The sequence below is a fragment of the Diabrotica virgifera genome, chromosome 1 (assembly GCF_917563875.1).
Source record: "Diabrotica virgifera virgifera chromosome 1, PGI_DIABVI_V3a".
Classification (NCBI taxonomy): Eukaryota; Metazoa; Arthropoda; class Insecta; order Coleoptera; family Chrysomelidae; genus Diabrotica; species Diabrotica virgifera.
The window spans coordinates 75,237,969-75,526,326 of NC_065443.1; the positions used below are offsets into that span (position 1 = coordinate 75,237,969).

General features: G+C 33.2%; 5 protein-coding genes and 3 non-coding genes across 9 annotated transcripts in view; 6 read left to right on the top strand and 2 right to left on the bottom strand.

The window, feature by feature from the left end:
* LOC114339103 (cytochrome c) overlaps positions 1–8,651 on the bottom strand; it is a 20,205-nt gene extending 11,554 nt beyond the window's left edge. Inside the window, exon 1 of the mRNA XM_028289737.2 lies at positions 8,477–8,651. The gene's annotated coding sequence lies outside the window, so the exon portion shown is untranslated. The remainder of the gene's footprint in view (positions 1–8,476) is intronic.
* Positions 8,652–24,580: 15,929 nt separating this feature from the next.
* LOC114339107 (U6 spliceosomal RNA) lies at positions 24,581–24,687 on the top strand. The gene has a single exon (XR_003653854.1). It is a non-coding gene; the product is annotated as a U6 spliceosomal RNA (small nuclear RNA).
* A 7,220-nt stretch (positions 24,688–31,907) lies between these two features.
* Positions 31,908–32,014, top strand: LOC114339108 (U6 spliceosomal RNA). The gene has a single exon (XR_003653855.1). It is a non-coding gene; the product is annotated as a U6 spliceosomal RNA (small nuclear RNA).
* A 3,788-nt stretch (positions 32,015–35,802) lies between these two features.
* Positions 35,803–35,914, top strand: LOC114339109 (U6 spliceosomal RNA). Its single transcript, XR_007696046.1, has one exon. It is a non-coding gene; the product is annotated as a U6 spliceosomal RNA (small nuclear RNA).
* A 495-nt stretch (positions 35,915–36,409) lies between these two features.
* LOC114330230 (DNA-directed RNA polymerase I subunit RPA2) lies at positions 36,410–214,565 on the bottom strand. 2 transcript variants are annotated; one of them, XM_050641658.1, is made up of 15 exons: positions 214,494–214,565; positions 213,429–213,758; positions 156,000–156,239; positions 144,344–144,516; positions 137,197–137,489; positions 134,825–135,049; positions 110,226–110,460; positions 103,676–104,049; positions 76,653–76,939; positions 74,702–74,856; positions 63,801–64,008; positions 59,401–59,500; positions 55,470–55,780; positions 49,161–49,325; positions 36,410–36,678 (listed from the first exon to the last, which is right to left on the bottom strand). In XM_050641658.1, exons 1-15 carry the CDS (start codon positions 214,524–214,526, stop codon positions 36,460–36,462), a joined length of 3,348 nt encoding a protein of 1,115 aa, XP_050497615.1. In that variant the 5' UTR covers positions 214,527–214,565; the 3' UTR covers positions 36,410–36,459. The 2 variants fall into 2 exon arrangements, with proteins under 2 accessions (XP_050497615.1, XP_050497606.1); XM_050641649.1 differs by lacking the exon at positions 214,494–214,565 and adding an exon at positions 213,864–214,027.
* LOC114330232 (UMP-CMP kinase) lies at positions 83,279–98,819 on the top strand. Its single transcript, XM_028279556.2, has 2 exons — positions 83,279–83,771; positions 96,942–98,819. The coding sequence occupies exons 1-2, from the start codon at positions 83,525–83,527 to the stop codon at positions 97,346–97,348; spliced, it is 654 nt and encodes a 217-aa protein (XP_028135357.1). The 5' UTR covers positions 83,279–83,524; the 3' UTR covers positions 97,349–98,819.
* On the top strand, positions 164,973–209,841 carry LOC114330231 (sodium-dependent neutral amino acid transporter SLC6A17-like). The gene is made up of 7 exons (XM_028279555.2): positions 164,973–165,267; positions 168,464–168,711; positions 174,351–174,644; positions 188,428–188,715; positions 196,643–196,869; positions 202,557–202,785; positions 209,616–209,841. The coding sequence occupies exons 1-7, from the start codon at positions 164,987–164,989 to the stop codon at positions 209,789–209,791; spliced, it is 1,743 nt and encodes a 580-aa protein (XP_028135356.1). The 5' UTR covers positions 164,973–164,986; the 3' UTR covers positions 209,792–209,841.
* Positions 214,566–235,748: 21,183 nt separating the features above from the next.
* LOC114330234 (ADP,ATP carrier protein) lies at positions 235,749–258,047 on the top strand. The gene is made up of 4 exons (XM_028279557.2): positions 235,749–236,056; positions 249,104–249,365; positions 252,835–253,069; positions 257,323–258,047. The coding sequence occupies exons 1-4, from the start codon at positions 235,897–235,899 to the stop codon at positions 257,566–257,568; spliced, it is 903 nt and encodes a 300-aa protein (XP_028135358.1). The 5' UTR covers positions 235,749–235,896; the 3' UTR covers positions 257,569–258,047.
* The last annotated feature ends 30,311 nt before the right edge of the window (positions 258,048–288,358 follow it).

Below are 288,358 nucleotides of genomic sequence, written 5' to 3' on the forward strand. Positions count from 1 at the left end.
AAGATTTGACAACAATGTAATTACCACTATAATATCGACCGCTTTAGAAAACCCTTACCCATTACCCACCAAAATCTATAAAAATCGTGAAAGGAGTTTCCGAGATAATTGAGGGTTTCCATACATAAAACTCACTCTGTATGTGGTTATATTTGTCTTTTTAGATTCATTTTAGACCGATATTTTATCAAAATACTTCGGGTGATTTCCTTATATGTATTCCCTTCAATTAAATTTTAGTAACGTCTCTAATAATTTATAGAACTGACCAACTGACTTGATGTTATAACCAATAGAATATCAATAAACTTTTGAAATATGTACATATATCAAAAAAATTTGAAAATATAATGTTCACTAAATGGTAGGCAAAAAGACATTTGATCTCAACAATAATAGATAAATTTTGACCCTTTCGTTCTATCCAACTATAAAAAAGTGAAATATAGAATTCGATGAATAAAGCAATCAGGTATTACAAATGAGGCTGAAAAATTCTTATTTATTTTCATTAATTAACAAAATTTAATACAAACAATGTACGGTACCAACGACCTGAATATTAAAATGCCACAATGCAAATAAAGCTGGACGAAAACACAAAAACGAATATGTACCATAAAACTACAACAGGGAGGGAGGCAAGGAGACACCAGTTCTCCCAAACTAATCACCTTTGCGCTAGAAGACATTTTTAAGAAATTAGAATGGAACAAGAGTATAAAAATTGACAGATACCAGATAATATCTAAGAACTAAATGAAATCTTACAACAATTAAATGATGTTTCCAGGGCGGTAGGCTTAAAAATGAACTACAGTAAAACAAAAATAATGAGCCAGGACCAGACAAACATATCAATACGCAGCATAGAAAATGTTAAAAATTATGTATACCTGGGCCATGTCATCAACTAGGACAACCAAATCAAGACGTTGAAATTAAAAGAAGAACATAACTGGCATGGGCTGCTTTCGGTAAACTAGCATGTATCTTGAAAAACACCTCCATTCCTCTAAACCAGAGGTTCTCAATCTGTGCTACATGTACCACTGGTGGCACAATCATTATTGGCGGTGGTACACAAAACACAGAAAAAATTAAAATAGTAGTACTTAGTAAGTATTGATTTAAAGATATAGGTGGTACCAAAAATAATAAAAATAACTGTAGGTGGTACATCACTCAAAAAGGTTGAGAACCGCTGCTCTAAACTTAACCCTCAACCTCTGACATGCGGTATGACATACCCCGCCGAAAATATATTTTGTTGTAAAGCTTGTTTTATAAAATATTCCTAGAAAACCATCTGTGTACCTTCAAGTGGTATGTAATTGTACCTGCACCCAACTTCTGCAGTTTTAGTATGGTTTAGTCTTTGACCTACGTTGGTGTAAAGTGGTCTTGCGGTACCACGTACAACATGTCAGTGCTTGCGTTTCTATAGTTAAAAGCAGTCCATTCAGTATTCTTTCACTATTAGTATGGCAGCAAATTCATCCAGTTGTTCTACTTTCAAGTGCTTTCAACATTATTTTACTATTTTTTAGTTACCAATGCTAGTTTTTTTTTTAATTCAGTTTTAAAGGATTTTGTAAGAACCTCCACTATTTTTTTAATATCATACATGCGTTCATAATTTTCTTGAAAAAATAAAGTTTATTTTATTTGAAGCAATATTTTATTATACTTATATATATTTGCTGCCATTATATATTTGAAGCAGTATGAAGAATCATTCCGTACTTGATGTAAAAACCAAATACAGTGATATACGACAAATTCATATTGATAAAAAATCTAGAATAGGGAACGGTATGACATACCGCATGTCAGTGTCTACGTTCTTGAAACATCCACGTCCGTAGTTAAGGGCTAAGAAAAAGATGTATAACACATGCGTACTACCAGTTTGTACCTACGCCTTGCATACTTTTGTAGCCCTTACCAGAAACTCCCCTAAAAAACTAGAAACAACGCAAAGGGCAATGGAACGAATGGTGCTTGGAATATCACTGAGAGACAAGATCAGAAATACCGAGATAAGACGTAGAACGAAGATCAGGGATATTGTGGGAAAAATTTTAAAATGAACGTTACTTAGTCAGATATGATGATAACCGGTGGACATGGAGAATCTTACAATGGAGACCAAGGAGGACAACAAGGAAGAAACATGGGAAAACCTCAAAAGAGATGGGTAGATAGCGTTACCAGGTGTCCCGATTTGCGCGGGACGTCCCGATTTTAAGGGGTCTAGGGACGCGTACCGATTTGTACCTGATCGGGACACTAAATGTCCCGATTTTCACCCACGAAAACAAGCCACTCTTAAAAGCGGCAAAATCGAATGAAAAATATAATTTTAATAAAAAAGAAATAATTTACTTAATCTACAATTTTTTTTGTTATTTCGTATGATTATTATTATTATTATGTAGGATTAAATTTGGAACGGTTTTTTATGTAGGATTAAATACAGATTATAAAAGCACCTTGTAGTCCAGTAAATGAACGGGAAATACGGCGATACCGTGTAATTTTCAGGATCAACTCCGAATTGCATGAAAATTTGGACGGCTTGTGCCGTTGGTTGCTTTTACTCGGGGGGTGAGTCACCCCTAGTTGGAGGTGAAAAACCGCGCGTTTAAAATAAGTCCGGATATGGATAAATTGACCAATTCTAAGCAATTTTAGTTCTATAGAATTTTAACTTATAGGTCTGGATCCCGCGTATGAAAAAAAAGTTGATTAATAGCAAGCTGAAAATTTGTTAATAGCTTAAGGGTGTCTAGTCGAATAAACTTTGATATATGGGAGCACTGTAACAGGGGTAGTTTTAATTGTGGAACAGGTTAAAAATTTGGAACGGTCAGACCACGAAAACGGCACATTTATTTTGTCCGACAGAACAGACTTAAACTCTCCGAACAGAAATTAAACTCTCATGAAAAAATCAGACTGCTATTTATGACCTGTCATAATTCCTGTCATTTGACATATTCTACATGTTCCACTCATTAAAACGCCCATTTGGTGATAAATAGCAGTCTGATTTTTGCATGAGAGTTTAATCTCTGTTCGGAGAGTTTAAGTCTTTTCTGTCGGACAAAATACATGTGCCGTTATCGTGGTCTGACCGTTCCAAATTTTTAACCTGTTCCACAATTAAAACTTCCCCTGTTCCAGTGTTCCCATATATCAAAGTTTGTCCGACTAGACACCCTTAAGCTATTAACAAATTTTCAGCTTGCTATTAATCAACTTTTTTTTCATACGCGGGATCCAGACCTATTAGTTAATACTTTTCGAGTTATTTGCGATTGAAAATATTTATTTTTCGACAAAAAAATCACGTTTTCAGGCGATTTTTCACTCAAAAAGTAAGTATTTGATCGAAAAAAATATTCTTAGCAAAAATGTAGCATAATACCGGGTGTCCACTTATATTTTCCCCCATTTTAACTGCCTATAACTTCTAAACGGCTCAAGATAGAAATATGCGGTTTTCGCTGAAATGTTTTATTTTAGTAAAAGTTTTGTCTGAATGGATTGAACTTTTTATATAGTTTTCAAATACGAAAACAAAAATGGCGGATTTTTGAAAAAAACTTTGTTGATTTTTTTTTTAATGGAACACCCAGTATATTTTTTTGTAAATTGAAAGAAAGGTCCTTCACCTATCCAGCGATATAAAGTTTTTCAAAATCGGTTGTCAAATCATTGAGTAATTAATTTTTAAAATGAGAGGTGCAGCATGGATATCACATAACATAATATCAATTTATGTGATTTCCACATTGCATCTCTCATTTTAAAAATTAATTGCTCAGTCATTTGACAACCGATTTTAAAAATTTTTATATCGCTGGATAGGTAAATGAACGTTTTTTTCAAGTTTTTAGGTAAATGACCATTTTTTATAACGCTTTTAAATAAAAAATGGCAAATTTTTGAAAAAAAAACGTTGTTGACTTTTTTTATTAAAACACCCAGTATACTTGTTTGTAACTTGAAAAAATGGTCATTTACCTATCCAGCGATATAAAAATTTTTAAAATCGGTTATCAAATGACTGAGCAATTAATTTTTAAAATGAGAGATGCAATGTGGAAATCACATAACATAATATCAATTTGTTTAGTCATGTTATTTAGGTATGTGACATCCACGTTGCACCTCTCATTTTAAAAATTAATTACTCAGTGATTTGACAACCTATTTTGAAAAACTTTATATCACTGGATAGGTGAATGATCTTTCTTTCAATTTACAAAAAAATATACTGGGTGTTCCATTAAAAAAAGGCAACCACGTTTTTTTTCAAAAATCCGCAATTTTTTTTCGTATTTGAAAGCGATATAAAAAATTTAATCCATTCAGACCAAACTTTTGCTAAAATAAAACATTTCAGCGAAAACCGCATATTTCTATCTTGAGCCGTTTAGAAGTTATAGGCAGTTAAAATGGGGGAAAATATAAGTGGACAGCCGGTATAAAAAAATGAAAAAATTGTGAACGCGTAAAGTCTATAGACCCAGCAAAAGCAAAGTTGTAGCTCATGAATAATACGTTCTTATTCGTCAAATTCCAAATCAAATGTTTCAACGTGAAATAACCAAGAAATAAAGCACTTTTCGGGAAAAACCAATACAAACTTTTTAATAAAGCTTTATGTTTTAAAACAGTTTCTAGCTTAAAAATAAGCGAGTTATGCTCAAAATCAAGTTGACTCCTTTTTTTTTGGTAAAAAAGCGTGAAAATCTCCCCCTGCTTAGCACCCCAAATGAAATTAATCGTTACCGCTTTACAAACAATTTACTTTACTTATGTATTTTTTATATGATTGAAAGGGCCCGAACGAGACAATTAGGAGTGTATGCAAAATATGGACAGCCATATTTTAACCAATTTTTGTCTTACAGAAAAACAAAATGAATCTATCATATTTATAAAAGCAAAACCTACCTACTTTTTACTCCTTGAGATTTTTAGTATCCCTAATACTTTGATTTTCCAATATTTTAGGAATTTTTTTTAATATAAAACCAATTTTTTTCAAAACTAAGCACTCCCAACCGGTAAACCTTACAGATCGTATAAACAATACACGTATAAAGTAAATGGTAAAGCGGTAACGATTAACTTTATTTGCGGTGCTAAATAGGGGGAGATTTTCACGATTTTTTTTACCAAAAAAAGGGGCCAACTTTATTTTGAGCGTAAGTCTCTTAGTTTTAATGCTAGAGGCTTTTATATAAAACAAAATTAAAGATTTTTTAAACACTTTAAAAAAATTTAATAGGTTTTGCTCGAAAATTGCTTAAGTTTTTGTTTATTTTAAGTTGAAAAATTCGATTTGGAATTTGTCGAATAATAACGTATTTTTGATGAGCTACAACTTTGCTTTTACTGGTTTTATAGACTTTCTAAACATACATTTTTTTTTTGCTTTTTTAAAAGCTACATTTTTGCTAAGATATTTTTTTCGATAAAATTACTCGAAAAGTATTGACTTAGATTAAAAATTATATAGAAAAAAGTTTTTTAGAGTTAGTCAGTTGATCCATTTTGGGACTTACTTTAAACGCGCGTTTTTTACCCCCGAAAAGGAGTAACTGTAACTGCCACCCCCAAGTAAAAGCAACCAACGGTACAAGTTCAACTTTGAAGTAGACAGTAAGTAGAACCTAAAACCAGATTTTCATGCAATTAGGAGTTGACTGAAAATTACACTCCAAAACGGTCATTTACTGGGCTATTGTTGTTTATTGGTCCCGATCTACAACCCTAAATCCCGATTTGTTTTTGCTTATGTACCGATTAAAAACAAATCGGACCTGGCAACACTATGGGTAGATGACGTAAGAGCAGTCGCAGCGCAGGCAAACAGTGGATTAGGTTGGCACAAGATAGAGAAAGATCAGTGCCGGATTAACCATTAGGCAAAGTAGGCAGTTGCCTAGGGGACTCGGTCCCAAAGGGGGCCTCGTAGGGCCCAAAACGAAAAAATAATAATTAGAATTAAATAAAAACTATAAATCATATTATGTTTGAAAATTCAAATATCGCACATTACAATAAAAGTGATGGACGTATAAAACTACATTACAATGCATACTTTTGTTCACATAGAAAGTCTATGTTGTGAGCATAAATCGCTAATAAATGCCATTTGGTAGAAGGAACGACAACTAAGATGGAAATAAGAAAAAAAGATTCGAGAGTGTAGTAGAAAACACAGGAAAAAGCAGAAGAAAAAAAAAAGATCCTTAAGCAAGATCTAAAATAGATGCAAAACTTATTTAAACTCAGTTGCACACAGAAATCCATAGCGAGTGAAGCCGAAACCGATGAAAATGCACATGAAATAGAAATAAATGAGGGAAACATAGCTTCCGTAACTGAAGAAGATGAAAAAACATGTATATAACTACAGTTCTATTCCAGTTCAAGAAGTTAAAGAACCAGAAACCGAAACTTAGTTAGAAATTGAAGTTAAAGATAAATTGGGTCCTAAATTTGGAAAACAACATAGGATTACGGAATACAATAACTGAAGAAATAAGGAAATTTTGGATTGGGAAAGGTCTTCAGAATGTAACAGAATAAAAGTGTTTCAGTATTAAAAATAAATTTTGAATGCATTTCAAGATTTTTACACAATCTACGGTTTTTCGAAAACAAATCAGTGGAACAAAAATTAAAAGAGATTGGCTGACGTATTCTCCCTCAAAAAGAATATCGTATTTTGAGTTTGTTCTGTCCGTGTACAACTTTTTTTCAGCCCCTACTCACCGTTGGGAAGTTATGATCAAATGCTGATATGAAACTCCACTAAGCGATCTCATTCGCCACGATCTAGTCCTTAAAAGAACAAGCAGCACAAGATGGACTGCAAGGGCACATACAACAAGACCTTTGTCTTAAAGATTACAACGCTTTCAAATCTGCTCTTCATACTCTTGCTGAAGACACTAATCAGAAAGCTGAAACAGTTCATGAGACTAAGTGTTTGTTGAAAGAAATGTCAAAATAAGAAACACTCATAATGAATGCGTTTTGGATGGGCAACAATTTTAGAACGCATCTACGCTGTCAGTAAATCAATACAGAGAAAAGAGATTGAAATTCAAACTGCAGTTCAGCTTCTAAATTCATTTTTGGAGTTTTTGAAAATCCAAAGAGATAATTTTACTTACTACGGGCAGAAGACCTGCGAGTAAACGAAAGCGAGCAAGAAAACTACATTTCGATTATGCTAATTTCCAATGAAGTTTTTCTACAGGGTGGACAAAAGTTAAAGGTTGAAACGTTTCTACCAATGTTCGATAAGCTAATTACTGAGCTAAGTCGTCGGTTGAAACTGTATGAGTCAGTGAACTCAGTAGTTGGTCTTTTGTGTGTTTTTACAAAATTGAGTGATACTCAAATAAAGGAGTGTGCTTCAAAACTACATGAAAACTATCCTGATGATATTGAATCTGAACTTGAAGATGAACTAGAGGAGTTCAAATATCTTATAGCCCAGCTTTAAGACGTGCAGGGAAAAAATGTATTCCTGCTTCACAGTCGTTTTGGGTTATTTCGCAACAGGCGAACGGACATTTTCAAAAATTCTTAATCCGGGACTGAGAAAGATTGAAGCAATTGTGAGACCTACATTCAGGAGTGGACGGAAAACAGTTGATGAAGAAAAAGACCAAGTACAATATCAAGTGTAATATCAAGATAATATTCGCTAGTTACTTATAAATATGTATAAACTTCAGGAATTAATATCTTTGCAACTGGTATGCATCCACATCCACGTTGCACTTTGCAACGTGGTATTTAAAATGAAATTTTCAGATACCTATAAAAATCATAATATGTGCGATAATCCCAGTAATTTAATGGACATAATTATATTTTTTATTGGCCACACTGCAATTCAATTCGCAAAACAAATACATTAACCGATATTATTATTTACTTCTGAAGGTGCGGCAACTATGTCAGAAGGTGGAAAATCCTCGGTGACGTATTTAGACGTTGGAATTTGAACTTGGGAGATTACCAGATCAGGGGAATATGTAAAGATAAAATTATGGAATTAAATTGATGTATTAAATAAATGCAATTATGTTTTTAGGATAAGATAGCATTAACTACGATGCGTATCTGTTAATCGTTCCAGCACACCTGATACAAGTTATGTCATATTTTTATGGTTATTTTAACGTTATTATTGTAACAGTTTTTACATATGTAAAAACGTTATTATTATAACGTTTATTAAAAAGAATTTAGACAATAATCAATAAGATTTAGTCTCTTTATTACCATAGTACATCGCAATGCATTACTTAATCAAACAAAGTTGGTTGGGAATGGGAATATAATCAAATGCCCGTTACGTAACACTGCAAATTTTCAAAAAATTTGCAAATGACATACACTTCTTTGTATTTAAAAATAATAAATCAATACTTACATATCACAGGTAATGAATAAAATTTGGTTTAATTTTGTGCACTTGCTGGAATGATTTTTCGCGGGTAATCTATTCTGTCCACCCTCCTCACTACTATACGATTCGTCTATCAATGACAATTCAATGACTCATGTGCTCATGTGAAGGTGGTCGAAAATCAGCATTGATCTGTCTATTTCAACTTGCATCTCCGGACAACCCATTTTATTTTTGGGGTCCTGACTACATAAGTGTTTATAGCCGGTGCCAGCTCCTCATTGTACGCGGTAGGAATAGATTATTTTATGCACACATAATATATACTTAAAACATATACAGATATAATTTTATCTAAAATACATCAAAATTTTAATATCCTCATGATAAAAAAAATGGTAATACTGTTTCTTTTATAAAAAAATTGTATATGGTTATAAAAGATATGGATTTTTTAATATCTACAAAACGAAACATGCTGCTAAGTACATACAACCTTATAGGTACCAAAATAAAGGTTGTAATTTTTCTACAAAATGAAATAACAATATATAGCCCTGTAATATGAAATAATAATAATATTTATATGTATACTCAAATATACTCAAAACTCCTGTGGGAGTTTTTTGTCAGTTCTTCTATCAGGCGCGGCCCCCTGCGAATGGGGGATGCTTTCTGGGTGTTCGTAGCGCCAATACCCGGAGGGCAGCAGGGATACCTGCCGTGGAGCAAAAACTGACACCTGGCAGTAGGTATAAAATGCAAACCCATTAATATGGTGAATAATGATTTATGTTTAGGATCGCTGCCTGGGGATCGCCAGGGCACGTCTGGAGCCGGCGCTGGACGTGACAGCATGCGGGACGTCGGTGGCAGGGTGTTGAGGAGGCGGGCCCCTGTCACACAAACAGCTACAGCCCAACAACAACAACCACCAGAAATGAGCCAAACAACAACAAGAGCTCCACTCGCTGAAGGTGCTGCGCTGGAACATCAGCCGGCGCTCACTCAAGCGGGACGACCGAGACAGCGTATGAAATGGACTGTGTCCATGAACGAAAACATCTTGCGCTTTTACTATAAGGTGACAAACCTCGGTCAAGAAGCAATCGGCTACTGACAACAACTGTATGCCGAATTTTGCACGGAGTACCCAAATATTCAAGTATCTGAACAACGAGTAGCAGATCAATACCGGGTAATCATCAGAAATAATCTTATCCCTGAGACTAGACGCGATGCCATCCAAAGCGAAGTCGAAAGGGAAATTAATAACCAAGAGCTAGTTGTGGATCAAGTCCCTAACGAAACACATGAGCAGATTCCCGAGCCTGCCATACAAGAAACTCGACCTGAGAATACACATGAGAACAACAACGAGTTGCACGATAGTCTGATAAACGAAATGGCACGAGCCGTACAAGAGTTTAGTGGAACAAACCCACTTAGCAGACCACCGCTACCAAGAATAAACTCTTATAAGAAACTAGGTGCGCTGTTACAAATTATGAACACTGAAGTCCTACCCAATTATGTCGTAGAAGCTCAAACATTGGAGTATTTGCATATGATGATCTACTGTGCAGCAACATCTATTGCTAATGTAATGGGCGTTAAGATCAGAACACGACGGAGTACTAACAGCGGAAGGACAGGTGACAGAATTGCACCTTGGGAAAAACGGCTGCAAAGAAAAGTTGAATCGTTGCGAAGGGATATTGGTCGAATAACGGAATATATTCGAGGAACAACGAGTAGAAAATTAATTAGAAGAGCTGAAGAAATAATGCGAAATACTCCGAGACACTCACAGTATGATCCAGAAAACAACACAGCTGAACATTGCCTGGACACTTTAAAACAAAAACTCTCCGTTTATTCAGGCCGTCTAAGGAAATACAAAGTCAGTAACAATCGAAAATGCGACAACATACTCTTTGAGCATTCAGAGAAAGCGTTTTATAGGAAACTTAACTCCACTGTAGAAAATGAAAATAAAGTATACCCAAGTCAAGAAGAAATTCACGAGTTTTGGGGAAATCAACTTTCAACGCCAGCTACTCATAACAACAATGCTGGATGGATTGAAGACACGACGAACAACTGTCAACATTACAATAATATCCCTTACGAACCTTTCACCACTGAAGAAGTCTCGAATACTATCAAAGAGCTTCACAACTGGAAATCTCCTGGCCCGGACGGAGTCCAGAACTTCTGGCTAAAGAAGTTTTGGGGTGTCATGAGCGATTGTCAATTTTAATTAATTATGTTATTTCTAATCCGCAGGAAATACCATCATTCCTTACTAAGGGGACCACTTATTTAATGCCGAAGGATCAAAATAACACCCAAGATCCAGCCCAGTACCGCCCGATTACTTGTCTACCTACATTGTACAAATTGGTCACATCCTGTGTAGCTCGGCGTATCTACCAACACTGTGCTCTAAATAATATCATAGAGCCTCAACAGAAAGGATGCGCTAAGGGTTCCATGGGCTGTAAAGAACAGCTTATTATCGACTCAGTCATTTGTAACCAGGCATATATCAAAAAACGAAATCTCTTTACTGCTTTCATTGACTACAAGAAAGCGTTTGATTCAGTGCCGCATGCATGGCTTATCGATGTATTGAAACTATATAAAGTCGATGATAATATAGTGACCTTTTTAAAGCATATAATGACTGAATGGAAGACAAAAATTCACCTTCAAATACCCGGTGAAAACAATATCGAAACTGAAGATATCCCAATTAACCGGGGGCTTTTCCAGGGGGACTCCTTGAGTCCACTTTGGTTCTGCCTAGCAATGAACCCACTATCTCAGCCACTGAATTCCACTGACTCAGGCTTTAGCATCAAAAATAACAATACTGTTGTAGCGAAGCTTAATCATTTGTTGTATATGGATGATCTAAAATTAATGGCTTCAACTCGAAAACACCTAGATCAGATGCTAAAAACTGTAGAAACCTTCTCTAATGATATTAGTATGCACTTCGGTCTAGACAAATGCCGTATCTTAAATATAGTCAGAGGACATGTTCAGCCCGGTGGTTTCGATATGCAAAATGGCCAGAACATCGAGGCCATGGGTGAAAATGATATGTATAAATATCTCGGTGTAAAGCAAGCGCGGAAAATTGACCATAAACAAATGAAAACTGAACTAACTTCTGAATTTGTACGAAGGGTAAGACAGCTTAATCGGTCATATCTCAATAGTTAAAATTTGTTTAAGGCATTAAATACGTACGCCTTTTCCGCGCTTAGCTACTCATTTGGTATTATCAAGTGGTCAAAAACCGATATAGAAAGTCTTCAGCGGAAAGCAAGAACACTTCTCACAAAGGCACACAACCATCATCCTCGCAGTACAGTAGATAGAACAACATTACCGCGGTATCTAGGAGGAAGAGGACTCATGGACATAGGTGAGCAATTGGATAAACCAGTGGCTAACTTAAGAACTTATTTTCAGGCACAGGCTGAATCATCTACTTTACATCGTGCAATCTGCGCAGTAGATGACTCAACGCCGCTTAAACTGAGGGAACAAGAAATTCGCATAAACCACCTATCTAAGTACGAAAAAATGCGCACCTGGATGGGTAAACCACTGCATGGACGGCATCTCAATGAGGTCAACCAAGAATATGTCGACAGTAGAGCGTCGAACTATTGGTTGGAATCAGGAAAGATGTTTCCCGAGACATAAGGTTTCCTACTTGCCATTCAGGATCAGGTTATTCCAACTAGAAATTACCTGAAGTACATTGTAAAAGATCCTCAGGTCCAAAACGACAAATGCCGATATGGATGTCAAGCCCAAGAATCCATCCAACATCTTACCGGGGGCTGCCAGGCGTTTGTCGGAACTGATTATAAAGAACGCCATGACTCAGTAGGAAAGATTCTCCACCAAGAACTAGCTAACAAACTTGGACTTCTCCAAACCGATCATCTTCCTTATTATCAAAATGTCCCTGATAGAATGCTTGAAAACGACAACTACAAGCTATACTGGGATCGCACTGTGCTCACAGACCAAACAGTGGCGCATAATAGACCGGATCTCATACTAGTTAATAAACTTACTAGGCAAACAACATTAATAGAGGTGGCGATACCTAACAACAATAATCTGCGTGTTAAGCACAACGAAAAAATCGCCAAGTGTAGAGATCTCGAAATACAAATAAGGAGACAATGGAGAATGGAAAGTACCCAGACAATACCTATTATTCTTTCTACTACTGGAGTCATTCCAAAGAACCTCATAGAAAACATCAAAAAGCTGGGTCTAAATGAACATCTTTACAAGACTATGCAGAAAGCTGTGCTACTCTCGACATCCAGATGCGTGCGAAAATTTTTGGGAGATACTCCGGCGTACCAAGTCACCTAGGGCTCGATAACACGGAAAGAGTCCCACCAGAGCTCAATCCTTTTGATACCCTAGGTATCTGGGATGAGTGAATTTTCCCCTTAGAGGGAGTGCGGGCCGTATGGCTAAATCTGGATGTATACTCAAAATGTATACGTATACTCAAAAATAGTTTTACATGGTAGACGCGTTTGATAAAGGTACAGGGTTATTTACTAGGGTGGGCCGAAAAAAAATAATGTTTCATTTTTTAATCGCTATACCGCGGAAAACTTGCCTTTGGGGTATATAAGTAAAATGCAAAGTAAAATAAAGTTATATATTGAACCCCCAGCTAGCGCATCATACTTAAAGTTTACTTTAGCTTACTTGAGCATACTTAGTTTTTTTCAGAAATCAACACATTTTTCAATTATTTTTACAATCTTTAGCCAATAATATTTGAACGTGCTGTAGTGAAAACTGTTTAGTTAATAGTTTAAAAAATAGGAAATAAATTTGAAACAGACAATATCTTTTAATTTCCGGTAGCGCAAAATACTCAAAAATTGGCAAAATTCACATATTAGCACCTTAAAAGAAGATGTGATCTAGTATGTTGTGTTGGGTGTTAATAGCATAATGCATAATCCATTTTTTGTTCTTTTATTTTACACCCCATTTAATTGGAATAGAATTATTATAGTGTGTTTAAAGTTATAAAGGATACAAATAAAACAACTTATAATTTTAATAACATGTTTAATTGAAACAAAAAAGAAACCAAATTGTAGCCTAACAATGTCAAAAAATTAAATGAAATTTTGACTTTAGAAAGAGTCTTTTACTCACTATTTCTGAGTGGGTACGTTGAAGCTGCGCTTGCTGTCAAACTTTGGCATCGAAGCTCTGGATGCTACGGCAGATCTTATGAAACCATCATGTTCCTAACCACTAGGAGGTTCCTAACCATCTTCTAGATATAAGTTGTGCGATAAAGTCAGGCAACTGCCCTGTGGACTTATCTGTTCGAGAACCGGGTCCACTTTCCCACTCTCGATGGTTGACTACAGTTAACAGAGCTTTGAGATTGTATGTAAGTGTGGAAACATCTTCAGTCAAACATAAATTGTTAGTATCCTTCATTCTTAAATCATACATGCCTGTATGATTCAAAATAAAGTACAGCAAATACATAACAGATGAACCTGAAGACGTTTTTGAGGCTATCAAATCAACCAGATTTCTACCAGAGAATTTGATTAAAGAAGTTGATCCTGTAATCGAAAGAAATGCATTTTTTCCCAACCAGAAAATTTGCTACTGAGGATGATAGTGGATGAAAGGAAGCACATAAGAGAATTAGGATTCCGAAGAATTATCAAAGAAATGATGTTAGCTACAGAAACAGAAACGATTAGGGTTTTTCGACCTCCAAAAATCAACTTTCATGCGACTGACTCTACTGAATTAATTGATTGGAACACCACTGAAATTGCACCACCATCACTGTTACGGAGAGTCTCTGATGATGAAGTTTGGGCTAAAATCACTGCTGGTGAAACACCCGAGGATTGTAACTTTGGAAAATTTCCATGTCATACTCAAGCCGTGGAACGCTGCGTCAAGTTAGTGACTGAAGCATCTAAAAAAGTCGTCGGTGCTAAGTAATGAGATGGTTTCATAAGATCTGCCGTAGCATTCAGAGCTTCGATGCCAAAGTTTGACAGCAAGCGCATCTTCAATGTACCCACTCAGAAATAGTGAGTATAAGACTCTTTCTAAAGTCAAAATTTCATTTAATTTGTTGACATTGTTTGGCTACAATTTGGTTTCTTTTTTGTTTCAATTAAACATGTTATTAAAATTATAAGTTGTTTTATTTTTATCCTTTATAACTTTAAACACACTATAATAATTCTATTCGAATTAAATGGAGTGTAAAGTAAAAGAACAAAAAATGGATTGTGCTATTAACACCCAACACAACATACTAGACCACACCTTCTTTTAAGGTGCTAATATGTGAATTTTACCAATTTTTGAGTATTTTGCGCTACCGGAAATTAAAAGATATTGTCTGTTTCAAATTTATTTCCTATTTTTTTAAACTATTAACTAAACAGTTTTCACTATAGCACGTTAAAATATTATTGGCTAAAGATTGTAAAAATAATTGAAAAATGTCTTGATTTCTGGAAAAAAACTAAATTTTTAAACCCCCAGCGCTAGCTGGGGGTTCAATATATATATAACTTTATTTTATTTTGCATTTTACTTATGTACCCCAAATTCAAGTTTTCCGCGGGATAGCGATTAAAAAATGAAACATTATTTTTTTTCGACCGACCCTATTATTCACTATATTTTGACCCCGCTGTAAACTGCTTTATTTACAGAATTAGAAAAAAACGTAAAATACAAAAGTTATTCGATTTTTAAATTATGATTTTTTGACATATATATCGTACAAGTGACGTCATCCATTTGTTCGTGATGACGTAATTGACTATTTTTTTAAATGGGAATAGGGGTCGAGTGCTAGCTCATTTGAAAGGTTATTTAATTCCCTATTCAGTAATATAAACATTAACATGATTAATTATACAGGGTGTCCAAAATTTTTTTTTAAATTAAATTAATTGACAGAGATAATTAAAGAGGCAGATATGGGTGGCAGCTTGAACATTGAATTTAAGTGAAAAGTAATGTTTATTTGTTCAATAAACATTTATTTCTGTTTTCTGACAGCAGTAGAATGTATTTTGAATTAAATAAATTACATACATTCTTCTTTTTGTGTCAATTAATTTAATTTAAAAATTTTTTTGGACACCCTGTATAATTAATCATGTTAATGTTTATATTACTGAATAGGGAATTAAATAACCTTTCAAATGAGCTAGCAGTCGACCCCTATTCTCATTTAAAAAATAGTCGATTACGTCATCACGTCCAAATGGATGACGTCATTAGTACGATATATATTATGTCAAAAAATCATAATTTAAAAATCAAATAACTTTTGTATTTTACAGTTTTTTCTAATTCTGTAGATAAAACAGTTTACAGGGGGGTCAAAATATAGTGAATAACCCTGTACATTAGTTTTGTTATAAACATTTTTTGTATATCCCATAGTTTAGCCGTAATAAAAGAAAACCAAAGGTATGGCGCACAAATTTTCAAAATATGTATTTACACTTTTATTGAGAAAAATGGTAATGTTTAAAGGGGTGTGGATTAGGTTTCCAAGGTAACAAAAATTTAAATGACATGCCAAAATTTTTCTAGTATAGTGTCATTTTTAAAGAATTTATAGTCCGTTCACTGACGGTAAAATATTGCAAAACCTATAAACTTTAAAGAACCGCTTAGACTGACATGAAATTTTACATACACATAGCTAACATATCAGAGAAAAAAAGTGATATTGTGCCGATGTGTGCTTTTATCATGGGGGTGACTTTCACCCCTTCTCGGAGGTGAAAAAATATACATTCAAAAAAGTCCGGAAATGGATAAACTGACTAATTCTAAGCAACTTTTATTTTATAGCTATTTTTCACTAAGTTAACACTTTTCGAGTTATTTAAGAGTAAATATATTTATTTTTCAAAAAGAAAACTCGGTTTTAGACGGATTTTTGCAAATAACTCAAAAAGTAAGTATTTTATCGAAAAAAATATAGGCCATAAAAAAGTAAAAAAAATGGTGTAGGTATGTATGAGGTCCCCCGGCCTAGTAAAAGAAGAGCTGGAACTAATGAAAAATAGGTTCGTACTCGTCAAATTCCAAATAGAATATTTTAACGTGAAATAACCAAAAACTTAAACACTTTTTGGGGAAAACTCATTACAACTTTTTTAAAGTGTTTAAAAAAATTTTTATTTTGTTTTTTAAAAAAGTTTCTAGCATTAAAAGTAAGGAAGTTGCGCTCAAAATAAAGTTTGTCCCTTTTTTGTAAAAAAATCGTGAAAATCACCCCCTAATTAGGATCCCAAATTAAATTAATCGCTACCATTTCACAAGTGGCTTTACTAGTATATTATGTATGAGCTGTAAGTTTCATATGCATCGGTTCAAAGTGTTTATTTTTGAAGGGGCTGTAGTTGAACGGGCTTGAACTAGTCAATAATCAAGAGTGTATGCAAATTTTGAACAGCCATACCAATTTTTGCCTTACAGAAAATCAAAAAATCCAAAATATTCAGAAAAGCAAAACCTACATTTTTTTTATTCTTTGTGCTTTTTGGTATCACTAACAAATTTTAGGTTACTTTGAAAAACAATTTAAAAAATTTATTTTAAAACCAAATTTTTTAAAAAATAACCCCGTTAAACCGATGAAACTTACAGATCATATAAATAATACATAACTAAAGTAACTTGTGAAGCAGTAAAGATTAATTTGATTTAAGATGCTATAGGGGGTGATTTTCCCGAGTTGTTTCGAGCAAAATAAAATGGACCCAGGTTCGAGCGTAACTTGTTTACTTTTGATGCTATTTAGAAAGTTTTTTAAAAAACGAAAATAAATGTTTTTTTCAACACTTTCATCATTTTTTGGTTATTTCACGTTGGAATATTTGCTTTGAAAATTGACGGATATGAACCTATTTTTCATTAGCTGCAACTTTGCTTCTACTGGGTCTAGAGAGTTCATACATACACCATTTTTTTAACTTTTAGAAACTATATTTTTGCTAAAAATATTTTTTTCGATAAAATACTTACTTTTTGAGTTTTGGGTTTGCAAAAAACCGCCTAAAGACGTGATTTTTTTTTTCGTTAAAAAATTAACATATTTTCTCACAAATAACTCGAAGACTATTGACCTAGTGAAAAAATGCTATAGAATGCAGGGGCGTGCGGTCCATGGAAGCAAGGGAAACATTGCTTCCCTTGGTTTCCGTACCAACTGAGTAACTGAGATTATTAAAAAAAAAATTGAACAAACACATAAGCAAAAGCAGTATTTTAAGTTGCATACGAGAATATTTAATTATGTATTACAACAGTAAGTAATAAGAAAAGACAAACGTATTTACTCTATTTTTGTCATACAGTAAATAACAAAGCAATGAAATACTCTTAATCAGCGCTGCATGCTGCATTTCTAGCTTTCGTTCTGTACGCGGACCCATAGGCCATGATCGTATTTCTAAGTTGGTATTCGGAGTCATGTCGGCAGATAATCTGATTTCAAATTTGCTTCTCCTCAGCCTATGTAAAAATCACCGGGGTTACATGCAGAGTGCCGAGTTCAAATTTTTTTGCAAATCTATCGTTTATAAGCAATTTTGTGAACTGCATACAAGGAGCCAGCAGCTGTTTTCGTGAATTTAAATGGGATTTACCAGCATTTGACACTGACGGGCTTCATCGACTGATTTTGTGGAATTATGAAGATTGATTTTATTTAATTATTTATATAAATAAATATAATAGAATTAGTTATATTATAAATACTAAATATTAATATAAAATATAATGCATTAGGATTAGGGTTTTGGAGAATGGCGAAAATGTGAAAAATGGGATACAGAAACCATAAATAGCTCAAGAGGATTTTTGGAGTTTTTTATCTTTGCTTTTTTCAGAAATATTTACGTTCTCAGATAATTTCAACGCATGAAAGGCAATCCTTCCTAACCGACATCTATACAAATGTGCAGGAGAGCTGATCAAAAAATTTTTTTATTGAAAAATTCTTATAAAATCTTTACTTTTCATCATAGATAAATACTTGTTACAGTTTAGGCATTATAATATTGTGGGCTTTTATCTAAGAAAAAATATTTAAACTTCAAACTTCTAGTTTACCATTTAGAGTTGGTTAGTAAAAGATTACCCCAAAAAAATAACAGGTACAACTATCTATGCGCCTGAGCCTACAAAAAAACTTTTAAGTATATTCAGTTACATACTTAAGCTATTGTATATGCAAATAGGTAAAAATGTATTAATAACGAAAAAATATTTTTGAAAAATAGGAAAAAAAAACTAAATAATTAAATTTTAGTCAGGTCCTTCAAGAAAAATAATCTAATTACTTATTATAAAGTAATATTTGCAACTCTATCCGACATTTTTGAAGGGAGTGAGTTTAACAAATAAAACGATTTTTGTTTTTAATCAATATTTTTATTGTATTGCAGTATTTTTTTGAATTAAAAATTAAGAACTTAAACAAAATTTGGTTTTTATAATAAACACTGGGTACGAATAAAAGAAATCTTCTAAATAATTGTTAAATAACATACTTAAATAACATCAAGAATTTGCTTAAACAAGAAAGAGATCTCAACATATTATTAATTATTATTACTCCAAATAAGGCACAGTGCACAGTTTAACATCACAAGACTCATCAGAGTTAAAAAAGTTTCTTTAAAAATTCATACATAATATTATGTTCGTGTGTACTGTTTCATTAACACTTAACTATGGTACTAAGATCCAAAACTCTAACTATTGGAAAAATAATTGGTAAAGAACACATTAAATGCAAAATTAACCAAGTGTACTTAGAGTAATATCCTATGTAAGACAATTTGTAAGGAACTCTATAATTCAATCTCAAACATATAACAAATGATAGCAAACAAACAAAACAAATAATAGTTAAAAAATTAACTTTAAATCGTATTTGGTCAAGACTGTAATACTGGAACCTCAAATAATTAAACTTATAAAAAATATGCTACTTAGGGGGGCTTGCGTAACGCTTCCTAAATCAATTTATGCCTAAACGCATTTAATAATGTCGTTGCGTTGCATCTTTTTCTAATCCAAACAGATGACGGAGAAACAATAATTGCATTTTAATGCAAATGTTACACAAGCCGACCGTATACTTGTTATTAATCAGCCTTAACACTTTGACTTCTTATACTTTATAACATCAAAATGAAAGCAACCACAAATTATAATATACTCGTAATACTAATATTAATAACATAATATCAAAACAAAACTGTAGCAAAAATAAATTAAAAATCGCAATCAGGATCTTCTACGTCTGATTCTGGTAACACATCTTTCATATTCGCATCCCGTGGAATGTTCAAATATTCATGATGAAAACAAGCTGGAATGACTTGGTCAGTACAAAGTTTCTGAAGATCGTGATATTTCTTTTGGAAATGGGCAGTAGTGATTTATAGCAGGACATAAGTGGGACCCTAGTCTTAGGCTGGACTTCAACATCGAATAATTTGGCAACAGAATTCATAGATGTTTTTATAGAAACAATGTGTTTGTCTTTTTTAAAAGTTGCAATCCGAACTTTACTTATTTTGCCAGTAAGATTTCCTTTAAAATATTTGTCTCCAATGTTATCCCATTTTTTAAATTGATCATAAGATATTCGCTCAACATTAAATGGCGATGGATTATTTCTAGCAGTTGAGAAAATGGTGAACCATTGGGAAGGTGCATAAACAGTTGTATGTTTAAGGTTATTTTCAATGATGGCGTGAGACGTATCTACTGGCATATAAGTGTGCCCAGTTAGTAGGAAATTCAACTGAATTGTTTCAAGATTATTACATTCCTGCAAAGTTTGATGAATCATTCCCATAACATTGCGGTTCCGGTTTTGCCCTGGACAACAATCGCAGTATAACAGCAATCGTTTAACATTTCCTCTGGCATCAACAGATTTAATGTATTTATGCAAAATTGTTGCTACTCCATTTGCACCTCGTTTACCATTAGATTCGTCCCAATAATAATAGAATACTTTACGAGTGCCATTCTCGTAGAAACATAGGTTATAAACAGCCAGTTTTCTACTATAGTATAATAGCATTGAAGGTGAATATGGCGTATTCAAGACCTTTTGAAGATCAAAGCTGACGCATAATGTAAAAGAATAATCTTTATGGATCTTTTTGTGACTTTTGAAACGGGCGTAACTTTCTTCTTTTTCTTTCTCATGCTGTTCTATTTCTTTCAGTTTGTCAGGATCAGTGTTTTTTTCAAACATAAGGCATTTCTTGCACTTATCTTTCTTTGGTACATGAAAGCCGACGTTAAACTGCTCATGAAATATTTTGCGAAAAATTCTCTCACTCACAATATCCATACCTTGATTAATGACATTATTTTTATAACTTCCGTAAAGAGTTGGTATGTTCTTGAATTCTTCTGGTAAATAAACTTTACTGGAATCTTGGCGGCCATAGTGCGATGGTAAAACAGGCAAACTTTTTATAAAGTTTATAACGGCATCCAGAGTAGTTTGTTTGGTTTTATTTGACGGCTCCATCTTTCCTCTCATGTCTTCCTTGGCACATCTCCACTCTGCATTTTTAACAATACTATAAATAGTTTTATCTGAAACATTCATAGTGGCTGCTAAGGACTGTAAGCATACATTTCTCTTACCTTCTCCTTCATTTATAAAATATTTTATAGTAGTTTCGTTTTTCAGACTCACTGCGCTTGCGCTTCACACCTACTCTTTGCGCCAATGATACCAACCAATCTCGTCGTCGAGTTGTATCCAGTTTCCAGAAATGGTTAAATATGCTTTCTCTTCTTTCTTCTGGGATAGATCCACAGTTATTCCCACATTTTTTTCCTTGACATGGATTCGGGAGAACTTTCTTGGCTGGTACTATCACTCCCTTCTTAGTTGTATATTCTTCCCCAGCTCTCTTCTTCTTAGATCTTTCTTTTCTTTCATTATTTTTTCTTTCCCTCAATCCAGCGTCACCTACAGTTTCTTCTTCTATGCCCGATCCATTCGTTGTTGGTTTTCTTCTTCTGAAATTCTTTTTGTTTTTTCTTTTTTTACCCGTTGATTCTGCATCATCTGTTTCCTCGTCGCTTGCACTTGCGCTCGACTGACTCGTTCCGAATACGAATGCAGTATGCAGTACGTTATGCATAAACGACATTCAAAACATGGTTGCGCCTCCTAAGCGCCTATTATTCGTTTTGAAATTCAAATAAAATTATCTAAGCGACACGTTTGGCACAACATTAAGGCAAATAAAACTATCTAAGCGACATTCGGTTCCAAACTAATTAATCAGGTAAAATTATCTAAGCGACATCAAGTTGGTATCGTTTTTTTATGTAAAATTATCTAAGTTCTTTTTTATACCTATTTCGCAACAAGCAAAAATGTCTAAGCACAAATGATGTCAAATACATTTTTAGGAACAAATGTATAAGGACACGTTTGGATCATATTTCTGTTTGTAAAAAAATCGGTAAGCGACTATGATAGCAAAATTTAGAACAGGAAAAAATACCGTACTGCTTGGTGAATATGATTTTACTTTCAGTAAATTTATCTAAGTTAACGGTTAATATAATTTTAAGACAGGAACAAATTACTATTCGTTTTTTTTTATAACTCAAACTGTCCAACCAACCGATATATAGAAAATTAGGACATTTTTGTTGCTTAGTCAGTTGAAAATGTGAGAATACTTAAGATTCACGTACTTCCTAAGCGACAACAAATCTCAACGCAGCGCTACGAGACCCAGACCAATCGACGCGGATTTTTATGGCGAGTCGAATGATATATTATGTCGTTTTACCAAATCTTGTCGGTTAGGGAGCTTTGCCTTTCATGCGTTGATTTATTTAATGTATTGCAATACAAGATAAACGAGATTGGTTTCTGTGTAAAAAAAATTATGGAATTTAAAGATGTTATTAACAAAAAGAGAGAAATGACTTTGAAAAATGTTGGAATAATATGATGGCAAGAAGTTTTGAGCCTAAAAGGAAACGCATACGGTCTTGGACTGTGAATAAAATCGATCTACTTACCTAAATCGCCTTGAGGCTTTCGAAATGTGGTTCTATAGAAGAATTTTAAAAGTATCTTGCTTGGGTGAAGAAGGTTCGAAACTCCACAATACTAGAACGTCTCAGCAAGACTACTGAGATTATAGAAGGCATCAAGAAGAGAGAAGTGGAGTATTTTGGACATGTAATGAGAAGTTTCAAATATAGGTTGGTACAAAATATTATGCAAGTGAAAATATAAGGCAAACGCAGTTCAGGACGAAAAAGCAGTTCTTGGTTGATTTAGGGTGGCAGTGAATAAAATTAAGATAGCTATGATAGTAACCAACGTTCTGAAAGGACATGGTACATGAAGAAAAATAAAGTAACAGCCCATACCGAAAAAGAATCCTGCATACGCGATTGACGAGAAAATTTTTATTTCATTGCCCCCTCCTTGCAAGGTTGCTGGATCCGCCGTTGCAATCCAAGCGGTCCTTTAAAATTTGAAAAAAAAAACCGTGATTCAATGTACATACATACTATTAATATCTTTATAGATACTGTGATCACAATTTGCAAATACAAAATTTTCCCTTTTTTTTTAGTAGAACTAAGTTATTAATATATGAATATTTCATTTTGTAGTAAATATGACATTTCTTTTGGTATAAGGTTGTATGTATCTATTCTGCGTTCCCCAGTCACTTTGCAGTGTGGGCAGCATAGAGCATATCCCAATATAAAGCTTATGGAACCTTGCAGCTCAGTGTTGCCGGTTTTAAACCATTTGTTGCCAAAACATCTTGATTTGAAAATCTGTGGGTTTTATTATTTTTAAATAATTCATAGATAGGTACTATGAAACATATGTATACGATATTAAAGATATATCATTTGAATATTAAGTATAATTAGCCTGTGATTAATATTATATTTAATAGTTATTTATGATATAAGTGTTAAAAGTACAATTTTAAGGCACGCATGTGAAAGTTTGCAGAATGAGCGAAGCGAATTTTGCAATTCACATGAGTGCCTTAAAAATGTACTTTTTAACACGTGTACTTTGTACGCACGTAAGAAGTTATACTTCTATTATATGATTTCAACGAAATAAATATAGTTTCAACAGGTTATTTGTATTAAAGATTAAACTAATTTTTACTTACTACTTTCCAAAAATTTTTATTAAAACAATACTAAAAATAAAAAAAAAGTTAAATAACACACGGATTCGAACCCTTCGATCTCCGGTCGAACGCGCTACCACCGAGCTAAACTCCCTTTGCTTTGACAGCTTACAAGATTTCTCATACATACCTACTGACAAATTTAATAGACGAAGTGAGCTATAAAAATACTTTAAAATTTATTTAATCCATTCCTACCGCGTACAGGTAGGAGCTGGTATCGGCTATAAACGTTAGTAGTTAAGACCCCAAAAATATAATAAGGTGTCCGGAGATGCAAGTACTATTTCCCCCTCTACGGCCATTACTATCACAAGATAAAAGATGATAAATTAATACTTATTAGGAATATTCCGTTTTGTGTATTTTATTAAAAATAAATAGATTTATAGTAGGAAATTATGATTTTAGTTTGAATTTCTGGAATATTTTGGTTTCATACAAAAAATGTATTATTTGAAATTAAAATGGTAGGTGTCATACAGATGTCGCTGAAACTGGTACTAATTTAAATATTTACGTACATCTTTGATATAAAAGAAATTAAAAATCAAGATAATAAAGTATTTAAACACATTAATTTTGCATTTTATTTATTAATTATAAAGTATTATATCTACTATTAATAAAAGTAATAATGTTAGCATAAGAGTACAGTCAGGTATATTGATCTATAATTTTTACGAAATAACACATCTTTTAACTACCAGATGGCGCCACCCGTCTATGCGAAGCGTCGTCTCTTGTAAGTTGCCACTACGTATTTTGAAATTTTGAGTACTTATACCGAATAAAGAGTTGCGTAATTGTACTCGCTTCGGCGGTACATATACTAAAATTGGAACGATACAGAGAAGATTAGCATGGCCCCTGCGCAAGGATGACACGCAAAATCGTGAAGCGTTCCACATTTTTTTGATCATTTTTGCTCGGAAATTGTAGTTAAGTTTGTATTTACTTTGAATTTTGATAATATAATTCACATTTTTTTGATCATTTTTGCTCTGAAATTGTAGTTAAGTTTGTATTTACTTTGAATTTTGATAATTCTCCACATTTTTTTGATGTTTTTCGCTCTGAAATTATAATTAAGATGGGATTTGATTTGAATTTTGAAATATTGTTGGTTGACCTACACCAATATTGCCTGGCTAATTGGTCTTTACCAAAGCCATCAAATTAAATAAAAAAAAGACCTACACCAACAGTCTGGAAAAAGTGATGAAAGCTGCTGTAATGTGTTTTTTTCTAATGATATCAATGATAAAGCCAAAAAGAAAATACTGTGGTGCAAAAAATTGTTATTACAAAGACATTTATTCATATTCGAATTTATTTAACTAACTAAAAACCAGAGAATTCATGTTTTGAATTATCTAAGAATCGACGCAGTTGCGGATCAACAAAGACATTGCCTTGGGAGGGGAAATTCACCTTAGGGGGTAACTTCCAGTAAAACACCCACCAAAAGACATAAAAATAAACCTAAACTACACATAAAAGACATATAATAACGTATATGTATTAAGTTTCCTTAGTTTTCCTAACTATCGTGTTTATTGGGTTGAATTTGTCTGTCTGTGGTCTAAGTTTCATGTCAGCTAATATATTTTTATTTTTCAACAATTTTTTTCTTTAACTCTTCTCTATTCTCATGCATAATTTCAAGGAATATTTTTTAGAAAAATTATTTTGCGAAATATTAACAATTAACATTAGAAAATAGTATGTGTAAAAACATGAATTGTTTTTCTTAAACCCTAAAAGATAGTCCACTCTAGTGGTCACTATGCACTTGCGGAATCGCGGAAGCGTCAGTTACTGGTATGAAAATATTCAAAGCACGATGGACACAGCGGCTCGTTGCACCTTTTGCAGATGTATAACTCATATTTTCGTTGCTTCACAATAACAAGGTTCTATCTGCAATTTTTGTCTAAACTGAGATTTTTATGTAACTTGGTTCTATTTTATATTCCTCACCTTAATATGATACTAGCATCGATATCTATTAACAGGTGGCTAAAATACGTAAGTTACAAGGTTCCATCTGAGAGAATTTTAAATGTTAATAAGTTAACAAGGTCCTAACTGAAATAAAAAACAGTCAACTAAGTACACAAGGTCCTATCTGCAAGGACTAAAAGTTACTTGTTGTTCTGTACTTGTAAGTACTAATTGTTAAACGAGGGTATATATCTGTGGAAGATAGAACTTGATTAAATAAGTTTAATTCATTTCTCAAATCAGAACTCCTTTGTATTAACTATTGAAGTAACCTTTTACTGTTAATAAAAATATATTAATTTTAAAAAAAATTACATTGTTAACACATACAAGTGGTGATAATAGTAAAATAAATACATAACATAAAAACTTGAAATAGTCATAACTAAAAATGGCACCTGAGGCAGTTAGAACTTTTTTATTCCAATGCAACGTTTTGTAAAACCAAAATTTAAATTATTGTTTTGGCCAGCATATAAATTGGTCTGAAAGAAGATATCATCCATTATGTCTGCGGTTAACAGTGATAAAAAATAATCGATGGGATTGCTTCCTTGAACATACATATGATTATTTTCTGTTCCTCTAAACTGTAGCAAAGTTGCTGGCCCATAAATGCTGTCATTACTGCTCCATTCCCAGTCTTTTTCTCAGTCTTTTTTTGGTTTTTTCTCTTGATTTTTATGCTTTGATGAAAATGCCAAAATACGCTGAGCTAATGGAATATCATCTTCACACATATCATCCTCACTGTTTTCTGGCTGTATTTCTTCACTTTCAACAATTTGGTCTTCAGCCGTTACATATTCGAGCGAATACGTCTCTTCGTCGTTGTAATCAGATTCCAAATCTGAACCTTCTAGTAAATCATAAATAATGTCATCATTATCAATACCTATAAATTATTCATTTTCTGGTAAACATAAAGTAGTCCAGGGTAATAAGGATTTTTTCGGGACACTCAAAGATCCAGGTAGCTGACTACTTTTTTAGTTATTGCAGGAAGAAAATCTACCTGTTTCCTGCCTAGAGTTCGCGTCCATTTTTTAATTAACAATTTAGTGCAAAAATCGCGATTTTTTCGATTTTTTGCACTCCATTCAAAAACTAAATAGTTGACATAAAATTACAAAATTCAGTTTTTTAGAACATTGAAAAACCTTCAAAATGCCGATTTTTGAAAGTTAAAAAGTTAATTTGTTGCTACGCAAACTGCAAAATAAGTGAAAATCGTTATTTGTTAATAACTTTTACTAAAACTACCTTAAGACTTTAGTGTTTCACACAAAGTTGGATATTAGGGTACTTAACAAACCTTCCAAATTTGAGACTGATCCATTAATTAGTTTAAGAGTTATTCTATTTGTTTATCCCAGAGACCTTTATTTTGCAATAAGATAAGACAGAAAATAATGAAGATAGAGCAATTCTGAGTATGCCCTGAGCATGCCAAATGAAAGTAGAAGAGTGATAGTATGAAAATGTATTAAAAATAGATAAAAAATGATTAACATAGTCAAAAATCCTAATGCCAAATTTTTAAAATTTTGTAGTTTATCTATAAACATTTAGAATAACTTTAAAAATGTTGTCCGTAGAAACAATATTTTTATACATTCGAAAAGATAGTATTTTAACACGAATTTTCAAATAAAAAAATTTAGCCTGGGCTCATTTGGGACAAAGTTAGCCATATGTTTTTTTTAATTTACAGCTAATTTGTTTATAATAATTAAGGAATCTCATTAATGCCATTTTAAAGAAGGGGATTTGTATTTTTTCTTAAAAAAATTGCACAAACATTATACCTTCACAGCACCCTCTACGATTTTTCAAAAATGTAGTGCAAACGATTACTAGGGGGAACCTACAAATCCAGCGAGTTAAAATAACGAAAAAGCAGTTTCAAACGAATATAATTTGCTGTATCTCCTGATCAACTCAATGGATTTTGATCTTCCTTTTTTTAATTGGTATGCAATTTTTACGTACATTACAAATATGCAATTTGTTTATAAATTTATTAATTAATAAACAGTCTAATTTGTTTAAACAATTCTTGAAAAAATATTTTTTTTACAAAAATTAATTTTTTTCATCATAATATCATTAATGATCACAGAAAAAGTTAAAGTACACTTTAATAAATAAATTATTTTTATTAGATAATTATTTATTGAAGATAATTTATATATTAAAGTATACCTTAACTTTTTCTATGATTAATAGGGATAGTATGATTAAAATCATGGATTTTTGGGAAAAAATTATTTTTTCAAAAATTGTTTAAACAAATTATACTGTTTATTAATTAATAAATGTTTAGACAAATTACATATTTGTAATGTACAGAAAAATTACATACGAATTAAAAAAAGAACGATCAAAATATATTCAGTAGATCCCGAGATATAGAAAATGATAGTAGTTTAAAGTTGCTTTTTTTAGTTTTTGAACTCGTGCATTTGTCGGCTCCCAGCTTCCCCTTCACTTATCACGACTGGTCACCAGTTAAACTACATTTTTAAAAATTTGTGTAAAATACCAGCTTTTGGAATACGTAAAATGACTTTTTTACAGATAATATTTTTAAAGTTATTCTAAAGGTTTTTAAACTACAAAATTTCACAAATTTGGCATTAGGATTTTTGACTATATTAGATAATCTTTTTATCGTTTTTTAGTACATTTTGATAATATCAGCTTTCTACTTTCATTTGGCATACTCAGAATTGCCCTATATTCATTATTTTCTGTCTTATGTTATTGCAAAATAAAGGTCTCTGGGATAAACAATTAGAATAACTCTTAAACTAATTAATGGATCGGTCTTAAATTTTGAGAGTTTGTTAAGTACCCCAATACCCAACTTTGGGTGAAACATTAAAGTACTAAGCTAGTTTTAATAAAAGTTATTAACAAAAAACGATTTTCACTTTTTTTGCAGCTTGCGTAGCAACAAATTAACTTTTTAACTTTCAAAAATCGGCATTTTGAAGGTTTTTTAATGTTCTAAAAAATTAAATTTTGAAATTTTATGTCAACTATTTAGCTTTTGAAAGGGATGCAAAAAATCGAAAAAATCGCGATTTTTGCACTAAATTGTTAATAATTAAAAAACGGACGCGAACCCTAGGCAGGAAACAGGTAGGTTTTCTTTCTCTAGGTCTATAATAACTAAAAAAGTAGTCAGCTACCTGGATCTTTGAGTGTCCCGAACATGGTCTATTTCTAGCTTATTACCCTGGTCTAAAGGTGTTTCATCCCTATATTGTCGTCTTCATCGGCAAAAAGTACTTTCTGATTTAGAATAAAATTTCTCATTGAAGAAGTAATATTATGTCTATAAATAAAATCTATTTATTTCCACTATTATAATATAGCAAATACATAAAAAAGTCCTCAAAAATCCCTAAATAAATAATAAATCTTTGACAAGAAAATAACAAAAAATATGTGAACAAGAAACCTACTAGGTACCCCTCTGAAAATTATACTCATAAAACATACCACAAGAGTGGAATTGTAAGTTGCATATTGAATGATGTCCACTCTAATGGACATGACTTCAAGATGATATTTTCAGTGAGTTTTCAATTATTTTAAAATTATAACAAAGGTCAATTGTGTAAAATACATAATTCTATAAGAAAAATATTTTCTTACCTTTTTTTTGCTTTTCCATAGAAACTACGGGCAATTATTTCAGACAATTCACAGGTCGCCATCGCGGTCAGGTGATTTATAGATACTAACGTTAACAAACTTTGACTTCCAAAATAAATATTAATATTGTAGATGGTGGTAGTAGTTACTTGATTAGAGTCCACTGAAAGGGATTTCATGCATTTTGCACAAGTTTCATAGAATTAAAATACATTTTTTGGATTTAAAAAAATCTGTCCACTATAGTGGACTCAATGCATGAGAGGGTTAATTTGGACCTTGTTAGGGGGGAAAATTTCCTCAAAATTTATTAGGGTTAGTCGATTTTTCATCAAGCATTTTCCACCAATCCTGAATTGCCGATTGTCAATTGCTTCCATCTTTCTCTATCTTGCGCCAATCTAATTCACTGTTTTGCCTGCCACCGCACTGCTCTTATCTCATCTACCCATCTATTTTTCATTCTAGGATTCTTTTTTTCTACCTATTATCATCATATCTGGCTAATATGTGAGCTGCCCAGAGCGATATATAATTTTTGTGATTTTTTTTTGTGATTAGTGTTAGTATGGTCAGCCATTTAGCAATACAAAATAAAATACAAGAGATACAATTATTGGGGAGGAAAATTTAACTGTTACGTTAAGATCTTTGGGTACTTGGTTATTAGTAAGTATAACTACAATGTACTAACTAAATAGAATATAACATTTTATTTCTATCCATTGTTATAGAATTGTTTCACACAGTATTCAGTAAATGAATGAACAGTTTAATATTTATGGCTTCCAGACGTTGTTCTATATAGAAGCGTTTGTTTAAAGACATAGAACAATGTTTTATTGTTTGTTATTCTGTACAAAGCGGCTAGTAATATTATTAAGGCTGTGAGTGATAAAAACGAAATGAAAAGTATGCGACAAAAGTAATTTACTAATTCTTTTTAATTCTAAAATAGGGTATATTTTTTATATGCGTAAACATCAAACGACGTCGGATGTGCACTCATGGCCCCCTCCCCTTGTCGTATAAAGTCGTAATAAGCAAAGTCCCCCCTACCCCTTTTCAACGACGTAGTTTATGGATGTTCCCTTAGGCGGCCGTCCATGATGAGTGCGAAAGAGATGCCATTCAGGCAGTCCAATAGTCTAATGGCGCATCTCACTCGCACTCACATTTACAGCCGCGTCAATACGATCTTATCGCTCATTATTAATAATTAAAAATAACAGCTTAGTAATAAATTAATGACACAAATTTCTTCAGGATCATGTAGGGGGGGCTTTAAATTTGATTTAGTCTCTTTCTGACTTTCTAAATAATAATTTTTAATAAGTTATTAAGTCTTAAAAATGGCCATTTTCGCGTTTTCCAAATTTTAAATTGCTTATAACTCGAACCCGATCAACTTTAGAGAAAAATTACAAGAGACGTTTTTTATCCGGAATGGTCCGAAAAATCTAAAAAAAAATTGTAAGGGCCAAAAATATTGATTTTTGCAATTTGATTAAAAAAATTTGGACCACTTTTCGCGTGGGCGACTTCTTGAACCTTATTCTGGGGTGTCTCACGAATTTGATTATGCAAAAAAATATCATGGGAATATTTTTTCCAACGAACCCGCCGTTTTCGCCTTGTCTAATAGATTTTCGACTTATTTCGTATGCTTTAAATGATGACGCACGGGTAAAGAATCCTGGACTCAAGTGTATATTAAAAACTTATTTCTGAATTTAGTCCAGAAAGCCACTGCACATCCGCTAGGAAAAATATTCTGATTCTGACTTTTTGCACAATCTTACGCAACAAATTTTCATGTTGCCAAGTCCAAAAGTGGGTCAAAATTTTTTTAAACGTTTTTATTTTGTTTTTTTCCTATATTTTTTTTTGCATTGAACAAAGTTTTTTTTTGGTTTTTTGGATCATTCCAAACAGAAAAGGTATTTAGTGACTTTTCTCATGTTGATAGTTTTTGACATTTTGATTTCGCAATTTTTAAATTTTTAATCGCTTAATTATAAATGTCAAAAACTATCAACTTTAGAGAAAAGCCAATAAAGACCTTTTCTGTTTGGAATGATCCAAAAAACCTAAAAAACTTTGTTCGATCCAAAAAAATAATTTTAGGAAAAAAACAAAAAAACGAAAATTTTTGACCCACTTTTGGACCTGGAAACATGCAAAGTTGTTAAAAGGGGTCCTTATTGAGTAAGATTGCGCAAAAAATCCTAATCAGAATATTTTTCCTAGCGGATGCCGGATGCGCAGTGGCTTTCTGGACTAATTTCAGTTGTTATTAAATATTACTGTTGATAAGAGTAAATTTAAAGGATGTATGCATTAGTTGTTACACCTAACACCTAGATGGCGCCACCATTCTATGTGAAGCGTCGTCCCTTGTAAGTTGCCACTACGTATTTTGAAGCGTTGAGTACATATACAGAATAAAGAGCTACGTAATTGTACTCGCTTCGGCGGTACATATACTAAAATTGGAACGATACAGAGAAGATTAGCATGGCCCCTGCGCAAGGATGACACGCAAAATCGTGAAGCGTTCCACATTTTTTTGATGATTTTTGCTCTGAAATTATAGCAAGATTATATTTAGCTCTGAGTTTTGATATATTTCACCATGGGACCAACACTTTGGATACAACTGATAAAAGTTGCTGTAAGATGTTGTTTTCTAATGAAATGATATAATAATGATAAAAAGACTAAACGAAAAAAAAAAATGTGGTGCAAAAATTGTTATTGCAAAGACATTTATTTATTTATATATGAATTTATGTAACGAACTAGGCACCAGAAAACTTATGTATTTTAAGAACTATCTATGAATCGACGACGATTCATTAATAAATTTATTAGAGTTAGTCTTTTTTTCGTCAACCATTTTCCATCTACTCCTGAATGTAGGCCTCTCCTAATAAGGCATTCCAAATCACGTGATATAATATGGCTGCTGGATGGCGAAACTGTCATCCATAGGCGTATCCAATTATTAAACCACTTCATATTTAATTTCCTATCACCATTTCACAAATTTCGCTAAGCAATTAACAAAAAAACAAAACCAAACAGGATATTCTTTACAAATTTGTCAATATTCAATGTAAACATTAGATACGTCATGATCACCCCCCTTAACTATGTCTATGGCCATGTCAGTTTAGCCATCCACCGGCCACCACTGACAGTTCATTGGAATCCCTAATTGCTTCCATCTTTCTCTTTCTTATATCTTGAGCCAATCTAATCTACTATTTGCCTGCCACTGCACTGCTCTTATGTCATCTACCCATCTATGTATTTTGATGGTTTCCTCTTGCTACCTGTTATCATTATACCTGGCTATATGAACTGCCTATCTATTTCATTTTCATGATTAGAATTGTACGGTCAGAAATACGAAATAAAATACAGTCATAAGAGATGCAATTATTGAAGAGGAAAATTTAACTGTTAGTGTTATGTTAAGATCTTTGGGTCATCATTAGTCTCTTCTCAATCCACTGCTGGACATAGACCTCCCCTGTTTGTCTCCAAAGTGTTCTATCTTGTGCTTTCTGCATCCAGTTTTTTGTTGTCTTTCGTAAGTCGTCTTGCCATCGTGTTGGTGGTCTTCCTCTGCTACGCTTATCGACTCTTGGTCTCCATTCAACTAGTTTGTCAGTCCATCTTCCGTCCTTCATTCTGGCAACGTGTCCAGCCCATTTCCATTTTAAGTTACAGCTTCTTTCAATGACGTCTATGACTTTAGTCTTAGCTCGTAGATCTTCGTTTCTAATCCTGTCTCGCAGAGTGCAGAGCGACCCCTATCATTATTCGCTCCATTCTTCTCTGCGCTACTCTTAGTTTTTGTGCGTTTTTCTTTGTGAGCGATAATGTTTCTGCACCATAGGTCATCACCGGTAGCACGCATTGGTCGAAACTTTTTTCTTCATATTAGTTGGAATGTTACTCTTAAGAACGTTCCTAAGAGCTCCGTATGCTGCCCATCCTTGTATTATTCTTCTGAATACTTCGGTTGTTTGATTATCCTTACCTATCTTAATTTCGTGACCCAGATATATTATATTTGTCTACCAGTTCTATTTGTTCATTTTGTATTTCAAGGTGTTTACTTGGTAAAGTTCGTCATATATTTTGTTTTTTTTTATATTCATTTTTAAGCCTATTTTATGACAGGTTGTACTAAGTTCTTCCAACATTTTCTTTATTTGTCCCAAATCGTCTGCAATCAGGACTATATCGTCTGCGTAGCTTAGGTGGTGTAGCATCTCTCCGTCCACATTTATTCCTTTGTCCCCCCATTCGAGGGCTTTGATCGCTTTTTCTAGAGCCGATATAAAAAGTTTAGGTGACAACGTATCACCTTGTGGATACCTCTTTGGATTTTTATTTGGTTGCTGTTTATATATTACATATTAGCCTCGAATATCGGCTATCAATGCGGCTCTCGTTTAGTGCTTCTATAACACTGTCGAGTTCTACTAGATCTTTGGGTAGTGGTAGATAATTAATTCATTATTTTTTTAAATTCAGGGCAGCTATATCGCCTCAGTCCATATGATAAAGTGTACGTACTACTCCAGGGAAATAGCAAAAAATAGACCATGTTCGGGACACCGAACTATCAAGGTATCTGATAACTTTTTTAGTTATTATTATAGACCTATAGGAAGAAAACCTACATGTTTCCTGCCTAAAGTTCGGAGCCGTTTTTCAATTATTAACAATTTAGTGCAAAACATGCGTTTTTTTTTTCAATTTTTTGAACCCCATTAAAAAGCTAAATAGTTGACATAAAATTACAAAGTTTGATTTTTTAGAACATTGAAAAAGCTTCAAAATGCCGACTTTTGAAAGTTAAAAAGTCAATTTGTTGACTCTCAAACTGCAAAACAAGTAAAAATCGTTATTTGTTAATAACTCTTATCAAAACTAACGTACAGCTTTGTTGTTTCATACAAAGTTATGTATTGGGGTATTTAACAAACCCTCGAAATAATTTGAGACCGATCCGTTAATTATTTTAAAAGTACTATATTTGTTTTTCCCAGAGACCTATTTTTTGCAATATCATAAGACAGAAAATAATGAAGATAGGGCAATTCTCCGGGTGCAGGTGAAAGTAGAAGAATTATACTATCAATTATCAATATGTATTAAAAAGGATAAAAAATTCCTTATTATAGTCAATAATCCTAATCCAAAATTTTTAGAATTTTGTAATTTATTAACATTTCAAGTAACTTTAAAAATTTTGTCCATAGATAAAATCTTTTTACATTCTCGCAAAACTGTCATTTTAACACGAATTTTCGATCAAAAAAATTTGGCCTAGTTCAATTTGGGCCAAAGTTAACCATGTTTTTTTTTTTTAATCCACAGCTAATTTGTTATTAATAATTAAGGAACTAGTAATTAGCTTCTACTTAGGAACTACTTAGCTATTCACAACTAAGGAATAATTAAGGCTAATTAATGCCATTTTAAAGAATGGAATTTGTATTTTTTGTCAAAAAATTTGCACAAACATTTTACCTTCACAGGACCCTCTACGAATTTTCAAAAATGTAATTTAAATGGTGACTAGGGAGAACCTACAAATGCACCGAGTTCAAATACCGAAGAAGTAATTTCAAACTATTAAAATTTTCGATATCTCTCAGGATCTACTCAATGGATTTTGATCTTTCTTTTTTTAATTTGTATGTAATTTCTACGTACATTACAAATATGCAATTTGTTTATAAATTTATTAATTAATAAACAGTCTAATTTGTCTAAACAATTTTTGAAAAAATTATTTTCTTCCAAATATCTATTTTCTAATCATCGTATCATTAATATTCATACAAAAAGTCAAAGTACACTTTAATAAGTAAATTATTTTTAATAATTAATTAGTTATTGAAGATAATTTATTTATTAAAGTGTACTTAACTTTTTTTATGATTAATAATGATAGTATGATTAAAAATAGATTTTAGATTTATTAGATAAATTTTAGAAAATAGGTGTATGCATTGATTGTTACACCTAACACCTAGATGGCGCCACCACTCTATGTGAAGAGTCGTCACTTGTAAGCTGCCACTACGTATTTTGAAGCGTTGAGTAGATATATAGAATAAAGAGGAGTGTAGTTATATAGTTCTGCAATCGAACTAAGAGAGTCATTAATATTTAGCTCAGCGGGCTACTATTGCTGGAGATGTGTTCATAAATAAACAAGGGATCATTTCATAAAACAGGTAGATCCTTTGTTGATAGAATTTCACACATCGAAGAATAGCCCCCCGCTGAGCTGAATATTAATGACTCTCTTAGTTCGATTGCAGAACTATACTCGTTTCGGCGGTACATATACTAGAATTGGAACGATACAGAGAAGGTTAGCATATTATGGTCCTTGCGCAGGGATGACACGCAAAACCGTGATTAAAAAAACCATAAAATATATAAAAAAAACGGCTTCGGACAGCCAAAAAATAAACAATACACTAATAAAAACAGACGCAAGTCACCAAAAAACAAAAAAAAACACGGTCACGTAGGGCCCAATCACTTGAGCACCAAGCCACTGAACTGGTCCCTGGGCCTAACCCAGAGCAGTGGCTTGAGTAAAATAATAAACCTACTGATATATACAGCGCGCCCACGCCGTCGCGCCTTCAAAATTTTTAGAGACGAGCCAGTCCCGACCGATAGAGAGAATCATCACGCGTATCCACAAACAAAAGTGGTAAACAACGTATAATAACGTGAAATCGATTCACATAAACTCGCCAATATTATATTAACACATATTTCTATTGGTAAAAAATATAAATGTAATTATTTCATAGTAGTCATAAAATATTTATTTGCAAGATTTTTAACTGTCACCAATGGTAACAATGGTTACATGGACGTTTCGCCAGTGGTATATTGGGATAAATAAAACAACATATCCAAAATTATCTAAAACTGTATTGAATAATAACAGTAAATAAAAAAAAATTAAATTTCTTGGCAGCCTACTCTAACATTAATATTACAAGACGCTAATTGTGTAACAAAAAATTTGAATATGTAAGGAATTTTTATTTTATTTATATGTTCATCACTTTCGCACAGTCTACATGTTTCCTTCGTCTCGGTATGTTGAGGTTTATCAGCTAACCTCATAACGGCTGTAATCGGGCCCAACAATGTTCCACAAGACGTGCAAATGAAGGCCTGAAAAACGCAAAACAGTTATATCAAATCAAAGTTTGAGAGCTCAAACAATATTAACTTTTACAAAAATTCATATAACTCATCGCTCATGGTAGAGCTACTTAATATAGTCGAGGAAATGAAGCATTTTAGCTCGCAATTTTTTCATCCAGCATGGATTTACTTGAAATTTTCACAGAAGGTAGGGAATAGTCCAAGGATCATTTTCTATATCATGCTGCTGTACGCTAAAACCTTGGGTAGTTGCAACCCCAGCTCGGGGGTGGGAATTTTTTATTACATTTTAACCATGTAAATCGATGTAAAAAGTAATTTTAAGAAAAAAATGTTTTTTAAATCTTCTTCGTAAAACTAATATTTTTCGAGTTATTCGTGGCTGAAAGTAACAGTTTTTCGACTGAACAATCGACTTTTTTAGAGGGTTTTTTGAGAAAAACTCGAAAAATATGCATTTAATCAAAAAACTGTAAATATCAAAATTGTATCTTTTAGTAACACAAACGAAACTGTTTTTCTATAATATTTTTACGACTAATAAAAATCGAGATACGGCATGTTTAGTATGGTATAGTTAGACCCAAACCCAGACATCCAAAGTGAAAGTTATCCTCCAACATCAAATTGTTCTATATGGTCCACATAATGTTCAGAAAAAAGTCACACCATTTTGAGCGTCGGGTTTGGGGGGTTTCGGGGGGAAAAAATCTGGAAATTCTTAGTTTTTTACGTTGTTCGTCAATATTTCTAAAACTAAGCGGTTTAGCATGAACAACCCTCTACACAAAATTGTTCTACATTAAATTTGAAATAAAAAAGGCCCTATGCATAACCCTTCTAAAATGAACGGTTCCAAAGTTACGGAGGTAGTATAGTATAATTGGTCCAAAAAAAGTCCTAACCCAGACATCCAAAGTAAAAGTTTTACTTCAACACCAAATTGTTCTATATGGTCCACATATTGTTCAGTAAAAAGTAACACCATTTTGAGCGTCCGGTTTGGGGGGGAGATGGGGGAGAAGTCGGTAAATTAGTAGTTTTTTTACGTTTTTCGTCAATATTTCTAAAACTATGCTTTAGCGTAAGGAATGTTCTATAGAAAAATGTTCTACAAAAAATTTAAAACAAAAAAGGTTCTATACATAATTGTTATAAAATCAACGGTTCCAGAGTTACGGAGGATGAAAAGTAGAGGTTTTCGATACTTTTTATATTTACCGATTTCTCCTCCCTCTCCCCCCAAACCCGACGCTCAAAATGGTGTGACTTTTTTCTGAACATTATGTAGACCATATAGAACAATTTGGTGTTGGAGGATAACTTTCACTTTGGATGTCTGGGTTTTTGGTATAGTTATATCATAAATATTGCCCAAAAAATATAAAAAGTATCGAAAACCTCGACTTTTCACCCTCCGTAACTCTGGAACCGTTGATTTTATAACAATTATGTATAGAACATTTTTTGTTTTAAATTTCATGTAGAACATTTTTGTATATAACATTGTTTACGCTAAAGCATAGTTTTAGAAATATTGACGAAAAACGTAAAAAAACTACTAATTTACCGGCTTCTCTCCCATCTCCCTCCCAAACTGGACGCTCAAAATGGTGTAACTTTTTACTGAACAATATGTGGACCATATAGAACATTTTGGTGTTGGGGGAAAACTTTTACTTTGGATGTTTGGGTTAGGCCTTTTTTTGGACCAGTTATACTATACTACCTCCGTAACTTTGGAACCATTCATTTTAGAAAGATTATGCATAGGACCTTTTTTATTTCAAATTTAATGTAGAACAATTTTGTATAGAGGGTTGTTCATGCTAAACCGCATAGTTTTAGAAATATTGGCGAAAAACTTAAAAAACTACGAATTTACCGATTTCTCCCTCCTCTCCCCCCAAACTCGACGCTCAAAATGGTGTGACTTTTTTCTGGACATTGTGTGGATCATATAGAACAATTTGGTGTTGAAGGATAACTTTCACTTTAGATGTCTGGGTTATGCCATCTTTTGGATCTACTATACTAGTTAAAGGTTAGCTTTTTTCGTCAAATGCATAATTTGAAATAATCAAAGCCAAATAACGGAAAAACTTTGCATTTTTCCAGGAAAACTTACATGATGTTTTTTCAAGCATACAATAAGATCTTTCAAAAGAAATAATAAAAAGTGTATAGCATAAAAATTGAGCAACTTATGATAAAAAAAAGTCGGTACCCTATGTTTATATTATCAATACACCCAAGAAGTTTGACCTATTTAAAAGGACTAATTTTAGAAAAATTGGAGTTTAAAGAAAAACTGTTTTTTGGAATTTTGTATTTTTTATCATTTTCTTCAAAATATCTCCGAAAATACTGGAGATACGAAAAAAATAATAGACTACTAAATTGTAGCTTTTTTAATAGCTAAAATTTCATTATGCATAGATTTTCATTAAAGTGAGCAGTTAGCGAGATATAGCTGTTTAAAACATCTATTTACAAGCGAACATCCCCTTATTCGAACCCTTTAAACCCACCTCAATTAAAAATTAAGGGATCTTACGGAATTTAATTTACACAGTCTTATTACTCTTCAAAAATCCTGCGAAACTATTATTATTGAAAAAACTTTTTATAGCCAAAAATGAAGGAGCTGTGTTTAAAAAACTAATTTCTTTTTCGAAAAATTCGAATAGTCCCCTTATAGAGCATTTTCAATGTACCTATATAATAACCACAGAGCCGGTTCGTATACTGGATGACTAAAAAACTATTTGTATGTGTTTTTGTATATATTTGCAAATTTGTATTTTTGTCTAAATAAATGTTTTTGTAATTCTTTAATTCTACTTTTTTTTCTGTATAGATCTATTAAATTGTCTACTTATAAAAATTGCAATGTTATTAAGGGTGGTTTTTAAGGGTTGAAATATTATGATATTATATCCTAAAGCATAAAACAATCATTATTTAACCAGTCAAAACCAAATTTTACCTATATTAAAGTATTTATGTTTTTATATAGATTTTGAAAATAAGGGTAGTTTACCCCCCTATAAATAATCAACGCCCTTGAGCATGATATAGAATATGAAGTACAGGGTAAGATGATCCTAACCCCAAATTTTTATGTAAATTGATGCAAGCTGAAATTATTATTTTAGGATAAGTAAAATTTTCATATATAGCTCCAACAAGGGTGGTTTTAAGGGTTGAAATATTGTGATATTATATCTTACAGCACAAAATAATCATTATGTAACTAATAAGAAGCAAATGTTGACAATATTACAGTTTAAAATGTTATTTTATAATTTTTTACAATTAGGGGTGGTTTTCACCCTTAAAAAATCAAAAGCGTACAACGGCTCAATATAGAAAATGAACTAGAGGGTGAAATGAGCCTAATCCCAAATTTTTGTACAAATCGATGCTGGACGAAAAAATTACGAGGTTTTGCCATTTTTCCAGCTTCATTTCCTCGACTAATAAGGAGTCTTAACAATTTTTATCACAATTGGCTATTTTGTATTAAGAATAAGCAAATTTTATTTTAAAATAAATTTATTTTGAGTTTCGATTACCACTTTAAAATCATTCTTTCGAAGTGGTAACCGACACACTGATTACTATGAGTGATTACTATATGGGATCACTAACAGGAGAACTAACAATCACCATTACATGTGGTTGTTTCTTAAACGCTAATCACATGCTATGATTTTTCTGACGGATATTCCTAAGGTAAAGTTGATTGCATGTATTCAAATGCACTATCTTCCAATAAAGTCGTTCTAGGAAGTTAACTAGCTAAAGTTGGACAGAAGACAACGCAAAACATCACCAGAAAGTTTAGCTTGAGACAGATATTCTGCCAAGAAAATGACTTTGTCATTACAAATACCTGGTTTCAACTTACACAAAGGCTTCTTTACACGTGGAAATCCCCTCAAGACGGACAACAAGGTAGAATAGTACTGAATCAAATAGACTACATCCCAATAAACCCCCGATTTCGAAACAATATTAAAGATGTAAAAACTTACCCCGGCGCTAATATAAACTCAAATCTTAATTTGCTCTGCTCCAAAATACAAATTAAATTAAAGAAATTAACAAAGCCAACTAAGGCTAGTAAGATATATCTCGACCCTCTTCTTCTTCTTCTTCTTCAGGTGCCATCTCCGCTACGGAGGTTGGCAATCATCATAGCTATTTTAATTTTTGAGGCAGTAGCTCGAAATAGTTGTTTTGAGCTGCATCCAAACCATTCTCGCATGTTCTTCAGCCATGAAATTCGTCTTCTTCCGATGCTTCTTCTGCCATCTATCTTCCCTTGCATTATGAATCGCAGGATGCCATACTTCTGACCCCGCATCACATGTCCGAAATACTGTAGTTTTCTTTCTTTAATTGTAAGTCCAACTTCCTTCTCTTTACCTATTCTTCTTAGTACTTCGTTGTTCGTAACTCTATCTACCCAGGAAACTCTCATAGTTCTTCTATTGGTCCATATTTCAAAGGCGTTAAGTCGTCTCATTATCTCTACATTTAACGTCCATGATTCCACTCCATAGTATAGTACACTGTATACGTAACATTTTGTTAGGCGTACTTTAAGAGCTAATGTTAAATCTTTGCTACATAGGACCTTTTTCATTTTCATAAAATTAGAACGTGCTTTTTCGATTCTGACTTTTATTTCTGTAGTGTAGTCATTATTTTCTGTTATAAGTGTTCCTAGGTAAGTGTACTTTTTTACTCTTTCGATCTGCTGGCCCTCTACTATCAAAATTTCGTTAGTATTATGGTTGTTTTTACTAATTTTCATAAACTTCGTCTTTTTGATATTGAGAGTCCGTACTTCCTATTACACCTTACTATTTTACTCATGAGTCTTTGCAGGTCTTGTAAACTATCGGCTATTATTACTGTATCATCTGCATATCTGATGTTGTTAACTAAGACTCCATTTACTCTTATGCCGACTGTTTCATCTTCCAGAGTTTCTCGCATTACCTCTTCAGAATTAGCGTTAAATAATAGAGGTGATAGTATGCAGCCTTGCCTGACTCCTCTCTTTATTTCCATTTCTTCAGATGTTTCCTTTTCAATTCTTACTATTGCTCGCTGATTGTAATAGAGGTGTGTTATTAGTCTTAAATCTCTTTCATCTAGGTTTTTATTTTTTAGGATTTCCATGAGTCGATCATGTTTTACTTTATCAAACGCTTTATTGTAGTCTATAAAACAGACGTAAAGAGGATGGTTAACATCCAAACATCTCTGTGTCAGCACGTTGAAGGAGAATAATATCTCTCTGGTACCCATACCATTGCGGAACCCATATTGAATGTCACTAATATCCAGCTGCAGTTTAGAGTGTATTCTGGCGTGGATAATTTTCAATAGAATTTTCAAGGCATGTGACATTAAGCTTATGGTTCGGTAGTCACTGCATTCTTTGGCATTCACTTTCTTTGGCAAACACACAAATGCTGATTTCAACATTTCTCTAGGGATGATTCCTGTAGTATAGATACCGTTGAACAGTTCTACTATTATGTCCAGGTTTTTCTCGTTGACCAACTTTATAAGCTCGCTAGGTAATTCATCTGGACCAGCAGATTTATTGGTTTTCATAGAGTTTATTGCCTGACTAACCTCTGATTTGGTTATCTCTGGGCCTACATTTCCCGTTTGGCTATCTATGGATGTACTAGCTTCTCTCTGGTCATGAAATAGTTCCTCGACATACTATTTCCATCGTCGTAGTTTTCGTTCTGTCTCCATTATAATATTTCCATTTTTGTCGAGCAATATATTTGAGGTTCTTTGATTTCCTATTCCGGCTAGTTCTTTGACTTTTTTATGTAGGTTGAAGTTGTCATAATATGTGTTTTGCAGTTCTTCTATCTCTTTACATTTTTCAGAGAAGTAGATTTCTTTATCCTCCCTAATTTTTCTTCTTATTTGGTTTTGAAGCTGTTTATAGCGGGTCTTATTAATGGTTTTGTTTTTTCTTCTTTCATTCATCAACTCTAGAATTTCCTCCGTCATTCATTCTTCTTTCTTACATTTGGTTGTAGTAAGTACTTTCTTACTTGGCTCTAATATAGAGGTTTTGAAGAATTGCCACTGCTGTTCTACGTTGCAATTATTTCCTGGGTGTCTGTCTAGATTTGTGTTGATTTCGTGTTTCAGATTTTCTTTTGTTTCTTCAGATTTTAGTTTCTGTATATTAAGTTTATTGTTGTTGTAGCTTTTTTGCGTCTTTTTTAGTTGAAGTTTAAACCTAGCAATAAGAAGACTGTGATCAGAAGATACGTCTGCTCCTGGATATGCCTACTGCCTGAATTGAGTTTCGATATCTGTGCTTTATTAGGATGTAGTCAATTTGATTTCTGACGATTTTGTGGTCTTTGTCAGCTGGCGATTTCCATGTATAAAGGCATCGCTTAGGTAATTTAAAGAATCAAATAGACTACATCCCAATAAACCACCGATTTCGAAACAATATTAAAGATGTAAAAACTTACCCCGGCGCTGATATAAACTCAAATCTTAATTTGCTCTGCTCCAAAATACAAATTAAATTAAAGAAATTAACAAAGCCAACTAAGGCTAGTAAGATATACCTATTCCACGAATATACGACTGTGTTGGATTATCTCGACAACAAATATTTTATTGTGGAAAATATGAAGAGCGAACATAAATTACAAATTACATTGCTGTTTATTGGAATAATTATTAGAGCCATTTACTTTCGTACTTCTTATGTTGCACACTGAAATATTGTTGTCGCGATAATCCAAAACAGTCGTATATTCGTTTAATAAACCATATATCTCGACCCTCTTAGAAACCCTCAAACGCGTGAACACATATCACAGCAGATAAATAGTAAAACGCACAGAAAAGAGAATATAGCAAATGAAAACAGAACCATCAACGAATGTTGGTACGATATACAAAACTCGATTTTAGAGGAAGTAGAGAGTCTTTAAAAACACGTACAATATTGGCAAAAACGAGTGGATAACACAAGGAATTCTAGAGCAGATGGAAGATCGACGAAAAAACAGAAAGAGAAATGTTATCAAATACCGTGAAATGAAAAACTCATAAGAAGAAAAATTAAACAAGCCAAAGAATCCTGGCTCGACAATTCATGTAAAGAAATAGAAGATTTCCAAAAAACATGACAGTTTAAACCTACACAAGAAACTTAATTACGCATACTTGAATAAATAAAAACGCAGACGGAAAAATGTGTGATCACGAACAACAGTGCAAAGAATGGGAAAGATACATCAGTGACCTTTATGTTCCACATACTATCTGTGGCAATCAGTTAGACAGAAGTACCAGTATACTGAAGTCAGAAAAGCAATACAACAAGCCAAAAACAATAAAGCACCTGGACTAGATCAAATCCCTGCTGAGCTACTTAAACTTTTGAATGAGGAAAATATTATCTACTTAACCACTTTCTTTAACAAAATTTACAACGAAGAAAAAATAACAAATGATTGGTTGTTTCATCAACTTCGAGAAGGCATTCGACCGAGACAACACGATACACTTTTCAATTTCCTGCGGGTAGCAGGACTTGATCACTACGATATAAGACGGCTAAAATACTTATATTACAATCAAGTAGCCTCTATCCAAGTTGGAGATAGTTGTACTGAAAAACTACGGATCAAACATGGAGTACGACAGGGTTGTATTTTGTCACCTAGTCTTTTTAATCTGTACTCTGAAGAAATCTTTAGGAAGGCTTTGGACGACAGACAAGAGGGAGTAAGACTGGTCGAAGATGCAATCAACAATATCAGATACGCTGACAACACAGCTATTCTTGCAGAAAATTTACAAGATCTCCAGACATTAGTAAATCTAGTCAGTGAAGCAAGTTATCGGAGAGGCATAAAAATCAATATTTCAAAGACAAAGTGGATGGCAGTTGGAAAGATTAATGTAGATCAAGGTGTGCTTTCTCTTGATGGAGAGGAGATAGAACGGGTAAACCATTTTAAATACCTGGCCAGTTGGTTAAATGTAAATTGCGACTGTGATGAAGCGATAATGACCAGGATCTAAATATCACGTAAGGCTTTTATGACCTGGAAACCAATTTTATGTAACCGAAGCCTGTCGATGAATATTCGCAAGAAGGTCCTGAAATATGTGTGGTCTATATTAATGTATGGTTGTGAGACATGGACGTTAAAAACCGCAATGCTAAATAAATTAGAAGCATTCGAATTGTGGGGCTATCGACGAATTCTAAAGATATCGTGGGTTTCGCACACTTCCAATGAAGATGTTCTCCAAATGATGAATTCAGAACGTTTGCTCATAAACATCATAAAGAGGAGAAAAACAGAATACTTCGACCATATAATTAGAGAACCTAAATACACACACCCAAACTTATATGGAATCACCATGTACATATTTCAAAGTAATATTTATTTCTTTCGAAAAAACTTGTTATTGTTGCGAAGATTAAAGGTTTTTATTGAAAATAAACAAATATAGAAGACAATCGAATAGTACAGCCCGGTACGGTATAGATTATTTGCTTGAGTTGCAAGTTGAACGAAAATAAATAAACTAACTTTTGCGTCCAAAAACGAAAATATGCCTCATGTGGGGTTATACAACTTACAACGAGGAAATATTATTGGTCTTGTGGAGAAAGTAATGTTCTCAGATGGACATAGCTGCAGAGCTAGGCGTTATACAGGGCGTTCTGTCCAAAACATATGATAGGTAACAGGAATTAGGAAAGCTCAAAAATAAAGCAAGGGAAAGTCGCCAAAAGTAATAACGGCTCTCCACGATCGTTTAATTGTCCAATCAGCTGGAATACACCCAACCATTTCTCACCTGCAGCTCCAAAGGCAGCTTTTGGAAGCTACAGGTGTAACTGTTTCAGTTGAAACGATAAGAAGAAGAGTTCGTACCAAGAAGTATACAGCAGGGGAGAGTTATGGGTTCTCGAGTTATCCAGGCAGCATAAGATTTATCGCCCAAATTGGTGTCTTCACCACCAAAACTGGAACATTGGGAATTGACAAAACGTGCTATTTTAAAAAACAGTCAGGATTTAATGTAATCAGATGGAAAATCAGACGACCCACGAAATCGTGTACTTAGAGGTCAAGAAAGAAAAGCCAGAATGAAAACTGTCAGATCTGTTCACAAATATACAAGGGAAAGTGTAATGTTCTGGAGAGGAATTGTGATCCTTAAAAAAACTTCTTTAATTTTCATCCAATCAACTTTAACTGCTCACAGGTATGTTGATAACCTGTAGTCAGGCTCTGGAGAGGTGCAACAGGAGAAAATTTAATTTTATTGCATGATAATGGACCTCTACATACCATTAGAGTGACTATAGACATCATTGAAGCAGAAGGTATCCCTTGTTTGGAGTGGCCTGCTTGCTCACCCGAGCTTAATCCTATAGAGTATTTGTGGGATATGCTTAAAAGAAAAATTAGAGCTCGCCGGGATAATCCACAAAACACCGCACGGCTAGTACAAGCTGATTTTAAAGGATGGAGCTACCTACCACAACAAAATGTTGATAATTTAATTAGGAGCGTGCCCACGCAAACTAAAGCTTGCATAAGGACTAGAGGTGATAACACTGACTACTACAAAATACAAAACAATTTTGTATGCTATTGACTTTAAAACAACTACTTCCAATTTGTTTGTTAAATAGTTTATTGTTTTATTTAATTGTTATGTATTTGTTATTAAATTGCTTCAAAATAAATATTGTTTGACTTCGTGGGTTCGTTTTTTTAAATTCGCACAGAATAGTAAGAAATATCAGATGATTCCATATAAGTTTGGGTGTGTGTACCATCTACTTATCAGCCTTATAATACAAGGAGAAGTGGAGGGAAAGGGATGGATTAGTCGAAAGAAACTTTCATGGTTTCGAGAATATTAGACGATCGTGTATTAGTTCCACAGTATACGCTATGATCTCGTAGGTAGAAGGGATAATTAAAAATTCGCGAGCGCCAGTAGTGACAAGTCTGTAAGCTTTTACTGGAAATTTGACATACATGTCAAAGTGATTAATTTAAAACATTGAACTTAAAAACATTAATAGGAAATAATATTAGTTGGTCAAAGCTGTGGTGTATATTTTTACCTTAAATATATTTACGTTTTAAATACTGAATTTAAGTTTTTTTAATATTTCGTAACATGTTGTAATTATAAAGTAATCTAAGCGCCATCTACACGATAATTGTGAAAGTATCCGAAGTAAGAAATTAATATTTAATTAATAGAATTTCATAAATAGAGTTAAAATGATTAGCAAAATCTTTAAAAAATCGATTACAATTTAATTACTTTTTTGAGTTGTAAATATTAAGCGAGAACAATTAAATAATAAATTTAAAAATTACCGGTGAAAGTTGCATTAGTAACCCGCTAGGAGAGACACCAGCGAAGCTCAGAGCGTATACGAATTATTTCGCGCAGCTGCCGATAGAGGAAGGTTTCAGGAACTTGTTAACATGATGACGGTAAACGTCTGAATACGGATACGGCACTAATAAAAGAAGAAACTCATCTATTTAAACTACTTTAAAATGTATATGTCTGAATTGTCAATATGAATACGTCAGATAAAATTCAAATATTATAAGAATTTTTTATTGGAATTTTTAGTAACAAAAACAAAATTTGTTTAATTTATTAATGTTTTGTATTTTGAGAACAATGCCTTTTTATGTATGTTAAACGAGTCGTGTAAAGTTTGTAGATTTTTCATTTCACAGCATTTCTCATTCCAAAAATTTTCTTTACTTCCCTTATTTTCATTTGTATTTCTCTCTGTATCTTGGCATAGCTTGTTTTGTCTACAGTTGTAATTGTAATAATCCTTTTGTTCTTCTTTAACTTAAGTATTTCGTCCGTCATCAATATAGTGTCTTTTAAGTTCTTTCATTAGGTGTTTGCATACTGACCTTTTCTGTTATCCATTGTAGCTGGCAGTAGTTTTTGATTTGTGACAATAATATAATTTTATCGTCTAGAGTATGCCAATGATTTAAGCAAAACGTGTTTTTATACCGTCTCGGACGATATAAAAGACGGAACGAAAAGCCTAGTTGGATGATTATTCTTGGAGCGTTGATCGAAGAATAATAAACAACAAGGTATAAGAGGTGAGTTATATCGACCATTTTCCTCCGTCGTTTTGGTACGTTGAACGAATCCTACGGTTTTTCTTTTTACCTATCCTAAACGAGCGGTGATCGTATTTCCTTACATGTCTTTCCCCCTGGCGAGTTCAACGAGATGTCCTCTCCTTATAAGCCCATTTCAAATTAATAAAGGTAATTCCTAATTCACGCGATCGTCAATATTATTCATGTATTACACCGTTCTTAGGCGTCAACGCCCTTCGGTAGGGATCTATGGGGGAGTATCACCGAGCCGCAAGCCCTTGCCGTACTGCTCCCTCATAGGTCGATCAGATGCCCGCATATTCCAGTCTAAGCGCCAGATTCATATTTAGAATTTTATACTGGCGCGTTAGCCTTTTTGTTTTTCCGATGGCCTGGGCTGGGCTTGAACTCACATACCTCATCGATATATAGATTATAAATATATTTTATTAACTAAATTAACGAGTAATTAAGGCTAATTATCTTATCTTTTGTATGTTTTGATTCTAAATAAAAATGTCTTAAAAAGCGAACCTTTGTCTTCGACTGTATTTTGTTACCCGGAGCATCAAATAGAACGACAACGTTATAGATTTATCCTTTTTTCAACGTTAAAATTTTGTATCCCTGTTTCTTAGTGTGGAGATATCGATGCTGTGTCTATTTTGACTCTGTTTAGATTGTTTTAGATTTAACCTGAATTCAACAACAACTGGATTGTGATAAGAAGCTACGTCAGTATCTGGATACGTTTTTTCGGATTTGATAGAATTTGTGTATCTTCTTCCTATCATAATATAGTCTACCTGGTTTCTTACGATTTTATCCTCTGTCTCTTGAGGCAACTTTCAGGTACATATATAATCTTCTTGGTAGAAGCTTGTATAACATATTTGTTATACAATCACTTCAGAACAACGTCAAAAACAGTTTCCAGTATAAAGATTACCTTACCAGAAAATTTGAATGATATAGAAGTTTATCAAGCATCACGTTACAAAGAAGTTCCAGCAGCTGTAGGCATTGTCTTTGTGTGCAAACAGTGCTAAGGATCACTTACAAAAAGTTTACTTCTTCCATCAGTCTGCCAGCTCCCCGTTTAGTCACAGAACGACACCTGAGGCTGTACGGGTTCCTTCGTAACTAACCCCAAATGACGTACCATAACCATTTTTCAAGGTCAAAGTATACTCTTCAATATCAAGATAAATAATACATTTATACTTCTTCGACTTTTATTGGTGTATGTCCAAATATCGAGAAAATAAAAATACTTACTGTACTTTCATCTGAACAGTGAAACAAACGGTCTTGCAGTAAAAATGAAGCCCCATGGCTGATAAGTGCGTCACGTTCCATTTCACCAAAACGAACACCTCCTCCTCTTTTCCTTCCTTTTAACGGTTGTCTAGTTAATATATTAGTTGGTCCAGTAGACCGCACCTAAAACAGCACGAAAAGAACTTGTTATTTTAAATATAACACATTGTAACAGAAAAAGCATGAAATTTTTTTTAGGAAATATAATATCCTAATCTATTAATCTCCAATAAAAACCAAGTTTCATAAAGGTAATTTATGTACTTAATTTAGGTATTGTCCTTTTCATGAGCATTTTTCACTGCGTAACAAATGATAGGAAAAAGGGTAAGTCCGTGATAATACACATTTATGACATTTATTCTAACATGACATTTTAGTTAAATCTGACAGTTGTCACATTTTATTTTCAATTTGGAATAAAAACAAATCAAATGTGTTTCTTGCATTTATAAAATGGTATTATCTTTGATTTGTATAGTCTTATAAATTATACAGATTATATTTGTAATATTATTATCTAATTAAAAAAAAAATATTTTTTTTATTATGGCGCCATCTATCGACAACTAGAATAACTAGAATAAATGTTATAAATGTCACCGACGAAATGTAATCACCGACGTGCCTTTTTTTCTATCACATACAATTTAATGCGTTAGAAAGAAATCGAAAAACTGTGACGCACTGAAAGATGATCATGAAAAAAAGACAACGGATCTATAATTATTTTAAGGTATCGATATGCATGATACTATATTTCTGAAGCTTCCAAAAAAGGGCAACCTCACACTGTGCGGAAATTTGAGAGGAATAACTTTTCTTACCGCCATAAATAATATTTTCACGACCATCTTACTTAAAAGATTAACAAAAAAGGTTGAATTTCGAACTAATCGAGCAGGTTTTAGACCAGAATCCTCCTGCATAGACCACATTAATACTGTGAGGTAATAATGGAACAATCTTCTTCTTTTCGGTAGCACTACAACCCGGGGTGGCCTTGCCGACTGCACAACTCGCTTCCATCTCGAACGGTCGCCCATGATAGTTGGGTCACTGGGTAGCCCCATTGTTCTTAAATCTGACCATATATTGTCTCTCCATCGCATTCGTGGGCGTCCTAAGGGCCTTCTTCCTGCGGGGGCTTCCTCCCAGATCAGTTTGGCAGCGGTTATTAGGGAGTCTATGGACATGACCAGCCCATCTTAGACGCCGAGATTTAATTTCTTGGACTACGTCGCTCGCCCTATACATCTGCTGGACCTCAGTATTTGTTCTCATTTGGTACTGGTTGCTATTAGGGTCGTGATAAGGTCCAAAGATTCTTCTGAGGATTTTTCTCTCAAAACATCTGTTTTCCTTCAATTGCTTTGGTCAGAGTCCACGTCTCACACCCATACCCGAGCATCGGTCTAAACACTGTTTTATATATTCTGATCTTTTATGCTCGTGTTAGGCTCTTAGATTTAATAGTATTGTGGAGGGTATTATACATACATCTGTTTGCTGCCTGAATTCTCCCTGTACTCTCTTCCGTGATATCGTTATCTGCAGTGATTGTTGCTCCGAGGTATTTAAAACTTTTAAAGTTATCTTTGCACTCTTTTAAAGTTATATGGATCTATCATAACATTTTGCCCTATTCTATCTCGTCCCTTTTGTCTGTTGATGCACATGTAATTTTCTCTTCATTTACCCTTAAACCAGTTTTCTTTGCCTCTAACTCCAATTTATGGCACAATGGAACAATCGGTTGAATGGAATACAACCCTTTACAAGGTTTTTGTTGATTTCGAATTTACCTTTGACGGCTTATCTCATGCTGATATATGAAAAATTTTAGAGCTAAGAAACATCCCGTATAAAATAGTTTGCATTATAAAGTTAATGTACACTGGGGTGAAATGAAGCATGACACACAATGGGATCAACAGTGACGCATTTGACGTACTTACTGGAGTCAGACAGGGATGCGCGCCTTTCTCCGTTTCTTTTTAACATAGCTATAGACCAGCGGTTCTCAATCTTTTTCAGTCATGTACCACCAAATACTTTTTATTATTTTTTGTACCACCTAACTGAAATACCTATCTAGCTAGGTGATCTAATTAATTAGAATAGTGGTGTTGATTTTGGCTGTTTTGCGTTTTGTGTACCACCTCAAATAATGAAATGTACCACCAGTGGTACATGTACCACAGATTGAGAACCGCTGCTATAGACTATGTACTCTCCAAACTAGACTCCGACAAAATAAGGATACAATGGACGTTAACTACACGCCTAAGCGATTTAGAATATGCCAACGATATCTACCTATTAGGACAAAGGTTCCAAAATGTGGATTCCCAATTGGAAATACTTTCCACTGAAGTTAACAAAATAACAAAGCCTGCGCTCTCTCCGATGAGATTCCAATAAGAATCGAAAATCGCGATTCAGAGAGCTGGATTGCACTCCGTATTCTAATTGAAAAGTAAGATTGTTTTGCCTTCGCATTGCAACTGAATAAAAATGGTATACATTTTTATTTTATTTTATAGTCGTAATACTCCGTAGAGTAACTAGGTGCATTTTCCGTTGGAACTTTACCAAGCTGCAGACGGGGGATGTGAATTGCATAGTGTAGAATTCCTTCCCTTTGTCTTCACTACAGCATCCATTTGACTTGCAAATTATAGAAGCCTTGGAGGTGTCACCAGGAAAGTGTACCAATAAGTTTTTCAATTTAAAAATCTTTTAGTAATATTTTCAATATTTTCAATATTATTAATGTTGCTATTAGGATTGAAAAACTTCATCTTTCATTTGCCAGATGACGCTAGTCACCTACCCTATTTGTTTCAGTTGCAATGTGTGGGAAAAGCTCTCGGTGCTGGTCAGTTAGGATATGGAGAACAAGCCTGCGCTCTCTCCGATGAAATTCCAATAAGAATCGAAAATCGCGATTCAGAGACCTGGATTGCACTCCGTATTCTAATTGAAAAGTAAGATTGTTTTGCCTTCGCATTGCAACTGAATAAAAATGGCATACATTTTTATTTTATTTTAACAAAATAAGTTTGAAAACCAATCTTTAGTCAAACCAAGTCCATGCGAATAAATGGAAGAAACAACATGCTATTTACTATCGACCACTGGCAGATTGAAAATGTGGAAAACTTTATGTATCTTGGAAGAGTCATAACAGAAAACGGAGGTGCAGAAGACGATATTTGTATGAGGATACGAAAAGCTCAACAAGCATTTAGCATGCTCCACCCTCTTTGGAGGTCTGGCGAGTATACTACGAGGACAAAGATCCGAATATTCCAGTCAAATGTCATGTCATGTGAAAACTGAACAGTGATAAAAATCCTTACAGTACAGATAAACTGCCGGTCTTTGTTAACAAATGTCTACAAAGAATTGTTCGTATTTTCTGGCCTAACATCATCAGAAACGAAGATTTATTACCCCTGACCGAACAAAAGAGGGTAGAAAATGAAATAATATCCAGAAACTGGGGCTGGGCTGGTTTAATACATCGACAACCGGACTATTGAGAATAGCAGCAAGCAAAGTTAGGATAGCCATGCTGATCGCCAACATCCGGAACGGATAGGCACCTTAAGAAGATGAAGAAGGGGCTGGATCGGTCACACACTTATGTGAAAAAATAGTTCCAGTATTGCAAAGACTGCCCTAGAGCGGAATTCAGAAGGAAAAAGAAAAAGAGGTCGCCCAGCACAAACTTGGAGAAAGAAGATCCATCATGGACGAGATAAGAGGTCTAGGAAAGTCTTGGAATGAGGTGTAGGCCTTAGCGCAAAATAGAACCCGATGTCGCGTTTTCACTGAAGCTTTATGCTCCACTTGGGCGTTCAAGAACCTTGGTAGGCCCTTGAACTCATGGTCAAGAATGAGGATAACCTGCAAGGGCCAATCTATAAGCGTAACACAACAGAATAAAAGTAAATAACAGCCGGCGAAACATAAGAGAAAAGATAAATTGAGTTATTGATGACCGAGCTTCTTGACCGCTAAGTAATTAATTTATGTCTCTAGAAATCAAGTGTGCTGGTATATGATAATATTTGTCGAGAATATTTAAAATGAGTGCAGTTGAACTGTTCCCTCTGTGTTAGTGTTTGTACCAACCAATAGTCAAACTAGTCAGAGTTCGTCAGCAAACAGTTGGCCTCTGCCAGTGAACATATATAGTCGTCAGTGCTATCCCCTCTACTCGCGCTGGTCGACTATTCACTGATAGTTCCTGACTGGTTTGACCGCTAGTTGGAACAAACCTTAAGCGCCGGACTCCACTTGCGATTTTCTAGTCGCGCGATTTTGTCAGAATGGCAGCTAATCTGGAAAGCTCAACGTAGGTGGCGCTCGTGTAGTTGGAGGCATAGATAAGGTATATATAAGTAGAAGGTTGGAAGTCAGAATGGTTGGAGGTCATGTCAACTTACCTCAATACTTCAAATCAATCTATTTCCAAGTAAATATTGCATATTTGTTTCGCTGTGTGAATTTAACTTGAGAAAATAAAATCCCTCAATGTTGTGCTGTGCATTTGTGCTCATCGAGAACATCAGGACACAGGTTTCCCAAAGATATTCTGATGAGAAAAAAGTGGATTGTAGCAATAAGAAGGGATAAATATGTGCCGAGAATAAATGCACGTATCTGCAATAAACATTTTGTTGAAACAGATTAAGTATTGCCCCCAGATTCGACTGTAAAAAATAGAATACTTCACTATAAAATTCAGATCAAAATTTATTATAAACGCACGGATTAAGATATGCAATTTTATATACATTCACACTGTTGCCACATCTACAATCGCTTTTTATGAAGTGAACATGTAAAAAAATTTATATTTTAAGTAATAATTAGAAAAATGTGAAATACTAATTTTAAATATTTCTCAAGTTCTCAATATTTTTTAGTGACTAAAACATAACCTGACCAAACCTAACCTAGCGTCATCGAAAATAATATAAAAAAGTTAATAACTGAACATTTTAGTGATATATTATCTTTAAAATATGCTTTAAAATGACTAAAACATAACCTGAGCAAACCTAACTTAATCGAAAATAATATAAATAAGTTAATAACTGAAAATTAAAGTGACCTAGTACCATTCAAATATTCTTTAGTGACTAAAACATAACCTGATCAAACCTAACCCTAATTTTTTCTAATTTCACCTTAAATTTAAGGTCGCCTTTCACGTAGACAAACACCCAAATTATTATACTTAATTAAATTAACACATTCTATATTTCCATAAGGAATTATATATTTTTTTTAATAAGACAACATTGCAGAATCAACTGCGCTCACCCCATGCTTAAACCAAATTTACACCAAATGCGCAACTGTCATGGCAGCCATATTTTGAAAAAATCACATTTTTAAATAAGATAAACACAAAAATTAATGCTGAGCGCACTTAATTGTGAATTTTAAATTGATAAAAAAAGTAAGGCAGATCGCACATACCTGTCATATTATACACAGTTGTCAGACTCGTGTGGGGAGTTAATCAATACCAAATAAATACCCTCTGAGCTATAGAAATAAAACATTGAGACGATGATTAATATAGTTTATCATTATATCATTCGATAAGTGTTTCCTTTTTCCAGTAACTCTCGCATCCCTTCTCAATTCGTTTTTCAACGCACAAACAGTCTCCAAGATCCGTATATTTCGGCCATAATTTATTATTTATTAAATCGTAATCAAAAACACCATATACAAACTTCACGAATAGTCAAAACTTTGACCTCCAACTACACTAGCGCCGCCAGGCGGGAGCAACGGCGTACATAGGTGCCATTAGATTGAATACATTGTTTCAAATACAAGTCAATCCACGATTGTTTAGTCGCAAATGGATTGACTTGTATTTGAAACAATGTGTTCAATCTTTGCGACAAAACAATCGCGCGACTACAAATCTCAAGTGGAGTCCGGCGCTAAAGGTTAAGGAACATACTATAAAATGTGTATGAAATGTAGTTCGTCGTTTTTCAATAAAATTACTTTAAAGCCTTTGGTGAATTCCGCATAGTTGAACGCAAGTGTTTGAACTCTACGAGATAGTCGTATATAGCCAATAGTGCGTGAGAAGCCGACACTATTTGAACCAATGAAACCTAACATTACACAAGCTTTTATGTTTTTTGTATTGTACTATAATCCTTAATTTTACTTTTACGGTAATTATTAATACATATAAATTAAGACAATAATCGTTTTACTAACCTGCCACTTATCAGATACCATATGTCTTAATCTCTGGTAATGTACTATTCCAAAAAATATCTGAGCAGTCATTTGCCTTCCATCAATACCGGAATACATTGTTTCTGTACCGTAATAATTGTAACCCCCTTTCTCCAATAGTCTGCCAAAATAATCGATAGCAGTATCTTCTTCCGTGAATCTAAAGGGGGTGGCGTCATGAACTAGACCATGTAAGGCTGCAGATTTTCCCGCCATGATTTCGATCATCATAGCAATTGTCATTCTGGAAGGGAAACCGTGAGGATTGAAGACGATATCGGGTACAAGTCCTGTATAAAAATAAAATATATCTGTTTAAAACCATTTAAATACCGATAAAAGAATGGTTTTACCGGTATTTTGTTGTTATTTAAATACACAGAAATACAGTTTCTTTATTGTTAATAAAGGACGAATAGCTTTCACAACAGAAAGGGCACAAAGAAAGAAAAGAGGCAAAATATATCCAAATAAAAAAGAGTAAATAGCGCAAGCAAACTACAGAAACATCTGTCTCCTTCAAAATAAGACACTATATGAAAAGGTTATCAAAAAAACTTAGACTGACATGAATAGCACAAATATGATTCGAAAAGTAACGTTTATGCTATCGCTGAAAATATTCACGCCTTTTGAAAGCTGTTCTATCACAATGATGATGATAATGAAAATGATAATGATTAAATGTATGGTTAATTTAGTTAATGCATTTATTTTGTATATGTCATCATCATCATCATCACTGGCTCGACAACCCTTTCTGGGTCTTGGCCTGTTCCAGGATTCTTCTCCATTCTGATCTGTTTCGTGCTTTTTTTCTCCAGTTTTTTATTTTTAAGGTTATTATTCATTTTCTATTTGTTCTAAATATCTCAGCTTCGGTCTTCCTCTTGTTCTTTTTCCTACTGGCATCTGTTTGAATATTTGTTTGGTATTTCGCCTTCTTCCATTGTTTCTACATGTCTCATCCAACGCAGCCGTCCTATTTTAATGAATGTTATGATATCCGGATTCTGGTATATTTTGTATAGTTCAAAGTTGTACCTTCTTTGCCAAATTCCGTTTTCTTTTGTGCCCTTATATATGTGTCGCAAGATTTTTCTTTCAAAGGTGGCTAGCAATGTTTCCTATCTTTTAGTGAGTGTTTAGGTTTCTGAGCGGTATGTGAGTACCGGTCTTATTAAGGTTTTGTATATTTGGCATTTTGTTTTTCTTGCGACGCGACGTTATCTGATCTTAGTTGCCGAATTAAGCCATGGTAACTTTTATTGGCAATAAATATTCGCCTCTTCACTTCCTCCGCTACGTTATTATCAGACGTGACTAGGGATCCCAAGTATGTAAAGTTTTTTACCCCCTCAATGTTGTATTCTCCTATTGTTATATTTTGTGGCTGCCTTATTTCTGCGTTTTTACTAACCTGCATATATTTTGTTTTGTTCTGGTTGATTTTAAGGCCACTATTTTGTGCAGCTCGTTCTATTTGATTGAATGCCTCTATCATTTCTCTTCTTGATCTTGCGATTATGTCAACATCATCTGCAAATGCTAGTAGTGATTGTTCCTCGAGTATTGACTGTTGTGTCCCTCATTATTTTCTCGAGTACGATGTTGAACAAGATGCATGATAGAGCGTCTCCCTGGCGTAATCCCTTTTTCACATCTATTGTTTCCGTTAGTTCGTTTTGTATCCGGATTTTACTTTCTACTTTTAGAGATTCTTTTATCAGTTCTATTCGTTGTGTTGGTATATTAAATTCTTTCATTGCTTTTATTAAGAATTCTCGGTTTATACTGTCATATGCGCTTTCGAAGTCTATGAAGAGATGATGTGTGTCGATGATATGTTCACTTGCTTTTTCGAGGATCTGTCGCAGAACAAATATCTGGTCTGTTGTTGACTTCTGTCTACAGAAGCCACTTTGGTATTTGCCAACTATTTTTTCAGTGTGTGGTCTAAGTCTTTCATAAATGACGTTGGACATTATTTTGTATGCTGCATTCAGCAGCGTGTATATATATGTTGTATATATACATGTATATATTAATAATTGTCTAATTCCTCAATCCGAGGATGCCAATTATCTCGGCATGCACCTGGACCGCCGCGCCGCCTAACTTGGAAAAACATATTTTCAACAAACGCAAACAGCTTGAACTTAAATTGAGAAATATGTATTGGCTGGCTCATTGGACGCAATTCAAAATTATCTTTGGATAACAAAATTTTACTGTACGCTACTGTACTGTAGGTACAAGTCCAGACTCAATCCCATATGGACATGGGATTCAGCTATGGGGCACTGCCCGTGTCTCCAATATAAACATCTGAGATTCTGCGTGCTGCGTGCCATAGTCCAGTGATTCTCAACCTGTGGTCCGCGAACGGTTTTCATGTAGTCCGCGAAGTGAGCAGTCATAAAATAATCAATTTAAATCTTGGCTCTTGAGACGTAAATTAATGCGTTGGCCTATTTTTTTTTAACTCAAAACGTTTCTAGAAGACCAAACGCGCCTGAACACAGGTTCATAAACCTCAATCTTCCGCGTATTTTCCCTCACGCGCCGAATAGTTAGTTCCGTTATCTTCGTTTAGTTTCGGCCGCTGTCGTGTACGTACAGGACACTGCGTCTTTGATCGCGCCACTACTCAGTGGCTCAGTCATGCTCCGGAATCTCATATGGAAAAATTGGGGAATTTCCCCCACCACTTCCACACCGCTCAGCTAAATAAAGAGAAACGACAGCCTTTCTCTCTCACGAAGACTTTAACCAATCATTTATGTTAAAACACCATACCTGAATGTCAGAAATAAAATAATCAAACGAGGCTTAACTCGACGATTACGACGATGTCAATTAAGTAATGACAGTTAGAGTTAGTGCAAATACAAATAATTTTCTATTAGTTTACAGTTTTTATTGTATTATCTGTAACGATTTATTCTTAGTAATTTCAATTTCAGTTGGTTCCTTATCCTTCGTTTATAAAGTGTAGTGTGTAGTTTTGTTTTAGTTGCGAAAGAACTTTGGTGTTGTGTTAATAGAAAAAATAAACATGGTTTATTATTGTTGTGTACAAATCATAGAAAAGTTAGAAAATGCATGGGTAAATAGTAATTAGTTTATAACTGTTTTATCTCAAACAACGAATAAATACACGTACCTATATTTAGAAAAAAATTGTCTAACTTTTTTATATCCCTTTTCCTTACTAAATTTGACAGCAAAAATAACATATTTTGCAACTAGAGAATTCCGAATAATTTATGAGTATTACTTAGATATTATTTAAATAAAATACTTTAACAAGCTTAGTAAGTTTTGGTATTTTATTTTAATAATATAGGTGAGATTATTTCTTGTAAAATAACAAGATATTTTAATTAGTAACGAAATTGCCCGCAAGAGGCGCTAAACGGATAAAATTAATGCTTGTCCATTTGAATTTCCCGCCAAATGGTGATTAGTTAACACATCGCTCGCAAATGGCGTAAGGAACCAAATTTTTACAGTGAGTTGCCTATCTATCTGGTAATACTATATATTATTTATCTATGGGCTCAGTGCTGACTCAACTGTCAAGTGACGAGCGTGCGTGTTTTTTGCTTGGTGATTGTAGTTTACTAAAATGAGCAAACAGATGAAACTTTCGGGTTTTTTTAAGAAGACGGATAGTGAGAACGTTAAAGCAGGATGTTCTAGCAGTGATAGCACAATATTAACTCAAACTGGTCCCAGAACCAGTTTGAGTTAATACTGGTCCTAGAACCAGTTTGAGTTACTCACTGGAGTAACTCTCTACTTGTCTGTATTTCTTAACAGAACAAATGCTTAATGCAAGATGGGTAGATTGCTGTACTCAATGGAGTTAATAAAAAAAATTTTGACTCTGAACAAATTTTCCTACCTGTTTCCGTAAAGGGTAAATCTTCAGCGGGCCATTTTTGAGAGCAAATTCCCTTTTGTCCAGCTCTACTAGCAAATTTATCCCCCACGCTTGGATTTCTCTAAAATAAAAAAAATTATATTGTAAACAATACGTTTATAACTATGTACAAGACTTATTAGTTGGTTTTATGAAAATATACGATATATTGTCACATTATTCCTCAGTAACAAAGTACTGTATTTAACAATAGCTTCCTCTCTTATTAGAAACAAAAAGAAATAGTATTCCTCCAACTATAATTAAGAATATAATATAGTAAAATCAATAATTATAATTGATTAATCCTGTTTGGAATCCACAGGAAAGTTTGGAAAATGCTAAAAAACAGAAAAAAAAACAGTAACTGAATTTGTACAGACCAAGAGGATACCAACTGAGACACGGGGAAAATATTTCAGAGAACTCTACAAAGGTGAAGACGCCAATGACGAACACGATTTCAATACAGAAGACAAGTATATCACTAAAGAAACTGAAGTAGAAGCGAGAATGAAGATCTTAAAGAATAGACGATCGCCAGGTACTGATGGAATACCGATGAAATACGGCGGTCAGAAACTCACTAATTGTCTCACAACATTGTTTAACAAAATCTTAGGTAGAGCAGAGATACCACAAGATTGGCACACCAGTATCACAATACCGATTTTTAAGAAAGGACAAAGATCATGCCCGGACAACTACAGAGGAATAACTCTCTTAAATACGACAATGAAGTTATTCACAGGCATACTCAAGGATAAATTGGAATCACAGATAAAGAACAGAGAAGAACAGCAAGGATTCAGAAAAGACAGGTCGACGACGGACGCAATATTTGTCATGAAACAAGTGAAAGAGAAGTCGATAGAATATAACAAACCTGCATATATTTGCTTCGTAGACCTACCGAAAGCATTTGACAGAGTCAGACTTAGCGATATAATAAAGAAAATTAAGCAAAAAAGGATACCGGCAAACATTGTTGAAGTCACAAAACAAATGAACAATAACACGACAAAAATTAAAACAAACGACACCACTACGGCCAACATACCAACACCAGGAGGAATCAGTCAGGGAGACAGCCTCAGTCCATCTCTATTCAATATGCTAATGGATGAAATAATAGAAGATGTGGAATTGCTACAACTAGGATACAGACTCGGCCACAGTAGAATCAGTATAGTGTGCTATACGGATGATGCAGCCCTGATTGCAGAGGACGAGGATGACCTACAAAGACAACTTTATCGATTCTATCAAGCATGTCGATGACTCAACATGAACATATCCATGCAGAAAACAAAATGCATTACCATTGCGAAAGACCCAATTAGATGCAAGCTCGTGGTAGAGGGGAAACCCATAGAACAGCTAAACCAGTTCAAATATCTAGGTGTAGAGTTATCAAGTTATCATGACCCAGCCAGAGACCTAAGAGGACAAATTAACAAGGCCGCTGTCTTGTCCGGATGTTTGAGAGATGTGGTCTGGAATAACCCATATATGAGAATGGACAGCAAAGTTAGAATTTATAAAACTTGCATCAGACCTGTTATGACCTATGGCACTGAATCAAGAGAAGACACCAATAAAACCAAAAGCATGCTACGAACAGCCGAAATGAAGACACTAAGAGCAATAGCAGGGAAGACAAGAAGAGATAGAATACGAAACAACATCATCAGGGAACAATGTGGCGTGCAAGATGTAGTCAGATGGGACAGGCAAAGACGAAGAGAATGGTCAAAATGGTCAGAATCAAAATTTTCAAACAAAAATCTATTAAAATCGTTCCAGCGGTTTCCGAGAAATGACCGTGTTTCCATACTTTCTCGCTACCCTGTATAAAACAGTGATTAGACCGGTGTTCATGTATGGGTGGGAGACGTCGACTCTGACCAAAGCAATGAAAAGGAAACTTAGATGCTTTGCTATCACGACCCTAATAGCAACCAATACCGAATGAGAACAAATGTTGAGGTCAAGCAGATGTATAGTACGAGCGACGTAGTCCAAGCAATTAAATCCCAACGTCTAAGCCATGTCCATAGACTCCCTAATAACCGCCTTGCTAGGCTAATCTGGGAGGAAGGCCTTAAGACGCCCACGCATGCGATGGAAAGACAATATATGGTCAGATTTAAGAACAATGGGAGTACCCACTGACCCAACTAACGTGGATGGCCGAGATGGAAGCGAGTTGTGCAGTCAGCCAAGATCCACCCCGAGTTGTAATGCTACGAGAAGAAGAAGAAGAAGAAGAAGAAGTTAGAGGATGGTTTAACATTATAAATAAAATGGAACAAGTCATCTAATTCCAAAATACTTAAAATGATACACAGCCAGTGGGATTCTCTAAAACAAGTCTACCAACAAGTTATAGACGATCCTTCATCAGGTCAAGCATCAGTAAGCCAAAGCGATAGTCTTTTGAGTAAATTAGAAAATTTTGAGATTGACCTCTTGGTGCTCATTTTTAATAATGTCATTGGCCATACGGACATATTGTCATACGGAGTTATAGTTCTTCCACTCTAACTTTTCCCATGCGTCTCGATTAATTTTCAAACAAATTAAGTCAAAACATAAAGTGAAACGAACGTCGATGTGTATTGTTGTATAATTATTTTTGGGAAAAATTTAGAAAATAAATTTATATCAGAGACCACGAGATAATAGACTTTCATCGCCCTGTATATGACCAAAAATTGTAAATATTATAATTTAGTTAGTAAACAATGTTTTCGCGGAAAGTGAAATCGTTAACGTGATTTGTTAATGGCTCTCGGAACGGACTCAAACAATGGTGCGGTAAAAATTAGAAAGTACATTTATTTTGCTGTGGAATGAACAATGGCGTTTTATAAATGTTTCTTAGAAGGATAGGCAGTAAGCAAATTTATTAAGTTTAGAATATGAGGCTTTTTGTTTAGCATTTTGAAACAACGAAAGTAATTTGGTGTCTCCTAGAATTTAACAAAATGGAAAAGTTGTATACAAAATAAATTGGTTCTTAAGAAATGAAAATATGGATGTAGTGGGTAGAGAGAATGTTTGTGATTGGCGGAGAAAGATAGATAGTGGGGATGAGAGTGTTGAGTCTGATTTTGAGGAGAGAAAAAATGGTCACTGTGTAATAAATATCTGGAGAGTACAGTTCAGTTTTTTTTAAAGTGAGAAGTCGGTGTAAAGTGGTGAAATTGGTCTTTGCGAGCAATCGTGGTCAAACGAAATCGTTGACCGAGTTGAGAAGTTAATTTTCCTTATGTACGAGGAGATTTCTGTTTTCTGTCTAGAACGAGTAGCCGGTGGGTATCAATTTGCACAAGATATCGAACAAAGAGAAAACTGAATAGAGATTTCGAGCGAGTCCCGTTGTTTGTTTGTTGGTGAAGCAGTTTGGACGAGAAGGACCTTTCGCTACATCCTAGGAGCACGTGTGGAGAATCGAGGACTACGCAATCCATGAAGAAGTGAAGAAGAAACAAAAGGTTAGTCAGAATTTTTGTGAAACGGAGAGAGTTTGTTTTATATCCACACCATATTTGTTTATTTTTGTATTGAGCAGTTCTATAGCATAATTTAGTCATTCCAAAATTTAAAGAAGAATTAAGTAATCAATTCCAAAGGAGAAAAGTAAATTTTAGTAATTTTTTAAAGAATAGTCTAACAAATTATTTAAATAAAATTTTTGTTAAAACAAAGAAGATATCAGAATTAAAGCTTAATTTATTAGATGAGAAATAGTTGCAACAGAAGTAAATTTTAGTATAATTTTTAAATCTTATATTTACGGTATATTGGATAAATACAAAATATTTATAACATTTATCGAGTGTGTTTAATTTCCCTGTTTTGTCCCTGGATGAAGTAAGCAACTAGAGATACCTAGAAGCCACAAACCGAAGGTAAGGCATTAAAATTAAAATAGCCCCGAGAATAAAATTTATTAGAAAATTTAATTTAATTTTGGTTTTGTTTTACATAAGTAATAATTAAAATAATTAAGTAATTAATCAAAATAAGAATTTGCTGAACAATCTCATAACAAGAGAGAAATACAGAGCATAACAGTATATACATTTTGTATACTCTATACGTCTATACTATATATACTACACAAATCGGCGAACGTTTCACTTTATGTTTTGATTTAATTTGTTTTAAAATGAATCGTGACGCATGGGCAAAGATAAAATGGAACAACTATATTATAGCAAATACCTAATCCCTGTAATAAAGAGGAAGACGTATCTAGTAATAAAAAGGAAATTGGTAGGTAATAAACTTGAGATGATTTAGAGGAAAGAGAAAAAGGAAGGGTAATAAAAGGATAATAAAATGATTTAAGAACTCTATACGAATTTACTTACTGGTACTCGATATGTAAAACAAGCTAGCTTCTTGGCCTTTTTTTGTCCAAAGTTTGCGCATAACTTGACACTATGTACATAACATTCTTCTTTGCCTTTAAATTGTTTAACTACGTACATTGACCGATCAGCATCAAAAAAACAATACAGAGGTTCGTTTTCTGCCATTTTTCTACCGATGAATGGTAAACCATCAGAATCCAATAAGCTAAAAGAATGTTTTAATAAGTACATCGTACAATATTTTCACAAACAAGATAGAAAAAGTACCTAAATAGGATTATAGGTTAAGAGCGTAGGCGCAAATATTTTACGGCTATCCCTACTTTTTTTTCTTTATTATCACTGGTATGGAGATGTAAACATTGGTTAATAATAACTAATAACATTGTCATCATTAACATAGAGATGGCAATTTCGTTCAGTTTTTGAATGTTCTTGGATAACCATTACTTGTATAATCGCTTAAATTATGATTTCAGCGATTATGATAACTATGTATTCACTGATTACAATAATGTATATACTATACAATAAAACTAATAATCGAGAAAAGAGAAAAAGTGATAAAGTGACTTTAATAATATATTGTTACTATGGAACGATTAGATAAATTATGAACATCTTTAACAACAAAATACTTGGATAACAGAATATACCCTGATGTATTCTGTCCTTGGATCTTCTATAAATAGTAAACAATAAATAACATTTTAAATATAGTAATGAAACACAGACCTACTCACAATCATTTAATTATACTTTGAGGACCGGTTTCGATCTCTACAATATACAGATCATCTTCAGGTCGGCGTTACAAGTAGTTAAATGCTACAATAAGAGAAAACTTGTGTTAGAACAGTGTCTGATTGAAGAGATGTTAATAGAAAGCCAAATTTAAAAATTTTAAAAAAATTTTATAAAATTTTTTTAGAAATAAAGGTTTGCAACTATTGACATTTCAGAATATTGGTATATACAAAGGCACACCTATGAGTAAAAATGCTCATAGGCATGTATGTGCAAATGGGTGCATACAGTTTGTGAATTTGTTGAGATTAAAATTTTTTAACCATTAAAAAACAAAATAAACATAAGCTGACTTAAATATGCTTCCAAATTCAAAGTAGTAATAATAAAAGAGATAGTAATATTGTTCTAATCTACTTACATGCCGTTACAAGGATTGCGTTGCAACTTAGTTGTTGTCATATTAGTACGTCCAAATTATGCTAATTGGTTTGTTGGGATAGTGATAGGGTAAACAGACATGTTACGTAGGTTAAAACACAGTAAGATTTCGAATTTGGAATGAATCTTTTAATTTCTATACACTTCATAGTTTCACAGTGTATGGCACTTACTACTTCATAATATTATAATGTTATTATTATACTTATGACATCCCTCAGTTAAGTTACTGAGAACAACTCATCTTAAATTAGATTAATTTATTACAACAATTTCCTATTTGTCATTTCCTATGCTTTGACCTCTGCCCGCATCGTATAACATCTACGAGCTAAGACCATCACATTTGTACAAGAGTCTAGAATAACATTTCATACTTTGCTACAATTAATACGCAACCCCTGGAGCATTGTCTTTCTCCATTCGAACAAAACATCACCCGTTTCACATACGCATCTTCCTTCAGGATCCATTCCAAATTCGAAATCTTACTGTGTTTTAACCTACGTAACATGTCTGCTTACCCTATCACTATCCCAACAAACCAATTAGCATAATTTGGACGTACTAATATGACAACAACTAAGTTGCAACGCAATCCTTGTAACGGCATGTAAGTAGATTAGAACAATATTACTATCTCTTTTATTATTACTACTTTGAATTTGGAAGCATATTTAAGTCAGCTTATGTTTATTTTGTTTTTTAATGGTTAAAAAATTTTAATCTCAACAAATTCACAAACTGTATGCACCCATTTGCACATACATGCCTATGAGCATTTTTACTCATAGGTGTGCCTTTGTATATACCAATATTCTGAAATGTCAATAGTTGCAAACCTTTATTTCTAAAAAATTTTTATAAAATTTTTTAAAATTTTTTTAAAATTTTTAAATTTGGCTTTCTATTAACATCTTTTCAATCAGACACTGTTCTAACACAAGTTTTCTCTTATTGTAGCATTTAACTACTTGTAACGCCGACCTGAAGATGATCTGTATATTGTAGAGATCGAAACCGGTCGTCAAAGTATAATTAAATGATTGTGAGTAGGTCTGTGTTTCATTACTATATTTAATATGGACTCACATATGCAACCCATTCAATATTTGAATAAATAACATTTTATTAATTACACGTCTTATATCAATTATTATTCAAATACACTATCAATATTATTTAATAAACAACTCAAAATATTCCTGAAGACATATGTCAAATATTTGGTAGCCTTGTTTATCACTGTCTTGTCACCACTTGTCTACTAGTTCCTCTGCTCTTTAGCCTGTACATCGCAGACATACCGAGAACCATATCGAGAAAGTTTAGCTACGCCGATAACCGGGTCCTTACAACAAGTTAAAAATTAGAAGAAATTGACCAAATCGTACGAAAGATTTAGACACGGTGAGAAAGTACTTTCCTAAATGGAGACTGCAACTTCATGAAACATACGAAAATAGAGGTTTCCAGGTTCTACTAATAAAAAGCTTGTAGGAAGAATAATTAATACAATTCGAAAACACCACACTCCCCTAGAATAAAATACCAGAGTACCTAGGACTGACCGTCGATAGAACCTTATCTTTCAAATACGTATCTGACAAAATAGCGGAAAATTTAAATCCAGAAACAACTTCATCCAGAAACTATGCGACACAAAATGAGGAACATCAGCAATAATCAGCATCTACCCTACGATCATCTACCGTGGGCCTAGTCTTCTCGTCAGCGGAATACTTTTCCTCAGTCTGACTTAGCATACACAAAAAATTAGACGTCCAACTAAATAATTCAATGAGAGTAATTGCTGGCGTTGTCAAATTAACAACTGTCAAAAGGTCCACTGCAACCTTATGGTTGTGGAAGATAGTTTTTAAAGCCAAATTGGATCTGCAACCGAAAAATCTAGGTTGGATTTATTTGGCCACGGTGAGGCCAATCATTCTTATGTATAGTACCATAGATATATAATACTCTAGATTGCGCCTTACGATCTTAAAATGGGTGACCGTTGCGACAGAGATAAATGAGCCTATTTGGTCGGTAGTCTCTTTCTAATTCAAGGGGAGTATCGACGACGTCACTATCCTACTCTGTTATCGAGTATTTTAGATGGTTTGACAGTTCGAGCGGATGGCGACGAGAACTGGTCGTTTGTCTTCGGACGTGGATAATCCTGGTTCGAATCCCATACCAATCTTTACTTTTTTTATTTTTTATTTAATCAATATTGCGTTTATTAGATATTATTACATCTCTAAAGTAAATCTATGCAAAGAAATATATAACAAATAAGAAAAACTGTGTAGGTACCTATAGATTTTTAAAAATATAAAAGCCAATGTTATTTTTTTAATAAGTTAATTGTAGAATAGTATAAAGTAATTGTTAAAAATATTCGTAAAAAATTACCAATAATTAATATCAACATAATGTACCATCGATTTATTAATTGAATCGGTCATTTCAAAAACAACATGAGTCACATATTCGTAATTTTACAGAAGAGCAAAGAAAACTAACTATTATATAGTCGAAAGATGGATGAAATGGATGACATCAAAATTCAGAGTTATATTGTAGTTTTGTTCCTAATGTTTTTACTGGACTGGTGTCGTTTTTGCACACAACGTTTATCTTAAATGAGTCTATTCCTCTCAAAAAGTTAGTTTCTGAAAATTGTGGACTTTGCTGTTTTTGAAATGACCGATTCAATTATAAGTAATTAGACATTATTTTTATTTATGAAACTATTGTTACAATTTTTTAAAAAAGTAGAAGCAAAACAAACATTCACATCATTCGAATAAGGACGAATTTATATTAATAACGAATGCCTTTTATTTTACTATGCAGTTCACAAATTATGTATTCCAACATTAACTTACTATACATACATTTATTTTCTGCTAGATTTACTAAGGTCCATTTTTCAGATGTAAAAATATCTAATAAACGCAATATTGATTAAATAAAAATAAAAAAAGTAAAGTTGGTATGGGATTCGAACCACGATTATCCACGTCCGAAGACCAAAGACCATTTCCCGTCACCACCCGCTCCAACTGTCAACACATATTACTCGATAAAGTGGGATATTCACGTCGTCGATATTCCCCTTAAATTAAAAAGAGACTACCGACCAAATAGGCTCATTTATCTCTGTCGCAACCGTCACCCATTTTAAGATCGCAGGGCGCAACCTAGAGTATTATATATCTATGTATAGTACCATTCAGGATATTTTACGAAACCTTAATCTTAAGGAAATTCTTCCTTGTGGATACTTAATCTTAAGCTTATTACAAAATCATAAGTATTTTAATGGAGTAATAAGTTTTAGGTCCAGGTAGAAATTAATTAATTTTAATCTATTATACTTTTATTATACCTACTATTCAGTATGTTCACCTCTTTAAATTTAACGATGGCCGGAGTAACTCAGGCCGTAGTATGCCTGACTGCCATGCAGGTAGACCGGGGTTCAAATCCCAGCGCCGGCAAGAACATCTAGACATTTTTAAAAATAGGAAATGGTTGAATTCTCGAATATATGAATTTTACAAAGTCAAAGGCAGATATCGAGCACTGAATTTATTTAATCTTGCCCAAGTATACTTTCGCTATCTAGAGCATCTTCAGGGGCATTTCGTCAATAAAATGAAGGTATCCTCGAATGTCATTTATTATGAAAATATTTTGGTGGCAACTTAAATTAACATATCGACGAATTTTTGACAAAACATCGTAAGCATCAATTTTCCGAAAATGGGATTTTTATCTTAAATGGTTCCTTACAATAGTTTACAGCTAATTCAAAATTATTTTTCCCATAATAACATCCTACGTGTCTAAAATTGAATTTAATTTTTATCGTAACCACCGCATTTCAAGCTCATTTTGTGCCTTTGGTATCGTAAACGGCAAGGTAGTACCGACAGATTATAGTAAGCGCCATAAATCTTGTCGGTTACGTTTGCATGTTTTGCCGCTTACGATAAGATTCAATGACCAAAATGACCGTTAGGTAGGAGGATTACTCTTACTCAGTGTTATCTTAAATGTGTTAGAACTCAGTCAGTGCAAATATTTTATTTCGCTAGAACAATTTAAAACGAAAATAGTGGTAGTTTTGATGTATCCTCTTATTCAATAGATGCGGTAAGTTTTTAATACTTGTTTTTATGGTTTATTGTTTTTTTAACCCTCGTAAGGCGGTGCGGGGTGCAGCTGCATCCCAGACCTCGTTTTTCTCACCTATCTTTTTTAATATATATTTTTTATTTTTGTCCATCTTTTATTCGTATTAAATTCAATTCTAAACGTATTCCACCCATTACAGCATTTAAAACTCTTTGCGTTTACGTGCTTTTTTGAAAATATGACTTTTGGGTGCAAATGATGAAAATTTCATATCCCGAATTGGACGTTTCTGATGTTCCACCTGGAGCTAACGGAGCTACAGGACAAGGTGGGTGTTAATAATTATGTCAGAGAAAAAAGACCGAAAGCCCCGGCATAACTGTATTGTGTGTAAAAACTTTGTGTTGCTCATTCTGTGAAAAATTTCATGTGTATGTCTTTCGACGATAATAATTTTTTTTAAGAAGAAATGAGTACTTTTTTAGTAAAATTTTGTTTCGTACTATAATACATAAGTCCTAATTATCTTTCAAATTAATTTTCCCGACATTCACATATAAAAAAATGGATATACAGATGGGGTGCAAATTCACCCCGGACCGTTGTTTACGTAAGAATCTAAGTACCGCCTCACGAGGGTTAATAGAATTTTAAGTCTAATTTACTAATTTGGTGATTACTAATTGGTGGACTAATTAATGATATAACCTATGTTTGTTAGTAGTTCTTGTGCAAATATCATAAATATTATATTTGCAACAAAAATATATCAACTTGTAGTAAGTTCACTGAAACCTGAAACAACTGTAAGGGAGTCAATATAGAACGAATATTGAAACATAGTTTTTAATTGCAAACAACTTTTTTTATTAACAATTTTCGATATGGATAAAGCTACTTTACTCTTGAACAATATTCATATTTTTTGACATACCTCGTATGAAATTAATAAAATTTAATATCTGATAGTTTTTTTTAAACTGATAATAAAAAGTTATCAATAGGTTCCAAGTTACGCAGACATACTGTATAAGAGCTCAAAAAAAAGCTTGTTATTAAATGTATTTTAGGTAAGTTGTACAGAAAAAGGTTTTGATGACTTTCTACAAACAGTTTTTTAACTGATATTTTTGGATTATTGTATTACATTTTTTTTTATATTTCTTAATTTTCTCAAAAAAAAGTTGTTTATTTCATGTCTAAAGCAAAATAGTTTAGTGCATTTTAAAGATTACATCTTAAGCTTTAAAAAACACCTATCAAATTGTAATATCTGTTCAAACTTGAGTAATACCCTCTTAAGGTGGTAGTAGTTCTGTAAAACTACGAATTTCTCAAAAATTACATTTTTTGGGACGTCGTATCATTTGAATTAAATTTATGAAATTTTTTTGAATAGTACATCATTTAGTATAGTGTCACAGATTAACATACGTATTAAATTTTATTTTTCTTTGTCGATTTTTATTATTAATATTTTTTCTGTTAAGATACTTACGTTATTTATGAATATTCATTTATAGATTGATACCTTGAAACTATCGTATGATTATCTTAAGCGACAAGCTTCAACTAAAATTTACACAGAAAAGGTCTGACAAAGTATCGTATGTTACATAATTTAATAAAAGAATGTTATATTACAGTTCTTTTTCTTAAATTAATATTTTTTTTATGTACTAATTGATCACAGTTTCAAAATTTTAATTATATTAACCAAAAAGTCGGTAGAAGAAAAAGTCGTCTCCTGTAAAATGTGCGCTTTGTCGGTTACGATGTTTTGTCAAAAACCCATCGATATAACTACGAATACACTTAACAAAGGACAAACAGATAAATTTGAGTGCCGGGTACCACTAGTGGTACCCGTTCTGTCCAAAGCCTATGCTAGGTAACAGAAACTAGGAAAGCTCAAAAAAAGCAAGGGAAAGTCGCCAAAAAGTAATAACGGCTCGCCACGATCGTTTAATTGTCCAATCAGCTGGAAGACACCCAACCATTTCTCACATGCAGCTCAAAAGGCAGCTCTTGGAAGCTACAGGTGTAACTGTTTCATTTGAAACAATAAGAAGAAGAGTTCGTACCAAGAAATATACAGCAGGAGACAGTTATGGATTCCCGAGTTATACCGGCAGCACAAGATTGATCGCCTAAATTGATGTCTTCACCACCAAAACTGGAACATTTAGAATTGAAAAAATGTGTTAATTTCAGAAAAAGTCAGGATTTGTGTAAAATCAGATGACACACGAAATCGTGTACTTAGAGGTCGAGGAAGACAAGCAAGAACGAAAACTGTCAGATCTGTTCACAAATATAAAAGGGGAAGTGTAATGTTCTGGAGGGGAATTGTGATCCGTAAAAAAACTCCTTTAATTTTCGTCCAATCAACTTTAACTGCTCACAGGTATGTTGATAACCTGTTGTTAGGCTCTGGAGAGGTGCAACAGGAAAAAAATTAAATTTCATGCATGATAATGCATGCTTCACATACCATTAGAGTGACTAGAGACATCATTGAAGCAGAAGGTATCCTTGTTTGGAGTGGTCTGCTTGCTCATCCGAGCTTAAACCTATAGAGTATTTGTGGAATATGCTTAAAAGAAAAATTATAGCTCGCCGGGATAATCCACAAAACAACGCAAGGCTAGTACAAGCTGCTCTTGAAGAATGGAGCAACCTACCACAACAAAATGTTGATAATTTGATTAGGGGCGTGCCCACACAAACTGAAGCTTGCATGTGGACTAGAGGTGACAACAATGACTACCAAAAAAACAAAAAAAAATTAAATAAAAACAATTTAAACATTATTCGTTTTACAATAAAAATGTTTATGCTATTGAATTTAAAACAACTAGTTTCAATTTGTTTTTTAAATACTTTATTGTTTTATTTAATTGTTATGTATTTGTTATTAACTTGCTTTAAAATCAACATTGTTTGACATCGTGTGTTCGTTTTTTTTAAATTCGCACGAAATAATAAGAAATATCAGACGAGGATTCGAGTTTGAACCTTTGTACCGTTAACATCGTATCGAAGACGAGCTAAGTACCTAGTTATCAAAAAGCAATTAGCAGAAAATTTGTCGTTTCAACAAGTAAATATAAATAAAAGTTTATTTATATATAGCTAAGTTAAGTTTTTGTGAAAGTGGTACATACAAAAAAGCAGTAAGTGATACACGGTATATTATATACACGTAAATTTTTGAAATAGTAAATGTTTTATTGTATTATAATGTACAATGACCGTATATGTATACCAGTAACATTTTAAGCACATTTTCAATTTTATTGCGATTTATACTGACAAAACTGGATTCCGTTCCCAATAGGGGACAGGGCCGCACTCACTCTTGCGGGTGATACCAGTTCTTCTAAAATGATCTCCACCGAAGCAAGCATGGATCAACAATCTCAACAAAACCAAATTTCACCGAAAAGCTACTCAGCAGTGACAAATCAATTTAAATTCTCTTCAAGACAGCTAGCACTAGTCTTCAGTGCCATCGACAATACTCCACTTCATGACTACCTAATCCCTCTCGGTAACATTGTTCAACCTAAAAATATCATTTTTGCCTCCCGCCTTTCCAACCACCGAGTTTGCATGTACCTTGCGAACAAAAATATTCTAGATGAGTTTTTAGATAACCATGGCCAAATCATTATCCGAGGAGAACTTTTAAAGGCTAGACGACTTATAACACCTGCCGAAAGAATTGTTATGTCACAGGTATGCCCGTCCATTCCACACCATGTTCTTGAAAAAGAACTGCAAAAAATCGGTCTACATCTTGTATCTCCCATAACATTTCTAAAAATCGGCGCAAATCTTCCCGAGTACAGCCATATCCTAAGCTTTCGACGGCAAGTATATGTTAGCCCTCACAATTTAACCATCCCAAGCGCCATAACAATAGCATTCGAAAACACAAACTACACAATATTCTTTTCTCAAGATGGAAACGTTTGCTTCAAATGCAAAAAACCAGGACACGTGGCAGCAGCCTGCACCGAACCTACAAATATATCTGCGACACAACAAACTTCACTAAGCTCTATAACTTCAAATACTACAACTGTAGCCGATTCGGCTGCAGAAACAGCAACAGCATCAATTCCTACGCAAACCCTTACCAGTACGACTAACCAACCTGAAACGTCCCACTCTAATCAAACTCCAACCACATTATCACACCAAAGCACCTTTTCAAAACATACTGAGTCAAAATTACCAAATCTAAATACAGAAGTGACCGAAAACAAAGAAACTCATTTAAAACGCTCTATAAGTGAAGTCGCCTCTCCAGAAACCGACATTACACTTCAAGAAAACCCATTTGTAGTACCAAAACCTGCAGCAACTCGAAAGAAGCCAAAGACATCTAAACTTGAAGAAACAACGCATTCCAATGTATCCATTTTTGGCATGATATATCCTGCCAAAACCTTCATCAATAATCACGAACCACCATTTCCGTTGAACTGCGATCAATCAGTCCTCCTCCTAGAGAGCATAGCTGGCTTATCGAACCCCATAATCTCAATCAATGACTACACTTCTGATTTGAGAGGTCTCAGTGACATGTTAAAGAAGATCCGTCCATACTTAAAAGAAAGATCAATAAAAACAAGGCTGACCAACTTGAATAAAAAAAATACTTGCTCATCTTGGAGAGGTGAGCTCCGGATTAGAAAGTGATACATCACAGTCATCATAGATTAGCAGCTTATATTCTCCTTTTTTACTTGCAACGAACTATTTGCTCTGTATCGCGCCCTGAAACATGCAAACCTGTCAAATATTTCTGTTTCTCACCGACTCACCCAACTCTCTCCTTGCAATGCAGCACCTGTATCCTAAAAGTCCTTTAGAGAAACTAATAAAAACTGAACTACAAATTGCACAAGAAAACAACACGACTCCGAAATTTATATGGATCCCGTCACATATTATAGGAATTATCGGCAAGGAAGAGGCAGACAGAAGTTTCTCGTAATGCAGCATTAAGTGCGGAATTCTGAATTAGTGTTCGAGTGTGTATGTAATGATCTCAAAACGTTTTTCTTTTAACAAAAAGTGATTGGTCAGTGGCAACGCGAATGGTTTCTGTCGAAATCTAATCTAAGATCAGTAAAACCAGACACACGACAGTGGAAAACAAGTGCTAGTTCACGGTTTATTCAAACGGTTCTAACGCGCCTACGTATAGAACACTCTACCAGCTTTATCAGGAGAAAACTGTCCAGTAAAAGACTTACTATCTAATCTAAATCAATATTTTTGTACCAAATCTAGCTATTTGTTATTTGTTAAAAATCATTGTTAACCTTTGTTTATCAAGTAATGCCGCTAATAACCTGTTGGTAGATGCGGTAAATTTTCTTTAATAAAAAAAAAATATCAGACGATTCCATATAAGTTTGGTTGTGTGTATATGAATTTTAGAAATAAAAGGCAGATATCGAGCACTGATATTAAATCTTGCCCAAGTAAAGACTTAAGTAACTTGATATTATGACAAAGTTATTACTAAATTGCTGATACATTACGCTGATAAGTTGGTGTTTTTTGTATCTGGATCTCTAGCAAAAAACGAATCTACATGGTCCAATTCGACAAATTCTGATTTGTAAATCATTCCATGGGCCAGTCCCCTTTCTTCTGATGCTTTGTTAATAATCATGGCGTCTTCCATATCGTAACCCTAAAAAATGCACTTGAAGTTAGTACCAAATTGTAATAAAATTGAAATTAGAATAGGTATGTGTGTACACGATTCTCTGCAAATAGACATAAAAGAAGAACAGTATATAGTGTAAATCACGATATAGTGTTTCTTTGGCTTTAATTTTTAAATTGAAGCAGAAACATATCTCACAGAAAGATTATGTCTAATATCTTAGCCTCAGCCAAGAAAATTCTTGATTAAAGAAATATACATAAAAATAAATCGTTCCCAAGGCGAAGAACTCCATGGTATTGTAGAGAACTGAAGGAAAAATGTAAAGAGATTCTGTCAACCAAGACACAAAAGGCATACAATAATTATAAAATAATAAGAAACGAAACACAGGCACTTGTAAGAAGAATAAAAAATGATCACTGTGAACGTTTTTCGAAAGAAATTGAACATGATTTTATGGTCTGCAAAAGGAAATATGGTCTGCGAAATTGACACTAACTAGAAAAAAAAAGCATTAGACAAGGCGAAAACGGCGGGTTCGTTGGGAAAAATATTCCCATGAGATTTGGGAATACAAATACAAATAATTCTGGGAGACATCCCAGAATAAGGTTCAAGAAGTCGCCCACGTGAAAAGTGGTCCAAATTTTTTTTTAACAATTTTTTTAATCAAATTGCAAAAATCAATATTTTTGTCCCACACAAATTGTTTTTAGATTTTTTAGATCATGTAGGGGGGGGGGCATTATTAGATTTATTATTATATATACACAATTAGATTCTGGACAAAAAAGGTCTCTTATAATTTTTCTGTAAAGTTGATCGTTTTCGAGTTATAAGCAATTTAAAATTTGAAAAACGCGAAAATGGACATTTTTAAGACTTAATAACTCAGTTAAAAAAAGTCAGAAAGTGACTAAATCAAAGAATAAAGTCCCCCCTACATGATCCTGAAGAAATTTGTGTCATTAATTTATTACTAAGCTGTTATTTTTAATTAATAACAATGAGCGGTTAGATCGTATTGACGCGGCTGTAAATTTGAGTGCAAGTAAGATGCACAATTGGACTGCCAGAATGGCATCTCTCTCGCACTCAGCATTTAGACCGCCTAACACTTGCATGGCGCCCATTATTATTACTTAAAAATAACAGCTCAGTAATAAAATAATAACAAAAATTTCTTCAGGATCTTGTAGCGGAGACTTTAAACTTTGATCTAGTCACTTTCTGACTTTCATAATAATAACTTTTAACCGAGTTATTAAGCTTTGAAAATCGCCATTTTTCGTATTTTTCAATTTTAAATTGCTTATATCTCGAAAACGATCAACTTTACAGAAAAATTATAAGAGACCTTTTTTGTCCAGAATAGTCCAAAAAACCTAAAAAAAATGTCCGAGCCAAAAATATTGATTTTTGCAATTTGATTAAAAAAATTGTTAAAAAAAATTGGACCACTTTTCACGTGGGCGACTTCTTGAACCTTATTCTGGGATGTCTCACGAATATGATTATGCAAAAAAATATCATGGGAATATTTTTCCCAACGAACCCGCCGTTTTCGCCTTGTCTAAATGGAATAGCCACCCAACAAGCCTATATACCAATCCGCCAATGAACATGCAGAATTTCTTACAAAGTGGAAGAAAAAGAACGTGAAGATTTATAAATGCTTTTGACTTTGCGTCATTATTCTGCACGTACCGAGACAATTGGCAGCTAGCATTAAAGAGGGATTATAGTTGTAAAAACAGTTAAAAGCTGTCAAAACACTGAATCTGGACTTATACCGTAACCATTTATTAAATACTTACAGTATAACTGATAACAGCCACGATAGCATTCGTGCCCATTGCATAGTCGTCTAACAAAATATTATCGTGATGAACGGGCCTAAATAGCGGAGTTCCAGGTGTTTGTAGTCGGTAGAGTTTGGTTTCTGATTGTAAATCCCATGTATGGCAAGGTGTACCCATCGTCTGTTTACCCATCTGACACTGGTACATATTACGAGGTGACTGATTGCAATCGGGCATTGGTATAAGTTGAGCTAGATTTGAAAGAAACGCTGTTTTGGCGAGCTCCATGTGAGTGGTAACTTCTAAAAGTAATTAATTGCATGATCTCATTAATCTATTATATAAAAATGGATATCTACATATTTCACTATGTCGCGCCATAACACGAGAACGACTATACCGATTTCATTCTTTTTTTTTATAGTTTTCTAATGCAATGTATAATGTTATAATGAAAAGAAAATTAGAGAAAATTGCACAGAAAATTAATAAATTCAGAAAACTGTAACGGAACGGTAGAATATTTTGCGAAATGAACATATACCCCATTCCACGAATATACGACCCTCTTGGATTATCCCGACAACGAATATTTTACTGTGCAAAATATGAAGAACGAAAGTAAATTGCAAATTATATTGTTGTTTATTGGAGTAATTATTAGAGCAAAATACTTTCGTACTTATTATGTTGCACACTAAAATATTCGTTGTCGCGATAATCCAAAACAGTCGTATATTCGTGGAATACACCATAGCACCGAAAAACTAAAAAGTACGTGTTCAATATTTTTGAAAAATCTATCGAATGGCAGCAATCACGACCCCCCTTCATCCCCTGGAGGTGAAGTGGGGGTAACTTTAAAATGTTAAATGGAAACCCCCAGTTTTTATTGCAGATTTGGATTTCTTACGTAAAAGTAAGCAACTTTTTTAGTACAGAATGTTTTTGAGTATTATTTTGTAATTTTTTATTGCATTTTATTATATGTAATCTAATTTTTGTAATTATTTATACGCTCTGAGCTTCGCTTGTGTCGCTCTTAGCGGTTACTAATTCAACTTTCACCGGTAATTTTTAAATTGATTATTTAATTGTTATCGCTTAATATTTACAACGCAAAAAATTAATTAAATTGTAATCGATTTTTTTAAGATTTTGGCAATCATTTTGACGTTCTATTGATAAAATATGAATTTCTTACTTCGGACACTTTCACAATTATCGTGTAGATGTCGCTAAGATTGATAGATTGATTCATAAAATCATATTACGGAACATTAAAAAAACTTAAATTCAGTATTTAAAACGTAAGTATATTTAAGTTAAAAATATATACCACAGCTTTGACCAACTAATATTTTTTATAATTAATGTTTTTAATTTTAATTTTAAATTAATCATTTTGACATTTATGTCAAATTTCCGGTAAAGGTTTACAGACTTGTCACTACTGGCGCTCGCCAATTTGTAAATATCCCCTCTACGTACGAGCTCACAGCGTATACAGTCGGAGAAATGAAAGAATAGGGCTTTTCATCGATTGTCATTTGTTTCGAGCTTCTGTCATATGTTGTATAATCTGTGTGTAATATTAATATACACGGATTATATGACATTTGACAGAAGCTCGAAACAAATGACTGTGAATGAAAAGCCCTATAACCATGAACGATCACATCAATCACTTATTTTGTATTTGCTGTCTTTTTCTGTAACAAACGTTTGTTATTTATAGAAAAAGACAGCAAATACAAAATAAGTGATTGATGTGATCGTTCATGGGTATAGGGCTTCTCATTCACAGTCATTTGTTTCGAGCTTCTGTCATGTCACATAATATTAATATATCTACGTCATACGTTATTGGTAATACCAATGATACAAATCGAAGACGTATGTCGTAGATATATTAATATTATGTGACACATGACAGAAGCTCGAAACAAATGACAATCGATGAAAAGCCCTATTCTTTCATTTTTCCGACTGTATATGTGCTAAAAAAATATTTAAATAAAACTGAAATCTGCTGAGCAAAGTAGGCCATGTATACGGTATTATTTGTTTTTTGGTTAGCTGTTAATTTTTAAACGCTTTTCTTTAGTTCAATCGTTTGGGTAAAATCTTTAGACGTTAATTTGACTGCCTTTTCTTCAATGCAAATGAATAAAAATTTGCAAACATATGCATTCGTGGGAACAATACACGAATAGTCAATAATTTTTTTTTATGTTTATTAATTGTTTAAATAAAACGATTTTAATGGAAAATGCTTAAATTCTCTTATTTTTTACAATGAAGAAACTTGAAGCTTTTATAGATTGTAGCTAATTATATGAACTATGTATACATAATTTCACTTTTTACGTTAATTGTTTACGTTATGCTTCATAAATAAACAATAAAGTTTCAAATTTTTTGCCGATTCCGACTACTTTTCATGTTTGTACATCATATGTTTGATCCATATACACTAAGCATCAAAACTAACGCACCACCTTAAAAATGGGACATTTTTGATGACTCATATTTCCTAAACCTGTTGTCCGATTTGAGTGATTTTTTTAGTATAATATAGCTTTGTTCTTCAAGAATACCGACGTAATAATATTATTGCTAAAGAGGTAAGTGTCATTGTATACCGGGTGTAATAATGATAGTGTGTTTTTTCCTCGAAGTTTGGAACACCCTGTGGAATATTCTAGCGTATATAAAATATTGAACTTAAAACTTAACTGTTGCCTTAGGCTTTCTTAAAATTTTGCTTTTTGATTCATTCGCTTATGTGGGACAATAAAAAAGTTAGGTTTACTTTAACAACTAGCAATGTTACTTATCAATACAGGGTGTTTCTAAATAAGTGCGACAAACTTTATGGGGTAATTCTGCATGAAAAAATAATGACCGTTTGCTTTATAAAAATATGTCCGCAAATGCTTTGTTTCCGAGATACGGGATGTTGAATTTTTTCTTACAAACTGACGATTTATTTATTGCTCTACAACCGGTTGAGATATGCAAATCAAATTTGGTAGTTCTTAAGAGGTAGTTATTGCTAATTTTTGACAAACAATTAAGAATTTTATATTCACCATTGGCGTGCATACGGGATGTATCTAAAATGTTTATACCCGTATACCCGTATACACGCCAATGGTGAATATCAAATTCTTAATTGTATGTCAAAAAATGCGCAATAACTACCTCTTAGAACCTACCAAATTTCATATGCATATCTCAACCAGTTTTAGAGCAATAAATAAATAGTCAGTTTGTAAGAAAAAATTCAACATCCCGTATCTCGGAAACAAAGCATTTGCGGACATATGTTTATAAAGCAAACGGTCATTATTTTTTCATGCAGAATTACCCCTTAAAGTTTGTCGCACTTATTTAGAAACACCCTGTATTGATGAATAACATTGCTAGTTGTTAAAGTACCTAACTTTTTTATTATCCAATATAAGCGAATGAGTCAAAAAGCAAAATGTTAAGAAAACCTAAGGCTACAGTTGAGTTTTAATTTCAATATTTTATATACGCTAGAATTTTCCTCAGGGTGTTCCAAACTATGAGGAAAAAACACACTATCATTGTTACACCCGGTATAAAATGACACTTACGTCTTTAGCAATAATATTATTACATCGATATTCTTGAAAAACAAAGCTATAATATACTAAAAAAATCACTCAAATTGGACAACAGGTTTAGGAAATACGAGACATCAAATATGTCCCATTTTTAAGATGGTGGTTAATTTTGGTGCTTAGTGTATTTTAATAAACATGATGATATATTTTAATGTTTGAAAAGTGTAAGACTAAAAAGTAAAAAATAAAAAAATATGAAAAACAAATTTTTAAGAAACGCTTTTCTTTAGTTACGTGTGACTAAAATTAAAAATATAAAAAAATCAACTAAAAAGCAAAAAATAAAAAAAAAATTCAAACTTGAAGGATTATTCGAAAAAAACTGTTAGACAGATTAAATATACAAAAATCTCACACATTCGTTAAAAAATTGAAAAAAATCTAACGCATTCGTTAAGAGGAAACAGTAGCGATCAACAGGTAGCAAAAACGCGTTCCAAGATTGCGGTTGTAATTTTGAATATTTTTTCGAGATATTTGGCACACGTATTCGTAATATAATAAAGAATAGCGGTACAGGGCCAAATTTAAAAAATATATTAATATGTGGAAATTACTTTGTAATTAAATACAATATTAAAAAAACGAGCCTGTACCGCCATTAAGAAGAACAAAAAAATACACTTGCTTCAAATAAACTTTTTTATCCGATGCCTAGATTTTGTGTCATTTTGGAACTACTAAAATTTTTTATTTCATTAGTAGTTCCAACATGACATAAAATCTAGGCATCGGATAAAAAAGTTTATTTGAAGAAAGTGTATTTTTTTGTTCTTCTTAATGGCGGTACAGGCTCGTTTTTTTAATATTGTATTTAATTACAGAGTAATTTCCACATATTAATATATTTTTCAAATTGGGCTCTGTACCGCCATTCTTTATTATATTACGAATACGTGTGCCAAATATCTCGAAAAGATATTCAAAATTACAGCCGCAATCTTGGAACGGGTTTTCGCTACCTGTTGATCGCTACTGTTTCACCTTAAAGAAAAGCTTGGGGCGACAACCGTTTATTCGATGAAGGCGCGCCCCACGCTTTTCTTTAATGAATGTGTTAGATTTTTTCAATTTTTTAACGAATGTGTGAGATTTTTGTATATTCAATCTGTCTAACAGTTTTTTCAAATAATCCTTCGAGTTTGAATTTTTTTTATTTTTTGTTTTTTAGTTGATTTTTTTTATATTATTTTTAATTTTAGTCACTCGTAACTAAAGAAAAGCGTTTCTTAAATTTTTTTTTTCATATTTTTTTATTAGTGATTGAACTTTGACACATTATTTAATTCTAAGGCGGTAAGAAGTTCGCCGGGTTAGTTTATTAAAAAGAATAATTTAAATGTTATTGATATTGGGAGCTTGGGTATGTTCCAAATAAAGGAGACTATTACACATTATCATCATCAGGCAACCTCTTCTGTCCACTGCTGGACATAGGTCTCTCCCATTCTTCGCCACTATTCACGGTTCTGTGCTTCTTGTTGCCATTTCTTGGATATTCGGTTAATGTCGTCCATCCAGCGTGTTGGTGGTCGTCCTCTGCTGCGTTTGTCTTCTCAATTACACAAGGATCAAACGTTTATAAATATCCATACTTAATTCAAAAATGCAATTTATGATACAATTTAAATTATTTCGAAAATTGTAATCTCATTTTGGAAAAAAGTGACAATAATGAGATTTATACAGCTATTTATAATGATATTTATATAGTTATACAGTATTTATAGGTACATTTATTTATACAGACATAATAATCTACCATTGTGAGTCTTCTTTCAATAAGTATTCTTCTCTTCTTCTTTAGCCCATTTCTATCCAACTTTGGACATAGGCCTTCCCCAAATCTTTCCATTTCCGTCTGTCCTTGGCTGCGCTTTTCCAGTGAGTTCCTGCAGCCTTTACAATATCGTCCTTCCATCGCATCTGAGGTCTTCCTCTTCTTCCTGTCCACCGTCTCCAGTTTTGTATTTTAGCATTCCATCTATTATCTTCCTGTCTCGCATTGTGGCCCGCAAATCTCCATTTTAACCCTGTTATATGTTCAGTTACATTTTTTACTTTTGTTTTCTCTCTTATCGATTTGTTTGATTTTCTGTCTAATATGATTCAATAAGTAAATCATATGAATATTCCGTAGTCTTGGGATGCTACTTAAAGACTATCTGCAAGAAACTCCTGATCACGGTCTATTTATTTCTTTATATAGTATAGTTATTTTGGTAGCGGGTAGATACTCCTTTGCGACCCCACAGGGGACAGATCTATTTCAAGAAAAGCAAATCTGCCCACTCGAGCTCATGGTTTTCCTCCCAAATACCTTTCTCCGCGGAGAAACCATGTCACGACCTTCTTCTCCTTGCAGTACGTCTCCTGTCGGAGGTTGGCTACCATCACAGCAATCTTAACTTTGTTGGCTAAGTGGGCCAACGAGGTCTGCCAAGATGGTTGTCAGGGTTCTCGTTTAGAGTCACACCATGTTCCCGGAGGTATTCTTATAACATCGGCGTTTAGCCTATCCAATTTCACAATACTGTAATGTAGATTGAATTTTAAGTACAACCATTGTTTGGTTCTGGGGCTAGTTAGCAAGTATTCACGAATTCACTGATGATGGACTGATAGGTCCGAAAACGTTCTGAATGAACCTATTTTATTTAATCCATTGGGATTTTTAAAATTTTATTAAATATACCTTTTACATACAAGTGGTTTTACTTCATGTTACGAGTTTTTTAACTATATGGTATACAGCCAACCCAGGGAACTACCCCTTTTAGTTAAATCTTAAATTTCTTGAAATTACATTATACATAATATCCATTTCTTTACTTTTATTTTTGTTATGTAAAATATTCCAAAGCCGGTCCTGTACCGTTCGATTTTTTGTTGGTTGGTTTGATATGTGACTGGGTAGTTGCGGTGACCTTCACTTATGACATTTGAGTACTTGACTTCTCATTCTTTCTTGTAGAAATACCAACTAGCTATCTCTGTCAACGGATATAAAATTGAAATCCGAACACACGTCAAACGTAAAATAATCATATGATTTTAAAAATAAATCGGAAAACGTGTTTTTAAAAAGGTGTATGGAAAATATAAATTTTCATTGGAAGACATAAAAGTACATGACTCTCAATATCGGAAATCGTTATCACTGAGACAATTTCATTTAATTACGTAACCGCCAAATCATCAATCTTAAAAAGTCGATTACAATGTGAGGTTATGTTTATGTCATTATTTGGCATTGGTACTCGAGCAGTGAGAACATTTGCTTCAGTTGGATTTCATACCATGAAACCTAAAGTTGTGTTCGTATTAGGGGGCCCAGGGGCCGGAAAAGGCACCCAAAGCCAGAAAATAGTCGAGACTTTCGGCTATACCCATTTATCTGCCGGCGATCTGTTAAGGGAAGAAAGAAACAACCCTGGATCACAGTATGGGGAACTCATAGAGAATTACATTAAAGAAGGTAAAATTGGTGATGTGTTTAAATATCCTTTAAACTAAATAACTTTATTGTCAACTATACAATACAAAGGTTAAATTCTCTGATTAAGACCTTGGAAAAATATATTTTTAATATAATTTATAATAATTCTATCAAGGATATTATCATTTTTAGTACAGATTATCTTATAGCTATATTTAAAAATATGCAACGTTAACTGCAATTGCAAAAAATAAAACATATTAAAAAAAGATTGAAAGGGGATTTTTCCTTTTCAGCTTAACACCTCAAAATATTTACTTAAAAATATACAATAAGTCCCATAAGTAGATAAACAATCTCATCAATCAAATAGGTTGACAAATATTTTTGAATATTGTTGTAATACATTGTTAAAATAAAAACAATTGAACTATAGTAATTTCTGTTTCTATATTTGTTTTTCAATATACAGTAAATATTAAACGAACTAAGACTGTTTGTGAGAAACTTAATTATATATTAGGTATGTTCTTAGCTGTTCTAGGTATCATGAGTTTATTTTTGCAGTTTTCACTCCTTGCTTTTTAAAAACGCAGTACTACCTTCATAGCTCTCACTCCTATTGCTCTACAGCCTAAGTTGGGCCCTGGACTCCCTCAGCATTAGTCTCCTAGTATTTCTGTCCCTGATGTAAGTAAAAAAAGCGTTTTGTACTTCTTTTTCTTACAAGATTCCTTTTTTTATTGTGGCATTAGTTCGGATGATGACAATTTTGTCGAAAGCACTCAGCTAAAGAAATTAAATTACTTCTTACACACTTTGATGTACTATTTTTTCAATTCCTTTATTCTTTAGCATGTATATCGACCTTTATACCAAATCTTTTCTGGCATTATCTATAATAGATTGTCGGAATACTCCGAAAATATAATTGGTGATTATCAAAATGGATTCAGACCAAATAGAGCCACTACAGACAATATATTCATACTAAGAATAATACAAGAGAAAGCTTATGCATACGAGATAGAACTATGTTATAATATGTATATTGGTATACTATGTATAGCGTGTCTACTTAAGTTGGAAACATATGGGAAACTTTTTTATTGTTAATTTTACGAAAAAAAGTTATTCTTTATAAAAAGTTCTGCATGCCCCAAAACCTAAGATTCAATCATCAGATATCAAATTTTCTTAATATTATACGAGGTATGTCAAAAAATATGAATTTCGGTCGAGGGTAAAGTACCTTTATTTCTCTCAGTATCGAAAATTCTTATGATAAAAAGTTGTTTGGAATTAAAAACTAAGACCACATATGCAATTACATGCTTCTAATTGAAAAAAAAAATTATTTTCTCAAATTTATGGATACCAAACATCGTTTTTAATTACTACAAATATGATAACTCGTTTATTATTAATTTTACGAAAAAAAAGTTATTCTTCATAAAAAGCTTTGCATGGTCTAAAATCTAAGACACAACCATGATAAATCAACTTTTATTAATTTTATACGAGGTGTGTCAAAAAATATGAAATTGGCTTAAGATTATAGTACCTTTATATTTCACAATATTTCAATTAGAATGATGTAATTGCATATTGAAACATAATTTTTAATTCTAAACAACTTTTTTTAATAAACATTTTCAATATTGTGAAAAATAAAGGTACTTTACTCTTGAGTGAAATTCATATTTTTTGACATACCTCGTATAATATTAATAAAATATGATATCTGATGGTTGCATCTTCGGTCTTGGGACATACAGAGCTTTTTATAAATTATAAAGAATACCTTTTTTTCATAAAAGTAATAATAAAAGAGTTATCGTATGTGTAATAAATAAAGATGAAGTAAAGTATCACATAAATTTGAGAAAAATTTGGAATTTTTTTTCCAATTAGAAGCATGTAATTGCATATTTGATCTCAGTTTTTATTTCCAAACAACTTTTTATAATAAGAATTTTCGATATTGAGAGAAATAAAGGTACTTTACTCTTGAACGAAGTTCATATTTTTTGACATACCTCGTATAATATTGACAAAATTTGATAGCTGATGATTTAATCTTAGGTTTTAGAGCATGCAGAACTTTTTATACAGAATAACTTTTTTTCGTAAAATGAATAACAAAAAAGTTTCCCATATATTTCCAACTTAAGTAGACACACTGTATAGAATTTAACAAGATTTTGATAGTGTGAAAAGAGACAAAATGCTGGAAGACCTCCGTAATCTAGGTATACTAAAAAAATATATCAGTCTCATAAAAATGATGTTGCAGGGTTCAAAAGCTGCAGTTAGAGTAGATGGAGAACTGTCTCCCCTGTTTGACATCAACACGGAGGTGAGACAGGGAGACATACTTTCTAACATGCTGTTCAACCTAGTTCTTTAGGCAGTAATCAGAAAAACCAATGTAACCGGCCATATAAACACCAAAACAGTTTAAATTACTGCGTATGCAGATGATGTCACCATTATTAGTAGAAGCAAGACACAACTAATGGAAACGTTGAAGGAAATTGATCCTGAAGCACAAGAGGGCTTAAAATAAATTAAACAAAACTAAGTACATGACCATCAAAAGAACACCTGAGAATGAAAAATAATATAGCAATAGACAACTATACTATTCAATGTGTGGTTGCCTTCACATATATGTGCACAGAAATCAACCAGAAGAATTCCATAAGTAGCAAAATTAATGCACGTATTTCCAGTGGAAATCATACATACTATGTTAATAAAAGATTGATGACATCGAAATTATTAGACAAAAGAACCAAAATGACTATCTACAGAACCTTGATTAGACCTGTAGTAACATATTGTTGTGAAACCTGGGTAATATTGAAAAAAAAAATGAAGCGGAACTCAGAATATTCGGGAGAAAGATACCGAGAAAAGTATATGGCCCACTGCAAGAGGAAGACACATCAGGAGAAACGACGAGGTTAATGAACTGAATGAAGGGTATGATATTGTAAGATTTGTGAAAAGTCAGACTGTCATGGCTGGGACATGTTCAATGACAAGAAGATACGAAAACGACAAAGAAGATATTACAGTGGACGCCGGTAGGAAGGAGAAAGAAGGGAAGGCCCAGGACGAGATGGTTGGATGACGTGGAAGACGACCTGAAAACCATGAATATAAGACAATGGAGGAGAAGGGCACAAGAGAGATCTGAATGGAAGAACATAGCCAGACAGGCAAAGACCCATCCAGGGTTATGATGCCAAAAGAAGAAGAAGAAAATGTATATCGACTTCTTCCTTGGTCGTCCTACCATAGTTCTGCTAAGCGTTCTATTAGGTGTTCTGTCGTTATCTATTCTTATTGGGACCGTGCAAGTTTGAAAGAGCAATACCTGGTTTCATAGCTCAGCAACATTTTTAGCACTTTAGCTGCCCTAATGTTGCTTCCTAACATTCATATCATTAACAAGATTTTTCAGTCCCTCTTTTCTTGTATTGTTAATTTTAATAGTTCATAATATTAGGTAAGTATATCATTTTATAAGTTATAGTGAAAATACCTACTAAGTTTCTTTTTTTACTGTAAATAAAGCACTTAGTTTTATTTCTATTCTTGTTTTTTAAGATTGTCACAATTTTGAATTTTATGACTGGAGCACTAAGTTGCTTAGCAATAAATATCTTAAAAATGTTTTCTGAAATTAAAATTTAGTATTTAGTAAAAATGTACTGAATTTAGGAAACTGTTATTTAAAATATATGATAAGGTCTTTGTAATGATATATTGTTCTCAAGCCTTTCACAATACACCCACCTACACTCTTAGATAAAATCATTTTAAAATAAACTAAAAAAACTAATGTCACTGGACAGTCCCGGCGCTAGGGTATAAGCCTGCAAAACTAGCATAGGTGCCCTTCGTTTTTTTTAATAGTACTTCATCATCATTATCACCATCTAGCCTTCCTCTGATAAGTTTCAACTTTGTTAATTTCTTACTCTTGTAATCTACAATTTGTTTTGATTTATTAATCTACATTTTGTTTTGATTTATTTTAAGATTCTTTGTTGTATATGTAGGTGGAATGGATATTGGAACACTGTATTTGTCATCTCTAGGTAATCATACCCTTATTCATATCATGGGTATAACTAATTTAAAGTTTAAGTTTAATTTACAACTAATTTCAGAGTTTAAGATCTAGTTGGCTTTTTTTATGTATCACAAGTGCTAATTTACTACATTTTCTAGAATTACAGGATGGCTTAAGCAACTGCGATTGCTCTTGTATAGATAAAGTTTTTCGTCATGAATTTTTATGTGAAATGAAAAATTTATTTTTAATGAAACTTTATTAATTTTTAATAAACTATAAAGTGATTATTTCTTAATGGGTATAATATCACATATAAACAATATAAAGTGACACTTCTGTGAATGATTTGCTAAATTGTCTTAGTTATTGATAAGTTATTTGGAACTATTTTTATCAGCTTTATAATAGTACCACTTCATAATTTTGAAAAAATAAGTTTTTCATGTTATTTGCAAGATAATGCAACCTCTTACATAAATGAATCTATAGATTCAATAATGGTTGCAATGTAGTTTTAAACTTAAATTTTTACTCGGTATTTTGTGTATACTTTATGTAATTTATATCTTTCTTAATTCTTTGAATTGCAAATTTATCTGTTAGATTTATCTAATTATTTTATATCATTCTTTTTTTTTGAGTTAAATGAATTTCCATTTATCAGATGAAGTTGCTAATCACAATAAAAAATTTAAAATCACTGGTTACACTGTAGATAATGTTGGAAAATTCTCGAGAATGAAAAATCGGAGAATATTCTCCATATGGAGAATTTTCTGAGAATGAACCTCATGACGCACTTAAGAGGAAACAGTAGCGATCAACAGGTAGCGAAAACGCGTTCCAAGATTGCGGCTGTAATTTTGAATATTTTTTCGAGATATTTGGCACACGTATTCGTAATATAATAAAGAATGGCGGTACAGAGCCCAGTTTGAAAAATATATTAATATGTGGAAATTACTCTGTAATTAAATACAATATTAAAAAAACGAGCCTGTACCGCCAGTAAGAAGAACAAAAAAATACACTTTCTTCAAATAAACTTTTTTATCCGATGCCTAGATTTTGTGTCATTTTGGAACTACTAATGAAATAAAAAATTTTAGTAGTTCCAAAATGACACAAAATCTTAATGCCTTGCCGACTTAATGACTTAATAGCCTTGCTGACTTCTCTCCTAGCTTTCACTCAGGCAATCCGGGTTCAAATCCTGGCGTTGAAATTTTTTTTGTTTTTAAAATTGACATTTTATTTTGAAAAATAATTATTTTTATAATAAGGGCGTTATTCAGCGGAATACTGGATTTATTGTGTTTTGATTGATTTGCACACTTTCGATAGCTATTTTCTATTGGATATATTGCGTTTGGAAGAAATTTTTTGTAACCACTGGATATATTTCACGACACATGACAAAGCTATTTAGTATTAATTTAACTCACTCCTCATACAGACAAACATCCATTTTTTATACCTATTATAGAGAACAGAGAAATATTTAGATTCCTATTAAAAAATGGGGGTTGGCGATAGAAAAGTGAAAAATTAGGGTTGTATGTATCTTTTGGTTCTACATCATATTACATTAAGAAAAAACAGTTTGTCCAAAAAATAAAAAAAAAATGTCGGGAGGGAGGGGGGAGGGCAACCCCCTTTTTCACTTAGATTGGTCGTACTAACTCAGGAAGCTTCAGGGGTTCATTTACAACAACTTTGCTTATTAAGGTCAATCATAATATTTATGATCAAATGCATAGTTCTATTTCATAAGTTCTATGCATAATTCTATAAAAGACATACAGATTTTTTTATATTGTCTCGTATAAATAATACAAACGTGGTATTATGAAAATAATTATTTTTCAAATTAAAATGTCAATTTTAAAAACAAAAAAAAATTTCAACGCCAGGATTTGAACCCGGATTGCCTGAGTGAAAGCTAGGGGAGAAGTCAGCAAGGCTATTAAGAGTTGTAAGTCACGTAGATAAATATTTGACATAAGTTGTAGCGTTTTTCCATCAAATTTCATATTTTACCTTTTTTGTGTAAAATCCCCGGTTTTGGGCCAGCTGACACATCATTTGTTAATAAGCTTTGGAATACCTAACTAAATAAAAAGAAAGCAGCCATGCTAAAATGCTCCGGTCAAATTTGACACTACCTCCTTGGCTACAACACACTCAGTCGAATAGAATATTGTCAGTATATTGTCAGTCAGACAGTGACAATTAGTGAAAATTTTAAATATTTGAGATGGCATCGGGAATATTTTGAGTTGTTGATTAAATAAAATTGATAGTGTATTTGATAAATAATTGATTTAAGACGTGAACTTAATAAAAAGTTATTTATTGTTTATTATTTATGGAAGACCCAAAGCAGAGAAGGATATATTCAGTGATCCAAGTATTTTGTTGTTAAATATGTTCAAAATTGTAAGCGTTTCATTGTAACAATATATTATTAAAAAAATCACTTTTCCTCTTTTTTGATTGATTATTAATTGATAGTACAGTAGATAAATTATTACAATCACTGAATACACGGTTAGTGAAAAAATTATCATATTAATTAACTGAATTAATAATTAAGGCAATTAATTATACCAGTAACAGTTATCCAAGAACATTCAAATCTTTAAAGTTAATGATGACATTGTCAAGTAAAGTTTACATATCCATACCAGTGAGAATTTTACTACACGTAATTTGCCGTTTAAAGACAGAAAAAGTAGGTATAGCCGTAAAATATTTGCAAATTATGTGCCGATGGCCTTAAATGGTATATAATTTTAACAGTATGTAATGATATGCAAAGAATATACTAACAGGAATTATTTACATCTGGTTCAATTTTCTGCTGTGTTTTATATTTATTATGACCTTTTGGTCTTGGTAGATACGACTTGCAGAAAAGATAAGATGAGAAATATTGCCGTTTGTATATCGGTGGTTAAAATACAACTTTTCAGCTAGTACGCTAGTAATCCATTCTGGACGAATCAAAGAAACAAATCTATAATATTCAGGTTTTGAAGGTCCCCAGATAGCATCTCACATTTTCATTAAAATAAAAAACACCTGTCTAAAAATTATTTGTTGCTCATTACTTTAATTAAAGCACAAAATGATGTCCAAAGAGAACTCTTTTTCAGGTTCCAAGTCATTTTTTCTATAACTTTTGCACTGAATCTTGTGGTTCTTTCTCATCTTTTAACATCCACTATTTGATTGTTTGCAGTCCTCTCCGATATTTTGGTTTCATTTGCTTTTTTATTTTAATGTCCAGCACAAGCAACTGATTTTGTTGTCTCATAATCTCACTAACTATTAGAAGTGGATCTTAGAGTACCAAAAAGCAAGGTCTGGACCAGATGGGAGCCTGTATTTTAACACAACATAACTACCACTGGAAAACTATACCTGGAAAGCACATGGCAAAATGTATATTGGATGTACGAGTACTAATATGGACTAAATTTTAGTTTCAAATAATGCATAAAACAAGCAGGAATTAGCTCAGAATCCCAACAACCTTTACTAAATAGAACTTTATTTACACATTTATGTAACTGGTGACGATCCATTAGACCTGCATAAGATTATAAAGGGTTCCAGAATTCTAGAATGCATATCATGAATATGCCGATTGTCTACAGTTAGTGATGTTAGAAGAGAATATTCTCGGCCAGAAAATTCTCTCGAGAATATTCTCGGCAAAAATTTTCTATATTTTCAAAAACCGAAACAAAAATAAAAACTAGATACGGGTCAAATTATTATAATTTAAGAAATATGTAGGTATATTGTTTTGGTGCAATATTAACGTGCAAATATTTAGAATGGTGTTCATTTAAGCAGAGAAGAACAAGTTGAGGAAACTGAGTTTGTAGATAATTTAGCAACTTTAAAATATGGTGATGAGTCGGCTGAAATAATGGCAGATTTGGCACTTTATCGGTCTAAGGAGGGCTTTTTTGAAAAACCATACATTGTAAAATCAATTGCAAAACTAGACTTAATCATATGGTGAAAAGGTACATGTTTCGGAACAAAATTAACTAAAATAGTAGTTGATATATTATTAAGCATGCCTTCATCCAGTGCAGCGACTGAAAGAAGTTTCAGTACTTATGGTTTTTTTATCCACTCCTCTAAAAGAAACCGGCTCACTGCTGAACGGGCTCGTAAGGTAACTTTTATTGCTCACAATTTAAAATTGTTAGATGTAGACCAATCCATGACTGAGCTGGCCACTCGTGAAAAACAAAATCCCACAACTCATCAGTACATTGAAATGCATATTGTAGATGACTAGGATGAGCTAATGATAGAAATAGATTCTGAATCAGAGGTCTCATCTTTTATCATACCACATCGATTATTTGCTGTTAAGAAAAAAATTTCATTTTTTATCAAAGAAATTTTGTGTTTTCTGTTGTTTTTGTATTTTTTATATACAAAGAACACTGTTGTTTCGTCTCATAATTTTGTACATATATAAGATCATGATTTTTAAAACCCTATTTTTCATCTTCAACAATATTCTTAAGGTGATACAGTAGCGATCAACAGGTAGCCAAAACGCGTTCCAAGATTGCGGCTGTAATTTTGAATATTTTTTCGAGATATTTGGCACACGTATTCGTAGTATAATAAAGAATGGCGGTACAGAGCCCAATTTGAAAAATATAGTAATATGTGGAAATTACTCTGTAATTAAATACAATATTAAAAAAACGAGCCTGTACCGCCATTAAGAAGAACAAAAAAATACACTTTCTTCAAATAAACTTTTTTATCCGATGCCTAGATTTTGTGTCATTTTGGAACTACTAAAATTTTTTATTTCATTAGTAGTTCCAAAATGACACAAAATCTAGGCATCGGATAAAAAAGTTTATTTGAAGAAAGTGTATTTTTTTGTTCTTCTTACTGGCGGTACAGGCTCGTTTTTTTAATATTGTATTTAATTACAGAGTAATTTCCACATATTAATATATTTTTCAAACTGGGCTCTGTACCGCCATTCTTTATTATATTACGAATACGTGTGCCAAATATCTCGAAAAAATATTCAAAATTACAGCCGCAATCTTGGAACGCGTTTTCGCTACCTGTTGATCGCTACTGTATCACCTTAAGAATATTGTTGAAGATGAAAAATAGGGTTTTAAAAATCATGATCTTATATATGTACAAAATTATGAGACGAAACAACAGTGTTCTTTGTATATAAAAAATACAAAAACAACAGAAAACACAAAATTTCTTTGATAAAAAATGAAATTTTTTTCTTAACAGCAAATAATCGATGTGGTATGATAAAAGATGAGACCTCTGATTCAGAATCTATTTCTATCATTAGCTCATCCTAGTCATCTACAATATGCATTTCAATGTACTGATGAGTTGTGGGATTTTGTTTTTCACGAGTGGCCAGCTCAGTCATGGATTGGTCTACATCTAACAATTTTAAATTGTGAGCAATAAAAGTTACCTTACGAGCCCGTTCAGCAGTGAGCCGGTTTCTTTTAGAGGAGTGGATAAAAAAACCATAAGTACTGAAACTTCTTTCAGTCGCTGCACTGGATGAAGGCATGCTTAATAATATATCAACTACTATTTTAGTTAATTTTGTTCCGAAACATGTACCTTTTCACCATATGATTAAGTCTAGTTTTGCAATTGATTTTACAATGTATGGTTTTTCAAAAAAGCCCTCCTTAGACCGATAAAGTGCCAAATCTGCCATTATTTCAGCCGACTCATCACCATATTTTAAAGTTGCTAAATTATCTACAAACTCAGTTTCCTCAACTTGTTCTTCTCTGCTTAAATGAACACCATTCTAAATATTTGCACGTTAATATTGCACCAAAACAATATACCTACATATTTCTTAAATTATAATAATTTGACCCGTATCTAGTTTTTATTTTTGTTTCGGTTTTTGAAAATATAGAAAATTTTTGCCGAGAATATTCTCGAGAGAATTTTCTGGCCGAGAATATTCTCTTCTAACATCACTAACTGTAGACAATCGGCATATTCATGATATGCATTCTAGAATTCTGGAACCCTTTATAATCTTATGCAGGTCTAATGGATCGTCACCAGTTACATAAATGTGTAAATAAAGTTCTATTTAGTAAAGGTTGTTGGGATTCTGAGCTAATTCCTGCTTGTTTTATGCATTATTTGAAACTAAAATTTAGTCCATATTAGTACTCGTACATCCAATATACATTTTGCCATGTGCTTTCCAGGTATAGTTTTCCAGTGGTAGTTATGTTGTGTTAAAATACAGGCTCCCATCTGGTCCAGACCTTGCTTTTTGGTACTCTAAGATCCACTTCTAATAGTTAGTGAGATTATGAGACAACAAAATCAGTTGCTTGTGCTGGACATTAAAATAAAAAAGCAAATGAAACCAAAATATCGGAGAGGACTGCAAACAATCAAATAGTGGATGTTAAAAGATGAGAAAGAACCACAAGATTCAGTGCAAAAGTTATAGAAAAAATGACTTGGAACCTGAAAAAGAGTTCTCTTTGGACATCATTTTGTGCTTTAATTAAAGTAATGAGCAACAAATAATTTTTAGACAGGTGTTTTTTATTTTAATGAAAATGTGAGATGCTATCTGGGGACCTTCAAAACCTGAATATTATAGATTTGTTTCTTTGATTCGTCCAGAATGGATTACTAGCGTACTAGCTGAAAAGTTGTATTTTAACCACCGATATACAAACGGCAATATTTCTCATCTTATCTTTTCTGCAAGTCGTATCTACCAAGACCAAAAGGTCATAATAAATATAAAACACAGCAGAAAATTGAACCAGATGTAAATAATTCCTGTTAGTATATTCTTTGCATATCATTACATACTGTTAAAATTATATACCATTTAAGGCCATCGGCACATAATTTGCAAATATTTTACGGCTATACCTACTTTTTCTGTCTTTAAACGGCAAATTACGTGTAGTAAAATTCTCACTGGTATGGATATGTAAACTTTACTTGACAATGTCATCATTAACTTTAAAGATTTGAATGTTCTTGGATAACTGTTACTGGTATAATTAATTGCCTTAATTATTAATTCAGTTAATTAATATGATAATTTTTTCACTAACCGTGTATTCAGTGATTGTAATAATTTATCTACTGTACTATCAATTAATAATCAATCAAAAAAGAGGAAAAGTGATTTTTTTAATAATATATTGTTACAATGAAACGCTTACAATTTTGAACATCTTTAACAACAAAATACTTGGATCACTGAATATATCCTTCTCTGCTTTGGGTCTTCCATAAATAATAAACAATAAATAACTTTTTATTAAGTTCACGTCTTAAATCAATTATTTATCAAATACACTATCAATTTTATTTAATCAACAACTCAAAATATTCCCGATGCCATCTCAAATATTTAAAATTTTCACTAATTGTCACTGTCTGACTGACAATATACTGACAATATTCTATTCGACTGAGTGTGTTGTAGCCAAGGAGGTAGTGTCAAATTTGACCGGAGCATTTTAGCATGGCTGCTTTCTTTTTATTTAGTTAGGTATTCCAAAGCTTATTAACAAATGATGTGTCAGCTGGCCCAAAACCGGGGATTTTACACAAAAAAGGTAAAATATGAAATTTGATGGAAAAACGCTACAACTTATGTCAAATATTTATCTACGTGACTTACAACTCTTAATAGCCTTGCTGACTTCTCCCCTAGCTTTCACTCAGGCAATCCGGGTTAAAATCCTGGCGTTGAAATTTTTTTTTGTTTTTAAAATTGACATTTTAATTTGAAAAATAATTATTTTCATAATACCACGTTTGTATTATTTATACGAGACAATATAAAAAAATCTGTATGTCTTTTATAGAATTATGCATAGAACTTATGAAATAGAACTATGCATTTGATCATAAATATTATGATTGACCTTAATAAGCAAAGTTGTTGTAAATGAACCCCTGAAGCTTCCTGAGTTAGTACGACCAATCTAAGTGAAAAAGGGGGTTGCCCTCCCCCCTCCCTCCCGACATTTTTTTTTATTTTTTGGACAAACTGTTTTTTCTTAATGTAATATGATGTAGAACCAAAAGATACATACAACCCTAATTTTTCACTTTTCTATCGCCAACCCCCATTTTTTAATAGGAATCTAAATATTTCTCTGTTCTCTATAATAGGTATAAAAAATGGATGTTTGTCTGTATGAGGAGTGAGTTAAATTAATACTAAATAGCTTTGTCATGTGTCGTGAAATATATCCAGTGGTTACAAAAAATTTCTTCCAAACGCAATATATCCAATAGAAAATAGCTATCGAAAGTGTGCAAATCAATCAAAACACAATAAATCCAGTATTCCGCTGAATAACGCCCTTATTATAAAAATAATTATTTTTCAAAATAAAATGTCAATTTTAAAAACAAAAAAAATTTCAACGCCAGGATTTGAACCCGGATTGCCTGAGTGAAAGCTAGGAGAGAAGTCAGCAAGGCTATTAAGAATCGTAAGTCACGTAGATAAATATTTGACATAAGTTGTAGCGTCTTTCCATCAAGTTTCATATTTTACCTTTTCTTGTCTAAAATCCCCGGTTTTGGGCCAGCTGACACATCATTTGTTAATAAGCTTTGGAATACCTAACTAAATAAAAAGAAAGCAGCCATGCTAAAATGCTCCGGTCAAATTTGACACTACCTCCCTGGCTATTGTATAACAAAGATAGATTAGAAAAATATTACCACGGATATTGTGTTCATTTTTTTCGAATGGGCCGAAAGTCTCTTAGAATAAATAAAAAGTTTAAAATAAAAAAAATATGAGATATTTGAAATTAAAAATCACACTAAATGTTCTCTTAGTTTTTCACCCCTGTAACTTATTAAAATAAACATTAGAGAAGTTCTCAGGGACTTCCGGCCCGCGCTAATAACGTAATCTTTCATTCTGCGTTTAAATTTTTCAAAAATACTTTAGTTTTCTCAGGATTCGAAAAAAATGAATCCCATTTGAATAGCATTGTAGCAGAAACTACGTACCCATTACCCATCCCCTTAAGCTAACAAATATTATTTTTCAGGTAAAATTGTTCCTGTTGAGATAACTTGCAGCCTCTTAGAAAAAGCCATGGAAAAATCAGGCAAGGAAAAATTTCTTATCGACGGTTTCCCTAGGAACAAAGACAACCTAGATGGTTGGAATAGGCAGGTGGCCGATAAAGTAAACTTAGAATTTGTTTTGTTCTTCGACTGTCCTTTGGAAATATGCCTCAACAGATGTCTTGAAAGAGGAGCATCAGGTAGTGGTCGATCGGATGATAACGAAGAAAGTTTGAAGAAGAGGGTTAATGTGTACCTTAATGAAAGTAAACCAATTATCGACCATTACGATGAATTCAACTTAGTGAAGAAAATAGATGCTACTCAAAATGAAGATAAAGTATTTGACGAAGTTAAAAAGCTTTTTCGAGACAGTGGAGACCACTAGGTGTAATTGCAATAAGTAAAACGTTGGTCAGACTAGTCAAAACATATTTGGTTTAATGCAATTCTTTGCTGTCATATAAGTTGTCTCAAGTTGTACTTAATTGGGGGCATTTTTGTTATTTAATTCGTACGCAAAAACCTTTTTACAATTTACTTAAACTTAAGTGGAATACATTATTTTTATTAATAAATATCATGATTATTTGTACTTATTTTTTTATACATCAATGATTTTTATAAAATTTTTATAACGTATTTTATATGTCAAATATTGTAGGCTTCATAGAGCTTGTTTAGTGACTAATAATAAAAAGTGTGCCCTTATAAAGCGAAGTAGTCATAATTTTTTAGTTTAGACTATTTACAAAATACTATCTCTCTTGAGTTATATTTTCCATATTTTTTACTTTTCTTATGTGGTATTTCTTATAATATATATTGCAATGACATGTGACGAGTGCAAATGAGATAATGAGATAATACCAAGCATTCGATACAGTTCAGTATGCGAAAAAAAGTAATTTCACATAGCTCACCATAATTTTGGCGTTTGCTGTACTATACTATGGTTCATTTTTTAAATAGGAGGAGTAATCTTAAACGACAGATTCACACCCAATAATGTCACTACAAAATAACCAGATCATCTTCTTTTTTGGTTGATCATGTCGGTCTTCGATGGTAATCCATAAATATTATATTATACTAATACATCGGTAAAAAGTTCTAAAATCAACTGTTTTTTAAATAAACGCAGACTAAAAATCTAAAAATTAAAGAAAAACGGCAGAAAACACAAAAAAATCGCCGATATTACTTAATTAACCTATGAATTTTAAATGTAATTAATGTCAAAATTTCATAAATATCAATAGTGACAAATTTTTATAATTTAGTGGAGTAAACTTGCCTGTGGTTGGACCAATTACAAACATGCTTTACGGCGCGGTAAATTTGAATTACTGCTCCTATTTAAAAAACGAGGTATAATAACTAAGTACTGAACGTATGTAACTGAGGTTACCAACTACTCAAAACTGGCATCTACGCATTCGTTTATCAATTTCACATTATACAATCATAGGAGCATTACGTCATTACTTTATTTATGACTTTTATGTGGTAAATGTTTTGTCTAGTCTGTATAGGTAATTTTGTTATACGGAAAAAGCATTCCCTGTCGAATTAAAATGTTCAATCACAGTGCAAATGAAACTATGAATACATTTAGCATTTAATGTTAAGATTCCAAAACTGTTCATGTGTTCTATCTAGTGGTATGTTCGTAGATTTTAGTTTTGATCTGCTATGTTCACTTTTATAAATTTTTAGTTTATTTTATACTTTGCAATGGTATACCATTTCAGCAATACTTACTGGTAAGGATCATTTTAAAAGTGTTATAAGATAGAACTAGCAGATTAAAATATTGAAAATATAAAAACAGTTAATAAAGAAATTTTCTCGAGAAATATTTTTTGTATTATTGGATCAATAGTGACAATCATAGAAAAGTAAAATATCGACACGGTTTAAACATGAGGTCCAAACAAAAGATGAGGTAAAACAGTCCTGATTAAGTACCAGTAGAAATAATAAAGCTAATAGAAGAAGAACAAATTGGAATATTGGTCGACTTATATAATACAATTAGCAGCCCAAATCATTCCCAGAGATTGGCTGATGTCTACATTCATAACACTGGCAAAAGAAAAACAAAAAGTTAAATATAAGTCATGAATTAAAAACAATTTTAAAAATTATAGCGAAAAATACACAAGACACTTAAACTAGAGATTAGCGATAATTTGGATTTAGACATGAGAAATATCAGGATTATTAACACTCTCTATTATAATTTATCACTTAGCAGTGGTAAAGAAGAACAATGTTTTTTAGAAGAATAATTACAGATTGAGTGAGGTGTCAGGCAGGACTGTGTCCTGTTTCCTATGTTCAATATATTTCAGAGGAAATAATTCAGGAAGCACTAGAAGAACTAATTACGGGAATAAAAGTATACAAGATGCATGATAGTGTCCCATTAGCCAAGCTATGAAGAATATATCGAGTGGGGTTTACCAATTAATCCATCAAAAATAGAGTATATAGTGTAAAGTAAAAGAAGGCACTTAGAGCAGGAAGAGGACACGAGTAAAAAATACTGATATGGTCCTTTTCGTAGGCATTTTTCAGTGCGTCACAAATGATAGAAAAAAAGGTAAGTCCGTGATAATACACATTTATAACATTTATTCTAACATGACATTTTAGTTAAATCCGACAGTTGTCACATTTTATTTGCAATTTGGCATAAAAACAAATCAATTGTGTTTATTGCATTTATAAAATGGTATTTTCTTTGATTTGTATAGTCTTATAAATTGTTATTATATTTGTACATATATTATATAATTCGTAAATAATTTTGTTTCGATTATAGCTCCATCTATCGACAACTAGAATAAATGTTATAAATATCTGTAATCACGGACGTGCCTTTTTTCTGTCACATACAATTTAATGCGTTAGAAAGAAATCGAAAAACTGTGACGCACTGAAAGATGCCTATGAGAAAAAGATTAGCTACAAATGTCTCGATGTAAACATTACAAACAATGGTCGAAAAAAAAAGAAATAACTACAATTGAACAAGGTAATTTAGTAATATGTACTTCAATTGAATAATTTACTCTGGAATAACCACATCCTTCGTAACACAAAAATTAGGATATACAAAAGTTTTGCTACACATGATACAATAGCTTTGTGAAGCGAGCCTTCGGAAGTGATAACGGTGGACATACAAGAAACCTATATAGAGCTTAATAAGTGTCATGCTTTGGGATTTCTTAAATTATAAAACTTTGAGAGCAGATTTCATCTTTGTCACAAAATCTGCATGAATCATCCTCGACTCCATTTAGTGTTTTTAGGTAATTCTCAAAAGGCAATGACCTGTGAGAATCTATATTACATACATTTTGTATTTTATGAAGACAATTAATCCTTTCTGGTTGTGGTCTCACAGGAGGATTTGTAATTTTTGACATACATATATAATTTATTTAGCGTATGGCTACATCACACTTTTTGGAGTTTTTGTGTATAAGTTAAGAGGACAATACATTAAAAATAGCAAATAACAATAATTACATCATAGCCAGAGATTTTTCCTCTTAAGCTCAATTGAACTTCGTTTTCTGTATGTGTTTCTTGTATTGCGACCAGATCAATGTCGTTTTCTTTTAAAAATCTGAGCAATATTTGGCATTTTGCTCTGCGTATGCCTTCCATATTAAGTTGACAAACTCGTATACTGGGCCCAAGTTTTTTTTTGTCATTAGTTAGCAGTGTCACATTTAATAACTTTAAAAACTGTGATTTCTTTCTTCCAGGAGATCTTATGAAAAATTGTCTGGCGCCTCTTGTGCTCGTTCATTTAGATTATCCATGGTGCATGTGCAGTATTCTGTTGCGGACGCGAACTAGCTTTACATTTCCTTTTAAAAATAAAAAAATATGTATATGAATAAAAAAATATAATTTAAACGGTTTTTTTTAACACTGATGTACACACTTTGACATTTTTTTTCGACACAGTTGTTAATTCTTTCAATAGCCATCTTAAGATGGTCTTACAGGTATACACAATGCTGATCCCCTTTCTTTTTTGATAGCGCATCCGAAGCTTTGTTGTTTAGTCAATCAAGCCTATTCTGTAACTCATTTCGATGATAGAAGTCAGTAAAATCGAATAGAAGTGGCTAAGTCGAATAGAAATAGTCCAAATCCGCATTCCATAACTACTTCGGAATCTCTACAATGTAATAGTGAATAGATATCACTTCGACAGCATTTACCCTGTCGAGATGAGATTTCGATTATCGGAATTGTGGTTGACGCAAGCGCATTTTGTTTTGTTTTGACGTTTATATTTTATATATAAAATAATTGATTACTACTTATTTATAGTATTATTTATAGTATTTCTATCTTTTTTTTAGCTGCTTTATTTTTAGTCTGTGGTTTTATTTGTTTAGATAATTATATATTTAATTTAGACATGTTGTAGGACCTAACCTTATTTATTTGCTATGTGACATCTGAATGTTTGCCGCTCGCAGTGTTGCCATACTGTTTTCGCTTTTATTTCTTGTACAATTTCAATCAATGGTATAATGTACGAGAATAGCATACAATAGACTTCTTATGCGTTGATTGATAAATATATAATATATATTTGTATATTATACCAGTATACCTACTTGTATATTTATCAGTCAACGCTCATAGTCTGAACAAATTATAGAAAAGATGCCATTTTTGGGAAAAGTTGTTTAGCAGTTATTTCAGCTGGAGTCGTATCTTAAAGATTGCATATTATTAGTAATATCAATTTTAAATAATTTATTAATAATTATGAATTAATAACATCAACTTAAATATCTTTGGATTTAAAACGCCCGGTTTCATAATCAACTTAAAGTGAACATTAACTAAAGTTCACTTTAAAGTTGACATTTACCCGTATGAATTGCATTGATAAAGGTACCAACTTAAAATTTAAAGTTCACTTTAACTGATTATAAAACCAAGCGTTAAAAGCATTTATACTTCTTATATTCACTTTCACTTACTTATCTTTTTATTTATCAGTTTATCTTTTTTTTTATATCAATTTTAATTAACTCTAACTTAAAACCATTTATCCTCTTTTGAGCTTTTTGCATCCAGTATTTACACTAATATTTTATTTACTTTTCAAAACTTGAGGATAGTATGAAGGAAGTATGAAAACATTGAGGAGATGGCAACGGTGTCATATTTCGAGTAACAACCAGGTCACAGAACACTGGTTAATGCGCGGTTGCCGCCTCCTCAGAACCGCGTGAAATAGAAGTCAGAGATTTCGATTACGATATGAGTTACAGAATACCAATCCAAACACAAAAATGACGCGATAGATATCAAACATTCCGATTTTGGGTAATTACGATTCGACTTGGTCATTTCTATTCGATTTGTTAAAAGTTACAGAATAGGGCTGAATATATTATTCCGGATATATAAAGCTCTAAAAATTTCTGAAATATGGATTATCCGATAAAATATTTAATATATAAAGTCAGAATTTGGTGTTAGTTCTGAGAGTAAACTAATTGTAAGACCAAATACTTACAATGCCGGGATAGTATCACTAGTTTTTCCTGCTTTTCCTCGTGATTTACTATGGAATCTCTAACGCGAAAATTTTACTGTCACCGTTGCATGTGGTTGCCTTTTTAAAGACAGATCACATACTATAATTTTTTTGTGACGGATATTCTTGAGTTTCAATAAAGTCGTCCTAGGAACGCAACTCATAAATATTGGCAATATCATTTTAAAGTCTTCTACTTTAAAATGTATAATATATGTCTGAATTGTCGATATAAATGAGTCAGATTAAATTAAATTAGAAGAATTTTTTACTAAGCAACCACATTTTTGTTTCTTTATTAATATTTTGTATTTTGACAACGACGTCCGATGTGGAAGTCGAAACGTTAATAAAATAATTTTTTCAAATTAAATTGTGGCTAATTTCCCAAAAAGAATAGTTAATTACAGGATTTCAGTGTCACAAATCATTGAGAACACGTCTACTGCTGAGAATAACGGCGATACATATCAGATCTTAACAATAACTCTGATTAGGATCTCATAGAGTAAAGATCTACATGCTATTAGGCAGCCCGAATACATAAATGACACTGTCATTTCTTTTGGTTTAGAACTGTAAACACTATTTCAAGTACCTTGCGAAAAACAATTGAAATTGTTATAGTTCTTCTATTATGTCTTTGCACATGCATGATATTATTCACGAATTACTTTTTATACTAGGTATCTTTTTACTCACAGAAACTAGTATCCCAAAATTAAACAAGTATAAACAATACGGCATGTCTTTGATACCTTGTTTACTATGAATTTTGACGTTTTATCATTTTTAGTGACAGTGACATTAGCGGATTTGTTGAGTTTATTGAAATGTATATAACTTACATTGTGTTTATTTTATAAAGTTATATTGTGTGAAATATATTATAACATAATTAAATATAACTTACATCCATTTGCTAATTTGTAATAACCCGATAATAGCCATTTCCTAATATTTGACAGTACACCTCAATGATATTGCAAGACATATCGACGTACGTTTTACTTAATGTTTTGATTTAACTTGTTTTCAAATGAATCATGACGTTTGTGCAAAGATATAATAGAACAACTACATATATAGTCAAAAAGAGAATATTATGTAGAATAAAATACTTACTGTCATACGCTTCCTCTGGAGTAACACATATATCCAAATAAACTTGTTCAAAAGTCCCAACTAGCTCAATTTGATTGGTATATAAATTCTTCAAAGGTCTCATCATTCTAGCCGGTCCTGTGAACATAAATATTCCTGGATATTGAGCCACTGTTCTTTTCAACGGCACTAAGGCTATCTCCAGTGTTTGAGGAATGACTTTGCCCTTTATCTTGAACAGTCTTAGTTTCTGAACGATTCTGGCTGCATCGTTTACGTGGACAAATCCAATGATTCTGCCGTCGAGTTGAACTACATAGCTGCTTTTCAAATCGATCATGTCGGCGTTTTTAAGAGGCTTCATACCCAATTCCGTTAGAACCAAAGGAATGTTACTAAAAAAGAATATTCAAGATAAATATACCATATACGAAATCAATCTTGTAAGAAATAGATCGCAGATACGGTAACCAAATATTATCCATGCAATAAAAATTGATAAAGTGATAAATAAATATCAGAAGAAAGTAACAGCTGGGCTGATTAACTTTTCCAAAACCAAAATCATGGTATTCCACAAGAACCCCCATGAACAAAATCACCCTTCGGAGTTCCCAAAGCTTCATATACCTGGGAAGAGGGCTAAATAGTCAGCTAGACCACTCAGAAGAAATTAGAAGACGCATTGAAATAGCAAGGTCTGGTTTCACGAACATGCGTAAAATGCTCTGTAACTTCAAGCTATCAGTCATAATAAGATTGAGAACACTAAAGTGTTATGTGTGGTCTCTATTACTATATGGCTGTGAGACCTGTACATTAAAACAGTATGACGTCAACAAACTGAATTCATTCGAAATGTGGACCGCCTAATGCTAAGCTGGATAACCAGAACTACGAATGAAGAAGTACTGGAAATAATGAACAAACGCCGTCATCTGGTCAATACAATCAAAATTAGAAAGACGTCATATCAAGGACACATAATGCGCCATAGGGAATTTGAGCAGCTCCAGGTAATATTAGAAGGCAAAATCGAAGATAAAAGGGGTAGGTATAGGGAAAAAAATCCTGGCTCCGAAACATCAGAGATTGGACCCACACAACAGGGAATGACTTAATTCATCAAACCCAGAACACTGAAAAATATGCCCTATTGATCGCCAACTTCAATAGAGAAGGCACTTAAACTACAAATTCAATTACGACTTTATCATTTTTCAACACTTCGAAATGCATTTCGGAAAATGCATTTTCTTTGTTCAATAATGCAATTTTCATTTCGTCATCATCACTTTAGTTCACAAAGTTTCCTAAGGCTTTTACGAATCGAATGCAACAAGTTTCATTGAGATAAATGCTGCTAACAAAGTAAAATTTTTGTAAAGTTTCCAGAATTTTGGCCACTAGTGTAGTACGACAAAAAATTTTAAGTATGAATGAAACAAATGTAAAATAATCAATAAATTAAAACTATTTACGACGAAATCTATTATACGAGTAAACCGGCCATACGGCAGCCAATTGGCTTATTGAACATGGGAATAAGAATTATTGTCCGGTTATAGATAAATGAGAAATTTAAAGAGATAGACCAATTGGTGTATTACCACTTTAACTACACCAATTGGTCTATCTCTTTAAATTTTTCATTTATCTGTATTGGCCGGTTATGGATAAATGATAAATTTAAAAGAGATAGTCCAATTGGTGTATTTAAAGTGGTAATGCACCAATTGGTCTATCTCTTTAAATTTCTCATTTATCTATAACCAGACAATACATAACTCGAATTTTTTGTTGTCTGATGAAGTAGATCAGTATAGTCGATTCAATGGACTTAAGAAAATTGTGAAAGAATCACTGTTAGAAACATACAACATAAAATTCCTGGCATTCATTAACAATAGTTCAAATAAACCTACTATTTCATACTTTAAGTTTAAAAGGAAAATAGTAATGAATAAAGGAGATACTACCAAGCCCATGAAATCTAGCCGTGTAGTCGAGGAAATGAAGCATTTTGGCTCGCAATTTTTTCGTCCAGCATGGATTTATGTACTTGAAATTTTCACAGAAGGTAGGGAATAGTTTAGGATCATTTTCTATATCATGCCGTTGTTCGCTAAAACCTTGGAGGTGGTTGCCACCCCACCTCGGAGGCGGGAATTTTTTATTACATTTTAACCATGTAAATCGATGTAAAAAGTAATTCTAAGAAAAAAATGTTTTTTATATTTTCTTCGTAAAACTAATATTTTTCAAGTTATTCGTGCTTGAAAGTAACAGTTTTTCGACGAAAAAATCGACTTTTTTAGAGGGTTTTTTGAGAATACTTCGAAAAATATGCATTTAATCAAAAAAACTGTAGATATTAAAATTATATCTTTTAATAACACAAACCAAATTCATTTTCTCTAATATCTTTAAGACCAATACACACCGAGATACGGCATGTTAAAAGTTCGCTTTTTTCATCAAATGCATAATTTGAAATATTCAAAGCCAAATAAAGAAAAAACTTTACATTTTTCGAGGAAAACTTAAATAATCTTTTTTCAAGTACATATAGAGTTAGACCTTTCAAAAAATAATAATAAAAAGTTTCTAGCCTGAAAACTAAGCGACTTATGATCAAAAAAAGGTCGGTACCTGCTTTTCTCTATGAAAAAATCAGTGAAAACAACCCCCTAACTACCCACCTAATTAAAAATTGGTCTTCACCTTTCTGTAATTCCTTTTATATTTGTATTATCAATACAACCAAGGGGTTTGACCTATTTAAAAGGCCTAATTTTAGAAAAATTAGAGTTTAAAGAAAAATTAATTTTTTGCAATTTCCCATTTTTCACCTTTTACTTCAAAATATCTCCGAAAATACTGGAGATACGAAAAAAATGATGGATTACTAAATTGTAGCTTTTTTAATAACTAAAATTCCCTTGTGCATAGATTTTCATTAGAGTGAACAGTTAACGAGATATAGCTGTTTAAAACCTCTATTTACGAGCAAACACCCCCTTATTCGAGCCCTTTAAACCCACCCCAATTAAAAACTAAGGGATCTTACGGAATTTAGTTTACACAGTCTTATAACTCTTCAAAAATCCTACACAATAATTTTTGAAAAAGCTTTTTATCGCCAAAAATGAAAGAGCTATGTTTATAAAACGTATTTTTTTTTTCGAAAAATTCGAATAGTCCGCCTTTGGATAATTTTCAATGTATGTATAATACCACAGAACCTTTCATTCCTTTCTCACTTAAGCGAACAAAGATAATTGCAATTCCGAAACCGGGCAAATCAAACGATAAGCCAGAAAACTACCGCCCCATAGCTCTACTCAGCATGGTATATAAACTATTAGAAAAGATTCTCCTCAACAGAATTAGTCACAGGATACTAGAAAATGTCCCCATTGAACAAGCTGGCTTCCGCCCTCATCGAAGCTGTACGGACCAAGTGCTGTCATTAACAACTTTTATAGAAGCTAGTTTTCAAAAGAAACAAAAGACAGCAACAGTATTTATAGATCTAACAGCAGCATATGATACTGTTTGGAGACAGGGATTAATATATAAACTGGCCCGCAATATCCCCTGCAGAAAGATAATTAACCTCATTGACAACATGCTGACCAACAGAGCCTTCCAGGTTATAATGGGAAAGGAGACGAGTAGACAGATGAAACTTAACAATGGTCTTCCACAGGGTTCTGTCCTTGCCCCTTTACTTTTCAGCCTCTATATTGCTGACATGCCTGAAACCGAATCTCGGAAGTTTGGATATGCTGACGACTGGACCCTTGCAACAAGCCACCAATCTTTAGAAACTACAGAAATCACTCTCACGAATGACTTATCCATTCTCAGCGAATACCTTAAGAAATGGAGACTACAGCCAAGTACTACAAAAACTGAAGTATCAGCTTTTCATCTAAACAACAAGTTGGCAAACAGAGAATTGCGAGTGTATTTTAATAACAAGCTGTTAAAACACAATAAATACCCGAAATACCTTGGGGTTACTCTAGACAGAACGCTCACATTCAGAGAACACCTGACGAAAACAGCAGCAAAATTGAAAACACGCAACAATATAATACAGAAACTCTGCGGCACTACATGGGGGTCCACAGCATCAACATTAAGATCCTCTGCTCTTGGCCTGATATATCCGGTGGCAGAATACTGTGCTCCAGTGTGGCTAAATAGCAGGCATACCCACCTGGTCGACACCCAACTAAACCGTACTATGCGTATGATAACAGGCACAATTAAGCCCAACCCTACAATGTGGCTACCTACCCTTAGTAATATAGCACCACCCAACCTACGCCGCGAACATGCATTGGTTAAAGAATATAACAAAATAATGGACAGTCGCCAGCTTCTAGTCCACAACGACATCCCCGATATTCTTGGAAACCGTCTCCGATCCAGGTTACCCCCTCTACAATCTGCTCAAGCGCTGCAGCAATCCAACTTTGACTTAAATACCCGATGGAGAGAAGATTGGGAAAGTAGGACAGATCCGCATTACCATAGTCTACCGGACATCATAGGGAAACCTGGCGAATTTGAACGTCCCCGTAAGATTTGGGCAGCCCTTAATCGAATTCGAACAAACTGTGGAAGATGCGCCGACTCCCTCCACAGATGGGGTAAACTCCCCTCGCCTTCTTGTGACTGCGGCGCTGCAAGACAGACGATCAGTCACATTGTTCAGGACTGCCCACGCAGAGCATACACAGGCGACCCTATAGACTTTGTAATGGCAACCGAAGGGTCAATCGAATATATAAAAAAAAAATTGGACATCTGTTTGTGATGCATTGTATAAGGCATAAATCTAAATATATTCTGTGATATACTTAAGCCATACGCTAAATAAATAAATAAAACCACAGAACCGGTTCGTATACTGGAAGATGGCTAAAAAACTATTTGTAGTTGTACATATTTGTAAATTCGTATTTTTGTGTAAATAAATGTATTTGTAATTCTTAAATTCTACTTCTTTTTTCTGTATAGATATATTAAATTATCTACTTATAAAAATTAGAACCATAAAATCTAAACATCATTTCAGACTCAGTTCAGTGAATAGATATAGTTCAAAGCTCTAATGGTGCTGGTTGCAGACTCTGCCTATAGGTACGTACTGAACAGATACCCCATGCTATACAGGGTGTCCAGAAACTCTACCGACAAACGAAGACAGGAGATTCCTCAGATAATTTTAAGACAATTTAACCCAATTCATATAGTCCGAAAATGCTTCCTAAAGGAGCTAGAGCTATTTGAAGATGGCGTCTGGTAATTAGTTTTTCTTAAATATCTCCAGAACGATTCTATTTAGAAGAAAGAAAGTTGGTTCACATATTTATCCTCCAGGGATAAATCGATTCCATTAATTGCAAATTTCTAGTACCGGTCATAGGCGTCCGTTTTGAGTAGGGCAACAGTTATATTATCGCATAACTTTTTTGTTTTCAATTTTTAAGCATTTTTGAGTCTGGATTATTAGAATGTAAGGTATTATAGTACTAATAGGTACTCTTACTTTAAGTCGATAGAATACACCGTTTTCTAGAAAAATCGATTTGAAAATTTTTCGTTGTTTGAATATCAAAAAAAATTCAATTAAAAAACTATTTCGAAAAACGAAAATTGGTACATTTATTTATATTCCAGAGATGAATTGATTTTATTAATTGTGAATTTCTAGTACCGGTCATATGGGTCCGTTTTGGGTAGGTCAACGGTTATTTTATCGCATACCTGTTTTGCCTTTATTTTTAAGAATTTTTGACACTAGATTATTAAATTATGAGGTATTCTAGTACTAAAAGTTACTCTTGCTTAAAGTTGGTAAAATACACCGTTTTTTTTTTAAGTTTTTCAATTTTTTTTTCAAATTCAGGAAACGAAAAATTTTCAAATCGATTTTTCTAGAAAACGGCGTGTCCTACCGACTTAAAGCAAGAGTACCTTTTATTACTAGAATACCTCACAATTTAATAATCTAGTAACAAAAGTGTTTAAAAGTTAAAGACAAAAAAGTTATGCGATATAATAACCGTTGCCCCACCCAAAACGGACGCCTATGACTGGTACTAGAAATTCACCATGGATGGAATCGATTTATCTCTGAAAGATAAATATGTGTACCAATTTTCGTTTTTCTAACTAAAAGCGTTCTGGAGGTATTTAAGAAAAATTAATTACAAGACGTCATCTTCAAAGAGCTCTAGCTCCCTTAGGAAGCATTTTCGGACTAGGTGAATTGGGTTAAAATATCTTAAAATTATCTGAGGAATCTCCTGTCTTCGGTTGTCGGTAGAGTTTCTGGACACCCTGTATAATGAAGGATTCCAACTTAAAACTTTGCATTTCTTTATTTCAAATACGCCTCTCTTAGACGCCGGCTATTGTAATTTGAACATGTCATTCCAGAACCATAACCTTAGACACTCTGATCTTTACATTATTATATATAAAAAAATTATCAAACTGTGGATTACGTTTTAAATTATATGGTTCGAAAACCTTATTTATGTCAACTTACTTTACTTTATCCTGATCTGGTACATCAGTAATAACACAATTCAAGGTAAGATGGTTCAAAAGACCACAAGGTGCGCCATCTGGTGTATGTACAGGACAAATGAATCCCCAAGCATCGGGTAACAACTGTCTGGCTTCGGTGGTTCTCATCTCTTGAAAGAAGGCTCCTCTGTGGACGGCTCTGAAGTGAGACATGTAACGCATCCTGTTGATATTTTCAGCCATAATGACCAAACCTTGAAAATAAACAAATATATTAGTCAAGGAGTACAGGATTAGACCTGAATAAAAATAAAATAAGGGAAGAACCGGAACCTCTGGAGAAGGCTTTGAGACATAACGGATATACTCAAAGTGTCATCGTCAGTATTACTTCATGCAATACTTCATTACTGTTCATTCAACATAGCACTCCTTCATTTGTGAATCTCTCGGCCCTTGTTATTCTGAATATTTATAACTAAATACGTATTATTTCTTTAACTTCATGAAATTGAACCTGGCAATTTCAATACATATGTCTTCATTTATCATAGCTCATAGCTCCAAGCTATTTGTAATTATTCACTTTTTCGATGGGGATTTTGTATGATAAATCAGATTGTTGTCGAAGAATATGTATGTACTTTGTTTTAACATTAATTTGTATACCATAATTATTGCATATTATAATTGAGGAGGTGGCGTTCAAAAAAGGATTTGTCACAACCAGAAAAATGTTCATAATATAAAAAAACTATTTTTTGAAGTTATACTTCTTTACGCGCGATATGAGGGTGAATTTTAATAGGATTAAAACCTTTGATCCCGGCGCAGTAGCATTACAACTTTGTTCTGATTGGATGTTCAAATGACATGACAAAAATTATCCAATATGGCAGCTGTGGCACAGCTGTGGGACTGTGGTTTGGTTATGTATGGTTGTTGCGTTTTAAAATTTGTAGGAAGAGAAACAACAAACAAAAAGTTAGTTAATGGTTATACTGCCTTTTTAAATAGTTTTCATATTATATTTTTGGACTTATTAACATAGAAGAGATGATTGTCGCATGCCAATGTGAAAGCCCATCAAACTGTGACTAGTATGAGTGCCGCAAAATTACTGATAAAAAACCTATTAGCTCGAAGGCGTAGAGAACTGTGGATAACAACAATCAACCGGGACGAACTACGATCTCGCTTATTCAAAGCTAAAGAATCTTACACTGGTAAGTGTTTTAAAAATAGTTGATCAAATTTTGTTATGATATTTGAACATAGCCACTTTGCACGATGCAAGTGATTGCGAAATTTATTAGTCGTTATACGGGCTCTGATTGGGTGTTAAAATGATCTGTCAATAATAAATAATTGTTCAATATGAAGGTAAACAAATGTATAATATATTAGTTTTATTGTTGTGAGGACAGAAACAAAAAGTTTATAATTGTAGTGATTTTTAAATAGTTTTTAAAGCAACAGGTACGTAATAATTGTAAATGTATCGTAGGTACCTACCTATTTGAACCTACCAAAATACATAGTATGTAATACTTTTATTTACATAATTTGATTACCATCAAAATTTCTATCAATATTCACCTAATATATTGTTTTCTTACTCTATGTTTTGTTGTATTTTTTCAATTCTAAATCATTTCAATTCAAAATCAAAATAATTTGATTTACATAATTCAAAAATGTCAAAAGTTTAATCCGTTTAGTTAGTCGATCTTCGCACATAATGACACACTGTCTCCGTGGCGAAGCGTTTAATGCGAGTGAACCCCAATACAACGCCAATACCAGCCGCGCTGGTAAGTTGGTTCGAATCCCAATAGAAACTTTTATTTTTTTTTATACATTTTATGATTGTAAATATATTTATTATATAATTTTATTTTCAGAAAATACGTATTTAGTTAAAAAAATTTCCGACAATTAATGTTCAGAAATCATTTGTGGCATTTTTAATGTGTTTGTGTGTGTTTTATTCTTTTATTATTTTAATTTTTGGCACTGTTTTAATAAAAATGTTTGAGAAGTAGTAAGTATAAATTAGTTTAATATTTAAATAAAATATAAATAAAAAGTATATTAATTTCGTTTATAATCATATAATAGAAGTATAACTTCTTACGTGCGTACAAAGTACACACACACATTCTTTTTTTATTAAAAAAATGAAAATAAACGGTTTTGTTTTGATTCAAATCGGGTCCCTTGCCATCCCCCGACACGTGTTTCTAGGTCTACCCGTTATCAGGAGGGCTTTTGCAAGAAGACCGATCGGAATCAAAACGTCTGTTCTACTCGGTATAAATAATGAAATATTTATACCGGAGTATGGTTAGAACGACCTCTAACGGGGAACGATGAAATGAGTGAAATGAATGTCGACAACGAATCAAGTAATCTGTTAACCCAGGTACTAAAATACCAACGGGCGATGCTAGGAAAATATTACAATGCATCTCAGATTACCCATCTGAAACGTTATCATTTTTGTACTCTAATACAGAGTATGGTATAAAAGAAACTGAAAATAAACGGTGTCGTTTTGATTCAAATCGGGTCCCTTGCCATCCCCCGACACGTGTTTCTACGTCTACCCGTTATCATGAGGACTTTTGCAAGAAGACCGATCGGAATCAAAACGTCCGTTCTGCTCGGTATAAATAAAATATTTATACCGGAGTATGGTTAGAACGACCTCTAACGGGGAACGGTGAAATGAGTGAAATGAATTTCGACAACGAATCAAGTAATGTGTTAACCCAGGTACTAAAATACCAACGGGCGACGCTAGGAAAATATTCCACCCATGCATCTCAGATTACCCATTTGAAACGTAATCATAAATGGGTACCTAATCTTAGATGCATTGTTGGAATATTTTCCTAGCGTCGCCCGTTGGTATTTCAGTACCTGGGTTAACACATTACTTGATTCATTGTCGACATTTTTTTTAATTTTTATTGAACACCATCAACCACTTTGGGTTATTAGCGGTACTGCAATTAATACATGGTTCCTTAAACCTAATACATAGTATTTTTGATTATTACATATATTATGTTCACAGTTAAGCAACAATATCATAATTTACAAGTTAGAAATGGAATCTACAAAATGTTAACAATGGTTACAGTTTGTTTAAATCATTAATGTTTGTCGAATAATTTGTAAGCTTACATTGTGGTCTTAAGACTGCTTTTATACTGTTAGGTATTGAGAGTTTTCCTATTTGTTTATCACTTTTCTTTTGAACGATTTATTGTCGGAAACAGACACTAAGTTCACTAACACTGAAAATGCACTGTGTATTGCTTCTCTGGTATGAAAGACTACTTTTTCGTTTCCTTGAAGTCCAATGTGTGATGGAACACATATAAAGCCTATTTACTGCCTCGTGTTCTTTAGGAAATGTAATTGTTCTTTTATTAATGCCTACAGGAATACTTGGATATAACTGTTCTATCGTATGTAATGCCCTGAGAGAATCGGTAATTATGACAGATTTTGGAAATTTTTGAGTACGAATATGAATGAGGGCTTGCATAATTGAATATAGTTCTCCAGAGTAAATACTGCAAGTGGAAGACAATTTAAATTGTCATATAGTGTTCGAATCTATAACTGCTGATCTCACATCATCAATAGTTTTGGATGAATCTGTATAAATATGACAATGATCTGGGAAAGAAGCAAGTATGTTGAGAAACGATTGAATAATTGTTGCATGGGTGGTATCAAGCTTATTGTATTCAGAAAGAGTTAGATCACATATTGTAGGACGAAAGGTGCAGGGAGAAGTAACTGTGTTTGTCTTATCAAAAAATTTTGGGAATTAAATATTAAGGAGAGAGAGAGATATCTTCCTAAAGGGAGTTAGAAACCGTTAACATTCCATTGAAGAATCGGATCGAAGATTTTAGTTTATTTCTTGAGTTGAATTTGTTGTACCATCACTTTCTTGATTATCGGCATCGTCTAGCATTTTGTGGATTTTGTTTAATAATTTAGTGCATTTGGTTTTCGTGCTTTTTTCTGTAATTCATGCCCTTTTTTGTTTTCTTAATTATTGTTATCATGCCAGTAAAGTTGACTATATCCGTTATGTAAGTTTGTAGTAAACTCAAGGGATCAGTCGAGTTAGTACAATTTTCAAAAAAGTCAACAAGTTTGTTCATAAGTTGTTAAAATTATTTGACATATCGTGAAATATTGTTTTTGTTGGCATCATCATTTCTTGAATTGATGTGGTAGCTTCAGTTTGCTTTTTTGTTTCTTTTTGGTTTGTGTTGGTATTTTAAATTCTTTATTTAATTCTTCAGTGGGAGATCGAGTAGTATCAATTTCCGAAATTGTTCTCTTATTGGTCGTTGACTGATCCTTAGATATACAATTAGTTTCCATAAATAATACGGGAGGTATTAAATTAGTATCTGTTTGTTGGTTAAGTGAAGGTTCAGTACTAGAATTACTGACTGGATGATCTGGTTCCACTTCTAAGGGTGATGGATTAGACTGGGGGGATTCTTGCGGTCGTTGTTGTATTGGTTGTTGTGGTTGGTGTTCGATATGAGAGGAATCATTTTGTTGATTATGATTTGGACAATTTGCTGCAATGTGATCTGTTTTCTTACAGATAAAACACGAAGGTTTATCTAAACTTAAAAATATGCGATACGAAGTTTGTTCATATGTATTTAAAAAAGAAGAAGGAAGGTCTATATCTACAAGTGGTTGAATATAAGTCTGTCTTCTAAAACTGAGGCCGTGTTGAAATTCTGGAAGTTGACTGCCGATTCTAAGGAAGGTTAAAGGTGACATTAATTTAAGACCTAATTTGGTTAACTCATTATCTATTAGAATATGTGGAATAGAAGGGCAAACACCCGATAGTAACAGTCTTTCGTTCGGAGTAACAATTTTCGTGCTTTTAGATTTTCGCCTTTAATTGTTATTTCTGCTGGACCGGATATAAATTTTTCCACCAAGGATTCGCTGGAGAGATAAATACATATTCTGCTATTTGATAGTCTTGATGAAAATAAAATATTCCGTGGATGAACAACTTCGCCAAGTGCTATTAAGTACTCTTATATTTTAGTATCAGGCAGTGCATTAAATAAAATTGATTGGTGCTTTGAAGGGAACTGAATTGAAGTATTGTTAAGCACAGCGGAATATGTTGTTTTGTTTTGAGGTTGTTGATCGTCAGTCATGATTGTTGACAAATTTGTTAGGTTGGATCTGGTATCATTTGTTAAACTCATTAGTAATTATGAACCAGTTGTAGAACCAAAACTGGTTCTGATAACTGGCCTTTCGGCCGTCACTTAACCTTACAAATAACCTTACAAACGGTATGCTTTGTAATGTTTTGAATAAATAGAATAATATTAACTCGTTGTTTTATTCCATAAGGTAACTGTACTATATACTATTACTTTTTGCTTATTTGACTGAAATGTAAACACAGTTTGTGTTACCATGTTCAGGACCGGACTCCATTGTTGACATTCATTTCACTTATTTCATCGTTCCCCGTTAGAGGTCGTTCTAACCATACTCCGGTATAAATATTTCATTAATTTTACCGAGCAGAACGGACCTTTTGATGCAGATCGGTCTTCTTGCAAAGCCCTCTTGAAAACGGGTAGACCTAGAAACACGTGTCGGGGGATGGCAAGGGACCCGATTTGAATCAAAACGAAACCGTTTCTTTCATTTTGTTTTATACGATAATCTGTATTAGAGTACAAAAATGATAACGTTTCAGATGGGTAATCTGCGATGCATTGTTGGAATATTTTCCTAGCGTCGCCCGTTGGTATTTTAGAACCTGGGTTAACTGATTACTTGATTCATTGTCGACATTCATTTCACGCATTTTATTTCTGTATTTCCCAGGTATGTGGTTATGACAATTTTTTTTAATGGTAGATTGGTAGTTCTGAACCTAAAAATAAACATAAAAGTAAAGTATTATGTGACTAAACGCGTTTTGATCGACCGCTATGGACAAAACCTTGAAAAACTCTACGAGGACCAATCCTTCTTTGATTTATCATATAAGTCAAATATAGGTAGGTATGTAGATCAATGAACTTATAAAACAATAAATTTGATATAAATAACGATACTTATGAGTATAAAATCGAAAATTAAGTATTAGCTCGGCGACTCAGTAACAATGAAGCTGAACAGAACACTGCCCATAGATAAATAATATAGTAATAGAAATAAGTAATAGAGTAATAGAGTAAGAAATGCATAACGTGAAAACAGCGTTAAGAAAAAACGGCTTCTCAACATACAACATCGAAAAAGCTCAAAATGCTCGAAGAAGAGATAAGGACCCTACAGAAGACAATAAACCGATCGGCAAAACCATTCTGCCATATGTGAAGGGTACAACAGAAAAAATAGGGAGAGTGATGAGAAAACACAACATAGAAACGATATTTAATACGGACAGAAAGATCTCAACTATTTTACCAACACCAAAAACCAAAATATCGTTAGAAAGTCAAGGTGTATACGAGATTCCGTGTGGGGATTGTGGAAAGTCGTACATTGGACAGACCAACCGAAGAATCCAGGTAAGACGAGAAGAACACCGAAATGCTATCGAAAGGGGAGAAACCACGTCATCCCTGGCTCAACATGTCGCAAATACAGGACACACAATAAACCTGAACCAAACAACGATGTTAGCTAACATCGAAGTAAAAAGAAAACGGGAAATCAGAGAATCGATAGAAATTTAAAGAAATCCCAACGGCTTAAACCAAAGAGATGATGCGCAACGGCTTCCTACAACATGGAAAACGGTACTGAAGAAAAAGACCAAAATAAATCAGGCCGCAACATCTACGCGTAACATCCCTCCGGCGACTGCAACCTACACTGGACCGATAACAAGAGCCAGAGTTCGCGCAGGGCAAGCAGCAGCAGGATCAACTACATAAGTGACGGTATCGTGAGTAAGAATTCAGTTTACTTCAAGCAGCAGCGAGAAGCGGAACTACCTGACTTGACAATGGCAAGTGAGATCTTGCCGAAACGTCGTCAAAATAATGGTTTTTCTCAAAACCAAAATTATTCAACGCGGAGTCAAACCCGGAAAACAACAGAAAGCAAATATAGTAATAGTATATACAGTTAGACAGGCAACTCACTGTAAAAATTTGGTTCCTTGCGCCACTTGCGACCGTAGTGATTACTAATCACCGTTTGGCGGGAAATTCAAATGGACAAGCATTAATTTCATCCGTTTATCGTCTCTTGCGAGCCCTTTCGTTACTAATTAAAATATCTTCTTATTTTACAAGAAATAATCTCACCTATATTATTAAAATAAAATACCAGAACTTACTAAGCTTGTTAAAGTATTTTATTTAAATAATATCTCAGTAATACTCATAAATTATTCGGAATTCCCAAGTTACAAAATATGTTATTTTTTATTACAAAATATGTTATTAAACTAATTACTATTTACCTATGCGTTTTTCTAACTTTTTTATGATTTGTACACAACAATAATAAACCATGTTTAGTTTTTTTATTAACACAACACAAAAGTTCTTTCGTAACTAAAACAAAACTACACTTTATAAACGAAGGATCCAACTTAAATTGAAATTACTAAGAATAAATCGTTAAAGATAATAGAGAGATTTTGCACCTCTTAAAATAACCGCTGATTTTGGCTCTGCTATGGTTAACTTTATTAAGCATAACGATTACGGCAACGTTAAAAAGCAGAGTTTTTGCAGCCTGTCAAGTAGGTTGTTCGTGTCATCGTTATCGTTATTTAAACATAACCTCACTTCACAACGTTATTGTAATTTTAAGCATATACTTGAACAGTTTTTGATATTTTAATTTATAGGTCATCAAAATTAGAATCTATGTAAATGTAATTTTACTGATTTTTTTACATTCTGGCAACAAAGAAATTTAACCATTACTATAACGATAACGATAAGCACTACTTTAAACCTCCGTAAATTACGGAATCCCTTATGTTTAATAACGATAACGGATCATATATTCGCTACTGCGCAGACGTAGTATAACGATAACCATAACGGAATTGCAAAATCTCTCTAATACAATAAAAACTGTAAACTAATGGAAAATTATTTCCACTAACTGTCATTACTTTTGACAGCATTGACATTGCCTCGAGTTATGCCTCGTTTGATTATTTTATTTGTAACATTCAGATATGGTGTTAACATAAATGATTGGTTAAAGTCTTCGTGAGCGAGATAGTCTGTCATTTCTCTTTATTAGCTGACCGTAGTGAAAGTGATGGGGGAAATTCCCCAGTTTGTTAATATTGGTTGTGAGTTTCGACGGTAGCGCTCTCTCGCGGTTTGAAACTTGTACTTTTCTGATAAAATTGGTTTATGTGAAATATACAAAACGAGAAAAATAGATATTTATCTAGAAAAACACAAATTATGAACTGAAATATTATTGTAACCTGGTTACTGAACGAATACACAGAATTAATAGTAAAAGTAATTTATGTTTTGTTATTTTATTCATTATAATTTTAATATGTAATATATAAATTCGTGCGACTGGATGACTACTTACGCAAGAGGCCATTGAAAAAAGAAGAAGTTTATGTGAAATTTAGAGGTTACCTCTGTTTTTATTGGCTGTGAGTTTCGTCGGTAGCGCTCCCTCGCGGTTTGAAACTTATACTTTTCTGATAAAATTGTTCAAATTCAATGCACAAAACTGCCACTAACAGCGCTGGCGAAAACTGTCAAATCCCCTCTACTCATCGGCTCACGGCGAATAAGATTCCGGGGCATGACACTGCCTCCTAACCTCGAACAACAGAGCATTATGGTAGGGTGAGTGCTGTCCTGCGATTCGCTGGTTGTGACTAAACCTTTTCTGATCAACCACTTAAGGTGGACAAACTTGTTTTGTTCCGCTACCTATATTTCGCATGTGGGGTAACATAGAAAAATAAGTTTTAAAATGACATAAAAATCTTTTAAAAATAACCTGTGTGACACACAGATTATTTATTGTGACAAATTCTTTTTTAAACGCCACATCCTCAATGATGTTTTCTAGTAAAAATCTGGATATACTACATTCACCGAACTCAGTTCATCTGTCTTAGAATTTATTCGTTTCTGTCGTGGTCTGCCCAATTAATCTTCATGCGGCGAAATATCGACCAAAGGTTTTCAGTTTTCGCATTTTACTGACTATCAATGACCAAGCCTTCATGCCATATAGTAGGATGATATATCCACGGGTGCCCATATAAAAATTTTCAGGGGGGGGGGGCAGACGTGAAGATGTTGCACCATCATATTTTGTATACTTTGGATAACCATATATAGTATACAGCACCTGAAAAGCAAGGGGGGGGGGCACGGCCCCCCCTGCGCATGGGCATGGGCGCCCATGGATATATCCATAATATTTCATCATGCGCTATTGTAGGGTAAGGTTGGCAAGTTAATTTGGTAATTTCTATCCTTTTATTATTTTATCTCTTGATCTGGATGAGGGTATCGTTGATTGACATGATCATGAGGTATCATGAGTTTGACAGATCCGTCAAACTAAATTTTAAATAATTAATGAAATATAAATATCATTAATGTCCGACTGGTATATTATTTGACAAATAATGACATTATTTCGAAGTCTGTTAAGTACGATATACGCCCTAGGGCGTTATTTTGAAAAATAACGTCCTTGGGCATTAAATTTAAATAACGACTTACGATACTGTCAAGTTGACAAATATCAACCTAAGTAAAACTATGGTTACCACAATTACGTTACTACTGTTACTGGTAAATGTACTTATTTCAAAACTAATTAATTCAAAATTCATTCAAATTTTTCGCATATAAAGAATAATTTAGTCGGACGTTTAACGTTGAAGGCACCACGGGTATTATAATAATAACGCTTTTGGTCAACGTATATCCCTCGGGCCGAAGGCCCTCGGTAAATACACCATTGACCTCAAGCGTTATTATCCTTATAATACCCTGGGTACCTTAATAACTATTGATGGCGAATTTAATTATTTTTATTAAATAAATAAGATGTTTAAAAATATAATTTGAGTATATAGGGGAGTGCAATTAGAATGAAAACATGCATCGTTTCGGAAAAAATCAAACAAGCTTATATTTTTCTAAAACTTTTGGAAGTTAGACTTCTTTAGGCGCGATTTCATTGAGGGTGAAATTTTATTAATCTGCGCGCATGCGCACACCGACCGTATGGTATTAGTCGTTATACGGGCTCTGATTGGGTGTTGAAATGATCTGTCAATAATTGTTCAATAAATATGGAGATTATCGGTAAACAAAAATATTGTATATATTAGTTTTTATTGTTGTGAGGACAGAAATAAAATCAAATTTATAATTATAGCGACTTTTTAAATAATTTTGAAAAGCCGCAGGTACGTAATTCTAAATGTTTCAGTTGTATTCCAATAAAAAATTATCTTCATACCTATCTATTTGGAAAATGTAAAAAAAATAATGTAAGTAGTTACCTATTAGTAGGCAATGCTTTAATTTACATAATCTGATTACGAACAAACTTTCTACAAATCTTCATCTAATATATCGTTTTCTTACTCTATATTTTGTTGTATTTTAATTCGACAAAAATCAAACTAATAATTTGATTAAATTCATATAAATAAACAAAATGTCAAAAAGTTTATGGTGTAAACATTTAGTTTGTGTATATTCCCACATGACGTATACGCGAAGGTGGTGCAGTGGGAAATCGCTTCGACATTCGTACGGTGCGATAGACGTGAAGTGGGTTCAAGCCCCAAGCAAGTTGTTATTTTTTTATTTTTTTTTATAGATTTTATGAGTGTAAGTATATTATTATAGAATTTTTTTCAGAAAATACGTATTTAATTAAAATTTTTGGCAACAATTATTATTGTTCAGAAATCATTTGTGGCATTTTTCAATGTGTTTGTGTGTGTTTTATTCTTTTATTTTTTAATTTTTGGTATTGTTTTAATAAAAATTTTTGGAAAGTAGTAGAGAAACTGTTTAAAGTATATTGATTTCGTTGAAATCATATAATAGAAGTATAACTTCTTACGTGCGTACAAAGTACACACATTCTTTTTTTTGTTAGTTTATATACATGTTAAAGTAAAAAGTTCTACTCGCAGATTTGGGCGCTAATTGTTTATTAATTGTTTAAACAATAACAATTGTTTTGTATAAATAATTTTAAAAATATCGTTAAATTCATCATTTTACTTTGATCAAATATGTTTGTTTCTATTTTGTTTTTGATTATGCTGAGAATCCGAATATGGCATTGCAATTTGAAAATTCTTATACAGAAGCTCTTATACACTATTATACAGTATGTCTCAGTAGCTAGGAACCACATGAAAAACTTTTTTATTATCAATTTTACGAAAAAAAGTTATTCTTCATAAAATGCTCTGGATAGTCAAAAATCTAAAACTCAATCATCACATATCAAATTTTATGAATTTTATACGAGTTATGTCAAAAATATGAATTTCGTTAAAGAGTAAAGTACCTTTATATTCCAGAATATCAAAAAAGGCTATTATGAAAAGTTGTTTGAAATTAAAAACTATGTTTAAATATACAATTAGATCATTCTAATCGAAAAAAAAATTCAATTTTTCTCAAATTACGGATACTCATCATCATTTTATTACAATTATTTTTTTTCCGTGGAATTTATGGCTTTGGTGAGAACCAATTAGCCAGACTATGTTAGATTGAATAATTAAGTTGTGTAAATTGTTTCATAGTATCAAGCTTGAGCATGATGTATTCATTTGTTTTGTTAGTAATATGTAGCATTAGTAAGGTGTTTAATTTTTTTTTCACAGCGCTAGGGCGTCAACCCGGTTTTATTTTTTTTATTTATTTTTTTTTCATTTTTTTTATTTATTTTTTTTAATTGGTTTTTTAATTTTTTTTTGTTATCACCATTTTTTTTCCTGTAATAATGCTTTACATTTAGTTTCTTTCGCAGAATTGCTTACAAAATTGGTTAGTAATTTTACAATTTTAGTTTACAATTTATGATGTGTTGATGAAGTACATAAAGTATATCATTATTTCCTGAAAAAATAATACAATTTAGGTCTATTGGAAGGTTTATATTGTAGTGAATTAAGTTTTTATATAGTTTGTTAATGTTTACATTATTTATTGGACATTCAAGTAAAACATGTACCAATGTACCCATTTTACCACAACTACAAAGTGGATCGTCTGTAATTTTCATTTTGTGCTTATAATAAGGTGTTAGTGCATGATTAGCACGTATTCGATTTATTGTGGCGACAAAGTTTCTGTTTGGTATTTTGTGAAACCATGGTTTTCTGGGGATTCTTTGCTGGTGTGTACAAAAGTTTGTTCCGGTTGTTGATGCACTGTATAGGTTATGCCACATCTCATTTATTTTGTTTCTTTGATTTAAGAATAAATCGGACGGGGGTAGTTTAAGATTTAGTTCTTCTCCTGATGTTGAGGCTGTTTTTGTTAAGGCATCCACCATTTCGTTACCTGTTATACCTGCGTGTCCCTTTACCCATAAATATATGACGACTTTATTCTTGATGTGTATCTCATTATGTAAATACAGGATTTTTGCTTCAATATGATTAACTGATCTATTTATTTTAACATTTTTAAGTTTATCTACTGCACTTTTGCTGTCCGTACATATTATAAATTTGTCGTGGTTAGAGCCGAGTATGTATTTCATAGCTTGCACTATTGCTGTTAATTCTGCAGTGTATATGGAAGCTTCCTTTGGTAAAATAAATTTTTTGTCAGTATTTTCCTCAAAATGGTAAAAGGCACAACTGGTATATTCTTTTGACTTTGATCCATCAGTGAATATAGAATCATAGTTTGGCCAGTATTTGTTTTTTGTTTCGTTGAACTTTGTTTGACTGATACATGCTACTTCTTGACTTTCAAAATAGTAGGTTCTAATTTCACGTGAAAAAATTTGTTCAGGTGAGTAAATTAAAACCGGGGGGAGTTGGTTGGAATAGACTATATCTGTAATGTCAGCTATTTCTGAGAAAGTTTCTACTATGAGGGGGGTTTTCTTGAAGTGCCAGTATCTATGGGTCAAAACTTGAACTGTTAGTGACTGTATACTATTGAGGTAAGAAGTTTTTTTGGAAATGGTTTTTATCATGAATTTTCTGCTCAATAGTTGTCTTCTTAGTTTAAGAGGAGGTTCCACGGCTTCAGCTTGTATAATGTTTATGGGCGTTGACTTTAGATATCCCAGGCAAACTCTTAAGCATTTATTTTGTTGTATCTCGATTTTATTTAGATGTGTATCTGCTGCTGTTCCATAGAGTTGACTTCCATAATCCATTATTGATCGTACCAGTGTTTTGTAGAATAGTAAAGCCGTATTTGGGTCTGCTCCCCACTTTGCTTTACAAAAGGCTCTTAAAATATTTATAGAATTACTTGTCTTTTTGATAATTTGGTGGATACAGTCCTTTCATAATAGTTTTCTATCTAGATGCAGACCAAGATATTTTACAGAGTTACTAATACAGAGTTTATATTTTCCTATTGTTAATTGTCTTTGATAGTTGTTTCTGTTTCTAGAGAAAATACATATATTGGTTTTGGACTCGGATATGGAAAGTCCCATGTTGTCTAGGCATTTTTGGATTTCTGTAAATTCAGTGTTGATATTTTCTATACATTTGCCTCTGATTTGCTACTGGTGTAAATAACAACATCATCGGCGTATTGAATAATTTTGGACTTTTGTGATATAACATTTTCTATGTCCATTGTGTACAGGCTGTAGAGGATTGGGCTCAGGATACTACCTTGTGGTAATCCAGATCTACACATTCTTGATTCCGAAATTTCTTGATTTATCTTTAAGGAAACTGATCGATTAGAGTAAGCTGATTTTATGAAGTTGGCAAAGGAGGTTGGTAGACCAATATTGATGAGCTTCTCTTCTAGTATATTTATTTGAACATTATCATATGCTGAAGTTATATCCAAAAATGTGGCCAAAGTGCTGTATTTGTGTGTGAATCCTAGATAGATGTCATTTACCAGTATCGTTAGGGGCTCTAAGGAAGATCTTCCCTTTCTAAAAGCATATTGTGAGTCAGGTAATATTTTTTCATTTTCTAGCCAATATTCAAGCCTGCTCTTTATCATTCTTTCCATGGTTTTAAGTCAAAAAGAGAAGGAAGAAGGTCACTGTGCTCACACTCTCTCAAGAGTAGGCTAGTAGAAGAAAAAGCTATAGAAGACAGTCAAAAATAACATAAACTACAAAAATAGCCATACCAAAGCCAATTTAGCCAGAAGAGGCTAACTACTTCTGAAATAAACCAATAATAACAACACCTACAAAATTACCACTAGAGGTGGCCGTTACCTGGAACTGTTACTTTGTAACTGTTGATAGTAACGGTCATTAACAAGTAAATAGGAGGCATAGCAATACAAATTGGTGAGTTACAGGGTGTACGTCTGGACGGCTTCTTGGGTAGTGGTCTAGAGGCAGCTTGCTGCTTCTGGACGTCCCTTGGAGGCGTCCATAGATAGGTCGCGTGGGTCGTTGGCGCCTAGCGAGCGCTAAATTTCTTCCTGCGAAGGACAAGACTTCTTCGAGCCTGACGAGGTTCTCTCGTCGCCGGTATTAGGTGAGTGTGCCACCGGCTAGCAGGAAAAGACAAAAAATATCCGCTCTTCATAATTATCCTCCCCACATATAGGCGTAGCCTCACGAGATAATCCAGGCCCCTGAGATGGAGAATCCATCGTCTCAGGGGGCTACCCCGTCTCAAGAGACCGTAGAACCAGTAAGCGAACCAGTCGACGAGGAGGAAAAATTCCTCCAAGACCTCTCCCAAACACTGTGTTCCGCATATGATAAATATCCAAATGCCTTACCTCGCATTTTTAAAATGCTTCACCAGAGAATTCCAACACCATCGGAGGTTGGAAATACTTCTCGCGAATCCTCTCCAGCTAATGACTTTGTCGAGTTCAGATACGAGGAGATGTTTCCGATTCTCTCTCCCATACCAGAGGAATCTCCATTAAGAGATGCCGCAACCTCTCAAAGAAAATCCAAGGAAACAAAATCTCCTGCCAAGAAGTCACCAGCTAGGCCCAGAACTCGTTCTGGGTCTAGAGCATCCACTAGTTTGCCCAAGCAAACTAAAACCAAAACTCGAAAAACCACAAAGAAAGCCAAGAAAAGCACTCGGGCACACTCTGGCGATTCTCAATCTCCATCTACCTCTTCTTCAACTAAACAACCTGCCACAACTGTCAATGAGGTCCCTCAGACCTCGACAGCCGCTGAGGAAGCCAGTCTGCCTCAAGAAAAACGCTTCTTTTACAAAATTATTAATATACCAGAAACCTATGACACCCAGAGGAAGCTCTTCCTGCTGGTTAACACCCACGAGCTTTTGAGGGGTGTCATGGTTAATATCAGATTGGTCTTTAAAGACAAGATAGCATACCTTGAGACCAACCAATCAGTTGACCTCAAGGAAGTAACCAGAAGGTTACAGGCACGCACTGGCGACCCGAGCATTACCATTGAGTTGAAAAACTCACCTCCCACTCGGTCCCATAATATTAAACCAAATTCGTCTACCAAATTGTCGGATTTCCAACTGGTCATTACCGACATTGACCTAAGTATCACTGAAGAGGAATTACGGCCAAAGCCTCAAGGAAATTAATTTTCCATTTAATAAACTCGAATTGTCTCTAGACAGTTCGACAAACCTACAAGGCTAGTCCGGCTTTTCCTCGATTCCGAGGTGCACTTCAAGAGTGCTCTGCCCAGTGGAATCGTCATTGACGGGCTGGTCAGACCTTGCGAGGCACCTAGGAATCCAAACTTCGTCCGGCCCATCACGAAATATTGCAGCCGATGCTGCAAAAGTGGCCAAGAAATCTCAGAGTGTACCAAGAGACAAGTGACTTGCCCTTATTGCGGCAGTGGCGAGCACAAGTCCACCGAGTGTAAAACCCAGTCCAACCCGACCTGCCCGAATTGCAAGGGCAAACACCCTGCCTGGCATCCGAGTTGCCCCAAAAGGCAGGAACCTGCTTCTTCATACAAGGAGCTAAAACCAATTGTTGCTGAGAGAAAGGTTCCCTCAGCCAACCTCACAGAGGATGCAAAAATGGTGATGGAAATCATCACCATGCTATTGCTAAATGTCCTTCCTGACAGGAGAGAGACTCCATTGGCAAGTTTGCATCTGAACTCTGTACAACCTACTTTGGTCACCGCATGGTACCACATCCTAAGAACAATAGGTTAGAAATAACCTTTGTTCCCATCCACTAATTATAAAAAGTCACATTCAACTGTGTATTGGGTACAGTCAACTGTCAGGGTATTGGTAGAAAGAGAGCTTTAATCAAACAAATGCTCTTCGACAACAATATACAAATCCTATCCCTCACCGATACCCTGTCAAAAACCACGCCTAATTTTACAGGCTACACTTCATACCACCTTCCCAAAAGCCAGGTCAGCCGTGGAAACGGCTTGCTTATACATAACAGCATACCTACCTCTCCACACATCCTTCCTCCCCATATCCAATTCCCAGACCTGGATTTCCTGGCAGTTGACATTTATGTACAAAATAACATCAAAATTACGATAATCTCCTATTATAAACATCCAAATCAACCCCTATCCAACCTGCTGTTGGAGTATTTTTCCACACTCAACTCAGCAGTGTTAATGGGCGATCTTAATAGCAGGCATACCCAATTCGGTGGTAATACAATAAATCCAGCAGGCAGAATGCTCACAAATTTACTTCTTGATCTGCCAATATCCAGAATCACCAACTCTGAAGTCACGTTTTTTGGACCGACCGGAATGTCCATTATTGATCATATCCTTTGCACAGATAATGTGCTGGGTATGTTCGATGATGAATGCTTCATTGCTGATTCAATAACCTCTGACCACCTTCCTTTGTTAGTGAAAACTAACTTCACAGATCCTCCACAAATAAGACCTGTCATATATAGAGAAGATTATCGTAAAGCTAATTGGAAACTATTCCAAGACTACATCAATCATAACATTCCTCAGTTAGGTAATATGTCAACCATCAATGAAGTTGACACGGGAATCTCTAAAATTGAAAGCCTTCTTCAGGAAGCCTCATCCTTAGCAATTCCAGTAACTCGATACAATCTACATACTCCAACTCTACCTCCCAGAATAATCGCTAACATCAAAACAAAGCGACGACTTATCAGAGAGTATAAAAGATTTCGAGACCCCCTCATCAAAACTGAGTACAACCGACTCTCAGCGTCCATTAGGTTGGAGGTTAACAGGCTGAAACAAGCTCAGTGGAGGCATGTTACTTCCCAACTGGACTATAGAGAAGGGAAGAATTCTGGAACAAGTTTAAAATCCTAACTAAACAAAAGTCTAAACCTCATTCACATCTTGTAGTCAATAACGTCATCCTTAATAATCCACTAGATAAGGCTGAAGCTTTCAAAAGCTCTCTCCAAGCAGACTTCATCTCACCCAATAATCCAAAACCCCCAACACATGGCAGCCTACCCTCATCCGATGGTGGCTCCTGTGGAGGAGGAAACCGTCAGGAAGATGTGTAACATAGGTAAAAACACATCTCCTGGCCCAGATGGTATCCACAGAAGATGCCTCAAAAAACTTCCAGAGAGTATCATCCCGTCGCTTACAAACACAATCAATGCATGTCTTAGGTTGAGCTATTTTCCAACTTCATGGAAAGTAGCCAACACAGTCATGATTCCTAAACCTAGGAAACCACCCACCAGCACAGAATCCTATAGACCTATTTCTCTACTTAACACTCTATGTAAAGTCTACGAGAGGATCCTCAAGGAGAGACTCGTAGAATTCCTAGAGACAAACCACATTCTCCCCAGTTTTCAATTTGGATTCAGAGCTGAACATTCCACACGCAACGCATTGATTGAAGCGGCCACTTTCATCTCCCAAACCATTAATGAGCATAGAAAATATGCAGTAGGCATCTTCCTAGACGTCCAAAAGGCCTTCGATCAGGTCTGGCACCCAGGTCTGATCGAAAAACTCCGCCGATTTGGACTGCCTATATCATTTATCAAACTTATTCATTCCTATCTCTCAAATCGAACAATTCGCGTCAAAGTCGCCAACCAATTATCCACCCCATTTACTCCTCAAGCAGGAGTACCACAAGGATCCATATTAGCTCCTATACTATACACAGCATACAACAGTGACATCCCCCATCCCATTAATCGAACCGAGTCAATCTTACTTTACGCCGACGATACTGCACTGCTCACTGCAGGTACTGCACGAGGCACGCTGAGGCACCCCTCCGTCTTCGATAGGGCCCAAACACTACTAAACAAGGTCGTTAAATGGTGCAATAAATGGAGAGTCACCCTCAACCCAGCCAAAACTCAAATGATAGCCTTCAGACACCCTCATAGTTCTAGAAACGAAAGGGCCAGAATAACCCTCCAAGGAGAGGCTCTTGAATATCGCCCGTCGGTGGTCTACTTGGGAGTCCATTTTAGCAGGACGCTCAACTGGAACACTGACATTCAACACACCTTAAACAAGGTAAGAAACAGAGCTAAACTCCTTGGAGCATTATCTGGAACGTTTGGAGGCACATCTAGCAAGACTCTCCTACACACCTATAAAACCTACATAAGGCCCATTATCGACTACAGGGCGCTCCCCTATGCCTCGCTAAATCAAATATATACCAATAAAATCCTCGGATGCGAACGTAGAATTCTTAGAAAGTGCCTCAGGAGGCACTGGAGATATCCGTCGGTATTGGTACACCCACTCGCAAAAATGCCCCCTATCAACGAGAGATTACGTTCTCTCAGCAACAAATACGTCATTCGTACGATTAATGGTAACAACCACAGAGCAAAATATGTCCTAACTACCCCTTGCAATCGGCAAGGTCACATACTCACCGGGATCCCCAAAAACAAAGTTCCATTCCCTCCGGCCAATCTTCTACAATTGGCCAGAAACGAACTACCCGATGAGTACTACGAAATTCTAGAACAAACTCCCTTAATGTATCGCAGATAACTAAGCTGCATCCCCACACGCTGATCTAAGAGCCGTTCCTCTATGGTGACAGATTTGGAACCTCCTTGACTGACTGGTCGCTTTACTGGGCTACGGCAACTTCTATCTTTCGCTTCTACAGCTTCTGTGCTAAAACCACCTTCTAACCCCATCCACTGGCAACTTTGCCTCTCCACACATCACCTAACATTCAAAAGCTTACTCAATCTCCCCACACTCCTGAAAAGGAGGATCCTTCACCCTGAAGAGGCTTAAGCCTAAACGGGGTATAAACGACGAGTTTTCATTCATTCCATGGTTTTAATATACACGATGATAAGGCTATGGGTCTATATGAATCTGCATTTCCGTTCTGTTTTCCAGGTTTTTTGATAGGTACTACTATGATGTATTCTTTCCACATCGGTGGAAAAGGAATCCTATTTATCCAAATCGAATTGAACAATTCCAACAGGGCTTTCTTATGGTCTAAGGGCATTTTATGCAACATATTGTATGAAATGTTATCCGCCCCGGGAGATTTATTATTTGTTGACTTAATGCAATGATCGAGTTCCCATAATTGAAATAGCGATTGTAGAACAGAAGTGTTCCTATTTACGGTAGCTATTTGTTGAGTAATTTTGTTTTCAACCCATGGAGGTGAGATTTTTGTGTGGAATTTGCTTTTCCAGTCTTCTTTGGGGTTTATTGGGGGTTTATTTGCTTGTTTTCGGTTTTTATATCGGTTTACCTTGTTCCACACTTCTTTAATTGGTGTATTTTGATTTAGATTTTGGCAATAATTTATCCAGCTTTTTTTCTTGGTTTCTTTAAAAGTTTTTTTAGCTACTGCATCAAGTCTTTTATATTCTGTTAGATTATTAAGATTTGCAGCCTGTGTGTAGGTTAAGAAAGCTTGTTTTCTTGCTTTAGCAGCTATGTTACAGGTTTCGTTCCACCAGTCCTTCGAGCAATGATTTCTATTTTGTGTTTGATTTTCGTAAGGGAATTGCTTTGTTGGCAGCTTTGTTAATATTGTCGATAATGCCCATTAGTGATGATTTTGGTTCTGTTGCTTCAAGTGTAGCGGTGTATACATCCCAATTTCCAGCCTTGAGTCTCCATATATTATGTTTTGTCTGTTTAATTTGCGCAAGCGGAATATTCCTTCCAAATTGTATGTGTATTGGTAAGTGGTTAGAGTCATAAGGTTCTTCTAAAGTAGACCACGTAATTAGTTGTGTCAGATCCTGTGTACAGAGGGTCAAGTCTACAGCTGACTTCTTATTGTTTGCTAATGTAGGTGATCCGTCGTTCATAATTACTAGGTTGCATTGTTCGATAGCTTCTAAAAGAATCTTGCCATAAATGTCGTCATATCCATCGTTCCATGCCAAACTATGTGCGTTAAAGTCGCCCCCAATTATGAATGGTTTTGGAATTTGTTCCAAAAAGTTAGTCCACTGTTGTAATGATATTCTAGTTCTCGGTTTAAAGCATACTGAAACGAAGTAAATTTTTTTATGTATATATGGAAAATTAACCGAGATACAAGTATGCTCAAAGTTGATTGTAGTTGGAATTGAGACTTCTTGGTATATTAAGTCTGATTTTAATAAAATGGCAGAGCCACCGTACCCGTCGTCCCGGTCACAGCGAATATTGTTGAAGCCTTTAAAATTATAATATTTTTCTGCTTTAAACCATGTTTCCGATAGAAGTGCAACGGAGTAGTTGCCCCTATCTAGTAGATATTCCAAGTTATTTTTATTAGAAACTGCCGAACGGCAGTTCCATTGAAGAATATTTATTGTCTGATAGTTGAGGTCTGAGAATGTGATGACGTGTTTCCATTTATAGTTAATTTGACTAAGTTTTCAAGTTCTTCCTTATTTACATTTATACTTTTTGTTACTAAAACTTTTGAGACAATTTCTATAACTAATTCTAATATTGAATTTATCATGCTCAAGTCTGAATGAGATGCAACTGGATTATTATTAATATTTCCCTTATAGTTAATACTTTCTATTATTCCTCCCGTAGGTAATTGAGATCTAGGGGAAGATATAATTTCATTATGCAAAATTAATGTTGGATCTGGACTATTTGGTCTTTGTCTTTTAAATGTTCGAGAATTCGTACTATTTGAATTATTATTGTAGAATATATTATTAGTTGACATTTTGTTAATTGAATTTAATGGGAGTTGGGTGGGTGTATAATTATTGGGATTTAATGGAGGGAAAGTTTTGAGGCAGGAGAGGTTTGTAGTTTGTTCAGTATTAATGGATGTTACTTTTGCATAGGAGTTTCTGGGGAACTGTTTGTTGGCGTCTTGATAACTAATATTATTGGAAGACATAGCGTCTTTAATAAGTTTTTGACGCTGAAATTCTTGACACGCGCTTAAGTTTGTAGTAAAATGATCTCCCGAACAATTAAAACATTTTGGAGTGAGATCGTCTTTTTACATTCTTTTGAGTTGTGGGATTCTTGGCATTTATCGCACCTAGCCCTGCTCTTACACTGCCCCCTGTATGTCCGAATCGAAGACAATTAAAGCATAATAACACCTTTTGTTTATACGGTTCGACTTCCTTTAGTACCTTGTTGATTGTTATATATTTTGGTAGCACTTGTGACTTAAAACTAACTATACATGTTTTTGTTGGAATGTATTGAGTACCGTTTTCATCTACTTGCCTCCGATTTAATCTTGTGACTTGAAGGACTTCAAATTTACAGTGTAAATCGTAAATTTTGATTCTGTTCTTAACATACTCTACTGAAAATTCTGTGGAAATATCTTTTATTACTGTCTTACTAAAAGAAACTTAGGAATGTATATGTCTAAATTATTTTTTGTGAATATTGCTTCATTTTTTTTTTAGATATGATATAGTTAGCCGATTTATAATCTTTAAATTTAATACGTATTTTATTTCTCCCTACTGCGTCAATGTTTACAATTTTTTCATCAATTTCTTTAAAATTTGTGATAATAATGTCACCTATCCTCAACGCGTTTAATCTGCCTTGAAAATCGGGTGAATTATTTTCTAAATATGCGTAAAAAGGGTCCTACATCGTTTTGTCGGTAAAGAAATTCCTCCCTTTTTGTTCCTACTTCTTTATTTATGGTATTTGTTATTGAAGTTTGTACATTAGCAAAGTCATTATCGATAATGGGTTTATTATTAACAAGTTTTGTGGTACTTATCTGTGTAACCGGAACAAGATTTTGAAATCCTAACAGCTCCTCTCTTGAAGATGTTGCATGTTCTGTATCCATTTGCGCCTCTAAAACATTTTTATCGGGGGCGTTGCCCCGCTTACTTCACTCATAAGTTTTTAATGTCTTTATTTCGATTTCGCTTTTTTATTTGGTGTAATTAATTTACTTTTAAAGTTCACAAAATATTTATTTATATACCTAATTTATAAACACCGGTTTTAAAAACAAGCTTCTTTCCTACGCACGTCCGACTACCACGACGAATGAAAGCTGAATGTGATTTATTACAATTATGATAACTATTTTATTATCATTTTTACGAAAAAAAGTTATTCTTCATAAAATGCTCTCCCTGGTCTAAAATCTAAGATACAACCATCAGATATCAAACTTTTTTAATTTTATGCGAGGTATGTAAAAAATATGAATTTTTCTTAAGAGTTAAGTGCCACAATATTTTAATTAGAAGGATGTAATTGAACACTAAAACAAATTTTTTAATTCCAAACAACTTTTCTTAATAACAATTTTCGATATTGTGAAATGTAACGGTACTTTACTCTAATTCATATTTTTTGATATACCTCATATAAATTAATTAAAATTGATATTTGATGATTGCATCTTAGATTATATACGATGCAGAGTATTTTATAAAGAATAACTTTTTTTCGTAAAACTGATAATAAAAAAGTTATGAATAGGTTCCAAGTTACACAGACATACTGTATAAGAGCTAAAAAAATTTTACATTTATTATTGTTGAAGCTTATTATTAAATGTATTTTAGGTAAGTTTTACAGAAAAAAGTTTTGATCACTTTGCATAAACATTTTTTTAGTTGGTAATTTTCGGTTTTTGTATTACATTTTTGTTATCTTTCTTAATTTTCTCAAAAAGAAATAGTCTATTTCATTTCTAAAGTAAAATAATTTGGTGCATTTTAAAGATTACATCCTAAGCTTTAAGAAACACTTATAAAACTGTAATGGATCTGTTCAAACTTAAGTAATACCGTCTAAAATTGGTGATAATTCTATAAAACTACGAAGATTTCAAAAATTACATTTTTTGAGACGTCGTCATATCATTTGAATTAAATTTTTGAGATTTTTTTTTTAATAAAACATCATTTAGTAAGATACTTGAAAGGTAAGTTGTGCAAAATTGAGGGTTTTATAAGAAAAATTGTATTAGTTACACATTTTTAAAAAAATTTTAAACAAAATTCATGTAAGGCTCACTTTCCGCCCCCACCGTACTTATGCCCATATATTTTATTTCTTTTTATTATAATCATAAGATAGCTTAATTATTCTTCTTTCAAGTTCAATTTGTAAAATTTCATTTGATCCATTAGTTAAAGAATTACATTAAAATAACTCAACCGTGCACTTCGCCGTACGCTAGTTTACAGTGCGCCAATGTTTGTGAGAAGGGTGAATTTAGCGTTATAAATAAAAAATTATAGAAGATACAGATTTAATTTTAGAAAATTCTTTATGTAAGGTTTTTTTTTTTGTAAAATTTTCTGAATTTTTCAATGGTCAAGTCAGTTTTTTTATAAAATTTATGATTTCAGAGTTATTTAAAAAAAAACATCTAATTTCGTAGTTCATTTGTTTAATAAAAAATGAAGCACCCACTTTTGGAGTAGAACTTTTTGATATGTTGTTTATTAAACATTTCTTAATTAAATTACAAAAAGTTCTATCTTGTTTGATTTTTTCCGAAGTGAAAATCTATATGCACTCCCCTAATAGTTTGAAAGGAATTTATTAACAAATAACGTTAAAAATATTATGTTATAAAGGCCTCCCCTTTAAAGGGAATAAATAGTAAATGGACACTTCCATCTATTTTACGTGTCGTTTTCATAGACATAATAAGTCGTTTTACGTTAACGATTCAAATATACTTACTCGAAATATCTAGGTACATACTATACTTACTCAGTAATTAATATTTCCGCAAAATTGAAAAAATATTGGTTACTTTATTAAGAAAAATAATTTAAAGCTTTATGTAACTTGGTTTACATACAAGACGTTAACTATTTTAAAAATTTAATTTTTAATTCTTTTGAAAGTTTAATCCTGAAATTTTAAAAAAATTGAGTAGAGTGACTGTGGATGGCATGTTATTAGATTCACGTCGCATAGCGACGGATAAAATCACTAGTTTATTTATAACTATCGTACCTTTATCTTGCATAAGTCCTAATCCTGATATGCTACTTAAATTGCCAGTGGCTAAGAAATTACCCATGGCACTTTCAATCCCTCCACTATTTTTTGCTGCTCTCAAGATTTCTGTTTGAGAAAGTGAGAAAGTGGCAGCTTTAGCCAACTTCAAAATACTCAGTTTCAGCCCGTTCAACCAAGAATACATTTTTTCCTTAAGGATTTGTAAATATAAGTGACCACCTAAAAGAAAAAAATGTTTTAAAAAAATGCAGTAAACATGTTCTTTCCTGTCAAACAGTAGGTTTTATATCGATGGCTAAGAGGACAAATATTGTATGTCCATTTTTGTTTAAAATGAGATAGCCCTGGTCTATACCAGTCGAGATGAAATCTTTATTGTGCTCAAATATTGTATATCCTCTTAGAACGGTTTGCTAGTTACTAAAGTAACATTAAAGATATGTCCATCAACAGTACCATAAACTTAGAACACAAATGTTGTATGTCCAATAATACAATATTTGTCACACAAAATGCTGTTCACAAAATTAAAACCAAACGACTCTTTTATTGTATGCCCAAAAATACAATATTTTGTCCATATTATTGGAGGTCGTCAACCTATGGTATGTGTTGCACAAGTCTGCGTATGTACTACTAGTACTACTAATACTATTTTAAACCTGATTTTATGATAGTTTCACAATTGCAGTATGGAAATAATATTGTATGTCCATGTTTTACTTCACATTTATTGTATGTCCATGCAGGGGGTTACTTTTAGCTTGTTAAATGTGATTAACATTTAACTCTAACAGAAATAGAATTGAATAGGATATAAAAGAAAGGTGTAACACGAACTTAACTGTAATTTTGTTCTTTTAAAGTATGTACGGTTTGTCACGGATAACTCAAACTTTTAAATTGATTTCACCGAAAACATCAATTTTGGACATACAATATTTGTCCTTTTACCCATCGACATTTTTTTCTTTTACTACTATATTTTCTCTGAAAATAAACAAAAATGTTGTTGTGTTTTATGTTTTTTGACGGTAATTAAATTTTAGAAGAATCTTCCCAGAAAAAAATAAAAATTTCCCTATAAATAAAAAATATGGATACGGCATCTCAAGTGCGCTGTAATCACTAGTTTATTTTACAGGGTCATAGAAAACAATCGTAAATAGAGCAAGCCTTAGAATAAACCTTCCTTCTTTTGGATGGTTAGGCACTACAAAAAACTGCGTTATTTAAAATAAAAAATTAAAGAAAATAAAATGTAAAAGTCGTTCAAGCCCTATTTTTACTTTTGTGAAGTATTTCAAAGTGATTTATCAGTAGTGTTATAAAATTCATAAACAAAGTCATTCAATATATTTTAATTATTGTCAAAATCGTGCAAAATGAACCAAAACAAGAAAATAACTTTATAATGGGGAATTTATTGTACTTAAACTACTTCAATACGAAACACATAGTAACAAACAGAGAATAACAGTCGCAATAAAACAAGAATAAAATCGGAACATGGACTGTCCGAAGAAATGAACGTGTCGTCAGGATTCGCGCAATGGAATAGCCTCAGTCCCAATCTATTTAACATGATCATGGACAAGATAATAGAAAGGGTGAATGAAATCAAAATGGGAAACTGGGCTTGGAGTATAATCTGCTATGCGGATGATGCAATAATCATGGAAGACAATGAAGATGACTTCCAGCGGCTACTTTACAGATTCACTATAACAGAACACAAGTTCAACTTACTAATACCCCATGAAAAGACCCAGTCAATGGTTATAGCCAAGAGCTCACATCAGATGTAAGCCAATGATTAACGAACTAATAATAGAAAAAGTCACTACATTTTTGTATTTTGAGGTTTTTTTTGTTATTAAGACAAGATAAGACAACAAACTTGGTTTGCAAAATAATTTGAAATACATTTTAAAATCTTAACAACACGTCCCAACACCACAATAGGTAAATTCCTAACGCAGTGCCTATTAAAAGTTCAGAACAGATTTCTGCAGAATATTGAAGCAGATTGGGATTAGCAGGTACAGCTTGTCAAATATACGGTGATACTTTGCGATTGTGCTTCTGTTTGCGATTGTGAATTGTGTTTCTGTTGACTGCGCATCGTAAGTGGAGCCTAATATCAATACGGCCAAGCATCGCCGTATATTTGACAAACTGTAAGACAATAGAAAGGCTTTGTGTAAAATAGTTGCTGTCGTGTAGTGACGAAAGTACAAAACCCATCGATAGTGAGGAAAAGAGATATATTATATTACGCATAAAGAACAAATCTAACACGCTGGCATGAAGACAGAATTCTAAATTGAATTCTCTATAACCATACAAAAAAAGTTAAAACTGACCTAATAACAGCTCCTGCATCATTACAGCATCAGCACCTTCTACCTTGCATTTGTCCTGTGCGAAAGAAAACAGTTTCTGTGCCATGAAAACTAGCATGTTAAACTTATCCTCGTTGTTGTCTAGATGAATTAATATACACTTTTTCAAAATGAACTCAGCTACTTCTTTATCTGTCGACCATTCTGGACATTCATAGAATTTCACTCGGAACATTTTGCCTAGATACAGACGACAGTCTTCCGTTGTGTGAAGGTTTTCTCTGTGAACTATACGCAGCATGTTCTGTACACAGCTAAAATGTAAGTTTGAGTCAATATTCATTATTTATGTTCATTCATTATAAATTAACATAAGTACATATAATTGTCTAACACTTTAGAAGCCATTGTCTAACAAGAAAAACAAAGATAATAATGTAGGTACGTAATCTTAATATTCCCAGTCTTCATGAATTGATGGAGTAGTTGAGTATAGACTAGTATAGAGAGATAAATATATTACGAATAGTTTTTACAAAATATGAGTTTAGAAATCCTTTAAAATACGAAATAATTAGCCAACTACGATATTTATAGATTGATAAATAACAAAACATATGATCAATTGTTTACTTGCGAAAGTAGAGTACACAAAGGTGTGCATTTGATGACATAGTGGTTTTCTGCTAGGTAAGCAATAACATGTGTTATATAATTAAACTTGACATACTGAGAGTGTGTATGTTTCATAACAGTAGGGGAGGGAAGTATACTAAATTTGCAGTTACTCGAGCGTTATGGAGACCTATTGGGTTGTGAAGATTAGGTCCTAAAACCAAAAAAAGTTAAGTAAAGTTTTCCATTTTAGTGGGCGCTTGAGTGTGTAAACAATTATCAAAAATGTAAAAAAAAACAGTCACATGAAAATACTCGAGCGCGTCAGATTTTCATAGTGTATACCCACTATGTCTTTCTGATAACCAAAAGACATTAATCTGACGAGTAGTGAGGGGAACGTTGACGTAAAAAGAGGAAGAAAAAAACAAAAAAAAAAGAAGTTATTCGAGCGTGTCAGATATTCAGAGTGGGTGTTAAGTGAACTCAAAAAAGTATGTTATTCAAATATCTGACGATTTTGACGGGGCCAAAATCATGGCCGATTTTTAAAGATGTAAAAAAAATGCGACCTTGAAATACTCGAGCGTGTCAGATTTTCATACAGTTACGATTTTGACGGGGCCAAAATCATGGCCGATTTTTAAAGATGTAAAAAAAAATGCGACCTTGAAATACTCGAGCGTGTCAGATTTTCATACAGTTGGTTCAACTTGATGTCCTAATCGTCCTTAATAATAATCTGACAATTATATGGAGGACAATTGTTAATCTGACAATTTGAAAAATTTTATTTTTTTTTATTACTGGATGTTGAAAATAATATACATATATATGTACAATTATATAATTTATTGATATAAAACTAGGTAAAGAAATATTAAAATTAAGTATTTTATTATTCATCCTCACTGGATTCGTATTCGAAGTTGGTTTCCATTCGGTCACTTTCTTCGTCATCTCGTGTTTCTGTAATCAGGAATGTTTATGAACTTATGAATAATTTTTTATTTATTTTATTGTTGTAGGTCGCCAAACTCTGGGAAACATACCAAAGAAACAAATTAAAGATTAAGGCCATGGAAATGAATTATTGTAGACGATGTTCCGGCTCACTAGACTTGATAGGGTGAGAAGCGAAGATATTACAAAAAAAAATGGAAATTTATCTAGATTATTTCATTCATAGGAGATTCTGACCAATAGAAAGCTACAGAAATCTAAATTAAATCGAAAATTTTTTGCTCAATTAGAAATTCAATGAAATCAATTAATTTGTGGTCATCTGATTGAATACAACCAATAAAACCAACATTATACTGAAAACAGATCCCATGGGCTGTTTTCACTCAATCATGTAGCTATGCCCATATAGCACACAACGTCCGATGTACGTCCATATAACGTACATTTAAAGTCCAAACGTCCATGGACCAAAACTGGACGTACTATGTCGTACATTACGGGACGTCCATTGGACGTTTGATTTCAACGTACATTGGACATCCATTTGTGGTCCATGGATATTTTAGACAAAACGCGACTATTAGATTAAGTCCCAATACAAACTAAATGAGAATCTTCTTGACAATGTTGTCGCTCTTCGCGCTATCGGTCGTGAAAGGTAGTATTAGGCAGGTACTTTTAGGGGATTATCGCTGTTAATTGTTGTGGAATACTGAAGGATGGTTTATTTATGATAATTCACAAAATGGCAAACGCGCTTGTAATATACAACAACGGTACTGACTCTAAAAATAGTTTGGAACAGAAACAGAACAGAGATTAAACCTCTTTTAATGTGCATGCTTCCTAAGGCGTCAATATCTGAATCTCGTCTTTATGAAAATACATCCTGTGATATATTTGTGTTTTCTATTTATCGTGCAAGTGCAGTCGTGCATTAATGAAGTTCCTAGTTCCTATAATAAAGTATATATTATAGGTTTGTTCCAACACGACCGAGAACCGTCACGAAACGGTAACGCTCCTGCGCAGTAAACAAAATCCGTTCCAACAAAAATATGATCGTCATCGGATCGTCCTTCCCACTGTTCCAACAAGAATTGTGATCTTTCGGTGACGGTTTCGTGATGATCATTTCAGTAATCGGGCAAATGCATAATGTGCTGGTTGGACTGACTTGAGCACTAGGATTTAATTCTTTAAATTTTTTGAGCCTTTGATCGACTAAAAGCACACAAGCTGTCACCAACAAAAATGACAAATATATGATTACCGTCATGGGACGATAACTGGGCGATACAATTACGAACATGCGCACAACAAACGGTACAAGTAGTTTCGTGACGGTTTCTGGGCCGTCCAAAAGTTCATGTTGGAACAAACCTTATAATGAAGTTATAGTAAAGAGAAATAAAAAAGGTCTTTTGTGTAATATTTTTAAGCATAAGTTTAGTATTATAAGGAACTATTTCCTATAAAGGCTTTTTGCTATGTATTCACAAAATTATGGATACTAGATTGCTTTCTGAAAAGTGTCCTACACATGTCCATAAGACGTACATTGAATGTACATAAGGTGTACACTGAAAGCTCCAATACAACGTACAATGTACGTTTGTAGCGGACGTTCTATGGACGTCCAATTTTGTGAACTCTGGACATTCGTTGGATGTCCATCGGATGTCCATTGTACCTTAGCGGGACGTCCATTGGACGTTCCAATGTACACAGATGTACGTCCATTGGATGTCCATAAAACGTACTTGTGCTATCTGGGTGGATACCTACATTTCGTTTCATTTCGATTTTGACATTTCAAATATTCAATATTTCAAAATGTCACGATTTGGTTGTAATACTGATGAGAATATTAATGAAATTATTAATTATCTTCATTAAATTTTTCTAATTGTTCCTTTGTTAATTGCACATTTAAATAAATTGTTTCTGCTCTGTATTTTTTTTTTCATAACCAGCAAAAAATTTTCTATTCGAATAACCCTCGAACATTGATAAATGCTCAAAAATTTTTTAACAACTTTCTCAAGCTTGTTGCTTACAGGCAACAGACCTCCGCCTACGGCGTCGGTCTGTTTCCAAGCAACAAGCTTTCGAAATCTGTTATAAAATTTTTTCGAACAATTATCAATGTCCTTGGGTTATTACTACTGATAACTTTTTTGATAATTGCCCGTCGTCAAGCATATTACGTCAGATGCTCTTCGTTGCTACGAAAAAATACATTCAGTGACATTAATGACAAATGTTTTAAAAATTATAAAAGTGATGACTTTCAACCGTCAAATACATATTTATAACAACTGTGTGTTTAATTGTACTAATTTGTACTTACATAAATAAATTACAATAAAATTTTGGTTTTGAACAGTTTTATTCATGAAATAATCGCAACAAATTGCACTCGATCTCTAAAATGAATATAGAATTTTAGAGCTCTTGTGCAATTACTACTGATAATATAATAGACACGATCGAAGAGAAAATACTTAATTGGTATGGACCCCTTCAGATAATGTCTGAAAATAGTATACAAAAAAATGGACTCCGCCCACTAGAAGTCTTCACATTTTTTGTTAATAACTCCGTTAATATACAGGGTGTCCCGAAAAGATTGGTCATAAATTATACCACAGATTCTGGGGTAAAAAATAGGTTGATTGAACCTCACTTACCTATATACAATAGCGCACACAAAAAAAGTTACAGCCCTTTGAAGTTACAAAATGAAAATCGATTTTTTTTCATATATCGAAAACTCTCAGAGATTTTTTATTGAAAATTGACATGTGGCATTTTCACGACAGCAATACCTTAAAAAAAATTAAGTAAAATTTGTGCACCCCATACAAATTTTATGGCGGTTTTGTTCCCTTAAACCCCCCCAAACTTTTGTGTACGTTCCAATTAAATTATTATTGTGGCACTATTAGTTAAACACATTATTTTTAAAACTTTTTTGCCTCTTAGTACTTTTTCGATAAGCCAGTGTTTATCGAGATATTTTGAATATTTGCCGAATCCACCACATATTTGTATATGGTTAAGTACGGTTATAGAGACCTGTTAATAATCTGAAAATTTATTTATAATTTACATTTTTAGGTATATTTTGAAAAAGAAGCTACATCTCGATAAAAGGTGACTTATGAACAAAAGACTAAGAGACAAAAGTTTTAAAAACACTGTGTTTAACTAATGGTACAATAAATAATGTACCACAATAATAGTTTAATTTAATTTAAATAATGTATAATTTAATACACAATTTAAATAATGTACCACAATAATAGTTTAATTGGAACGGACACAAACATTAGGGGGGTTTAAAGGAACAAAACCCCCATAAAATTTTTACGTAAATATATTGAAAAAGAAGCCGCATCTCAATAAAAACTGGCTTATCGAAAAAATACTAAGAGGCAAAAAAGTTTTAAAAACGTTGTGTTTAACTAATGGTACCACAATAATGAAATAATTGGAACGTACACAAAAGTTTGGGGGGGTTTAAGGGAACAAAATCCCCATAAATTTTTTATGGGGTGGACAAATTTCACTATAATTTTGTTTTAAGATGTTCCTGACATAAGAATTATACATGTCCATTTTCAATAAAAAATCTCTAATAGTTTTCGATATATTGAAAAAAATCGATTTTCATTTTGTAACTTCAAAGGGCTGTAACTTTTTTTGTGAGCACATTTGTACTAAGGTAAGTTAGGTTCAATCGAACTATTTTTGACCCCAGAATGTGTGGTATAATTTATGACCATTCTTTTCGGGACACCCTGTATATTTTACGGTAAAATGTTACAGGAGTAAAGCTATAGAGAATTCCATTAGCACCAAAAAACAGTGTTTTGTAAAACCAACAGTTTGTAAGATATAAAAAACATTTGCACCCCTTTTTTCATGATGGCGGCAGAGACTGGTGGCTACCCAGTGGCGGTTGAGTTTAGAAAATAAAACTGTGTTTTCTAAAAAATGCAAACCTAAATCCGATTTTTCAATGGACTATTTGTTAATCTATTACACTAACACTTACTCTTCTACTGTTGGTCTAACAGTCTGCACTGTGGAGGTGCTAGAAATAGATGATTCGGGACTTTCTTGAGCAAGTTCTGGTGTATCATCACATTTCTATGCACTTTCCGGTGTAATTCCATTTTGCCTTTGAAAATCGGGCGGTATTTTTACAGCCGTAAAAAGTTTGTAACAGTGGGAATGATAATAGCTATCGTTTAAAGACGTTTCGTTCGAAATTTCGGCCGTAACATAAGCGTTGCTACAACTTTTTTGAACCGGTTTCACTTTACGATACTCCAAAATAGTTATACATTTTTTTAAAGTTTTCGGTGTAAACTTCTGAAATGTTCCACACGTTTCTTCTCCACAAAATACACATTTCACACCTACATCACTCATTATTGTAATGCATACAAAACTTACGGCATTAAATTCACAAAGTTGTGTTGATAGACAACAATAAAATTTATTGAATTCTCCCTGACGACGCCGACGCATTACGTTTACAGAAAAAAAAAGCTGTCCGTGATTATTATAAGTACATAGAAATTTTATGTAGGTATTCGATGACGGGTAGTTTTATTAAAACTACTTCAACTTATGGATGTATAATGGGTTAACGTTTATAATACGCTGATTAAACAGCCAATAAATGATACTAATAAAGAAAATTTAATGCAACGGTACTTTCCAGGAGACGCAGAATGGAAAATACAGTTCTGGGCAGCTGTACGCTCCCCTTTATTTATTGTTTTAGCTACATCGCCCCATGAAAATCGTCAGATTATATTTTTTTCCTAATCCTCAAAAGGGTTTCCTTCAAAATAAAAAAAAATTCATCGCGCTCGAGTATTTCAAGTTGACGTTTTTTTTACAACTTTGTGACTCACTCATTTCGTTAGGTCCCGCTCAAATCGTCAGATTATTGAAATATACACTGTTCTACATATACTTAACTTACCTTATCTTAATCTGACGTGCTCGAATATTTCGAAGGATAAATTTTTTTTACTAATCTGACGGACTGCCCTCAACGTAGTCCCCTGTATTAAGAGTCCATATATGGTAGGGGTACATTTAGAGGGTATAATGTTTCTTCCATATGATAATCTGACGCGCTCGAGTAACTGCAAAAATCCCCGTTTGGGCTCCCCTACCATAATATTTTGGTATTAAAATAAATGAGGACGCGAATATATTGGAGAGAAGTTAGTTACATTTGGGGCTTGCCTGAGAGTGACACCTTGGGTAGAATACAATGGTTACTGTCATCAACCAAGTTCTATCCGTATTAATAAGTATATTTTGAGAAACAATAAAACAGTGATGAGTAAATAGTGTATTCGTAATTAACTAACGCCTTGCTCCAAAGGTAAAGCAACCCTTCTAATTGCCATAAAAGGAAGACCAAAATATACATTGGTGAGAGACCTTTAGGATAAATGCAGAAATAATGATTATGTCTTTCTAGAAAACCAATGACTGTTAACTTATTAAAAAAAGTTTTATGTACAATAAATTTAAAGTTAATAAAAATACTTACTCTACATAGTATGTATCATCCTCGCAACCTTGAATTAATCTTTGATAAATATACTGGTCGCTGTAACTACACAGTGCTTTCAGAATCAAGCATAAAGGAGTATAATATAGCACTTTTTGATAACTAAACATCAGTTTCGCTGAACCATCGTTTACAAAATGTAAGACGTTAGTCTAAAACAGAAATTAATGCATACATAATTACCAGGCGAAAACAGTATGTTTAAGAATACAAAGAAACAAAGACGATGACAAACACAGAACAAGATACTGCTATTTCAATTCGAGGAATTGAAATAGAACAAGTACGAGAATATATATTGTTGTAGAAATGTTTTTTTTTGGAAAAATTCAGAAAATAAATTTATATTACAGACCACGAGATCATAGATTTTCTTCACCCTGTATATGACCAAAAATTGTATAGAGTCCAATTTAGTTAATAAACAGTGCTTTTTCGGGGAAGGTGAAATCGTTAATGTGGTTTTCGTTAATGGGTTTTTTGAAAGGATTTACAGACAATGCTTCGAAAATATTGGTATATCGTTTTGTAATCATCAATAGGATTTTTGTAAATAATTCGTAGAAGTTTTAAACGGTAAACAAATTTTAATGAGTTTAGAATGTAAGGCCTTTTGTTTAGTTCTTTGAAAAAACGATAGTAATTTGATGTCTCTTAGAATTTTAACAAAATGGAAAGTTGGATACAAATTAAGTTGGATTCTTAGGAAAGGAAAGTATGAATGTTTTGGGTAGAGAAAGATCGATGGAAGGGATGAGAATGTGGAGTCTGAATTGGAGAGAGAAAAGATAGACTGTGTGATTAGTATCGGGAGAGAGCAGTCCAGTTTTTGAAAAGTGAGAAGTCAGTGTAAAGTGGTGAAATCGGCCTTTGCGAGCAGAATCAAGTTGAAACGAAATTGTTGACCGGTTGAGAAGTAAAATTTTCCTGTGTCCGAGGAAGATTCCTTTGTTCTGTCTAGAACGAGTAGCTGATTGGTATCTATTTGCACAAGATATCGAGCAAGGAGAAACTGAGGAGAATTGGAGCGAGTCCTGGTTTTGTTTGTTTTTGAAGCAGCTTCGACAAGAGGGACTTTGTCGCAACATCCAAAGAGTACGTGAGGAAGAATCAAGGACGACGCAATCTGGGAGAAGAAGGAGTGAAGAAACAAAAAGGTTAGTCAAATCATTTGTTGAAACGGAGAGAGTTTGTTTTATCCACACCATATATGCTAATTTTTCTTTTGTATTGAACAGTTCTAGAACTCAGTTAGTCATTCCAACTTTAAGTAATCAATTCAAAAGGAAAAAAGAAAATTTTATTAAATTTAGTATGAATAAATGATAATTTTTTTTAAATAATTATTTTGTGTTAAAACAAGGAGACATCAGAATTAAAACTTGATTTATTAAGTAAGAAATTGTTGCAACAAATTTAGATTTTAGTATTTTTGTTTAAATCTTATTTATACGGCATATTGGATAAATAAATAATAGATTACATTTATATGATATTGAATGTGTTTAATTTCCCTGTCTTATCCTGGAAGGAGTAAGCAACTAGAGATACTAGAAGCCACGAATTTAAGGTATTGCATCGAATACAAAATTAGCCCTGAGAATAAAGTTTACTAGAAAATTTAATTTGAATTTGGTTTTGTTTACATAGGCAGCAATTAAATTAATTGAGTGATTAATTAAATTAAGAATTTGCTAATCAATCTAATAAAACAGATAAAGTAGAGCATAACAATATTTATATATTTGGGGCAAGTAATAACAGAGAGCAGAGAAAATCAAACAGAAGAAATTAAAAGAAGTATAAGATTGGCATGGGCGGCATTTGGCAAATTAAGCTTCATCCTGAAGAATAAGAAATATGCGCAACATCTTAAATCTAAAGTCTTCAACCAGTAGGTATGTATTACCAGTAATAACGTATGGAGCGCAAACTTGGACACTAACCAAGAATATTATAGATAAACTTATAAAAACACAGAGAGCAATGGAAAGACAGATGTTACAAATACACTTGAAGGACAGAAAACGAAACGAGTGGATTCGAAATATTACAAAGTTGAAGGATGTAAGAGAAAAAGTAGCCGAATCTAAATTTAAATTTGCGGGGCACAATATCAAACACAGAGACGATATGTGGAACAAGAAAATACTACACCGGGGACTATACGAATACAAAAGGAGTAGAGCAAGACCACAGATGAGATGGCTTGATGACATGAAGAGGCAAGTAGGTCCCACATGGGTGAACAATAAGGGGAGGCCTACGTCCTAAAATGGATAACATGGGCTACATAGATAGATAGTGATTTTGAATTTTGTAATTGCTCACTTAATTTTAAAATTGATCAACAGTATAAAGTGGAACGAAAAATTTTGAATGCTCAAGCCGTGAAATACACTCAGTGTTAAAATTCGCTCGACGAAAAGTAGCTGTTAATAAACCTATTTATTTACCTTTGCAGGTAAATTGATAAATTGTCTAATCAGAATAATAAAAATAATAAATAATCTGAGATTCAAACTAAGTTCTCAAATTAAAAATGTTTATTATACATTTTTAATGTTTAATCTGAAATTGTTTGAGTTGTCTGTTCAGGAGTTTCTGTAATGAATTTCCTCCAGGGGTGTCAGATAAAGAAGGATGTATATATACTATTTCCACAATTATTCAATATATATGGGGAGCATATTATGAGAAGAGCACTTGAAGGATGGGAAAAGGGCATCTCAATAAATGGTCATAAAATAAACAACCTACGTTTCGCAGATGACACAGCCCTTCTTGAAAATAGTCAAGCAGAGCTGATTGATCTTATACGACTGCTCGAAAACGAAAGTCAAATATTTGGTCTGCAATTAACATATCAAAGACAAATATCATGATAGTGGATCGACTACATAACAATTTTCCACACATAACCACAATTGACCGGTTTTGAGGTTGTGAGCTCATACTTATATCTGGGATCATTCATAAAGACAGGGTCATTACAGGAAGAGATTAAACGTAGTAGCAAAAGTTGCCACAGCAAAAATTACCAAAATATGGAAGGACTGTCAAATTTCAAGAGCGTTAAAGATGAGGTTGGTCAACTGTTGTTGAGTCCACATAAAGAATTACCAACAGAAAAAAGACTGAAGATACACTTACTTCAGGACGACTCCATAAGAAACTTGTACCAAAGAATATTAGATCAGAAGCTAGTGGAATTTCGTTTTGAGGAGAATATCAACAGTACATACGAACACATAAGAGAAAGCATAATACAAGCAGGTCTGGAAGCGCTAGGAGAAATAGAAAATACAAGAGATAAAACTTACAAATGGGAATTCCACGAAGACACCTTAGAGAAAATAAAAGAAAAAAAAGAACTATACCATAAATACCTAAGCACAAAAGATCCACAAGACCTCCGTAAATATAGAGATAAGAACAGAGAAGTTAGGGCTATTACAACGAAAGAAAAAAATGAACAATGGGAAAGGTCATGTAGAAGTATAGAACAGAATATGGGAGGAACAAGAAGTTCAGAAGCCTGGAAAATTGTGAAATCATTACGAACTAACAGGAAAGAGAAAACTTTTATACAATACATACCAGACGACGAGTGGGAGAACCACTATAAAAATCTACTGATAGAGCAAAGACCAGAATTCAGCATCGATGGAGACGAACAAAAAATAATGACCACAGAGGAAGAGAAAATAGTCATAACAGACAAAGAGATGAAACAAGCAATAAATTCCATGAAGAACAATAAAGCTGGAGGACCAGGAGGAATTGTGGCGGAACTAATCAAATACGGAACACAGAAGAATGATATGCCGAATCATGGAAAGAGCAATAAATGGAGAGGACATCCCTAAACAATGGCAGGAAGCCTACATAACATCGATATACAAAAAAGGTAACAGAAAAGATTGCGAAAATTACAGGGGGATAAGCGTCATCGCTACAATGGGAAGACTGTATGGCAGTATCCTCAGGAACAAAATAGAGAAAAATATAGAAGGTAAAATCGGAGAAGAACAAGCAGGTTTCACAGCAGGGAAATCATGTCTAGATCATATCCAGACAATACAACAGACAATAGAGAAAAAAAGAGCTAAGAACAAAGATGTACACATGGCGTTTATAGACCTTAGGAAGGCATACGACACCGTGCCAAGGAAAGAACTGTACAAAGCAATGACTAAAATAGGGATACCACCTAACCTAACACAAGCAATCAAAAACATGTACAGTGGAAATGAAGTAAATATAAAAATCGGAAACAAGGTAGTTGCTAACTTCAAAACAACAAAAGGATTACTACAGGGATGCCCAACGTCACCAACTCTATTTAAAATATTTTTAGAACACGCACTAACAACTTGGAAGACAAAGTGTAGGGGTATGGGAATACCGATAAGGGACGATTATCTCTACACATTGTGTTTCGCAGACGATCAGGTGGTGATGGCTCAAGATGAAGAGGATATCAGTTACATGGTAAGAAAACTAAAAGAGGAATACAAAAAGGTGGGCCTGGAAATAAATATGAAGAAAACGGAATACTTAGTAATATCGGAAGAAGACGTAAAAAACTTAGAAGTAGAAGAAGTTGAAATAAAAGGAACGAAGAATTTTAAATATTTGGGCTTTATAATGTCGAAAAGCGGAACAACAGAAGCAGAAATAAAAAGTAGATTGGGATAAACAAGATCTTGCATCAGACAACTCCATAATGTAATCTGGAATAAAAACATCAAGGGAAAAACAAAAAGAATGATATACCAAACAATAGTAAGAAGCATCATGACATATGCCGCAGAAATTTGGGTCATAAACAAAAAAACCCAAAAAAGCATTCTGGCAACCGAAATGGAATACTGGAGAAGATGCTGTGGTCTCACCAGAAGAGACAGAATAACAAATGAGGAGATAAGGAGAAGAATGCAAGTGGAAAAAGATGCCCTGCAATATATAGACGAGAGAAGACTGAAATGGTACGGCCACGTACGCAGAGCAGAAAACACTTGGATAAACAAGGTTGCAGAATGGAGCCCAAGAGGAACGAGAAGAAGAGGACGACCTAGAAGATCTTGGAAAAATGAAGTCGACGAAGCCATGTCTAAGAAAGGATTGGAAGACGGAGACTGGGAAGATCGAAAAAAATGGAAGTCCTGGCTGACGGAAGGGAAACGGCATTAGCTGTAGACAACCCTTTATATATATATATTGTTATATTTCTATTTGATATGAAAATTAAAATTTGATAATTATAGACAAAATTCAATTTAATATAAAATATTTTCAATTTTCTCAACCACGGGCATATAAATTTAGAACAACCTGTATACAACAAATTGTTATATTTAATTTTAAGAAGTGATTAAATAAGACTCAAGTGAAATCGTTAATAGGTCATTATCGTTTGTTCGCGGAAGGATCGGTCATTAGCCGATGCTAAATACGACTAAGTGGAAATAGAGAATAGGTCATTAAAATTGTATATAGTAGAAAGTAATTTTAGAATGGGAATTAACTATTTTCTTGGAAATCCATTAAGCATATTTAGAAAGTTTAAAAATTGGTTTTGAGGAATACTGCGAATGAGAATTGGTGGTGGAAGTTTGATTTGTGAATCTGGAAGGGATATTTAGAAAATAGGGGAATGAATGACAAATAGAGATCAGAATGTTTTGAGCTGTCGAGAAGTGAAGTCGAGTAGTAGACGGTAGTGTACGGAGAGTGAGAAAGCCGGTTTAGTTCCGTGAGTGTGGAGTATCTATCGTAGAACGAGAGGTAGGCCAGGTTGAGAGTAAAAGAACCTCCTTGAGCCAAGAGTTCCCGGTAGCTGATTGCAGTTTCGAAAAAGGTAGAACACAGCATCACGACAGAAGCAGGAAACGAGAGCTATACGAGTGAGTTTCAGAGGAGAACATTACTGGAAGCCAGGACGAGGTTTTGATTGCAGCCAAGGATAGCAGGAAACGGGTCTTGTGTGAAGACATTCTCAGTGCACCAGAAAAAGGTCAGTCTCATTTGTTTGGACATGAATGTATGGGTTTTTCGTAGTAAATACCACATTTAAATTTGAAGAAACATAATCAATAATATCAGAAAAGCTTCATCAAACTTAAATAGAATTGTTGCTGATAAATCATAATAGTTAAATGTTAATAAAAACTTTCAAATTGGAAATCAAAAGGAAATAAGATTCCCATGTGTCAATGTTATGTTTAAGAATAATAAGATATAGCAAATATTAAGCAGTGATTGCCATTTAAACAAAATAAACAATATTTTGATTACAATTGTAACCCATATGTGTTATTATTTTACTCTTTTCTTTCCTATCCCGATTAGGAACCATTAAGAAATACTTAGAAGCCACGTATGTAAGTAATTAATTTTATAAAAAGCCCTGAGATTGAAAACATATTGATGTGTGATTTGGTAAATTAATTAGATTATTATTAATGCATTGATTAAATTAAATGACATATAAAAATATTATCTCATATCAATAATCAAGATCACATCAACTGTCGTCCAACGTGGAGGGCATTGTAAAGTATTTCTAGTGGCAAATTTGAAGGATAGAAAGAGTAAAGCCGGTATTTGAAAATTTATATGCCTGTGGTAAAAAGTGAGATACTTACATTTGATAACATAAAATTTTAGATCTCTTTAGGTACAAATTTTACATAACTGATTTAATATTTTATTTTTACGATATTTACATTTGATATATTTATTGACAATTTATAATATTTGGGTGAGAAAAAGTCGTCTTGGTAACATACTAGTAAAATTTCATATTTGGCGGGGACAGTACTTCTTGAAAACAAATGTCTGTGACAAGAAGCCAAAGCAAGGACAACAAAAAACAAAAAGAACATTCAAATCAAGAGAATAATTCAGACCAAGAAGATATTTTAGACACTACAATCATGGCATCAGGACAGCAAGAATTATCAGGAATAGATAAATTATTGCAAATGATGCAACTCCAGTCACAAAGAATAGAACAAAAACTGGATGACAATCAAAGAGAAACAAAACAAGCAATGGATGAAGCAAAAAGGACGATGGATAAAAATCAGGAAGAAACATCAAAGAAAATGGATAAAGTGGATCAAAAAATGGATGAAACACAGCAAAAAATGGATGACAATCAAAAGGAAACAAAACAAGCAATAGAAGAGAACAATAAGAAAATAGAGGAACGCATAGAAAAGTATGAAAAGGAAATAAAAGGATGTTTGACAACAATGAAAAACGAGATAGAACAGCAAGAAATGAAAATTAAAGATCACATGCAAGAACAAGAAATTAGAATGAAGGACCACATGAAAGAACAAGAAATGATAATTCAAAACAAAATGGAGGAGTTAACGAATGGCCAGAAAAAGGAAATAGAAAATTTGGAAAATAAGTTAGAAAATGCTATTCAAGTAGACAGAGAAGAAGTGGAAAAAAGAATCACAGAAATAGAAAAACAAGTCACCGAAAACAGGACGCAACAGAATGTCGGAGAAAGAAGAGAAATGGTTATACATAGCACAGATGACGTGAAGATAAGGTTTGGCGGGGATGTAAGAAGATTACACCCAGTGCCGTTCATAAATAGCCTGAAAAAGAAAATACAACACATCGGAAATTTCGAAACAGCAAAAGAAACTATCAGAAACCATCTCAAAAATGAAGCAAGCCTATGGTTCGATTGCAAAGAAGAAGAATTTGACAGTTGGCAAGAATTTGAACAAAAATTTTTGAATTATTTCTGGGGAAAAGTCCAACAATTGGAAATTAACAAGGAATTGCAAAATGGGAAATACAATGATAGGATGGGTATATCAGAAAGGACATATGCATTACAAATTTACTATAACGCAAAACATTTACAATATAATTACTCATCGGAACAATTAGTCGAACTGATTGCAAGACATTTCGAAGAAACGCTGGAAGACCATATCACATTGCAAAACTACAAAGACATAGATAGTTTATGCCAATTCCTACAAATAAGAGAATCACGTTTAAGAGAAAGAAAATCAAGAAGGTCGCGAGAAGATTACAGGCCCCGAGAAACACAAGATTACAGAGATAGAAATCAAAATAGGAGGGACTATACAAGACGAGATTTTAATCCCAGAAGGGAAAACGAAAATAGAGACAACGGAAGAGGAAATTATGAACAAAGAAATAGGCAATGGAATGAGGACAGAAATCGAGAATACCAGAATAGAAACAACACACTCGCAAATCAAGAAAACAGAAATAATGGTAGACAAAATGAACAGGGATATCGAGAAAACCGAAACAGATCCGACAGACCAAGAGAAAATAGAAGAGAAGTAAATAATACCCAGACAGATGAATATGACGGAGAGAGACATTATGACGAAAATATAAACTACGATGAGCAACCGGCGTTTTTTCACGACGGCGCTCACTAAAAACCAAAAATCAAACAGGAATCCTTTGTAACCCAAAGGAGTTTATTAAATTGGCAAGAAACAACGAAAAGAAAAATGGAGTTAATTTAAAATTTGTGGATGGATTTATCAACGAGAAACCAATTAAAATTATGATAGACACTGGATCTGAAATAACATTGGTCAACAGAAAACTAATAGAAGAAGTTAACTTAACAAATTTAATTTACAAAATACCTAGGGTAAATTTAGTGGGCGCAAACAAACGGACATTGGCAACTATAAATGAAGGCATACGAGTAATAGTACGACTGGGTAAGAAGATGTATGCACTACAATGTGTAATAATGCCAAACATGTCACATGACATGATAGTAGGAGTTGACGAATTGGCAGAAAAACATGTAGTGATAGATTTTAAAAATAATACGATGAATCTAACAGAAGAAAAAGAAGAAGAACAGGACAAGGAACAGGAGAAACAAAATACGGACGAATCAGGTAAAGAACAAACAGTGGAAATGAATTTGGCAACGAAGCAAGGACAAAGAAGAAAAGGGAGAAAAAGTCAGAAAAAGACAAAAGAAAATGAAACCTGTGGCTCCTCAAAAGAAGAGTTGAGCCCAGAAGAAGAAAAATTGAGAGTATCAAAAGCAAAAGAAAACTGGGATTCCTCAAAAGAAGAGATGAGCTCAGGAGAAGAAGAAATAAAGCTAACAAATGAAAGCGAAAAAGATATGATCGAAACAGTGGCATTTGAAGGGGAGGCATATGAAAACGAGGATGCAGAATACACGGTAAAAGTATGTGAAAAATCTGAGGAAAAAGACAGAAGATTGATATGGGAAAAAGGGAAAGACAACATAATAGCCGACACTCTAACACAGGATGAGGACACTGAAAATAAGGAAACAATTACTCTACAGGTGGGACTAATTAGAGTAATACAAGAAGAAGGGGTATAAGACGTAGATTAAAGTAAGGAAATATACAGGGAGTTGGTTTTGCCTCGAGAAAATTTATTTAAAAATGCAGATAAATTTTATCGAATACAAGGCGGGGATTTGTTATATTTCTATTTGATATGAAAATTAAAATTTGATAATTATAGACAAAATTCAATTTAATATAAAATATTTTCAATTTTCTCAACCACGGGCATATAAATTTAGAACAACCTGTATACAACAAATTGTTATATTTAATTTTAAGAAGTGATTAAATAAGACTCAAGTGAAATCGTTAATAGGTCATTATCGTTTGTTCGCGGAAGGATCGGTCATTAGCCGATGCTAAATACGACTAAGTGGAAATAGAGAATAGGTCATTAAAATTGTATATAGTAGAAAGTAATTTTAGAATGGGAATTAACTATTTTCTTGGAAATCCATTAAGCATATTTAGAAAGTTTAAAAATTGGTTTTGAGGAATACTGCGAATGAGAATTGGTGGTGGAAGTTTGATTTGTGAATCTGGAAGGGATATTTAGAAAATAGGGGAATGAATGACAAATAGAGATCAGAATGTTTTGAGCTGTCGAGAAGTGAAGTCGAGTAGTAGACGGTAGTGTACGGAGAGTGAGAAAGCCGGTTTAGTTCCGTGAGTGTGGAGTATCTATCGTAGAACGAGAGGTAGGCCAGGTTGAGAGTAAAAGAACCTCCTTGAGCCAAGAGTTCCCGGTAGCTGATTGCAGTTTCGAAAAAGGTAGAACACAGCATCACGACAGAAGCAGGAAACGAGAGCTATACGAGTGAGTTTCAGAGGAGAACATTACTGGAAGCCAGGACGAGGTTTTGATTGCAGCCAAGGATAGCAGGAAACGGGTCTTGTGTGAAGACATTCTCAGTGCACCAGAAAAAGGTCAGTCTCATTTGTTTGGACATGAATGTATGGGTTTTTCGTAGTAAATACCACATTTAAATTTGAAGAAACATAATCAATAATATCAGAAAAGCTTCATCAAACTTAAATAGAATTGTTGCTGATAAATCATAATAGTTAAATGTTAATAAAAACTTTCAAATTGGAAATCAAAAGGAAATAAGATTCCCATGTGTCAATGTTATGTTTAAGAATAATAAGATATAGCAAATATTAAGCAGTGATTGCCATTTAAACAAAATAAACAATATTTTGATTACAATTGTAACCCATATGTGTTATTATTTTACTCTTTTCTTTCCTATCCCGATTAGGAACCATTAAGAAATACTTAGAAGCCACGTATGTAAGTAATTAATTTTATAAAAAGCCCTGAGATTGAAAACATATTGATGTGTGATTTGGTAAATTAATTAGATTATTATTAATGCATTGATTAAATTAAATGACATATAAAAATATTATCTCATATCAATAATCAAGATCACATCAATATATATATATATATATATATATATATATATATATATATATATATATATATATATATATATATAAAACAAGGCTGAAATATTGGGGTAGCAGCAATCTCAAAGAAATATATATATATATATATATATATATATATATATATATATATATATATGGTCAACTGCTTAATATTCCCAATACTGACCTGCGGATGTGAGTCTTGGACCCAGAGACAATCGGAAAGAAGAAGGATAGACGCCACTCAAATGTTTTGTTGGAGACGAATTCCTTGGATGAACCTAGGTCAAATAATTCAAAGAGATCTAAAAGTTAGCCAACGACTCTTCAGTAAAGTGCATCTCCAACAATTAAAATAATTTACACATGTTATGAGAGCAAACACAGAAAACACGGAAAGACTGATTATACAAGGAAAGGTGGAAGGCCGAAGATCACGAGGAAGATCCACAATAAGATGGATCGATCAACTTACAGGAATACGCAAAATACATATGCATGAGTGAAAAGAAATGACTAGAGACAGATCTTTGGAGACGGACAATTCACGACATCAAGTCGACCACTACACTCCCTCCAGGGGGTCAGGATTGAAGATAGAGAATAAGAGGCACAAAAAATCTTCAACATAAAATTCCAAACAGTTGAACAAGGTCTGTTACGTCGGCAGATTAGTAATTTTCATATAATTGAAAATTTAGTAAGTACCCACTGTAAATAAAATTCCTAAGGGATTTGTTAATAGTTTGAGAAGAAGCGTCAAATCCGTGGATCTGTTCATCTCCATTCTCCAACTATTTAAATCTATAAATATATGATTCTTTTTTACTTACCGTAGCCGTTTGATCACTCTTAACGCATCTTATGGAAACACCAGAATCCGAAAAAAGGGCGCCTCTTTGTTTCCAACCAGATCTTCTGATAGTTATGGGATAGTTCCTTCTTGTCATCAATAACATCCTGACCAACTTTTCGTTACCTTTAATAATGAAATATCCACCCCATTCTTGTTCGTGTTCGCCACACTCTACCAATTGTTTAGGAGTCATTTTATGTAAATGACAGCGTTCCGACTAAAAAAAAAAAAACAAAAATATTTGAAATAAGGAATGGTAATATGAAGAAAGAGAAAAAATCAGTGTCACACGTTTTACATCGACAAAGAAGTATACTTTAGCTAAAATAAGTTGAGATATCAGCATTTGCCATTGATGTTTCAGGTTTTATACAGGGTGTCCCGAAAAGATTGGTCATAAATTATCCCACACATTCTGGTGTCAAAAATAGTTCAATTGAACCTAACTTACCTTAGTACAAATGTGATCATAAAAAAAGTTACAGCCCTTTGAAGTTACAAAATGAAAATCGATTTTTTTCAATATATCGAAAACTATTAGAGATTTTTTATTGAAAATGGACATGTCTCATTATTATGGTAGGAACATCTTAAAATAAAATTATAGTGAAATTTGTTCACTCCATAAAAATTTTATGGGGGTTTGGTTCCCTTTAACCCCGCCAAACTTTTGTGTACGTTCCAATTAGTTCATTATTGTGGTACCATTAGTTAAACACAAAGTTTTGAAAACTTTTTGCCTCTTAATATTTTTTCGATAAGACAGTTTTTATCGAGATGCAGCTTCTTTTGTAATATATTTACATACAAATTTTATGGGGGTTTTGTTCCTCTAAACCCCCTCAAATGTATGTGTACGTTCCAATTAAACTATTATTGTGGTACCATTAGTTACACACAGTGATTTTAAAACTTTTTTGCCTCAGTCTTTTTTTGATAAGTCACCTTTTATCGAGATGTGGCTTCTTTTTCAAAATACACCTAAAAATGTAAATTATAAATAAATTTTCAGATTATTAACAGGTCTCTATAATCGTACTTAACTCCATACAAATATGTGGTGGATTCGAAAAATATTCAAAATATCTCGATAAACACTGGCTTATCGAAAAATTACTAAGAGGCAAAAAAGTTTTAAAAACATTGTTTTTAACTAATGGTGCCACAATAATGAATTAATTGGAACGTACACAAAAGTTTGGGGAGGTTTAAGGGAACAAAACCCCCATAAAATTTTTATGGGGTGCACAAATTTCATTTTAATTTTTTTTTAAGATATTACTGCCATAAGAATGCCACATGTCCATTTTCAATAAAAAATCTCGAATAGTTTAGTAGAAAAAGGCTGTAACTTTTTTTGTGTGCACTATTGTATATAGGTAAGTGAGGTTCAATCAACATATTTTTGACCACAGAATCTGTGGTATAATTTATGACCAATCTTTGCGGGACACCCTGTATAAAGTCTAATAGTTTATTCACATAAATCAAAGATAATTCCAGACTGTGAAATGCAAAAATCAACAGACCAGTCAAATCGTGACAGGTTTCTCTCAGTTATTTCAAATATCAGTTTTTTCCCAGCTCGTAGTAGTATATATTTACTACTCTTAGGTGACCAGGGGCGTAACAAAGGCAGCATGAAGCTTGCGGGGAGGCCCCAATATGTCAGGGGCCCCGTTTTGTCGTCTAATATAATAAGTAAAAATGTGTTATTATTATATTATTTTACGGATACATACATACGCAACGTTTTTAAGCAGTGTAGTATTAAAAATTAAATTGCCCATCAGATAGATTATGTATTAATAAAATTGTAGGTATATCCACTGATGGTAGTGCACGACGAATAATTTATTAACTTTTGTTCTATTTTATTCTATACCAATAAAGATGAAAAGTGTAAGTTGTCATAAACAGTGCATGAATACACTAATAGCCCAGTAAATGACCGTTTTGGAGTGTAATTATCAGCGTCACGACTGATTTGCTTGACAATTTGGATTTACCCACCACTTCAAAGTTGGAGTTGTGCTGTTGGTTGCTTTTACTTGGGGGGGGGGGGGAGGGGAGTGAAAAACATACGTTAAAAACTAAGTTTTAAAATTTTAACTCATTACAACCCTTAACTTTTTTAACTAATTAAATTTTTTCTAAATGTTTAAAAAAAAGCTTCATTTTTATTTTTATAAAAGTTTCTAGCATCAAAACTAAGCGAGTTACGCTCAAAATAAAGTTAATCCCTTTTTTTTGATAAAAAAAACGTGAAAATCTTCCCCTATTTAGTACCCCAAATGAAACTAATCATTACCGGTTTACAAATTCTCTTTTTACGAAAAATCTCAAAGATTATAAAAATGCCACAAGGGAATAGCTTCAGAACAACATTAAGAAATTTCAAAGAGTAAATAAATGTAGGTTTTGCTTTTATAAGTACATATTTTGGTTTTATTTTGTTTTTCTGTAAGACAAAAATTGGTTAATATATGGCTGTTTAAAATTTGCATACACTCGTGATTAGTGACTCGTTTAAGTCCTTTCTTGATTTGTTCAAGTCTATTTTGAATTTCGATCAAAAATCATTCGGAGTCAAAAGGCATTGTATATGCCCATCGTGTAAACTCTCGTATAAAACTGCGACAGCTACAAAAGTGGTCCGTCTAAAAAAGTTCATGCGACTTGTGGACGCCACCAGTAGTGGGGATCGGCGACTGATTGCGACCGTGGCGGGCCACTGTCCCTCGTCTGGAATGGCACTTTTAATTTATTATTATATTATTATTCAATCGAACAGGTCCATAGAGTAGTCAGAACCGCAAGAGATGCACTCGAGAACAAGAAATATTGTACAGCAGCCTTCCTGGATGTCTCCCAAGCCTTCGACAAGGTATGGCATAAAGGTCTAATATCAAAACTTAAAAGACAATTGCCTCATCCAATCTGCATGCTCCTACAATCATACCTCACCGGCAGATCGTATCAGATAAAACTAGGGGAGGCCCTCACTACTCTACATCCCATCCACTCTGGCGTACCCCAAGGAAGTGTCCTTGGACCCACACTGTACCTCCCGTTCACAGCAGATATACCAACTTCAGATCGTACAACAATTGCAACATATGCTGATGACACTGTCCTAATGGCTTGCCACGAAAATTCGACCCTAGCTTCACAGATACTACAAAGTCACTTAAACAGACTTGAAATATGGTTTAAACTGTGGAGAGTCAAAGTTAATAGCTCCAAGTCAACACACATTACATTTACACTAAGGAAGGGGATCAATCCAGCTGTAACCTTTAACAACACACCACTGCCAATAAGAAGTGACGTCAAATACTTGGGGATTTACCTAGACAGCCGCCTAACATGGCAAAAGCATATTTGGAACAAACGACTGCAACTGGGACTCGTTTATAGAAAGATGTACTGGTTCATGAATCAAAAATCACGCCTAAGTCTAGACAATAAACTTCTGATCTACAAATGTGTACTGAAACCCATCTGAACGTATGGCATCCAGATCTGGGGAACTGCCAGTGAAACAAATTTACTCAAGATACAGCGCTTTCAATCAAAAGTTCTCAGGCAACTGTGCCAAGCTCCTTGGTACATTTCCAACGATAATATACATATGGATCTTCAAGTCCAAATCGTCAAAGAATAAATTGTTTCACTGTGCTCCAAGTAAATAGACTACAGGTTCACCCAAACATATTGGTCACCAATCTCCTGACACCCCTACAGAACAGAAGATTAAAAAGAACAGACACTCTTGACCTCAACACTTACTAATCATTCCCACTTATTACTATTGTACTATTCAAATTAATTCAATTAATTTATTAATAACTGTACTAATTCAATCATTATTGTACTCTCTTAGGTATTCGCGGAGTGCAAGTTCGTGGAAGGGAAACGAGAAACGACCGTGCGCGAGTCGCGGAGAAATATTGCAACTATCTTAAATAATTCATATTGCCAAATTGACGTATATTTCATAACTTCTGTCATTGAAGCAGAAAAATTATATATTGCTCCACAATATTGATTAGTCCTGTCGCCAGGGGGGGTACAACGGCCTCGTTAATTCAGATGGACTTACTCAAGTTTTTTTTATGTATTTTGACCCGAAGAACACGAATTTTTTGGGTAACAGTTGATCCGGATGTCGATAAGATTGTTATAGACCAAGAACTTGAGGAATCAAATAACAGCGATTTTTGGCAAAACAAAACAATATTTTGTATTTTTTGGGCCATTTTAAGTAAAAAATATTTCTACAAGTTTTTTCGTAGGATGCACAGTTTTCGAGATAAACGCGGTTGAACTTTAAAAAAATCGAAAAATTGCAATTTTTGAACCCGAATAACTTTTGATTAAAAAATAAAATAGCAAGTCTGCTTACCGCATTTGAAAGTTTAAGTCAAATTATATCGGTTTTGATTATTTGCATTGGTAAAAATTTATTTTTTTATTGTTTAACAAAGCTATAAACACGTAGGGTTTCCCGTGCTTTTACATGCGTTTTAACGCATGTAACATAGAAATAGTCTTGATTGCACTAGTACCTATTCTACCTACTCGTTCGATTTTAAATGAGAAATCATAGAAACATCACTCACGCACTAGTTGTTTGTAGCTTTGTTTAACAATAACACAATAAATTTTTAGCAATGCAAATAATCAAAACCGACATAATTTGACTTGAACTTTCAAAGGCGCTAAGCAGAATTGCTATTTTATTTTTTAATCAAAAGTTATTCGGGTTTAAAAATTGCAGTTTTTCGATTTTTTGAAAGTTCAACCGCGTTTATCTCGAAAACTGTGCATCCTACTAAAAAACTTGTAGAAATATTTTTTGCTTAAAATGACCCAAAAAATACAAAATATTGTTTTGTTTTGCCAAAAATCGCTGTTATTTGATTCCTCAAGTTCTTGGTCTATAACAATCTTATCGACATCCGGATCAACTGTTACCCAAAAAATTCGTGTTCTACGGGTCAAAATACATAAAAAAAACTTGGGTAAGTCCATCTGAATTAACGAGGCCGTTGTACCCCCCCTGGCGACAGGACTAGATATAATATGTAATTATTATATAAAGGTAAATTTAATTAATTGTATTTTGCTTGCAGTACTGCATTTTAATAACTAATTTTATTTACTACATACAATTGTTTACGTTTGCATAACATAACCTGCATCTTATTTTTTCTTCTTATTATTTTTTTGGACTATGGCCTTGACAATTATCCAGCAACCAGGACTAATATAATTGACCAATATAATTAAAAGTGCGAATAAAAGTACAGAGCGTAGAAATAGAGGTCGCTTTGCCGAACTTGCACGGTCCCAATTCACCACTGGGTGAATACTGACTGTGTCACACTCTTAAGCCCCGGCGCATATTGAAACTAAGCGAGTCACAACCTGCGCCGGTGGGACGGGTGACCTGTGCAGTTATTTTTCTAGCGTGCCGCATTTTGAACACAAGCTAACCCGACCGTCGGCTGTCGCCGTAACGATTAGAGACGGGCAAAATAAGTGCAAACGTGTAACGGTTACTATTGATACCGGTTCTCAGTGGTACTGAGTACAAATACTGACGTATCTGATCCTTGTACTGAATTGAGTAGGCAACTAAAAAACTGTAGTTCCGTACATGTAACTAGTAACGTTTTAAAGATATCTTACACGCCCCTAGTAGTCGTAGCGGTATGACTTTCGAAAACATCGAATTTGATCATAAGCGGGTGCATAAAAAGATATCTTACACTGAGTATTCTATTTCTACATACCTTTATAATAACAAGCATAAGTTAAACACTGCATTGATTGTGATTGCAAAAACGGTTCGCATGTTTTAAATAAGATTTTTGCTGATTATGTTTTTGCTAAAATATTAAATAACACAAAAAATACAATTCACAACCATCATTTAATTTTTAACGATAAACAAAAGTCTAATAAATATATGATGACAAGTTTAAAATTGATCGACTTTGTCAATAACAGTGTCATTAATAGATATTTTTTACCATGAATCATTTTCCAATGATTGTGTGGATTTAGAAATACATACTAAACAATTTTTTGATCTGTATAAAGGAGATTATAATTATGACACATTATGGTACTCCTTCCTTTTCAAATAATATGCTCTTGTAAACGCATAACTTTGATTTATTGGCTCAAGCCACACTAACTAGATACTTCACAAGAAATTAAAAATAATTAACATGTAAAAAATTCACTGTTTTAATCAGATATATTATATTCCCTACTATTGCAATACAATATCAAAACGAATAAACGAAAACTTGTAGAGTAGTGCTGATTGATACAACAGAGCAATAAAATGTTATTCATTCAAGATAGTGTAAAATATATCGCCGCTTATTCATTTCAGATATTTCCATCTCGCAAACAAAAACACGTAAAAATATACATCTGGCGGTGAGTCACCCGTCCCAAGGCCCAGAAAACTGTACGTTGACGACAGGCCTTCCCAAGCTCGACCTGCGAACGCATGAACTGATAGTAGGATGCGCAGAACGGTCTACGCAGTCCGCCGACGCAGGTTGTGTCTGGCTTAGGATCAATTTGCGCCGGGGCTAACACTCCTATGAATTGTTTATTATTTTTTATAAAATAGATTGCAATAAAATGGATGTCACAAAAAAATATTATTATTATTATACAACAAATTTGAGCAGGGGTCACAACATCCATGTGCTCATTAGACTACAATGTACATAGTATGTATAAAATGTCCAACTAAATGCTTAGTAGATACAGTGTTACATATTACGCAAACTAACCAACTAAATAAATACAACTAAATATAAAAAAAGACATAAAAACATAGGAACTCAATTATGGAACAAGTGATCGTCCAGTTTCTTCTTGAAAACATTGACAGATGGAGCATCTATTGTCTCAACCTGATTAAGCTCTCAAAGCTATTCCACATCGAGAACATTCGATTGCAGAGAAAAAATTGTCTGGTTTTTGTTAAAAACGTTTCCTTTTTAAACTTACGTTTGTGGCAACGAAGTCGATTGTCATTATCTAATATAAACATGCCTCTCATATTTCCGAAACTGTATTTTACTATTTGTTACGTTTTACATTTATTTTTGTTTGTACAAATATGTACTCGTTTTTATGTCTACACTCAAATGTAAGTATACCAGTTCATTCCAAACCTGTTTTGTATGTAACCGCCGCCTAGAGCGCGCGAACGTGCCCTGCAAGACACATTATAGCATTACAGTCCCAACTTAGAAGCAAAAAGGTTGTGTGTGTAACCGGCATATCCATTCCGTTGTTAATCGTGTTTGTATACGTTAATTAAATAAAAAGTGTAACCAATAAACTCTCATTTCTTTCCACTATTCGAAACGTAATAATTAAATTCCCTCGAAGTCCATGTTGTTCAAATGTAGTCAGGTTAGCCATATTCAGTCCATGTGTATACGTAGATCTTGAGCGACCAAAAGACATCCTAGTGCACCGCTGTCTTCTTCTAAAAGTGCCTATATTCTGGAGATGTTGGCGACCACATTGACCCATCCTATTCTATTTACGGCAGCTCGAAATAGATCAGTTGACGTTAGACCAGTCCACTTTCTAAGATTGGCCAGCCAGGATATACGTCTACTTCCAGGGCCTCTCCTGTCCTCAATCTTGCCTTGTAGAATCAACTGTAGCAGTCGGTATTTTTCATTACGCATAATGTGGCCGAAGTAAGCCAATTTTCTGTTCTTTACGGTGTTAATTATTTCTTTGTCTTTTCTTAGCCTCTGGAGAATAGTTACATTAGTTGTGTGGTGTATATATGAGACCCTCAACATACGTCGGTAGCACCACATTTCAAACGCCTCTAACCGTTTTATGGCATCTTCTGTCAGGTTCCAGCTTTCAACTCCGTAGAGGAGGACACTAAAGACGTAAAATCTAAGAATTTTTATGCGTATATTGATACTTAAAGACAAGTTGCACAGAATTTTCCTAAGACTGTTAAAAGAGCTTCTGGCTTTTTCAATACGAGTTTTTATTTCGTAGCTATGATCCCAAGTATCCTTAATGTTGCAGCCGAGATAGCATATTTTCTGTACTCTCTCTAGGGGTGTATTGTTTACGGTAATTTGGGCGTTTATGTTGGTGTTTTTACTAATGATAATTCTTTTTGTCTTCTTACAGTTTAGTTTTAGGCCGTATTTGTTACATGCTTCTACAACATTATCCACGATCCTTTGGAGCCCCTGCGCACTATCTGCCAGCAATACTGTATCGTCTGCATATCTAATATTATTTATAAGTTGTCCATTTACTGCAATAACATCTTCTGATTCGTCCAAGGCTTCTCTAAAGATGTTTTCAGAGTATATGTTAAATAATGCTGGTGACAGTATGCAACCCTGTCTAACTCCTTTTTAGACTGTGAAGATTTCGGACAGTTCATTTTCGAATCGAACTGTTGCTTTTTGTTGGAGATATCAAGTTTGAGACGAGTCTTATATCCTTACCATCGAGTCCTAATGTTTTTAGGATATCGATTAGTTTTCCATGTGGGACTTTATCACCGCTGTACGTGTTTAGCACCGCTGTACGTTTTCAAGAATATTACGATCACACACTAATATCGGGCACCACACAGTTCCGCAATATTCCAGAACTGGACGAATGTACAGTTTATATAAATGTTCGCCAATGTTTTATTTAAAAGGTATATGAAATATGCAAAATATGTTCCGACCAACTTAAATTGTTATTAATTATAACACCTAGATCATAAGAATGTACGGTTAATCAGCGGAAGCTACTCTGTGGCGCTGTTTAGCAGCGCTGAAGAGTTTCTACACTAACATTCGAGCTAGATTGACTATTTATAATGGAAACGTCAGCACCATTATCTAATAAATGAAATATATGTATGTCATAACGTCAACTTGAATCATGAAGAATAAATCAAAAAACGATTTAAATGAAAGACCATCTTTTATGAAATGGAAATCTCATACAACTTACACAATCGCCACACTGTCCTGGACAATGGGTCTAACGAACATTTTTTATATACCAGCATTAATTTTGGAAAACGGAATATTAGATTTCTTTGCAGGTTACATTTTAGTAATGATTATCGTAGGATTACCTATAACTGTTATTGATATAGCAATCAGCCAGTACTCATCTAAATCAGTGGTTAGATGTTGGGACATTTGTCCATTTTTTAGGTAAGTCAGTACAGATGATATTTCAAGACAATCTTAAAACGAAAGATTCTGGCGCTAAAAATGCAGCTCTGGCCTTCCTATACATATTCTAATTTTTTTGCTCATATCCCAGTTCTCATTTATATTACAGCCAAGGCAAGTGATAGCCATGTTGAACGGATGTTGGAGACTGAAACACCAAAACATATTTAATGAGGCAGACACCAGTAGGGAGAAGGTCAAAGGGAAGATGCAAACTTAGATACATGGAACAAGATCTGAAAACACTTGAGATTACCAATTGGAAAAACAAAGCAAGGAACAGAACACAAAGGCGGAAAATCCTAGAACAAGCCAGGACCCAAAAAGCGTTGTCGAGCTACTGATGATGATGATGAAGAAGGCAAGTGATACTGTTGGTAAGAAAACAATACAGGAAGCAAAAAAAATTGGAATGGAGGTAAATCATTAAAAGATAAAATATATGGTTATAGAAGACACACAACAAGCAGAAGAAAGTTACTTAAATATAAAAATAAACAACAGCACACGATTTTAGATATGAAAAGGTGTACGAGTTTTCTTATTTAGGAGTAAAAATAGATGAGAATGGACACGAATAACATGAAAAAAGGCCTGAATATCAAAAGGGGTCAAAAATATGTCTAAGAGTTTTAATAAAATCAAAGTAAGTATGAAACTTGGGATTTGACAAAAGCTTAAATATGCCTGTTGGGAACGAAACATGTTAGATCAACTTACTTCAGAATTAATACAAACATGGCGAAGAAGAACGAACAAAGAATAAGAAATAGAAACTCTATCTTCTTCTTTAGGTGCCGTGCCCGTATTCAGACGTTGGCTGTCATCATGTTTACAAGTTCCTGAAACCTTCCTTTATCGGTTGCTGCGCGAAATAATTCTTCTACTGTAGAATCACACCATTGTCTAATATTACGCAACCATGAAAGTTTCTTTCGACTAATCTCTTTACCTCTACTTTTCCTTGTATTATAAGGCGAAGTAGATGATATTTAGGTCCTCTAATTATATGGCTGAAGTATTCTGTTTTTCTCCTATTTATGATGTTTATGAGCAGCCGTTTGAATTCATCATTTGAAGAACATCTTTACTGGAAGTATGCGAGACCCACGATATCTTTAGGATTCGTCGATAGCACCACAATTTGAATACTTCTAATTTGTTTAGTGTTGTGATTTTTAACGTCCATGTCTCACAACCGTACAATAAGATAGATCACACATAATATTTCAGGACCTGCTTGCGAATATTCATCGACAGGTTTCTGTTTTATAAAACTGGTTTCCAGGTCGTAAAAGTCTTCGTGATATTTCGATCCTGGTTATTATCTCTTCAACAGAGTCACAATTTACATTTAATCAGCGGCCAAGGTATTTAAAATGGTTTACCCGTTCTATCTCCTCGCTATTAAGAGAAAGCTCTCTAAAACAATGTAAAAATAACTAGCTTTCTAAAGAGTGAGCTGGTTAAGATTAAGGTTAGAAAGAATGGGAATTGAAAGAATGCCAAAACTGGTCCTTAAAAGAAAACCAGTGCAGGAGAAAGGCATACCAAGACAAAGATGGATTTATCAAGTAATAGAAGGCTTCTTCTTCTTCTTCTACAGCACTACAGCCCAAATTGAGCCTTGACCTCCTTTATTTTTTGCCTCCACCCTTGCTTGTCTGTGGCTGCTCTTCTCCATACACGGACTCCTAAAAGGGCTTGTGCGTCGCTGTTTACTGTGTCTTCCCAGCGCTTTCTTGGCTTTCCAACCGGTCTCTTTCCCTGTATTCTACCATTCAGTGCTCTTTTTGGTAGCCTATCCTCTCCCATTCTTATCACATGTCCGGCCCATTGCAATCTTTGTATTCTAATGAAGTCTGACAGGGATGCTAAAGTTGATAAAGTTCGTTGTTGTATCGACTTCTGAAGATTCCGCTTTCCCTCACAGGTCCTAGTATTCTCCTCAGTACTTTCCTTTCGAATGTGTCGAGTTTGTTTTTGGATGTTTCTTTCAGGACCCAGGCTTCACTGCCATAGCATGTTGGTCGAATTAAAGTTTTATAGATTCTCATCTTTGTATTTCGGTGGACATTTTTAGACCGAAATATATGGGAGAGTGCAAAATAAGCTCTGTTTGCTTGCGTTATTCTCTTTTGTATTTCTCCATCTTCTGATCCGTCAGCATATATTTCTACTCCTGGGTATCTAAACTTTCCAACCGTTTCAATGCCATCTTCATGTATAATGTTTTGTGGGACTATATTTCTTCTCGTCTGAGTCATTATTTTTGTTTTTTCTGTGTTAATTTCCAGACCTAGCATTTTTGTTTGTGTTTTTAACTCTGCGTATGTTTCCTGTGCTCCTGTTGATGTTCTACTCATAATATTAATATCATCGGCATAAGCGGCCAGTTGAACCGTTCGGTTGCTCAGTAGGTTTCCTCGTCCAGTTTGCATTTGCCTAACTGCATACTCCAGTGCCAGGTTAAACAATGTTGGGGCCGGGCCAGCCCATCTCCCTGCTTTAGTCCCTGCGAAATTTTGAAAAAGTCTGTCCGGTGGTTTTGTATTCGTACACATGCCTGAGTTTCATCCATTGTGGCTTTAATGAGTCTTATTAGCTTGTGTGGTATTGCCAATTCAGCCAATATATAGTATAGTTTGTTCCTTTTGACTGAGTCGTATGCCTGTTTGAAGTCTACAAACACGTTGTGAACATCAATATCGTGTTCCCATGATTTGCTCGAGATCTGTTGACTCCAGTGTCGATCTTCCCCGTCTGATACTCTCCAATAATATTTTCTGCTAGTGGTTGGAGCCGCTGCTAGTGGTGGTCTCTACTTGCCATATGTCTTTGATGAGCGCATGGATGTGATTTGCTAGGTGGTCGCCACCTACCTTATACAGTTCTGCTGGTATTTCGTCAACTCCCCGGAGCTTTATTGTTTTTCTGGGCCTTAATAATAATAGAAGGCTTAGAAAGTATAAATGTTTAATATATAATTAATTATATAATATTGTAATTTGTTAGAGGGAAATGTTCTAGAAATATTTTTGTATTGTTTGATGAACTATTGTAAATTTTAAGCCTTTTGCCTTCTAGGTCTGTTGAACACAATAAATAATAATTTTCTTTTACTTGGTTATAGCTCTCAAATATTTCCATTTTTTCAAAACATCTTCTATTTTAGAGGTGCTGGTTACGGAAAAGTTATTTTTCTTGTTCTATTTCAAGTTTATTATAATATTCTGAACAGTTACGTATTATTTTATTGCTTCGCACCAATACCAAAGTTTCAAAATCTTAACAAAGATGAATCACAATATTTAGGAGGCAATAACCATGATTATTCTAACAAAAATTCAACGTTTTCATCCAACACGGAAAAGTTTTGGTATACAGAAGTGATTCAATTTGATAGAAGGCTACAATATTTAGGTAAATGTATTTTATCTGCATTTTTTTATGTAGTCTTAACATGAAAGTAGTTTTTATAAGTTATTACATTTCAAAACTGTTGACTCATAGGCCCGGTAGACTCATTCTATGATGAGTTGGTGTAGTGTAGTCAGCTCAGATAAAAGTCGTAAATATAACAACATCGGATATTCAAATTGTCAAAGAAGTCAGAAAGGGGTGTATACTGTCGCCACTCCTGTTCAATTTATATTCTGAATCCATTGTCCAAGAGGCTCTAGAACATATAGGAATAAAGGTAAATGGAAAACCTATCAATAACACGGGAAAGAGTTAAAGTGCTAATAAACAAGGTTAATATAAGCCGAAATATAAGATAAGTCAAAAGTATGTTCTTAAAATAAATATAAAGAAAACAAAATTCATAGTCATCAGTGAACTTGATATAGACAATGTACGGATATTAAATCAGGACCTAGAAGAACTAAAGAGCGTAAAGAGAGTAAAGAGAGTAAATAGAGTAAAGAGAGTGAGAGTACTAACTGTCTACACTGTTCTAAGAAGTTGAAGGATGGACGCAAAGGCAAGAACCATGTCTGGATTATTTGAAGATGTGGTTGTGGTTGTACCGGCGGATATTGAAAATATGATCAAGGGAATATCAAATAATCAAGTATTGTTCTCTTGGCTGCGAAATTTACGCCAATGGCTCGACATCAGAGAGAAAAGCACAATTATACAACTACTAGAAAAAGATAGAGAAGGATTCCAGTTGATTCTCCATTTACCACTCACGTTCTATTTCAAAGATGTAAAGACGTTAACTATGATGCTACATATATGTATATTTATAGACCACCAAAAGGCATTCAACATAATAAAGTATGATACACTGATGTCGATAATGAAAGTTGGTATACATGGTAAATACCTTAGAATTATTAAAATGATTTACCATTATCAACCTACGGATATAAAAATAGATGACTATAATCTATTATTATAGCTAACAGAGCTCGTATCAATACTTGCTTATATTATACAGTGCGGTGGAATAAGTGTTGCCCCCCCCCCCATGTTAACTTGTTTATTTTAAGAATATAAGCAAAACGCTCGGACAGGTCGATTTTTAAACTAACCATAGTATATTATAGCATCAACGTTTCGAACTTTACGCGATCCCTCTTCAGGTGACAGCCATAACTTTGATTTTTTTAAATGGGAAAGTACATCATGTGACACCTCATTTAAAATCTCTTAAAATACTGAGTTCAAAAATGTATAATACTTTAAACCTGTTTAAGAGCGTAGGCGCAAAATTTCGGTCGAATTCTTTCTAAATGCAATCATTTTTTTCGAATCCTGAAAAAACTAATAAATTATTTTTGAAAAATTTAAACGCAGAATGAAATATTACAGTATTCTCGATGGTCCAAAGTCCCTGAGAACTCCTATAATGTTTATTTTAATAAGTCACAGTGGTGGAAAAAAGAGAAAATTTAGTGTGATTTTTAATTTCAAATATATCATTCAAAAGAAACTTTTTGTTTATTCTAAGGGACTGTCAGCCCTCGGTAATAATCTAATCTTTCATTCTGCGTTTAAATTTTTCAAAAATACTTATTAGTTTTCTCAAAATTCGAAAAAAATAAATGCGTTTAAAAAGAGTTCGACCGAAATTTTGGACCTGCGATCTCAAAAAGGATTAAAGTATTATACATTTTTGAAATCAGTATTTTAAAAGCAGTTAAATGAGGTGTCACATGATGTACTTTACCATTTAAAAAAATCAAAGTTATGCCTGTCACCTGAAGAAGGATCGCGTAAAGTTCGAAATGTTGATGCTATAATATACTATGATTAGTTTAAAAATCGACCTGTCCGAGCGTTTTGCTTATATTCTTAAAATAAACAATTTAACAGGGGGGGGGGCAACACTTATTCCACCGCACTGTATTAAATATATAGGAGTCGGTGCTCATCATTTTCACTCTTTTCAATTATTATGATATTTAGCCCTGTTATGTATCACCAAAGTTATTTTTAACGTTTTGCTTTAAGTTAAAATAACTCTGACAGATAACTGTGTCGATAACTTTTAACGTAATTTCCGTGTGAAGTATTGTTTTGTCTAACAAAGAGAACCTTATGTACAAATAGTACAAGTCGGAGCTAGAAAGAGAATGATGAGGAGGTATACCAAAACGTATACCATAAAAGTAGGTTAGGTAGAACAGTTACATCCCTGGACGTTTATAAATTTAAAAACATATTTATCCTTGTATTTCTCGATTTGTCTTTTGTATTCGAGTTGTACAAGTACTTGGAGGGGATACGAGAAACGATCGTGCGCGAATAGCGGAGAAATATTGCAACTTTCTTAAATAATTCATATTGTCAATTGAAAATGTCAAATTGACGTATATTTCATACCTACTGTCATTGAAGAAGAAAAATTATATATTGCTCGACAATATTGATACATATATGCAATTATTATATAGAGTGTCCCAAAAGTAGTGGAACGGTCGAATATTTCGCGAACTAAACATCGGATCGAAAAACTGAAAAATACGGGTTCAATCATTTTCAAAAATCTATCCATTGACACCAAACACCAATCCCCACTACACCCCCTGGATGTGGGGTGGGGGTAAAAATGTTTCGAATAAATGTTACTTAATTTTTCATGACGGATCCGAATCTCTAAGAAAAAGTGGGGGTTGCTATTTAAGATTTTAAAGTTACCCCCTACCCCACATTCAGGGGGTGGGTTGGAGGGTCATGTTTGGTGTTATTCGATAGGTTTTCGAAAAAGATTAAAAATCTGTTTTTTAGTTTCTCATTTGGAAGTGTATTTCGTGAGATATTAGACCGTTTCTATAATTTACCTATGGTATCAGGATAAATCGTTTTTCCCAATTATAGCGCCACCTATCCACAGTTCGAAAAGATGTCTTGAATAAAAGTTGCTTACTTTTATGTAGCAAATTAAAATCTGCAAGAAAAGCTGGGGGTTTCCATTTGAGATTTTAAAGTTACCCCCCACCCCACCTCTAGGGGGTGTAGTGGGAGTTGGTGTTTGGTGTCATTGGATAGATTTTTGAAAATGATTGAAAACGTATTTTTCAGTTTTTCGATCCGATGTTTAGTTCGCGAAATATTCGACCGTTCCACTACTTTTGGGACACCCTGTATAAAGGTAAATTTAATTAATTGTATTTTGCTTGCAATACTAATTTTAATAACTAATTTTATTTACTACATACAATTGTTTACGTTTTAATAACATAACCTGAATCTGACTTTTTCTTATTATTTTTTTGGACTATGGCCTTGACAATTATCCAGTAACCAGGACTAATATAATTGGCCAATATAATTAAAAGTGCGAAAAATGTTGCTGAGCGTAGAAACCAGGTGTCGCTTTGTCGAACTTGCACGGTCCCAATAATTTTTCAATTTTTAAAAGTGTGTACTACCATTCTATTTTTAAATTAGTTTTATTTTTTATTTTATTGTTTTAATTTTATTATTACCTGCGTGTTTTTAATTGCTATTTATTCATTTCATTTCTAAAAATAAGTCAAAGGTGAACCTAACCTTACAAATCCTTATAATATAACTACAAAGTTATCTCGTAACTTCACGTAAAAAACGTCGCGTTATAAAATGACAGTTGATACATAAAAAAACTCAAGAAGTAAGGCAAGTAGATAAGTTAAATATGATACATCACACCAATTTGACGATTATAACTACGTTATATTTAACTTAAGTGATACATCACAGGGATGAATGACTGCATTGCATAACATAATATACAGTATGGTGCAAATGACTGTTATTTCGTAAACCGGCGACATTAAGGAAAAATCCCGAAACAGGTCAATTTTTATTTTTAAATTGTGATATTTTGGCATATATCATACTAGTGACGTCATCCATCTGGGCGTGATGACGTGATTGATGATTTTTTTTAATGGGAATATGGGTCGCGTGCTAGCTCATTTGAAAGGTTGTTCAATTCTCTATTTAGTAATATAAACATTTACATAATTATTTATACAGGGTGTCCAAAAAATTTGTTTAATTAAATTATTTTTTGACAAAGAAAAGAAAATGTATGTAATTTGTTTAACTCAAAATACATTTTAATGTTGCCTGAAAACAGAAAAAAATGTTTATTTCACAAATAAACATTGCTGTTCGATTAAATTCAATGTTCAAGCCAGCTCCCGCCAGCCACCTGCCCCTTGGAAGTTTGAACATTTAATTTAAGCGAAAAGCAATGCTTATTTGTAAAATAAACATTTTTTTATTTGTGACAGCAGTAAAATGTATTTTGAATTAAATAAATTACATACATTCTCTTTTTTTGTCAAATAATTTAATTTAAAAAAAATTTTTGGACACCTTGTATAAATAATTATTATGTAAATGTTTATATTACTGAATAGAGAATTGAATAACCTTTCAAATCATCGATTACGTCATCACGCCCAGATGGATGACGTCACTAGTATGCCATATATGCCAAAATATCATAATTTAAAAATTAAAATCGACCTGTTTAAATGACAAATTTATTCCTTTCATTTGCACCATACTGTATAATAGATATAATTTCTTGGTCTATTCTATAAATTGTACCTGTCTTTCGGATCTTGTTGATGGTTTCGTCAAAAATGATGTTAAATAAAACAGGGATTAATGAGTCTCCCTAACGTCTGCTTCTTTTTCTGTTAGTATAAACACAGTTAATATAGAATGTTATAGGTCTGGATCCCGCGTATGAAAAAAAAATTGATTAATAGCAAGCTGAAAATTTGTTAATAGCTTAAGGGTGTCTAGTCGGATAAACTTTGATATATGGGAACACTGTAACAGGGGCAGTTTTAATTGTGGAACAGCTTAAAAATTTGGAACGGTCAGACCACCAAAACGGCACATTTATTTTGTCCGACAGAACAGAGTTAAACTCTCCGAACAGAGATTAAACTCTCATGCAAAAATCAGACTGCTATTTATCACGTCATAATTCCTGTCATTTGACATATTCTACATGTTCCACTCATTAAAACGCCCATTTGGTGATAAATAGCAATCTGAGTTTTGCAAAGAGAGTTTAATCTCTGTTCGGAGAGTTTAAGTCTGTTCTGTCGGACAAAATACATGTGCTGTTTTCGTAATCTGACCGTTCCAAATTTTTAACCTGTTCCACAATTAAAACTTCCCTTAAAACTTCCCCTGCTCCAGTGTTCCCATATATCAAAGTTTGTCTACACCCTTAACCTAGACTAAACCCTTAACCTATTAACAAATTTTCAGCTTGCTATTAATTAACTTTTTTTTCATACGCGGGATCCAGACCTATTACTAATTCTAACCTGGACAGATGTGTTCAGATATTATAGACATGTTTGTAAGGGGACATTGCTATTGAGAGAATCATGGTACCAGATACTATCAACGAAAGTGTATGTCTCGTCTCTACTTCCGTCGACGCATTATTAATTTTTACCAAGTTGTTTCTTTTTGTCATAATTCTGATTTTATTTATTTTTTGAACATCTGTAATAAACGAATGAAAACAACCATACTATTCACTATAATTATTACTATGTATATATTTCCATTATTTCCTTGTATTATTTTAGATTATCCAAACATGAAGCTAGTAGGCTGTTTATTTGGCCATACTATCATTGTATTATTGCTCAATTTTCGAGGAATCAACTTTCTAGAAGCAGTTTTGCCTTTTCTACTGGGTTTAACAATTATATTGTTTTCAATAATACTGTTAGTAACAAATACCGTTCCTGGAGCCTGGAACGCAATAGCAAATTTACTTCCCAAAGGTTTTAACTTCAATAAACTTCTATTATGGAGTAAGGAAGAAATAATCACTGATGTGTTTAAGAATTATTTATTTTCAATGGGTGTTGCCTTCGGTAAGTAGGTATAATACAATACTTATTCTAATAGACCAAACGATACAACTTAGAATTTAGTATGTAGAATATACCAGGGACCAGATATATAGGGCAGTCAATGAGGGTATTTGGCTCCGAATTCCATCCTACTAAATCGATTTACTTTTTTTTTTTTTGTAAGCATTTATTAACAATCAGAATTACATATTCTATAAGCTAATTTGATAACAAGTACAATAACATATATATCAATGTATTATTGTACACTAAAATGGCGTTATGAGGTACATCACCCAGCGGTTTCACCTCAGTTTCAGCGAAGATCTATGGGCCATAATCTTCGCAATCTTCTGTTGTTTAGTGGCTGTAGTAATGGTAATATTAATTGGTTGGGGTGGTCTTCCAATTTTTCGTGATGTCTGTTGGCTCTTTCTTGAATTACTTTGCTGACTAACGGGATGTTTAGGTCTGTATGAAGGGTTTGGTTGGAAATGTACCACGGGGCATTTGCGATGGTGCGTAGAATTTTTGATTGAGTTCTTTGGATAATTTTTGTGTTTGATTTGCTGGCACAACTCCATAGTTCTATACCGTACGTCCATATAGGTTTGATGACTGTTTTATAAATCAGCAGTTTGTTCTCAATTGAGAGTCGAGATTTTCTACCTATAAGCCAATTAATTTCTTTCTCTCAACTCAATTTGTTTCTTCTTCTTTAAAATGTGTTGTTTCCAGTTTAATTTAGAATCAAGATGAAGCCCCAGGTATTTGACGATGTTCTGTTGTGGTATGTTGACTTGATTAAGGCTAATATTTGGGCATTGGTCTTTCCTTAGTGTGAAAGTTATATGTGTTGACTTAGTTTCGTTAGCTTTTATCTTCCATTTCTTTAACCACTGTCCAATTTGGTCTAGGTGTTCTTGAAGTTTTAATACTGCAGCTCTTGGATCCTCTTCAGTTGCAAATATTGCTGTGTCATCAGCGAAAGTTCCAATGGTGGTTTGTGGAGAGGTTGGTAAATCGGATGTGTACAGTACATAAAGAAGTGGACCCAATATACTACCTTGTGGGACTCCTGATTGAATTTTGTTACGGTTTGATAGTTCATCCTCCACTTTAGTTTCAAATTCTCTGTGATTTAGATATGATTTTAATAAGTCAAAGTATTTGTTGGGTAGCGATTTTTTGATTTTATAAAGTAATCCTGGGTGCCATACCTTATCAAATGCTTGGCTGATGTCCAGAAATGCTGCTGTGCAATACTGTTTATTGTCCAAAGCTCTATTAATTACATTTGATATGCGATGGCATTGTTGCACTGTAGAATGACCTTGCCGGAATCCAAATTGGTGTTCTGGGATCCAGTTTTGGAATTCTAGGTCGCTCATAATTCTTTTAAGTAACAGCTTTTCAAGAAGTTTTGACATTATTGGCAGTAGACTTATTGGGCGGTATGATGAAACATCCGTTAAAGCTTTACCAGGTTTCGGTATCATAATTACTTGGGCAATTTTTAGTGATATAGGCCAATAATTAAGTCTTAAGATTGCATTTAATATGTACAATAACTTCATTATACCTTTTTTAGGAAGTTGTTTTAGCATTGTTGCTGTTATGAGATCAGTGCCTGGTGCCTTCTTTTCATTCAAATGATTAATTTCATCTTTGATCTTCTTCGGTGTAATTAAAGTTAGTCGCTCTCGTTGATTAATTGGTAAGGCTAGTTCCTGCTCTACTTCTTGTACTTGGTCATTGTCGTGTGGCTTGAAGACTTCAGTTAGATGTTCAGCAAATAAATCAGCTTTTTCTTTGTTGCTTTTTGCCCATGGTCCTGGTGGTAATGAGTTTTTCCGAATTGGAGGTGAAGTATTTATTGGTTTATTTTTGTTTTTGATTGGTTTCCAGATAGAGTTATCTTGACGCGAAAGGTTTGATACATAGTTTTCAAATGAGTTGTTTCTCATCTGTTCTAGAGCTGTTTTTAAGTTTCTTGTTTTGTTATTATAAATTGTCCTGTCGTCTGGTCTGTGAGTTCTTTGCCAAATTGATCTAGCTTTTCGTTTTTCTGCTACTAGTCTTTTTATTTCAAGAGGAATGTTGGTTGAAAATTTTTTTTGTCCAGGTTGAGGGGTAGACTGTTTGGCAGCATTTTGAAGTAAGTTGATTAGATTATTAGTTTCTGTTTCTATTTGTTCGGGAGTTTGCAATCTCACTAGTAGATTTACTTCCTGTTCTATGATTAAGCGGTATGTGTCCCAGTTTGTTTTGAAGTTATGCAGTCGAGGTGTTGGTTTTTTGATTATCACCGTTGTGCTAATTGTGGCAATTATGGGACTATGATCTGATGATAAATCAAAACTTGGTACTACATCTGTATATGATTGAGATATTCCGTTTGTAATAAAGAAATCCAATAGGTCTGGTGTTTTATTTGGATCGGTTGGCCAATATGTCGGTGATCCCGTCGATAGGAATGAGTAGCTTTTATCCTGGATAACTTTTGCTAGCTCTCTGCCTTTGGTGGTTGTTAGGCGTGAACCCCATAGCGTATGTTTACAGTTGTAATCTCCACCTGCTATAAATTTTGGCCCTAGAGTTTCGAAAAAGGGTAGAAGATCTTCTTTTGTAAGTCTATGCCTGGGCGGACAATAAATTGCTGTGACAGTTATATCATATGGAAGAGTTTGTATTTTTATCGATGTTGCTTAAATGTGATTTGTTTCGTATTTTAGCATTTCATAATGTTTTATAGTTTCTCTTATCAATATGGCTGAACCTCCGTGGGCTGTACCATCTGGGTGATTTGTGTAATATAATTTATACTTAGGTATCTTGAAGTAGGTTCTGTCTGTAAAATGGGTTTCACTTACTAGTAGTATGTCAATGAAATTTTGTTCCAGAAATAGTTTTATATCTTCTTTATGATTAGGAAGACCATTGGCATTTCATTGGGCAATTCTTATGAACTTAGACATTGTTAGTTTACTTTATTTACTAGCATGGAAATCATGTTGAGCACCATACTGTTTTGTTGCATTAGCTGGTTAAATAAATTTTTAAACTCTTCTAGAAATTTGGTAAGTATACTCGCTGTATCTTCGTTATTGTTCTGATTATTTGCTGCAGCTTGAGCAGACTTTCATACTGATTCTGAATCCTGGGTTGTGTATATATTCTGGGTTGTGTATGTATTTGATTTATTGCTGGATTTAATACGTTTCCTCTGTTATGATACCTGTTATTAATATTATAAATTTTTTGGTAATGTTCACATCCTTTATAATTTGCGGGGTGATCCCCACCACATAATGCACATTTTGCTGGAGTTTCTCTAGTCTTCTTACAAGTTGTGGTATTGTGGGCTCCTCCGCATTTGACGCATACAAATGGTTTATTGCAATATGACTTGGAGTGACCGTACGATTGGCATCTCATGCATTGTATTATGCGATTTTTGGTTGTTCGGGGAGGTTCAATTTCAATAACTCTATTCTGTAGCCCCCTTAAGTTATAAATATCTTTGTTATTTGCTGCCGGTTCGCGGATCCACGAAGAACAAATTAAGTGGCTCTTTAGTAATTCTGTGTTGTGCATTTATTATATTTCGAACTTTATGACCCAGTTTTAGGAGTTCGTTTTTTATATCTTCGGTGTTAGTAGAGTGGTGAAGGTATTTTATTACAACTCTATAGGCTCGATCCTGTTTTAACTGGTATGTATGGTGATAAATGTTATGTTCATTAAAATATCTAACCATTTTTCTATATGTATCTGGCGTGCCACAACTTAATTTTACGACATTGTTAGTTAAACTTTTTGTATGATATTCTTCCCTTTCTGCTACATCCTTAATTTTTTGTACCATTTTTTGATAGTCTTGTACACCGTGTATGAAAATTGGTGGAGGGTTTGCTGTGTTGTTCTCCTTGGGAGGGACTACTTCAATTTCTAGCGCTTCAAATCTATTTTCTGTTACAATAATATTTGTACTGTTTGCATTGTCTGTTGTTTTTCTGATTTTTCTTCTTTTTGAGCTTCTAATTTCTTGCCAATCGTTACTGCTAGCTGGTTCGTTGTTTTCTTCCTCTTCTTCACTGGTGGATGGCAATCGTTGTAATTGATAATTTGAAGCAGAACTATGATATGTGATCGGCACTAATGGAATTTGTGTCTGTGGTAGTGGAGGGTACAAGTTAGGTGGCATTGGTTTAGTTGGTGCTGGTTGCGACATCGATATTAGATATGGCGTGGTTTGTACATTCATGGCTAGTTGCCCTTGTGTGTTGACTTGTTGATACATTTGTGGGTTGGTTATTGAATTATTACTAAACTCTGTATTTATCCCGGATGGAAACATATTTTGAAAAATATATTTATCATCATTTGCGTACCTGTGTATTAGTTTTCCTGGACTGGGCTTGTCACAGTCCCGAACAGGGTGTTTTTTGCTGTACTAAATTACTTCGATATGTCGATACAAGAATGGACTGAACAAATTTTATCTACGTTAAATAATCTGTGGTTAAATCACAAAATTCGAAGAGAAACTTTGAATTATGTATTTAAACTTTGACAGTTAATCGATTTACTTGATATTTTCTCAGTAAGTCGGGAATAGCTCAAGAAACAAAGTCTACCCTATGGCGATGTGTGCTTTTATCTTGGGGGTGGTTCCTACCCCTTGTCGGGGGTGGAAAATTTTTTGGTTAAAATAAGCACGGAACTTGCTAGATAACCTAATTCTAAGCAAAAACTGTTCTATATTTTTTTTTTGAAAACTCAATACTTTTTGAGTTATTTGAGGTTGAAAATTTACCATTTTCATTGAAAAAATGACATATTTTCGGACGGTTTTTTGCGAATACCTTAAAAACTATGCATCTAACGAAAAAAATTATATAAAATATTTTTGTAGCTTATAAAATAACAAAGAGATTCGTTTCATCATGAATCTTTTAGTTGTAATACAAAAAGAGATATGGTAGGTGAGAAAAGTTTGTTTTTTGATGCATGCTCAAATCGGTGTATTCAACTTGAAATGCCAAGAAACGGACGGTTTTAGTGCATAATGCTGAACATACATTTTGTACTGCTGGAAAAGACCTTTAAAATGAGCAATATTAAATGTCGATTACACTAAAACTAAGCGACATATGCTGCAAAAAATGGATGACTAATGTATTTTAAGAAAAACTGAGTAGTGTATTTAACCCCTCATCCATCAGAATTTTTAATACATCGTTTTCCTTCTACAGTACTTTTTATCATAGTGTTATTTCTATGTTCAAAGAATTGGACGGGTTAAAAATGAATGGTTTTTGAAAACAACAAGATCAAATTATCGAGCGAATTTTTAAATTTTATTAAAAATCTTCCTTTCCTCCATGAAACTCGAAAATGATAAGAGATAGGTACGAAAAAAAGACACCATACAAAAATGTAAGTCTTTTAGATAATAATTTTGTTTTTGTTTTTCATTACTGTATCTCTTATCATTTTTAAGTTACATGGAGAAAAGGAAGATATTTAAAAAAATTTAAAAATGCACTCTATAATTTGATCTTTTTTTTGAAAAACCATTCATTTTAAAGCCGTCCAACTTTTTGAACATATAAATAACACTATAGTTAAAGGTATTGTAGAAGGAAAACTATGTATTTAAATTCTGGTGGATGAGGGGTTGAACACACTTCTCATTTTTTCTTAAAATAAATTAGTCATCAATGTTTTTTGCAGCTTATCTCGCTCAGTTTGAACGTAATCGACCTTTTATATTACTCATTTTAAAGGTCTTTTCAAGCACTACAAAAGGTATTGATAGCATTATACACCTAAAATCGACCGTTTTTCTGTTATTTCAAGTTGAATGCACCGATTTGAGCATGGACCAAAAAAACAAACTCTTTTCATCTACCATATCTCTTTTTCTATTATAACTAGAAGATTTAAGGACGAACCTATCTCTTTGCTTTTTTATAAGCTACAAAAATGTTTCATACAGTTCTTTTAGTTAGATGCATTGTTTTTAAGGTATTCGCAAAAAACCGATCGAAAAGGTGTTATGTTTCACTGAAAATAGCTAATTTTCAACCACGAATAACTCAAAAAGTATCGAGTTTTCAAAAAAAAATTATAGACCAGTTTTTGCTTAGAATTAGGTTCTCTAGCCACTTCCGTGTTTATTTTAAGTAAAAAATTTTCCACCCCCGAGAAGAGGTGGGAACCACCCCCAAGATAAAAGCACACATCGGCATAGGGTACTTTAAATTAGAAGATAAGTAGAAGCTATTCCTAAAATTTCATTAAAATCCATGAAGTAGGATAGAATTCGGAGGTAATATCCTATTCTTGCTCCCATTGACTGGCGTAATAGTAGAAATTCAGAATTCAGTAGAGAAACTGAACCCTGTCTTTGTATACCCTTATTGGGGAGACTCCAAAATATTTTTACATAAAGTCTATGACGGTATTATACTCCTGTGAGTAAAGAACATTCCAACTAAAGGATATCGAAAATATATCCACCACCAAAGAAGGCAAAACCTACTTTGTCAGCAGAAAAAGTTGTAGCAATTATATTTTGGGATTCTCATGGGATTATCTTGGTTGACTACTGAGATAAGGGGAAAGCAATAATAGCAAGTATTATATGAACTTAATGCATCAATCTAGTAACAAAACCAGAGAGAAATGGCTTCATGTAGTAAAACAAACTGCTTTTCCATTCCAATTCCAATAATAACACATCTCTCAACAAGTATGACTTCTTATAGTGCAGTCATTGAAGCGTAAAATAGGTTTTTACTCCCGAATTTTTTTACTATGAACCGATTTACATGAGATTTTGGAATTAGGCTTATCTTATCCTTAACTTCAAAAGTGATATTGACCCAAACTCTGTTTTATATTTTTAAGAGGTGAAAACAACCCCTTAATGGAAAAATTGACATTGAGCCATTTTATCGCCAGAAAACGTGTTTAATAATAAAGAGTGACATTGTGAAGTGTTTTCTAACACAATAACCTCATGTTAAACTCATTTTCATCCCCTTGAAAACCGTACAACCCTTGCAAACAATCCCTAAATCAAAAAAAATTACAAAAAATTAATTTAGTATGACATAAAAAGATTTAAATATAGAGTAAATTATATTTTACGTTCTCTATCTTAATTATCACATTGTTAACCCCCTTTCAACCCTTAAAAACAACCCCTAAATAGAAAAAATTTACAAAAAATTAATTTGGTTTGACAAGAAGACTTAAATATAGAGTAAATAATATTTTACGTTGTCTATCTTAATTATTTAATTGTTAACCCCTTTCAACCCTTAAAAAAACCCTCGATTAAAAATTGTATAAAAAATTTCTTTTGATAAACTAAAAAGGATTTAAATATCGTTCCACGTTCTCGAAAAAGCTATGCTGGAAAATCATATGCTCAAGTTCTTTAACCCTTAAAACTACCCCTAAATTAAAAATACGGTTAGTTTTTGGGCCATAACTACTTCAATTTTGAAGTTATCACAACTTATAAAAAACCATTTTGAAGGCAATTAAAAGAGCTACAACTTTTTTCAGTATGTTGTTCTGAAGCTATTTCCTTGTGGCATTTTTATAATTAACTATTTTCAATGGGAAATAAGCCACAATATTACCAAAAAAATGATTTTATTAATGTTTCGAAGCCCAAATCGGGTTTCGTTGTCAAAATACAAAATACAGTACAAAATACAATACAATACAAAAGACAAAATACAATACAAAAATACAAAATACAAAATACAGTAGTATTTTGTATTTTGACAACGAAACCCGATGTGGGCTTCGAAACGTTAATAAAATCATTTTTTTGGGAAAATGTGGCTTATTTCCCATTGAGAATAGTTGATTTTTTCAGTATAATAGTAGTGAAAAACATTTTATTTTGAAAAGGTGAAGGGTAAAGGGCTCGAGAGAGACTGTGGTTGCGCTACCGCGCGCTCTTTAATCAATCATATCTTCGTCAATTTTTGTGTGATAGGGAAAACAAACAAACCAAAATTTTTGTCAAAAAACCTATTTTTTTTATTATTACACTTTTTTTACGTATCTTTCATTATTTTTGAGATATTATGAAAAAAAGGTGTTTTTTTTTTAAATTCAAAAAATTTTTTTCTTAAAATCGTGATTTTTTCAAAAAATATGTGTTCCAAAGCAGCGAAACTGCTAGAATCCATTAAACTCTTTATATTAAAGTTGATTCTAGACGGAATACGATTAATTTTAATTTTGGTGGAAATGGCACTTATAAAATCCATTGATTAAAAAAACCATTAGATGTTCCTCTTTTTTTCATTACAGCTCACTCATTTTACGTACAAAAAACTTTTAACAGTGCTCATTTTACAGCACTATAAAATCTTTCCTCATTAGCATGCATCAAATTTATTCGCTCTCCGCTAGATGGCATTGAATACATCGATTAAATTTCACACAAAATAAAAAGCGGTTTTGATCATCAATATCTCGCTTAATATTGCACTTAGAACACTCTTTAAAAATCCAATTTGTTCATTTTTTACCTGCTACAATTTTGTCCAGTATAATATTATCCTTAAAATGCATATTTTTGGACATATTTGCAAAAAACTGTTGAAAATCGTGAGAAAATTCCGAATTTTCAATTGCCAATAACTTGAAAAGTATTGGGTTTTTGAAAAAACTTTATACAAAATTTTTTGATCAAAATTAGGTCTTCTACCGATATCTGAGGTTATTTTGAAAAAAAAAGTTCCACCACCTAAAAGGGGTGGCAACCACCCCCAGGGTGAAAACGGAGTTCGGGTCAATATCACTTTTGAAGACTTCGAATTTGGAAAATTCGAATTTTTAAATTATCGGCTTCATAAGTATGATCAAATCTATTTCTTATGGGGAAAACGGTTTTTCAAGTTAAATAATTCCTGTAATACCTTCATAATCAAGTATATTCAAATGGGAAATAAGCCACAATTTTACCTAAAAATGATTTTATTAACGTTTCGACGCCCAAGTCGGGTGTCGTTGTCAAAATACAAAATAATACTAAATAAACAAAAATGTTGTTGCTTAGTAAAAAATTCTTCTAATAATTTATTTAATCTGACTCATTTATATCGGCAATTCAGACACGTATTATACATTTTAAAGTAGACGACTTTAAAATGATATTGCCAATATTGATGAGTTGCGTTCCTGGGACGACTTTACTAAAAGATAGTTCATTCGATTACATGAAATCAATCCCAACTCAAGAATATCCGCCACAAAAAATCATAGCATGTGATCTGTCTTTAAAAAGACAACCAAATGCAACGGTGGTACTGAAATTCTCACGTTAGAGATTCCATAGTAAATCACGAGGGAAAACCAGGAAAAACCTCGTGATACTATCCCGACATCGTAAGTATTTGGGTTTACATTTAGTTTACTCTCAAAACTAATACCGAATTCTGACTTGATATTTTAAATTTTAAATAATACTAAAATAATTGATGGATTCGACCGTTACTTGATGGAAGTTCATTTTATCTAACAATAAAAAACTGAAAACGTTTGTTTTCTATACTTCCACAAAATTTATTATATCTAAGTGACTACAGCTGTTTCGGCGGAGTGCCTTTCTCAAGTAATAAAGTTTACAATGTGTTTGCCTTTTTAATCTTCAACTGAAGAGGTTGAGGAGTGGGGAGCTGTTTGTCTCGAGTTGGTCATTCAGAATTATATCTGTATTTTTCAGTTTATTAATTTCCATAGATTCTAAAAAAGATAGCTTAAGGCCTTTATTTTGAATATGTAGAATTTTAAACTCTTCATTGAAAGAATGATTATGATCTAGAAGGTGAAGTGCGTATGTAGAAGTGTCTGTTTTTCTATTGTTGAATGCCCTTTTGTGTTCTGCTATCCGTTTGTCAAAAGTTCTGCCAGTTTGACCGATGTACGTTTTCGGACAGTCACCACAAGTTAGTTTGTACACACCACTCTGTAGTTGCTTTCTCTTTCGGCTTTTATTGTTCTTAATATATTTGCTTAAGTTGTTGTTAGTTCTAAAAGCTGGTGTTATTCCTTTCTTTTTTATGTATCTGGCTATTGTTGTTGTTATCTTGCCAGTATATGTGAGAGAGCAGAAGGTACTGGGTTCTTTCTGTGGTGGTGGATACACTAATTTCAGGGCTTTCTTATGGAGTTTTTGGTTTAAAATTTTGTTAACTGTTTGTTCGTTATAGCCGTTGTTTACTGCTATTTGTTTAATGATGTTTAGTTCTATTTCGAAGTTATTTTTTGTCATGGGAATTTCTGTCAGTCTATGTATCATGCTATGGTAGGCTGCTAATTTGTGTTGTGTAGGATGGGATGATGAATTGTGTATAGTTGTGTCAGTATGGGTAGGTTTATGATATATGGAGAACTCATGTTTGTTGTGTAGTCTGGAAATCGTTACATCTAGAAAGTTTATAGAGTTATTCTGTTCTGTTTCTACTGTAAACTCAATATTATTATGAAGTGAATTAATATATGATAGAAATTGGTCAAGTTGTCTGTTAGTTCCTGTAAAGCATACTAGTATATCATCCACGTATCTCCACCAATATAAGAACTGTTTAAATACGGGATGTTTAGAAATTGTTGTTTCAAGTTGGTTCATAAATATATCTGATAGCAATGGGCTTATTATGGGTAATCCTCTAAGCCCATTGCTATCAGATATATTTATGAACCAACTTGAAACAACAATTTCTAAACATCCCGTATTTAAACAGTTCTTATATTGGTGGAGATACGTGGATGATATACTAGTATGCTTTACAGGAACTAACAGACAACTTGACCAATTTCTATCATATATTAATTCACTTCATAATAATATTGAGTTTACAGTAGAAACAGAACTGAATAACTCTATAAACTTTCTAGATGTAACGATTTCCAGACTACACAACAAACATGAGTTCTCCATATATCATAAACCTACCCATACTGACACAACTATACACAATTCATCATCCCATCCTACACAACACAAATTAGCAGCCTACCATAGCATGATACATAGACTGACAGAAATTCCCATGACAAAAAATAACTTCGAAATAGAACTAAACATCATTAAACAAATAGCAGTAAACAACGGCTATAACGAACAAACAGTTAACAAAATTTTAAACCAAAAACTCCATAAGAAAGCCCTGAAATTAGTGTATCCACCACCACAGAAAGAACCCAGTACCTTCTGCTCTCTCACATATACTGGCAAGATAACAACAACAATAGCCAGATACATAAAAAAGAAAGGAATAACACCAGCTTTCAGAACTAACAACAACTTAAGCAAATATATTAAGAACAATAAAAGCCGAAAGAGAAAGCAACTACAGAGTGGTGTGTACAAACTAACTTGTGGTGACTGTCCGAAAACGTACATCGGTCAAACTGGCAGAACTTTTGACAAACGGATAGCAGAACACAAAAGGGCATTCAACAATAGAAAAACAGACACTTCTACATACGCACTTCACCTTCTAGATCATAATCATTCTTTCAATGAAGAGTTTAAAATTCTACATATTCAAAATAAAGGCCTTAAGCTATCTTTTTTAGAATCTATGGAAATTAATAAACTGAAAAATACAGATATAATTCTGAATGACCAACTCGAGACAAACAGCTCCCCACTCCTCAACCTCTTCAGTTGAAGATTAAAAAGGCAAACACATTGTAAACTTTATTACTTGAGAAAGGCACTCCGCCGAAACAGCTGTAGTCACTTAGATATAATAAATTTTGTGGAAGTATAGAAAACAAACGTTTTCAGTTTTTTATTGTTAAATACTAAAATACTCAATGTACTAACTCGATATGTTACTGATTTACTAATTGTGGTATTTTCTTTCTATTGACTTCCTCCTTTAATATGGGTAACCACATCCCACTGCATTCTACCGAGGAATTTGCGACACAATTGGTTTCATTTAGCATAATTAGAGCCGCTTCTTTGATTTTTCTCTTTTTACTATCTGCTTCTTTTAGGACTATACTTGAACCTCTTCACTGAACTCTATGTTCATTATCCCATGCGTGTTGACATATTTGAGATCTATCAAATTCTCTATTTTTTATATAAGACTGATGTTCATTTACTCTAACGTCTAATGGTCTTGACGTTTCACCTATATAAAATTGTTCGCATTCACAAGGTATTTTATAAATACAATTCTTTGTTCTTTCTTGTTCACTGTTAGGTTTAGTTTTAGATAGAATAGATCTCAATGTGTTTGTTGTTTTGAATGTTGTTGAAATGTTGAATTTATTTCCTATTGTTTTAAGTTTCTCGGATAGTCCTTTTACATATGGTATTGATATTTTCCTCGTATTATTTCTTGTGAATGTTGTAGGATCCCGTTCTAAGTTGTTCTGTTCCATTCGATCCAATCTTGACAATTCCTTATTTATAAACGATATGGGATAATCATTTTTTAATAAAACAGATGTTAACAATTGTTTTTCTTCAAAAAATGAATTTTCGTTAGAACAAGTAATTTTGGCTCTATCATATAAGGATTTAATGATTCCCTTTTTAACGTTGATGTTATGATTTGATTTGTAATTGAGATATCTGTTGGTGTGTGTTGGTTTTCTATACACTTGAGTCTCATATCCAGTATCCTTCTATGAGACCAAAACATCGAGGAAAGGTAGGGTGTTATTGTATTCCTTTTCCATTGTAAACTTTGAATATACTTGATTATAAAAATGCCACAAGAAAATAGCTTCAGAACAACAGTAATACCTTCAGTTATCATACTTGACCTTGGATGCATCAGATAATAATTGTCAATACGTTTCAAACTCATGTTTAATGATCAAAATCGGTTAAGCCGTTCAGAAGTAATCGAGCTCCAAAAGTATAATCCATTTAACCATTATCGCTGAAATAGTTTATGTAGTTGTAGTGGTTACGACGCTAAGATTGATCGTACAATCCGAGTTCATTTGCCGGCCATAATTATTAGGATGGCTAGGATATGAACTCGGATTGTCTTATCACAAGTCTGGTGTCGTAACTACTAAATAATTTGGGAGAGAATGCGACAAAGGCGACCATTTATAACGCTTAACGTGTAACCGAGAAACATTACATTCAACTTCATACATTTAATTTATAAAAAAAGCTTTGAAAAACTCCTGATACAAGAATAAAAAGAGTAACTTTGATACAGTTTGCATATTGAGGCTCTTTTGTGGCGCGTTTTACTTCAAATTTAGCAAATATTATGGAAAAAATCTTTTAAAATAAGACTAGAATTTTATTTTCCATCAAAATGGAAATACATTTTCGTGCCACGTAATACTCAATCAGCTCTTTTGTAGCTGGAATATTGTATGCGCCACTCATTTTTACGGCGTTTAGCGGTTTTTTATTCTTTAATATTTTCTATAAAGCCGGACTCAAACGACTCGTGTACTTGGCGAATAATCGTTACTTGCGTTACTTACTATGTGTATTGGGAGGTTACTAGAACAATTTTTTGACAATTAATAGTAGTATTAACATTATTATTATTAGTGTTTGACAAATAGTACAATAATTTTACTAGTAACCCACTCACACAGCATTGCCAGTATACGCAAGTGACGATTACTCGCCAAGTACACGAGTCGTTTGAGTCCGGCTTAAGATGTGTGCGATGTCCTTTGAAATATGTGTATCATCTATTTGAGCAGATTGGATTTTCAATATTTAAGAATCTAATGAAAATAAAAGATCACCGTTTTGTTTCAGGTGGTTTTTCAAGCATAGCCGCCCAAGGTTCTTTTAGAAAACCAGTATACCGGACCGCTATATGGGCAAATCTTATTAACTTCTTGACATCGATTTTATATACCTTTTTATTTGCAAATTTCCTAGAAATTATCAGATATCAAGAAAAAAATAATCGGAAAATTGAAGCGAATCATAATGGAAATGACTTTTACTATATTTTTACCGAAATTCCAACAGCATTTAAATATTTTCCAGGTGAACCTCGACTTTGGCAATTTGTGTTTTATATTGCAATTTATATCAGAGGTAAGGATTAGATTTAAGGGCGTAGGCGCAAAATTTCGCGCCAAAGTTTTTTAAAAGCATACATTTTTTTCGAATTCTGAGAAAACTATGTAATAAGTATTTTTGAAAAAATTTAAACGCAGAATGAAAGATTACATTATTAGTGAGGACTGAACGTCCTTTAGAATAATCAAAATGTTTCCTTTGAATGAGATATTTAAAAATCACACTAAATTTTCTCTTTTTTCACCCCTGCAACTTATTAAAATAAACATTATAGAAGTTTTCAGGGATTTTCGGCCCTCGGTAATAATGCACACTTTGATTCTGCGTTTAAATTTTTCAAAAATACTTATTAGTTTTCTCAGAATTCGAAAAAAAAAATGAATGCTTAAAACACGTTGGCGCGAAACTTTGCGCCTATGCCCTTAAGTAAGAATAAATTAGATAAGAATGTATTATTTCTTCTTCTTTTTGTATAGACATGACGGTCTGTTTTTTCAATGTGCCTCCAGTAAGTTGTCATTCCCTTTTTTGTGATCTTTCCACTGATCATCTCTCTCCTTTTTTCGACATACCTGAAAGGACAGGGTTTGAAAGTTGAAATGTATAGTATGAGATATTACAAAAAGACTACTATCTTGGGATTCATCAATTTTTTATTGGAACAATTTTTAAATTAACAACAAAAACGTCAAACTTAGCTTTTTGCTCATAACTTAAAAACTTGTTTATTTAGAGATTTGACGTTCACAGGTAACTTTTTCAGACAAAAAAGATACATCGAATGAGATACGCTAAATGAAAATCGGTTAATAAACAAAAAAGTTAATGCAAAACGAACGACAAAATCGCTGTTTTTGGATATTGTTAATAACAATTTTATTGTTGGTTAAAATTTGTTTAAGTGTATCTAAACTTGAGGGTATTATGGTGTTTAAATGGTGTGCAAAAAATGGACCAGATCTGTTAAATAGTTTTTGCGAAATTGAATTTGTTTATAAACTTTTTTGAAAAACGAGCTAATTTCTGAGGCTGGTCCAGTTAATTTAGCTGACTGCATTTCAATAATCTGGGGCTTATATTCTTCGTTAAGATGTATACTAATACCCTATGAAAAAAATTAAAAAAAAAAGTTACATTTATGTACTCAAAATTATTTGTTAATAAATAGCACTTTTTAAGCTTATAAACAATTCCAATAACTCCGTGGAAATTAGATCAAATTAAATGGCAATAAAAATACGGAAAGCTGATTAAAATGCACAACTTAAAAAAAAATTAAAAGTCCTACCACCCTGGGGGGTTGAGATGGCCCCTTTTTTTAATCTCTGATACGTTAATTAACAACATTAAGAGCTTAAATTAACCAATCTTTTACAAGAAAAGTCAAAGTTTTCAACAAAATTTTTAGCTAGAAAAAATTATACAAATTGTTTAAACAGAAGTGATATAAACAAAGAGTATTTTGCGTTCCGAGTAAAAAATAGTGGACGTAGCGGCTGGCGTTGTAGCCGAATGAGACTGAATTCGCGCGCTATTACACTAATAGCCGGCATAGGTGAAATTTGCTAGTCATTTTAGGCACGATAAGACCCTAAACTTAAATAGTAGAACCTAAAAGAAAACGTATGGACACTATGCCGTCACGTTTTAGTGACGCACATGCGTCGACAGTGGCTCATCAAAGTTTCCACTTATGGACGGGATAAATAAATGGTACCCCCCTCACTAATAGTATTCAATTTATTTCACTTTTTAAGTTCTATGTGATTAACAAATAAGACTAGTAATACTTAATAACGTAATTTTAACCCACCACCCCTTCCCCACCATCAAAAACCAAAAAAATTCCCCGTTTTATTTTTTTTTTAGGTGGGATGCAATCAATTTTTAAATTTCAAATAATTCACACGCATAATTGAGGTTTTTACAAAATATGACTATTTTTATGGACCTGTAGGTTAAGTGTACATCACCTAAGAAAAAAAAATTGTTTTCGGAGAAAAACCTATAACTTTTTTTTGGGGATGGCTGCAGGTCTAATTTTGTTAATCTTGTATTTAATGTATTTTATCAGACAATATATTTCTAATTTTTTCAGACTTTTCCTTAAGGTTCACCACGTTCAATAATCCAAAAAACTCTTTTTTAGTGGCTTTTGGGGGTTTGAACGTGATTTTCCCATTTTTAAATATTCTAAGAAACTCAGTTACTTCAATTTTCATATAAACTGTAAAAAACACAATTGACTTTGATACATTGATTTGATCTATTTTGAAGTATATAAAATAGGGAAAATCCCCAAAAACCATCTAAAACAGTTTTTCGGATTTTTGAAAGTGGCGAACCTTACGAAAAATCTTATAAAAATTAGGAATATAGTGTTTGATAAAATACACAAGATTAAAAAAAAATTAGATTTGCAGCCATCCACAAAAAAAAGTTATACGTTTTTTTCCGAAAAAAAAAGTTTTAATTAGAGGTTATGTACACTGAATTTACAGGTCCATAAAAAAAACATGTTTTTTAAAAGCCTCAATTGTGCGTGTGAAAATTTTTGAAATTTAAAAATTAATTGCATTCCACCTAAAAAAAAATAAAGACGAAAAATGAAGTTTTTGATGGTGGCGGAAGGAGGAAGGGGGTGGTGGGTTAAAATTAGGTTATTACGTATTACCAGTCTTACTTGTTAATCACATAGAACTTAAAAAATGAAAAAAATTTAATTCTATTAGTGAGAGAGGCTACCTTTTAATTTATTTATCCCGTCCATAAGTGGAAACTTTGATGCGCCACTGTCGACCCATGTGCGTCACTAAAACGTGACGGCATAGTGTTTCATACGTTTTCTTTTAGGTTCTACTATTTAAGTTTAGGCTCTTATCGTGCCTAAAATGACTAGCCAATTTTACCTATACTGGCTATTAGTATAATAGCGCGCGAATTCAGTCTCATTCGGCTACGCCAGCCGCTACGTCCACTATTTTTTACTCGGAACGCAAAATACTCTTTGTTTATAACAATTCTGTTTAAACAATTTGTAATATTTTTTCTAGCTAAAAATGTTGTTGAAAACTTTGACTTTTCTTATAAAAGATTGTTTAATTTCAGCTATTAATGTTATTAATTAACGTAACACTGATTTTAAAAAAGGGGCCATCTCAGCCCCCCAGGGTGGTAGGACTTTTTTTTTTAAGTTATGCATTTAATTTGATCTAATTTCCACTAGACAAGGCGAACACGGCGGATTCGTTGGAAAAAATATTCCCATGAGATTTTTTTTGCATAATCACATTTTTGTAATACACCCCAGAATAAAGTTCAAGAAGTCGCTCACGAGAAAAGTGGTCCAAATTTTTTTAACATTTTTTTTTAAATCAAATTTCAAAAATTATTATTTTTGGTCTGGACAACATTTTTTTAGGTTTTTTAGACCATTCTAGACAAAAAAGGTCTCTTGTAATTTTTCTCTAAAGTTGATGGTTTTCGAGTTATAAGCAATTTAAAATTTGAAAAACGCAAAAATGGCTATTTTTAAGACTTAATAACTCGGTTAAAAATAATTATTATAAAAGTCAGAAAGTGACTAAATTAAGTTTAAAGCCCTCCCTACATGATCCTGAAGAAATTTGTGTCATTAATTTATTACTAAGCTGTTATGTTTAATTATTAACAATAAGCCGTAAGAGTGTATTCACGTGGATGTAAATGGGAGTGCGAGTAAGAATCTCCATTGGACTGCCGGAATGGCATCTCTCTCGCACTTACCATAGACGGCCACCTAATACGTGCTGGCGCTCATTATTATTACTTAAAAATAACAGCTTAGTAATAAAATTATGACAATTTCTTCAGAATCCTGTAGGGGGGGCTTTAAACTTTGATTTAGTCACTTTCTGACTTTCATAATAATAACTTTTAACCATCACCGGAGGGACCGCAGACGTTCGGATACATTTAGCGTCTCTTTGCAAAGACAATGACGTCGACTTTGCAAAGTAACAAGACACTTACTCAACACACACACTACACATTACACCTGAGTTAGTGATAAGTTATACAATTACGTGGCTAAAGGTTCAAGTTCTAAACCAAGGCCAGAATCAGAGAAAAAAAACTTTTAACCAATTTATTAAGCCTTGAAAATAGCCATTTTTTGTTTTTTCCAATTTTAAATTGTTTATAACTCGAAAACGATCAACTTTAGAGAAAAATTACAAGAGACCTTTTTTGCCCAGAATAGTCCAAAAAACCTAACAAAAATGTAAGGGCCAAAAATAATGGTTTTTGCAATTTGATTAAAAAAAAATTGTTAAAAAAAATTGGACCACTTTTCACGTGGGCGACTTCTTGAACCTTATTCTGGGATGTCTCACGAATGTGATTATGCAAAAAAATCTCATGGGAATATTTTTTCTAACGAACCCGCCGTTTTCGCCTTGTCTACACGGAGTTATTGTAATTGTTTATAAACTATTTATTAACAAATAATTTTGAGTACATAAATGTAACTTTTTTTTTATTTTTTTCATAGGCTATTAGTATACATCTTAACGAAGGAAATAAGCCCCAGATCATTGAAATCCAGTCAGCCAAATTAACTGGACCAGCCTCAGAAATTAGCTCGTTTTTCAAAAAAGTTTATAAACAAATTCAATTTCGCAAAAACTATTTAACAGATCTGGACCATTTTGTGCACACCATTCAAACACCATAATACCCTCAAGTTTAGATACATTTAAACAAATTTTAACCAACAATAAAATTGTTATTAACAATATCCAAAAACAGCGATTTTGTCGTTCGTTTTGCAATAACTTTTTTGTTTATTAACCGATTTTCATTTAGCGTATCTCATTCGATGTATCTTTTTTGTCTGAAAAAGTTACCTGTGAACGTCAAATCTCTAAATAACCAAGTTTTTAAGTTATGAGCAAAAAACTAAGTTTGACGTTTTTGTTGGTAATTTAAAATTTTTATCTATATCTATATCTATCATACGTAGATCTATATCATACATAGGTTATCCTTCAGACAATATAGCAAAAATCTTAAATAACATTCCTAACTTAAAGCTTTCATTTAAATGTAAAGATAACATCAAGTCCATTTTTTCTCATACTAAAGACAAAATTAAAAAAACTTCAAAGAGTGGCATTTTAAAATTGTCATGTGGTGACTGCCCTGTGACCTACGTGGGTAGAACGATGCGACCTTTGGATACTCGTATCAAAGAACATCTGTCAAAGATCGATAAATCTAGCTTTGGTCATCATTTGCATGCATCGAAACATAACTTTAGTCCACAAAAAGATAGTAGGATCCTACATAGCATACCTAATAATAACTATACCAAAATGAATCTACTAGAACAGTGGTTTTCAATGTTTTTGAGCCATGTACCACCAAAATTCTTATAATTATTTTTGGTACCACCTAACTGAAGTATCTATGGAGGTAGATAATCTAATTAACTACAAATATGCTGAATTTTGGCTGTGGTTTTGCGTTTTGTGTACCACCGCACCTAATGAAATGTACCACCAGTGGTACATGTACCACAGATTGAGAACCCCTGTACTAGAAGATCTAGAAATAAGTAGAGAAATGAAAACAAACCCTCAAAACTGTGTTAACACCCAGATTCAATTAAATTGTAAATTTGATCCTATTTTTAAGAAATTTCTTTAATAATTTTGGTTTAGTATTAAGCCAAAGTTGATAATAAAAAATTTTTTACACACTATCAAAAGTTTTTTGAGAACATACACCTGTTTGCCGTTTTGACCTATTTAGAAGTGTGTACAAGTCTTGCAGTCTTTTCCAATTTAAAAATTGTTCCAATAAAAAATTTCAAAAATTTTCACATTTCAACAGTCAAACCCTGTCCTTTCAGTTATATCGCGTAAAAACCTTGATTGCTCTAATAGTATGGTATAGTTAGACCCAAACCCAGACATCCAAAGTGAAAGTTATCCTCCAACATCAAATTGTTCTATATGGTCCATATAATGTTCAGAAAAAAGTCACACCATTTTGAGCGTCGGGTTTGGGGGGTAGAGGGGGGAAAAATCTGGAAATTCGTAGTTTTTTACGTTGTTCGTCAATATTTCTAAAACTAAGCGGTTTAGCCTGAACAACCCTCTACACAAAATTGTTCTACATTAAATTTGAAATAAAAAAGGCCCTATGCATAACCCTTCTAAAATGAACGGTTCCAAAGTTACGGAGGTAGTATAGTATAATTGGTCCAAAAAAAGGCCTAACCCAGACATCCAAAGTAAAAGTTCTACTTCAACACCAAATTGTTCTATATGGTCCACATATTGTTCAGTAAAAAGTTACACCATTTTGAGCGTCCGGTTTGGGGGGGAGATGGGGGAGAAGTCGGTAAATTAGTAGTTTTTTTACGTTTTTCGTCAATATTTTTAAAACTATGCTTTAGCGTAAGGAATGTTCTATAGAAAAAAATGTTCTACATAAAATTCAAAACAAAAAAGGTTCTATACATAATTGTTATAAAATCAACGGTTCCAGAGTTACGGAGGGTGAAAAGTGGAGGTTTTCGATACTTTTTATATTTACCGATTTCTCCCCCCTCTCCCTCCCAAACCCGATGCTCAAAATGGTGTGATTTTTTCTGAACATTATGTAGACCATATAGAACAATTTGGTGTTGGAGGTGTTTGGTGTTAACTTTCACTTTGGATGTCTGGGTTTTTGGTATAGTTATATTATAAATATTGCCCAAAAAATATAAAAAGTATCGAAAACCTCCACTTTTCACCCTCCGTAATCTGGAACCGTAGATTTTATAACAATTATGTATAGAACATTTTTTGTTTTAAATTTCATGTAGAACATTTCTGTATACAACATTGTTTACGCTAAAGCATAGTTTTAGAAATATTGACGAAAAACGTAAAAAAACTGCTAATTTACCGGCTTCTCTCCCATCTCCCTCCCAAACCGGACGTTCAAAATGGTGTAACTTTTTACTGAACAATATGTGGACCATATAGAACATTTTGGTGTTGGAGGAAAACTTTTACTTTGGATGTTTGGGTTAGGCCTTTTTTTGGACCAGTTATACTATACTACCTCCGTAACTTTGGAACCATTCATTTTAGAAAGATTATGCATAGGACCTTTTTTATTTCAAATTTAATGTAGAACAATTTTGTATAGAGGGTTGTTCATGCTAAACCGCATAGTTTTAGAAATATTGGCGAAAAACTTAAAAAACTACGAATTTACCGATTTCTCTCCCCCCCCCCCCCCCCAAACCCGTCGCTCAAAATGGTGTGACTTTTTTCTGGACATTGTGTGGATCACATAGAACAATTTGGTGTTGAAGGATAACTTTCACTTTGGATGTCTGGGTTATGCCATCTTTTGGATCAACTATACTATACTATAATTGGGGAAACATCTCTCGCCGTCCTTTCTACTTTATTTGTTGTCATTCGGCTTATATGGTGGCTCCATTCTACTTTTCTGCTTCTTACGAAGTTATTAATGTTCTTCACCTGTCATCTCCGTCGTATATCTGTACTTAGAGCTTTGTCCCATAGTGTCTTACTATCGATATTTCGAACGGTTTCGTCTCTGCTGTTTCTAGCAATCTTTTTGTCCTCTCTGTGCCAGGTCGTTTTTCTGCTCCGTACGTCATTATTGGTCCGATGACTGCTTTGTAAATTATGCCTTTCATTTCTTTTCCGACATTTTTATTTCTCCATATTGCTTCATTCAGGCAACCTGCGGCTCTGTTTGCTCTATTCACTTGATCTTCCACTTCTTTTTTGAGTTTTGAGTTTTTCCAGATATGCCACAAGAAAACAGTTTTAAAAACCTTTATATGATAAATTTATTGTCTATTTTCAGCGTTTGTTAGAATTTATATATAAAATATGATATTTGTTATCTATGCCTAGATTTCTTTTAGGTCTATGCGCATCAGCTTTAATGACATCAACATTTTTGGGAATTATTTATGAAGAAAGACCAAAACTTTACCAAAACCCTAGAAACTGCTCCCTAGTGTTTTGTGTATTTATATTTCTATCAGGGTGTCTTTTTCACACAAATTTTGGAACCATAGCTGGACCTTTGACAGTTTCTATCGGCAAAGATATTATTCTACCAATTATGATAGCTTTACAAGTCATATCGGTTAGTACATAAACTAAGTATAATATTTAAGTCTGTGATAAGGATATCAGTAATTAAAAACTTGTTATAACATTCACGTTTTGTTTATATAGATTTATTACTAAACTACTGATTTGGGATTTTTCTGTGTAATTTATTTCACGTCATTGATTAGGTATTCAAATTTACTTTGTATGATTGTAACGATTGTACCGTGTTGCCTACTTCCCCTTTCAAACGTTAGAATCAGTATGGTCGTATATTGCAAGCAGGTTTGCCATTCTGTGAATTATCATAAATAAATCCTTCTTTAGTATTCCACAGAAGTTAACAGTGATAATCCTCTACAAGTACCTGCCTACTACTACCTTTCACGGCCGCTGCCGTGAAGAGCGGCAACGTTGTCAAGAAAATTCTCATTTAGTTTGCTTAGGGTTATCCCTGTACACTGCATCGCATAATCGCATGTTTCAAATACGTTGTAGGTGTGGGAATAGTAGACAATTTTTTAAACTGATGACAATATAGGCGTATGAATACTTCATAGTATCATATATTATTATTATGCGGATGTATGTACTTACACTCAACCAAACTTATATGGAATCACTATACTCTGGGCTAATTAGCAAAATACAAGGAAAAGTTATTTACCAGCAATTTCATTGCTGGAATCTAATCTTATGATTCTATATATTAATAATATAGGTAGGTATGCAAAGTCTGCAGATAGTGTGTTACTTTTTTTATAAACAAAATGGCGCCCAGAAATCGTGTTTTTTCAGTTATTGTTCTATAACTCCAAATATTTTAACTTTACACCAAAACACTCAAATAAAAATTCACCGTAATTAAATTCTGCAGACATATTTTTCCGGATTTACTTCGATGAAAATTTTCCTCGGAAAATGCGGGTTTTCCAACAAAATCTTTAATTTTCAACTAAAATGTTAGGTAAGTAATTATTTATCAATAATTAAATAACTTAACATAAGTTATTTAAAACCCTTGACATAAAAGCCCTTTTAGTATAGATTATATTTCCAGAAGACGATGGAAATTGAATGAACAGTTTAGCAACAATTAAATTGTTAAATAAATAGTTATGGTCGCTTAATAAGCATAATAATTATGATACATAAGAATACCTATGATGTTTGTATAAAAGGCACTATACCTATCTAATGTACTTTACAGAATTGAAATTGGACTATTTAAGCGGTCTCAGGAATATTTTAAAATTATAAACAATTTTTTGGCTTATAAAGAAATAGAATAATCTCGGCAACTTAAGCCTAATAAAATAAGAAAAAAATCAAAATGTAATTCCGTACAGGTTGGAACCAATTTTATATCAAAGTTTAGGTGAATTCAAAAGATATTTTACAAAAAGTATCCAAATCATATTATAAGGGGATCATTGTTTACATATATAATTAAAAAGGGGTCATTTTTGCACAATATTTACTTTTTTAACTGCTGGGGTAATTTACATTTCAATGAAGGCCTTTAGGATTTTTTTCTGCAAAGTTAAAAGTCTTTCACCTAAAACTTAGTAAATTCAATTTGACCCCCTATTTATTTAAATAGTTATATATTAAATTTAAAAATCAAATTTGCAAAAAAATATTTTCTGCGTTTTAAATAGGCACTATGAATTATTTTATCTAATAGGGAAGATTGCGCTATGTTACCAGTATTAAGCAAAAAAATTGGGTAAAAATATTTATTAATTTATGAGATATTTAATTTGTTTATTAAATGTTACTATATTTTCAATTGCAAAAACGCGGTTGTTACCTAAAGAATATAAATCGGTGTGAGGCCTGATTACTTTTATTTTTATATATATTTTCGATAAATATATTGATAAATTCAATTTTCAATTTAACTCCCCTCTAAAAGGGCATTTGAAAATTGTTCTAATTTGTTTATAATTTTTTTTTTTTATAACGTCGCGGGGATTAAACATTTTGATATGCCGTTTCGATAATCGGGTTCCAGGGAATTTTTCACTAATTAACAAATTTTTTTGTCGTTTTTTCTTTTTTTTTCCCCTATATTAAAAAACATAGTTTTGCTTATACAGGTTGTTTTATTAAGAATGTCAAATCTCCAAGTTGTAGATTCTAGACCTCAAAATATTAAGATTTAACCAAAATTACTTAAATAAAATATGGCTCCATATTGAGTTACAGGGTGTTTTATTTAAAAATTAAAAAAATATTTCTGCTCAGTACATATTTTAAAACTATTCGACGTATCGTTTTCATACGTGGTAGAAAGTGTAAGTACTATACACGCTATGAAATTATGTTTAATACACGTTTCCGGCAATTACCAGAGGCATACGACAGGGGACAATAAATGGTTGACTCTTCTCAAATTCTACGTCACTGGTGAAATTGCCATTTTAGCACAATGTTTAGATTCTCCAATACTCTCTATGTAAATAACATCCTTTTCACTTGTAACGATAAAGTCATTAGTTTTCGAGATATTTGAAGTTAAACATGTAACGACAGTTATTTTGATTAATGTATTGTACCGCTAATTCAAATTTCTCGAAAACTAATGATTTTATCGTTAAGAATGAATAATATATTCTTCAGTCTAAATGATAAAATCATTAATTTTCTAGATATTTGAAATTAAAATTTAAGCGGCACAAAACATTAATCAAAATAACTGTGCCGTTACATGTTTAACTTCAAATATCTCGAAAACTAATGAATTTATCGTTAAAAGTGAAGAGTATGCTATTTACATAGAGAGCATTGAAGAATCTAAAAGTTGCGCCAAAATGGCAATTTCGCCAGTGACGTAGAATTTGGGACGGGTAAACCCTTTGTTGTCCCCTTTTGTACGCCTCTGGTAATAGCTGGAAACGTGTAGTTAACATATATTTACATAGGGTGTACAGTGCCTACACTTTCTACCAAGTAGTATGAAAAGGAAATGTCGAATAGTTTTAAAATACTGAGCAAAAATATTTTTTTAATTTTTAAATAAAACTATAATGAGGAGCTATATTTTATTTAAGTGATTTTGGTTAAATCTTAATATTTTGTGGTCTATAATCTACAACTCAGAGATTGGAAATTCTTAATGAAACAACCTGTATAAGCAAACCATATTTTTACTATAAGGAAAAAAGAAGAAGAAAGAACGACAAAAAAAATTGTTAATTAGTGAAAAATTCCCAGGAACCCGATTATCGAAATGGCATTTCAAAATGTTTAATTCCCGCGACATTATTAAAAAAAACAAATTATAGACAAATTAACAATTTTCAAATACCATTTTAGAGGGGAGTTAAATTGAAAATTGAATTTATCAATACATTTATCGAAAATATACATAAAAATAAAAGTAATGAGACTTTGTATTTCCTAAACCTGTTGGACGATTTAAGTGATTTTTTTAATAAATATGTTATAGCCTGATTCTTTAACAATAACGCTGTAATAATATTATTGCTAAACAGGTAAATTTTTATTGTATACGGGGTGTACGAATCAAACTGTGTTTTTTTCTCAAAGTTCGCATCTCCCTGTGGAATATTTTAGCATTTATAAAATACTGGAATTAAAACTCAACTACAGCTTCAGGTTTTCTTAATATTCTGTTTTTGATTCATTCGTTTATGTTGGATAATAAAAAAGTTAGGTACTTTAACAACTAGACATGTTCTTCATCAATATACGGTGTTTCTAAATAAGTGCGACAAACTTTAAGGGGTAATTCTGCATGAAAAAATAATGACAGTTTGCTTTATAAACGTATGTTTGCAAATATTTCGTTTCCAAGATACGGGATGTTGAATTTTTTCTTACAAACTGACGATTTATTTACTGCTCTAAAACCGGTTAAGATATGCAAATGAAATTTGGTACGCTTTAAGAGACATTTATTGCCGATTTTTTGAAATAAAATTAAGAATTTTTTATTCACCATTAGCGCGCATACGGTAATATCACCGATCATATTACCCGTATGCACGCTAATGGTGAATATAAAATTCTTAATTTTATGTCAAAAAATCGGCAATAACTATCTCTTAAAACCTACCAAATTTAATTTGCATACCTTAACTGGTTTTAGAGCAATAAATAAAATAAATCGTCAGTTTGTAAGAAAAAATTCAACATCCCGTATCTCGGAAACGAAACATTTGTAAACATACGTTTATAAAGCAAACTGTCACTATTTTTTCATGCAGAATTATCCCTTAAAGTTTGTCGCACTTATTTAGAAACACCCTGTATTGATGAAGAGCATGGCTAGTTGTCAGAGTACCTAACTTTTTCATTATCCAACATAACTGAATAAGTCCAAAAGCAGAATGTTAAGAAAGGCTAAGGCTACAATTGAGTTTTAATTTCAATATTTTTTAAATCCTAAAATATTCCACAGGGTGTTACGAACTTTCAGGAAAAACACAGTATTATTGTTACACCCGGTATACAATGACATTTACCTGTTCAGCAACACTATTACTACATCCATATTCTTAGAGAATAAGGCTATAACATTAAAAAAATCACTAAAATCGGTCAACAGGTTTAGGAGATTCGACACATCAAAAATGACCCATTTTTAAGGTGTCCCGATTTTTTTGGCCAGGAGTGTAACTAACGCATTATTAAATGTCAAAGTTGCTTTTAAATTAATTAATTTACTATAACAAAATTTTTTAATTTGTTTAAACAAATATTGTTTAAATAATTATACAGCTTTCAAATGAGCATATTTGTATTTTAAACGTTAAAAGGTACACCTGTGGTAAGTTTATCTAAAAAAAGTCTACAACTGGAAAAAATATGTAGTTTTATTTTCTTATAAATAAATTAATTTATTGTAACAAAACAAAAGCAACTTTCGACATTGATTAATGCGTTAGTTAGATGGCTCGACTCGAGTTACTTGGGAACAAAAAAAATGAAGAAAATTGCTCCATGGGAAGCCGAGAAAATGCATTTTTTTAACGTATACCGATTTTGAACTTTTTAATGTTAGAAGTTTTTTAAAAAACAAAAATAAACCTATTTTTAAACACTTTAAAAAAGTTTCAATGAGTTTTCCCCGAAAAGTACTCCGTTTTTTGGTTATTTCACGTTAAAATATTCGATTTGAAATTTGACGAAGAAAAACCTACTTCTCATTAGCTACAACTCTGCTTCAACTGGGTCAACAGACTTCATGCATACACCATTTATTTCATTTTTTTATAAGCTATATTTTCGCTCAGAATATTTTTTTGATAAAATACTTACTTTTTCAGTTATTTGCAAAAAACCGTCCAAAAGCATGTTTTATTTTTTTGTTAAAAATCAAGATATTCGCTCGCAAATAACTCGAAAAGTATTGACTTAGTGAAAAAACTCTATAGAACAAAAGTTGCTTAGAATTAGTCATTTTATCCAATTCCGGACTTATTTTGAACGTATATTTTCACCCCCCGAGAAGGGGGTATTCCCCTCCATTTTTGTAAAATGGAGGGGATGTAGAAGTGTAAACTTTCTCTGATATAATAATAGACAATTTCAACTACCTATTCCCAAATTTTCATTCTTCCTTTTTTTTTGGAGGTATTCGTAGTAAAGTTTTGTGTTCCTTGATCGGGCTACTACCTATACGTGAAATCTTATTAGACGATTTTTATCGTTTCCTGAGCATTATTAACCCACTATTTACTTTTTTAACAGGTACTTTGGATCTATGGAATGCTTCGTTTCCTTGAAGATTTACATTTTATGCTTGGTTTTGCTCCGTTAGTATACTGGAAGGTATGCTTCACGCTAACAGCTTGCATGGTGCCATTACTAAGTACAAAATTAGCTGTCAACTATTTTGCAAATGCAGATCTAACATCATTCGAAGTTGTACTTCAAAAGTTTATCTTGTCTTTTATTTTACCGTGGACACCATTTATGAGTAAGTAAAGCCATCATCATTGCATTATTCAATGGTATTGTCGTGAGATTATTTCTGGATGTTTTTCATCACTATACTCAAAGAACGAAATAGTTGGTAGTTGTTGCATGACATGTTACTTATTGCTTACTGTAATAATAGTATAATTATAAAATTATAGAATTACACACGTAAAATTATAGTATAATTTTACACTGAAATTACTCCTCTTACAAGCTCTTACTTCTCTGACAACTATTTCGCTCTCTGACTAATATGTTTTTTTATTCACTAACGATGGTTACGACCTAACCTTCTTTTTATTATAGTTAGATATTAAACCTTTAAATCAATAATAGGTATCTATCCACTGCAGTCACAAAACCTTCTAACTGAGTGTTTCCCAATCTGTTATAGGCCAATCAAGTTAGGTTTTTACTTGACATAACGGAAAAGACGAGGTATGACAGTTGAAATGTGTAGTACGAAGTACGAGATATTACAAAAAGACTACCATCTTGGGATTCATAAATTTTTTAGTGGAACAGTTTTTAAATAAACAATCAAAACGTCAAACTTAGTTTTTTGCTCATAAATTAAAAACTTGTTTATTTAGAGATTTCACGTTCACAGGTAACTTTTTCAGAAAAAAAAAAGATACATCGAATGAGATACGCTAAATGAAAATCGGTTAATAAACAAAAAAAGTTATTGCAAAACGGACGACAAAATCGCTGTTTTTGAATATTGTTAATAACAATTTTATTGTTTATTAAAATAGGTTTAAATATGCCTAAAATTCAGGGCATTATGGTGTGTGAATGGTGTGCAAAAAATGGTCCAGATCTGTTAAATAGTTTTTGCAAAATTGAATTTGTTTATAAAATTTTTTGAAAAACGAGATAATTTCTGAGGCTGGTCCAGTTAATTTGGCTGAACGTATCTCAATAATCCGGGGCTCATTTCCCTCGTAAAGATGTATACTAACAGCCTATGAAAAAAAAAAGTAAAAAAAAATTACATGTACGTACACAAAATTATTTGTTAATAGATAGCAGTTTTTAAGCTTATAAACAATTACAATAATTTCGTGGAAATTAAATCAAATTAAATGGCAATAAAAAATACGGAAAGCTGGTGAAAATACACAACTTCGAAAAAAAATTTTTAGGTCCTACGACCCTTGGGGTCTGAGATGGTCCCCTTTTTTGAAAAAATCACTGTTACGTTAATTAACAACACTAAGAGCTGAAATTAACCAATCTTTTATAAGAAAAGTCAATGTTTTTAACAAAGTTTTTAGCAAGAAGAAATGTTAAAAATTGTTTAAACAGGAGTGTTATAAACAAAGAGTATTTTGCGTTCCGACTAAAGTAAAAAATAGCGGGCGTAGTCGAGTGACTGAATCGTGGGCACGGCTGGCGAGCGTCAGCAACCCCTAAAATTACGTTATACTGACCACAAAAATCAACTTTACGTTGAATGACAAATTTTGGTCATTCCTTATGTTTTCGAAGTCACTGAATCCGAATATGGAGTATATTTTTTTCTAGAATTAGTGGAACATGTTCAAAAATCAAATTTTATGCAAAAATGCGAAAAATTAATTTTGATGATTTTTCAATTTTACCTCGCTGTATTTTTGGTCGCTGTAATATTTCCTTTTGAAAATTTTACTGGGTCATCTTTGAAGCATTTAGGTAACAATGAGATTTGTCCAAAATGATTAAACACATTCAAAGAGAAGTTGTTAATTTTTAAACATTTTGTCGTCAGATTTCGTTAGTTTCATGTTTACTTAAAAAAGTTGAGCGACAAACTTTTTAGTTTATAATTTTAACCAACACAGCAATAAAATATGATTCATTAAGAAGTTTTCCAAAAAAATTTAATTCAAAATATGCAATAGGAATCCCGACACCAATAGGTAGAAGGGAATTTGATTATATATATATAATAGGAAAAATGTTATGTGACTTTATAGACGAGCGGCACACTCCAAAAAAGCTTATTTCTCGAGATACTGACCACGGTGTGGTGAATGGCTAATTTTGGTCATACTTTATATTCTTGATGGTGCTGAAAACGATAATTAGGGTTGTTTTGAATTTTACGTGGGGGAACATTGTCAAAATCGCAATTTTACCCTAAAAATAAAAAAAAAATAAAATCACGTTTTTTTGCGTTTAACTCGCTACAACTCAGTTCCATTTTAATATATTTTTTTGAAATTTTTATAGTATATATTTCTCACCTTTATGAAGACAATGGGACCTGCTTCAATCTTTCTGTCTTACTATAAAAAAAGTTATAAATTGTTTGAAGTAAAAGGTGTAGATTCTTGAATTGCAAAGTTTAATCGCACAAGTTGAGTGACAAAATTTGAAATTTAGCTGTTTAATCAAGTTTATGTTAAAATCTAGAGTGCAAGGAACAAAATGTTTTATAGAAAAAAAAAATGGTGTAGCTTTTAATTTTAAGAAAAACGTGATTTTATTATTTTTTTATTTTTAGGGTAAAATTGCGATTTTGACAATGTTTCCCCATCTAAAATTCAAAATAATTTCATTTTCGTTTTGAACACCATCAAAAACATAAAGTAAGACCAAAATTAGCCATTCACCATACCGTGGTTAGTATCTCGAGAAATGAGCGTTTTTTTTTGGGGGAGTGCCACTCGTTTATAAGGTCGCGTAACTTTTTTCCTGTTGCATATTTTGCCTTGAAATTTTCCAGAAAACTTCTTCATGGCCTATGTTTTAATGCTGCGTTGATTAAAATTATAAACTAAACAGTTTGTCACCCAAATTTTATAAGTTAACATGAAACTAATAAAATCTCACAAAAATTGTTTAAACAATTTTTCGACCGCGGTACCTCTTGGTACCCCTGGATTTGTTATAAGGAACTTTTTTTAGTAAGTTTGTGCAAAAAATACGAATCGGAATAATTAACCTAACGGGGTCGACGATACAGCCTGGACTACACACGGATTCAAAATAGAGCGCCCGGAAAAAATGGCCTATACCTATCGGGTTCTACTGTACCAAGTTTACAAATTTTTTTTATCTATGGTACCACATTAAAATAATAACATTTAACTCTTATTTTCATTGCAAAATTATCCAAAACAAAGCAGCTAATGGGATGTATAAAACTTTTTTGAAGTGGCCTTTTTATTGTTATTTTTTAAATTCATTTATTTAAAATATAATTCTACTAAATAAATGTGCAACAGAATAATATTCATAAAATTCAAGTTTCTACCAAAATATATATAATATTAAGCTTCAAATCTGGTATACTGTCAATGTTAAAAATGAGCTGCAACGGTCTAGCGAATGGTAGTGTGCGAATTTCTTCTCATTCGGCTACGCCAACTATTTTTTTTTACTTTAGTCGGAACGCAAAATACTCTTTGTTTATAACACTCCTGTTTAAACAATTTTTAACATTTTTTCTTGCTAAAAACTTTGTTAAAAACATTGAATTTTCTTATAAAAGATTGGTTCATTTCAGCTCTTAGTGTTGTTAATTAACGTAACAGATTATTTTTCAAAAAAGGGGACCATCTCAGAGCCCAAGAGTCGTAGGACATAAAATTTTTTTTTAGAAGTTGTGTATTTTAACCAACTTCCCGTATTTTTTATTGCCATTTAATTTGATCTAATTTCTACGAAATTATTGTAATTGTTTATATGCTTAAAAACTGCTATTTATTAACAAATAATTTTGTGTACGTACATGTAATTTTTTTTTACTTTTTTTTATAGGCTGTTAGTATACATCTTAACCAAGGAAATGAGCCCCGGATTATTGAGATACATTCAGCTGAATTAACTGGACCAGCCTCAGAAATTAGCTCGTTTTTCAAAAAATTTTATAAACAAATTCAATTTTGCAAAAACTATTTAACAGATCTGGACCATTTTTTGCACACCATTCACACACCATAATGCCCTCAAGTTTAGGTATATTTAAACATATTTTAATAAACAATAAAATTGTTATTAACAATATTCAAAAACAGCGATTTTGTCGTCCGTTTTGCAATAACTTTTTTGTTTATGAACCGATTTCCATGTAGCGTATCTCATTCGAAATATCTTTTTGTTCTGAAAATGTTACCTGTGGACGTCAAATCTCTAAATAAACAAGTTTTTAAGTTATGAGCACAAAACTAAGTTTGACGTTTTGATTGTTTATTTAAAAATTGTTCCACTAAAAAATTGATGAATCCCAAGATGGTAGTCTTTTTTTAATATCTCATACTACACATTTCAACTGTCAAACCTCGTCTTTTCCCTTATGTCGAAAAACGGCTTATTTTTTACTAACTTGATTGATCTATTATATACAGGGTGTCCAGAAACTCTACCGACAAACGAAGACAGGAGATTCCTCAGATAATTTTAAGACAATTTAACCCAATTCACCTAGTCCGAAAATGCTTCCTAAGGGAGCTAGAGCTCTTTGAAGATGGCGCCATGAAATTAGTTTTTCTTAAATACCTCCAGAACGCTTCTATTTAGAAAAACGAAAATTGGTATGCATATTTACTTTTCAGAGATGAATCGATTCCATCCATTGCAAATTTCTATTACCGGTCATAGGCGTGCGTTTTGGTAGAGCAACGGGTATTTTATCGCATAACTTTTTTGTCCTTAACTTTTATGCATTTTTGACACCGGATTATTAAATTGTGAGGTATCTAGTACTAAAAGATACTCTTGATTTAAGTCGGTAGGACACACCGTTTTCTAGAAAAATCGATTTGAAAGTTTTTCGTTTTTGGAATTTGAAAAAAAAAATTGAAAGAACTTTTCAACAAAAAACGAAGTATTTTACCAACATAAAGTAAGAGTAACTTTTAGTACTCGAATACCTCATAATTTAATAATCTAATTTCAAAAATGCTCAAAAATTAAGACAAAAAAGTTATGCTATAAAATAACTGTTGACCTACCCAAAACGGACGCCTATGATCAGTACTAGAAATTTGCAATTAATGAAATCGATTTATCTCTGGAATATAAATAAATGTACCAGTTTTCGTCTTTCTAAACAGTTTTTTTTTGAAATTTTTTTTTAATTCAAAAAGCGAAAAGTTTTCAAATTGATTTTTCTAGAAAACGGTGTGTCCTACCGATTTAAAACAAGAGTACCTTTTAGTACTAAAATACTTCCCAATTTAATAATCCAGTATCAGAAATGCATAAAAGTTAAAGATAAAAAAGTTATGCGATAAAATAACCGTTGCCCTACCCAAAACGGACGCCTATGATCGGTACTAGAAATTTGCAATGAATGGATTAGATTTATATCTTAAAGATAAATACGCGTACCAATTTTTGTTTTTCTAAATAGAAGCGTTCTGGAGATATTTAAGAAAAACTAATTACAAGACGCCATCTTCAAAGAGCTCTAGCTCCCTTAGGAAGCATTTTCGGACTAAGTGAATTGGGTTAAATTATCTTAAAATTATCTGAAGAATCTCCTGTCTTCGTTTGTCGGTAGAGTTTCTGGACACCCTGTATAATAAATTAATTAAAGGTACATAATATGTGTACAATAACGAAAATCCGGTCAATAACGTTATTAACCGGTCAATATCGATAATGGCCTGGTGAGTTGGGCATTAAACCCCAAAAACCCATAAGTAATCCGTTTGCATCAATTTAATGCCAAAAACTCTCGAAACTCCCGAAGATGACCGGCCTTAGATACCAGGTGCTCCGTGGGTCGGATCTGATGACGTATTCGCGTTCAGCAATCACATAAACCTATGAGTAATCCGTTTGCATCAATGTAGTACCGAAGAAGACACTCGAAACTCCAGAAGATGACGCCCCCTGCAATGACCCTGGTCACCAGGTGATACGTGAGTCATTTCTGATGGCATAATATTCGTGTTTAGCGACTTAAAAACCTTCCAGTAATCCATTTGCATCAACTAAATGCCGAAAACCCTCGAAACTCCAGAAGATGACGTCCCATGCAGTGACCATGGGCACCAGGTGTTCCGAAGGTCGATTCTGAATATGCATTCGTGCTTAGCGACCTCAAAAACCCTCCATTATCCATTTGCATCAATTAAATACCTGGGCATCAGGTAGACCGGAGGTCAATTCTGATGGTCAGGTAGACCGGAGGTCAAAAACCCGTGAGTAATCCGTTTGCATCAAGTTAATGCCGAAAACCCTCGAAACTCCAGAAGATGACTCCTCTTGCAGTGACCTTGGACACCAGGTGATCCAGGGGTCAGTTCTGATGGCGAATTCGTGTTCAGTTACCCCAAAACCCCCAGAATAAAAAAAATTGGTCCTTAATATATTAATTTTGATATGTTTATGCACTTTCGGATGCATTGTATGCACTTTAAAGTGCAATTATGCATTTCCACGCATTTTCGAATAGTAGACTTTTTTCCTGATGTCATCCTGAACATAATGCAAAAAACTGCAATTCCTAGGTGCTGTATTTAAAAATCGATTTATTCGGGTGTTCTTAGTGCTAAATGCCCTCGACTATGTATATTCATACAGTATGGTGCAAATGTCTGTAATAAATTCGATATTTCGTAAAGTGGTGACTTTGAGGAAAAATCCCGAAACAAGTCAATTTTTATTTTTAAATAACGAGGTTTTGGCATATATTTCATACGAGTGATGTCATCCATATGGACGTGATGACGTATCGATGATTTTTTAAATGAGACTAGGGTCGTGTGATAGCTCATTTGAAAGAGTATTCAATTCTGTATTCAGAATGTATGTAATTTATTTAATGTTCATTTCTTATTGTCAATCATTATTTTAATACTAGTTATGTAATAATGACTTTAATTTTAGTTTTGGTAAGAGTAATACGAAAGAAAAAATGGAACAATATACTAGGTCCATCGACCGATTGGAAATTGCCTATTAATTTGGAAAGTAGTAGGAAGATGTTTCAAGAAATACACTGTACACAAGAATATTTATACGAAAAACATTTAATACAAGATAAAATAAAAAAATATGAATGATTGATGTTATTTCAGTTTGATGAACTTATATAAAAACAAGAACAAATAAACTACTGGCTTTCTTTTTTGTCTAAAAACCTTGAAATATAACCTTGAATAATATTAATAAATACCAAAATACTATAGGTATCGGTAATAACATTTTTTTAAAATGCAATTTATCAAAAGTTACTCATTCACTTAATTGTAATGATTATTGGATCAAAACGTTTCAAAATTTAATAATTTATGAATGTACATACTTATTTAGATAAATAATATTAGTCATAGTCACTGGTTATATTAACCTTCTTTTTTCAGTGCTGATCCTTTAATCAATATATAGGTGACCATTGCAACCATTCTGCTAACGTCACTATTTATAATACAACAGCTGAGCTGTGTATACAGTATGGTGCAAATGTCTGGAATAAATTCATTATTTTGGAAGCCAGTGACTTGGCTGGAAAGGAAAAATCCTAAAACAGCTCAATTTTTAATTATTTTAAATTATGATTTTTTGACATATATATCATACTAGTGATGTCATCCATTTGGGAGTGATGACGCAATCGATGATTTTTTAAATGAGAATAGGGGTCGTGTGCTAGCTCATTTGAAAGGTTCTTTAATTCTCTATTCAGTAATATAAACATTAACATAATTATTTATACAGGGTGTCAAAGAAAAATTATTTTGAATTAAATTAATTGACACAATGTAATGTAATTTTTTTAATTCAAAATACATTCTATTGCTGTCAGAAAACAGAAAAAAATATTTATTTCATAAATAAACATTGATTTTCGCTTAAATTTAATGTTCGAAGTGCCAATAGGCAGATGGGTGGCAGCTTGATACGTACATACAGTTCCAAAGTAATTTGTACGTACATATTACTGAATAGATAATTAGATAACCTTTCAAATGAGCTAGCACATGACACCTATGCCCATTTAAAAAATCATTGATTACGTCATAACGCCTAAATTTATGATATAACTAGTACGATATACATAATATACCTAAGTTAAAAATGATAATTTAAAAATAAAAAATGACATGTTCCAGGATTTTTCCTTAAAGTCGCCGGCTTATGAAATAACGAATTTATTCCAAACATTTGCACCATACTGTATAGTAACTTCTCAGAAAAGAACTAATTTGTCTAAGGTTTGTTCCAACACGCCACTTTTGTACGGTTTTAAAACGGTCAAGAAACTGTTTGACATCGATTTTATGCGCATACTTTGACTTTTCACTGTTCTCTTTCAATCTATGAGAAGCTACATCAGTATAGGTACACTACACGAAGATACAGAAAAATTCAGCTTATATGGAGGAGTAAGAAAAGTAGACAATATTTCACCAAAATTGTTCACATCAGCTCTAGAGTCAATATTTAAGAACACTCAATGGCAAGATATGAATATCAGTATCAATATAGATGGAGAAAGATTAAATCATCTGATGTTTGCAGATGATGTTGTATTAATTGTAGATAGCTTACAGGATACAGTTTCTATGATACATTCGCTTAAAACTCTGTCTGGATAAACAGCTCAAATAAAAAATAATAAGCTGCCATTTAACATTACAGTAGAACCTCGATTATCCGTCAGGGCACCGGACCAAGGGTATGACAGATAATCGAAAAGAGGGTAACAGAACATTAAAAAAAAAATTAAAAATTCATAGTACAACTCTCAAATTTTATTTGTATGGTTTGTTTGACAATATAAGAGGGATTTGTATTCGTACAACCGAATCAATTTAAAATATTCTGAAATCTTTGTTTTTTTTACTGTTGCTTCACATTTTGCGACGGCTGAATTTCTTAATCGGCATAAGATCAATGCAATCTACTTTATTGGCTTCTTCTTGTTGAGAATACCACTCGATAAATTATTGCATGTGCGATGCAGTTTCTCTAGATTATTTACGCAAATCTTTGTCAGTTACAATAGGTTCATCAACATATCTACAGTCAAATTCCAAGTCGGTGTCGGGGTCTGAATCTGTTTGGTCCGCCTTTGTTGCCATTTCAACAATTTCTTTATCTGTCAGCAATGGATAGCCGTTTGTGTCCTCATCACACAAATCAAATTAACTTTTTTTTAAATTTTTTTACATTAAAATGTTTGCTTATGTAGTCAATACAACATCTGTATGTACCCTGACGGTTAACAGAGGTGACGGTTAATGGAGAGACGGATAATCTAGGTTCCACTGTACCTATATCACATTAATAAATAAGATTTATTTATTTGACATTTTAACTTCACATTTAGGTGTCAAACAAAACAATAGTCACATGCTATACTTTTTGTTTATGTTATATTTTTCATTTGCATTTTTACATACATTAGGTTTAATATGTTTCTAGCAATGTCTCGATTGTAGAATTCTCTCAATATCTAAATTTGCTAGAAGACCCTAATTGCTGTCCTGAGGTTCAAGTTGGCTTTGAGGTCTTTTATCTTGAAGATGGTTTGGGATATCGAAATGCCGTTTTCAGATTTGGATTCAGGAGATAAAACTACATAGGAATACATCGGTAGGTTGGCTCCAAGTATTGCAGGGGCGGTGAAGCACGAACGAACGAACATACAGTTCACCATATATAGCTGAAAGTGTGAAATTCCCATTGCCTGTGCTAACAATGAAGTGAGAACACCCATGTAAACGGTCTGGATCGTCAGTGTGAGTGCGAGGTCCGTCTTTTGACGAATGCGCATCATGATCGTCACGTGTTCTCAGACTTTCAGCTATATTTGGTGAACTGTACTTTGCGAATTTATAAAGGAAAACAAAAGTTTCGTTGAAATAATATAAAGATCGTGGATTGTTATAAATATATAGGTATATTAGTTATTTTGTCATGGTTAATAATTGACATCTCAAGCTATTTTAGGTTTGCTAAATAATTGTTTTTCTAGACATTAGCTCGAGATATATTTGCTAACATATACTATAGTTTGTTTTTAAATCAGGAGGAGTAAAATTCACACCCATAATATACATCTTCTTTTTTGGTTAATCACATTGACATTCGACGGTAATCCATACATATTATATTATACTAATATGTCGCTAAAGAGTTCTAAAAACAACTGTTTTTTATATAAAAGTAGACTAAAAATTAAAGGAATAACCCAGAAAACATGAAAAATCGCCTATCTAACTTAATTTAACCTATGAAATACCAGTAGTGTCAAAATTTCATAAATGTCATTAGTATCAAAATTTCATAACAGTGGAGTAAACTTGCCTGAGGTTGGACCAATTACAAACAAGCTCCTCTTGGTTTAAAAACAAACTATGGTTTAAAATAGGTTCGTGTGGATATAAGATAGATATAATAAATAACACATGGATTAGGCAAGGTCCAAAAAATAGCATAACTCTGAGCAGTTCGGGTCGGTGGTCTATCTATCTCACTCTACCGGCGCTTAGCGTTCTCTGTTTAGCATATTATGGCCGCTGCCTCTGTGTCTGTGTCGTTCCATTAATTCCACCTTTTGGTAGATATGCTCATACTCGTACGACAGACAACGATAGCTAGACCACAGTACTTGATATTGGCGTTACACCCCGATGTATTGGGTGGCATATAACTAGCCTGGTCTATTGTTAATATGTGATATAATTTTCTTACCTTAACCATGACTGGTATCTCCCCCAAATCTTTGGTAAATGATTGTTGTTGTTCCTCATCAATATACCAATCAACTTCAACTAAAAACTTTCCCTTGTATGTATTTGCACTTTGTCTGCATGATGTAGGATAAATTGTTTTATTTCTAACTAGTACCATTTCAGGGGGCACCTCCGGTTTTTGAAATAGGCAGTTTGTAATGGTAAGTTTAATTTTTCGTTCATTTAGAAGAAATTCTACAGAGTTTAGATCTTTAATAGCTTCCGACAGTCCTTGATTAACCATGTAGTTAAAGCTGGTTGTGTGAGGTTCTCCATTTCTTTGCAGAATCTGTAAAAAATTTAAATGTTTAGTGAAAACATAACCTCATATTTGCACGTGAATGCATATTTAACAATCGTCTCCCTTTAGTAATCAAAGAAATATGTTAGTTACCTCATTTTGTTTATCGGGTGGTTTTCCAAAATCTGGATTTGTTATGTATTTTAAAGAAGGGTTTTCCATTTCCTTAATAATAAAATAACCTATAAAAATTCAAAACTGTCAAAAAGCAACGGGAAAAGCAGCTGGTCATAGAGAGGCAGTTTTGAATACAATTTCTCTGTATGTCTGGTAATCTATCTATTGGATGTAGGTATAAGAATGGGATGAGTACTTACAAGGTTTGAAATGAATACCAAAAAAAGAATGTGTTTGTACTTTGTACGCACGTAATACGTAAGAAGTTAATACTTCTATTATATGATTTCAACCAAAATAATATACTTTAAACAGTTTATTTGTACCTACCTATATTATTTAAATATTAAACTAATTTTAATACTTCCACTTTCAAAAAATTTTTATTAAAACAATAACGAAAATAAAAAAAAATAAGGAATATGAATTGTCCGGATTTGAACGCGGACCTCTCGATCCGTAGTCGAATGCTCTTACCCTTACCAGTGACCTACCACGACTCTGTTTACATCACTTCTCGGACATAATTAATAATTACAATCACGGTGACAAATAGATCAAGTGAAATATGAAAATAAAAATGTTTTACTAATATTTGTTACTTACTCCCGAGCAAAACAAATCCAAAGACACAAACATTATAATAAATACATTTATATGTATACAATATATTCTTTTCGCACCTTATTTGCGCTGATACATACATAAATTGAAAGGATTAGCAATTAACTCCATACTGTCGGTGTGCGCAGGCGCGTGGGATAATAAAAATTCACTCTCAATCGCGCCTAAAGAAGTATAACTTCAAAAATAAAAGAAAATAAGTATAAAATGATCGGAATTTGGCTAGAAAATTTAAACCGAAAATTTTTAAATTTTAATTTTTAACCAATTAATGTTTCAATATGATGTGCAGAATAATTTTGAATTCGGTTCTGCTAATGATCTTGCTTTTTTATCCTTAAAAGTAGAAAAAAAGTTTTATTTCTCTTGCTAAATATTTATCGTCTACTAATTTTAACTAATGCAATTGTTTACTGTAAGTTCTAAAATGACTAGTTTACAATTATTTAATGCGATGTTAAAATACCGGCAAGTGCTTTAGAAATTCCAAAACTGGAAAGGCAAATGGACCCGATGAGGTTCCTACTGAAATACTAAAGCTCTTGAATGATGAATCAATAGGTATAATATTGCACTTATTTAACACAGTATACAATACTGGTATTATGCCTCAAGAGTGGCTGCTGTCTACATTCGTTACACTGCCAAAGAAATCTAATGCAAAAGAATGTTCAGAACATCGAACAATATCTTTAATGAGCCATCTACTAAAGATATTTCTAAAAATCATCCACAACCGAGTTTATCAAAAGTTGGAGTCAGATATTAGTAATACGCAGATGGGGTTCAGAAAAGGACTAGGTACTCGAGAAGCTCTCTTCGGTTTGAATGTTCTTACACAAAGATGCCTAGACGTTAATCAAGAAGTACATGCATGTTTTATCGATTTTGAAAAAGCGTTTGACAGAGTACGCCACGATAGGCTAAGAGACATTCTTGAAAGAAAAGACATAGATAATAAAGATCTGCGAATAATTATCAACTTATATTGGAATCAGAAAGCTAACATCAAAATAGAAAATGAGATATCAAAAGCAATAGAAATACGTAAAGGGGTAAGACAGGGATGCATTTTGTCACCACTGCTACTTAACGTATATAGTGAAAGCATCTGTCAGGAAGCCCTTTTGCAAGCAAATGAAGGAATCGTAATCAATGGAGAGGTTGTAAATAATATTGGATACGCAGACGACACTGTACTAGTTGCAAGAACAGTAGAAGAATTACAACGATTACTTACAAACATACATAAATATTGCTTGCAACAATTATGGCATAAACATTAATATCAAAAAAACCAAGTATATGGTCTTCAGTAAAATCATGACACAACCAGCACATATTAGTATAAACGGCATTCAAATTGAAAAAGTATCAAGTTACAAATATTTGTTAATTTTAATAAACGAAACTGGAGACCAAAACAATGAAATAAAAAGACGTGTATCGAAATTGCAAGGGCCACCTTCATAAAGATGAGAAAATTCTTCTGCAACAGAGATATAAGCATCCCTCCACGATTAAGAATGCTAAGAAGCTACGTATTTAACAAGCTATTATACGGTGTAGAGGCCTGGACTCTCAAACAGAACAACATAAAAAATATTGAAAGTTTTGAGATGTGGTGCTACCGTCGAATGCTGAAGATAAGTTGGGTTGAAAGAATCACAAATCTTGAAGTAATACGAAGGATAGGAAGAGACCCAGAAATTTTGTTAACGATAAAACGAAGAAAACTCAAGTATTTGGGTCACCTGATGAGAGGTCATAAATACGCATTACTTCAAAATATAATGCAAGGAAAAATAGAAGGAAAACGGAATCCAGGCCGTAGAAGAATGTCATGGTTGCGGAATTTGAGAGTGGTTTGGCTGCACCACTAATGAACTTTTTAGGTCAGCTGTAAACAAAGTCAGGGTAGCCTTGATGATTTCCAATCTCCGATAGGAGTGGCACAAGAAGAAGAATAAGAAGACGTACGGTCGGTGATGCTATATGGAGTAGAGGGCTGGACACTCAAAACGAGGGATATAAACAAATTGAAAGCCTTCGAAATGTGGCTTTATCGCCGTATCCTAAAGATAGCATGGACGGCGAAAGTCACAAATGTAGATGTCCTTAAAAGAATCAACCAAGAATGCCAACTTTTCGAAACCATCAAGAAAATGAAGACGGCATATCTGGGTCACATCATGCGAAACAAAAGGTACCAGTTCCTTCAACTTATAATCCAGGGTAAAATTGAAGGCAAGAGTGGAATAGGACGCAAGAAAATGTCCTGGCTCCGAAACATAAGGCAATGGACAGGGATTAACGACATTCAATCTCTGATACACATTGCAAGAAATAGAGTGTAAATGGAAAATGTGATCGCTAACATCCATTAGTGGATTTGCATCTGAAGAAGAAGAAGAAGAAAATATCTTGCAAATGTCCAAATACTGTGTCCAGTACCGATGTAACCTCTTGGCTATCCTTGACTTTGTTTAACTGGTCTTGATCTATCGGTAGTCTTTTATTTTTATTATAAGTCACGGTTATCTAACAGAAGTCTTTCCATTGAACTTCACGTGCAAATCAAGGTATAGTTTCACATCTATTTTACTTTGACACTGAAATTTAGGATGTGAGCCAATGAAAATTTTAGCACAAGTTGACACGTATATTTTTAGGATGCCTATCAAGCATTTTCGACAGGTAAAAATGCGAGATAAGAATAATTACTGGTTTAATAATAATAATCATTTGGAAAATTCTTTTTTTATGTTATTAAAAAAATAGTTCAACTGTAAATGACCTTTGTATTTAGGTACATTCTCTTTAAATTGCTATTAATTGACGCGTTGTGCTTCGTCTTGATCTTCTTCTTTAAGTGCCATCTCCGCGGCGGAGGTCGGCAATTATCATAGCTATTCGGATTTTAGAGACGACTGCTCTGAAAAGTTCATTTGATGTACATCCGTACCATTCTCTCAGGTTGAGCAGCCACGATATTCTGCTTCTCCCTATGCTTCTTTTTCCTTGAATCTTTCCCTTCATAATCAATTAAAGCAAATTGTATTTCCCTCTACGTCTAATATGTCCGAGATATTCCAATTTTATTGTTTTGATGGTATTTAAGATTTCCATTTCTTTATTTATCTTTCTAAGAACCTCTTTGTTTGTGACGTGTTCTGTCCACGATCGTTTTAGAATTCTTCTGTACATCCACAGCTCAAATGATTCTAGTTTTTTCATTGATGCAGCATTCAAGGCTCAAGGTCCAAGCTTCCATTCCATAAAACAAAGTCGAGAAAACGTAGCACCTATCCAACCTAACTCTTATTTCCAACTTCAAATCTCTTGTGCAGAGCACTTTTCTCATTTTGTTAAAATTTGCTCTAGCCTTTTCTATTCTGATTTTGATTTCCTGTAAGTAATCTCCTGTGGAGATCGTCTCTTGTCTTAATCACTAGGTCATATTTATTTCCCTCTTTATTATTTGGTTGTAGTTTGTAGTATATCCATTGGTGCCTATGGTGTTTTCTTTGTTTCGGTCTCAATATATCTTTCAAAGCGTTTTTTCATCTACAATTATTGTGGATGAAACAACAAGCTCTGCTGGACTCTCTCTGACACTGCTGAATTAATTTCTGCCAGTGTTTAATTTTCGTTTTCATGTTTTACTGTATTTTATATTTTATAACGGTAAATAACAAAAACGCCATTGAATTTATGTCAAATATTCATTATCATCAGTATGATTCACTTGATTCGCACTTTATGGGTCTTTGCCTATTCTAAGATGTTTCTTTATTCCAAGCTATTGTGCGCTTTGTTTTCCAGATGGTTGTATTTAGAATCTTCTAGTCTTGTTCCAGTAGTTCTATGTATCCGAGTTTGGGTCTTTCCTTTGCTCTACTTCCGATTGGTGGCTTTATAGTTCTCTGTTAGTTAGGCATTATTTCCTCATATTCCTTCATATTTCCTCATATAAATGAAAATGATAAGAGAAGGTCAACTCTACGTCAATCAAACCCCAGTAGAAACATTAACGCACTACAACTACATTGGCTAAATAATAAATGAAGAATGGACCAACGACTAGGAGACAAGAGCGTGTATCGGAAAAGCTAGATCCACCTTCAATCGGATGGGGGCTCTCTTCGCGATCCACAACCTCTCTCTTGGTATACAAGTAAGAATGCTACGTCTTCTATGTCCTTTTTTATGGTGTTGAATTGTGAACCTTAAACGAAGATATGTGTAGAAGATATCTGGCTCTGTAGGAGAATACTTAAGAACCCGCGGACTGACCGAGTCACACGAGGAGGTCCTCAGAAAAATGAAGAAGAAACATTTTAAAAATTAACTAATGCAATGATATTTTAAAGTACGTTAATAAATCGATATCTACAAATTGATGGTGGCTCAGTGGCATTAGACTACAGATCGAGAGTTCCCTAGTTCGAACACGGCTGTTGCGTATCTGTTTTTAATTTTTTTAATAAATAATTAACAGTTGATATACTTAAAATTCATATTTTATAAGTTAATTATTATAATATATACCACTTTAAACAACCGTGGTATTATAAAAAGTACTTTAAATATAATGAATATAATGAGGGCAATATGTGGAACCTGGTGGGGAGCAAACCCCCATACAGTCTCATTAATTTATAAAGGAATCGTAAGACCCCATTTGGATTATTCATGTGCAATATTAAAACCCTGTAGTAAGTCCCCACTCTTAATATTAGATAAAATTCAGTTTAAAGCTTTACGAATCATCACGGGCTGTATGAGATCTACCCCCACTAATGCTTTGCTAGCAGAAAGTGGAGAAATTTCATTAGATGCAAGAAGGAAAATACTGTGCGCTAAGTTCTATCTGAAAATCCTAGCTGATCTGAAAAATCCACTGAACGAAATCCTGTCAGAGTTGGGAACCAAAGTAAATTATAAAATAGGATTTTGGAAATCACAAGAGCCACCATATTTGATTGAAATCAAAAATAATTTTGACAAATACCTCATTAATCTATATAAAGAGAATATTAAATCCTGCTTTCAGATCGAACTGAATTATCTTACGGGAACATTTCAGACAATTTTCTCAACCCACAAAAAAATGGAAATCTATACTCATCAGGAATTTCTTAATGAATTTTCAGCTTCATATAGAAATTATACATGGGTATTTACAGACGGTTCTTTAGATCCCGAGTCGAGGACAGTAGGTTTTGGGGTACACATACCTTCAATCAATTATAACTATGCATCCAGATTACATGAGCACACTCAAATATGCACTGCAGAAATTATTGCAATTAACAAGGCAGTATCTGTTTGTATTGAAAAAAATATTAAAGAAGCAATAATTTTTTCAGATGCTAAAAGTGCTATCCAAAAATTACATAACACCACCTGGGGGACAAACAACCATATTGTAAACCTAACTAAAAGACTTATTATTGAGTCAATGGAAGCAGGATTTAATATAATCTTAGCTTGGATTCCAGGCCATACTGGAGTAAAGGGGAATACAGAGGCTGATAAATTGGCAAATATAGGCAAGACTTTAAATGTTCCTGCAGACATTAAAATAGATAAATTTGACTTTTTGCCTTTTATTAAACAAAAAATTGTAAACGAGTTTAAAGTTGAATGGACAAAGCAGTTTAAAACTAAAGGGAAATGGTATCAACAATGCCAAAGTGATTTTTCTATAAACCCTTGGTTCCACAAATTCACATTTGTGGATCGAAGGCACTTAACATCTATTATTAGAATGCGAACGGGCCATTGTCACACACCAGACCATTTGTTTAAAATTAATTGTAGTGATACTCCTTTTTGTGAATGTGGACAGATAGGAAGTATAACTCATATGTTACTTGAATGCCCAATTAACAAAACAAATCAATTTGACCTGTATCAGGAACTAGTTAATATAGGAAGTCCAACCCCTATTTCAATACAAAATCTCTTACATAATATTAATGACCAAACCTTAAGAAAGATCAATCAATTTTTAACAATATTTCAAATTAAAATATAAAATAAAAATAGTTATTTGAAAATCATATCACAATGAATTTAAAGAAGGGAATATGGAAAAATCCAGACCCTTTGAAAAGAGGATTCCCTTCCAGTTAGTCTAAATACGAGGACTGGCCAAGTACCTAAGAGGTGGAGGCCATGAAACTACAAGAAGAAGAAGAAAAGTACTTTTTTATACTAGTGTAATTTTTGGAATTATAATTTTAACAGTTAATACACCTACTAAAAATTCATAGTTTATTCCTTTCCTTCGAAACATGTTGTGTCCTGTATATAACAAAACCGTGTTATTATAAAAAGTACTTTTTTATTATAGAGTAGTTTTTGGAATTTTAAGCATTTTATATTGTCAAAATATTTTATATTCTCTCTTATAAATAATAAAAACGTGTTATTATAAAAAAAGTTCTTTTTTATAAAAGTGTAATTATTATCAGCTTTTTTATCTATCATCTCTCTTCTAAAACACTAAAATTTGTACACTTTTGGTTATTGTTTCTCTGGTATTGACTCTTGATTCTCTAATAATTATTATCTTCAGGTAATGTTCAAATACAGCACATACTAGAAAAATGTGGTATTAGGAGCGGGCTTATCATTGGATAAGCCGCATGGTATCACTATAGTATGCGGTCTATTGTCAACCTGTGCATATCCATTATAGTGTGCAGAATGAGCCAATTTTTTGGCGTATTTTCCCAACTAAAATAGTAAATTGATATGACAAAGTAGTCCTGTCGCCAGGGGGGTACAACGGCCTCCTTAATTCAGATGGACTTACCCAAGTTTTCGTTATGTATTTTGACCCGCAGAACACGAATTTTTTGGGTAACAGTTGATCTAGATGTCGATATGATTGTTATAAATAAAGAACTTGAGGAATTACATAACAGCGATTTTTCGCAAAACAAAACATTTTTTTGTATTCTTTGGTTGATTCTCAGCAAAAAATGGTCTTACAAGTTTTTTCGTAGGATGCATAGTTTTCGAGATAAACGCGGTTGAACTTTCAAAAAAAAAAACGAAAAAGTGCAATTTTTGAACCCGAATAACTTTTGATTTAAAAATAAAATAGCAATTCTGCTTACTGCATTTGAAAACTCAAGTTAAATTCTATCGGTTTTGATTATTTGCATTGCTAAAAATTAAGTTTTTATTTTTTAAACAAAGCCATAAACACATAGTGTTTCCCATGCTCAATGCATGCGTTTTAATGTACGTAATCTACGTAAAAATTGCTGTATGCGCGCCTACTCGTTCGATTTCAAATGAGAAATGCATTGAAAACATCATTAAATCACTATGTGTTTATAGCTTTGTTTAACAATAAAAAATTTATTTTTAGAAATGAAAGTAATCAAAACCGATATAATTTGACTTGAACTTTCAAATGCGGTAAGCAGAATTGCTATTTTATTTTTCAATCAAAAGTTATTCGGGTTCAAAAATTGCAATTTTTCGATTTTTTGAAAGTTCAACCGCGTTTATGTCTAAAACTATGCATCCTACGAAAAAACTTGTAAAAACATTTTTTGCTTAGAATGACCCAAAAAAATACAAAAAATGTTTTGTTTTGCGAAAAATCGCTGCTATGTGATTCCTCAAGTTCTTTGTTTATAACAATCTTATCGACATCCGGATCGACTGTTACCCAAAAAATTCGTGTTCTACGGGTCAAAATACATAAAAAAAACTTGGGTAAGTCCATCTGAATTAAGGAGGCCGTTGTACCCCCACTGGCGACAGGACTAAAGTATTAATTTGTAAAATTAAAATAATAATCTGATTTATGCGTTTTATTCATTTTGTAAAGATTTTTTTAGATTTTTTTGTTTCAGAACTTATCGTTATTAAAGTATTTTTATTTGTCTAGCAACGAAAAATTAGCATTTTTTTTTTAATTCTCGGGGGAGGGGGGCATGGTCCCATCTTTGGACCGGCCCTTGTTCGTTGATGAAATTGTCGAATGACCTCAGGAACAGGGCCGGCGATAATGGACCTGCAAGGTATGTACTGCAGGCGGGCGCCCCTTTTGGGAAGAGGAGTGGGCGCCAAATGAGCTTCTTTCTGCTGGTGTTATGCAAAATACTAATTTAAAAAAAACCAAAGGGTGCCTATGCTAATTTTGCAGGCGAGCACTTTTTATACCCTGGACCTCTAAGAAACATCATTAAGTTCTTATTGAATCCTGAAAAAAACATATATAGATCTTCTTTAGCTAAATATTTAGTATTTTATTTGTTTGAATAAATGTATTCCTATAGGTTATAGCAGCGGTTTCCAACCTGTGGGGCGCGCGCGAGACTGTTGCAAGGGAGGCATGCAGCGGTTACAATTGTTTGTTACCGTTAGGAAATTGTAACAAAATGTCTGAAAATGAATTTAAAAATGGGGTAAATACTATTAAAAAGTAAATTTTATTGTTTTTTTTTCGTATATTTTTACATAATATTGTATACTATTTTGTAGCCAATTAAATAAATTATAATGTCGGTTGAGTATTTATGAAATTAGATTGTTGGAAAAATTAAGGGGGCGCAACAATTTTTTTGTTTTTTAAGGGGGGCGCAGGTACAAAAAGGTTGGAAACCACTGGGCTATAGGCTTAATAATAATGATAATAACTAAGAAAACAAACATACAAACAAGCATAAGTACATTTGGGAAATGTACAAATAAAAAGGGTTGATAAATACAAATAGGTAAGTATCTAAGAACCTGGATTTCGGAGAAAAATGACCAACAATAGAGATATGGACCAGGATAAAAATAGCAATAAATGCGTTTGTAAAAATGAAAACAATTCTCTGCATCAAAGACCTTAGATTAGAACTGAGAGTAAGAGTTTTGAGATGCTACGTGTTCTCGATACGGCAATATGGACGTGAAAGCTAGACATTGAAGCAAGAACACATAAATAAGCTACAGTAATTTGAAGAAATGTGGTGTTTCAGAAGGATGCTTAGAATAGCATGGACCATAGGCGTAACCAGGGGGGGTTTTGGGGGTTATAACCCCCCTCCCCCCATTGGGATGTACTTTGAGCTCTATACGCTTAACACCATACCCCTCAGAGACCTTCCAGTAGTTGTAACCCCCCCTTTCCAGTAGTTGTAACCCCTCCCTTAGGACCATCCTGGTTACGCCTATGGCATGGACACAGAAGACAACAAACACGGAATTAGGTATTACGAGAAATGGACAAAGAATGCGAAATAATAAACACAATAAAAATAAGAAAGTTACAATATCTGGGATGATCTGGGACACGTAGGTAATGAAGGGACAACGATATGACATGGTAAGGGTAAGACTGATAATAGGTAAATAGAGGGAAAGATAAGAGGCTGAAGGAGTGTAGGAAGAAGGAGAGTGTCATGGTTAAAGAATTTAAGGGACTGGTTTAGATACAGTTCTATAGAACTCTTTAGAGCAGCGGTAGCGGTAGATAGAGTAAAGATAGTGATGATGATATCCAACCTCCGATTGGGAGACACTTAAAGAAGAATAGGCTAAAATATCCGTACTTCTAGCTCTAACATACCTACCTAAGTACCTATTATAGTATCTACTTTTATAGGTATCAACATGTATCTACGTATTTCATAATCCTTTAAATATTATTAAATTCCTACATTATCTGATAGTAAATTATTATTTATTGGATGCTTTTATGTAGATTCCATATATATTTAATACATGAGTGATTAGTTTACTCTATTAGATAAGATTTTATCTACGTACGAGTTTACATAGGAAAAATAAGAGAATTATATTGTAACCAATGAATAGGTAGATATAGAATACAGAATAGACTAATAGAGCATCGATATTCGTTGTATCACTTTTACAATGCTTTTACCAACAAAGAGATTGTTTCACTTATCACTTTAGTTAAAGTTACTTATGGATCAACTACTGTTTTCTTTATTTTACAATAGCAAACGTCAGTGCCGTAGGCCTTAATAAATATTCTTTTTATCAAAAAAATTGTCAAATACGTCACACTGCTGACGTAGACTCAACAAACTCACCGGTTCTATGAAATTGGTCTAAAGTTCACCTTAAATTGCATTTTTCCAAAAATCATAAAAATGAAATGGGGTATATCAAATTCATAGTCAACATTGATTTTTAGCAAGAAATTTATTGTATTATCTTAATTATCGTTTACTTAAATGCTAAAGAAAACGTGGAAATTCCGACCTCGACATAAGTGTTATCCAACGTAGACATTTTATGACGTCATCGATCACATTGAAAATCTGCACAGGGATGCCGTAGTTAATACAATTTATTTAGATTAAATAAATTGAAAAAGTCATATCAAAGGCAATTTTAAGTTATCGTTATTATTTATAAAACTAGGTAATATAAAATACAATTTTTTCAAATGCATAAAGGAATGCAATATTTTTTATACACGAGAATAAGTATATAGTTTTCTTATTTATTTCATCCTTATGTTTTATCTTAGTAGATCGAATGCAGTTCCGTCCAGTCCAACTACAACTTAATAATAATTCTAAAGTCCATATCTCTCATTAGATTCATGCCTGTCTTTAAACCTGCGTAATAATATATTTTAAAACTATAGACGACTGCGGTTTAGGTATTCAGAAGCCTGAGTCTACTGATACCAAATGCCTAACGCTCCATGGAGATAGATACGACTTTCAATCTTCAGTATTTAGACCTATTTAGAGGTCGTATAACAAGTACCTACTCTCAATTTTGAGAGTGTAATTAGAAACACCCTAAAGAGGGTTAGACGTTAGAGGGTTAGAGGGTTAGTACAAACTCCAAAACACCCCTCTACATTTATAAATGTTTTATAAAACTCATCACCGAATATCAAACTTCTTCACATACGCTACTTAAGGTAGGGGAGCCCAAGCGGGACTTTTGCAGTTACGCAGTCAGATTATCGTAATATGGGGAGAAACCTTGTACCCTTAGGGCAGTCAATGAGGTTATTTGGCTCCGAATTCCATCCTACTACATCGATTTACTTCATATTTTCACAGTAAGTAGAGAAGAGCTCAAGAAACAAAATCCACCCTACGCCTACGTTGATGTGCGTTTTTATCTAGGGGGTGGTTCCCACCCCTTCTAGAGGGTGGAAAATTTTTGGTTAAAATAACCACGGAAGTAGCTAGAGAACCCAATTCTAAGCAAAAACTGTTCTATAATTTTTTTTTGACAACGCAATACTTTTTTAGTTATTCCTGGTTGAAAATTTGCCGTTTTCATTGAAAAATGATACCTTTTCAGACGGTTTTTTGCGAATATCTTAAAAACTATGCATCTAATGAAAAAAACTATATAGAATATTTTTGTAGCTTATAAAAAAAACAAAGAGACTCATTCGTTAATTCATAAATCTTCTAGTTAGAATAGAATAGAAATATGCTTTATTGTCATGAAAAATTTAACAATTTTATAGACAAAGCTTACAAGAATCATAAATAAAAACAATAACAAATACAATTTACTAAAATTATACAAATCGTCAGTATAAATAAAACATAATAAAGTCAAATAAAAATCAGTAACAATCTATTGCAAAATTAAAAAAAAAAAATTGCAAATTGCGTAATCTACCTTAAGAAATTTAATAAGTAATTTAATAAGTTATGCTGCCGCATATGACACTCAAATATAGATTAAGATTCTACTTATACATAACAATACTGTAATTTCTTAGTTATTGGTTAAGAAACTCTGCTATTGAATAATATGGTCTTTCAGATAAATAGGCTTTAGTCATTTTACGGAACTTAAGGAAAGATGTTGCAGATTTAAGTTGTAGAGGGAGATGGTTGTATAGTTTTTTTGCAGAATATAATTTAGATTTCTTTACTAACTCACTGGACGGGATCGGTAAATAGATGTCAAAAGTAGAATTTCTGGTGGAATAGTCATGTCTAGGTCTTTCTGGAAAAACATGTAGACGTTTACGAATTAAGCAAACAGTTTCTAAAATATATAAAGAAGGTAATGTTAGAATTCTGTGATCTTTGAAGTAGCTTCTGCAATGTGTTGTTCTTCTGAGGCCAAACAGATATCTGATTGCTCTTTTTTGCAATTTAAAAATAACATCGGATTGGGCAGCTGTACCAAAACCCCAAAAAGGCAGACCATATTGAAGATGGGACTCGAACAATGAAAAGTATGTTATTTTGGAAGAGGTTAAATCCATTTCCTTAGAGACAGATCTTATTGCAAAGCAAGCTGAGGATAGTTTCTTGCTTAACACATCGATATGAAGGGACCATTTAAGGTTGCTATCTAAAAAAATACCAAGAAACTTTACAGAATCAACGATACTGATCTGGCTGTTATGAAGAGGTAAGGGTTGAAGAGTTCCTTTATAGGGTAATGCTACTGTTTTATCTACGTTAAAAGAGAGTAAATTAGAATCTGACCAGGATTTTATTGTGAGTAGATCAGAAGTTATAGTAGCATGAAGAGTTGCGATATTTGAGTTGCTCCAAGTGATACTGGTATCGTCAGCAAAAAGAAAAACTTTTCCATCGATTTTTAAACTAGTGATATCATTAATAAAGATAAGGAAAAGTAGAGGACCCAATACTGAACCCTGCGGTACCCCACATACAACATTTCTGAGACTAGAGTCTGTATCATTTGCTCTAACCAGTTGTTTCCTATTTTCCAAGTAAGATTGAAACCAGTTCAAAGAAATACCTCGAATTCCATAGAAATCTAGTTTTTTTTATCAAAATGTCGTGATTTACACAATCAAAAGCTTTGGCATAATCACAAAAAACAGTGGCAGTGTGGAGAATATTGTTTAATGCTTGATAAACCTCATGTAGTACAGAAAACATGGCATCGGTGGTACATTTATTATTTAAAAATCCAAACTGATTTTGTGATAAAATCTTGTTATCAACGAGAAAGGACATAAGTCGGGCTTTTAGGAGTCTTTCAATAATTTTGGAGAGTACCGGTAGTAATGCAATAGGTCTGTAATTGCAGGCAATAGATTTTTCACCACCCTTATGAAGAGGAATAATGATGGCCGTCTTTAGGCACTCTGGAAATTTACCTTTCTCAAAAGAATCATTTATTAGAGAGATGAGGACTCCTAACACATTGTCTGGGAAATTTGAGAAAATTTTTATGGATAGTCCATCGGTACTACAGGAAGATTTGCTTTTGATACTATTGATTGTTTGGATCAGTTCAGATTTACCAACCGGTCTTATAAAGAATGAATTCGAAACCTTTCCTGAATTAGGGAGATAGGAAATGGGATCTTGTTGTGACACAATAGTTGATGTTATATTTTTACTCACATTAACAAAATATTCATTTAGATTTTCTGGGTCTGGAAGGGAAAATGTTTGAGCTGTGTGAGTTTTATTTCGAAGATCGTTTATTATGGACCAAGTTTCTTTTGCAACACTTTTGGAGCTTCTGAGACGATTTTGATAATACAATTTTTTAGCCGATTTTATAAGTTTTAAATAGATTGCCCTGTACTTGGTGATATATTCAGTAACAGAGACGTTGGTAGTAAATTTCTTGATATACAGTAGTGAACGCATGTTTTTGGCTGATATGCGGACACCTTTGGTAGTCCAGGGTTTGCGACGTTTTTGCTTAATTGTGATTAAAGGAAATGCTTTATCGAAGATACAGACCAGCTTATTCAAAAAATCACTGAAATTATAATCGACGTCCATGGAAGGAAAGTGCCACTCAGAGGTTAAGCATAAATTTTGGAATTTACGAAAGTTCCGACCGGAAAAAATCCTGCCTAAACGTCGAGTTTTCGAGGAGGACTTGCTAAAGATGTTAAACTTCGTATAAACCGCTTCATGATCAGATAGTCCCGCATTAACAGTTGTAGCGCAGACATCAAGGGGTGAGAAATCTGAGACAATATAATCAATTATGGTAGATGAAGTTTTTGTAATCCTTGTAGGAGAATCAATGTGCATTGATAGACCATATGATTCAAATATGTTGACCAGGGATATTTGTGTAGCACAAGCAGCAGCATAATTAATGTTGAAGTCCCCGCATAAAATTTTTCTGCTTTTATGGGGCAGGTCATCTAACAAATTAAGCAGGTTCTGAAAAAATAGTTCCACGGAAGAGTCAGGTGATCTATAAATGCAAATAATATAAAGATTAAGGTTCTTACTGTAAACTAAGGAAAACTCAAAGAATGCTTCACTTAATAGAAAGTCATATTTTGTTACCAGAGAAAAATCATTATTTGTAGAAAGAATTAGGGTGCCTCCATGAGCTGAACTTGGACAGTCATACCTAGCAATAGTGGAATATTTTTCTACAAAAAAAGGCTCGTTGACTTCAAGCCAGTGCTCAGTAACCGCAACTATCGGTGGAAACCCTAATTCCTCTAGAAACATAAATAATTCATCAGTTTTATATCTTACAGAACGAATATTAATCAGAACCATGCTAAAGTTGTTATCACTAAAATAATTTGAGGATTCTAGTCCCTCAGAACACGTCGTGATGTTTAAAAATTTCGATGTTTTAGTTGTAATACAAAAAGAGGTATGGTAGGTTAGAACAGTTTGTTTTTTTGGTGCATGCTGAAATCGGTGTATTCAACTTAGAATAAAAGAGTAACGGTCGATTTTATGTGAATAATGCTACCAATACCTTTTGTAGTTCTTCGAAGGACCTTCAACATGAGCAATATTAAATGTCGATTACATCAAAACTAAGCGAGATATGCTGCAAAAAAATTGATGACTAATGTATTTTAAGAAAAAATGAGAAGTATATTTATCCCCTCATCCATCGGAATTTAAATACATCGTTTTCCTTCTACAAAACTTTTTACTATAGTGTTATTTCTATGTTCAAAAAAGTGGACGGGTTTAAAATGAATGGATTTTGAAAAAAATAAGATCAAATTATAGAGCGCATTTTTAAATTTTCTTAAAAATCTTCCTTTTTCTCCATGTAACTCGAAAATGATAAGAGAAACGAAAAAAACATAACACACAAAAATGTAGCGTTTTATTAGGTATTTAATATTCTATATAGTTTTTTCATTAGATGCATAGCTTTTAAAATATTCGCAAAAAACCGTCTGAAAAGGTGTCATTTTTCAATGAAATCGTCAAATTTTCAACCACGAATAACTAACAAAGTATTGCGTTGTCAAAAAAAAATTATGGAACAGTTTTTGCTTAGAACTAGGTTCTCTAGCCACTTCCGTGGTTATTTTAACCAAAAAATTTTCCACCCCCGAGAAGGTGTGGGAACCACCCCTCAAGATAAAAGCGCACATCGGCATAGGGTAGACTTTAGGATTATTTATAGGGTGAATTAGGAGATAAGTAGAGTCTATTTCCAAAGTTTCATTAAATTCCATGCAGTAGGATCGAATTCGGAGGTAATATCCTATTCTTGCTCCCATTGACTGGCGTACCTGTAAATGTACCCCTACCATATATTTGATCTTAATATAGGGGAGATCATTAAGGGGGTTCCGGAATAAAATCTATCCTTAGAAAAACTCGAAAACGTCAGATTAAGATAACGTAAGTTAGGTACATGTAGAACAGTGTATATTTAAATTATCTGACGGTTTGAGCAGGGCGTAAGAAAATGGGCGAGTCACAAAGTTTCTCAAGAAAAAAGCGAATATTTCAAAAAATAAAACTCAGATAGAAAAACTACAAAAATAGTGTTCAATATTTTTCAAAAATCTATCGAATGATACCAAACACAACACCCCACAGAGAGGGATTGGGGGTAAATTTAAAATTTTAAACAGGAGCCCCGCTATACTTTGCGAAATGAACATCAGATCGAAAAACTGCAAAATAGATCTATTTAATGTTTTTGAAAAATCCATCGAATGATACCAAACACGATCCCCCTTGGAGGTGGGGTGGGGGGTTACTTTAAAATCTTAAATAGGAGCTCCCATTTTATTGCAGATTTGGACTCCTTAAGGCCGCGTCCCACCATCAAATAATTTGATCAAACTGAAAGTGACAGTTAGTGACGTCACATCCTGAGTGTTCATTGTGGATAATAATGAAAAATTTTAATTTTAAATAAAGTAAAAACAAGTTAGACAACTCAATACAAAAAATTTGATCAAACTAGACTGATAGTGAGAGCACAGATTTTTAGAATTTCAAAAAACTGCAATTGTGACGTCACTTTGACGTACTTCCGGAGTTTGCTCAAACTGTTTGATCAAATTATTTGATGGTGAGACGCGGCCTTTACGGAGTAAGGATACAAAAGGGCTACAAAAGCAGCCCAAACCCTAATAAATAAGAAGTGGGTGAGAATAGGGGTGGTCACAAGCAAAGTTGTAGCGCCCAAATATAGGCCAAAGAGGTGGTATGCATGCCTACATTTTGGACACACAAGAAGTACATGCAAAGAAAGAAAAGGGGGAGACAAGTGCCTTAACTGCTGGAAAGAAGGTCCGGACACAAACTACTGTCCGGAGTACACGAAATTTTTTAATAAAGATAGAACAGTCACAGCACAAAGTGGGAGGGGGGTAGTCAGCCAATAAATTCAATCCAACAATAGCATTTAAAGGGGTAGTAATACTACAAGCAAACCTGGGGAGATGTAGGTCGGCACATGACATACTCACGTTAGGAGGGGAAGAAACGGGAGCGGATCTAGTAATAGTATACAAACCCAATAAAAAGATTATTACAGCTAAAGGGAGATGGATTGTAGACAAGAAGTAAGACGTAGGAATCTATATTAGAAACAGAGAAATAGGAATAAGAACATGCTTAAGGAAGGAAGGATTTGTGGTCCTGGATCTTGAAATGTTCGTCCTGGTGGCGACCTACATCTCTCCTAATATCACACTCAGGGAATACAAGAAAGTAGTAGACAACATAGCTAGTCATGCAAGAGGGAAAAAGAGACTGATTATTGCGGGTGATATAAATGCTAAATCTGTGCTGTGGGGAGCACCACAAAATGATCACAGAGGAGATATGTGGAATGAGATAATACAAGCAATGAACCTACCGGCCCTTAATAACGGCAAACCAACCTTTGTTAGAGGAGAAAGTCAGACTCACATAGATGTCACGCTAGCGACTGCGACGATGAGGAGGAAAGCGGCTGAATGGGATGTACTGGAAGGGGAAATATTAACCCACCATAAACACATCCTATTTAAGAGAGAACGTAAAGAAAACTAACGATGACAGAAGAACGAAACACATCGATAAACAGAAGCTAAAAGAAGAAATCAGGCCAATGGAAGGATATCCCAACAGTTATGAAGAGGGATACGAAAAAATCAAAGAACTGGCCAGAAGCTGTTGCCCAGAAGGTGGAAGAATAGCAGCCGCTCATATTGGTGGACAGACAACATAGATGGAATAAGAAGGGGGGATATTCGCTCTGAGCGTTAACAAAGTGTCAAAGCAAAATCGACCGACCTGCTCATGGTGGCGGTTTTTTAAAATTTTATCAGGACGCTTTGTGTATGTTTAAATGAGACATTTAAAAAAAATGCCGTGTCACGCTAGTGATATTATGTATTAATATAAACAGAAAATAAAAACGCACTTAATCTGATATAAATTCTTCTATTTCCATTATTGATTATCAGTTTGATTTTGTATACATAACCTCACTATCGCAGTTTATGTCAATAAATCTTTATTAACGAAAAAGAAAATATTTTTGTTGCACTATAAATTACAGTATAAATTAATAACTAATGAATTCTAACAATTGTATTCGGTTATTATCACTACAAAATAAAATATTCAAGTTTAACAAAATAATCCCATAAGACTCAATGTTAAAACGTCCTGACAAAATCTGACAGCGTGTCACGTGACTGTAATTAGAGGGGAGACGTACGGAGCCAATATCGAACTAAGAAGAAAAGTCACTAGAGATAAAAAGAAGATCCAACTGGTGGAATAAGAGATAGAGAGATTAAAAACTTTAAAGAAATAACTCTCAAAGGAAATCAACAATGAAAAGAAAAGGTGCTGGGAAGAAATGTGCGATAACATCGAGAATGACATCCGGGGTGATGCATATAAGAGAGTGACAAAAATCTCAAAGGAAGTAGTATCCATAAAATCGAAGAAAGCCGAGAAGAGAGATAGCAGAAGAGCTATTTTCACAGATAGGGATTAGGGAATTCACACCTTGGCATGTAGAAACGCCGGCAGAAGACTTCATTATGGAGAAGTTGATGGAGGCAGGGAAAGCAATCAAGGATAGGAAAGCACCTGGACCAGACAGAGTTCTACCAGAAATTGTTAAGATAATCATATAGGAAAAAGCTCCGTGGGTGAAAGATATCATAAATGACCTCTTCAGAAAGCAAAAATTCCTAGAGATATGGAAAACGGCAAACCTCTTACTTATTCCCAAACCTGGGAAAGAACTTGGGGAACAGGGAGCTTTCAGACCGATATGCCTATTAAACACGATGGGCAAGGTCTTTGAGATACTTATAAAGACGAAATTAGAAAAAGAAGTAATGGAGAAAGGGGACTTGTCTGAACGCCAATATGGGTTTAGGAAAGGGAAGTCCGTAATCGATGCAGTCAGTCGGATCACGCAATTAACTGCCACATGTAGGAGCAGGTGGTTGGTGGCCTTCTTTCTGGGCATCAAAAATGCCTTCAACTGTGCAAGCTGGAGAGTAATAACTGGAATACTGGAGAATTTGGAAATATCTCCATACCTACAAAATATTCGCGGTGTGCAAGTACTTGGAAGGGAATGGAGAAACGATCGTGCGCGAATAGCGAAGAAATATTGCAACTTTGTCAGACTATTGAGAAATTGTCAAATTGACGTACATTTCATATCTACTGTCATTGAAGAAGAAAAATTATATGCTGCCCCACAATATTGATATTATATGCAATTATTATATAAAGGTAAATTGAATTAATTGTATTTTGCTTGCAGTACTGCATTTTAATAACTAATTTTATTTACTACATTGTACAATTGTTTACGTTTTAATAACATAACCTGAATCTTATTTTTTCTTCTTATTATTTTTTTGGACTATGGCCTTGACAATTATCCAGTAACCAGGACTAATATAATTGGCCAATTTAATTAAAAGTGTGAATAAAGTTGCAGAGCGTAGAAATAGGTGTCGCTTTGCCGAACTTGTACGGTCCCAATAGTGAAGGAATACTCCACAAGTACAAATATTAACATAGCGAGGGGAGATGTTAGGCAGACATCGGCGGGGTGCCACAGGGCTCGGTCTTAGGACCGTTGCTCTGGAACATCCTCTACAGTGGCATACTAGAAGAAGATCTAGGAGAGGGGACACAGGCTATAGCTTACGCGGGTGACCTGGTCGTTCTAGTAGAGCATAACGAAAACAGGCTCACAGTGAACACGGTGAATGCTGCACTGGAATGGGTGAAAACGTGGCTGAATGATCGAAAGTTGACACTCGCTACGCGCAAAACGGAATCCTTGATATTAAAAGGACCTAGAGGTAGAGAGCACATCTCCTTCACCCTTAAAGGAGAAAGAATAACGCCGGCCGAAAAGGTTAGATACTTGGGAGTGATGTTGGACAGTAAGCAGATATTTGGCGAATATGTCAAATATGCTGCACATAAGGCAGAACAGAGAGCAACAGTATTGGCAATGATCATGCCTAATATAGGAGGCCCAGGTACGGGGATAAGAAGGATCCTAATGGAAATGGTACACTCCACAATTCTATATGCGGCACCGATGTGGCATCAAGTAATAAACAAAAAAACAGTACAAAAACATCTTAGAGAAAGCCCAAAGAAAAGCCCTATTAAGGGTCGTGTGAGTCTACAGAACGACCTCGACGGTAGCCCTACAAGTTATAGCTGGGGTACCACCAATACACCTGCAAGTAAATGAGAGAGCCAAAACATACGACAAGACTAACGACGAGAAGATAGAAGAAAGGAGAGAAACTCTTACAAAGTGGCAAGAAGAGTGGGAAAGCGAGCGGAGGGCTGCATGGAGAAGGACTCTGATCCCTGATGTGGAGGAGTGGGTGAAGTGCAAATGTAAAAGTACGAACTACTTCTTCACGCAACTCCTTACAGGACACGGATAGTTTAGAGTATACCTTGAGAGGATAGGCAAGGCAATACATGATAGTTGCGTAGATTGTAAAGTAAGCAACACAGCAGAACACTGCGTGTTTGAATGCAGAAAGTTTAATGACGAAAGAGCGGAGCTATATGCAGAAGTAGGCATCTTAGGAGCAAACAATTTTATGGCCATAGTGACAAGGGGGGAAAGGGAGTTTAAAGAAGTGATAGAGGCTGTGACAAAAACCATTAAAAGAAAAGAGATTATAGAAAGAGAGAGACAACAGGGGTAAATAAAAGCAATATAGGCAACAGAGAGAAAAAGAAAAGAGTAGAAAAAGGGAGGCTGCGCGCTCGAGAGAACGGTCTGCAAAGACGTGCCACGCGCGTAAGCCGAGAGTGGGTTTAGTTGGTAGGCATTTTAACACGGATGCATCCGGAGACAAGGCCCCCAGAGGGGGAACTGCTTTCGGATGTACTCCGTTTACTCTGAATCCAACACACGCCAGGTACGATTCACCTGGTACTGTCTTTAGAAGATTCCCACTCACACACAAAAAAAGGATATACGAAGAATGCGTCGGTACACCCACATTTCGAATGCTTCTAGTTTTTTCATGAGCGTTCTGTCAGCGTCCAGGCCTCCTTACCATATAATATAATAAGATCGGAAAAATGTAACATTTAACTAGACGTAGTTTTAGGGGGAGAGATAAATCGTTGCTTATGAGGAGCTTTTTCATATTGTTAAATAATGCTGCTCTAGCTCGTTCTATTCTCGCCTTTGACTTTTGGAATGTACATACCTATTGGCATTATTTTTTATTATTTTTTGTAAAATTGACCAATAGGGCATCCTATAAAAATGCAAATTCCACCGATACTCTAACTACCTACGACATTTTCGATATCTCTTTATTATCGATTAAATAATCACATTTTAAAAAGTAAGCTAAAACTATTAATTAAATTTAAATAAATATTAATAATACTCCTTCTTATGTCTATTTGAAAATTCACGTGATTTTTGTAATTGCCGCCATTACATTTTTCCGATAATTTTTAGACGTGGCAACTGTGCAACCACTGTACTATTCTGGGATAGGAGCACTGGGAAAGCACATGACCGACGCGCGGCGATGACAATCACCAACGCCTAGCATCTTCCTCACTTGCAGTTCGGTGCGCGGTCTGTTAACAGCCGATTACAAGTACTCTACCATATTCTTTTGAGAAAAGTTTTAAAAGAATAAAACAAAATGTCTCTCGCTGATCCCGTTGCCTTTATGAAGGATTTCCTCGCTGGAGGTATTTCCGCCGCTATTTCAAAAACATGTGTAGCTCCAATCGAACGTGTAAAGTTGCTTTTGCAAGTACAACACATCTCCAAGCAAATCGCTGAGGATCAGCGTTACAAGGGTAAGATTTTATTCATTATTTAAGTGATTTTATGCCATGGAAGCGATTTCCGGTTCACATTGTATTGTACTTTTCTTTTTATACCTTCATACTTCATACCCTTATATGAATCGTGTGTTACATAACTAACGTTAATCCTTTAAAACTTGTTAAATCGGTGCAATCCCCAATTTTCATGTTCAATAGTTCAAGAAATGCATGGAATACTGTATCACCTTCCTTTCAACTGGTAATTTTTTAAATAAAATTACAGCAAAAGTATTCTATATGGACTGTTATCGCTCAAGGTTAAAGATGAATTTAAATTGCGTTTAAATCCGATTTGTACTAGTTTTAATTGAGTCGTGTTTGGATTTAACATTAATAATGATAGTTATTGCAATGTAAAACACAAAAACGCCATGACTGAGATGTTGGATCGATATCGGAATGCCTAAATTGTGCCAAGAACAAGGTTTCTAGGGCACGTGGAAACGAGTTACATAAAATGTGTATTTTAAATTGAATATAATTGTATTAGAAGTTTGTATTTTTGGATACTGAACTATTCCAAAGTATATTTTAAATTCAGTTAATTACGTAAGAGATCAGATGGGTAAAGTTACAGTACACCTCTACTAACCTTGAGTATCTGATAACAGTTTAAAAAATTGTAAAAGCTATTTTACTCATTTAATACCTTTGTAACCATTAATTCAATTGTTCAGAATTTTATCTTGAGATAAGATTCTACAATGATAGACAACTTACACGGGGCGATTTCATATTTTTCTTATATAAACTTTTCTTAGAATAATAAACCTTTAAATTGAAAGGCTTTAAACCATTATCTCCACTGAAATTTAATTTGTGGACTATCCATGTTGGCACTGATGGCAGTGACTAATGGCGATGTCCTTGAAATTAAGACATGTTTTGAGCAAACCATTGTCATTGTAGCCCGTTTCTCAAATTCAAAATAAATAAAGGCTCTAGGGAGATTTATAAACTCCCTATTTATCATATTAATGATTTGTGTATGAAAATCAATGGAGTAATCACGTGGCATTTTCTTAACCTTCTTTCTGTTAAGTACCACATGGCTGCGGTAAAATGGCGGTTGCTAAGCGACCATGAATCATACTTAGTTTAGGATTTCTCTTGTGCACAAAATTTTAGTTTTCATTTTCAGTGTCTTTCGATTTCAATTCCTACTTAATCTTGTGATATTTACCTATTTACTTATCTAAATTGTATAGCAGATTGTATACATAACTTTCATTCCATTTTTTAAATTTGTTAAAGCTGCCACATATATATTTTTTTCACTCTTTTGTCCCATTATTTTTTGTATGTTTGCATTTAAGACATTTGTGGTTCAATTGTATACATACTCATAATACAGTAAAACCTGCCATATCCGGATCAATGTGGCGACAGACCGATCCGGATATGAAAAAATCTGGATATCAAGACCACTTTTTTTATAGTCTCTGAAATGTTTGCTCCTTCATCCTTCCAGTAATCAACGCTGTCAATAACTTTCGTCGATAGACATATTTTATAGATTCTATAATACCTTTGATCCATAGACTGACAGAGGGATGTCACATTTTGGTGGCAAAAAGACACTTTCTTTTGCCATTTTTTAGTTATTTTAGGTCAAGATGAGAGGGTGGGTTGTCCAACAGCAGGACTGCCTTTATCGGTAGATTTCGGTAGATGCAAACAGCAGAACCGTCCAGATATGGCAGGTTGTACTGTACTTCTGAAGACTATAATCTTAGCTGAGGTTTTGGGCAAAACTGTTATCACCAGCACCAGAGATAATTCAAAACGATAATTGCAGTGAATAATCCACACATACTAAAGCCACATCACCACAGAGAGGTCTTTCGGATGTCCGGTTTCCCACGGCACTCAAGATAAAAAACAAGTCTAACCTCCCCAACAATATGTCTGCTATGATGTTGCTTTCTGATTATTGCATACTGGCATGTGGATGTCTCATAAAGATGTTTTTTAAGTATAAATATGTTAAATAATGTCGGTGTGCAACACTGTCTTTGTGCAACCCTTTTCTGACCGAACATGGAGATATAAGTTTGAGATCAGTCTTATATATCCTTAACATCGAGTCCTGTTGTTCTTAGGATAATATCAATTGTCATGTCAAATGCCTTCTCGAAATCAATGAAACATGCATAAACATTTGTTATGTGTGTATAATCAAAGCATTTATACAGACATATAAGCATTTAGTACATCCATATGAAGTGGTACAGGGTAGAGGGTACATTCCACTCTGCTTGAGGGTTGAAATTAATAATTTGCAAAGCAAATTTACCCCTGATTGAAAATGTAGTTAATTTCAACTTTATTATTGGCATACCACTGAACTACTAAAAACTAAAAAAGCTATGTTAACTTCACAGAAAACCACCAAATAGCTATTGGCCTAATTTAGCTCCCCTCAATTAGTTGTTTGGAATAAACATTAAACTGCCAATCTCATATTAATGATACCCAACAAAGATATAAACCGAGGAGTATCCCATGCCCAAAAATCGGATACTTAATCATAAGGAAATTTTTGTAGTGTTCAAATATCTGCCTACTTGGCTGTTATGTGTTCTGTCTTACTTTATGGTGTCGAGTCTTGGACTGTGAATAAAATCAATCTAAATCGCCTTGGGGCTTTCGAAATGTGGTGCTATAGAAGAATTTTAAAAGTTTCTTGGGTGGAGAAGATCTAAAACTCCACAATACTAGAATGTCTCAGCAAGACTACTGAGATTATAAAATCCACCAAGAAGAGAAAGCTGGAGTATTTCAGACATGTAATGAGAGGTCCCAAATATAGGTTGCTACAAAATATCATGCAAGGAAAAATAGCAGGCAAGCGCAGTCCAGGACGAAGAAGAACCTCATGGTTGAAGAACTTTCGAGATTGGTATGGTGTTGATACAAGCATGCAATTTAGGGTGGCAGTGAATAAAGTTAACATAGTTATGATGGTAACCAACGTTTTGAAAGAACATGGTACATGAAGAAGAAGAAATATTTGCAAAAATGAATGCTGGGTAAAAAAATTGAAAATTATCATATTATTGCTTTATCTGTCTGCTTGTGCTAGGTTTCTGCTCCGTTTTCTATTATGTACCGAGCACTGCACTGAACTAACACTTACTGATCATAGGTATTTCTAGGCAAACATTCTAGATATTCTTTATTTATTTCGATACTAGGTGATATTTTGTGACATTTTGTAAAGATATGTTGCGATTTAGATTCATTGAGAATGTCATTCTTTATGTGCCATCTCTTTGTCCACTTTTCAATGCCCCTAATATGCCTTGGAAGAGATTCAGTAGCTGTTGCAGGATTATCATATGTGACTAAAATCGTAGTGTTGTCTGCGAATGTTATAGTAGCTACATTTTCATTTGTTGGTATGTCATGTCTAAATCATCGGCTTACTGCCAAAACCAACTAACTCCACTTTTTAAAGTTTTGAGGAATTGACGTTTTAAACTTTAATTTGAAATGAAAAATCGTTTGAATTTAAAAATGATTTATGCCCGGTTGCACCAACAGATCTTAAGCTTAAGTCGAGAATATCATAAGAATTAATATAATATAATTATAATATATTACAATAAGAATACCATAATATAATAATAGATATAATTGATAATAAGGTAAGAATCTAAAATTATGGTGCAACGTAAGTAATACGCAAGGAGGCACTATCTATAAGTAGAGCTTAGCTAAGCTGGAGCTTAAGATCTGTTGGTGCAACCAGGCATTAATGACTGAAAAATATTAAAGTAAATATTATAAACGAAACATTTTGTTAAAAAATTATTAAAATGAAGTGAAAGTTAAAAAAAAGTACAAAAAACATTTTTTTTTCGGCACTTGTCGGGTTTTGGCTGTACAAAGTTAGTGAACTTCTAGGTAACTTGGAACATCATTGTCCTCCATATCAGGCACTTGTCTTGTTTTGGCAGAACTAGAATATTGTAAATGATAAAATACTATTTTATTTAAACAGAGATGTGCAGACAACTGCACATCTCTGTTTTTGGCTGAATAAAAGTGTCATCATTGGAGTTAGTCGTTTTGAGACCCTTCTGTTTCCCACATTTAAAATCTGCTTTGAAGTGTCTGGTTTCATCAGTACATTCTTTGATAATTAGTAAGGACAAAGGCGTACTTAACTCAGAATTGACAAAAAGTGGAGTTAGTTGGTTTTGGCAGTAAGCAGACGAAATATCAAACATAATATAGGACCCAGAACACTACCTTGAGGGACTCCTGATCCGATAGGGTACATTTTTGATATTTCTGCTTCATGTCTGTGTTATGGGTTAAATTTATGAGAAGTTTTCTGTTCTTGTTTCGACATTTATAAGTTGTCCATCAAATTTTTTTAACAAATGTTTGACTTGATGACATGCTAATCGGTTGTCTCAAGTGACAGATTTTTTTAACTTGTCCTTAAGTGCCTTTAAACAATCTCTGAAGTGTTAAATTTAATTGTAATTCTATATATGTACATATTTATTTTATGATGTTGTATTTTATTTAGTATTTGTTTGTAATGTTTATAAATGTTGCTTAATTGTATATTTTTTGTCAATGGGCTTGCCCCGTTTATTAACAACAATAAATAAATTATTTATATGTAGGTATTTTATTAATTTTTACCATATACGCCGGCTAACCCAGATTTTTGATAACACGGATAGGCAGCGGTCTGGATTAATCCGACTTATCGAGGTTCATCTGCATTATCACTTAGATTAAAAACTAACAAAAGTGAATTTAATGTTGAAATATTGAATGTAGTAGGGAAATCACCTTTGACCCTATTAATGCTATTAGGAAATAATGATGTGATAAGCTTTTTCATATTTCAACAAGCATTTATCTACAAGGTCTTTTGAAAATTGCCCACTTAGCATTAGATAAATTTACTTTTTTGAAAATTGTGTAGTAAATTATATTAAAATGATTAATGACTTGTATCTGGGTTTCATATTTTGCCTTTACTTTGAAATTGTTGTATTAAAACATTGTTAAGTAAGTTCTAGTTACAGAACAAAATGTACTTCTTTATAACATGACCTTCACAATACTGACCTATATTGCCATTATACATAGGTCTGGATCCCGCATATGAAAAACAAGTTGATTAATAGCAAGCTGAAAATTTGTTAATAGCTTAAGGGTGTCTAGTCAGACAAACTTTGATATATAGGAACACTGGAACAGGTTAAAAATTTGGAACAGTGAGACCACGAAAACGTCACATGTATTTTGTCTGACAGAACTTCCAATTGATTTGTTACCCTTTCATTAAACTCTCATGCAAAAATCAGGCTGGTATTTATCACCAAATGGGAATTGTAATGAGTGGAACACGTAGAATGTCAAATGACAGGAATTATGACAGGTGATAAATAGCAGTCTGATTTTTGCATGAGAGTTTAATGAAAGGTTAACAAATCAATTGGAAGTTCTGTTGGACAAAATACATGTGACGTTTTCGTGGTCTGACCGTTCCAAATTTTTAACCTGTTCCACAATTAAAACTTCCAGTGTTCCCATATATCAAAGTTTGTCCGACTAGACACCCTTAAGCTATTAACAAATTTTCAGCTTGCTATTAATCAATTTTTTTTCATACGTGGGATCCAGACCTAACAGTTTGCTGGGATAGTTTAATATTTATGAGTATGCAAAGTCAAAATAATTCAGCCAAAGTATTTACCCAAAGTGGCCCATATACCGTGGCCTGTGACCACTTTCATTGTCTAGATGGCTAATTGCCTGTGATATGTATGACATATTGTTAGTGTCACACTGTACGCATGTTAATAATGACGTAACTTTGTGAAATTCAATTCATTCCAGATTATGATTATTCTTCAACCCTACACTATCATTTTTACTGTTATTGCTTTTCTTTAGTATAGTTGTGGCCATTGTTTTACCAAGACGTATATAATAAAATGGATCCACAAAAACCGCTTGTGTTGCTATAATTATGGCATTCGCTACAAAAAGGCGAGTAAAACATAGGATGGAGTGGTTAACAAAACGTGAATAGTACTCTCATGTTTTGACATTTAGTTTGACATGGATTTAGTTACATAACCATAGTATGCAGACATTTTCAGAACTCAAAATTCCCAGTAGTAATCTTCTTTACTGTTCTTCATACTTTTGCTGTCTTTGTTTATATATTGTAATGTAGATGTGCAAGCAGTTTCATTTTATGAATTTAGGCTCTATGGGTATCAAAGAGAGATTCATAAAAAATAATTCTTGAACTATGCCACACCTGTAAAAACGATGAGTGGATGAACTTCTTCATCTTCTTCGATTGCCATATCCATTACGAACATAGGCCATTAACATGGCAATTCTGATCTTGTTTACGGCTCTTCTGAATAGTTTGACTGATGTGAGCCCGAACCATTTATATTAATGAACTTATATCACTGTATTATTATTAATAATTTTACAGTGAATCATCTACCTTTATTTGTAATTGATATCTGAAGAATAATATAAACATTTAATTACCCAATTAATGCATTGATGATATAGTAATCATTATTTGATTACCTAATTAATTACAATGGCATATTTTAATAATTTATAGAAATGTTTTTCTACAGAATTCAATGGATTGATGTTTGTTAAAAATTTTACTTTGCCCCAAGTCATTTTGGAGTGTGATTCTAATGTCTTAATGTTTCCATAATCTTTTTTGTTTGCCAAAAATATGTTAGCCATGATTACATAAATCACTAAAAATATATTCATTGAAACTTGGCAAATGTTTTGTTTGCTGGATGTTTGGATACAAGTTCTATTAAATAATATTCCTATATATATTTTTAGCTGGATTAAAAACCATTTTTCAAATTAGAAACCCGCTTATTGGAATAGTCTTCATGCTAAGCAAAAATATTCCTTTAACCGGGATATTGCAATAACCAATCATTGGTGGCTAGTAGAAATGTTTTAGGGTTTCAAATTTCTATTCCTTACAGAGGTAAATTCCTATAACCTGTATGCTAACAACTGGGTTTGATTGTATTAACCCGGCATTGGTCGCTAGGTAGGTTGTTACGCAAGTGGTCGCGCGTTAGATTTTCTCTCACATATCCCAATTTTGCCTTTATTTACAAAAAAGATAAAGTTTCATCAACGATAAAGCCATTTGCTTTAAAAAGACACGACATTTTTCTGTTTTATTATTATTATCTTTATATAAAATGTGACTATTGATGCCGCCAATATTTAACATTGAAAAATATATGGTAAGTGACCATCTACAACTAACCCGTGAAACAGAATATAGGATTTAGGGTAGGTGGGGGCAAAGGTACGCATTTTCTAAATTTTCATCTCTAGTGAATCTCCTAATGCTTGAATTGGCACAGGGTATAGATGAAAGTGAAATTAATACATTTTGTAATCATATTAGGCAAATGGAAATTCTTCAATATTATTTTTGTAGTGTTGATAACTTTTTGAAAAAAAAATGTAAATGCGTACCTTTGCCCCACCCAATGGGGCAAAAGTACGCATGTGCGTACTTTTGCGGATTTGAGACATTTTGCAATTGAGACAAAATTAGCTGATAGAATATCAAGCTCAATTTGATATTCACTTTGAAGATTGACTTGAAACATGCATTTGCCAAGTCTACCTCACTGGGGGCAAAGGTACGCACTTCGAACGTTTGCCACATTTCAACATTCGCAGTGCGTACCTTTGCCCCATTTGTGTGAGTACTTTTGCCCCATCCGGCAACCAATAATATATCTAACCTCAATATGAAACTATGCACATATGAACTTTAAACTGTCATGTAGAAGAAGACTTCTAACAATAAACTTTCAACATGCCTAACCAATAATAATCTGAGTTTGAAAGATTAAGAATTAGAATCAATCAATTTTTAAGAAAAAATAGATCAAAAGGTACAAAAATAATTTTTATCTCATTTTTGTTGTTGTGGTCGCCCTGATTGCGCCAAAGTTTCTCATCCAATGCTACTGAGTAGTACAAACATACGCCACAAGATGTTGTCGCCAACATATAAGAAGTTACTGAAAAATGTAGGTGCGTACCTTTGCCCCGTGCATACTTTTGCCCCCACCTACCCTACATATCATCGACCACATTCACGGCGCCTTTTATTACATCATAAAAGGATATTATTTTAGGTTTTAAGGGAAAAAATAAAATTAATTTTTATACACAGTTGGTGACGCCGGTGGTCGCTTGATGAGAGAATCTCTCACATGAAGCGCACTGACTCAATATGGTGATACTTAGAAAACTGAGTCACTATCTGAGCGGACGAGTCTATTAGATTGTCGAGGGAGGATAGTTAGGAGACTAGAAGGAACTACAGCGCGTATAATTTCACAGAAAAAAGTTGTGTGCAATTTTCTGAAACTGTGAGAGAAAATCTCATATAGCGACCACTGCCAGGTTAAAAATAATTCATACATTTCTCTAAATGTTTTGATACAGAAACTAAAACATAAAGTTTAAAAAAAGAAAGAAAGGTACTAAGTACATCTATCAAAAAAATCTTAATTTATGAGTCCACCAAATGTTGATTTTGACAATTTAAAGAAGTAAATCGGGCTTTTTGTCAAAAAGGACTGTTTTTTGCACAGGAGTTATCAGAAAATATTGACTAATATACTATTCATTTGTCTAAATAATTACTAACTGTTAATAAACACTTTTGGAAATGAAAGATGTTAAAATGCCCAACTTCAATCAGACTATATCCCACTAAATAAAACCTATAAAATGTTTTATTACTATTATTATTTAAAATATAAATTCATCACCACACTGTGTAAAGTTAGAAAATATTTAAATTTTATCTAATGACTCAAAAGCACAATTGAATCAAACTAATGTATGTACTTACCATTAATTTCTTCTACTACTGTAACCGAAACACATAAGCCGTATTTGTCCATCATGCCCCGAACTTACCCAGAGAGAGAACGCCTGTGCATTACAAAATTGGATGTTCAATAAAGTCGAATTTTTCCCTCCGAACAACTAATGCACAGGCGATCTCCCTCTGGGTAAGTTCAGGATACGTTTGGGGCATACTGCTCAAATATGGCTAATATGTAACAAAATTTTTCAAAGTTTGCTACGATTACACTATTCTATATTACATCACATTCAAGATGAAAATGCTTTTAAATTAAAATTTTCCCTATGGCTCGCGACATCCCCTTGACTTGCCGCCCAGGTGCGTCACACCCCTTGCACCCCCTAGGTCTGAATAGCCCTGTGTGCTGGATCAGATAACAGGGAATCTACAGGGTAACATTCTCATCCATGTGGCAAATATGTGAATGGTTAGATGGATTAGTGAAGTGACAAAAAAGGATAAAATGTAGAATAAGTATAAGGCAAGTCAGGTGGCACCAATTGATGCCAAAATAAGACAGCATAGATTAAGATGGTTCAGTTATCTTAAAGATGCTAATCAGCTGATACCAATTGCTGTTTGAAAGAGTAGGGGAGGAAGACCAAAGAACCAAGTGGAGATGCCTAGGCAGGACATGTCAGTATAATTAATTGTTATTGGTATTACCTGTATGACCAACCTTCACCAGCGAATGTCATCTGAATGTATTTTGGAAATAACTAAATGAGCAATTTTAGTCATTTCCTATAAAATGAAGCCACAATTACAAGTATTTTATATATCATTTTAGTTTAAAAATTATATCATGTCACAAAAGGAATACTTATAGGGCAGTTCTCCAGCAGTGTTTATTTTCTTGCATCAGGGTAATGCACCCAGTCATAAACTTGCCATTCATAATCATTGGCTTTACAACCCATAGTGTGTCTTGTCCTGTTCTAGGATCAGCTTCTATTCCTTCCTACCCTTCGCCTTGTTTTTTTCAATTTCGTACTCAACTCTCATGCGTTGTCTTCCATCTGGTCCTTTAATTGTACCTCCTCCCTGTCTCTTCTCATTACTCCAACCAGTCTTTGGTTATAAATGTTTTTCAATGGCCCCATCTTGTTTATTCTCTCTAAGTGGTCTAGGGACCGTTCAAGTATTACATAATGCAGGTTAGGGGGCGCAAAAATCTTCAAAAATTGCGTTAAGCCATAGTTAAACTCCCATAAGAGTGCGTTACGTTGGGGGGGGGGGTTAAAAATCTTCAAAAATCGCGTTACGTAATACTTAAACGCTCCCCTAGCCACCACAGCTTTTTATTTTGATGGACCTACTAATACTATGTTCACTATACCTAAAGGTAGTAAAGCTCAAATTTATTGTGCCTACTCCATAATCTGTTTTTCTACAGGCCTAAGCTTGCAATTACCATACCTGAAATTGCTCAAGTAGGCTTCTTTGATAAGCATCCACCATATTCTCCAGGTTTGACTCCGTGATTGTTTCCAAAATCATGTTCTCGGCAAAGAATTCCAAAATCAGCCACAAATCTGTAAATTTCTGAATTTTATAAAATTATGACACAAAAACTAGAGTTCCTATTTATATTAAATAATTCAATTGTAGTTGGACGTTTTCATAATTGCGAATAATGTTACCATTATCTTACTTAAGTCAATAGGTTTGTTCTAGCATCAGTTTCAAACGGTTTGAAACCATCAGCGAATAGTCGACCAGCACGAGTAGAGGGGATAGCACTGGTGACGGTATTATGTTCTCTCACTGACCAACCGTTTGCTGATGGTTTCTGACTAGTTTGACTGTTTGCTAGAACAAACCTAATATTACCGAATTCTACTTGCTGACATCTCCTTGTACTAAGATGTAACAAGGTCATCTACATGACCCTCTACTACGTCGCAAAATACACATTTTTATTTAATCAATAGTTATCGATATATATTTAAAATAAATTTATAGACTACTGATAAAAAGAATACATTGCAGATAACAATTATTAGTAAATTGATTTTATCAGTGGCTCCACATTTGTAGACATTCTTTTGAAGTATCTGATAAAAACATGCATTATAATACTTGATTGTACTTCAGGTGATATCAAGATCTTTAATCATATGAAATATTTCATAATATAAATTTCAATCAATTACTGTTTTCAATGTTATCAATTATGGTACATAATTGGAATCATTCGGAACTTGTAAGGACATAATATTTCAAAAATATTTCGTAATATCGAGTTATTATTTTATTGCAAATTGTTAACATATTTGTAGATTGATCATAGAAAATGTTATTAATTCTTCAGAAAATATACCAGAAGGATTTTCTATATTATTCTCCCTCGCTATATATTGCCAGTGACTTTTTTTAACTGAACCTGACTTTATCGATTTGTTTTGTGTCATATATAACTACATTCTCGATATTCAAGGCTGACTGGATGACCTGCCAAGATTTATTTATACACCATTCAATGTTCTTAGTGACATAAGTATTTCAGATTGCTAGTATTACTAAAAATAAAATAGTATCTATTTAAATTTATACTAAATGAGGAGTAAATAGTTAATTAAAAATGAACCTTAGTTTGGACAAAAATAAAGCTTAAATATTTTTATAAAATTTTGCGCATAATATAAAGAAATCTACTCAACATCCATGAATTTGTTTATAACATAAAATTGTCCTGTTTTGTTCCCATATTTCTGTGAGTAGCGAAACAAATGTACACGTTTCAAGGTGAATTAAGTTGATCCAATTAAGAGTTTTGTTTATTGCGAGTCATCATGGGTGTGAGATATTTGTGTTCAATTTCATCATTTTTAACACCTTGGCTGTGTTACGAGACAAATAGACCTGTATTACACTAACGGTTGGCTGCGTTGACTGTGTCGTAACACACTGTGGCAAAGGCTCACTATGGGACATAATATGTCTCGTGACACACTCAACGTAGGTTTATAAATATTTCTAACTGCAGCCAAACTTATCAGGTAGAGGTTGCCATTTCCTAACATTTGTTACAATATAATAATCCACAAATCTTTTTCCTTTTCATGTTCTGGTTGTTGGTAATCATCATGGCTATCTTTAATTTGTTAAGTTGTCACTGTTTTGCCCCAAGGAAATGCATCCTATACCCAGACATCTTTCGTCATTTACCTTTTCTTCGAGAATGACTAAATGTTTACAATTTTTCAGTGTGTACCAGAATCAATGAATATCAACAAAGTCCAAACTTATTTAAAATTTACTGCGTAATCAGATACATATTCTAGTTTATCCATAATTTAGTTAAATGTTCAATATTTAATGTATCATCATAACATCACATTGTAAGATTACAGTCTTTTGTTTTGTCTACTGTAATATGCAGTGATTCACTAATCAAATTTCAAAAAAATGAATCTCATCTTTTGCACCTCACAAGTCTTTCAACTATGGATATAAAATAGCACCAAGTCCTTCAAATTTTGCTGAAATTCTTCAAAAGATTCCAATTTTAGAGGATTCAGTATTTATTCGGGCATGAGTAAATGCCTTGTTATTTGCATTGTAATTCTTTAGTTAAACTTCTGGGTACACTAGCATTTTGATGCCTGCTCCTATGGAAATGGAGAATGAGAAGAAAAGTAATGTGACTTAATAATATTGACATTTGATTTTTTGAATGAATAATTGCCAACTCTATACAGCCAAGCACAGCACGAAGGAAGAATACATGTTCATTCATAGGGATAATCATTTGTGCTCATATGACCATGCTTAAATTGGGTTGAAATAAAGTAAGTAGATTTCAATAGTGTTAAACTCTGCTTTGATTTTGGGTTGGTTTTCGTCAGTTCAAATGAAATTACTTTATCTCTGCTTTCAAGACATTTACTTTTACATACTGTAAAAAACACTAATTGACAGATTGTCCTCATATAATTAATTATAATTTTGAATGTTTCCCCTATTTAGTCATACTTTGTGAACTGGAAAATAACTTTCCCACATTTTTGGAATTGCTTTAAAAAAATTTGTAATGCATTTGTAATTTAACCGAAACATTTTTTGTGTAGGTATGGTAGACTGCTTCGTACGTATCCCAAAGGAACAGGGTGTTCTTGCATACTGGCGTGGTAACACCGCTAACGTCATCCGTTATTTCCCAACCCAAGCCCTTAACTTCGCCTTCAAAGACAAATACAAGCAGATCTTCTTAAGCGGAGTAGACAAAAAGACACAATTCTGGCGTTACTTCTTAGGTAACTTGGCCTCTGGTGGTGCCGCCGGAGCTACCTCCCTCTGCTTTGTATACCCACTTGATTTCGCCAGAACCAGGTAAGTTCCGTCTTTGATAATTTAATGCATTATGTAAACAGCTACTACTAGTTCCCCATAAACGATTTTCGTCTAGTTGATTTAATTTTAATGAATATAAACTTCATAACAGTTTACTTTTTATAATCATATCCAGTCACCAAAATATATCTTACAGCAAAATAAAAAACTTTGATTGAAAATGAAGAAAGAATAATTCTTTCCTTCTTTTTCATTTTTCCCTTACAAGATGTGACTATTAAATAACGAAACTGACGCTCCTATAAGAAACCCTATGTATATAGCATTATATTTATCTTTGTTGATTTAATCCATATAGTCATAGGATTCGTTTTCTCGCGATGCTGTGATTGATGAAACTGTTGGAAAAATTGCATATTGTTTTACTTAACAATGCAACAAATGCGTACAAATTCCAAATGTCTGTCAAGAGGCTTCTAACAAGTACGGAGCTCTCAAGGTTGGACTAACTGTGATATCTGCATTAAAAAGACACAATTTGAGTCTGCTGCAGCTCAGAACGTTCTGAAGCAATACAGAAGACTTCCAGCACTGTTTCAAATAATGGAAAATTCACCAAAGCGTTTTAGGGATAGGTGAGAAGTGTAAATACTCCAACGCTTGCAGATTAGTCATAGAAATACAGTTTTTAGTTCTCTTCAAAATTCCATTTATTCTCTTTTTTAACGAGTTACATTGAAATGTTGAAATATTACTATTTATGTTTACCGTTTTCACTAGAAATCCGCTAATTCATCTGCATACGAGTATATTATGTTTGCTATTATTAATTTATACACTTTAATTTTCCTGTCTCTTTCTAATTGATATTGATCAGAGCATATTTAATTATTAATGGCCAGTTTCACCAAGGATGAATATACTGCTGGTCTATTCGATGAATAAAGTTATTGGACTAATAAAACTGACACATCATTGTTTCAACAAAATCAAATAAATATTTATTCTTTGAATAAATTGATAAGTTAACCTCACGCGTGATAATCCGACAAGACCGTGAGGCAGCATCTGTCTCACGTGGGGCTGAACTTGTTGAAGATTTTCGATGGTGCTTGGAGCGATAGATTGCACAAAAAAATACAAGCCTTGGACGCCTATGTGGCTCAGCAATACTTTTCTTAACCTATTTTCTTGTGGCATTTTTATCATTTAATTTAATAATTAATTTAATCTTAATCATTAATGTTTTTATTGGAAACAAACCAGTTTTACTTTAATCTAAATTTATTTTGACGTTTCAATTTTCACTTTCGAAATCGTTCTCAAAATACTACATACTGTATAACTACTGTATTTTGAGAACTAGCAATTTTTTCACATGTCGCAGTTACTGTTTGTACCAAACACTGTCTGTTTTTTATTTTCAAAAATGTCTTTAAATTTCTTAATTCTTGAAATCAGATTTTCCTTTTCATCCGTAAATAATTTTTGGTTCCTTACGTTTTCTGCTCATTTTTAGAAATCAAATTCAAATATGAATCGATAACAATAACAAAGATGTAGGATATGGATATGATTACGGCGGTTAAAAAAATACAAAGCGTTTGCGCCAACGAGTACAGATGGTGGAAAAATCAGGACACTAGAACTTATTCGATGAATAACAACTAACTGTGGCATACAAATAGTTATTGGAACGCAATAAAATCTTATTCAAAACCAGATTCACCTATTTATTTGTTGGTGAAATCGGCCCTAAGGTGTTTTAAAATAACCAAGATTTAGAGCTAAAACATACGGATGTCTTTTGAACTACAATCTGTTTTACTACATATGGGCGGCTAGTTTTCGCTGAATAAGGCTGCACCTACATTAGATCCGTATTTCTCCGATCCGATATCGGGCGATTGGTAGGAGAAGCTATAGCAGAGAAGCAGTTCGACGTCGGCCGATATTGGATCGGAGAAATACGGATCCAATGTAGGTGCAGCCTAAAACAACTGCTTGTCGTAATTTCCGACGACGCACAGTGGTTCCAAATGTCGAAAACGTGGTTATGAACCTTTAAAAGCGTATATTTTTATACACTTCGGAACTACTTTCGCACTCAAGGGTTTTTAGCATCGCTGATTACGAATCTGAAATTATTTTTTCTTAAAAACAAAATGGCGGATCCAACATGGCGGAAAGAAATTGAAAATGTCAATCACACCGCAAATTTTTTTGTCAAATTTTGTAGTTTAATGTCGCTGATTACAAATCTAACCTTATTTCTTTTTAAAACAAAATGGCGGATCCAATATGGCCGAAAGAAATTCGAAAATTTTATGTTAAACGCATATTTGTTTAAAATTTTATAATACAAGAGACTTTTGAAATTGCTGATTACCAATACATTTTCTTTATGAAGTACAATATTCAAAACCTATTACTTATGTACAACCACCCATACATATTCAACAATCGCTAGAATCTGTAATATGCGTCATTTTCCACTTTTGTATTCAAACAACTGCCAGCAGTGTATAGGCAGTTATTCGCGGTGTGCAAGTACTTGAAGGGGATACGAGAAACGATCGTTCGCGAATAGCGGAGAAATCTTGCAACTTTCTTAAATAATTCATATTGTCAATTGAAATTGTCAAATTGACATATATTTCATACCTACTGTCATTGAAGAAGAAAAATTATAATATGTTGCTCACAATATTGATATAATATGCAATTATTATATAAAAGAATATTTAATTAATTGTACTTTGCTTGCAGTACTTCATTTTAATAATTAATTTTATTTACTACATACAATTGTTTACCTTATAATAACATAACCTAAATCTTACTTTTTCTTCTCATAATTTTTTTTGGGCTACGGCCTTGACAGTTATCCAGCAACCAGGCCAATATAATTAAAAGTGCGAAACAAGTTGCCGAGCTATGAAACCAGGTGTCGCTTTTCCGAACTTGCACGGTCCCAATAGGCAGCTAAGGCAAAGTGATTAGTATGAAACAACAATAGTACCGACGATAGTATGATAAACAAATGTAAACATGAAAATCCCTAAAGAGGGACGTTTTATTTTACCTCGTGAAAATTATTTAGTATCAAAATTCTAAACAAGAAACATTGCTATGGTTGCTATTCAGAAGAAAAAAAGTTTTAATCACAAAGCTTAAATCATAACTGTACTGTCCGCAGCATCTAGCGGGGTGGCAGGGAAGTACTGATCGACAAACCCAACGATCACATGTCGCCCATATGAGATGCCTCGGACGACTCGCGACGTCATCGTGTATACGCCATCGAGTCATCGTGGAATGTGTCGACGGGACCGTCGTCAAAATTTTTGCCCGTCTCTGGAATGGACGACAAAGACGCTCGCTTATATTTAACCATATAAATGTACAGCCGTCGACAATCTGTCACCGAATCAAAAGACGTCCGTGTGTTATAGCTCTTACGATGTACAGTGAATTTAACATTAATGTTTAATATTCTATTTTATAGGTTGGCCGCCGACGTCGGTAAAGGTGCCGGTGAACGTGAATTCTCTGGTTTGGGTAACTGCTTAGTCAAAATCTTCAAAGCTGACGGCTTGGGAGGATTATATCGTGGATTTGGTGTATCAGTACAAGGTATCATTATCTACCGTGCCGCTTTCTTCGGTTTCTACGATACTGCCAAGGGTATTTTGCCCGATCCTAAGAACACTCCTCTTGTAGTTTCATGGGCCATTGCACAGGTAAGCATTAACAATTTATTAAACTATTAAAAATACTACCTTAGGGGGGTATGGTTTGAAATCAACATATCAAACACATTTTTGTGATTTTTTTTCGCAATATACAATTCGACATTGATTTGTCATTATGAACTTTAGTACATTATTTAGCTTGTTTTGGCTTTCAGACAAGGTGTCGATGACATTTTAATATGACTTCGAGTCATCTTTTGTGATACATAGTTTGGCGTAATGATCATCCTTCTTTCCCTTGATCCTTAATTTGTGGTTAACTGTAATCTTGCGGATCAACGTGGAATGATAAATTAGTACCACCTGGTTATTAATATTTTGAATTTTAGGAGAAAAACTTTTTTGCTTAAAATTTTTTTCTCTGAGTAGAAGGGGAATGTAACGTTCCGTTAACTTCTAATTTTTTTATAGTAGATTATTTTGGAAGCTATGGTAGAATTATTTTATTTTTAAATCAAATAAGCATATTAAAAACAATTCAGAGAATATTAAAAAAAAATCAATCCAAAATATTAAAAAATAAGCCATTGGTGACAAATTTTGACAGGCATCTAAAAAAAATGGATTTTGCGGTGGATAGCGTCACTGGATCATACGAACACAAAAAATTCAAAAATATTTAATTATTAGTTTCACGAGGTAACAATGTCGAGTTTTTGAATTTTTGGTATCAAAGTCAAAAATACGAAATTTTTGGTAAACATTTTGTGAAAATCAACAGATTTATTATTGTTGAACAAAAAATAAGCACAAAACGAAAAATATCTCGACGGTGTTACCTCACGAAATGCAAAATTTCAGGTAGGTCGGTCAAGTAGTTTTTCAGTTACAATGTCCACCACATTTGAAAAATCAGTTTTGAGAAAAATGCGTTTAAAGTTTTGACAAGTGCATCTTCATCTTCTTATTTGTCTGCCAAATCGTAAAGTGATGCACATTGGAATATGTTTTTTGAATCGCGGAGTAATCTACAAAAAATAAGACGAACATTTGTTTAACGTTTCTCACTATGCTCAAGCCAGCTGGCGCGAAACCGCGGCAAAGCGAGTCGAAGGTAAGGATATTCAACACGCTGTATCTCTGGTAATTTTAATCCGATCAATCTGAAATTTTCAGAGAGTATTCTTGAAAGTATGCACTGTTATTTGAAATAATAAATTAAATATTTCAAACCATATCCCCCCCCCCTTAAATACAAGTTAAACAGTCAACATATTGTTTAATTAATTGCTTTGGCATATGAGAATATCATTTAATAAATCAAAACTGATAATGAAAGGAGGTTTTTTCTTTATTCTTTGTACACTATTTCTATTGCATTGAAGTTCGCAAGTTGATGTTTTATAATCTAAAAATTTCAACTACACTTCATTAACTATGAAAACCTCATTCTCTAACTGTGCCAACTCAATACCTTCTTTTTGTAAAATTCACTTTTATAACCTTCCGATAGGCGCGCCCATTTAACTGGAACAGTCGCGAGTATCTCGGACATACGTGATATTACTTATATTTTAATCAATAATGAAAATAATATTAATATATACATAATACTTATTTAAACCTACAGAGGGTTTATATCAGGGGTAATATCAAATCGTAGAAGTAAAAATATCGACATTTCCGTTATAATAAGTCACAAACTCCAAATACATACATTAAATTTAAAATTTAATAATTTTCACAGATTCATTTTCAATATTCACAAATAAAAATTTAAATTACACATTGTCATTGTATTGGTATAATTTTTACGCCATTTCCAAGAATAAATTGCTTTAATATTTTTTCTCTGAAATTTTTCATAAAGCCAAGATTGTATGTTTTCAATGTCATCTTATTCCCCAGGTTCTATCGTATTTTGTTGTGACTCAGAATCTTCTTCATATTCCTGGATGCCACCATTTTCTTGATGTCACTGTCATCTATAAAATTTTCTTTATCAGTTGAGTCACTACCTATAATCATTTCTAAGTGCTTCATCATCTTCTGGATTATTAAAGTTAATATAATTTTTTCTGGTAATTAAAAAAAGTACATTTTTGTAATCATTGCATTAATTAAGTATGTGAACACAAGTTAAATTTACATTATACTCATAATATTATCGTTTGAAACAATAAAACTCATGAGGAATTTTCAGTGTTAAGGGAAAAATGTAAATCATTACAAGCAGTATGTTATAAAAACTATTTAGAGAATATTCAAGCAAATCTTTCAAGCAATCCCCGCTCTTTTTGGAGACATGTTAATGCTACACGTGGGTCTAACGCTTATCCTAATGTAATGTCTAATGGAGGTGGGGATGTAATTGCTCAGTGTGGTGAGGAAATAGTCAATCTATTTGCCAATTATTTTTCGGGTACATAATGATAGTGAGTATAATTTACCTAACTTTGAATTTGAGTACAGTGTAGATATCCAAACTCTGGAATTTAGTCTGACAGATGTTTTTGAGGGAATTATTAGTTTAAAAACTACATATTCTTCAGGGCCTGATGGTATACCTGCAGCACTTATTAAGAACTGTATGTTTTCCCTTTGTAAACCTTTACAACAAATTTTCAATTTATCATTGTCATCATCTATATTTCCACATTATTGGAACAATAGTTTTCTTACACCTATCTATAAATCTGGCAATCGCGAGTGTGTAAATAATTATAGAGGTATAACTATTCAATCAGCAATCCCAAAACTTCTAGATAAATTGGTATCGATAAATCTTACCTGGGCTTGCTGAAACATAATTATTGATGAGCAACATGGTTTTTCTAACGGAAAGTCAACTGTAACAAACCTTGTCAACTACCAACAATACTTGTTGGGTGGATTTGAGAATAAGATTCAGGTCGACAGCATTTATACTGATTTCTCAAAGGCATTTGACAGGGTTAATCATAACCTGTTGGTTCATAAACTTCATGCATCTGGCTTTGGTGAACCCATTGTTAATTGGATTAAAAGCTTTTTGATGGGACGTACACAACAAGTTCGTATCAACAATTATGTTTCTAAAGAATTCCATTGTTGTTCTGGTGTCCCACAAGGGTCTCATTGTGGTCCCTTGCTCTTTAACTTGTTCATTAACGATCTTGGTAAGGCTATCAAAAACTCGCACTTTCTACTATTTGCTGATGATCTTAAGTTATTTCGTTACATACATGATAGAAAGAGATCTTCTGCAAGATGATGTTAATAATATATGTTTTTGGTCGAAACAAAATGGTTTAAGCCTAAATCCGACTAAATGTTCTTGTATTTCATTTGGTCGTATAAATAATCTAACAGCTAATAGATATGTTCTTAATGATGTACTCTTGGATTCAGTTATTGAGATTAAAGATTTGGGTGTATTATTAGATTGTGCATTGACATTTAGAAGCCATTGTCTTAAAATTAAGGAAACAGGATTTCGCAATCTTGGTTTTTCATGATCTCTCACCTACTGTATTCAAATTACTGTACTGCTCTCTAGTGCGCTCAGGACTTGAATACTGCTCTGTTGTTTGGTCTCCATTTCATCAAGTTTACATTGATGGATTGGAGAGCGTTCAGCGGAAGTTTTTAAGATCCTTAGCTTATAAAGCACAGACTAATATAAGAAATACTGAAAATTTCGTCATAGATTATTCTGGAATAATGTCTCAATTTAATGTTGCTACGCTGACTGAAGAACCGCATGTTGTTTATATTTAAAATTCTAAACAATACTATCAATTGTCCCTCGTTATTGGATAATGTGTACTTAAACACAATACATAGAACTCGACACACTGCACTCTTTTATATTCCTTTTCATAGGACTGAGTATGCTCGTCATTTTCCCTTGTCAAGAATGCTCAGCTTATGCAACGACATGCTACTTGATCCATTCTGTCCAAGCATTAATGTCTTCAAAAGGCAGCTTCAAAGTTTAATGATTTAAATATGTGATATTTTTCATCTTCTGTGATCGAATTTACTGTCTTATTTTACAAATTTTTTGTTTAATTGTCTTTTATTCATTGATTTTTACTTTAACTATTTTTTTTGTACTCGTTTGTAAATGGTTCTACTGTTGAAATAAATAAATAAATAAATAAAAATAAATAAAAGTATAAAAACTAGAGCCTTTCAAATTGAGTATTTAATTTTGGGCCATTCTTGTGACACAAAATATGTCTGAAACGAAAACTTATCTTTATTGTCATGTTGTTTGTATTAAAAATTATTTTATTAATATTTTTTTCTCATTTCAGACTGTAACCACTGTTGCTGGTATCATCTCATATCCCTTCGATACTGTCCGTAGGCGTATGATGATGCAGTCTGGACGTAAGAAGACCGAAATCATCTACAAAAGCACTGCTCACTGCTGGGCCACAATCGCCAAGACCGAAGGTACCGGTGCCTTCTTCAAGGGAGCTTTCTCCAACGTCCTCCGTGGTACTGGTGGAGCTATTGTATTGGTCATGTACGACGAAATCAAAAACTTGATTGTGTAATTTGTTTTTCATTGCTACAAGAATCGCGCATCATTATCAACACTCCAATCGATTTTTCCTAGGAAATATTTAGCCAAATTCGATGATATATTCTTCTAGCCGTGCTTGTTTCAAACCATTCCGGGTGGAGGCGGACCATTTTATAGACCTTTAGAGCTCACTGAGATGGTTTTGCTGTCACCCCACCCCTTGCTGAGCACGACTTGGAGGAGAATGTATATAGTTGTACATTTATTTATTTTTTTGATTGCCGTAAATAAGTTCAACATCCTCGCCCGGGCGAAGTATAGACTATATTTTTGTCATTCGGAGACTGCGAATATTGCTGTTTCTTTGTCGAGTTCATGTAGAGTTAATCATTTTGAGTTGTGCGGATCGCAAATGTACCGTTGTTATATTTGGTTAAATGTAACTAAAATATTCTTTAAACATTGTATCATCATTTCACTGATGGTTAATAAAAAACAAAAAAAAACAGATTGGTTTGTTTTTATTTTATATAAACCTAGAAACCGTCTATTGTTAAAATATTGTACATTGGCTGTTATATTCTACGCAATATCCATTCTAATAGAAACTTTAAAACTAAAACATCTACGATAATCAGATAAACAATCATTGATCTAGTGATGCATCTATAAACGTTGGAAACAATATTGGAACATGTAAAAATTATTCAAAAAGAAGTTCACACGCTTAATGACATAAAACCGTAATATTTAATAAGCCACCTTCGAGATTCCACAAGGAAGTCGAGAGAAATCCAAATTGATGGTCGATAAAACAGCCTTTTAAACTTGCTGATAAATAGTCACAAACAAGGTTCTCAAAAACTTTGGGAATACAGCTCAGAATGTTAATCGGACAGTAATTGAGAATTATCTCCAGATTTTAGTATTGGGGTAATAAAACTAGTTTTCCAGTAGTCTGGGAACATACCTGTTTTTAATTACTGGTTAAAAATGTGAAAAAGAGGTCTAGAAAGTAAAAAGCTTAAGGGTTTAAGAAAAGAAGGTGGAAGACCATCTGGACCTGGCCCCTTGTTGCCATCCAAAATGGAAATTTCATATATAGACGAAATAGAAATGCCAAATTGAGATATAGTAAATTGTGATATCAACTCACCAGAAACTAAAATATTATCCTGCAAAACACAGTCTATCACTATAAGTTTTTGAAAAGTATTCAGCAAACAAATTGACACTTTCTGTACCACTAGAACCAGTGGTATTATTATAGTGTACAACTGATGTTATATTAGTTAAAGCAATGTAATCATGATCACATTGTTGTTTTAAGCATTTACATTGACTCTTAATGCAGAAAACTCATTAAAGAGAGTGGGGGATTTAGTTCTCAGATATTCTTTGTGAACTTTCTTTTTCTGAATAATTGTAACTTTGAGATCTGGACAAAACCACACCGGAAATTTCTTTGCTGAATACTTTTGCTGAACAGGAACATAAAGATCAATTGCTAAGTATATAATATCGTAAAAAGTACCGATCATATCATCAAGAGACTTATTTTTAAACAAATTATCCCAATTAAATTGAGAAAGAAAACTTGTAGCATCTAGGACGTTCATCGCATGGAAATCTCTATAAAAAGCGTCACCAGTCAGTCCAGGGTTGTTAACACATGATTCACACTTAAATTCAAAAGATAGGTGGATGATGAATATCCAAAGGAAGTAGGACTATCTCTGCTGTTGATATCTTAGCTTCGCCATCGTTCATGAAAATCAGATCCAGCAAATTGTTGTGTGCATTTTTAACGGAGTTGAGTTGTAAAAAAACTAAGAAGTTTTAACAAAAAAAAACTAAGAAGATGTAAACCTCCGCGAGGATGAATCGGGTTTACGTCTTAGCGTAGTAAAAAAAAAAACAATTTATAAAAAATAACAATAAAAAAATTAATAAAAAAAAAACAAATTAACAATATAAAAAAAATGCAAAAAAAAATACAAAAAAAAAATACAAAAAAAAAATAAAAATTTACAAAAAAAATGAACAACCAAAACAGAGTATTATTTAGATAATAATTGTAGATAATAATGTTAGTTTGTTATGTATTTAGAGTTAGAAATACAGAAAAAATTCCTCTGATTGAAAAATCAAATTTGTTTGTTTTTAAAATAACAAAATGTCTTGCTAATTGGCTCGGCCAAGGCCATCAAATTCACTCAAAAAAAAAAAAAAACGGAGTTGAGTTGATAAAGATTGTGGTATGAACATAGACCAATCAATTTGTTTTCGGTATTTTTCTGTGGGACCTTTGTTTAGTGGTGTACTGTTTTGGTTAGTTAAAACAAACAAATTAAACTAGCCATTGAAAATTCAAAATCAGTACTAAATCCAACAGAACAGAAATACCTTAATATTATGAACCCACAACCTCCTAAATTATACTCTATTATTAAACTACACAAACCTGACCACCCAATAAGGCCTGTAGTTTCTTTTTATACAGCTCCGTCATATAAACTTTCAAAAAAAACTGTCTGATATTATTACAGAATACACTAAATTTTCACCTAAATTCACCGTAAAAAATACACTAGAACTAGTTAATAAAATACAACATTTTCAATTGCCCAACTCCAGACTAATTTCATTTGACTTAAAAAATCTTTTTCCTAGTGTTCCTCCTACAGAAACTTTTGTTTTAGTTAAAAATTTCTTAGACCATAATAGTAAAAATCCGATCATTGCATCTGAAATTTTACACCTTGAAATTTGCATAAATCAAGACTATGTTGAATTCAATAATCAAATATACACAAACAACAGTGCAGGTCTTATTATGGGTAATCCTCTAAGCCCATTACTATCAGATATATTTATGAACCAACTTGAAACAACAATTTCTAAACATCCCGTATTTAAACAGTTCTTATATTGGTGGAGATACGTGGATGATATACTAGTATGCTTTGCAGGAACTAACAGACAACTTGACCAATTTCTATCATACATTAATTCACTTCATAGTAATATTGAGTTTACAATAGAAACAGAACAGAATAATTCCATAAACTTTCTAGATGTAACGATTACCAGACTACACAACAAACATGAGTTCTCCGTATATCATAAACCTACCCATACTGACACAACTATACACAATTCATCATCCCATCCTACACAACACAAATTAGCAGCCTACCATAGCATGATACATAGACTGACAGAAATTCCCATGACAAAAAATAACTTCGAGATAGAACTAAACATCATTAAACAAATAGCAGTAAACAACGGCTATAACGAACAAACAGTTAACAAAATTTTAAATCAAAAACTCCATAAGAAAGCCCTGAAATTAGTGTATCCACCACCACAGAAAGAACCCAGTACCTTCTGCTCTCTCACATATACTGGCAAGATAACAACAAAAATAGCCAGATACATAAAAAAGAAAGGAATAATACCAGCTTTCAGAACTAACAACAACTTAAGCAAATATATTAAGAACAATAAAAGCCGAAAGAGAAAGCAACTACAGAGTGGTGTGTACAAACTAACTTGTGGTGACTGTCCGAAAACGTACATCGGTCAAACTGGCAGAACTTTTGACAAACGGATAGCAGAACACAAAAGGGCTTTCAACAATAGAAAAACACACTTCTGCATACGCACTTAACCTTCTAGATCATAATCATTCTTTCAATGAAGAGTTTCAAATTCTGCATATCCAAAATAAAGGCCTTAAGCTATCTTTTTTAGAATCTATGGAAATTAATAAACTGAAAAATACAGATATATTTCTGAATGACCAACTCGAGACAAACAACTCCCCAACCTCTTAAGTTAGAGACTTAAAAAGGCAAACACATTGTAAATTATATCACTTGAGAAAAGCACTCTGCCGAAACAGCTGTAGTCACATAGTTGTAAATAATAAATTTTGTGGAAGTATAGAAAACAAAAGTTTTCAGTGTTTTATTGTGAGATAAAATGAACTTCCATCAAGTAACGGTCGAATCCATCAATTACCAAATAATACAATTAAAAATACAAAAAAAACAAAGTTCTACAAAACAACACATTATGACAAACAAAAAAACATTCTAAAAAATACATAAGACAAAAATTAGCTCACTTTATTTCTTGACTTGGCATTAGCAAACTGCCATATTAATACCTACTATCAAAATTCAGTTGCTCCAGTCCTTCATTTTCTATAATACAATAGTGATAATGCTTCTAGGTTTTCTTTACCCAAATGTGACCTTTAATATATGTATCTTTATTCTTTTTAAAACTGAAAAAGACCGCTCGCCTGACGCATTAGAGATTGGTATCATCAAATAAACTTTCAGTCGAGTTCCAAATTTGGAAAAGTTACCTTTACGCATCCTGGATGACACCAAATTTTTCAAATGTTTATTAAAATTTTGGCTTAACGTTATAAAATGAATAGTTTCATTATGAAAGTTCTCTTTGATTTCATCAACATTTTTTATATTTCTCGCATAAAATATTAACTCCTGTCTCGACTTCTTCTTTATTTAGCGTAAAAAAACATCTAACAGCTGATGTAACATCTTTCATTATATTCTCTGTTTAAAAGATCTTGAGTAATATTGTCGCATATCAAATGTCATTAATTCTACTCCAACTGACACATTCGAGTCCACAGTTTCTAACGTTTGCTTGTTGCATTCACGCGTTTTAAAATGTTTGTCCTAATCAGTGTCAATAGAGCTGTCTCAAAGGTATCCATTTTATTCTGCAGTGCCTTAGCTTCACTTCTTACTGCTGATTTTTTGTCTTTCTTCTTCTTCTTCAGGTGCCATCTCCGCTACGGAGGTTGGCAATCATCATAGCTATTTTAATTTTTGAGGCAGTAGCTCTAAATAGTTGTTTCGAGCTGCATCCAAACCACTCTCTCAGGTTCTTCAACCATGAAATTCGTCTTCTTCCGATGCTTCTTCTGCCATCTATCTTTCCCTGCATTATGAGTCGTAGGATACCATACTTCTCGCCCCGCATCACATGTCCGAGATACTGTAGCTTCTTTTCTTTAATTGTAAGTTCAACTTCCTTTTCTTTACCTATTCTTCTCAGTACTTCATTGTTTGTAACTCTATCTACCCAGGAAACCCTCATAATTTTTCTATAGGTCCACATTTCAAAGGCGTTAAGTCGTCTCATTGTCTCTACATTTAACGTCCATGATTCCACTCCATAGTATAGAACACTGTAGACGTAACATTTTGTTAGGCGTACTTTAAGAGCTAATGTTAAATCTTTGCTACATAGGACCTTTTTCATTTTTATAAAATTAGAACGTGCTTTTTCGATTCTGACTTTTATTTCTGCAGTGTAGTCATTAGTTTTTGTCTTTATTATTGCTTAATTGGAAAAAATATGTTTGATTTATCCGTAGTTTTTAAGTAAAGTATTTACAGCGTCAAAAGTTTCTACAAGTTTTGTTTTCATCACTTCCAGGAATTCATTACAAATTTGGTCAGACAGATAGCTAACTGAACCTTTTGCTTTATTCGTATTCCGCTTTAAATGCTCACCTAAGCAGTTGTCAAAAGCTAAGTATACAAGACAACTTAATTAATTACCTTTATGACGACTCGTTAATTCCTCTTGGGATCAACGGAAAGCTAGTCTTTAAGAAGCAAGTAATTTAATGGTGGCAACAACTCTTCTTAGGACCTTTACCCAATAGTCAGCTTCGCGTTCTACTTGCTCTTTCAAGCCAGCGCCAGCGTCTATAACTCCATCTAACTGATGATCTTGTTATTAATGTAACCATATAGTCCAGAGAAATAAGGTTTTTGTCGGGACACTTGAGCAGCCAGGTTGCAAATGGGTTTTTTAGGTACTATATACCTAATACATTATACATACAAAAATGCCCGTCACAGTTCGGACGAGAATTTTAGTTATTAATAAATAAGGGTCAAAAATGGCAGTTTTTTCGTTTAAATCACTACAGGTAAAAATAGGATAATTAAATATCTTATTTATAGTATTCTTCTTTTAGTAGATGAGCCAATGTTTAAAACGGCAGTTTTTTAATTTTGTTCCGATCATTTTTTGCTTCGAATATTGCAAAATAAAACTAAAATTTCGAAAATAAAAAATTTGCTTTAACTTTCGCCAAAGTGATCTTACGACTTTTATATTTCACAAAAAGTCAAAGAGTCCATATACTGCACAAAAATTTTTTAAGACGGTTCGTTAATTAGTTTAAATTTTATTCAATTTGTTTATCCCAAAGAGGTTTTTGTAATGTTATTGTTCAGAAAATAATAATTATATAGAAATTCTGTGAAAACCAGATGAAAGAACAATAGTCTTGTTTTCAAATCATTGAAGAAAATCATTAAAAAGTAATTTTTGTCACTACGAAAACATTTTACTAAAGTGGAGTCATGTTTGGTTTGTAAACAATTTGAATAGCTTTGTTAATATTGACTGTAGAGTAAATTTACCTTGAAATTTCAAAAGCTGATATTTTTACACAAATTTTCAAAAAAAAAACTTTTCACCTAGGTTAATTACGGTCAAAGTTAGCCACTTTTATTATTTAATTCACAGTTACTTCAATATACATAAAATTTTCCTGTAACAGTGTTGGTTACCATACTACTCCGAAACATCTTGGCCGATTTTTATGAAATTTTACAAGTATATCCTATGGAACTGAGAATAGGTTTTAATCTATTTTTCATACCCATAAGTTATAAGGGGGGTTGCCCCCCTGACATTTTTTTTATTTTTTTGGACAAAATTGTCTATCTTAATTTTATATGATGTAGGATTAAAAAATACATACAACCCTTTATTTACACTTTTTCATCACCAACCCCTATTTGTTAATACCCATCTATATATTTACATCTATAAAATTCTCCTGTCACAGTGTTAGTTGTCATACTCCTCCGAGACCGCTTGACCGATTTTTATGAAATTATATATGTATATTCAGTAGGTCTTAGAATCGGTCGTAACCTATTTTTCATATCCCTGAGTGATAAGGGGAACTCCCCCTAAGATTTTGAAATGTTAGGTGGGGATTTACGTACATAACGTACTCTACAAGACTACGAGTACATATACAATTTAAAAAAATTATGATCAAAATCTATCAACAAGCTCTGGAGATATTAATCGCAGCATATGTTTGAAGAATCAAGTTCATTTTTTGAGTGCACGGATTTTAATAATTCATTTCCACCGACCACAAATCGATTTCGTTAGAACGTTATTTTTAAAGCTTTATTAACAACTCTGTTGAAGTTTAAAGTTTACTAAAACTTTTACGCATAAACTACAGTAGGAAAAATGAAAGAATACCCATGAACGAACATATAAAACACGCTGTATTTTCCTGTCACCGTGTCACACAAAAAATGGGCCAGCGCAAGTAAATGTAACAATAATTATTACATGTACTTGCGCTGGGCAATTTTCTTTGTGACACGGTGACAGGAAAATACAGCGTGTTTTATATGCTCGTTCATGGGTATTCTTTCATTTTTCCGACTGTATATACTTTCGTCTTCGAAACATAGAGGTATATATTAACATAGAGGGAGCCTACCTTCCGCGCTTCCTGACGACAAGATCTCAGGGACTGGTTTGCTGCATCTCCTTCTAACACATTGTATCGAGAATCTATAATGACATTCAGTGTGAATATAGGCACGGAAGAGGAGGACAACTGTAGCAGCTTTACTATGCGTAAGAGTGAAACAGCACTAATCCAAATAAAAAAGATGGTGTCGTCACTTCGCTCTGAATGACACTCTCTATGCTAATATTTAACTCTATGCTTCGAAATGGCGCTAGTTGGGTTGCTTAATTGTCATAAACAGAGTAGCTGTCAATTAAATAAAAAAAGTGGCTAACTTTGACTGTAATTAACCTAGGCAAAAAGTGTTTTTTTGAAAATTCGTATAAAAATACCAGCTTTTTAAATTCCAAAGTAGTTTTAATCTACAGTCAATATTAACAAAGTTATTCAAATTGTTTATGAACTAAAAATGACCCCACTTTAGTAAAATGTTTTCGGAATGATAAAAATGACTTTTTAATTATTTTTTAAAATACTTTGAAAATATGACTTTTCTTCTTTCATGTGGTTTCACAGAATTGCTATATCGTTACTATTTTTTGAACAACAATATTGCGAAAAAAAAGCTCATTGGGATAAATAAATTGAATAAAATTTAAACTAATCGACGAATCGTCTTAAAATTTTTTGTGTATTATATGGACTGTTTGTCTCAACTTTTTATGCAATATGAAAGTCTTAAGGTCATTTTCACAAAAGTTATAGCAATTTTTTTATTTTAGAAATTTTAGTTTTATTTTGCAATTTCTGAAGCAACAAATAATCGAACCGAAATTCAAAAACTGCCATTTTAAACCTTGGCTCATCTACTAAAAGAATAACAGTATAAATAAGATATTTAATTACCCTATTTTTACCCGTATCGATTTAAACGAAAAAACTGCCATTTTTGACATTTATTTGTTAATAACTAAATTTCTCGTCCGAACTGTGACGGGCATTTTTGTATGTATAATGTATTAGGTATATAGTACCCAAAAAACCCATTTGCAACCTGGCTGCTCAAGTGTCCCGAACATGATATATTTTTGCCTTATTTCCCTGGAGTAATAGAGTTCAGATAACATTTACTTTTTCCTGAGATTTGAGCAAACTATTCAAATAATTCCAGTGGGTAAGCAGAGTTAAACTATTTTTTTTTCAATTGAAAATAATTTGTACGTATAACAATAAGCAGCTTTAACACTTTCGTATTATATTATCCAGTCTCTCTTCTCTTTGCCTCCATTGGGTTTTACTCTATAAGATTTGGCGATATACTATAAGATGTGCTTTCATTAATCGTCTATAATAAGCTTTGTCTCCAGCTTCATACATTTCATACAATTTTCTAAGGAATCACTCTGGTTTAAAAGTTATCACGTTCTTACAAGGTTATCAGGTATTTCGTAGACTTTTTAGTTATTTCAAATAATATGTACCTCGATTATTTTACTTTATTTTGTTATTAATAAAAGGAAGGGCCACTTCAAGCCCTCCGGGGCCCAGGCCCCTGGGCGCCTGCCCCAATAAGCACCCAGTGGATAAACCGGCATTGTTGGTGCTCCGTACTCCGTGTAACTACTACACATATTGGATACGTTGATGCTCCCGGAGCGGCGCTCACCTCGGCGATCCAATCGGTGGCGGTTATACAGGGTGTTTCATTGGGAAACGGAAATACTTTAATGGTGAATAGAGGTCACCGAGCCGGTCCTAGATATACTACATTTTTTGCCCTACCGACTTTTATAACCGAATTACAGGGTGTTTAATCGATTTTGCCCATTTCTTTCCTAAGCCATAACTTTAGAACCACCCTGTATATTTTTTTGATATTTGGTATACATATGTCTGATTCAAAACCCAAACTACCGACATACTAACCATAAGAAAAATCCAGGTCCGGATTAACAAAAAATTATAAAGTAATTGTGACCTTAAAACAACACCCTGTATATTCAAATTTTGAAAATCTGTTTGCATATTTGAAAAGAGCACAAAAAAGTAAGTTTAATGGTTGGCTTCAATTTTTCGGCCAGACAATTTTATGACTTTAATTTTGAAATTATATTGAAATTTTTAAGAACTCTGGCAATAAAAAGCAGATATTATTAACTTTTGGTTATAAATTATTAAAGATAATGAATAAATACTCATTTTAAAAATAATCAATACTTATTTACCACATTGGAACGACCCAATTACTAATGACAGGAAAAATCCAGGTCCGGATTAACAAAAAAATATAAAGTAATTGTGACCTTGAACCAACACCCTGTGTATTGAAATTTTGAAAATTTGTTTGCGTATTTTAAGAGCATAAAAACTGCGTTAAAAGGTAATAAAAAATAATTTAATTACAATTTTGAAAATTTTGCAATCATATTGATTAATTCTGTCAAGGTCACAAGAAGCTGTCAGAAAAATGAAAAACAATCCCAATGTAATTAGAAAATCGATTCGAAATCTTTTAAAACGAGAAAGGAAATGCATCGAACAAAATGGCAGACATTTTGAGCAACTGTTATAGTTCAAATATTTTAAATTTGTGTTAAATTGTTGAATTGTTTAAACGAATTTTTTTATTGGATATAGCTGTTTTTTAAATTTGTTACTAAATCATTAAAATATCCCAATTCTCGCAATTCCAATTTTTAATGATGTGCATACAGCTACAAATTCAGAGAATCCATGAAGCCAGCGTAGTAAATAAGTATTAAGTATTTTTAAAATAAGTATTGATTCATTAACATTAAATTATTAAAAGTTAATAATACATACCTGGTTTTTAATCTCAGAGTTCTTTAAAATTTCAATATAATTTCAAAATTGATGTAATTAAATCAACGGCGAAAAAATTAAAATGAACCTTTAATCATGGTATTTTATGCTCTTTTACAATGCGCAGATAAATTTTTAAAGTTTCAATATACAGGGTGTTGGTTCAAGGTCACAATTACTTTATATTTTTTTGTTAATCCGGACCTGCATTTTTCTTGTCACTAGTAATTGGGTCGTTCCAATGTGGTAAATAAGTATTGATTATTTTTAAAATGAGTATTTATTCATTAACTTTAATAATTTATAACTAAAAGTTAATAATACCTGCTTTTTAATGTCAGAGTTCTTAAAAGATTCAATATAATTTCAAGATTAAAGTCATAAAATTGCCTGGCCGAAAAATTAAAGCGAACCATTAAAATTACTTTTTTGTGCTCTTTTCAAATGTGCAAACAGATTTTCAAAATTTGAATATACAGGGTGTTGTCTTAAGGTCACAATTACTTTATAATTTTTTATTAATCCGGATCTGGATTTTTCTTATGGTTAGTATGTCGGTCGTTTGGGGTTTGAATGAGACATATGTGTACAAAATATCAAAAAATATACAGGGTGGTTCTAAAGTTATGGCTTAGGAAAGAAATGGGCAAAGTCGATAAAACACCCTGTAACTCGGTTATAAAAGTCGGTAGGGCAAAAGATGTAGTATATCTAGAACCGCCTCGGTGACCTCTATTCACCATTAAAGTATTTCCGTTTCCCAATGAAACACCCTGTATGTAGAGGAGTAGAGGAGCGCATACCGTATCTGGAGCAGTTACACGGAGCACCAACGTAATGGATACGTGCCTTAACACTACTTAAAATAAATAATAAAACTTGGGGAATAATAAAAATGCTGTTAGGAAAACATTAAATATATTCAACAATTAAAAGTTAATATAAAAGAACAGATAAATAGAAGTACATACGTAAAACTGTTCCTTCAGGTATAATAACAGTGTCAAAAGCAACAATTATAATTTGTTACAGAAAAATGATTCTCTATTTACGTTTATGTTTCAACTATACAATTATGTAAACATATTAACTAATAAAATACGTATATAGGTAATGTATATTTTAGTATACATATTAAATATTTAAGAAAACAAATTTTGCTCTATAGGTTTTGTTGTTCAAAAGTCTGGGTTTTTTTCTAGAAAATCTGCACAACTTTTTTTAATAAAATTTTTTGAATAGGGCGAGGGAACATATAAATAAACAGGAAGCAAAACTAGGCTACAACATTTTATTGAACGACATTCCATACATACTTGACATAGCACAATCGACGCGGTTTCTCAGTTGTTTCTGGACGTACAGACTTGTTTATCAAAAGATGAGTACTTGTTATGTCTCTTTATTGATCTAATCTAGAAGGCGCTTATTATGCCATAAATCTGAATTAGAAAGCATTGTAAATATTGGAATTAACGAGAAAGTATTGCCTAAGATTGTTCATCTATTCATGAACAGAAAAGTTATAAGGGCATTGTCAACAATGGTCTAACACACGGCTCTATTTTGAGTTCTGTTCTTTTTAATATCTATACGGCAAACTTGCATACATTGTTTCATGGGACCATTAATGTTATTCAACCCGCTGATGAGATTTGTTTTTATTTAACCCATAAGTCATACGAGAAATGCTTAAAAGAATTACGATATACCTATGTACTGCATTAAACCTTGGTTGGTCGACTAAGTTCAAGTATTGCTCCAGAAAAATCAACTACTATGTGTTTCACTAGACACAGGTTAAGCTTACCTGATTATCACCATTGTTGGCTATACCGTACTTATTGTAGATCATTATAAATATTTGGGTATTAATATTGCTTTTTAGAGGTTTCACTATATTGTCGACCAAATATGACAATTTTAACTTTAGGATACCTACTGCCGTGTGGAACAACTTTACTACCTAATGAATAATGATAGTTCAAATTATTATTCTCGTCAAATGTGCTGTCAGTTACGAATGAGCACGAAAATTAGAAAGATTTTGGGAATACATAAATTCAGGAATGGAGTATATGAATGGAGTACAGTCCCGGATTAAGAATCTTGAGGCCCCTAGGCAACCCAAGCTATGAAGCCCCTTAAGAAACCTAGGCTTTCTCCATTTTTAATAATTTTCATTTTTGAAAATGTCCATCAGCCTGTTGCGAAATAAATCAAAACGACTGTGAAGCAGGAATATATTTTTCCCTGCAAGTCTTAAAGCTGGGCTATAAAATATTTGAACTCCTCTATAGTTCATCTTTGGGTTCAGATTCAATATCATCAGGATAGTTTTCATGTAGTTTTGAAGCACACTCCTTTATTTAAGTATCACTCAATTTTGTAAAAACACACAAAAGACCAACTACTGAGTTTACTGACTCATATACTGTCAACCGACGACTTAGCTCAGTAATTAGCTTACCGAACATTGGTAGAAACGTTTCAACCTTTTGTCCAACCTTACATCCATCATCGAAATGTAGTAAGCAAAATTATCTCTTTGGATTTTCAAGAACTCCAAAAATGAATTTAGAAACTGAACTGCAGTTTGAATTTCAATCCCTTTTCTCCGTATTGATTTACTGACAGCGTAGATGCGTTCTAAAATTTTTGCCCAAAACTCATTCATTATGAATGTTTCTTATTTTGACATTTCTTTCAACAAACACTTAGCCTCATGAACTGTTTCAGCTTTCCGATTAGTGTCTTCAGCAAGAGTATGAAGAGCAGATTTGAAATCGTTGTAATCTTTAAGACAAAGGTCTTGTTGTATGTGCCCTGGCAGTCCATCTTGTGCTGTTTGTTCTTTTAAGGACTAGATCGTGGCGAATGAGATCGCTTAGTGGAGTTTCATATCAGCATTTGGTCATAACTTCCCAACGGTGAGTAGGGGCTGAAAGTTGTACCCGGACTGAACAAACTCAAAATACGATATTCTCTTTGAGGGAGAATACGTCAGCCAATCTCTTTTAATTTTTGTTCCACTGATTTGTTTTCGAAACACCATAGATTGTGTAAAAATCTTGTAATGCCTTCAAAAATTTAGTTTTGATGCTGAAACACTTTTATTCTGTTACATTCTGCAGACCTTTCCCAATCCAAAATTTCCTTATTTCTTCAGTTATTGTATTCAGTAATCCTATGTCGTTTTCCAAATTTAGGACCCAATTTATCTTTAACTTCAATTTCTAACTTAGTTTCGGTTTCTGGTTCTTTAACTTCTTGAACTGAAATAGAACTTGAGTTACATATTTTTTCATCTTCTTCAGTTACGAAAGCTATGTTTCCCTCAGTTATTTCTATTTCATGTGCATTTTCATCGGTGTCGGAAAGTTCGTCGAGAACACTTCGTCGACGGAAAATTAGTCGACAACATTTGGTCGACAAACAGTTGGTCGAATGCACAATTCATCGAATGTACAATTCGTCGACGAACATTTGATCGAATGGATTTTTCGTCGACAAAGACCCAAAGGGATTAATGGTGACAATTGAAGGATTATTGATTTTTTTTTTCAAGATTTTGTTTAAATTTTCTGCTGTAGTCTTAAATGTTGATAAGTATAAATTGCCCGGAAATGCTCCGTTCGCAAGTGCGCCGACATCAAAAAGAAGAACGGTACAACATCACTAATTAAAATATCGGATTATATTTCCTGTCTACTCTCCCACCGCAGCCAATTTTTTCATTAAGTTTAAAAATAATTAAGATTTGAAAAAAAATTAACAAAACCCCACAAAATAAATAAATTTAGATATGTATAATACAATATTCCAGTTAACAAAATAAAAACCAATAATCCCTCGTTTGTCAACATTAATCACTTTTACTCTGGGCTAATTAGCAAAATTCATGGAAAAGTTATTTACCAGCAATTTTATTGCTGGAATAGAATTATAAGATCCTATATATTAATAATATAGGTATGCAAAGTCCGCAGATAGTGTGCTACTTTTTTTATAAACAAAATGGCGCCGACAAATCGTATTTTTTTCAATTATTGCTCTATAACTCCGAAGATTTTAACTTTACAACAAAAACACCCAAATAAAAATTCACCGCAATTAAATTCTGCATAGAGATATGTTTTTAACGATTTGCTCCGACGAAAATTTTCCTCGGAAAATGCGGGTTTTCCTAATAAAAACTATAATTTTCAAATAAAGTTTTAGGTAAGTAATTATTAATCAATAATTAAATCACTTAGTGACATCAAAGACTTCTTGGTATAGATTGTAATTCCAGAAGCTGGTGAAAATTAAACGAATATTTTAGCAGCAATTCAATTGTTAATTAACAATTTACGATCGCAATAATAACCAAAATAATCATGATACATTGATCAAACTTATAAAGATTATAAAGATGAGATGCTTGTTTAATATTTTATCGACAAAATATAAATTTTTCTTTTTTTTGCATAATCTTTAAATTTTGAAAAAAAAAATAGTTATAATACGTTGGTCTAATTAGTAAAGTACAAAGAAAGGTTATTTACCAGCAATTTTATTGCTTTAATCGAATTATAAGATCGTATATATTATTAATATAGGTATGCAAAGTCCACAGATAGTGTGCTACTTTATTTATAAACAAAATGGCGCCAACAAATCGTATTTTTTTCAATTATTGCTCTATAACTCCAAAGATTTTAACTTTACACCAAAAATACTTAAATAAAAATTCACCCCAATTTAATTCTACATAGAGGCATGTTTTTCCCGATTTGCTCCGACGAAAATTTTCCTCGGAAAACGTGGGTTTTCCCAACAAAATCTCGAATTTTCAAATAAATTTTTTGGGCCAGTAATTATTTATCAATAATTATATAGCTTGGTGAAATAAAAGCTTTCTTGGTATAGATTATAAATTCAGAAGCCGGTTAAAATGAAACGAATATTTTAGCAACAATTCAATTGTTAATTAACAATTTACAGTCGCAATAACAACCAAAATAATCATGAGACATTGATCAAACTTAGAAATATTATAAAGGTGTGATGCCTATTTAATATTTAGTCGACAAAATATAAATTTTTCATTTTTTTGCATAATCTTTAAATGTTTAAAAAAATTGTTATAAACAAATTAACATTTCTTAGAAATTGTTTATTATATTCTAATTTTAAAAAATACTTAAAATGCGTATTTCATAGGTCTTGAAAATGAATGCTTTAAAAAAATTTTCCTACCATTTGCAAAAAAGTTAGGAAACAGTAAAATAAATATACGATATCTCCATTGTTTATAATTTGTTTTAATTGTTTCAAAGCTTAAAAGTGAGTCTATGGTACAATCTAATTACTCACAAAGAATGTCAAAAATTAGTACAATGGTTATATTTTAATCAAATATTAAAAATACTTTTTTTTGTAACTTTAGCGCGAAAGTAGGCTTGATACAGAGCCGGAGATAAAATGTTCACTCGAAGCGACTGACACGCTTAAACTCGCGCGAGTTGTGTATGTGGGCGGGTAGCTACGGTACTGTATTATTCTACTTTCGCGCGTGTAAATTACAAAAAAATATATTTATAATCTTTAATTACAATATAACCATTAAGCTGATAATCGATATTGTTTTATAAATAATTAGCTTGTACTTTAAACTCACTCCTACGCTTTGAAAGAATTAAAAAAATTATTAACAATGTACCTAGTAATCGTATGTTTACTTTGCTGTTTCATAACTTTTTTGCAAATGGTTGCAAAAAAGTTTTAAAGCATTCATTTTCAAGATATTTGAAATGCGCATTTTAGCTATTTTTTAAAATTATAATATAATAAAAACTTTCTGAGAAACGTTAATTTGTTTATAACTATTTTTTTTAAACATTTAAAGATTATGCAAAAAAATAAAAAATTTATATTTTGTCGACAAAATGTTAAATAGGCATCTCATCTTTATAAGATTTTAAAGTTTGATCAGTGTATCATAATTATTTTGGTTATTATTGCGCCCGTAAATTAATAATTAACAATTGAATTGTTGCTAAAATATTCGTTTAATTTTCACCAGCTTCTGGAACTATAATCTAAACCAAGAAGGCTTTTAAGTCACCAAATTATTTAATTATTGGTAAATAATTACTTATCTAAAACTTTATTTGAAAATTAAAGATTTTGTTGGGAAAACCCGCATTTTCCGAGGAAAATTTTCGTCGGAGCAGATCGGGAAAAACACGTCTCTATGCAGAATTTAATCACGGTGAATTTTTATTTAAGTGTTTTTGTTGTAAAGTTAAAATCTTCGGAGTTATAGAGCAATAATTGAAAAAAACACGATTTTCGGGCGCCATTTTGTTTATAAAAAAAGTAGCACACTATCTGAGGACTTTGCATACCTATATTATTAATATATAGGATTTTATAATTCGATTCCAGCAATAAAATGGCTGGTAAATAACTTTTCCCAAAAATGGCCTATTCTCCGATAATCAGCCCAGACTATTTATCCTATAACAGTTTGTCGACGAAAAATCCATTCGAACAAATGTTCGTCGACGAATTGTATCTACATTCGATGAATTGTGCATTCGACCAACTATTTGTCGACTAATTTTCCGTCGACGAAGTGTTGTCGACCAACTTTCCTAGACCCCATTTTCATTGGTTGCAGCTTCACTAGCTATGGATTTCCGTGTGCGACTGAGTTTAAATAAGTTTTGCTTTTGTTTTAGATCTTGCTTAAGAATCTTTTCTTTCTTCTGCTTTTTCTTGTGTTTTTCTACTACACTCTCGAATATTTTTTTCTTATTTCCATGTGTAGTTCCTTCTATAGAAGGGCATTTATTAGCGATTTATGCTCACAACATAGACTTTATATTGTATTGCGCGATATTTGAATTTTCAAACATAATGTGATTTAAAGATTTTATTTAATTCTAATTAAGTATTATTTTTTCGTTTTGGGCCCTGCGAGGCCCCTAGGCAACTACCTAATTTGCCTAATGGCTAATCCGGCACTGATGGAGTACAAGTAATGATCATTATTTTTTAACGAGCATCAAAGATCAGAATATATAAAACAGTGATTAGACCGGTGCTCATGTATGGGTGTGAGACGTGGACTTTGACTAAAGCAATTGAAAGAAAACTTTTAGATGTTTTAAGAGAAAAATCCTCAGAAGAATCTTTGGACCTTATCACGACCCTAATAGCAACCAATACCGAATGAGAACAAATGCTGAGGTCAAGCAGATGTATAGGGCGAGTGACTATAGTAATGTTGATTATAGTTACTTTCGAGTATTCGTTACAAATCGTTACTTCTGTATAAACTAATCATTTAAAGTATTCGTTACTTTGATTATTTGATTATTTTGTATTTGAGTACCGGTAATCATATTGAGAATCGCATTTCTCAGTACATATTTTGTATTAGTATTAGTAAGATAATTTGATTAATATAATTACTCTTGTATTTGAGTACCGGTAATCATAACGAGAATCGCATTTCTCAGTATTTCGTATAAGTATAAGATCCGATAAAACGACTTTTACCGATCTATTTAATGGATAGAAATTAAATGATATGTAATTGTTCTGTCATTGCTGCTCCACAATATCAGTAATCTCGAGTAATATGTTTGCATCAATTAAGTGCCAAAAACAAACCCTCGAAACTCTAGATGACGTACCTTAGCAGTAACCCTGGGCACCCAGATGCTTCGGAGGTCGGTTCTGATTGCAAAATCGTGTTTATTGACCCCAAATACCTCGAAATAAGAAAATCTGGCCCTTAATATACATACTGATTTTAACATGTTTATATATTTTTCGATGCGTTTTAAACACTTTAAAATGTAATAATGCATTTCCACCTATTTTTTTTATTGTAGACTTTTTACCAGACGTCATCCTAATCCTAAATACAATGCAAAAGTTGCAAGTCTCTATGTGCCTACTATGTATATTTAAAAATAGATTTATTCCTGTGTTTTTAGTGTTAAATGCCCTGGTCTAATAAAAACAATGTCATACCTACATGTAAAATTAAAGTTGATGATCATAGTGTATAAATATTATCATTTCTACATATTTTCCGGTCAATCTAAGCTATTTTTTTCTAGGCCTGATAACAATAGTGTGTATTTATTATTAAAATCTAATGTGTGACATTTTTATTTTCAAAAGAACTAACATCTATGAAATTCTGTGAATTATCTACCTCGACAAATCGTATAAACATCTGTTTCTGGGTGCATGCTTTGTTAAATGATATACCTCCCTCTGTTTCAACTATTTCTCAGCGCCCTGTAATCCTATAAAACTCTTCATAGCCTTCGCTTTTCATAGATAAAATTTTAGTTAACTGTACTGATACCGACCACTCGTGGAATACTGGTCCGACTCCGATATCAACCGAGTAGATACAATACTCAAAATCAAAATAAGTACTCGCTCTGATACGATTGGTACGAAGTAACGAAGTAATCAGAGTAATCAAAGTAACGATTTACATCTCTGTATAGTAATCGTTACTTTCGGTATTCGCAAGTAACGAGTACTTTGTAACGAATAGTTACTTTTTCAACATCACTAGTGACATAGTAAAAGAAATTAAATCTCAGCGTCTAAGATGGACTGGCCATGTCCATAGACTCCGTAATAACCGCCTTACCAAACTGATCTGGGAGGAAGCCCCACAGGAAGAAGGCCCTTAGGAGCCCCCACGAATGCGATGGAGAGACAATATATGGTCAGATCTATGAAAAATGGGGCTACCCACTGACCCAACTATCATGGAGACGACCGTTCGAGATGGAAGCGAGTTGTGCAGTCAGTCAAGACCCACCCCGTGGTGTAGTGCTACCAGAAGAAGAAGAAAAATTATTTTTTAACATCACAGTGTTTTAGTGTTTAAGAAAGTTGTAGTCTTAAATATTATCCTTTTAAGATTAAAAAAAATATTTTTTTGATATTAGTTTGTGTTAATTTTATTTTTATATAGAAATGTTTATTTTGACAATTTATTTTTCGCATCTACATTTTGATTTTATATAATTTGTATAATATAATGTAAATGATGTAAAATGTGCAAATAGCTTTATAATAGTCTATATTTGTTTTTAAAATAAATTTTCTTAAATATTTAACATATATTATGTATGTTACAAAATACTCTGTAAAACCACTTAAATCTAAATAGTTTTCCAATTTTTGACTGTTTGTTTACTGACTTAATTTAAAAAAAGTGACTTAAATTAATAAGTTTGAATTTTTCTATATTATAGACATTTATCCAACCAAAAACATCTCGTCAACATTTATTTTCTTCTAGAACAGTACATGCATTTTGTGAGTATAGTTTTTTTTAAACAAAGTATCGTTTATAAGCCTTTTAAGAACGAATACTTTTCCTTTAATATTATTAAACCATGGTAAAGACCACGCATTTATACCAACACCGTCTTAAAATTGTAGCACATCATCTCTCTTTATACAGTGTGACAAAGCCAAATGGAATAAATCCATTATTTCGTAAACCAGTGACTTCAACGAAAAATTTAGAAACCGGCAGATTTTTATTTTTGAATTAGGATTTTTGGCATATATATCATACTAGTGACGTCATCCATCTAAGCGTGATGACGTAATCGATGATTATTTAAAATGAGAATAGGGGTCGTGTGCTAGCTCATTTGAAAGGTTATTTAATTCTCTATTCAGTAATATAAACATTAACACAATTATTTTTATACAGGGTGTCCAACAAAAATGTTTTTGAATTAAATTAATTGATACAGAAAGAAGAATGTATGTAATTTATTTAATTCAAAATAAATTTTACTGCTCTCAGAAATCAGAATGTTTATTTCTCAAATAATAATTTTTTTCTCTTCTCTGACAGGTGTAAAATGTATTTTGAATTAAACAAATTACATAAGTACCTACATTCTTCTTTTTGTGTAAATTAGTATAATTAAATTTTTTTTGACACCCTGTATAAATAATTATGTTAATATTTATATTACTGAATAGATAATTGAATAACCTTTCAAATAAGCTATCACACGACCCCTATTCTCGATGACGTCACTAGTATCATATATATGCCAATAAATGTCGACCAATAAATTTACAAATAAAAATCGACCTGTGTCGGGATTTTCCTTAAAGTCTACGTTTTATATTTATTCATAATATATTCAAATTTATAATATATTCATAAAATAAAATGTTACTGAATCTAAATTGACTATGAATTAAAAAAAGGGTAGGTATACAGATACAAGCCAGAGAAGAAGTTTTATGTCAGAAATTCATTGTGGAATTTCTAGCAGAATGAGTTGAACTAATTAGAAACTTCATTAAAAAATGCTTCACAAAATGAAGGAAAATTGACAATTATAACTTAAGTTCTTCAAATAAACTTTCGCATAATACCTACCTCGGTTTTTTTTGAAAAGAAGTACAATAGTTTGAAATATCCAAAACATGCACATCAAGATGCCTGGAATGTAATCCAAGATAATATTTATAAGCAAAAAATTAGAATATTATCATAAAAATGTATTAGCTAATGTTTATTGTTGTGTTGATATATGATGTAAAAGAAACTAAATCAATGAAAAAGTCAAGATAATAGAAATGACAATTCCTAGGAAGATAAAATAAAACAACGTAATAGTTGGATGTGAAATAAATTATTATATAAAAAATATATCTCAATAGACATATAATAAAGACAAAGTCGTAGTATGCACATGTACAGTATTCATCTGAATACTCACACGTCAACATATTTCTTAAGGGCCCCGTTCACGTTGAGATCGGTATAGATACATGTCGCAGGTATCAGTATCGCGATACAAATCTCATAGTGTATTTGGCTGTCTCAGTATCACCACAGTATAAAGAGGGACAGTAAAACCTCTTCTATGTCGGCACTTTGATCTTAAGAAGTAATACCGGCAGTACGCGGTTGGTAATTCACCAGTGGTGGATGCAGGTTTTCCCTGTTAAAACCCGTACGTTTCTACGCGACTAGGAATGCAAGAGTGGTGGTCTAGCGACTGGGAACCTTGCGCGGTCGCCATGCGCGTTGAAAGATTTTACTTCCAATTTTTCGGAGAGTAGTTCTACTGTCCCTCTTTATACTGTGGTATCGCTGCATCAGTACCACAAGGTGTCGCCGTTTGTGTCGTCGTGAAACCTTGATACCGCGCCTTCATACCGATTTAAGAGCCCTTAATATTTCCAAGTAATTTAGGAGAAATTGCCGTAGTAAATTTTGAATCTTGGTAGCTATTCCCTGTAGCCACATATATGAAACGTCACAATTTTAGCCTTTCTTCAGCACTTGCACTCACTGCATCTCTCATCACGGTATTATTTTTCTTTATTTTTGATTTTATTATACCCAATAAATTATTAAAAATATATCATTAATTCGTAAATAATTTTTAAAATCAAACGGTAAACGGTATTTTTGGGTCGTGTACTAATATTCTTTAGGTATCGTGTCGTATTCACGATCATGTCACCCAAAATGAATTTAGTTTTTTATGGCCAAAAATTATCTGGTGATACAAATTTAAAAGCCACCCTTGGTGGTTCCTATATGGACATAACTATCCAGAAGTAGTTCTGCTGTTAGTAATTCTATTAACATTTGAACTGGTCCGATTTCTGCTTCCACTTTTCCTTGTATAACCAATCGCATCAACTCATATTTTCGTTTCTTAGTGTATGTGACCAAAGTAGCTTATTTTTCTTTCCTTCTTACTGTTGAGTATTTTTTTTCCTATATATCACCTTTCTTAATGTTTCCATGTCTGTTACGTGTAATGTCCATGATATTCAAGTAATTATATCTGGGTACTTGGGTACTCTAAAGCTTTTCATTTAACGTGACTTTGGTTAATACTTTTTATGACCAAACCACAGATACCTTAGATTTAGATAATTTGAAAATAATAAAAATGATATGCAGCTGGTAGAGGAAGATCTAACCAGATATGTATGAGCAGAGAGGAAGGGAGAAAAGGAGGGACAGACAGAAAGAGCAAGATTATACAGAAGTGTATCAGAAAATATTAATGGCACAGAACAATGAAGTTAGGAAGGGGTTTGTCCAGCTTATTAGGTAAAAAAAAAAGAAATATGATATGATAACTCAGTAAGAGGTAAAAGTTCTCAAGGAACAACAACTGTTAATTATAGAAGTAGGAGTAGTAAATCAAATAGTAATGCTTATTTTTTGGATTTTGATAATATTATGTATCTTTTACTTCGTAATTTGCTATTAGAATTATTTGGAATATAAAGAAATTGAATTTCTTTTTATAATACAAACCTTTTTTCTTCTAAATAAAGTACAATCTATACAGGGTGAGGCAGATAAAGGCCCTATTAGAAATATCTCGAAAACTAAAGGTAAGAAAATCATGAAAATTGTTATACAGGGGTTTTGAGGTGTGAACTATTTAATGAAAATATTTTGGTCTCTTTGCTACTTCCGGTTATACTGGAAGTTGATTGTAACTTCGTTTTTTTAAATGGGACACCCTGTATATTTTTACATTTTTGGATTCTCCTTGATTTCTTCTTTCTGTAAATATAATGTTTTGTAATATTATACAGGGTAGGTTAAAAGATAATTACGTTTTCTTATTAATTTCGTAGCAACATTCACACCCTGTAGGCTTGTAGTAGTTTGACATAATAAACTCTATTTATGTTCAAATGATTTTTAATATAGTCTACTATTGTTAGGAATTATTGGTATAGTTAAATTTTTCGTTTTAGTATACAGGGTTGGTCGAAACTCGGAATGAGTATTTTCTGCGTTTTCTTAAATGGAACACTCTGTATTTTAGTATTGTAGTGAAATGTTGTTTTATGGTATATTTTAATTACTTGAGCATTCCCTATACCTAACTGCTTTAATTTGTGAGTTATTGGTGATTCAAGCAAAACATTAATTGCAACACAAAATATGTGAAATTGTATTAGGTTGGCCGTGAAAATATTCAATCACAAATAATTTTTTGGAAATAAATACATATTAATCTAGACTGATACTTAAAATTGCCAATAATGGTTGAACTGTCAAAATACCATCGAAGTTAAGATTGTTGGTGCGATTAACAATTAAGCACAAATTAAAGCAGTTAGGTATAGGGAATGTTTAAGAAATAAAAAAGTACTATGAAATATCATTTCATTACAATACTAAAATATAGGGTGTTCCATTTAAGAAAACTCAGAAAATACTCATTCCGAGTTTAGACCCACCCTGTATACTAAAATTAAAAATTTAGCTATAATAACAATTGTTAACAATAGTAGACTATATTAAAAATCATTTGAACATAAATAGAGTTTATTATGTCAAACTACTACAATCCTACAGGGTGTGAATATTGCTACGAAATTAATAAGAAAACGTATTTATCTTTTAACCTACCCTGTATAATGTTACATAACATTATATTTTAAGAAAGAAGAAATTGAGGAGAATCCAAAAATTTCAAAATATATAGGGTGTCCTATTTAAAAAAACGAAGTTATAAGCAACTTCCGGTATAACCGGAAGTACCAAGTAGATGAAAATATTTTCAATAAATAGATCAGTCTTCAAAACCCCATTATTCCAATTTTCATAATTCAGTTACCTTTAGTTCTCGAGATATTTCTAATAGGCCCTTTATCTGCCTCACCCTATATTTTCCCCTTTAATTTATCTACAGTATCTTTTAAATTTTTATCTGTAAAATAATATTTAAGGAAAAGTTAAAAGCGAGCTCAGCACACCGAGATATAAGAGAATAAATAAATAATAAACTGACAAAAGAGTAGATATAGTAAAAATTGAAAAGGTTCACCTCCAGAACTTCACTGGCATTTTTTCGTTTCTTATGAGAGAAATATATTTCTTAACTGACCTAATACTTTTCTTAATTTTCAGTAGGTATAGTAAGAATAGGACAAAAATATGTGCCAAACATTGATACTACAAAAAAAAACTGAATGTATTAGTGCAGATTTCGTCTATTTATCTTTTTTCGCTTTACCTAAGTCTAACATTTTTGTCCTAATTTAGTAGCTTTTATGTATATTAAAAATTAAATTTGTTCTTTAAATTTACTCCAATTTTAGATTGATCAGTTTGATATTCAGTATGTAATATTGGTTGCCTAATAAATAAGAGTTGACATAAAGTTTGATTTTTTATTCAATTTGAAAACATTCTTAAATAATTCAACAATAAGGCAAGACTTACTGTTGCTATAAGAGTAGAGTTCCATCAAGCTTTGATACAAAAATTCCGGTATGATAGTATTTTACGATTTAGAAATTAAAACATTTACCAAGTTGGAAATGATAATTGTAAAAAATCAAACTTTGTAATTAAATATCTTTTAAAAAAATATCCAATGTCTTAGATTTGCTCTTCAAGTGACCAGGGCTTAATGACTGCCTTTGCCAATGATAATATTAGAAATTTTAAATACTTTTAAAACTTTATAAAAGTTTGAATCGTCTGATTATACCTACAAAAATCGTCAAGTTATACAAAATTTTGAATTACTGCAATGCATTTTGAACAAAGGTGCCAGTTCTGAAAGGGAATCTTCTTCAAACAATCAACTATGCTATAAATGATATGTTTACATCAAACTGATTATATTGACATATGGATATTTCGATGATATAGATTTAAAAAATATATACATTTTTCATGGATTTAAATTAAATTTTTAGAATAATTGTTTCGTATAGTACTAAATTTTTGCAAAATAAAAAACACACTAGACACCCTTTGACGGACCCTAAAGGGACTGGCCCGTTTAAATGCGAAGGAATATTTGCACACCGATTCGGCGAGGGCGAAGATTGGCGCCGACCAAGCGCCGACTGTCTGACTCCGAAAACCAGCGTGCATCTTGGACGTACCCTAGGTCGTATAGGGACTACATCTCCGGACCAGTAGTAACTCTCATTCGGAGTTTACATTGCCATGAAGTGAATCTACTTAAAATTATAACATCCTATAAAATTATCAACAATAATATGTACATACCAATTTAATAATATTCATAGGGTTTTTACCCATGTATTTAGTGATGCTATGATTCATTCATTCATGCAGTCATGGGTGATTTCTATTCACTTTCACCACTAGTATTTAGTAGTGAAGGTGAATGGCAGATTATTTTAAGTTGTTTTTCTCCCATTTGGTATCCTTTTTTAGTTCTTAATTTTTTATTATTTCATCCATTATCAGGTAGAACAATAGGGGCTCAGGGAATTCTCCTGTCTTTTCCCATTGCTAGCTTCAATTGGGTCAGTTAGTTCTTCATCTATTTTTATTTTTCTTTTAGCGTACGTGTCTTATTATCAGTCGAGAGACGGTTCCCAACAGGAAGACGATCAGTGGGAAGACCACGAAAACGATGGCACGACAACTTACTAGAGGCACATTGAAAAAAACAGACAGTCATGTCTATACAAAAAGAAGAAGAAGAAGTGTTATTATGTTCTAAAATCTATGGAAACTTTTCCTCTTTGTTTTCTTTGAAGAAAGAATAAATAATACAAAAAACAAGTAAATAAATTGTATGCCGTATAGAGAATAAAAGACCAAATAATAAAAAATATCTCTTTACCATGGCCAGATGAGATACTGTCATTATTTTTCCGATTAGTACTATACAAAACAATTATTCACTAATTTTAAACAATATGTGTTTGCATGGACCAGTAAACACGTTTTAACAACCTATTTTTCGAACTCTTTCGAGTCAGTACACAATTGACGTTGATAAAGTAAAAATATAATAATATACGGCCTATCATCTATAAAATAAATAGACTTTAATTTTGTCCCTATTAACTCATAAAATATAAACCTCTCAATATACAAAATGCTTAAAAATTACACAAATATTCAAAAATTTGATTTATTAATTAAATTAAATTACCTTCCACCACCAACGATGCGCGTTGGAGATGGAAGACCGGCAACGAACTAACGAACTAAAACGACGTGTTCCTGGAGCCACAACTAAACTCCCAGAAACCCCTTCTACTGATGCCTACGTCATACCTACGTCATCTACCACTTTGAGAGAAGAAGAGTAATTGTCATTAAATTTGGCCGACGCAGAACTTTTGTCACAACCGTTCAGTGTGCCGGCCGACTAACCGTTCAATGTGCCGACGGTAGAATCTTGCGATTTTCTTGAAAAAGACGAACAATTTGAACGAGAGGTCTCATCTCCCAAACTATCAATGAGCATAGAAAATATGCTGTAGGCATTTTCCTGGACATCCAAAAGGCCTTCGATCAGGTCTGACACACAGGCCTGATTGAATAACTCCGCCGATTTGGACTGCCTATAACTTTCATCAAACTCATTCATTCCTATCTCTCAAATCGCACAATACGCATCAAAGTCGCCAAATAATTTTCCACACCATTCACTCCACAAGCAGGAGTACCACAAGGGTCGATATTAGCTCCAATATTATACACAGCATACAACAGTGACATCCCCACCCTATTAATCGAATCGAGTCAATCCCTCTGTCTTCGATAGGACCCAACCTTAGTTAAATAAAATGGTTATATGGTGTAACAAATGCAGAGCCACCCTCAATCCAACCAAAACCCAAATGGCTGCCTTCAGACATTCTCATAGCACCCGTAAAGAAAGGGCTAGGATAACTCTTCAGGGCGAAGCTCTTGAATTCCGTTCGTCAGTGGTCTATTTGGGGGTCCATTTTACACTCAACTGGAACATTGACATCCAACACACCATAAACAAGGTAAGGAATAGAGCTAAGCTCCTTGGAGCGCTGTCTGGAATGTCTGGAGGTACATCAAACAAGACTCTCATTCACACATATGAAACATACATAAGGCCCATTATCGACTACAGAGCTGTTCTCTATGCCTCAATCAACCGTCCACACATAATAACACCATCCTGGTCTGTGAGCGAAAAATACTCAGAAGGTGCCTCAGGAAGCACTGGAGATATCCGTCGGTGTTAGTACATCCACTTGCAAAAATTCCCCCTATCAATGAGAGAATCCGTTCTCTCAGCAACAAATACGTCTACACGATTAATGGTAAAAACCATAGAGCAAAATATGTTCTAACAACTCCTTGCAATCGGCAAGGTCACATATTCATCAGGGTTCCCAAAAATGAAAGTTCCATTCCCTCCAGCCAATCTTCTACAATTGGCCAGAAACGAACTTCCTGATGACGAGTATTATGATATCCTAGAACAAATCCCCCTAATATATTTCAGATAACAAACTGCATCCCTACATGCTGAATCCAAGAGCCATTCCTCATTAGTGGCAGCGTTGTATCCTTCCTGGCTGGTTTGGGTAAGTTCACGGCAACTTCTTCTTCTTCATCTCTACAGCTTCTGAACCAAAACCAGCTAAAACAACCTCCACCTTCTAAACCCCTGTTTCACTAGCAATTTTGATCCTCCACTCACATCAACCTAACACTCACAAACAAGCTTACTTTCATGGTCCTTGAAAAGGAGTTTCCAGCACCCTGAAGTGGCTCAGGCCTAAACTGGGTATAACTAACGAGTTCACACAACGAGAGGTTGTGTTTAGTTCCTGACTTAGAGAACTACACTTCGTTATTAACACTCCAAGCTCCGAATCAGCTCCAGCTACGTCCCCCGTTCGACTCCATGTATCGCGTCGCGAATATATACTAAATTTTGTATTAAAATTGTATTTTTCCATTCGTGTTTGAACGAAACATTTTGTTTCCATCTGTGACGGAATTCATATACAGAAATCCATCAATAAAGCATTTTATTGTTCTCTTTTAACTGTGTGTTTTTGTTTCTCAACCACTATTTCAGATCGACACCAGATCGACAAAGAGACCACCAGGAGAAGAAGATGCTTTGATAGACAAATCGCCTGGAAAAGAAATACGTGGCCTCACTCACGCAGATCCTAACCAACGACAGTCTGCCGTAAGAGAGAACCAGAGTGAGTTCTACCAGACTGTTGATATGATAAGAACTAAACCGGGCCTTTGGATATTGATCAAAGGCCAGCTGATCTGAGAGTTCAAGCTAGAGATTTGGTCTAATAAGAGCTTCCGAACCAATTTTAGGGTCTTGGAGTATTGATCTAAGACTAAACGGTCACGTCGGCGACCAAGTATTGATTGATTCCTTGCCGGATCGAGTAGTGATAAGTTGATGTTTGAGTACTGACCAATACATCGTCCTTATGTTACCCAGGACTGTTACCAGGATGTTTTGGTACACCAGAATTTGTATTTTATATTTATTGTATAAATTCATAGAAGTTAATTTTATTTTGTTATTTATTTCGAATATATTTTTATTTGGATTAAATTTGTTTAACTGCACCTGGTGTCTAACAAAGCTATTTATCTATCTATCTAATCAGCCCTAAACATCCATCCTTGGATATAGGCCTCCTCTTCCTTCTTCCATGCCTCTCTATCTTGGACAATTTGCATCCATTTTGACCCTGTGTGCTTCTTCAGGTCATCTGACCATCGCATTTGTGACCTTCCCTTTTTTCGTTTGTGGTTCCACGGTCTCCAATGTATAATCGTCTTAGTCCATCTTTCATCCTTCTGCCGTAGGGTGTGTCGGGCGAACTTCCATTAATTTAAGCTTTGCTACTTGGGTTGAGACATCTTTCACTTTTGTTTTGTTACGGATCCATTCGTTTCTTTTCCTGTCTGATAGTGTAATCTACAGCATTTGTCTTTCCATGGATCTTTCTGTCTTTGCTATTTTTTCCATATTTTCTTTTGTAAACGTCCATGTCTGAGAGCCATATATTAGAACAGGAAGTATACATTTATTGAAGACTCTTGTTTTTAGATATTGCCAGTATTTTCTGTTCTTTAGAATATAAGACAGTTTTCCAAGTGACGCCCATGCCAATCTTATTCTTATTTTTATCTCTTCGGTCTGATTTTCTTTATTTAATCTAGTGATTTGTCCTAGATATATATACTCTTTTACTTGTTCTATTCTTGTTTGTGCCACTGTAATTATTAGTTCTTCTTGTTGATTGGTCATGATTTTTGTTTTACTGTAATTCATCTTCAGTCCTATCTTTTTCGATTCTCTATCTAGTTCTTCCATCATTCTTTGTAGTTCTTCATTTCTTTCTGTTATTAATACAATATCATCACCATATCGTAAGTGATTCAGATATTGCCCGTTTATGTTTATACCCAAGCCATTCCAGTGTAGTTGTTTGAACACATCTTCTAGCGCTTGGTTAAATAGCTCGGGCGAGATGGTATCTCCTTGTCTTACTCCTTGGTTTGTTTTAATAGGCTCCGTTTGTTTCATTAGCTTAATAGTTGTTGTTGCCTTATTATATATATTTGTAATTAAGTCGGTATATCTGTAGACTATTCTGCTGTTTTGTAGGGAATTCTTTACTGCCCAGTGTTCCACACTATAGAATGCTTTTTCGAAGTCAATAAATGCCATGTATAGCGGGATATGATATTCGTTAGCTTTTTCGATTAATATTTCCATCGTTAAAAGGTGGTCACTTGTACTGAAGTTTTTTCTAAATCCGGCTTGTTTTCTTGCCTGGTATCCATCTAAATTAGTTGTTAATCTGTTTGTTAATATCTTGGTAAATAGTTTGTACATCACATTTAGTAAAGTTATGGGTCTGTAATTCTTTAGATCCTTTTTATCTCCTTTCTTAAAGCTACCCCTGACAAACTTAAACTTAAAGCTATTACCTGAGCTTTTTACAAATTTATAAAGCATACAGGCCGATAAATAGACAATAGATAGTTACCAAGGATTCTGCATTCCGACCTATAGATAATTTTCTCTTTCTCTAAATAGATGTCGCTAATGCGTCCTACAAAATGGACAATTACCAACCGGTGGAACAGGCTGACTTCCGTACAAAGGATATAGTGGTACATGACAATTAGACCGAAATAATTAGACCGAAAGCAGTAGACCGAACTCATTAGACCGAAAAGCACTTTACCGAAACCTCACAAGACAGAACAGCATTAGACCGAAATGGTACATAAATTTAAAAAGATTGCAGTAAATTATGCTAAGATTTTGTATATCTGCCTTTTTGTTTATTGTATTTTTTTGTACTATTTTATATACATATATACTGTGTAAATTGTTACTCTATACTCTATACAGTCTGATATGAAACATTTTTCATCCGTTAAACTAATTAGTTAAGGTAAAAATAAGTTAAGGGTAGAGTGACGTTAACACCATTTTAATCTTTGCAAAACGAAAATGCAGCAGCTGCACTGCATAATACTCTGGTTAAATCGGAGAGTGCAGGAAGAGTCTATACCGGTTTCGGAGATCTTTTTCCCCTCATCAGTAAACCC

What these genes read in the sequence shown, in the direction of transcription:
- LOC114330232 (XM_028279556.2), top strand. Translation starts at nt 83,525, where the DNA reads ATGTTTATGTCATTATTTGGCATTGGTACTCGAGCAGTGAGAACATTT. An exon ending in AGAGAATTACATTAAAGAAG is followed by an intron (nt 83,772 to 96,941) that starts GTAAAATTGGTG and finishes ATTATTTTTCAG; the next exon opens with GTAAAATTGTTCCTGTTGAG.
- LOC114330231 (XM_028279555.2), top strand. Translation starts at nt 164,987, where the DNA reads ATGAAGAATAAATCAAAAAACGATTTAAATGAAAGACCATCTTTTATG. An exon ending in TAGAAGGCTACAATATTTAG is followed by an intron (nt 168,712 to 174,350) that starts GTAAATGTATTT and finishes GTATTATTTTAG; the next exon opens with ATTATCCAAACATGAAGCTA. An exon ending in TAGCTTTACAAGTCATATCG is followed by an intron (nt 196,870 to 202,556) that starts GTTAGTACATAA and finishes CTTTTTTAACAG; the next exon opens with GTACTTTGGATCTATGGAAT.
- LOC114330230 (XM_050641649.1), bottom strand. Translation starts at nt 213,932, where the DNA reads ATGGAAAACCCTTCTTTAAAATACATAACAAATCCAGATTTTGGAAAA. An exon ending in AGAGTGATCAAACGGCTACG is followed by an intron (nt 144,517 to 155,999) that starts GTAAGTAAAAAA and finishes TTTCTGTTTTAG; the next exon opens with ACTAACGTCTTACATTTTGT. An exon ending in GATGCAGGAGCTGTTATTAG is followed by an intron (nt 135,050 to 137,196) that starts GTCAGTTTTAAC and finishes TTTTTCTTTTAG; the next exon opens with GTGGTCACTTATATTTACAA.
- LOC114330234 (XM_028279557.2), top strand. Translation starts at nt 235,897, where the DNA reads ATGTCTCTCGCTGATCCCGTTGCCTTTATGAAGGATTTCCTCGCTGGA. An exon ending in CTTGATTTCGCCAGAACCAG is followed by an intron (nt 249,366 to 252,834) that starts GTAAGTTCCGTC and finishes TCTATTTTATAG; the next exon opens with GTTGGCCGCCGACGTCGGTA. An exon ending in TTTCATGGGCCATTGCACAG is followed by an intron (nt 253,070 to 257,322) that starts GTAAGCATTAAC and finishes TTCTCATTTCAG; the next exon opens with ACTGTAACCACTGTTGCTGG.